At 41.7% G+C, this 243,793-nt stretch overlaps 1 protein-coding gene across 1 annotated transcript; it reads right to left on the reverse strand.

Annotated features, from left to right (window-relative positions):
- Positions 1–75,636: 75,636 nt before the first annotated feature.
- LOC124621739 (dynein axonemal light chain 1-like) lies at positions 75,637–237,940 on the reverse strand. The gene is made up of 5 exons (XM_047147164.1): positions 237,632–237,940; positions 237,398–237,546; positions 158,142–158,253; positions 87,955–88,135; positions 75,637–77,657 (listed from the first exon to the last, which is right to left on the reverse strand). The coding sequence occupies exons 1-5, from the start codon at positions 237,632–237,634 to the stop codon at positions 77,515–77,517; spliced, it is 588 nt and encodes a 195-aa protein (XP_047003120.1). The 5' UTR covers positions 237,635–237,940; the 3' UTR covers positions 75,637–77,514.
- Between the last annotated feature and the right edge of the window lie 5,853 nt (positions 237,941–243,793).

Genomic DNA, 243,793 nt, shown 5'->3' on the forward strand with positions numbered 1-243,793 from the left:
CTACACCCATGAGCTCGTACTGAGACATTCAGACAGTCATTTTTCCCTAGCACGATATGTGAGTGGAACAGAGGAGGGGAAATATGTCTTTGGTGTGAATTGTGCCCTCCGCCACACACCACTTGGTGGCTAGCAGAGTATATATGTAGATGTAGAATCTTAACGGGTAGTAATTAACGAGCTTGGCACATGGGTATTCTAGCGTTTGTGTTATGTTTCTTGGAATGATTTTTTTTTTCACTTGAAACTGGGTTTTGTCTCATTCTTTTCTTTATCTGCTCTTGAGTTTGATGACCTGGGGGCCATGATAACTTTGCGAATAACAGTTCTCCTATAACCTTCTGTCCCTCTATTTCATAAGGCACTAAACCTATGCTTAGATGCGGTAGCTCATTTAGTGCAGTTTCAACAATCATCTTACTATTTCCATGGGTAGTGGTTTCTTTAAAAGCTGGAGGGGTTGTGCACAGTTTCTTAGAATGGTTGTAAGCTTTTAATTTTTAATTTTTGATTTACACTCATTTCCTTTTATTACTCTATGTTTTTCAGAAAATACTTCTCCAACACAGTCTGTGGATCCTCCTCTTGTTGATTAAGTACCTCACTAACATTTATTTTACTGTCAGTACAAAGGGTAACTTCATCCTGGTTTATTTCTATGTCACTGTCATGCTCCTCATTATGTGATTCCTCACAAACATTAGAATTTGCCCAAACTTCAACTGAGTTACTCATTTCCCCTTTCCACACTCCCAGACTGGACAAAATTAATTTCTTGTACTGACTTTATCCTAAGAAATTTTATCTTTGTATGCTCGAAATAAGTTATAACTTGGTTCCTGCCTATCCAGTCGACCCGTAACAACATGTAAACATTTAAGTTTGGTATTATTAAAAATTATGAGTGAACATCACTTTCCCCAAGGAAACTGTAATGAACACTTTCTTCCGGCACTGGTTTCCCACAGTTTGCACATTGGCCTCTCACTTGAATTTTTTCTACAGAATTAGGTAGGGTGTATGTTTCTGCTGGTGATAATATTTGATACTAATATCACATAGAGAGTCTAGAATGATTTGAACTGGTAGCGATCCAGCTTTTACTAATAGGGCTGGTTTTACCACTTTCTCCTATCAAGTAAAGGCTCTATCTTGTAACAGCTCTTCTCTTAATAATCTTTGTTGGTGCACAGTTTGTACACCAAACAATCTGGGCCCCCTATTTCTATATGCAGATCTGAAGGCATGTCCCTTATCGAATGACTTTCTTTGTTCCCCAATTGCTCTATCACAACTGCGCCCACTTGTGTGTGTGTGTGTGTGTGTGTGTGTGTGTGTGTGTGTGTTTGTGCGCACATGCACATGTGCACAGGTGCATATCAACAACACAACACTCCTGCCTTTCATTGAGTCATCTTCTTTATTCCTAAATAATTCATAATTTTCAGGCAAGACTTTCTGTACCTCTTTGATAATTAGTTATTTGTTCACTTATTTCCCCAGTGGTATATATCATTTGCTTAATCACACAATGCAGATTGTGTTTTCTGCTGCTATTTCTTTTACCGTTGTTGTCACAATCTTGGTTAGCAAAACCACTCCTATTATATCGAGCCCATTCGTCTTCTTTCTCTTTGCTCAGAATATAGAGCTCACGCAGTTATTGTAAATTCTCATCTGTTCTAGCACAGTATTTGCCTATCACTTTCTCCCTTGCATATGTGGGTAGTTAACTAATTAATACTTTCATTAATTGTATTTTCTTTAAGCGCTCATCTAACTGTTATGCTTTGTCTAAATGCCACTCAAAATATTGCTCGAAATTACCCCATCAACTCTTGTAAATACTGGGTGTAATAAGTTCTAGCAACAGTTTGTGATGCTCAGCTGCTGGCTAATACTTTAATCTTTTACAAAATTCTTTCCTGACACTAAATTCATTGCAACGCAATTTTATAGCATCCACTTCTAAGTTCACTAATGCCCTTTGGATTATCCTTTCATTGCTCCTTGAACTCGGCATCACAAACAGTTACTGTTACATTGTTCCATTAAACTCCCTTCCCCCCCCCCCCCCCCTTTTCTTTTCTTGTACCGCGAGGACCTCTTTGTCTTTTTTCTTGCTCTTTGTCTTGCGTTTTTGTCTTCTTTGTTGGCTCTTGCTTCTTCTCCATTGTCTTTATTCCTGCTTTCCCTGGGTATTGACGTTAATTTGTAGAGTAAAATTGTATTGGGTTGGTGCACAAGTTTGTAGCATTTTTCTGTAAGTTTAGTATACACAGCAGATACACATAACAGAGACTTTAGTCATCAATAATATATTTTCCTTCACTATTTATAACAGTCTGCTAATGCTGCGGTAATTTTTCATTCCTGGGAATGTAGAAATGACATTGTTTTGAGGCATTTTTATCCAGAAAGGAATGATGGTTGTTTTATAGAGAGCATATACACATACATCATCTTCATTTTCTCCAGTTTGGAGTACTTCTTCAGTGGCAAGAATGTACAGCAAAGGGCTCATTGGGTCACCCTGTAAGACTCTGTTCGATTGCAGAATGGGGTTCGAAAAAGAGAGGTTGTCTGATATTATGATTAAGTTGTATTCGAGGATTGACTTGATTATTCTTGCCCATACACTATCTTCTCCCATTGTGTTTTCCAGTTTTCGGACTATGAGATCTCTTTCCAGTAGGTCAAAGGCTTTGGTAAAGTCTATGAACACTGTGTAGAACATTTGTTTCTTTTATAGTGCTTCGTCGATGTTGTTTAGAAGAAGAAGCCTGACTGCCGTAAGTGTTGATCTTCCAGATCTGAAGCCCATTTGTCATTCTGGGAGATGACTGTCCACAGAGGCTTGGATTTTTTGTGTAATTATCTTTGAAAACATCTTGAAGTGAGTATTTTCCAGGGCTATGTCTCTGTACTTGTTTGGGTCCATTGGGTCTCCTCTACCTCTGTAGAGAACTTTTATCGTCGAGTGTCTCTATTGTGTCGGAATTCTTCCAAGTTCCAGGCATTTGTTAAATAGTTTGGTCCATACGTGTTGGAGGGCCTCTTTTGCATCTTTTATATGTTCATTATATATATTATTGGGTCCCGCTGCTTTCTTGTTCTTCAGTGCTTTTATTACTTCTTTCACATCTTCTTCATTTAGAGGTTCCCATATATTGTCTTTTTCCTTAGTTTGATGATGTTTCTCTTTCTTTGGGGGTGTTTTGATTCCTCGTTTGTTCAGTATCTTACTGAAGTGGTCTTCCCATTCCTTCATGTCTATATTTGGTGTATGAGCCATTTTTCTTGGTCTTGCTGCTATGTATGGGTCTTTCTCTGCTTCATCTACTTCTCTTTTTGCCTCTCTTTCTATGTATTCTTTTTTTTCCTCTTCTATTAGTTTTTTGTAGATTCTCCTCTCTTCTGCGTACAGTTAGTATGTTTCCTCTTTGTGCTGGTTTCTTAATCTAGTGTTCCTTTTGCTGTAGCATTCAGCATTGAACCATCTTTTTGCCGTCCTTGTTTTTGGGTTTGTTTGTATCACTGAATTTTTTAGGAGGTCTTCTGTTTGGTCTGTTGCTTTTTCAAGGTCTCCTTCCTCTATTAAAGTTTCTATTTGTGTTAATTATTCTTGCTGGTTTGTTAATTTTTCTATGTCACTTTTTCTTTGTGTGATTTGGTGGGTCTTTCTTGCTGGCGGTGACGTAACGATATTTATTTTTTATCTTCATTGGAATGTGCTTTTGTGTAGGAGTATTGGTTGAATACTTCCTTCTATTTCTCCTCTTGTTAATGCGATATCAATGGTTCTTTTCCTATTGTGGCATATGTATGTAGGTATCTGTCTATCAGTAAGTAGGGTGAAACCATCTTCTTCTAGGGTTTCGATGACTAGTTTTGTTTTATAGTTTTCTGTGTCTATTCTGCTGCTGAGATCGCCTGCAACAATGGTGGGTTTGCTGTCGCATTGTTTGATGAGTGTGACTATTTCGTCAATTATTCTACAGCATTTGTGTGCAGTTTAAAATAGGCTGCAATTATATTTATGTTTGCTGCTTCTACTAGCATACTATTTTCTCGTTTTATGATTTTTTTGGTGGACGTCATCCAGGGTTTCAGTAGGCTAAATATTCCTCCCATGGGTCATCCTCTTTCTCCCTTCTTTGCCATTAGGTGATAATTGTAGAAATCTTTATGTTGCCAGCTGTCTATCAGAAAGTTTTCTGTTGGAACAGCAAGATCCGAGTTTTGCAGAATGTCTGTTGGTGTTAGGTTAAGAGCACTTTTTACTCCCTATGTATTCCACAAGACTGCTTTTATTTCTTGCTATTCTGGTTTTCTTCTTAGTTTAGTTGAGTTCTGCTCCCTCTTCCATTGATCGTCTTGCGAAACGAAATTGACGTACTTTTATGTTTTCTGGCCAGAATTTTGGTTCCTGTGTGATTTGTAGCTTTTCAAACAGAATGCCTACTTTGAAAGCTTTTTTGTTGCCCAGTGTGCACAGTTCTTCACGTTCTAGTTGTCCCAGTATTCCGTTCTTGTTAAGGTATGTCACTACTTAGCAGTTGTGGTGGTTCTCTTTAAGTTACCGATATATAGCCACGCTGTTGTTTCTGCTGCTTGCATTTCTTCGTCTTTTTTTGTACCCATTATGGTTTTATTATTACTCTGGTTTCTTCTGTACCAGCTCCTTCCTACCACAGTACTCCAAGTTGGTTCCTCTAGTTCATTAATCTGATTTTGGGTTTTATTATGTTGCTCACGTGCATTGATTTGGACTTGTAGCTGAATTTGTTTCTGGAGCAGAGGATTTCTGTATATTGTTGTTCCCCCTGGTTTAACTTTGTTGTTGTATTTAGTTTGTATGTTGCTTCCATCAGTTTTGGTTTTCTCTGGGTCTAGGTGACTTTCCTTTTCTAAAGTTTTCTTTATTTGCTCCTGTACTAATATCCCTAGTTGGTTTTTTTAGGAAATCAGTTATCTCCTCAACTTTATGCCTCAGTTCTTCCATTTCTGTCTTTTTTTTTGCTTTTTCCAGAAAGCTACCCACACCGATGTCTCCGTTGAAGTTCTTCTCAGATCCTGTAGGTGTCTCTTCCGTCTGTCTCTGTCCGCTATGTGCTGTTTCCTGCGTTTTGTCAATAGATGCTGCTAGGTGCCCAGCAGGCCACTGTCCGCTATGTGCTGTTCCCTGCGTTTCTCCGATAGACGTTGCTAGTTGTCCAGCAGTGCAGCTGTCTTCTCCCTTGCTCATCTCCTCTTGTCGTATGTTCCTAACCTCTCTCGTAGGATTCCTATTCTCCTCTTTCTTTAATGTTGTTTCTTTTTTCAAAGCTTCTAAGCATTTTCTTATTTCATTCACCACCTCTAGTAAGTCGTTCTTCATTTCCTTCTTCATATACCCTCCTCCTTCTGCCACTTTTCCGATCATCACAAGAGCGTTCTCAATACAATGCACTGCACTGTTGGCCATCTTACTTTTTTTCTAAATTAATTACTGTAGTGATAATTATACACTCTATGGTTCTATGAGGCTTCCTTGTAAAAACTGGTAAAAAGTTATCCAGGAATTTTCCATTTTGCAGGTCTTTTTGTTCATTTAAAACTCTGTCACACTAGTCTTTTAGATGGATGTAAATTTCTATTTCTTCCATCACATCCATGCTTTTATCTCTCTCTAACTTACATAACATTTGTATGATTCATATATGTTAGATGTTTTTGGTTTGGTGTCTTTTAAGTATGCAGCAAAGTTGGATGGGGTATTGTCACTTATTGTCAAACATCCTTTAAACCTTGAACTAACTTTCCTTCCTGTTTTTTTTTTTAAGGTATTTGTCTCAATATACATAGCAGATTGTTAGTGCTCCTGTAGCTAGTGTATAATTTTGTATTATTGAAACTTGGAGTAATTTTGTCGGAAACAATAAGTAGATATGGCCATATAAAAACTTGTGTTTTTCTATTATTTGTTTGTGTGTCTGGTCAAAGTTATTTCATATATGAGATTGGTGTGTATTTGATAGGTTTTATTTTTCAATAATGTGTTCACAAAGACTTTAGGGTAATCTTAATTTATAGTGACATTTCAGGAACATCTAGTTCTCTTCCAATTTTTTTCTTTCAGCGGTAAGTTGATCACAGAATGCAAATATACAAGCTTTTATTGCAGTGATGCAGTGTGGTTCTGCTATGAATGATGTTCCTCTCACCTTGTGGTGAATATCTTCTCACATGCACAACTCATTCAAATTACTGAAATGCAGTTCTCTGCTGGAAAAAAGCTATGGAGAAAATGTCTGTTCACCACAAAACCACAGATCACACTAAAAATTGTTTTGTCTTAGGAATGTTAATAATAGTTAAATGAAAGTATTCATGTGCATAAAATTTCACTCTAGAATGGTAAGCTCGCATACATCACTTCCTACCAAGCCTTACTCTAAGCTATACAAAGTCTGAAAAGTCTACATGCACACATCATTTGTAACCATAGCCAGTTTATGGTACTTATAAGTTATCCTTGACTGAAAGTTTACAAACAGATTGTTTCTATTAGGATATCTTGCTCAAATGTTACTATAATCAGTCCCACATAACAAAATGCTCACATTTGCGAGTAAGCGACACACCATGTGGAATTTAGTTATTTAAAATGTCACCAAAAGTTCTGTCACCAAAAGTTCTGCATTTCACAATGTCCATTAAATCGAACTCTCCTCCATACTTTATGGACCTTCTCAAACATTTTGCTTCCAAAATGTCAATAATAGTAATAATTTTCATTGGAGCACCTATCAATAAGTCTGATCACTATGAGATCCAAGCCCCAACTCCACTCCTCTGAATATGCTAATTTCTGACTGGCTGAGAAACATCATGTGAATCAGAAAGCAGCATCAAACCTGCCCAGTCCCACACACATACACAGAACCAATCAAATTTTATCACTGAAGCAGAACAGTAAAGTACTATAAATAAATTTTGAAAACTCACAAATATAAAATCGACTCCCCCTTAACAAAACTACTTTACCGAAATCGTAATCTCATTTCCCCAGTACCATAAACTGACAAAATAGTTTATAACAAATTCCCCGGCACGAATGACTAACCCACACATCATTCTCCAATGTTCCTCATGAGACCAGTTAATTCAATGTATAGTACAAAAACATTACACAAAACTTTGTTTCACATTCACACCTTCATTCACTTTCTTAACTAAGCACACTTATGATAGTAATTAATAAACAATCAGAAAATTTAACAAACAGAACTGCATGTAAAAATGACAGTGTTCTGACTGCAGCTCAAACAGTGTCTGGCTGCTAGTGACCTCTACCAGATTGCATAGAAGCTACATACATGCCGCCATCTGATGCAACCTGCACCGTGCGTGACTCATACTGCACGCCAGCTCACCACTGTTACATCTGATCTCAGTAGGCATGATGTAAGATGCTATGCCTCACACTCCCTTTAATTATTAAGAAGTTTCTCTTCCAGATAAAAATTTTGAATAATTTAACTCCAACATTGGGTCAATTCAGAATATAGTGAATTGCATTTACCTTACTTCAGACTTGGTAGTTATATAAGTAACCCAGCCTATGATATGGCAAAATTATATGGCTTACAAATACTTATATTCCCTATGCATTTTACAATATTTGTAAAATGATCCTTTTTTGTTCCAGATGGCTCGTATTTAATTTACACCGATTAAATTCTGTCCTGCCTTAATAGTGGCACCTCATTAGTGTCGCAGTTTTTTTTACTCATTTCTCACATACGTAGAGCACCCAAGTATGTAACAATATTATGAAAAGGAAAGTTGCTACTCACCATACAACGGAGATGCTGAGTTGCAGGTAGGCACAACAAAAAGACTGTCACAAATAAGCTTTCAGCCAATGAGGCCTTTGTCAAAAATAGATGACACACACACACACACACACACACACACACACACACACACACACACACACACACACGCGACTGCAGTCTCTGGTAGCTCAAGCCACACTGTAGGCAGCAGCAGCAGTGCATGATGAGAATAGCAACTGGGCGGAGGTAAGGAGGAGGCTGGGGCGGGAAGGGGAAGGGATAGCAGGGTAGGGATGGGGGATGACGTGGAGAGAGGGTAGGACAGCTAGGTGCAGTCGGGAGGTTAGACATAGTGCAGGGGGGGGGGGTGTACAGTGGGAATGGGGGCAGGAGGGGGGGGGCAGCAGAAAAGGAGAGGAGGAGGAAGACAGGGTGCATTGGTGGAATGAGGGCTGTGTAGTGGAGAGAATGGTATCTGGGAAGGGGCTGGACATATGAGCTTGGCGACTAACGAATGTTGAGGCCAGGAGGGTTACTGGAACATAAGATAAGTTGCAGGTGCTAACTGAAGCCTTCACAAGCCGAAATTGTCCTCCCAGCCTTGTACAAACATAAATATTCTGTGCCTTATCTTTCCAGTCTCCCACCACCTCCCAAAGTCTCACCACCCAGCCACAGAGGACCAATCCTCTCGTGACTCAGTACCACCTAGGACTGGAACAACCAAATTACATTCTCCGCTAGGATTTTGACTACCTCACGTTGTGTCCTGAAATGAGAAATGTCCTGTCCACTATCCTTCCCACCCCTCCCACAATGGTATTCTGCCATCCACTAAAGCTACACAATGTACTCGACCATCACTACACAAACTATGCTCCCAACCCCTTTCCTCATGGCTCATATCCCTGTAATAGACCTAGATGCGAGACCTGTCTCCTACATCCTCCCACCACCGCCTGCCCCAGTCCAGATACAAACATCACGTATCCTGTCAAAGCCAGGGCTACTTGAAAAACCAATCCTATGATCTACAAGCTAAGCTGCAGCCACTGTGCTGCATTCTATCTCAGTATGACAACCAATAAGCTGTCTGTCGGCATGGATGGCCACTGACAACTGTGGTCAAGAAACAAGTGGATCACCCTGTTGCTGGACACACTGCCCAACGTAACATCCTTCATTTAAATGGCCGCTTCACAACCTGCACCTCATGGATCCTTCCCATCAACACCAGCTTTTCTGAATTGCTTAGGTGGGAACTCTCCCTGCAATATATCCTATGTTCCCATAACACTCCTGGCCTCAAACTTCATTAGTCATTATCCTCACCTATCCAGCCCCTTCCCTGTTCCCGTTCCAGCACTAAACAGCCCTCATTCCACCCAAGCACCCCCACCTCTCCCCTGCCCACTGTCTAACCTCCTGACTGCACCTAGTTCTAGTTGCTGTACCCTCTCTCCACCTCATCCCTGTGCACTCCCCAGCAGCACTTCATTGCCCCCCATCCGTACTGTATTATGCCCCCCCCCCCCCCCCCCGACCTGCCCATCCCCACTCCAGCCTCCTCCTCACCCCCAACCCAGTTACCACTCCCATCACACACTGCTGCTTCTGCTGATGCTCTCAGTGTGGCTTGAGCCTACAGAACTGCAGTCATGTGTGAACGAGTTGTGTTTGCATGCATGTGCGCATGTGCCTGTGCCTTTGTGTGTGTTTTGTCTAATTTCAACAAAAGCCTCATTGGTTGAAAGTTTATTTGTTACAGTCTTTTTGTTGTGTCTATCTGCGACTCAGTATCTCCGCTCCATCGTGAGTAGCAACTTTCCTTTTCATAATTCTGTTACATTCCATCCTGGATTTTGATTGTTTGATATTTGTACCCAAGTATGTGGTGACCAAAACTTTTGACATTCAACTACAGTCCAAGCTTCAGTTGGAAGTCCACAATTCCTGAAAACGTTTTTTTGCCTAAGCCTACAAATAACTGTTACATCTTCCTGAAAGGAATCATTATTACTTATGTTTCTTAAATTTCATTGCCCAGTTAACTAAAGTAACAGAGACTCTACTCTAACTAGTGGTTTAAAGTGGCATCCAATTACATTTACTTGAAATCATAAGTAATTAAATTGAAATAATTTCAAAACTTGAGAAAATTAATCCAGGCACTTTGTTTGTTTATTTAGCTAACTGAAATATTGATATTAAATTGATTGAAATTCTTTCAAAATTGACTTACATCTAGTACAAATCATTCTATGGCAATATTTACAACATAACCTAGTTACCACTGCTTAAACCAACTCCTTTGCAACTCATGTACAGTCACTCATCTGATATAAACACTATAGTGAAGCCATAGTTCCTCTCACTGTTGTCACCATAATATTTTCACTTACGGTAATATAGACATACATTATATTTAAATTAAAAAAAAAAAAAAAACTTGCGTACAACTTTTTCATTTCACCTTCTTTCTTTTTAACTCTCTGACATGTGAACATCTTTAACTTTTGTAGTCCTGTCTTCTTCAGTTGCATGTAATATTATAGTATATTGATAATTTTTACTTTATGGACCATCCGACTACAAATGAACGAAACACAATTTTTGTGCCATACATGTTTTGCTTTTATTCTCTGCAACGCATCTTCAGTGGCATGTTGCATGGACGATTTTCTACATATTACACTCCTGTTCAATTTTTTGTGTTGTTTCTCTTCTTATAAATGCCACTTGCGGTTTTTTCACATTACACAGCACTACGAACTGAACACTTGTTTTGATGCAATGTTTTGTTGTGTAATGTGTAGAAAATCATCCACGCAACCTGCCACTGAAGATGCTGTGTAGAGAATAAAGGCGAAACACGTATGGCACGAAAATTGTGTTTCATTCAGTTGTAGTCAGACGGACCATAAAGTAAAAATTATCAATACACCATAACACTGACATATTACTTTAGCTAATGCCAATATTAGTAGTCAGCTTTCCAAACTTCATTAGATTCTTTATATCACCATTCTAATCACTTAATGTCAACAGTCACATCTGCTATTTTTCCGTATTACAAAAATCTGTTGATCATTTTCCATCAGAACAACATCCTGTCTCCTTGAAATGAGTCATCTTACTCCATTATTATCTGTTTTTCTCCATGACAATACACCTCTGGTTGCAACAAAACAACTTATTCGTCATTAGTCTCCCTTTACTAAAACAGAGTGACAATTATTGAACTGTATGAAATCTTCATAGCTTCTGAACGGTTTGTGTTAGGACATTCAAACTGCACGGTTGGCCACAGGGAATTACGGGAATTAGTATGCGCATGTGCACGCACCTTGTTGTTGGCCATTTGCACGTGAGAATCCCACGGTACAGTGTGCCTGAGCATATAGTGCTTGTGAAGGCATACTACGTGAGCAGTAACAGCCCAACTATGGCTCAAAGGAAGTTTGTGACTGAGTTCATGCTGAAGACAACTGGTTCAAGTGTGCTATCAATCAAGAATTTGATTGGCAAGTTTGAGAGAATATGTAGTGTTCGTGTTGGCAATGTCGGTCATACAACGAGGGTGAATGTGCCTGCAAACATCAGGACAACTTGTGCTTCATTTCAAACCAGTCCCAGGAAACCAAACACATCAGCTGCACAACAGGTGGGAATCAACTGGAAGACACTGTGATAAATTGTTGTTGAAGACCCACATCTCTTCCCTTTCAAAATTCAAATCCATCAGTCACAAAGCCCAATGCCCACGGAACAGCGTTTGTGTTTTGCCAACACTATTGTTCACAGAATTGACAAACAGGACTTTGATGTGAATATGGCTTGGTTTAGCAATGAAGGCCACTTTCATTTGGATGGGTTTGTCACCTAAGCAAAATTGGCATATCTGGGTGACTGAGAAGCCACATTTCACAATCAGGAAGTCTCTCAACCTCAGTTGGTGACTGCATGGTGTGCAATGTCCAGTCACATAATAAGTGCTGTGATATTCCTTGATAGCACGGTGACTACCGAATGGTACATGGAGGTTTTGGAAGATGATTTCATCCCCTTTATCCAAAGTGACCCTGATTTTGACAAGATGTGGTTCATGCAAGACGGAGCTCAACCCCATTGAAGCAGGAGAGAGTCTAGTGTCCTGGAGTAGCACTTTGGGGACCGCATTCTGGCTCTGGGGTACCCAGAGGCCACTGACATGTGCCTTGATTGGCCACCATATTTTTCGGATCTGAACACATGTAGCTCCTTTTTGTGGGACTATATTAAAGACAACATGTAAGGCAAAACTCCAAAAACCATTGCTGAGCTGAAGCCAGCCATTCAGGAGATTTTGACACTTCAGCAGGTTGTGCAGAATTTTGCTATTCATCTGTGCCACATCACTGCCAATGATGGCAGGCGTATCAAATGCATCATAACATAAATCCAAATATCTGTAGTTGTAGTAGTAGTAGTTGTTGTTGTTGTTGTTGTGGTCTTCAGTCCTGAGACTGGTTTGATGCAGCTCTCCATGCTACTCTATCCTATGCAAGCTTCTTCATCTCCCAGTACCTACTGCAGCCTACATCCTTCTGAATTCATCTCTTGGTCTCCCTCTACGATTTTTACTCTTCATTTTCCCTCCAAGACTAAACTGGTGATCCCTTGATGCCTCAGAACATGTCCTACCAACCGATCCCTTCTTCTAGTCAAGTTGTGCCACAAACTCCTCTTCTCCCCAATTCTATTCAATACCTCCTCATCAGTTATGTGATCTACCCATCTAATCTTCAGCAGTCTTCTGTAGCACCACATTTCGAAAGCTTCTATTCTCTTCTTTTCTAAACTATTTATCATCCATATTTCACTTCCGTACATGGCTACACTCCATACAAATACTTTCAGAAACGACTTCCTGGCACTTAAATCAATACTCGATGTTAACAAATTTCTCTTCTTCAGAAATGCTTTCCTTGCCATTGCCAGTCTACATTTTATATCCTCTCTACTTCGACCGTCATCAGTTATTTTGCTCCCCAAATAGCAAAACTCCTTTACTACTTTAAGTGTCTCATTTCCTATTCTAATTCCCTCAGCATCACCCAATTTAATTCAACTACATTCCATTATCCTCGTTTTGCTTTTATTTATTTATTTATTCATCCGTGGAACAATAAATATTGTATGGATGTCGTCAGATTACAACACATGAGCACACATCTACATTTACAATTAAACAGGTTTCTCATATTTTGTGTAGTTTTTATAACTAGTCATACACATATTTATAATTACATAATATTTTGGTGATAATGTCATATGTTGCTAATAATCTACATCTATGTTAAATATTCTTTTACAGTATAACAACTTTTACTTACTAAAAAGGTTTTAAGCTTTTGTCTGAAAGTGAGGGGCTCATTTATTTCTTTAATTTCTTGTGGTAATTTGTTATACAGTTTTATCCCATTGTAAAATATACTTTTTTGCGTCTTTGCCTTGTTCTTTCTATCTAGATGGAGGTGGTGACAAGCTCTTGTTTCATGGTCATGTATTAGGCTGTTTGTGTTGTACATGTTGAGATTTTTCGTAATGAACATTATGTTCTGAAAAATATACTCACAAGAAACAGTTAGAATTCCTAGCTTTCTAAATAATTCTAGACAGTGGGCCCTGTTGTTGCTATTTGTTACTATCCTTATGGCTCTTTTTTGTACTTTGAACACAGTTTGTATGTTACTGGCACTTGTTCCCCAAAACATGATCCCATAGCTGAGGACTGAGTGTAGATATCCGTAATATGTTATTTTAAGACAGGTATTATTGCATACCGGTGCAAGGATTCTAAGAGCATAGCATGCTGTGGATAATTTCTTTGCCAAAATGTTGACATGGTTTGTCCATTTCAGTTGGCTGTCTACATTCAACCCTAAGAATTTGGTACTTGTTGCACATTCTAATTCATTATTATTAACTTTTATTCTAGTGGCATTGTGTTTTTTGTTCAATTGGAAGTTAACATAGTTAGTTTTCTTTACATTTAGGGTTACTTTATTTTTTAATGACCAGTTGTGGACATCATTGAGAGCCTCGTTTGCTCTTTCTGACAGTTGTGTTGGATTTTCACCTGTTATTACTATGTTGCTGTCATCAGCAAAAAGTATTTTTTCGCCATGTCTGATACTTTGTGGGAAGTCGTTAATGTATATAAGAAACAATATTGGGCCTAATACACTTCCCTGTGGGACGCCTATATTCACATTTTCTGGGTCAGACAGGTATTTTATAAGGGAATTGTTTGAAACTTGTGATATCTCAACTCGTTGAACTTTGTTTTCCAAGTATGATTTGAACCACTTCTTTGTCACACCTCTTATTCCTATTTGCCCTAATTTATGAAGTAAGATTTTGTGGTCAACTGTATCAAAGGCCTTGGACAAGTCTAAAAAGATACCACTTACATTTTCACCTTTGTCCAGTGCTTCTAAAATTACTTTAGTGAACTGTGCTATAGCATATTGTGTGCCTTTTCCGGGCCTAAAACCAAATTGGTCATTGGAAAGAAGATTATATTTATTCAGGTAATTTAGCAGTCTCTTTTTGACTAGTATTTCTATTATTTTAGAAATGATAGACAGTATAGAGATCGGTCTGTAGTTCTCTACATTTTCCACATCTCCGTTTTTAAGGATAGGTATAACTTTTGCTTGTTTTAGGTACTCCGGAAAGTATCCAGATTTGAAAGATTCAGTAATTATGTCTGTTAATGGGCCCTTTATAGAGTCTATACAATCTTTAATTACGCAGACTGGGATTTCATCAAGTCCTACTGAAGTTTTATTTTTTAGTTAGTGTACTACTAGTGCCACTTCCCTTTCTGTAGTTGGCAAGAGCACCATTGAGTTTGTTGGCTGGTTCTGAGTAGGTAAATCATACATATCTGGAAATTTCTGCTGTAATTTTTTTGCAATACTGCTGAAATATGAGTTTACAAAATCAGCTAATTTTTTAGGGTTACCTACTGGTACATCTTTGTTTTTAATATGTGAATTGAGGTCCTTTTTAGCAGAGTTAGATGTTTCCTGTTTGACGATGTTCCAGGCTGCTTTGCTCTTGTTTTCAGCTTCAAGTAATATTTTGTTGTTTGAAAACTTTTTTTGCGGCTAGCAACACCTTTCTGTAAATTTTCCTGTACTTTTTGTAGGATTGCAGAACGTCTGGGTTAGATTGATTATTTTTTATGGAGTTGAGATATCTAAGAGTTTCTGAGGATTTTTTGATACCTGTAGTCACCCACTGATTTCTCTTTGTAGTTTTAATTTGATAAAGAGTTTTGGGAAACATCTCATCAAATCTGAGTTTAAAAATTGACATGAACTTGATAAATTTCTGATTTGCGTTGGTTTCTGCATAGACTTCCCTCCAATCTTCATATTCTAGCTGGGATTTAAACTGATGCAGGGCTGATTTGGAAAACATTCTTTTGTATGTACAAAGTTTAGGAGGAGTTTCTACATGAATGTTAGTTTTTAAGATCTGGCAGAGGTGGTCTGCTAGGCCCAGGTTTTGGACAACAATATGACATTTTTTACTATCAATATCTGTAGCTACATGATCTATAGATGAGGAGGATTCTTTCGTTATTCTAGTTGGACAATTAACAAGGGAGGATATTCCATAACAGCTTAGAATATTCACATATATGTTGCTAGCCTTATCAGGCTTCATCATATTAATGCTTAAGTCACCACAGATAATTACATTTGCTTTTGGTCCAGAAACCTTGTCTAAGCTTTGATTCAGTTTTGAGAAGAATATAGCAATGTCTCCACTGGAAGAGCAGTACACACAAAATATGACTTATTTTTTTGCTATGCCAGGTCCTATTATTTCAACAGCGGAAAGTTCGAAATGTTTGTCCTCACCTAGATCTAAAAGATCATATCTTACTTTAAATGACATACCTTTTTTTACATAGATACATGAACCTCCACCATTCATTGAGATTCTGCTATAGTAACATGCAAGGTCAAATGAGGCAAATGCAATGTGTTCAATTTGCTTCCCTTTGCACCAGTGTTCAGTGATACACAAAATTTGGCTATCAAATTTTTCCAATTCTACTTCTAGCTGTTGTGCTTTGTTCTTTATGGCTTGAATGTTTTGGTGAAACACTGTTAGGCATTTGTTTTCACTTATCTTGGTGGCGCCTTTCCCTTTAGACCTGATGCTAAAAAATCCTTCAGATGAGCTGGTGGCATGTTTATTCTTCTGTTGATGACAGTGGAGGTGAGTCTGTTGCCAGTTTGACTTGGAAGTTGGTGTATCTGAAGGTATCTGCCTTATGTTAGTCTTGTAACTGAGGCCGGGTACCAAAAATCCTGCAGAGTTGTAAGTTTCCTGGTTCTTGTGCTTCTTCTGTTTGCTTCTGTTTCTGCTGATGATGGTGAAGCTGGTGAAAAGTCTTTCACTGTTGAAGACTGAGGAGCGGCCAATACTGATGAAAGGTCATTGGCTGTTGGCACATCAGGTATTTTTTTCTTGTTAATGATGCAGTTGCGTAGTATGTAGCTGCTTCTGCTGAAGCTGCTTTGGAAACTTCTGTCCTAGTTGAATCATTTATCTCAGCTGTTTTTGAAGAAAGTGGAGATTCTAGTGCTGGACCTGTTGCCAGTGATTCAGTTTCATTTTCTTGTTGGAAATTTTCAGTTGCTGTGTTTGGTGGTGGAAGTGGTATGGTCGTGCTATTCTTGTCCTTAACTGCCTTCACTGCATTAAGGATTTCTCAACTAATGAATGATTTTCCGAGTTTATTTCTGTGAAGCCCATGCCTTGTAAAATGACTTCTCTCTGCAGATGGTACGTCCACATATGTGGCATTTGGGAGGCTTTGGCAGATTTTCTCGAATTTCCTATTAGTAACTGTGATTTCTTTGTTGACACAGGATTCTTCTATAAGATCATGTCTTTGTGGGATACTGGCAATGAAGAAGTTAACATCTGTAATTTTCTGTAATGTACTTCTTAGAGCTCTTGTGGCGAATTTGCCCTCATTCCTATAAACATCATTAGCACCTCCTATTATTAGACGGTTGCTTCCCAGCTTCAAAGAATGTTCACAGTCTTTTAAAACTTCGCGCAAAGGGGCACCCGGTTTCGTTATTCCACTAACCGTGAATATAGTTTGCATGTTACACAAAATGTCGGCTAAGCCCTTTCCATGACTGTCTGAAAGTATGAAAATATCTTCTTTTTTCTTCTTACCTGTATTGGTAGATATCTTGTTTGCACAATAAGTATGTTCCATGTATTTTCTGGTATTTCCTTTCTTGTTATTACAGGACTTCGTAGGCCTACTGAAGTGATTTGTGGTCGCTGCATTTGATGAAAATACTTCCTTTCTTTGGCTCTTTTCACATATTTCATATTCATCACACGTTAAAAATTCAAACTTATTTGCTTGTGGGAGACGAAAGTTGTTTTCGTTACGATTAACACGACAAAACTTTTTAGGCCTAATAAAGTTACCGTTTTGTTCGTTTACAACCGTTTCACTACCCTTTGAATGGTCTATCACTTCTTCCAGCTTCTGTACACTATCTATCACTGATTCAAGCTTCTCTACTTATAGTTTAGCTAACATAAGATCATATTTTAATGAAGAAGTCGTGCATTCTTCTTCGCATTCCGTTTGTAAACACACGATATGACGATAGTTACAGTGCACATTTCCACAGTCACAGGTCATGTTTTTTTCCTCTAAGACATTTAAACATTGACGATGGATCCATTTCTGTGACCACGAACATAATTTAACACCATATTTCACCTTCTTACTGCATTTTACACACACAGGATTTAAAAACTCGTAATTTTCCGCGGATCGGTTTATTAGTACGTCTACAAGCGCCGCCATCTTGCAACTTTTTGTTGATGTTCATCTTATACCCTCCTTTCAAGACGCTGTCCATTACATTCAACTGCTCTTCCAAGTCCTTTGCTGTCTCTGACAGAATTACAATGTCATCGCCAAACCTCAAAGTTTTTATTTCTTCTCCATGGATTTTAATACCTACTCCGAACTTTTCTTTTGTTTCCTTTACTGCTTGCTCAATATACAGATTGAATAGCATCAGGGAGAGGCTACACCATGTCTCACTCCCTTCCCAACCACTGCTTCCCTTTCATGTCCCCCAACTCTTATAACTGCCATCTGGTTTCGGTACAAATTGTAAATAGCCGGCTGCGGTGGTCTCGCGGTTCTAGGCGCGCAGTCCGGAACCGTGCGACTGCTACGGTCGCAGGTTCGAATCCTGCCTCGGGCATGGATGTGTGTGATGTCCTTAGGTTAGTTAGGTTTAAGTAGTTCTAAGTTCTAGGGGACTGATAACCACAGCAGTTGAGTCCCATAGTGCTCAGAGCCATTTTTGAAATTGTAAATAGCCTTTCGCTCCCTGTGTTTTACCCCTGCCACCTTCAGAATTTGAAAGAGAGTATTCCAGTCAACATTGTCAAACGCTTTCTCTAAGTCTACAAATGCTAAAAACGTAGGTTTGCCTTTCCTTAATTTTTCTTCTAAGATAAGTCATAGGGTCAGTATTGCCTCATGTGTTCCAACATTTCTACAGAATCCAAACTGATCTTCCCTGATGTCAGCTTCTACCAGTTTTTCCATTCGTCTGTAAAGAATTCATGTTAGTATTTTGCAGCTGTGACTTATTAAACTGATAGTTCGGTAATTTTCACATCTGTCAACACCTGCTTTCTTTGGGATTGGAATTACTATATTCTTCTTGAAGTCTGAGGGAATTTCGCCTGTCTCATACATCTTGCTCACCAGATGGTAGAGTTTTGTCAGGACTGGCTCTCCCAAGGCTGTCAGTAGTTCTAATGGAATGTTGTCTACTCCCGGGGCCTTGTTTCGACTCTGTAGTAACGTTTACATTTTGAGTAATCAATTCAAAATTCACAACTGATTTTTCATTAGCACAACACTTCTCACTACCCCAAGTTACCTCAAATCATCATTAATCACTTCATTTTCAGAACTACATCCTGTAATCACTTCAAATTACAGTAACCCTTCCTCCCACAACTGAACATTCCTCTCTGTTATAACTTTCAACATGTCAATAACCCCTACTGCTTCTGCTTCACTAGAAGTGAAAGAAGTTAAAGTTGATAGCTCAAAGTTCAGAATGACAGAAGAGGAAGACTGACAACATGAAAAGGAACTGAAGTAATATTGTCAATAACTTGAGTGCATGGTAATCATCAATTACCTAGCATTACATTACCCCAACCCCTTTTTCATTTTATTTATGTTATTTACTTATCTTTTGCCTGGTACCTTCAGCATTACCAAACTCACAACTTTCAACGGCCCATTTCTGAATATATATTTCCCTGGCTATCCAATTACTGGAATCCAATTCTCTCTCCATCTTTCTTTCACATGGTTTAACAAAATAAAGGTGCCTGCTCTACACTTATATTCACACCACATGCAACAGAACTTGCCTCATTAAGCTACATTTCATCACTTACAGCTTCAGCTATCACACTAACACCACCACCATTTTTCTCTGTATAAATCTCTCTTGGTTCCTTAAAGTAAGTAGCCTTCTGTGAATTGCCATTTCAGCCACAACATATGACACAGGAACCACTGCGTGTTCATTCTAAACTTCGACCTCTTCAGTGGAGTAAGCATCCCTTTTTTGAATTACTATCTAAAAAAAACACCAGCTTCAGGCCCTACTGCCTGTAGTCAATAACCACTTACTTTCACTGAAGCAGATTCCATTTTACTTCCTTCAATATCGTTACTTTTACCCATCATTAACATCCTATCACCACACCACACATTCATTTTGCCAAACACCACAGTTAACACTAAGTTTATCATCCAGATTGGATATCAGAACCTTATTACTTCCAAATTTAACTTCCGTACAGAACACTGAACCCTCAGCATATAAACTTATGCTACAACTAAAATTATTTCTTGCCCTGCTTTGCAAGAATTTTATGTGAGAGGTGGCAGGTGTTACAGGTGTATAATTGTACCAAAGATTCCTTTTAAAATCACCTAATCCACAAAAGTTGTGGTCACATCAGACAGAGCAGACCCCAAAAATTGAAGAGCACAGTGGAAATAGAACATGGATACGAAACAGTCAGGATAGGAATGGACACACGAAGCTAGGGACGGCACTACCCACCAAATGGTAGTCTACCAAAGTCAGCTGACACCCTACCTAATTTTACTCGTGCTGTTACTGTAAATATCTCTTCAGGTCAACAATTTTTCACAATCACAAAGCCTTCCCAGTCTTCCAGTTCTCCAATCTGTAAGCATTTGGATGTGGCTTTTCTGCTAACCTAAAAGGAATCATGTACTCATCGGTAAACTTCTTTGTCTGACATGATCTTCTTCAACTTTTCCCTAGTTTTAATGAAAACTAAATCACCTCTGTGAAAATTAGTGGAAGGAGTTCTAGCATCCTGTTGCTTCTTTCTCTAAAGTGTCTTTTACATAATATTTTCTCTAGCCATTTTTCCATTCCTCCTCAATGCCACATTGGCAATCTCCCGAAAGTCCACCAATTCAAACAATAAATGTTTGGGTTTTATTCCACACATCAACTCACATGAGGTGAGTTTCAAGTGATCGATTACCTCCTCAAAATACTCTAAATATTGTGCCCATACAATAAGCTTACTATAGCATTATGTTGTACATAACCTGTTAAGCTCTTTCATAATACACTCACACATATTACCTAAGAACAATATGCTGAAATTTTAATTTGTTCAATATTTTTACTTTCTAAGCACTCCTTGAATCTTTTTGAAATAAACTGTGGGCCATTATCTGATAATGGTACTTGCACTGTAATGAAGTAGCTCTTTCGCAGTTTATTTACTAATCCTTTTGTATTTGCTTTCCTAATAGGGTATAATTTTACAAATTTGCTAAACCCATCAACTAGAACAAAAACGTACTCATCTTCCCCCTCTTGAAGCAGGCATAGGCTCAAACAAGTCAGTAGCTACTAGATCAGTCCACACTACACATTTGACATTGTGTTATCCTATTAGTTGCCCTAACTTTCTGACGTCTGTCATGTATCTTTACTCTTTTCTGTACCTTCCACCACATGTTGTTAAAGATTACAGTCTCACTAAGTTGGCAATTCATTTTGTTGCCCCATTGTGACCAAACTTTTTATGTACATAGTCAATTAACAAATCCACATGTTACTCATGAAAACAAGTTTTCCATTGGTTTCCATTTTCTCCTCCTAAACAAGGTGCCTTTCAGCAGTTTGTGATATTCTGCTGCCTTGAGATAATCTGTATTTTGCAAATAACTTTTAACTAATGTCAGGTATTATCCATATTATGTTCTTGCCTTAGTTCTTTGCAAAGCCTCTTCAGTTGACCTCACTCATCTACTCTGATCACTGTAGCAACAATATGCACACCCTCTGTATACAACAATGGGTTATCATTCTCACGCCCTTCTTCTACGCTTCTAGATAATGTATCAGCACAACATTTTCAGATCCTTTAATGTACTCAATTTCAATGTCATACTGCTGAATATAAAAAGCTCACCTAGTTAACCATGGACGTTTAACTTTGCAAGTTTGTAAAAGCATCAATGCCCTATGATCACTATATACAAATCTCTCTGTGCTCCAGCAAATAACTGATGAAGATTTTGCAAGCCAAATATAACAGCCAACGCCTACTGTTCTGAAATACAACAATTTCTTTCTGATTGCTGTAAAGATCTATTAGCAAAAGCTATTCTTTTGTGAACCTCTTCCTCTCCTCCTTTATCCACTTGAAACAATTCTACAGCAATTCCATACTCACATATGTCCATCATTAAACAAAAAGGCTTAGTGATGTCTGGATGGTGAAGTATTTCACTGTTACATAAAGCTTTTCTCAGTTCCTCGAATGCTGTTTGACACATCTTTCTGTAACAGATTTTTCAAACAAGGAGCAACTGTTCTGGTACAAAGCGACGCTAAAATCTGAATAGGTCATACATATCCTCAAATTCATTTGTACTGTTGGACACTTTAAATTCCCTTATAGTCTCAATTTTCTCTGGACCCGGAACAATTCCTTCCCCACTATTGATACGCCCCAAAAATTTAAATTCCCTTTTTACAAATTCTGTCATATCCAACTGTAATTTCATTCCCCCTCTTCAATTGTACCCAATACCTTGTATAATTACAATATGTCTCCCAACTTACTGTTGAAATCAAAACATGGGCAACATAAACAGTTATTTTTCTCAGTAGTTTGTCATCTAAAACTTTTTTGTATCTCTCACAAAAGCACAAATACTTATGTGGAAATGGGAAATGTGATGGAAATGGCAGGCTCAAGAGAAAGCTGGTGGGCTGAAGTGTGGAGAAGAACCGAAGTGCGGAGAGACGATTTGAATCTCACCGAGTGGAGAGATAAAGGCACCTGTGAAGGCGGGGTCACAGTGTTGAGGGAGGGCGGAACACTGTAGTATCTCGAATTCCAGGCTCTCATCTGATAACAGAAGGTTTGAGTCAATCAGAAGGACAAGGCTGTGGCTGTTATCTACTACTAGCAAGACATATTCCACACAGTGTGGCGCAACTGAGGCGTGAAACACGATTGTAGGAGGCTCGACCTCAATGTGGGTGGCGTGGGTTGGCAAACCCACAAAGGGAGAGTCACTAGAACTGTCTGGAAACCAGCAAAAGGAGAACCACTAGGGCTGGACACTGGTGAGGACCACGGGCCTGAGTGATTTGTGTAGTACCATTCGAGGAGACCAAAACCTGGTGGGGGCCTAAGCTGTCACCCATGTCGGGAGAGCCTGATGTCAGAGAATCGGATACACAAATGCGGGTTTGACCCGATCAGTGAAACTGTCTGTGGGGTTCCTTGACGAGAATGTCGCATGTTGAATCCCCACATTGCAGAACCTTGAAGGGGCCCTGGTATGGACGCTGTAAAGTTTGGCATACAGTGTTGTCCCATAACATGATGTGGGAACAGTCTCGAAGAGAAGCGGGCACATAGAGAACTGGCAGGGTATGGCTAACTGGTGGATAGAGGCATATGTGCTTGATATGCGTGTAGCAAGTGACTAATGAAGCCTGGGAGAGAGGAAATCCTCCTGAGCTGTGGGCTAGACTAGGTCACCTGGCAGGATGGGGTTCTCCCCATAAACCACCTTTGAAATGATGCCCTGGATGTCTGGTTTGATTAGTGGAATGATCCAAGCCCGAAAGGAGCCCGAGGTAGAACTTCCGACCAAAGACAGTTTTGACATCTGAGGGCAGTCTTTAAAGTGCGGTGCGACCGTTCCACCAAACCATTCCTCTGAGTGTGGTACAATGTGGTGTGGATTTTGTGGATACTGCACATGCGACACAGCAAAGTGAGAGGGTACGACTCGAATAGCCAGCCTTTGTTGGTTGTGATTGGGGCTGGGCAGCCAAACCGGGTGATCCAAGAGGAGATGATACTTTTGGCAACCATCTCGGCCATGATGTTTGGCAAAGGTATGGCTTACACCCATCGGGACGAGCGATCAATAGAAGACACGATGTATCGAAAACCTTCTGATGGTGGAAACGGACCAATGAGATCGATATGGACATGCCTGACACGTCCTAGAGGAATGCAAAATTTACCCCGTGGCGGGGACCGTATGGTGACTGACTTTGTTGTGCTGTCAAGAGATACAGTTGCAAGCCCATGTCTGGCAGTCTCTCTTGATATCTTTCCAGATAAAGCACTTGGTAGTGAGTTGGGTAGATGCACGGATACCTGCGTGTGCAAGGTTGTGTAAGGCATCAAAAACTTGAGGGTGTAAGGGACCTGGTAATACCAGGTGTAACTCCCCCTCCAGGTCCAGGGGTTAGAATAGGCCCGAGGTACTCCTGCCTGTTGTAGGAGGCGACTAAAAGGAGTCTCACACGTTTCAGCCTTTGTGTGATATTCCCCCATTAGGTTTGACCTCCATCTTTCTGTATTTTTCCAAAGAGTGAGCCAATTAGGGAAGGGTGCCTTACATGGTGCATCGTGTCCATCGTGCATTGAGATCTTTAGCCCACTTTCTTGTCGTTGCATTGCAGTACCACCCATTCTCCACCTCTTGAGTGAGGACACCTTCCTGGGTGCGTTTTCCACCGTGCACTATGCAGTGTCACTTTCTGCACTGACGATGACCGTGGACTTCTTAGCATCTCATATCCAGCATGGTAGCCAGTCCGTTGGGGTGGGGCTGCCGTGTACCCTGTTGGCTGTAGCCCCCTCACAACATAGGGATCACTCTGCTGATGCCTGCGCCATTAACTCCCCACATTTACCATGCAGTAGATGCCTGCCTTTGTGGGGCATCTGGACTCCCGGCAATTGCCATCCTGCCATGTGGCCCTTGCTGAGGCTGGGTGGTGCCTGTGGGGAGGGCCCCTGGTCGGAGTGGGTGGCATCAGGCAGATGACGCGTACCACGTCATCACTCGCTGGTGATCGAACGCCAGCAGTCTCTAAGTGTTCCGAGCCTCAGTACAATGCAAGGAAGTATGATCCTAAATCGTTCCCCTCCCTGGCCACACCATGGGAGGAATGCCAGGCTAAGGATGGCAGTGAAGCTTATTTGCCCCGGTACCTCGTATATACGAGAGTTGACGGGGAATACTTCATGACGATGAAGCCTCAGTTTTTTGTGGAGCATTTGGAGAACAAGTTTGGGGAGGTGGAGGGCTTGTCCAAAATGTGCTCTGGGTCAGTCTTGTTAAAAACAGCATCCTCTGCCCAGTCACAGGCATTACACGCTTGTGACAAGTTGGGGGATGTCTCTGTTACCATCACGCCCCATAAGAGCTTAAATATGGTCCAGGGTATTACATTCCACAGGGAACTTCTTTTGCAGTCTGATGATGAGCTGTGCACCAATTTAGAGCGGCGAGATGTTCATTTCGTCCAGCGCGTCCATCAGCGTGTGAGGGATAATCAGGTTGCCACTGGTACGTCCATCTTGGCCTAAGAGGGTGACACATTGCCCGAGAAGGTCAAGGTGACGGTCTACCGCTGGGATGTCAAGCTGTATATCCCTCCCCTGATGCGGTGCTTTAAGTGCTGGAAGTTCAGCCATATGTCTTCCCACTGTACTTCCAGCATCACATGCCAAGATTGTGGACATCCATCACATCCCAATACTCCGTGTGCCCCGCCTCCCATCTGTGTTAGCTGCAGAGAGTTTGCTTGCCAGGCTGTAGGGTTTAACAGAAAGAGAGGAAAATCATGGAATATAAGACCCTGGACCAACTGACCTACAGTGAAGCTAAGAAGAAATTTGAGCACCTACATCCTGTCACTATGACCACTTCTTATGCCGCTGATACGAGAACAGTTGTTGCCCCATCAGCTCCTCGCATTACTGTCACCTCTCAGAATTAGAAAACTACACCTACTCCCATGAGGGTGGGGGGCACTTCCCTCCCTGTTGCTCCGTACATTGCGTCTCCCCATGCACTTTGATTTTATATACAGTTTATGTTGCATAGCACTTTAAGTAAACTATATGTTGATTATTGTTGCAAACACTGAAGATAAAATGCAGTTCTCGCTACTGGTTTCTGTAGTTGGAAATTTTAACTTTGTGCCCTCTGATCTATAATGTGGGGATATGCACAACACTAAAATATTTCCTACTGTGAATGTTTGATCTTTAATTTGCATGACTATGTTCTCATAATCCTGATCTGGCTTGTTAGAAATGGAACACTTTATCATTACTGTAACTGATTACGAAATTAAACGTCTTTCTCTACTTTCATCTTTGAAATGCACTGAAAATTACTCTTATTATACCCACAGAAGTTACAGTATGTGGTGTTTGTCAAACATAAAATCTGCAGTGGATTTTTTAATATTTGAACACTATTGATTGCCATGGCTAACTGATTTTAATATTACTAGACAGATCATATTTCAACACAGCAGTCTCTGACATCACACAAGTAAAGTTTTAACACTCTGATTTACATAAAATATTTACATCATTGATTTGTACTAGCAGTTACCCATGTCCATCTGAAAATAACGCAATAAAATCTACTATTCTCCTCGGGGGTCTCTGGGAAGCTGGAAGAAATAATTTTAATGTACCATTACCTATCTGCTTAGTTGCGGGAAAACTGATTTCATTCAATTATAGTTTGAATTTGCCGCGGCATTGGCTCCTGTGATCGTGGCACAGCACTGCATCTCGGAAAATTCTAAATTTGCTGAAAATGGCTAAAAATGTGGAATGAAATACTGGGCAAGCTAGCTACAAATTTTTACAAGCATTTTTAGCAATTTATATATTCAAAATCAACATGAAATTCAAAGTAAACACCTTTTTTCACACATCAGTATCCAATGGCGTCTATCTTGATTTAAAAAAAAGAAAAAGGAAAAAAAAAGAAGCTAACTAAGCATTCGCAAGAGTGGCACAGGCTCTTACAACATTCACGGCTACAAGAAGACAGACAGAGTAATGTCTAAAGCTCCACTATTCCACTATTTATAAGCAATTTAATATGCTAAATATATATTTATTATATTTTTAATTATCATTGTGTGCTTCGGTTTCCACCTTCGCTCACCACAGATGTTATTTGCAAAAAGGTTATACATAATATTACACAAATGTAAAAATTAAAAATAATTATTTCCTTTTTTTACATAATCCACATAATCGATAACTGTTCATACAGAAATGAAATATAATAACAGAGATAAATGTTTTTTTTTTCCACATATTTTACAGTGATTTAAAAATGTCTTGCCAGGAGACGTCATATGTACCACCTATCTCGGGAGCAACACTCCCCCCCCCCCCCCCCCCCCCACCTCCCCACCACCCAACCATCGGGGATATCAGTCCCCTCTTCTGAGCCGGAAAAGTGTGAGTCTTCTTCGGCTCCTCTCACTCTGCAGGGGTCCCTTGGGTCACTCCCTTCCCAGGTTTCTGCTAGTGGCTGAAGAGCACAAAAGCAGCTGGTCGTAGAGGTTCACACTTATCCTCAGTCCCAGAGACTGAATCAGTGAAGTCCTCCCAGCCAGGGAAACCCAAAGGTCCCCAAGACCAAAGGAAATTGTGGTGGCACCCACACCACCACTACCTACAAGCTCTGAAGACGGGGTGGAGATTCTGGCATCTGCTGAGGACCTAGATCTCACCAGACCCTCACACACAATGGATATAGATTGCTCAGGCTATAAGTCGATGGCAGCAGGTGACTCTGGGGCATAAACTGCCTCATTGAATGTTCCATGCCTTCCCAGTCTCACGATGACATCATCCTCCAGTGGAACTGCAGCAGTTTTTTCCACCGCCCGGCTGATCTACGGCAACTGTTACACCTGCTATATGTGTTAAGCGTTACATCTGCTATCTGCATTGCCCTCCAAGAAACCTGGTTCCCGGCAATGCGGACACCTGCCCTCCGTGGCTATAAGGGTCTAGTAAAGGAACCATAGCTACTATGATCGAGTGTCAGGTGGAGTTTCTGTTTATGTCCTGAACTCAGTCTGTAGTGAAACTGTGCCCCTTCAAACCCCACTTGAAGCTGTGGCTGTCAGAATAAGAACGATGTAGGAGATAACTGTCTGCAATGTATATTTTCCTCCAGATGGTGCAGTACCCCTGAATATATTAATAGTGGTAGTGACCACTTCCCCATCTTCCTGTCACTGCCCCGGCGTTAGGCCCACGGACGCCTGCCCACATGGGCTTTAAACAAGGTGGGCTGGGAAACTTTCAACTCTGCTGTCACTGTTGAATCTCCCCCCACTGTCGAATCTCCCCCACACAGGGAACATCGATGTGATAGTTGAGCAGGTGACTAGAACAACCGTTTCTGTGGCAGAAAACAGGATCCCTCTCTCTTTAGGGTGGCCCTGGCAAAAGACATTCCCTTGGTGGTTGCTCGAAGTTGCTGAAGCAATTAAGGAGTGTCAGTGAGCTCTACAGTGGCATAAGCAGCACCCTTCCCTGGAGCACCTCATTGCCTTTAAACGGCTCCGTGCCCGCGTTCACCAACTTATCAAAAACAGATGCGGGAGTGTTGGGAGAGATATGTCTCGACCATTGGGTACCTTCACAAGTCTGGACAAAGATCAAACGTGTTTTCGGGCACCAGACCACAACAGGTGTTCACGGTGTTAACATAAATGGAGTGTTATCTACCGACACAAATGCAATTGCTGAGCCCTTTGCTGGGCACTACGCTCGAGCCTCTATGTCAGAGAATTCCCCTCCAGCCTTTTGCACTCTCAAATGGTGGCTGGAAGGGAAAGTCCTCTTATTCACTACATGCCACAGTGAATCCTATAACGCCCCATTTACAGAGTGGGAGCTCCTCAGTGCCCTTGCACATTCCCCTGACACAGCTCATGGGCCAGATTGGATCCACAGTCAGATGATTAAACATCTCTCGTCTGACTACAAGCTACATCTCCTCATCATTTCGAGCTGGATCTGGTGTGATGGCTTCTTTTTATCGTAGGGATGGGAGAGCACCATCATTCCGGTGCTCAAATTCGGTACAACCCCACTTGATGTGGACAGCTATTGGCCCATCAGCCTCACCAAAGTTCTTTGTAAGCTGCTGGAATGTATGATGTGTCAGCAGTTGGGTTGGGTCCTGCAGTCACATGGCCTACTTGTTCCATGTCAGGGCAGTTTCTGCCAGGTTGCTCTACCTCTGATAATCTTGTGTCCCTCGAGTCTGCCATCCGAATAGCCTTTTCCAGACACCAACACCTTGTTGCCATCTCTTCTGATTTGCAAAAAGCGTTATGACACCACATGGCGACATCGTATCCTTGCCACATTATACGAGTGGGGACTCCGAGGCCCGCTCCCGGTTTTTACCCAAAATTTCCTGTTGCTTCGTACTTTCCATGTCCAAGTTGATGCCTCTCATAGTTCCCCCCCATATCAAAGAGAATAGGGTCTTGCAGGGCTATGTATTGTGTGTGTATCTATTTTTAGTGGCCATTAATGGTCTAGCAGCAGCTGTAGGGCCGTCTGTCTCACCTTCTCTGTATGCAGATGACCTCTGCAATTTGTACTGCTCCACCAGTGCTGCTGTTGCTGAGCAGCACCTACAGGGAGCCATCAACAAGGTGCAGTTATGGGCTCTAGCCCACAGTTTCCTGGTTTTGGCTGCAAAGTTGTGTGTTATGCACTTCTGTTGGCATTGTACTGTTCATCCACAATCAGAACTTTACCTTAATGATGATCCACTCACTGTCGTGGAGACGTATTGATTCTTAGGACCAGCTTTCAATGCCCGATAGACTTGGCTACCTCACCTTCGTCAGCTTAAGCGGAAGTGCTGGCAGCACCTCAATGCCCTCCGCTGCCTGAGCAACACCAACTGGGGTGCAGATCACTCTATGCTGCTGTGGCCCTACAGAGCCCCTGTTCAATCCCGCCATGACTATGGGAGACTGGTCTACGGTTTGGCGTTGCCCTTAGTGTTGCGTTTACTCAACCCGGGGCATCACTGTGTTGTTTGCCTATTGACAGCAGCTTTTAGGTCTTGTCCAGTGACCAGCGTCCTGGCAAAGACTGGCGTCCCTCCATTGCAGGTCAGGCATGCACAACTGCTGGCCAGTTACGTTGCTCACGTTCATAGTTCTCCTGTGCATCCGAATTGCCGTCTCCTTTGCCCCACCCACGGTGGTTCATCTCCCGGGTCGCCGGCCCAGGTCAGGGCTTCTAATTGCAATTTGTGTCACCTGATCCCTTCTTTCCGAACTGGAGTCCTTGCCTTTACCACCTATACTTGACGTACACCTCCATGGTGTACACCTAGGCCGTGGCTTTGCCTGGAACTTTCACATGGCCCTAAGGACTCATTTAACCCCGCAGTTCTCCGCTGCCACTTTCTCTTGATTCTTTACGTGTACTGAGGCCATGAAGTGGTTTACACCGACAGCTCGACCGCTGATGGTAACATCAGCTTCGGGTATGTCCATGGAGGACATATTGAACAGCCCGATGGTTGCTGTGTTTTCACTGCCGAGCTTGTGGCTATATCTTGTGCCCTTGAGCACATTCATTCATGCCCTGGGAAGCTGTTTCTTCTGTGTACTGACTCCGTGAGCAGCCTACAAGCTATCGACAAGTGCTACCCTCATCATTCTTTGGTAGTTACCATCCAGGAGTTCATCTATGCCCTGGAATGGCTTGGTCATTCAGTGGTGTTTGTCTGGATCCCATGTCATGGCAGAATCCCAGGTAACAAACTTGCCAACAGGCTGGCCAAAGAGGATATGGGGAAACCGCTTATGGAGATTGGCTTCTCTGCAGCTGACTTGTGTTCAGTACTATGCCACAAGGTTTTGCAGCTTTGGCAGACAACATGGCATAACCTCAGCACGCACAACAAACTGCATACCATTAAGGAGACTATGAATGTGTGGCAGTCCTCCATGCAGGCCTCTCATAGGGACTCTGTGGTTCTCTGCCAGCTCTGCGTTGGCCACGCTTGGGTGACTCACGGCTACCTCCTGCGCTGTGATGACCCACCTCAGTGTCGGTGTGGCGTCTGGCTGACAGTAGCCCATATCTCAGTGAGTTGTCCTTTGGCTCCCCTGCGACGGAATCTTCAGTTACTGGACTCGTTGCCATTAATTTTAACTGACAATGCCTCATCGGCTAATTTAGGTTTACGTTTTATATGTGACAGTGCATTTTATCTTTCTATATAAGTTTTAGTGCATGTCCTTTGTCCCTTTGTGTTCTTCACTCTAATGCTTGTAGGGTGGATGTTTTAATGTGTCACAGAGAGGCTAGATTTTCCCTTTTATTCTCGTGGTCACCCAGTGACGGTCATCTGCTCTCTTGTTTTACCCCTTCTACCTGTTTCTTGCTTCTCTCTATGGTTTTCTTTTCCTGTTTTGTTCATAGTAGGTTGGCCCCGTTGGCTGTCCTTCCATCTTTCTTCCGGTTCTTCCTTTCTCGTGTTATTGTGCTGTATGTCTCCTTTCTTTTCTTCTTTCCCTTGTGTAATTAATTTACCGGGAACAAAGCACCGATGACCTCACGGTTTGGCCCCTTCCTCCTCCCCCTCTTTTAAACCAACTGACCAACACCAGGAGTAAGACTCCAGACGAAGAATCGCACCAGACCTCATCAGCGACACCAGGGTGGACACAAGCGAGGTGGTTAGGTCTGCAAGGAGTGTTTGGGTGCCCTCATCTGTTGTCCGAATAGAAGCCAGATTAGACAAATCAATGATGCTGAACTCTGCATTGACGCCCGAGAAAAAATTGATAGCAATATCTGCACTCTTCATATAACGGACGACTGTCATAAACTGAGATACCGAGTGGAAACTACTACTCCCAAGGATTTCAGAAGGCATCTGTGAGTGGTTTGTGGTCCATGAGGATATAGAGCATGTGTCATTCAATGTCAGGGCGGAAACATTTAACAGCCCTGTAGATGTCCAGGAGCTCCCTGTTAAAGGCAGAATATTTCTTCTATGTGACAGACAGTTTTTTTAGAGAAGTAGTGCAGGATTGAGGTGTTGTCACCAGAGCATTGTTGAAGGGTAGCTCCCACTGCTGTGTCACTAGCGTCCGAGCTAATGAATAGTTCAGCCGAGGGGTCCAGGTGGGCGACTGTCATAGCCCGGGCCAGGGAAACCTTTAGCACCTCGAAGGCTTCGAGCGTGAGCTCAGGAGCTTGTACTGCATCCCTGCATCCAATGAGGGCAAGTGATGGCAATAGTAGTTGACGGGGCTTAGGAATCGGTGCAGTTCTTTGTATGTCGAAGGGGGGGAACATAGACGAGATGCCTGCATGTGAGCTTTTGGAGGTTGTATACTGTTGACAGATGCTGTGTAGCCGAGAAAGGTTACAGACGTATGCCGTAATTGTAACATATTTGTTGACCTCTACACTGTTCGACTCTAAGGTCTTCAGTATTATGGATAAGTGACGCTCGTGGTCCTTGGCTGTCTTACTGAAAATGAGTATGTCATCCAGGTATGTGAAACAAAACTTGAACTTTCATAGGATGGAGTCAATAAATTGTAGCCACATCTGTGCAGCATTTTTAATGCCGAATGACATATAATGGTACTGGAACAAACCTAGTGGCATGATAATTACAGTCTTTGGTATATCCTCTGGTGCCGTGGGTATCTAGTGGTAGGCACATTAACGGTAAATTACAATGAAGACGGAAGTGCCTGATAACGTGAATGAAGTTATTGATGTTCGGCACTGGGTAAATGTCTATTATGGTCCTCGTGTTTAAATGCCTGTAGTCCCCACACATGCGAAATGACCCGCCGTGTTTGGTAGCGAAGTGAGTAGGCGATGACCAATTACTGTCCGACGGCTGTAGTATACCTGCAGCTAACAGATCATTAATTTGCTGTCATGCTGCACTTAATTTAATAGGGTTGAGATGTCTGACTTTATGGCAGATAGGAGGGCAATCAGTAGTAACTATCTTATGCACTATCCTTTCGGTGACAGAGAATACTGAATGCTGCACATGAGGGGGTTCCTGATTAACAAAATTGTCCATCGTGTGGGGAATACGCCCATGGGTTGAAATATGACCACTGAAGTAAGTAGGGAACGGCAGTGCAAAAGTGATATGTTTGGCTTGTGGGCACGATGTGTGCGAATGCTGGGAGACCAGTAGAGTGAGCACAACGAGTGGTGAGCAGGAACACGTGGTGAAAGTAACTTGTACGTGCGGAAGCCGGCATGGATGCAAGCTGCGCTGGGTGGGCACGAGAAACAGAGGTATCAACTGAGTCACGTGGCTGGTGCACGGGAGCAAGGGACTGTTTATCAATACACATCATGTAGGGGAGGAGGAGGGGGGGGGGGGGGCGAATTGTGAACGTGTGCGACATGAATTAAAGCCCACAACACATGGCGGCGGCAAACTTTGTTGTGCAATGGTGTATGTCACTGGATGGGGGTGGGGCTATGTGCCCTTTGGTTGCACAACACTAGCAGCAGGTGGTGGCTCATAAACTGAACTCGCTCTATTATGGGCAACTGCCTGTGAAGAAGTCCTGGGGAATGCCATGGTGCACTATTAGTGATGATATGTTCTTAGCTAGTATTCACAGGTGCAGAAGACAGCTGATTGAGACATGTTACATGTTTAAAGAATAGCGGCGTTGCACACGGCACCACAGTAACGGTCACGGGAGCACACTGTAAATGAATGTTCAACTGCGGAGGCAATCTATCCTGTACATTCGGTTTACGACTGCAAGAAACACTATTCTGAATATTGCCTGAGTTGAACTGTACATGGTGACAAACAAAATCTGGCAATACAAATCCTGAGTCCTCTGTTCTGGCCAGAGGTGCAGCAAACAGCCATTGTGGTGAGACGAGCATCTCATGTGCTGTGGGTGTAGTACTTGGACTGTAGTCAGCAGAGTTGGTCCTGAGAGTCGGTTTGAGCTTCCAAGTCCATGAGTAAAGTGTTGTGAGAAGAAGTCATGGCTGCAAACAATCACTTGTAGCACAATGAATCGGTGCAGGAGACACGGAATGTACTGGAAATTTGTAATGGGGTCATCAGTGTGTGAATGTGATGGGTTACTATCTTAAAATCAAACACTTACACTTTATATTTTGATACAGACGTACAAGTACAAACATCTACACCTGTATATACAAGTCAAATAAACAGATTGAATAATCTCAAACTTTCCGTACAATGAACTCGCAAGTGGAGAGAGAGTCCTTGTTTGCAGGTCAATGTTTATGTCAATGCCACACATTTAGTCCAAATGATACAGCCTTATATTGATAATACTTACCATCAAATAAGAATGCTGTATACTTCCTGGAATATTTTGCTCATGGCAAATTCCAATAGCCACATGTCATGTCCATTGAAGTCAAGAATTTAGACCCTTTAAATTTTTGTAACAGTTCTTCTGGTATAACAGTTTTATTCAAAGCCCTAGGGTCTGGCACAAATATCACAGATCCATCTCACTTAATAATCACAATTAATGGAGTCTTGTAGACACTTACAGCTTTTTCGATAATTTTGCACATAGCCATTTTTTGTATTAATATGCTTCTCCACAACTAGTATAGATTTTTTGAAAAATGTGCACCTTCTTTCACAGTCAGATAACATTAGGAGTCCCTTACTAATCCTGGGGGATCTGAGAGAACATATTTATGCTTAAGAATTCAGGTACTTATTCTACTTTCCCTTCTATCTTGTCCTGTACAACCTGCAACTCTTCTGGATCAATCCCGATTCTCAGTGCCATTTTCATTATACCCTTCCATATATTCCCTTTTTCTGCATGGGTACATGTGTGGTATGCACAGGGCCCCGAGCTATTGCAGTCTCCTTCCTTTTTCCAGACTGCATTACCGTTCCTGTGCCTCTCCTTTCCTGTCTTTGCTCCTTTCTCCCTGCCCCCTCCTTTCCGTCTCGGTGGACTTCTTTATATCGACCTGGCTATCCTCCCGACTTTGTTTCGGTGCGTGCTATTGTTTATTTTGCTGTTTCCATCTCCTTTTCTTGGGATTTGACCTCCATTTCCCACGTTTTCCGTTCAGTATGAGCCATTTGGGGATGAAATCCCAACCTGGTTTCCACAGTGTAGGCTCCTCTTCCCTCCCTTCCCTTCTCCCCTTGCACCCTTGCACCCTTGCACCCTTGCCCCCTTGATACTAGGTCATCGGCACGGTAACCAGCCCGCGTGGTGGGGCTGTTAAGTACCCACTTGGCTGAGCCCCCTGACAACACAGGGATCACACTGCTAGTACCTGAGCTGTTATCTCCTCGTATGTCAAGGAGTCAATGCTCATCACTTTGGGGCATCAGAATTCCCGGCAACAGCCGCCGTGCCAGACGGCCCTCGCTGTGGCTGCATGCCGCCCACGGGGCGAGCCCCCAGTCGGAGTGGGTGGTACTAGGGCAGATGCTTTGCACACGAAGCGACAAAAGCTTCAACGTTCTGAGCATTCTGAGGCCGTCTCTAAGAGTGGTAGAAGACGTGACACTCCTCCTTCCGATCCTTCGGCCTTCCCCTCCCTGGCCGCCCCCTGGGAAGAGGGTCAAGCTCACCGGCTCGGGTCGAAACCTTTCCTTCGGTACCTGGTTTGTACCGGGACTGACGGCAAAAGTTTTGATCGAAGATGAGTACGGTGAAGTGGAATCCGTGAGTAAAATGCAGTCTGGTTCTTTGCTCTTCTGCTGCCCAATGTGAAGCCCTGCATGCTTGTGACCATCTCGATGACATCCCAATCTCTGTCACATCCCACCAATCTTTGAACTCGGTACAGGGCATTATTTTCCACCAGGATCTTCTTCTCAAACTGCCGAGGAGCTCCGTGCAAACCTCGAATGGTGAGGAGTCCGATTTATCTGCCGTGTGCAGCGAGGCCCTAAAAACAATTGCACCTTTATCTGGCCGTTGAGGGGGATACCCTCCCAGAGAAGGTAAAGGTGATGGTGTATCGGTGTGATGTAAAACCTTACATTCCACCACCGATGAGATGATTTAAATGCTTACGGTTTGGACACGTCTTCCCGATGCACGGTGACTGTGGGTGCCCCCTCCGAGAGGGGAGTGCCAGGTTACGTAAATTGTAATGTGCAGCATCCTCCACACTAGCATGCCTGGTGTATGTGAAAGAACAACGGATTCGAGAGTACGAGACCTTAGATTGACTTATCTACACCGAGGCTTGTCGAAAGTATACCGACTCCATCCTGTGCCTATAACTTCTACTTTTGCTTCAGTTACGTCCGTTCCCCCTCCTACCCCCTCCTCTTCCCAGCCTCCGGGGACTCCTCTTCCCAGCACTCCCTGAAAAGCCATCTGTACCTCCACATCGGCCGCACGATCCACGATCTGCGGCCGGGTGTAATTCCGTGCCCGACCTCGCTGCAGTCTGCCCTTCTCTTCTTTCATGAGAGAAGAGGCAGAAACACGAGAACGAGGGCGAGGCCCCTCCAGTACCCCCTAATGTGCTGCCTTCCCCTCCTCCGGCCAATGAGCCGGCAGAGTCTGATGCCACCTATATAGACATTACCCTATCCTTATCGGTGACGGATGGTAACTTGGCAGTGTGGCCAGCTCCGGTCCGTTCACTTCACATTTGGACTCCAGCTTGAGAATCCTCCAGTGGAATTGTAATGGTTATTTTGATGAAATAAAACGGATCTTTTGCCTGTTGGTCCACAATCTTGGCAATACATTTTCAAAATCATTCCAGAATTCCTTTGGATGCTCATGTCCAGCAGGATCAAAATGTATGAACTGTCCGTTAGTAATGTAAACTCCTTCAACTGACTATTATCAGACTGTCACCCACACTGTTAGCACCAACTTGTAAATTATGTTCAGCTTTAATTAGTCTGTTGTTATGATCATGCAATTCATTTGCCACCACCTGCACCTGTATAGTCAAATGATTCATGTTAGTTTGTACTTCTTCCACATGGACAGACACAACCTTTACAGCTTTTAAACAATTTTCACTTTCCTCGTTGATTTTATTATTCAAAATCATATGCTCACTTTCAGATACACCTAGAACTGTAGCTATTTTATCCTCTACTTTTTAGTCATTATCGTCACTCTAATCCATTCTTCACTTTCTTCCATTGGCTACCCTTTGCATAGTCCCTGTTAATTCCTGTCTTACACTACTTAGGATTTCTTACAAGTTTCTTCAATTTGAGAAACTTTAGTTTTGACCTTTTCATCAAAAGCCTTCAATTCTTTTTGCCACACTTCCTTTACATCAGATTCCCATTTTATTAACTTAATATCAATTTCAACTTTTAACTGTTTAAGCTCACCAACTACATTATTAATTAAGCTCACCAGTTAAAATATTTATAATACTGGACTGCTGATTAGTTTTCCTATTAATATCTTGCTAAACAGTATCAGCCTGCTGATCCATTTTCCTATTAAAATTCCCCCCTACAGGTCCAGGTGTTAGAATAGCTCCGAGGTATTCCTGCACATCGTAAGAGGCGACTAAAAGGAGTCTCTCACCTTTCGGCCTTTATGTGATGGTCCCCTGTAGGGTTTGACCTCCATTTTTCAAAATTTTCCCAAAGAGCGAGACAATTGAGGAAGGGCGCCGTATGTCTTATATAGTGCTTTGTGTCCGTCTTGCATTGAGATCTTCAGCCCACCTTCTCATCGTGGCATTCTGGTCCTGCTCATCCTCCATCTCTTGAGCAAGGACACTTTCCTGCGTGCCGTTTCCTCCACCGAGTATGAAAGTGTTGTTTTCTGCGCCGACGATGACCGTGGAATTCTTTGCATCTCATATCCAGCACTGAAGCCAGTCCATTGTGGTGGGGCCACTGTGTACCCTATTGGTTGTAGCCCCCTGACTACAAAGGGATCACTCTGTTGACACCTGCACTGTTAACTCCCCACGTATGCCAAGGTGTAGATGCCCGTCACTCTGGGGCATTGGAACTCCCGGCGCTGGCCATCCTGTCAGGTGGCCTTTGCTGCGGCTGAATGGCTCCTGTGGGGAGGGCCCCTGGTCTGAGCGGGTGGCATCAGGGGAGATGAGCACGATGAAGCATACCACAACATCACTTCCTTGTGATCAAACACCAGCAGTCTCTACGCGTTCCAAGTCTCAGTACAATGCAAGGGAGTATGATCCTAAATCGGAAGAATGCCAGGCTAAGGATGGCAGTGCACCTTATTCGCCCCTGTACCTTGTATGTACGAGAGCTGATGGGGACTCCTCTGTCTCGATGAAGTCTCAGTTTTTTGGAGAGCATTTAGAGGATAAGTTTGGGGAGGTGGAGGGCTTGCCCAAAGTGCGGTCAGGGTCAGTTTCATAAAAACAGCATCCTCTGCCCAGTCATGGGCATTACCCACTTGGGACAAGCTGGGGGATGTTTCCGTTACCATCACACCTCATAAAAGCTTGAATATGGTTCAGGGTATTATATTCCACAAGGACTTTCTTTTACAGTCCAATGACGAGCTGCGTGCCAACTTAGAGCGACGAGGAGTTCATTTCATCCGGTGCGTCGATTGGGGTCCGAGGGGTAATCAGGTTGCCACCGATGTCTTCATCTCGGCCTTCGAGGGTGACACATAACCTCAGAAGGTCAAGGTGATGGTCTACCGCTGTGATGTCAAGCCGTATATCCCTCCCACAATGTGGTGCTTTAGTTGCTGGAAGTTTGGAAATACGTCTTCCCACTGTACTTCCAGCTTCACGTGTCAAGATTGTGAACGTCCATCCCATCCCAATACCCTATGTGCCCCACCTCCCATCTGTGTCAACTGCAGAGAGCATCATTCCCCTTGCCACCAGACTGCAGGATTTTTCAGCAAAAAAGAAAAATCATGGAATACAAGACTGACTGACCTACACTGCAGCCAAGAGGAAATTTGAGTGTCTACATTCTGCGGTTATGACCTCCTCCTATACCATCAGTTCTGTGACTTCCAGTCGGCTCTCAAGCCAGAAGAGTACACCTACCCTCTTGATGGTGGGGGGTAATTCCCTCCCTGTTGCTCCCGAATCGCCTACCTCAGGAGCACTGTCCCACTTCTCAGCCAGAGAAGCGTAACTCCTCTTTAGCTCCTCTCACTAGGAAGGGGTCTCTTGGGTCACTCCCTTCCCAGGAAATCCAGAAGGAAGGCCCCCGAGGCCATGGGAATTGCGGTGGCACCACTGCCTACAAGCTCTGCATCTGGTGATGAGGTGGAGATTCTGGCATCCCCGAAGGACCTAGATCTCCCCAGACCCTCAGACACAATGGATATAGCCTCTTCAGGAAATAAGTCGCTGGGAGCAGGTGACACTGAGGCGTAGACTTCCTCATTGAGTGTTTCGTGCCTTCCCAGTCTCACGATCGTGTCATCCTCCAGTGGAATTGCGGCAGTTTTTTCCACCACCGGGTTGAGCTACGGAAACTGTTAAGCTTTACACCTGCTATCTGCATTACCCTCCAGGAAACCTGGTTCCCGGCAATGCGGACACCTGCCCTCCGTGGCTATAAGGGATAGTAAAGGAACCGTAGCTACTATAATTGAGTGTCAGGTGGAGTTTCTGTTTATGTCCTGAACTCAGTCTGTAGTGAAACTGTGCCCCTTCAAATCCCACTTGAAGCTGTGGCTGTCAGGATATGGACAACACAGGTAATAACTGTCTGCAATGTATATCTCCCTTCAGCTGGTGTGGTACTCCTGAACGTATTGGCTGTACTGATTGATCAACTCCCTAAACCTTTCCTACTTTTGGGAGGTTTTAACGCCCATAACCCCTCGCTTACTGGCCGTGGCAGAGATAGCGAAAATTTACTACCCGAACTCGACTTCTGCCTCTTAAATGCTGTGGCTAATGGTAGTTACTTGGCCAGTGATCTATCAGTTTGCAGCTCAGGACTTCTCCCATGTATCCACTGGAGAGCACATGACAACCTGTGTGGTAGTAACCTCTTCCCCATCTTCCTGTCACTCCCCTGGTGTCATGCCCACGGATGCCTGCCCAGATGGGCTTTAAACAAGGGGCAGACTGGGTAGCCTTCACCTCTGTTGTCACTGTTGAATCTCCCCCACGTGGTACCATTTATGTTGTGATTGAGCAGGTCACTGAAACGATAATTTCTGTGCCAGAGAATGCGATCCCTTGTTCTCAATGGTGCCTCTGGCGAAAGAGCGAAAGACAGTCCCTTGGTGGTCACTGGAAGTTGCTGAGGCAATTAAAGAGCATCGGCGATCTCTACAGCGATATAAGCAGCACCCTTCCCTAGAGCACTTAATAGCCTTTGTTTCTTGATGAAATAATTTACCAACAGCCGTATGTATCGTAGAAATTTATTTTATGAACTTCTTACGTGCTACCCAGTTTCGGCATTAGATTGGTGCTATCTTCAGGCCCCACGCATCATAGTCGTAAGATCGGTATACATGGAAGGAGCCATATAACTGGATCTGTGAATCAAATCCTTATGCAACGGCTCTTGGTGGCCAGGCGACACAGACCAATGATTTGATTTACAGATCCAGTTATATGGCTCCTTCCGTGTATAGCAATTTTACGACTATGACGTGTGGGGCCTGAAGATGGCATCAATGTAATGCCGAAACTGGTAGCACATAAGAAGTTCATAAAATAAATTTCTACAATACATATGGCTGTTGGTAAGTTATTGCATCAAGAAATAGATGCCAGCCATTGTCCCATGGTCCATAATGGGTCAACGAAGATTTAATAACCTTTAACCAGCTCTATGCCCTTTGTTTACCTGTTTGTAAAACTACAGAAACAGGAGTGTTTGGAGAGGTACATGCCGACAACTGGGTTGCCGTATGTCAACGCGGATGAAGATCAGACGTCTGTTTGTGTACCAAACCCCAGCAGATCTCCCTGGCATTAACATCGATATTATACTCTCTACCGACACAAATGTGATTTCCGAGCACTTTGGTGAGCACTATACTCTACCCTCTGTGTTGGAGAATTACCCCATGGCCTTTCACACCTTCAAGTGGCAGGTGGAAAGGAAAGTCTTCTCATTCAATACATGCCACAGTGAACCCTATAATGCCCCATTTACAGAGTGGAAGCTCCTCAGTGCCCTTGCACATTGCCCCAACATAGCTCCTGGGCCAAATCGGATCCACAATCAGATGATTTAACATCTCTCGTCTGACTACAAGCGATATCTCCTTGTCATCTTCAACTGGATCTGGTGTGATGGCATTTTCTATCGCAATGGCGGGAGAACACCATCATTCTGGTGCTAAAACCTGGTAAAAATTCATTTGATGTGGATAGCTATCAGCCCATCAGCCTCACCAACATTCTTCGTAAGGTGCTGGAACGTATGGTGTGTCAATGGTTGGGTTGGGTCAGGTCCTGGAGTCTCGTGGCCTACTGGCTCCATGTCAGGGTCACTCTACCACTGACAACCTTGTCACTCGAGTCTGCCATACTAACAGCCTTTTCCAGATGCCAACACCTGGTTGTCGTCTTTTTTGACTTACATAAAGCGTACAATATGACCTGGTGACATCATATCCTTGCCACATTGTATGAGTGGGGTCCCTGGGGGCCACTCCTGATTTTTATCTAAAACTTCCTGTTGCTCCATATTTCCCAAGTCCAGGTTGGTGCCTTCCATAGTTCCCCCCATATTCAGGAGAATGGCATTCCGCAGGGCTCCGTATTGAGTGTATCTCTATTTTTAGTGGCCATAATGGCCTAGCAGCAGCTGTAGGACCATGAGTCTCCCCTTCTCTGTATGCGGATGACTTATGCATTTCATATTGCTTCCTCCAGTACTGGTGTTGCTGAGCAGCACCTACAGGAAGCCATTCATAATGCGCAGTCATGGGCTCTAGCCCACGGTTTCCAGTTTTCAGCTGTGAAGTCATGTGTCTTCTGTCGGCATTGTACTGTTCATCCGAAACCGGAACTTTATCTTAAATATGACCCACTCACTGTAGTGGAGACACATTGATTCTTAGGACCGGCTTTCAATGCCCGATTGACTTGGCTACCTCACCTTCGTCAGCGTAAGTGGGAGTGTTGGCAGCACCTCAATGCCTGAGCAACACCAACTGGGGTGCAGATCACTCTATGCTGCTGCAGATTTACAGAGCCCTCTTCAATCCCACCTTGACTATGGGAATCTGGCTTACAGTTTGGCGGTGCCCTCAGCGTTGCGTTTACTCAACCCTGTGCACCACTGTGGCGTTCGCCTAGTGATGGGAACTTTTAGAACGAGTCCGGTGACCTATGTCCTGGTGGAGGCCAGACTCCCTCCATTGCGGATCCTGATGTGCACAACTGCTCACCAGTTATGTTGTTCTCCTGACCATCCGAATTACCGTCTCCTTTTCCAACCCACAGCAGTTCATCACCCATGTGCAGGGAGGAGACCCCCCAAGAGGGATCATTGCCGACAAAACTTTATAAAATAAATTTTCAATGCATAATGTTCGGCCGTAGCCGGCTTGGGCATACTGTGGTGGAAGGTGCTGGCCGGAAGACCACGGTCGGCACATTCCTGCCACGTGCTCCTCGGTCAGACTCAAGTCCCACGGGTTGGTTGCGCTGACGGGGGTACGCTACTAGCAAGGCGTGTTGGCGGAATCAATCCTCCAATCAGAAACTAATCGTGTGATCACGTGGGGACGCGGCCGGGAGCGGCGAGGGTGGCTCGGAAACAGCTCCGCGCTCTCTTGGCTTCTGACTTCGGCCCCGAGTAGTCGCTCCTCTAGCCTCTGCCTCTCTGATGAGCAGATGGCAATCCCTCTTGGGGCTGCTCGGCCCTACGTAGGCACCACTGTACCATCATTACAAGAATAAACTGGGTCCATTCCACTCAATTAATTTTCATTTTACAATGCCCTCTGCTCCCGACTTCTATCCTGTCGAACAAATGGTGTCAGGAGTGGGATGCGACCCACCTTACGGTTGTAAAATCAACTCATCAGTTGAGTATGAGTACTACGAAGGGGCCGAGGCTGAGTAAGTAAAGGAAACTAGACCGAACGTGGCGAGGCTGCAGCGTGCCATGCGCATGCCAGCCGGTCGCCTGTGTTGCAGAATGTGCGTGGCCGCGCACTAGCGCGCCACAAGTGTGACGCAGTTCGCCGCCGGATGCGAGCCGAGGAGGGTCCGCGATGCAGTCACGCTCGCCGACGCCCCCGCCGCCACCGACGCCCCCACCGCCGCTGCCGCCGCCGCTGTCCGTAGCTGCCACGGGTCACCGCCTGCGCCAGGGTCCGGGGTGCGGCCCTCGCGCCGCCCCGCCGTCGCAGCTGTCCGTGCTGCCGCCCGCCGCCTGCTGCGCCCGCGCGTCATCAACGCGCCTGCCGCTGCTCGTCTACACTGCCGCCGTCCGTCGTCTGCACGCCACCAAATAATGTAAGTCGCTAGCGACGCTACGGTGGTGTAGATGCCCACACTATTGTAACATGCCGATCACCAGGCAGCAATCGGAGGCAGGAGCAGCCGGAGCGGATGAAGATCCCCTCTTGGCGCTGCAGTCCCAGTTAAATCAATTAATTCTAACTAACGCGGAGCTTAAGCAACAGATAGATGATCTTAAAATGGCTTCTCCGCAATCTGATGTTGCTAAGCCAGTGCTAGTGGAAGAACAGCCGAAGCAGGTGATTCCATCACTCACTAGTGCAGAATCACCTGTGGCAGTAGCCACCTCTACTTTGGTGCAGAGCTTCCCAGCAGTAGCGTTTATTCCGGCGTTCGCTGGAAAGCCGCACAAGGATATTCAAACGCTTGTCCAGAATATCCAGGACATCGGAAAGCTTTGTGGTTGGCCAGATGAATTTCTCTTAAACGTGATGAAAATGAAACTCACCGGCGAAGTGCGGAACTACGTGCAGTCGGTCGAGAGCTTGAAAAATGCCCCTACCTTCCAGTCCTTGCAACAGGGTTGATTGAAAGGTATACAGACAAAGGTGGTACTAGCTACTATCGCGACTTGCTTTCCACCCTTAAGCAAAAAATGGGTGAAGATTTAGAAGCATTCGCGGACAGGATTAGAAGCGTCGCATGCCACACGTACGCACTAAGTGCCAGTTCTGCTTGTAACGAAGTTCTGTTGGAAGAATTAGAATGTCGTGTGAGAGACGTGTTTATTCGTGGCATAAACCCTCAAATAGGGGGCGAAATCAAGGTAGCTTCCCCCCGCACCTTACACGAAGCCGTGCGATTAGCACTCTTGAGAGAGGAGGTGAGCCGATTTGTGGCCGTCTCCGCGCGGCAAAGCGAGTCCCGACGTGTCTTTTCGAACGATACTAATTGTGGGCGCTGTAATAGACAAGGACATGTGGCAGAGCAATGTCGCGTGCCATATTGTCATCAGTGCAGGAACATGGGTCACCAAAGCGTGCATTGTCCAAATAGTAAGCCATAACCGCCTGCAAATTCCAGGTGAAATGCAAACCAACCACAGAATTCGGGAAACGACCACGGGGCAGGAAGTGCCACCCCTCCCGGCCTCTGTTAAAAATAGTGACCCCCCTAGTTGATAAGGGAATCACGCAGGTGGCAAGCGTGGTTGTCGATGGTGTTAGAGGCCGCAAACCAATACGCGTGCTAATTGACACTGGCGCACAGATGAGCTTGTCATTTTTATCGAAGAGGGATAAAAGAACATTGCAACCGCCGCGGTACCATATCAGTGGTATTGGTCCCAGCATAGTGAAACCTGATGGCAGCTGTTGCGTTGAGTTCATGTTGGACTCCACAGAATATGTTTTTACGATGGAGGTTGTACGGTACAGGCGCACGGATTACGACATCATCCTGGGAAGTGACTTTCTGCGTCATTTCCAGGGGGTTATTGACTATAGGTTAAATACCGTCCAATTCGGCGACAATGTGCACCGTTTTGGACGTGACTGCACGTTGCGGGCAAGCGGAGCTGGGAAAAAAGGATCCGTTTCCCAAGTTTCGGAGTCTCCCGTAACGATGCTAAAAGCCGATAATCCCGTGGAGGTAGCAGAAGGCACAGGAAAGATCCTTTGGGTGCCTGTCGGGATACATGAATCCGAAGAGGCTCATTTCTTGGTAGATCCACTCTGCCAGAATGAAACTCTTGACCACATGCAGGTCCACGTAAAACGTAGCCTGTGCAAAGCGCAGCAAGTACAGAAAGAAAATTGCGTACCCGTGTGTTTAGACAATTTTAGTCACAAGCAAGCTTTAATACCACGTGTTACAGTATTAGCCAGCATACAGGTTATCACAGAAGATGAGCTGCCAATGAGAACCCCTTCTCTGAAAAAGAAAAAGACTGCTTCCACCTCTTAACACCTTTTGACAATCACGTCACAGCTGACAGATAAGTTTAAAGCTAAGCTTAGTCACCTCCCATTGCACGAACAAAAGCTAATAAATGAAGTATTGAATGAGTATTCATGGTTGTTTGAAGACAGGAAATATTTACCAGCAACAGATCTAATCCAACATGAGATTCCAACTGTAAATGCTAGGCCAATAGCTCAAAAAGGGTACCGAATTCCCTACCATCTTCAGTCAGTGGTAGAGGAAACTATACAACAGCAACTAGTAGCAGGAATAATACAACCCTCTTCTAGTGCGTGGTCTAGCCTGATTGTAGTCGTTTCAAAGAAATCTATAGACGGAGAAAAGTCCTATCGCCTCTGTGTAGACATGCAAGCAGTAAACAAAGTTACTACTCCAGATCATTATCCATTACCCCGGATCAATAAAACACTCGATCGTCTGGGCAATTGCCGGTACTTCACAACATTAGACATGCGCAGTGGGTATCATCAAATTCCAATTGCTCCTCAAGATCGAGCTAAGACAGCTTTTGTAGTTCCTGGTAGCTTATATGAATTCTTAAGGATGCCTTTCAGGCTTTGCAACGCGCCAGCAACCTTTCAGCGATTTGCAGATCTGCTATTACGTGGGTTGAAACCTACTATGTGCATTGTGTATCTTGATGATATAATTATATTTTCAAAATCCATTGCTGAACATGCTGAACATCTACGCAGTGTACTGTTGCGCTTGCAAAATGCTAATTTAAGCTTAAAATTAGAAAAATGTTCTTTTGCTCAATCACAAGTGCAGTATTTAGGTCATGTCATCAGTTCCAGCGGAGTCAAGCCAGATCCACGATTAACTGAAGCAGTAGACACTTTTCCTATTCCAACAAATTTAAAGGAATTACAATCCTTCCTTGGCCTTGCAAATTATTACCGCCGTTTTGTTAACGATTATGCTAATATTACCAAACCACTTACTAAATTGTTGAAAAAGGATACTCCTTTTGTTTGGACGGATGAATATTCGACCGCCTTTCAAACAGTGAAAACTATTTTAACTAGTTCACCTCTACTTGTTTACCCAGACTTCGCTAAACCTTTTATTTTATCTTGTGGTGCATCTGATTTTGCTGTAGGATGTGTCCTAAGCCAAGTGCAAGATGGTGAGGAAAAACCCATTGGGTATGCCTCTCGTCAACTGAATAAAGCAGAAACTAATTACAGTACTACAGAAAAGGAATTGCTTGCCCTTCTTTTTGGAATTAATTATTTTAGATGTTACCTTTATGGTCGCAAGTTTACAGTTCTTACCGATCACTCTGCTCTGCAGTGGTTATTGCATCTTAAAGACCCTAGCAGCAAACTTATGCGCTGGGCCATGAAACTGTCAGAATATGATTTTGAAGTTTGGCACAAGCCTGGTCGGTTGCATCAAAATGCTGATGCGTTAAGTAGAAAAGTGCATGTCATTGAATCAGATGAGGTATCAATTGAAGAGTTAAAAGAATCACAGCAGGTGGATGTTCAATGTCAAAGATATGCCACCTTGCCAGAATTTGAAGTAATAGACGACCTTTTGTATCGAAGAACTCCCCATGGAAATCGTTTGGTAATACCGGAATGCTTGCAGCAACGTATAATACGGCAATGCCATGATACAATCCAAGCGTGTCACAGCGGAAAACGCGCTACGAACGCTCGAATTGCGACACGTTATTGGTGGTAATACCGACAACGTGACGTGGACAGGTATGTAAGATCTTGCCTGCCGTGTGCACAGCGAGCACAAAATAGGCATCCGCGAGTGCCGCTGCAAACACTTCCTCAGGTATCTTCACCCTTCGAAATTCTTGCTTTAGATTTCCAAGGTCCTTTTCCACAGTCACAACAAGGTAACAAATACATTTTGTCTGTTATTGATCACTTTTCATGTTATCTAATTTTGGTTCCCCTCCCCAACATGACAGCTGAAACTGTGGCGAGAGAGTTTGTAAATCGTGTGACACTACCTTTTGGAAGTCCTGATGCCATTTTAATGAATCAAGGAACCAATTTCATGTCTGCTTTATTTGTACAAGTTTGTAAATTGCTAAGAATCAAAAAATGGTGTACACCTCCCTTCCATCCTAAAGCCAACGGTCGCGTTGAACGTGTACACCATACAATTTGTAAAATGTTATCCTATTATGTTGCAAAAAATGCACACCGATTGGGACAGATATTTACCGTATATTTCTTCTGCATACAACACCCGAATACATGAATCCACGGGGTATACCCCTTACGAAGCTGTGTTTGGACGGCCGATGAATTCGCCGTTCGAAATAGACAAACTACCTCAAGGTGTAGAAATAAAGGAAGTAAAAGGTTTAGCCCGCCGGCTAAAAGCGATCTGGTATAAGGTAAAGAGGAATAATATCAAAGCTACTAATAAACAGTTGCACAGGCAGAAAAAAAATGCTGTTTTACCGACTTATCAAACAGGTGATTTAGTGTTACTACGAAACCCGGCAATCAAAAAGGGACGAACTAAAATGTTCTCTCCCCGCTTTGAAGGCCCGTATCGGATTGTACGGTTGACCTCACCAGTCAAAGCAGAACTGCAATTAACCGATCGTACGGTGATAGTGCACTTCGACCACCTGCAACCTTACCACGGTAGGGCTGTGTCACCACAACAGGTCGCAGCCCCCGATCTGCCTGTGTCACCTCCACCTCAAGTGGAACAAAGACGAAAGAAAAAACGGAGGAGATTGCCTCCACAGGGTTGTAGATACCCTTTGCGGAATCGACACCCTTATGGGTTGAGGTCGCGTGATTAATCACGCCTAATTAGAGTTTTATGTTATGTTCTATTGCATCTTAGTTTAAGTCATTTTCTCCAGGGACTTGGAAGCAAGATGTGCCTGACCACCACGGAGTTCCCAGCCATTCTCAATTGTCAATTTCCAGTCCTGTCATGTATTTTTGCTCATTTTCATATGTATGATTATGTTTTATGTTTTGCAAGCAATGCCACGCATTAGACGCCACGCATTAGACGCCACGCAACTGACTTGCTTCAAATGCAACCATTACACTTGGTGTTGGCAGAACCGCGGCTGGTAACTCCGAATAATGTTCTTCAATGTCCTCTATTGCCATCTATTTGGCAAACCAGTACATGTGGAGTATTTTTACTCCGAGCTTTTCTTAATACTTGTTACGTTGACGTCTAGTGTATTGTACTATATGTCGTAGTTCTGTATTTGCTGCAGCTAATCGTAAGTAATCGGAACAGATAAAGCCAGGACTTGAAATGCATACGCCTCGTATGCTTTGTTTACGGGACCAGCTGTTGGCGGGGCAACACATCAGCTGTCACCTTCCCTCCTCTCTTCAGCGCTGTCCCTTCTCCTCGCCAAGAACTGGCCAGCGGCCATAATTTTTTCTCAGCCAGTAACAGCGCTCCGCACGATGACGTATCTTATCACCACGTGCGCTGCCGCCTCCAGCATCTCAACATGCGGTGCGTCCGAGTAGTTACAAAAACAAACCGCAAATTACTGCCCTATCCTCCGTGTATGACAGACTACAATGTATTTACCATCATTTTATATAACTAACAGCCTTTTTAAAAAACTCTTATTCTAGATAATTAGCAACTTCTAATTCATCGTTATTTCTGGTACACGCTAAGCGCGTGATATTTGTCGCTGCAGTAGCGGCCGGTCTCTCGCGGCTACATGCCGTCTCACATAACCGCTGACGTGCCGGTGCCTACTCCGCACCTACGCGTGCGCTGCGCGCTTGCTAACAGCTCCAAGCTGGTTTCTTTCATGCAGCCGGAAGACACGGCAAACAAAATTCATTCAAACATCCCAATAAATCTTAACATAAATATTAAGTAGATGTGATTCATTGTTTAAATTCTTTTCCTCGTTTTGTTTCACATTAGCTGGATAAATCACACAAAGTTCCTAACGATTTACATTATTCTGCATACCTTAGTCTGCCAATCCTATAAGTAAAGTTTCACTACTGCTTTGATTCATTGTATAAGCTACAAACTACAGCCCTAACCCTCTTACACATCGAACTATCATGACATTTAACATTATCTGCCTTGGACAAGGCCAGATATGGGCAAACCAATGCAATGCCATGGATTTTGCACGCTACTGACGAGGCACAAACGACCAATCGTCCGGGCTGCCGTATATCGGTGGGCAATTGTTCCTTGGTTGCTACGCAGTTATTTTTGCCCTCCCCATTTATTTTACTCTACCGCCGTGGTCATTGTTCTATCCTGCTTTCCTTCTTCTGTTGATGAGGAGGCCCCTACAACATGTTAGGTACCCTCTTCCGACAGTACCGGTCTTTTAATCTTACCACCTATTTACACCGAGATATTGCTCTCCCTTGTTGCAGTCTTGCCCCAAAATATCGGCCGATGATCCATTGTGAGATACGTACTTTGCGTCTGATTAGCCGGTGATGTAAGTGCTACGGGAACTGTGCCTAGTTGTCCTTTCAGTTCAGTTTGTTATCGTCAGTTTTAAAACTAACACACACGCAGCCTAGCAGCCAGCCCCAGATGGTCAGTATTACATGTTAACGTTGAGCGTTCCGACTACTTACAGCATTATTATTATACATCATTGTGTTTTTATTTTCCTGTCAATATATGTCATTGTTTTTAATTATTTCATTATGCTAGTGCTAGTGATTTATAGTTCATGATTTTCATTTCATGTAGTGTTATATACTGCGCGCACAAGAAGTGACGCTATTTATGCATGTATGCTATTCTAGCTTCAGAGCTAATTTTATTGCTTGAACAGTCGACATTTTCCTAGTACAGCAGGTCGCTAATAACGCCGCTGATACTTTTATTACATGAATCGCAGGAAGCCCATGTGCCTACACTAATTCTTATTAAGTCAGACGAACGCCCTTAGGCCCGCTGAACCATGGTATTGCAGATAGCTCCAATGCACTGCCTACCCCTCAATTATTAGACAGGTTGCCTTAGCACTGTCCGCAGGTTGCTCCATTGCCCTGCAAATTATATAATCATCAATCCAAGTCTGCAGATTGCACTAATGCACTGCTGAACTTATTAGTCGAGTCACTCGCAGGTAGCTCATACGCACCGCGAACTTGTACTTACACGTCACCGAATCCTAGGCTCCTCGGTTGACCACAAAACAATTCATACGTCAATTACCGTGAGACAATTTGCACTCACACTACGCCTTTGGCACTCAACCACAAACGAACTGAGCCCCAGATGCTCTTTTATTACATTTTATACAATGCCACTTTCTTCTAGATGGCAATTCCATTGCAAAATCATCGGATTCTGCCAAAGATTCAGATACCGTTCCCCAGATGGCAGCCTTTTCCATTGCTGAACGGATTAGTTGCTTTTCACCATCTGACAGTGCAAACTGCACTTTCAAGAACAATGTTGTTATATACACACACTTTCGGATTTTACTGACGTAGTCCCTTACGCACTTTGTCAACCGACTAAAAAACAACATCCCCTGATGGATTTTGTATCCGATTCGGAAGTTTACATTCGGGAAATATTCCCTTTATTTTATTTCTTGTCAATTATTACTACTTCAATGTCATGTTTTATGGTTATCAATTTATAGTTATGATTAATGTTAGTACACTTTATGGTCATAGGTTATTTTTGTGTCATATTCGGTATTCCCTTTTAACTTTCATTGTTTCTGGACTGGCAGTACCTCTGATAGCATCTATTGGCCTTCAATTCGTATCCGCCATCAGCTACCATTAGTCACACATTTACACAACATTTCATACGCCCAATAACAACTAACAACACACTCACACTGTTCATATCCACACTACCTTGGTGTAACTTGTTGATGTTGCCAGACCTCTATTGTCATATACTAAGTACATGAACAAGGCTTTTATCGTTTATGCCCTCCGCTCTTCGGAAGGGGAAAGGGAAGTACGTACGTATGTATGTTATGTTCAGTAGCAGTTTCTTTTAATCAACGACGTAATCAATTTACCTATTGAACACTTAAGTTGTTCTGTTAAAATGGAATCAAACGTCTTTGTGACATCAGCTATTTGTTTATTATTGCTTTGCAATAAACTGTTACTTTTAAGTTGCACTTACAATGTCTTAGTCTCGGACGCAGAGCCACTAGCGCTCTCCGACGCTGTTATCTGAGCTCAGCACTCTGTCGGCTCAGCGCTGATAAAGCTGCGCTGCGCCGCCTCCACTGCTTCACGCCCAGCCTCTGTATTCATGAGCAACAACAGACTCGCTCTCGCTAACATTCATTTCCGACTTCAGTACAGTTAATCTCTCTATTGACCACTTCTGTAAGTAAAGATCCTATGATTATTGAGTTAACTTGAGTTGTCCTACCCTCATTCGGGTTTTCTACAGCTGAAAAACCACTCAATATTATTTCTGAAATTTATGAAGTACTTCACCTGTCTCGCCGTGTCGAGCCTTGGCGGGGTGGGTGCCCCTGCGTAGTGGCCAATGCGTGGGAGGTGCCTAGGCTGTGCAGGTTTGCACCATGATCACAGGATTCCTTCTCATTTTATTCATAAAAAAAAAAACAACAACAACAACAAACTTTTTTCGTACAAAATCTCAAATTAATTAACGACACTTGGCCTTCGTCCCATAGCAGGTTGAAAATTTTTTCCAGCAAATTATGCTTAGTCTGCGCTGCATAGTACTGCCTCTGCGTTCAGTGTCCTTTTTGCTGACGCGTGATTGATCAGCGGATACTCAGTGTTGAATTACACCATTGTCTTGCCGCCTTGCTACCCCCGCGGCTGCCAAACTGTTGGTTGCCTGCCATGATTCTACTTCGTGGCCTTCTTCAGCAGCAAGCGTGACAACTGGTCCATCGTCGCTACTTGCCACGTAATTATTGTTACAACGTTGTACCCCCTCTGTCATCTCTGAATTACTCATCAAGTAAGCCAGGAAATTTTTACTTGTAGGGTCACTAATACTTTCTCTCGCAGTCGACTGTTATCAACATTGGAAGCTGAAAGAAACCTCCCCTTTTACTAAGCTGCGTTGGAGGTCCGACTTACCTGTAATTTGGACGGTATTCGGATGCGAATGAGGTTGCCAATCACGTGCGCAAATTGCGAATACGAGTGCTATCAAATATACACTTTTCCAGTCTCTTGGGCTACCCTTCACCACCATGTTGTTTGGCAGACTCAAGAATTTTTAATAGTTAGTCGGGATCGACAAACTCACGCCACTCTCTCTCGCGCTGAACTATCCAGTTGCTTCCACACAACACATTACTTATGCTCCACGCTAATTTTACACACTAACACTACTGAGTGTGAGATGTCACTGTTTTCAGCTGAAACTACTACACCTCCATGTCCTCATGTTCTAGTCTCACTTCGTCAACCAATAATTCAGCCTGTTGGCAACAGTTTTCTGTTCGCTGTTCCACAGACTGTCACCGCCACCCTGGTGTGCCACCGTTCAATGTCAGAGACTGAATCGTACCAGGTAACACTGAATAATAGTGGCCTAGTGTATAATAGTTCAAGATGTGACGTATACGCTGCTTCTATGAGGATATCAGCTCAATTGCACTCCACCTTTCATGTCACCATTCCCACATTTACCTTATACCTTCCTGAACTCCCTTTTAAACTCCATCACCATGAGAAGCTAAAGAATTTACCGAATACCAATGATTCAGATCTACTCTAATCAATCAATCATCTCCTTACCCAGGAACACAACCAAGTTGCTCTTGACCGAGTGGCCTCACATATTGCTGATTGGCACCAAACCAAGCGATTAACCACCGTTGTATTACCCAGCACTGGTTCGGTAATAATCATTGTAATGATTCTGATTATAGTATCCTGGATACTCTGTAAAAGAGGGTTTTGCAAATGTTTCACTTCCTTCCGAGAAGTAGTACCACCCCCACAACCTGAAGGTGAATATCACACCTGAAACTATCTGCCAACCTTGGTGCATGCGATCAGGCATGACCCCCCCCCCCCTCCCCCCCCTTAGAATTAAGTTGTAGTCTAGGTGTCAGGTCAATGAACTAATTTTGTAATGGATTTGTATTTCTATGTAAAGTCTATGGACTCACAATTTAACTGTCGAGTCTTAACCCTCATGTAAGTCATTTTGTTTTCTCTTTAAACTTTTGTCATTTTGTAATGTTCTCATTCACCCACTTGGGCAATTACCATTGTAATCCTAGATTTAAGAACTCAAAGTAATATTACGGGGAAAAACCCCCTTGTGACTGTTAGGCCTGGGAGCATTCTCTCACCCCCATGAGGGTGGAGCGTTTCAGTGTGCTGTGCTCCGGTGCCCCTCATCATCGCCTGGGTACCCACCACCACTGATACCACCGACACACACTCACAGCATGGCGCCGCCCCACTGCTGTCGCACCAACTTCACAAGTTTGTTATTCAAGAGTCTTCTTTCAGGCCCTTCAGGCCACTTTGTAACTTTTGCACATATTGATATCACTATGTTATGGGACCCTTCATAATGATCATATATTTTTTTTAAATGGAATAATCAATTAGAATAAGCTCATTCATTTTCATCCAGAGAGCCTTCTTTGGAAGGGGAAAGGATGTGCAGGGAGGAGACCCCCCAAGAGGGATCATTGCCGACAAAATTTTATTAAATAAATTTTCAATGCATAATGTACGGCCGTAGCCGGCTTGGGCATACTGTGGTGGAAGGTGCTGGCCGGAAGACCACGGTCGGCATATTCCTGCCACGTGCTCCTCGGTCAGACTCAAGTCCCATGGGTTGGTTGCACTGACGGGGGTACGATACTAGCAAGGCGCGTTGGCGGAATCAATCCTCCAATCAGAGACTAATCGTGTGATCACGTGGGGACGCGGCCGGGAGCGGCGAGGGTGGCTTGGAAACAGCTCCGCGCTCTCTTGGCTTCTGACCTCGGCCCCGAGTAGTCGCTCCTCTAGCCTCTGCCTCTCTGATGAGCAGACGGCAACCCCTCTTGGGGCTGCTCGGCCCTACGTAGGCACCTGTACCATCATTACAAGAATAAACTGGGTCCATTCCACTCAATTAATTTTCATTTTACAACGCCCTCCTCTCCCGACTTCTATCCTGACGAACACCCACATTGGAGGCCCAGGTCAGGGCTCATGATTGCGGTTTGCATGTGATCCCTTCTCTCCCAACTGGAGTTCTTCCCTTTACCACCTCCACTTGAGGTCCATTCACGTACACCTCCATGGTGTACACCTTGGCTGAAGCTTTGTCTGGACCTTTTGCATGGCCTTAAGGACTCCATTAACCCTGCCGCTCTCCACTATCACTTTCTCTCGGTTCTTGACATATTCCAGGGCTCTGAAGTTGTTTACACTGATGGCTCGATGGCTGATGGTAATGTTGGCTTCACCTATGTCCGAGGAGGCTATATTGAACAGCATTCAGCTGCTGAGAATTCTTGACTGTGGTCCATGGAACTCTTCAATCCCTGACGTTTTGTCCAAGGCTACGTTGGACATCTTTAGAGGTGCTCCTGGTTGTGCTCAGTCTTACGACTGATGAGTCAGACGTCGAAGAGTGGCCTAAATACCATGGAAAGTGGGCGCTGTCTGGATTTCACATGAGAGAGATAAACCTTGTCATAGATAAAAAAAAATTTTTAACTATTGATCATAGTGCATCAAAGATAAAAACTTCTCATCGATTCTGTAGCGCCACAGTCCATATATCACTGAGTTTCATGGCTTCTTCTTTTCTGTTAAAATTATCCCCATGTTTATATATTTCGATGGCTTCTCTATATAGCCCTGGATGATAGTTCATCATAGTACACATAACTTCAGTTTCTGAAAGTTTCACTACGTGATCATCTGATTGAAGGGCATGTTCCGCCACAGCTGATTTGTCTGTTTACCCTAGACGACAAAGACTCTTATGTTCCTTCAACCGTGTATTCACACTTCTCTTTGTAGTTCCAATGTAGACCTTGCCACATGTACACGGAATCTTATATACACCATTTGCAGACAGAGGGGGATGTTTATCCTTAACGGAATGAAGTGCTTGGTCTGTTTTCTTAGTTGGTCTGAAAATCGGTCGAACTTCATGTTTCCTTAGAATCTTGCTGATCTGATCCGTTACTTTTTTGATGAAGGGTAGAGAAACGGTGTTCTTCCATTGCTGTGTCCTGTTGTTGTCCTTAGGCCTCCTGTTATTCGGTCACAAAATTCTATTTATTTCCTTACTTGAGTACCCATTCTTCTCAAAAGCCTGCTTTAGATGTTTTAACTCGACGTCCAGGTGTTCCTGTGTACAAACCCTTATAGCTCTGTCCACTAGACTTTTAAGTACATCTCTTTTCTGTTGTGGATGATGATGGGAATTCTTATGCAAGTATCTGTTGGTATGAGTAACCTTCCAAATGACTTTCTGTTTCAAGCTGCCATCCCATCAGTCTGTCTCATGGTGAAGACATCCAAAAAGGATATCGCATTGTCTTTCTCTATTTCCATGGTAACTTGGATCTTCTGATTTATACTATTTAAATAACAAAGGAATTCCTCCAAAGCTTTTGTGCCATGTGACGAAACAACAAATGTATCATCCATGTATTGTTTCAAGTATAATGACTTTTCTGGAGACTAGAAATCTACTCTGTAGGAATCAGCATGGGTTTCGAAAAAGACGTCATGTGAAACCCAGCTCGCGCTATTCGTCCACGAGACTCAGAGGGCCATAGACACGGGTTCACAGGTAGATGCCGTGTTTCTTGACTTCCGCAAGGCGTTCGATACAGTTCCCCACAGTCGTTTAATGAACAAAGTAAGAGCATATGGACTATCAGACCAATTGTGTGATTGGATTGAGGAGTTCCTAGATAACAGGACGCAGCATGTCATTCTCAATGGAGAGAAGTCTTCCGAAGTAAGAGTGATTTCAGGTGTGCCACAGGGGAGTGTCATAGGACCGTTGCTATTCACAATATACATAAATGACCTTGTGGATGACATCGGAAGTTCACTGAGGCTTTTTGCAGATGATGCTGTGGTGTATTGAGAGGTTGTAACAATGGAAAATTGTACTGAAATGCAGGAGGATCTGCAACGAATTGACGCATGGTGCAGGGAATGGCAATTGAATCTCAATGTAGACAAGTGTAATGTGCTGCGAATACACAGAAAGATAGATACTTTATCATTTAGCTACAAAATAGCAGGTCAGCAACTGGAAGCAGTTAATACCATAAATTATCTGGGAGTATGCATTAGGAGTGATTTAAAATGGAATGATCATATAATGTTGATCGTCGGTAAAGCAGATGCCAGACTGAGATTCATTGGAAGAATCCTAAGGAAATGCAATCCGAAAACAAAGGAAGTAGGTTACAGTTCGCTTGTTCGCCCACTGCTTGAATACTGCTCAGCAGTGTGGGATCCATACCAGATAGGGTTGATAGAAGATATAGAGAAGATCCAACGGAGAGCAGCGCACTTCGTTACAGGATCATTTAGTAATCGCGAAAGCGTTACGGAGATGATAGATAAACTCCAGTGGAAGACTCTGCAGGAGAGACGCTCAGTAGCTCGGTACGGGCTTTTGTCAAAGTTTCGAGAACATACCTTCACCGAAGAGTCAAGCAGTATATTGCTCCCTCCTGCGTATATCTCGCGAAGAGACCATGAGGATAAAATCAGAGAGATTAGAGCCCAGACAGAGGCATACCGACAACCTTTCTTTCCACGAACAATACGAGACTGGAATAGAAGGGAGAACCGATAGAGGTACTCAAGGTACCCTCCGCCACACACCGTCAGGTGGCTTGCGGAGAATGGATGTAGATGTAGATGTAGACATGTATCGATACCATCGACATGGTTTCTTACTCGCTTTTTCCAGAGCTAATAGTTCGAATTTTTCCATGTAAAAATTGGAACTCGTAGGACTGAACATTGGAACTACAAAGAGAAGTGTGAATACACGGTTGAAGGAATATAAGTCTTTGCCGACTAGGAAAAACAGACAAATCAGCGGTGGCGAAACATGCTCTTCAATCAGGTGATCACATAGTGAAATTTTCGTAAACTGAAGTTTTATGTACTATGACGAACTATTACACTGGGGAACAATTTGTAACTTAATGTCTGTTGACCTCGATTCTTAGGCTGTTTTAAAGGTAAATGGACATGCTGATTCCAAAACCGTAATAAGTTTTTTCCTATCACACCAAGTTTTGTTTTTGCAGTTGTTGCGCATGTGATTACGCTTCTAACAGGTAACTTGTTTGTTACAGAGAGAAGTGCTGCACGCTGTCGGCAAATCTTAAACCAGTGATGAATGGAGGGGATAGTGATGCCACGCGACAGGCTTAAATTCATATTGTTTAGACTAATGTGGTCAGTTACGCATGATACGCTATAGTAAACTGGTGTACTTGTCGCTTTGATATAGTGAAGCCAGTTTCCGACGCATGGTGCAAAAATTTGTATTTACATAAGATTAGCAGTATTTAATTCTTATTTATATACAAACGAGAAAGTTTCTTTATGTCTGCTGCTGGTAATTTGCGTCGTAAGTGCTTAAACAGCCCCGATTCATTTTGTTATATATGTGGCAGTTTTACCATTCCCAGTCAATGGACAAACATCAGTAATTTTGTCAGGGAAGCCTATTTTGCTTATTTTAAAGTAAAACTTGGCGACCAAGATAAATCATGTGCTCCTCACAAAGTCTGCAAGCAGTGTGTGGAGGATTTGAGAATGTGGACAAAAGGAACACGCAATAAACTTCTGTTTGGTATACCAATGATTTGGCGAGAACCCAAAGACCAGTCCAGTGATTGTTACTTCGGTATAGTAAAAACGTCAGGATATAAAATACACTCCTGGAAATTGAAATAAGAACACCGTGAATTCATTGACCCAGGAAGGGGAAACTTTATTGACACATTCCTGGGGTCAGATACATCACATGATCACACTGACAGAACCACAGGCACATAGACACAGGCAACAGAGCATGCACAATGTCGGCACTAGTACAGTGTATATCCACCTTTCGCAGCAATGCAGGCTGCTATTCTCCCATGGAGACGATCGTAGAGATGCTGGATGTAGTCCTGTGGAATGGCTTGCCATGCCATTTCCACCTGGCGCCTCAGTTGGACCAGCGTTCGTGCTGGACGTGCAGACCGCGTGAGACGACGCATCATCCAGTCCCAAACATGCTCAATGGGGGACAGATCCGGCGATCTTGCTGGCCAGGGTAGTTGACTTACACCTTCTAGAGCACGTTGGGTGGCACGGGATACATGCGGACGTGCATTGTCCTGTTGGAACAGCAAGTTCCCTTGCCGGTCTAGGAATGGTAGAACGATGGGTTCGATGACGGTTTGGATGTACTGTGCACTATTCAGTGTCCCCTCGACGATCACCAGTGGTGTACAGCCAGTGTAGGAGATCGCTCCCCACACCATGATGCCGGGTGTTGGCCCTGTGTGCCTCGGTCGTATGCAGTCCTGATTGTGGCGCTCACCTGCACGGCGCCAAACACGCATACGACCATCATTGGCACCAAGGCAGAAGCGACTCTCATCGCTGAAGACGACACGTCTCCATTCGTCCCTCCATTCACACCTGTCACGACACCACTGGAGGCGGGCTGCACGATGTTGGGGCGTGAGCGGAAGACGGCCTAACGGTGTGCGGGACCGTAGCCCAGCTTCATGGAGACGGTTGCGAATGGTCCTCGCCGATACCCCAGGAGCAACAGTGTCCCTAATTTGCTGGGAAGTGGCGGTGCGGTCCCCTACGGCACTGCGTAGGATCCTACGGTCTTGGCGTGCATCCGTGCGTCACTACGGTCCGGTCCCAGGTCGACGGGCACGTGCACCTTCCGCCGACCACTGGCGACAACATCGATGTACTGTGGAGACCTCACGCCCCACGTGTTGAGCAATTCGGTGGTACGTCCACCCGGCCTCCCGCATGCCCACTATACGCCCTCGCTCAAAGTCCGTCAACTGCACATACAGTTCACGTCCACGCTGTCGCGGCATGCTACCAGTGTTAAAGACTGCGATGGAGCTCCGTATGCCACGGCAAACTGGCTGACACTGACGGCGGCGGTGCACAAATGCTGCGCAGCTAGCGCCATTCGACGGCCAACACCGCGGTTCCTGGTGTGTCCGCTGTGCCGTGCGCGTGATCATTGCTTGTACAGCCCTCTCGCAGTGTCCGGAGCAAGTATGGTGGGTCTGACACACCGGTGTCAATGTGTTCTTTTTTCCATTTCCAGGAGTGTAGATTACCCTACTTCAAAGTCAGCTATACGCCCTGTGCCACATTCAGCTGAAATTCCAGTGCCAGTGTTTCAAGAATTACCCTCTCTGGAAATACAAGAAGATGCGTTGGGCATAGATCGAAGTGACCGCAGCGATGAAGATTTTAAAGGTGACAATGATTCTGTTCGTAAAGGATTTAATCAGCATGCATTAAATGACTTGGTACGTGATTTGGGACTATCCAAAAAAGTATCAGAACTTCTAGCATCAAGACTGTACAAAAAAAACTTGTTAGAAAAAGGAGCTAAAATCACCTACTTCCAATCGAGACAGAGTGCATTTCTGCAGTTCTTTCGGAGTGCTGATGGATTTGTGTATTGCCACAACATACCTGGTTTAATGAAGGAATTGGAAATTTCAGACTATAATGCAACTGAATTGCAATTGTTTATAGATAGCTCAAAACGTAGCTTGAAGTGTGTTCTCCTCCACAATGGAAATTTATATGGTTCAGTCCCAATAGGCCATTCAGTTTTCTTGCATTAAAAATACGAAGACATAAAGAAGGTCATTGACATGTTGCAGTATAACTTGCACCAATGGATCATCTGTGTTGACCTTAAAATGGTTTCTTTCCTTCTTGGCCAGCAACACGGATATACCATGTATCCGTGTTTTCTGTGTATGTGGGACAGCAGAGCTCATGAGAAGCATGAAGTGGCCACCAAGATCTGACCTGAAGCCTGGTGATCCAAATATTGTAAATCATCCACTTGTCGGCAGAAGAAACATTATATTTCCGCCTTTGCATGTAAAACTAGGTCTCATGAAGCAATTTGTTAGAACTCTGTCAACTGAAGGGGACTGTTTTAAGTATATCATTTTGGCATTTCCTAGCTTGTCATATGAGGAGAAGAAGGGTGGTGTCTTTGATGGGCCATAGATTCAGCAACTTATTAAAGATGAATGTTTCATAGAAAAAATGACTGAACTTGAAAAGAATGCTTGGTCGGCATTCAAAAGTATTGTCAAGGACTTTCTAGGAAATGTGCAGGCCCAGAATTACATCGAAATTTTTCAGCAACTCTTACGGAGCTTTTAAAAAGCTTGGCTGTAACTTGAGTATCAAACTGCATTTCTTACATAGCCATCTTGCTGACTTTCCAGAAAATCTTGGTGCTGTTAGCGATGAACAGGGTGAGTGATTCCACCAAGATTTGAAGGTCGTGGAAACAAGGTATCAAGATAGATGTCTGACTACTGTTGGAGCATCAAGTGAGAATGTCCCCAGATGGAACATTGTAGGAAAAGTTATAAGCAAAAATTTGTACCATAATATCTTTGTTTTTGTTATTTGTATAAATACAATTTAACTTTAATTATAATAATAACCTTTGAATGAATAAAATATTCTAATATTCTACTACATTTGGTTAGTACCCACTTTATTTTCCTTTGTATGCCCAGTTTTAATTACTTTTAGGGTAAAGAGAGAGTATCCTGTAGTTTAAAAACTTGAAGTGATAGAGAAAAACTGCTAACAATTTTGAATTCAGAGACCAAAAATTAGTTAAGAACAAGTCACAGATCTAGGACAACAAAATGGCTGTTCCCCAGTGTTATCCACGGGTGTATAGGGAAGCCACTGGAATAAATAAAAAAGGGGATAATTTTAACAGAAAAAGAAGCCATGAAACTCCGTGATATATGGACTGTGGTGCTACAGAATCGATGAAGAGTTTTTATCTTTGACATACTGTGATCGATAGCTAAAAAAAATTTTTGTCTTTGACAAGATTTATCTCCACTACCACGTGAAATCCTGATGACCCCCACTTTCCACGGTATTTAGGCCACTCTTCGATGTCTGACTCATCAGTTGGTAAGACTCAGCACAACAAGGAGCACCTCCGAAGATGTCCAATGTAGCCTTGGACGAAATGTGAGGGATTGAAGAGTTCAATGGACCATGGCCATACAACCCAGAAGAATTCTCAGCAGCTGAAACATCTGGTCATGAAACCCTTCATTGTATGATTAGACGACTCTATGGGAAGAATGTTTCAAAATCAGTCAGATGTCTGGAAGTTTCACGTAAGAAGAAAGCACGTTTACTTTGTACTTTAACCTTTGATCTGTTGCAGAGACTCATCGTCCATCCCGAAATTCTTGAAACTGAAGAGAATGTTTCATACAGCCCGGGTACAATGGATTTATGATTATATAGAAGCATCGTTACTCTGTGAAAGGATACATTTTAGAAGACAAGAGATGGATTCTGTTGACCGTAAGTTACTGCAACTACATTTACTCATTGCTAGCAAGGTATCGGTAGATCTGTGGAATAAAATAGATTACCTGACATTTAGATCGATGGAATCTATAATGGAAGTAACTACCAGTAGGCACAAGAAGAAGTGCGATAAATTACAACCTAATGTTCAAAGTACTAGTAACGTTGTCATGTCAGATACTGTTGTTAATAAATCACGGAGAGTATTGTCTCAGGATGAAATTTCAGTCCGTGCAAAAGGAGGAAACTTTGCTATTACACCTATGAAAGTACCAGGTGAGGAGATAATTGCGAATGTAGGAGCAGGGATATGAACACTCCCCAAAGAAACTGCAAATGCAATTCGAATTGAAACCACCAGGGTCTTGTGCCACAGTCAACCCTTGGAAAGTAACCTAACAAAATGTGAGGGAAGGGCTCTCAAGAGATTTAAATGCAGACGAAGGGATAGTGGTCCTTCCTTCTGACAAAGGCAATGCTACTGTTATGAATAAAGAGGATTATAGAAGTAAGATTTTGGATCTTTTAATGTCAGGACAATATAATAAACTTAAGAAAGACCCAAAAGCTAGCATATTGAGGAAAACAAATACTCTGATAGTCATATACTTCAATTCAAAAGGAAGATAAGAAGGTTTTGTTGAAGAGTGAAGCTATGTGTCCCAGACTTTATGGCCTATCTACAGTTTCATAAGATTAACCTTCCACTGAGACCTATTGTCAGTGCTATTAATTCCCCCAACATACCAAACAGTAACATATCTGGCAACTTGTCTACAACCACATATTGGCAAAACTGATTCTTATGTAAAAGCCATCGAAATATATAAACATGGGGATAATTTTAACAGAAAATAAGAAGCCATGGAACTCAGTGATATATGGACTGTGGCGCTACAGAATCGATGAGAAGTTTTTATTTTTGATGTACTATGATCAAGAGTTACAAAAAATATTTTATCTATGACAAGGTTTATCTCTGCTATCACATGAAATCCGGACCACGCCCACTTTTCACAGTATTTAGGCCATTCTTCGACGTCCGACTCGTCAGTCGTTAAGACTGAGTACAACCAGGAGCACCTTGTGTGGACCCCAGGACACGTCGGAATCCCAGGCAATGAGCTTGCCGACAGGTTGGCCAAACAGGCTAGACGGAAACCTCTTTTGGCAATGGGCATCTCTGAAACTTATTTGCACAACAAATTTAATGTCATGAAGGAGACTGCGAATGTGTGTGGAAGTCTTCCCTGCAGACTTCTCGCAGGGAATCAATTGTACTTTGTCAATTCCACATTGGCCATACGTGGCTCACACATGGTGACCTCCTCCTTTGCGGTGACCCACCTCAGTGTTTCTGTGGCTCCCAAATGACAGCTGTACCATACTCCTCTTGCTGGACTGCTCACTTTTAGCCACTCTGCGGTAGACTTTTAACTTTCCCAGCATCCTACCTTTGGTGTTGGGTGACAGTGCCTCAACAGCAGCTTTAGTTTTATGTTTTATTTGTGAGGGTGGGTTTTATCATATGATCTGAGTTTTAGCATGTGTCCTTTGCCCCTCTGTGTCCTCCACCCTAGGGCTTTTAGGGTGGAGGTTTTAATGTGTTGCAGAGTGGCTGGCTTCTCCTTTTTTATTCTCATGGGCAGACAGCCATGTTAATCTGATTTCTTGTTTTTAATCTCTTCTCTCTGTTTATTACGTCTCTCTGTGGTTTTCTTGGCTCGTTTTGCCCATTGTAGTGTTTGCTGTCCTACTGTCATTCTTCTGGTTCTTCCTTTCTCCTGTTATTGTGCCATACATCTTTTTTGCTTTCTTCTTTCCCTTGTGTAATTAATTTCCCGGGAAGAAGGGACTGATGACTTTGCAGTTTGGTCCTTCCCCCCCCCCCCCCCAAACCCCCCCCCCGACCCCCCCTCCTTTTAAACTATCCAACCGGTCAACCTATTAAACTTATTGTTCTGTTGTTAAAATTTAGTCAAATTTTGTTCAAATTTACTCAACTGCTGTTGTTTTACTTCATTAATTCCTTGCTTAAGATTCCTATCTACATTTTTATTTGCTTCATTGGTGCTAATGTCACATTTACATTTTCTTGTTCAGTTTGCTTTAATTGCAACATATCAAGTTTGTCATCAGCCTCTCTTGTCTCCTGTTCATTTACGTCACCCTGACTCATGTCAGATAAATCAGAACCACTAAAACCACCCAATTTATTATTAAAAGTGCTGAGACACCCTCTCCCATAATTAACATCTGTTAAAACATTTTGTGCCTGTTTCTCTCCCACAATTGTAGATAACTGTGTAAATTAGGAACTGAAATATCATTAATTTCTAGTTCATCCACATTTCTCTGCCCTGTAGTGCTTGTCTGACTGGCACTTACATCAGACTGAATCACATCCTATTCCTTCATAACTATAGAACTATCATTCCCTTCCATTTTAAAAAGTCTTTTTATACAAGTAAACAACAGATGAACTAAGCTTAACTTATCTCTATTTGTCAACTACAATCTCTGCATGTTGAAACTGCATCTGTCCTCCACTTCCAGCTATACGACTTCATGGTCTCCCATCTACTGCCAACATCATCAGTGCAGATGTTGAGACAGTGGCTGCCACTGCATCTTATCGTTCCATTTGCTAACTCCATGCTGCTTCTTCTCTCATATCTATGATGTATTTCTTCTTCTTCCCACTGTAGGATTATAGTTATTGCAGCATCCTCCTTTTCCACTTTGTCACAAATTATTCAATCCTGTCTTTTGATCACTGTTGGATACTGTTTAATTTCACTTTTTTTGTCGATCAAAAATCTCTTCTCTATAGCTTTTTATATATCTCAAGCCTTGCTGCACCATTTGCGGCAGTGCAGTGTGGTTCTGCTGTGAATAATGTTGCAATCACCTTCTGGTGAATCTCTTCTCACATGCATGCCTCCTTGAAATTACTGGAATGCAGTTCTAGCCAGAAAAAACTATAGAAAAAAGAGCTGTACACCTTGTAACCATAAGTCACACTAAAAATTGTTTTGTTGGTGGAGGGTTAAATAATAGTTAGATGAATGTATTTATGTGCATAAAATTTTACTCTGTTACGGTAAGCTTGCATATACGAGTTACTACCAAGTCTTACTCTAAGCAATACAGAATCTGAAAAGTCCACACGAACACATCATTCACAACTGTAGCCAGTTTATGCTAATTATTAGTTATTCTTGACAGAAAGTTTACGACAGTTTGCTCAAATGTTACTTTAATCAGTCCCGTGTAACAAAATGTTCATGTTCGCGAGTAAGCAACACACTACGTGGAAATTAGTTATTTAAAATGTCACAAAAAGTTCTGCATTTCACATCATCCATTAAAACGAACTCCCTACCACACTTTATGGCACTTCTCAAACATTTTGGTACCTAAGTATAACAATATTAATAATTTTCAACAGAGTACCTATCAATAGGTCTGATCATTATGAGATCCAAGCCCTGACTCCACTCAGCTCTCTACACAAAAGAAATTTCTAGTTCCCAAAATATCCCTGAATAGTAATTTTTGACAGGCAGAAAGCAGCATCAAACTCACTCAATCCCATACATATACACAGAACCAAATTTTATCACTGAATCAGAACAGTAAATTAACATAAATAAATTTTGAAAACCCACAAATAACTCCCTCTTCACAAAACTACTTTGCTGAAATCAATCTCATTTCCCCAGTATCATAAACTGATGAAATAGTTCATAACAAATTCCACAGTATGAATGAATAATACATACATCATTCTTGAACATTCCTCATGAGACCAATATTATTTCACATTCACACCTTCATTCACTTTCTTAGCTAAGCACACTTATAATAGTAATTAATACATGATTAGAAAATTAAACAAACAGAACTGCATATAAAAATTACACTATTCTGACTGCAGCTCAAGCAGTGTCTGTCAGCAAGTGACCTCTACTGGATCGCATAGAAACTGCATACGCTTGGGCGTCTGATGCCACTTGTCCTGCGTGTGACTCATACTGCATGGTTGTTCACCAATGTTATGTCCAGTCTTAGCAGGCATGATGTAAGGTGCTACACTGCAGTGTACTCTTGGGTGGCATGATTGGTTGCAGATAATTACATTTATTGTCATTGGTTTACAAAAAATTATCGATTCTGTGTTCAGATTTCTCATTTGAAATTTTTAAATCCAAAAAACTGGTGCTCCTTCCAAAGGGAAATTAATTTTTTGATGTAAACTGTTGACTTGTGAATGCATGACATTACTCTCTTCTATTGTGCCATCAAACAGGAGTAAAATGTCATCGGCATGTGTATAGTAATAAAGGATTTTTTTCAGCTGTTTGAGTGGATTTGCTCAAAAATTTTTTCTTCAGAAGTGTTGAAAAAAGTATCAAGTAATGTACGTCTAGGCATAAACCATTGCTACCCCATCTTCTTGTGGAGAAACATTTTGTTCTGGAATGAGAAGTAAGTGTAGGTAGTGATTAAGTACGGATCCAGGTAGTGATTAAGTACGGATCCACACAGGTCGTTGTATGGGGAGTTGCTACTTTGTTTGGGCCAACTTTTTTTATTTTTTTTTTATTTTTTATTTTTATTTTTTATTTTTTTTTTATTTTCCTTTGTTAGCATAAAAATATTATTTCTCACCACCAGTAATGATACAGGATAGGAATGGCCAATGTTGTTCACAAGCCAATTGATGATGAGCAAGCAGAGATGCACATATGGCCACCCACAGATTTTTGTCTTAGAGCATGTGGTACCCATAAATGCAATTTTTGAGCCTCCTGCATTGCATGCAGATGTCACACAATGGTGGAATGATCACAGTTCATCACATCTGCCATTTCTGGGGTACAATGATGTGGATAATTGTGGAGTAATGTGTTTAAACAATCTTCATCAAGCTCCAAAGGTCTTCCTGAACATGGAGAGTCACTAATGTCAAAACAATCCTCCTTAAAATGAGAAAACCATTTTCTTGCCATGCTCTGTCCAAAAGCATTATCCCCATACACAGTGAAAATGTTTCTGGCTGCCTCTACTGCTGTCATCCCTCAAACAGAAGAATATATTAGAAATGTTCTGACTTCTCCACTTGGCGCTATGACAATATAACAATAGGTAAACTCAAATAGCAACAGTGAACTACAAATGAACAATGAAAATCAATAAATAAACCCATGGCAACTGGAACACCAATATGCAAATTATAAGCACAAGAGACTTATACACCAACCTAATATTTCCGTTACATGTGTGCCTGGTCCTGTAATTCGTGCATGCGCATACTATTTCTTCACTGTGTGCATCAATCAGCCTGACCATGTAATTCATCAGTAACAATATTAGGAATTCTGGTGCTATGTGTTGATCGGTTCGGTCTTTCAATGCATCATACAGCTGCTGTCATCCATTGCTAAGGCAACCAGCTGTAGTAGCATGTGCAACTAATCAGACAAGAGTGCAACTGTGTAACTCATATCTCTGAGCTAACATTACTTCAGTGTCAAAAGTCATGTACTTTTTCACTTTTCAAAATTCTAGATCATTTGAAGTGCATTATTAGCCTTTCAGAATTGATTGTGTATGTTACTATTGCCTTCAGCACCCAAAGGTACTTCACCAAAAATCATTGGTCCCGAAGGGAGTTCACTTCCCTTTTTCTAAACTTCACTCAATGATTCAGTTTCTGTATGTTCTGGCTAAGATTTAACATGATGAGCATCTTGCATTAACACTCTCACAACAAATTACTTCTCATCACAGGTTTTAAATTTCCATTAGTAACTTCTTCTATTCCATTTTTATTTGTTCTTCATAATAGATATGCATGATCAATGCAATAACAGAGACTCTGATTGCTCATATGTATGAGTGTGACTTAACTCTGTGAAGGCAACCAAGCAGCAACTGATACAAGAATTAAGGTCATACAAAGCTTTTTTCCCCAGTTTCTTGGGGATAAATAGAATATGCTCTGAAGCACATGAAAGGTAGAAAGGTGTTGTAGTAGATAAGCTGACAGCAGATCTAATTACAGTAGCAGGAATTATAGTGACACAATGGTTACATCAGATGCTGGCGATGATGTGGAAAGAAAGTGCCGGATAATTTGAAAAGGGAATTATACCATTTTTTAAGAAAGTAAAGGGAGTGCGACATCTACTGAGGAAGAACGTTGCTATTACTTTGGCTTAAGATAATGGAAAATATTGTAGACAAGAGACTGACGAAAATCCCAGAACATCAACTTGAGGAATGATACAATGGATTCAGAAGTAACAGAGGAATGATGGACTTCATTTTCCTCTGTCAGTCGATGGAGAACAAGTGGGGAGAAAATGGAAAGGACATGACAGTAGCACTCCTGAATTTTGAAAGGCATGACAGTGTACCATGGGGTTAAATATGGGAATGCTTGAGAAAACAATGTTGCAGACTCATTAATTAAAAGTCAGACACTGTATGAAGGTTGTGAAAGCAGTTGACAAGTAGGAAGTGAGAGATCAGAATGGTTTAAGACAAAGAGAGGTGTTCAGCAAGGCAGTTGACTTTTCCCCTTATCCTTCATTACAATTAAGGACACAATCATGAAAGATAATAAGGAAGGAGAAAATGAAGATCTCAATGTTTTTGCTTTTGCCATTTGGGAAGAGATGAATATGAAGTTTCAGATGACACTAGATTACTGTGATAAAAAATTTAAGGGATTCTAGTTGACTGTGAGTAAGTGCAAGACAGGGACAACGTAAATGAGTAGGATACCCACACCTTATAACATCATGCTGGAGGGAGAGAAGGTTGAATGTCAAAAAGTTTCAGTTATCTGGGTAGTTTCATAACAAGTGAGGGAAGTGTCAAACCAGGAGTGAAAAGGTATACCAGTAAACAAGTCAATAGAGGCATATCATTCCCAAAGTTGATACCTGGCTTGCTGGAAGGGAATCCTGGTGATCATGAACAGATTTGTCAAATTGCTGAAACTTTTTGAAAATAGAAGACTCTTACTAAGGATAGTTGCTACTCATCAAAGAGCAGAGATGGTGAGTTGCAGATAGCCACAATAGAAAGACTGTCAGAAAGTGAACTTTTGGCCAACAAGACCTTCATCAAAAATACACAATACACAAATAACACACACACACACACACACACACACACACACACACACACACAAGCGCGCACGCGCAAATGCAGTCTCCGGCAGCTGAAGCCAGACTGTGAGCAGAGACAGCGGGGACAATGTGAAGAGATGTAAGGCAACCATGTGCAGTCAGGAGGTTAGGAGGAGGGCTGAGGAAGGGGGGGGGGGGAGGTTGTAGAAAAGGAGAGAAGTAGAAAGACTGGGTGTGTTGGTGGAATAGAGGGCTGTGTAGTGCTGGAATGGGAACAGGGAAGGGGCTAGATGAGTAAAGACAATGACTGATGGAGGATGAGGCCAGGAGGGTTATGGGTATGGAGGATATACTGTAGGGAGATATCCCACCTGAGAAATTCAGAGAAGCTGGTATTAGTGGAAAGGATCCATACGGCACAGACTGTGAACAGTGATTTAAATGAAGAACATCATGTTGAGTGGCGTGCTCAACAACAGGGGGGCGACAGTTTGTCGGTGGCCATTCGTGTGGACAGACAGCTTGTTGGTTGTCGTGCAGACATAGAATGCAGCACAATGGTTGCAGCTGAACATGTAGATCACATGTCAGGTTTCACAGGTTGCCCTCCCGTGGATGGAAAAGGTGATGTTTGTCACTGGACTGGAATAGGTGGTGATGGGAGGATGTATGGCACAGGTCTTGCATCTAGGTCTATTACAGGGATATGAGCCATGAGGCAAAGGTTTGGGAGCAGGAGTCGTGTAGGGATGGACAAGGATATTGTGTAGGTTTGGTGGGTGGCAGAATACCGTTGCGGGAGAGATGAGAAGTCTAGCAGTAGGACATTTCTCATTTCAGGGCTTGATGAGAGCTAATCGAAACCCCCAACTGAGAATGTAATTCAGCTGCTCCAGTCCTGAGTCATGAGGGGAATGCTCCTCTGTGGCCAGAAGGTGGTGCTTTGGAAGGTGGTGGGTAACTGGAAAGATAAGGCACAGGAGATCAGTTTTTGTATAAGGTTGGGAGGGTAATTATAGACTGCGAAGGCCTCAGTGAGACTCCCAGTATATTTCGAGAGGGACTGCTCATCACTACAGATGTGACAGCCACGGGTGGCTGGTGGCTGGGCTGTATCAAAGGGACTTCTTAGCGTGGAATGGGTGACATCTGTTGAAGTGGAGGTATTGCTGATGGTTAATAGGTTTGATACGGACAGAGGTACTGATGTAGCCATCTTTGAGGTGGAGGTCAACATCGAGGAATGTGGCTTGCCGGCCGGAGTGGCCGTGCGGTTCTAGGCGCTACAGTCTGGAACCGAGCGACCGCTACGGTCGCAGGTTCGAATCCTGCCTCGGGCATGGATGTGCGTGATGTCCTTAGGTTAGTTAGGTTTAACTAGTTCTAAGTTCTAGGCGACTGATGACCTCAGAAGTTAAGTCGCATAGTGCTCAGAGCCATTTTTGAATGTGGCTTGTCGGGTCGAGTAAGACCAGGTGAAGCAAATGAGCTAGAAGGTGATGAAGTTCTGGAGGAATGTGGGTAAGGTGTCCTCACCCTCGATCCAGATCACGAAGGTGTCGTCAGTGAATCTGGAGCAGGCAAGGGGCTCGGGATTCTGGATGCTTAGAAAGGATTCCTCTAGATGGCCCACGAGTTGGGTTAGCGTAGGATGGCACCATGCGGGTGCCCGTAGCTGTACCCTGGATTTGTTTGTAGGTAATAACTTCAAAGTAGAAGTAATTTTGGGTGAGGATACATTCAGTCATGCCGACTAGGAAGGAGGTCGTAGGTTTGGAATCTGTCGGGCGTCGGGAAACGTAGTGTTCGACAGCATTAGGCCTTGGACATTAGGGATGCTAGTGTCGAGGGAGGTAGCATCAATAGTGACGACCAGGGCACTGAGTGGTAAGGGGACAGGAACTGTGGAGTGTCGGTGGAGAGCAAGTGCTGCACTTCAGCTCAGCTGTGTATTTGTACTCAGCCACTGACTACTTCTTCGACTCGTGCACTCTAGCAGGCAGTGCCCTGTGAGGGGCTGGCAATGATTTGTTCTTGTGAAACATCCCAATATGGACTAGCCTGCCTGAAAGAACAGTGCCCATTAGGTCACCATATAGATGCTCTGCAGGGTCATCTGAACCCTGCATAGCTAAGGTGTATCATTTTAACAGTGACACTGACGGGTCAATCTCTTTTGTCCTACCAGTTCAACACAACCTGATCTGCAGTTGAGTGACACTGCAAAGAATCTCATGTGTATCATCAGCATGAACCCTCAAAGAGCAAAAGCTAGAATAAAACACAACAAAAGTACCAGTTTTTGAAGACTATCACCAGATCCACCTCTACCTCCACAGTATACAAGACATGCGTAAGTGTTTCTGGTGAAGATGGATCGATGCTATTTACAATTATACTAAAAGCAGGCTGGCTGAGGGGGGGGGGGGGGGGAAGAAGGTGGTGGGTACTTTTAATCTCATCCAAATTAGCCAGACAGAAGGCAAATTTTTCATCAAACACTGATGAATATTCCCCCTTTAGTTTGCATTATGAAGCAAGTATAGTGAGTATGTAGCTGGACTCCAGTTAGACTAACAAGGAATCACTGTCCCTTCTCCTTAGAAGACTTATATACTCATTAGTTATTATTGCTACCTTGTAAGTAGTTTCTGGTACTGTGTTGTGAACCTAAACATATTTAGTATAGCATCTGAACATAACATCCATGCATCCGTAGGGACTATTTTCATTCTTTTTAAGTAATTCAGTCTGAGGTAAATTGTGCTGGTTAGTATTGAAACTGAGAAAAGTTTCAACATGTTGAAATGAGTTTCACAGTGTTGCCCCAATGAGTAGTCTGGGGAAGACATTGGAATGAATAGGGCACCTCTATATTGGCTTCTCCAATAAGTCTTTTGTTGTTGTTGTTATTGTTGTTGTTGTTGTGGTCATGGTCTTCAGTCCGAAGACTGGTTTGATGCAGCTCTCCATGCTACTCTATCATGTGCAAGCCTGTTCATCTCTGAGTAACTACTGCAACCCTCTGAATCCGCCTACTGTGTTCATCTCTTCGTCTCCCTCTATGATTTTTACACCCAACGTTCCCTCCAGTACTAAATTGGTGATCTCCTTGATGCCTCAGAATGTGTCCTACCAGCTGATCCCTTCTCTTAGTCAGGTTGTGCTACAAATTTCTCATCTCCCCAACTCTATTCAGTACCTCCTCATTAGTTATGTGATCTACCCATCTGATCTTCAGTATTCTCCTGTAGCACCACATTTCAAGAGCTTCTATTCTCTTTTTGTCTAAACTGTTTATTGTCCATGTTTCACAGCCATAATGGCTACCCTCCATGCAAATACTTTCAGAAAAGACTTCCAGATACTTAATTCTATACTTGATGCTATCAAATTTCTCTTCTTCAGAAATGCTTTTCTTGCCATTGCCAATCTACCTTTTATATCCTCTCTACTTTGACCATCATCAGTTATTTTGTCACCCAAAATAACAGAACTCATCTACTACTTTAAAGTGTCTGTTTTCCTACTCTAATCCCCTCAGTATCGCCTGTTTCAATTAGACTACATTCCATTATCCTTGTTTTGCTTTTGTTGATGTTCATCTTATACCCTCCTTCAAGGCACTGTCCATTACATTCAATTTCTCTTCCAAGTTCTTTGCTGCCTCTGACAGAATTACAATGTCATCAGCTAACCTCAAAATTTTTATTTCCCTCTCCCTGAAATCTAATTCCTACTCCAAATTTTTCTTTTGTTTCCTTTACTGCTTGCACAATGTATAGCTTGAATAACACTGGGGATAGGCTGCAATCCTGTCTCACTCCCTTTTCAACCACTGTTTCCCTTTCCTGACCCTCGAATCTGTAACTGCCATCTCGTTTCTGAACAAATTGCAAATAGTCTTTAATTCCCTGTATTTTACCCCTGTTGCCTTCAGAATGTGAAAGAGAGTATTCCAGTCAATATAGATAAAAATGCTATAAACGCAGGTTTGTCTTTCCTTATCCTATCTCCTATGAGAAGTCGTAGGGTCAGTATTGCCTCGCGTGTTCCTACATTTCTCCGAAATCCAAACAGATCCTCCCCGAGGTCGGCTTCTATCAGTTTCTCCATTCTTCTGTAAAGAATTTGTGTTAGTATTTTGCATCTGTGACTTATTAAACTGATAGTTCAGTAATTTTCAAACCTGTCAGCACCTGATTTCTTTTAAATTGTGATTATTATATTCTGCATTAAGTCTGAGGGTATTTCGCCTGTCTCATACATCTTGCTTACCAGATGGAAGAGTTTCGTAATGGCTGGCTCTCCAAAGGCTATAAGTATTTTTAACATAATGTTGTCTACTCCTGGGGTCTTATTTCAACTTAAGTCTTTCTGTGCTCTGTTAAATTCTTCATGCAGTATCATATCTCCCATCTCATCTTCATCTGTGACTTCTTCCTGTTCCACAATGTTGCCCTCAAGTACATTTCTTCTGTATAAACACTCTATATACTCCTTTCGACCTTTTGCTTTCCCTTCTTTGCTTAGGATTGGTTTTCCAACTGAGATCTCGATATTTATACAAGTGGTTCTCTTTTCTCTGAGGGTCTCTTTAATTTTTCTGTAGGCTGCATCTATCTTACCTCTAGTGATATATGCTTCCACATCCTTACATTTGCCCTCTAGCCATTCCTTCTTAGCCCTTTTGCCCTTCCTGTCGATCTCCTTTTTTAGACGGTTGTATTCCCTTTCACCTGCTTCATTTATTGCACTTTTATATTTTCTCCTTTCATCAATTAAATTCAATATCTATTCTGTTATCCTTGTCTTTTTACCTACTTGATCCTCCGCTGCCTTCACTATTCCATCTCTCAAAGCTACGCATTCTTCTTCTACTCTATTCCTTTCCCCTGTTCTTGTCAATTGTTCACTAATGCTCCCTCTGAAACTAATGATGCACACGATATCACAATCATCTGAGACTGAAGTTAAAGTGGTATGAACCACTTCTTCAGCTATGCTGCAACATGCACATACCAACATAAATTGGCAAGACGTGTATTCCTGTCCCATTTCGGTCATGTCAGACTTGCACCATTCTGGTCTAATCATCCACTAACATAGTTCTTGCATGTAGAGTGCATCTTCCAACAAAAACAAAGCACACACCAACAATGATAACTACATAATCGTTGTTGCATAGTCAGGAGCAGTGACAGAGGTAATAGAGAAGACATTCTACTGTGACATAGAGATTTGCTGTTTCAGGCATTGGCAGAGAATAATTATGCTGAAGTCAGTGTGATGTGTAATGGCCCCCTGAACATTACCAAAGGAGGGGCACGGTTCTTAATAGGGCGTATGACCACCATGGACAGCAGCACGTGCCCTGCAATGTGCTTCCATGCTGGCAGCAAGGCTGCTAAGGAGTTCTTTGGGTAGAACATTCCATCCCCCCATCAGCACAGTTAACAACTGGTGGATGGCCATTAATGCATGTGGACATGCTGCACCACATGTCACCAATGCATCCCACATGTTTTCAGTGGGATTTCAGTGAGGGCAGCAGGCAGGTCAGTCCATTCCAGAATATCCCCTCATTCCAAGAGCTCCTAAAACTATGCTTTTCCTTGTGGTCACACAATGTCATCCATAAAAATGAAGTCAGGGCCAAATGCATATCAGAAAAAATGCACTTGGGAAGGTGTACACATGTGTGTTATGTTGACTGGTGAGTGTACAATGTTTATATATTTGTAAACATCCGTGCAACATTATGCAACCTCACTCTATAACACCTGGGCCACATAAAGGATCACGTTTGACAGTGATCCTGTGTGCTTTATGCGTTACCACCTCTCGCTGTATGAGGGGATCTCCAGAATCACTATTTAGGCTGACCAGAATCACTATTTAGGCTGAATCTGCTCCCATCTGAGAAGAGCACACAACCCGACTTCTCACTGGTCGTGCTCCTATGCCCTTGGCACTGTCACAAACTGTGCTACTGATCTTCTGCTGTCAATGAAACCCGGCATACGAGTCTTCAGGCAGAGAGACCACCCCCGTGCAGTTACAGTGTCACTGCGGAGCACGAGATTGCACGCCTTGTGGTTCTGTTAAATGTTCTCGCAATTTTGCTCGTCAACTAACTTTGCTCGTCAACTAACGTGGGCCCCTTCTGTCTGTTGCAATGTGTAGCAGTCATCTGCCGATGTAGTTGACTGTGGTAGACTATTCCCTCTCCTTCAGGCAGCAGTGCTTGTGGTTCAGAATGCTCTGTGAAACAATGCTGTGAGCAACATCAAACTGCTGGACCGTCCTGATCACACTTCATCCTCCTTCCAGTTTCCCATGTGAAAATGTTTCCAGGTCATGCTACAATGAGGAGCACCACCACAGTGCACTGTAACTGCTCGCTGATTAACAGACACTGTCTTTTCTGATTCCTTTAAACTGCCTCGTGATGCAGGGCCAACAATATTTGACACTATAGTCGTGCTGACATAGTGTTGTGTGACGTCTGGGTTTCTATGCACAACTGGAACACCTCTGCTCCACACTTTTATTCGTTTCTACTTAATATTTAATAAACCTTTCTTGGTCTATCTTGTCCTTAAGTTTTGCAGAGCAGTATAGATGCATGTATTGCAGGAATGACAGGCTGATAAAGTGTGAGACTATTAAATTTTAGATAAAGACAGAAAAATTAAAAATACCTCTACACAACACAACAGGCAGTGAAGTAAATTTATTTAACTGAAAGCTGTGTAATTAGAAAGTGGCAAAATAAGTGGTACTAAGTTACTGGAGGGAAGTTTGAATGTGCACGGGGATTCCCAAAGTTTGCCAAGGAGTTCTACACAGTTTGTTAATCATTTCAATTAGAAAATTACACTAACATGTTATTTTGGTAAAGTATACATTTTTCAAACCTTAAAAATCAGGTCTTGTAAACTGTAACACTAGATTTTGAGAGAAACTACAGTTTAAGATTAGAACATTCCAAAACATGAAAGTCTTGAATACAAAACAGCTTTTCAAATAATAAGTTTTCAGACAATGTAAAATTATTCAAGCATAGAGGGGAATGAGGACTCTGAAATAAGTATGTCTGTCTTACTACAAACTTTTATTATCAGTGCTGAATTTCGAGGTGCCCTGTTTGCAGGTATTCTAAATTATGAACATATCTTTAAATAAAGAGCTTCCACATGAACCATTTATACTTTTGTCATCAGCAGACTCTGAATTATACTGCGAATAATAAAATATAGTGAATTACTGCACGACTAAAAACTTGGCAATTTTATGTAGCCAACACATGGTATATGCATTATAAATGAGTAGAATGGAAAAGAAAATATATTTAAGCAGTACAATTGGAGCAAGTAGCACTACCCTATGGTATGAGACTAGATTCATGATTCACTGTCACAGTTTGTGATAGCTGACAGGAAGTTATTTAATGAAACTGAAGTTACATCAGGAGTTTCACAGCAAAATGTTACAGGATCTTCTGGATCTAAAAACAGTCGGAGAAGCTCTCTTAGATTGTTTGCAGATGATGCTGTCATTTGGCACCTTTGTCTTCGAGAAATGAAAATCAGCTACAAAATGATTTTGATAAGGTATCTGCATGGTACAAAATGTGGCAATTGTCTTTGGACAATAAAACTGCAAGATCCCCAACATGAGTACTAAAATATTCCTTTAAGTTTTACTTGCACGATATACCATAATTACAAACAAGTTAATTGGATACTGTCACAGAAAATATTGGGGGAAGGTAAACCAAAGGCTGCATTTCATTTGTAGATCTACTAAAGACTACACTTGTCTGTCTTCTTCTAGGGCACAGCTGCATTGTATGGGATCCATACCAGATAGGACTGATGGAGGACATCAAAAAAGTTGAAAGGAGGACAGCTCATTTACTTTCCAAAAGAGTGTCAATAATTTGATGAATGGGGCGGCAATGATTTTAAAAAAGGCATATTACATTGTGGCAAGATTTTTCGAAATTACAATCACCAAGCTTTTGTTTTAGTGTGGCAGAAAATGTTAACAAACTGTTTCTGTAATTGAGACTGTGTCTTGTTAAGGAAGAGACAGCTTTGTTACACATCTGGATTTGCAACACACTTTGAAGAAAATATCATCTGTCTGGACAACTCAAAACAAAACTAAAACAATATAAATAAATATTTCATTTTGAATTTGTGCATGCTTTTACTGTAGCTCCCACTTTGTCAAAATATCGTGTAATATGCAAAGAATGCCAGTACATGTAAGATGGTCCCGTGCCCCCACCCTCCCACTTTACCTCAGATCTGAGTTGCCTTCCTCACCTTTGTGTCCTTCCCTAACTTCTCCATCTCTGATACCTGAGGAAGAAACTATTAGTTTCAAAAACTAGGAAATGAATCACTTTTACTTTTACATATGTGTCTATTGACAGTACCACAGTGTTCACCTCAAAGGTAAATATTGGCCAGCTATTCAGTCTCTCAGTTTATCAATTTTCTTGACTGAATTTTCTTCTGATAATATGGTATGTTGAGCCAAATTAAATTTGCTCAATACAGTGGTCGAGAGGAGGGAAGTTACAAAGCCTGTTTTAAAGTTGTCTGCTCCTATCGGATATCTATATTTTCATGGAAAGTAGAAGAAGACAAAATCAACTTGTTTAACTAATACATTAAAATTACCAGAGGATGCTATAGTGTCCAATCTGGAATTAGTTTCTGACACATTAACAAGACATTTCAAAAGTTAGATGCACACAGATTTTTATAATTTTCATTTTAGTAACCAATACATTGCTTTTTGCATAAATCACTACTGCTTGTCTGTCCTATGAATATTTTCCCAGACATCCCACTGTATGGGGCTGTTGTTCAATACAAGTATTTTTAAGTGTGTGCAATTCCTTTCACTCCTTAATTATTTAGTTTTCTTTTAATGGCAGAGCTTGAAAACAAAATTCTACCCTGTGTTTTGAGGCTGGTATATTTCATGTGGACGTTGTTGGAAGAACAACAATACTGCCACTGATAGAGCAAAGGCTTTATTTGGTTTTGCAGTGCAAGGGGTTTCCCTCCACTAATCAGCTGATGCATCGGCTGCAGGTGCAGCCCCAGCAACCCTAATAACGGGCTCCCCGTCCAGCTTCTTAAGATTAGGTAATCTTCGTGTTGCCTCAGCTCTCCACTGAGCCTCTTCTAATGCATCGTACAGTGGATTCCCTGAAGAAGAAAAGTTCAATATGCACATACAAAAGTTACTGACAAAGATAAGGTGATGAAAACCATATTCAACTAAAAAAAAGCCAAGTCTGTTACCTCTGTAAGTTATAAATACAAATACTTTATGTATCTTCATGTACAATTAAAATCACCAAAAGAAAAAAAATGTAAAAAAGTATAAAGATAAATGCACTACACTTAGGCAAATGACATAGGCAATTAATAAACAGGTAAATGACAATAAGTACAAGACAGTAATAACATAGCTACACGATGTGACATATATGGTTGTAAAATAAAGTCTGTTGTTTATTTATTGTTCACTCTCATAAGAAATGTCTGTCATTTGCCACAGACTTGAGGAACTCTTGAAAAGGGCAACTCCTTTATTTTTCATCCATTTTACAATACTAGTTTTAAATTTATTTACCTGTGTTTTATAGGCATTTTCAGCTAATTTGTTGAAGTAGATAAGACCAAGATATTTTTAGCTGCTATGGATCTATGCCAGCCTAGCATATGACACATTAATTGCATGTCCACTTCTTGTGCCATGGTCATAAACTGCCCTACTTGCATCAAACTTACGTAGGTTTTTTTAAACAAATAAAAAGCAGTTGTAAATGCACAAGCTATGTACTATCATTATGCCCAGTTGTTTGAAATAATCTCTTCATGATTCTTAGAGATGGACTCTAAGCATACAGAGTTATCCCACTGGAGTATTCCAAAACTCAGCTGGGAGTGGAAGAAAGCAAAATATGCACATAATACAAGTTCATTACTGCCAATGCTCCTAAGCTTGCACAACAGTTAGATGACTCATTTTAGTGACCCACACATTTTCGCTGTTTTTATATCACAGCTGACTTTTTAGTCTCTGTGAAATCCTAATACTTTGACTGCTTTATTATCATGACTTGGAGCATTCAGACTGAATAAAACATCTTCAGCTGCTTTTCTGTCATTTCTCTACAGTACATTTGTCTCAAATACATTTTTCCATCACTACCACCATGTTGCATTGCACATTGGAAGGTTGATGCCTCACATGATGAGTGTTGTCATCTTGTAATGATTCACGTTGAATGTTCTTAAGTTTCATTTTGTTAATTAGAGGCATTGATTTTTCATGCTAACATCTCTGCAGTCTCTAGTTATTTATTTCTAAGAACTTATTACTTCAATTTCTTGATTAGTTACTTTGAGGGAGAAGTTCAGCGCCACATAGCCCCCCACCCCCTCCCCCACAGTACGGAGAACTCTTGAGAGGCCGGTGAGGGGGGAGGGGGGGGGTGACTATGGTGTCGGCAGGAGTGGGCCACGGCAGCCGGACCACGGTCAGCTTGACAGTGTTGCGTCGGGGAGCTGTGTGGGCAGATGTCGTGAAGGAAGGTTCAGCCACCGAACCTGAAAGTCACTGAAACGAGCCGGGCGTCATGCTGGTCGTGCGGCGACAGGTAGGCTGGTGGTTTGCTGGTGGAACGGAGCGACGGCTCCAATGTCTCCGGTGGGCATGGCGAATACACGAAGCATGTCCAGGTCGACGTCAGGTGGGAGGGAAACACATTTCACCAAGTGGCAGGGAATGGCGGAGGTTGTGTCATGAGCACTGGATGAAGAGAAACACATGAGGAACAGTGTATAATCGCGCAGTATTATTGAGATGTCATGGATGATGTCTGGGGGCACAGACACAAACACCTCGAGCAAGGGCACGTTCAAGATGTGGGGGCATGAGAAACCTCGCCAGAGCGAGGCAGGCGAAAGTGGAGAGGTCGAAGGAACCAGCGAAGGGCCCGGCAGTGAGGGCGTGATAATAGGTAAGCTCGACATGGGGAGCATGTGGTCACTCGATGGAGTGTGTGAGACCGGAGTAGAGAGCGAGGTTGGAGGAGAGCTCGAAGACTGGAGCTGGAAGTCACTCGACCGAGTGTGTAAGTCCGATGTGGAGGGAGTGGTCGGAGTGTCGTGAGCCACAACAGTGAGTGGCGTGGTCGTGACCTTAAGGGGGGTAGCAGAAGGCTCGACATGAGCAGGCATAAGTCTGTTGAGAGAGACTGTAACAGCTGAATCTTTCATCTGGATGTCATAGGTGTTGGCTGATCGCCAGAGAACTCGGTACGGGCCGGTATATGGAGGTTGGAGGGGAGCACAAACAGTGTCATCTCAGAGCACGACGTACTCGCAATTGTCCAGAGGTTTCGGGACGTGCACCTTAGGGCGGGAGTGGCTGGCGGGCGGAGGGATATGGAGGTTGATGAAGTGGCGTCTGACGCGGTCCACGAAGGAAGGTAAGTCAGACTGAGGGAGAGAAGGAGAAGGGCTCAAAAGGTCAGCAGGGAGAACAATGTTCTGGCCATATACGAACTCGGCTATTGTGCCTTTGAGGTCTTCCTTATAGATCGCACAAATGCCAAGTAGCATAAGGGGGAGGGCCTCCATCCATAGAGAATCGTGGAATCTAAGAGCTGACTTGAAAGTGCAGTGCCAGCGCTCGACTAGCCCGTTACTTTGCAGGTGATATGCTGTGGTATGGATGCGCCATATGCCGCAAATGTTACAAATGTGGTTGAACAGGGCCGACTCAAATTGTCTGCCCTGGTCAGTCATGATGATAGCTGGACTTTGGAAACATGATACCCATGACTTGACGAAAGCTTGAGCAACAGTTTCTGCCATAATATTGCAGAGGGCGACAGCCTCGACCCAGCGAGTTGTTTGGTCAATAGACGAGAGAACATACCGAAAGCCATTAGGGGGGGGGGGAGAGGGCCAACAATGTCAATATGAATATGCTGGAAGCGCTCAGGAGCGATTGAAAAGGCGCTGGGTGGGGGGGGGGGGGGGGGTGAAGTGTGCTTGTGTACTTTGCAGCATTGGCATGCGCCGCAGGAGCATGCCCATTGCTGGCAGTCCTTGTTGACATTTCTCCACACAAAATGCTCTGCTATGAGGCGGGTGGACACACAAACACCAAGGTGGGCTAAATTATGCAATGCGTTGAAGACAGCTCGACGGAGCATGGTTGGGATGAGGGGGCATAACGTGCCCGTACTGTCGTGTCACACCAGATCTCACCAGAAATGCCAGGGAAGGTGGTGTGGACGAAGTGTAGTGAAGAGGTAGAGTCTGAAATCAGGTTTTGTGTTTCCTCGTCGGCGGGTTGGAGGTTAAGCAGTGCAGAGAGGTCTAACAGCGAATAGATGGCAGTTGACTCATGAAAGGAAATGAGCAACTGTATTGTCAGCATCCTTTATGTGTCCGACATCGGTGGTGAGATATGAAGTCCATGTATCTGAATCGGCGAGGAGGCGGGTCAGCTGGCGGGTTTGTAATAGCTGCAGCCAGGGGTTTGTGGTCTGTTAAAACATAGAAAGGGCATCCCTCAACATCAGTCTTAAAATGCTTGATTGCTCCGTAGACCGCAAGCAACTCCCTGTCAAATGGGGAATATTTCCGTTATGCATTGGTGAGCTTGTGCGAGAAGAATTGCAGAGGCGAAGTGTGGCCGTCAATTGTCTGCCTAAGGACAGCGCCGATGGCAGTATCGCTCGCATCTGTGGTGATGAAAAGCTGCGCATTGGGATGAGGATGCACGATGGTGCAGTCCTCGGCAAGAAGGTTTTTGAGGGCAGTGAAAGAGTCAGTCATAGCAGCGGTCCATGGAACGGGCCAAGATCCAGAAGTGTTGGTGCCTGCTAAGGCATCCGTCAGTGGAGCCTGAATCTCTGCAGCCCAAGGTAGATGTTGGCGATAATAATTAACCGACCCGAGAAAGTGCCAGAGCTCTTTGAATGATGAAGGTCTGGATAGATTTAGTATTGTTTGTACTTTCTCAGGGGGTGGTGAAATGCCGTCGGCAGAGACCTGAAAACCAAGAAAAGTGACAGTGGGTTGATGTAGCTGTAATTTGTCCTGGTTGTCTCGATGCCTGCTGCCACATGAGTATTCAAAACAGTTTGCACATGTCGAATGTTGTCCTCGACGGAGGAGCTGAACACAAGGATATCATCAAGATATGCCAAGCAGAATTTTAGATCGAATAGCACTTCGTTGATGAAGTGTTCCCAGGTCTGGGTTGCGTTTTTCAGACCGGAGGGCATGAATCAAAACTGAAATAACCCGATTAGGGTGGTGATTGCCGTCTTCTCGATGTCTTCAGGTGCCATGGGGATCTGGTGGTAGGCCCGTTTGCAATCAATGACAGAGAACGTGGTCACACCTGCGAGGGAACTGGTAAAGTCAGCAATGTTGGGTATGGGGTAGGTGTCCATAATTGTTCGTGCATTTAGTTGACGGTAGTCTTCGCACTTGCAGCAGGACCCGTCTTTCTTGGGTGTCATATTTATGGGCGTAGACCAGCTACTGGCAGAGTGTTCAATGGCTCCGGAGCTTAGTAGTTCAGAAATCTGATTTTTAAGGTCGGAGAGGTGCTCGGGACAAAGTCGACTTGGTTTACTGGAGATCGGGGGCCCTGGCATGAGGCGGAGCTTGTGACGTGCCGTTGGTGATGACGGAAATGTTGCCGGCGGTGCAGGAGGCAGTTTGTTTACAATGTGTTGCGGGCGGGGCAGGCGAGGCATGGTCGTGGTGTTCGGAGCCACTTGTCTGATCCGACGGGAGCTGAGGCAGCAGTGTGTCCCAGGAGTCAACGCGACAAGATGGCCGCTGGCCCGAAGCAGTGGGGTGAGCTCAGTAGAGCTCGTGAGCCATTAGTGAGTCCATTGTCCAAGGGCACAGCCTGTGGCAGCGCGGTCGCAGGTGAAACGCTTGGCGCGAGTGCACTGTTTGTGTTGTCAGTGGCAGTCACACAGCGGTGCACAGGAGCCGAAGTTGCACAGTTTGAGGTGCTGTCTGCGAGGGGCAGGGTATGAGCCACCAGTTCGGGAACACATGACGTTCATCGCGCATGCGCACTTGTTTCCGGCCGAGTGTCAAACGATGCCGTGTTCGGAGGGTGAGGCCCTGCGGAGCTGTCTGTACATGTTATGGCAGTCTTGATAACACAGTTGCGAGGGGTAGCGGGAGGTAAACATACGGAGGCTCGATTGCTGGGACTGCAAGCACATTCGGCACAATTACTGACCTTGTTTTGTCCTTGCTGTAGTGCTGTAATTCCTTTGCTGCATCGGAGAGCTGGGGCTGAGTTTCGTGGAACCGGAGGGAGAGCTCAAAGTTTTCCTTGCAGTGAAGTATGATGAGGGCAGATGTTCGATGACGCTAAGACATAGGCATAAGCAAAACATCGGCACCTTTGTCCAGTAGGAAAAGGTACCCCAACGAAATGTCTTTAATGTAAAGTCGTCCGCATTTATCCGGTTGTTCCCGGACAGAATGGAGCACTGCGGGGTGCCTGTCATGTTGTGCACAGGAGGCAGCACCCGGACCTACCTGTGATTGGCATTTGGGAAGTAGCAGGGTGGCCTGCAGTTCCATGCCGCCTCACCAAACCGTGTGTGGAAGTAACAGTACAGGTAGTGCGGTTGCAATTTCCTGTGGAACGTTCATTGCCAGAGACAGTGGCCGAGGTTTGGTGCCCACAGCAGGCCCGGTTGCAGGAGGGGCGTGACCGAGGGCAGAGCCAGTGATGTCCCAGTAGCTTGTTTACTGCTTCCCGGAGAGAGCGGAACAGTTGGGACAGTGCGGCCCCGGCCACAAGACGATGAGCCTGAACCTGAGACATGTCAGGTAGGCAGTGGCTGGCGAAATAGAGCAGTGATGCATCATGTATCTTGTCAGGTACAAGAGACCTCTGTGCCAGGGCAAAGGGGATGTGAGGAGATAGTTTATCTGACCAGATGGCGAGGAGAGCTGCGTCAGAGAGTAGATCAGCGCTGACCAGGGCACATAGCCGTCTCCAGAGCTGGGAAGGTTTGTCGTTGCCTAGTTGCATGACATGGAGCACTTGCCGTATTACTGCCTCAGTTGAGCGCGCAAGGTGTCGTAGAACTGTCTTTTTGGCTAGAGTGTACCGGGTAGATGAGTCCAGGGCATCGACCAGGTCAGCAATCAAGTCCTCCTGGTCGTGCAGGTGGGTGATGATGCACAGAAATCTGGTTGACTCATTGAGTTTGTAATGGTCGAACACTTCGTCCGCAATTTTGAGCCAGATTGTAGCTCTGTCAGGATTAAACGCCAGCAGCATTGGTAAGCATTGTAGAATGTTCGGAAGAACAGGTTGAGTTGAGTTCGTCGGGGCACTGCCTGAAACGAGCTATTGTTGCTGTAGTATTCCAGGAGAGTGCGCCTCCAGCAGGATGTGGCAATGATGGCTGTTCGGGTGGCAGCGTGAAGGTGACACGCTATGGTTGAGTGTGATCCATCGTGACGCGGAAGGCCGATGCAAATGAGACACCATAATGTGTCGATTGCGGTTGCAGAAGCTCAACACGTTGTGGGTGTGTTCTGATTGACATATTGCAGAAGACCGACACGGATGAGACACCTAGATGTGCCGAGAATGGTAGTGGAAGCTCGACTGGAGCCGGCGCGGGGGCACTAGGTGAGAAAAAGTTCAAAGTTTGAGAATGCGTGTTAGTCTGCGGAAAGCTCGATGTATTATCAGAGCCAGGGCCACCTGTGTTGCAGGGAGGCTGCGGAGGGGCGGGCTGTCCAGAAGCACAGTGTGGGAAATGATGTCAAACGTGGGACGGAATGTGTCAATGTTAACTGTTCAGAGTCACTCCACTCAAAACAGTGTGCGGATAAGGTAAATGTCGTGGCACAAAATGCTGAGGCATAGCAGTGGGTTGGAGGTGGAGGTCAGGCACAGACAACAAGTTATTGTTCCTGTTGCAGGCCGAGGTATCGAAATAGGAAGGCATGTGATGATGCTGAACCGAGGCAGACGCGGGCATGGTCGGATGCTGAGGAGGTTGACCTGTGAACGAAGCAGTTCCGGCCACGTGGCAAGTATCCGCATGGTACTGCAGTGATTGCGACATGGCAAATCATTGTCCTGGTGGTGGTAGGTTGTCAAACGAAGCATTTGCAGAAATTGACATTAGTCCCGCACTGCACGGAGATGCGTAAGAGGTAACTGCACTGTCGATGAGAGAGGACACATGTGGTGGGAACAAAGACGTCATGCACACTCCTAAACCTCACTAATTGTAGCAGGCTTGAAAACGTCCAGCAAAACCGGTGTAATCGTCGAGGGAGAGGCATCGCGTTGCAGTCCTGGCGGGTGTACATCGCCCGCAACACGATGCATGTCGAACACAAGATCCGGCGTTAGGCGCTGGGCTGAAGTCATTTTTCGAATTCTGTGTTGATGTAGTACACGCGAAAATAACCAACACGGAGGTCACGGACACAGTAAAACAACGAAAGCAGAAGACGTTACAACTTGAGGTCACCAGTGAGGGAGAAGTTCGGGTTGGTTACACCAAACAACCCCCATTTAGCAGTAGTTCATTTAAAACTTCCTGGCAGATTAAAACTGTGTGCCGGACCGAGACTCAAGCTCGGGACCTTTGCCTTTTGCGGGCAAGTGCTCTACCATCTGAGCTACCCAAGCACGACTCTCACCCTGTCGTCACAGCTTTACGTCTGCTAGTATCTCGCCTCCTACCTTCCAAACTTTACAGAAGCTCTCCTGCAAACCTTGCAGAACTAGCACTCCTGAAAGAAAGGATACTGCGGAGACATGGCTTAGCCACAGCCTGGGGGATGTTTCCAGAATGAGATTTTCACTCTGCAGCGGAGTGTGCGCTGATATGAAACTTCCTGGCAGATTAAAACTGTGTGCCGTACTGAGACTCGAACTCAAGACCTTTGCCTTTCGTGGGCAAGTGCTCTACCATCTGAGCTACCCAAGCACGACTCATGCCCCGTCCTCTTCTGCCAGTAGTTCATTTATTCACCACTCTACACAAGCAAGGCTCACAAAGAACTGAACATGGTGGAAGAGACCGAAGATAATCTTAGCTTAATTCGAAGATGGATGCATCGATGTTGGTGTCGATTTCATGAGCGCCACAACTTAATTTAGTATATGTACATAATTTTATAAATGACAACAATCCACTGATAATTACAACAAAGCACGTCCTTCCAGAACATTCTACATGCCTTCACAATGAATATCAAGTTTTTTATTAAATAGGACAGAATAATATATGTATAGACACACATACAAGGCCTTAGGAAGCACTGAATTGTCTGATAACTATCTGAATATATATAAAAAAACCTGGTATCAAACATTTCATATGAGTCCTTGGGGAGGCTGTACCGTTATAATCTCTATATAGCATTGCATCATGTCACACAACCTTGTGTAAATTGTGTATATAAATAATGAAAAGGAAGGGTGCAGGAACAGATCACAGAGTTATAATCTTTACATCTGGAAGAAAGTCTAACTTTTGATTATTTATTGTAACTGTGTTTTACTGTCCAAGTAAGACTGATGTAGGAAGATGTCTGTCAGTTTACTGTTATTTCTAGCACTAGTGTCTCTGTCTTACTAACATCCTTCACAATATAGTCATCTGAGTGAGGTTACACAAAATTTGCATATAGAGTGTTAGTTGGAATTGGTGTCTGGTGCACATCACTATCTATTCCTGTTTTAATGACTTCCCATGCAACTTTGTATTTACCCTCTGAGCTGGGAATACATGGATCATTTCCTTTGCACTTTACCGCCTTGATTCCAGACCTGTAAACCTTTTTCACTTTCACATGCGTTTTTTTGTCCACATTAGTATGCTTTGCCCTAGCATAAGAACTACATGCTTCAAAATTTTCATTTAACAGGTCTAATAATTTATTGGTCAATTCATTAGCATCTGCACTATCTATTATTTTATTTCATTTTATTGAATTCAGTTTACTTGTCAAAGGTTTAGCTTTGAATTATTAATTAGTATTATAATTCTTCTATGTTCAGTACTGTTATGAGTGCATCTCAGCCACTGTCCCACATGATCATAAATACATACATAGTCTAACCATGTCAAATTCTGTTTTATTTAGATGGATATTACATATTATATCATCTGGGCATATTGCCTGCCTTTTGAATTTATCTATTTACACAACAGAAGTTAAGAGATTGTTGATATAATGAAATATTAAGATTTTTTAATGTTTTTGCTTGAGTAGCAAGAGAATCAGTTTATCCAGTCATCTCCATGATTCAGGGGGATACTGATGCAACTATAATTTCATGTTTTGGCAATATTATGACTTTTTCAAGGGCCCTATGTGTGTGTGTTACGAACTTGTGAAGGTGTGCATGTTTTGTTTCACCTACATGTCACGAAGAACCTAGTCTGATAGACAATAATACCTGGCAGCATTTTTTCAGTGTGCCTGTCAGCCATTCAGTGCCTCCTCTGTGTGATGCGTAGCAATCTGCCCTACCAAATTTTTGTTGTTACATCCCAGATTTTCTATTGTTTAATTGAAAAATAATATATATTTGATTCTTTAAGTGTTGTGTGAGAAAACACGCACAAGAATATAGCTGTGAATGTACAGGGTGAAGTACACTTACCACAAAGTAAGTGTACTTCACCCTGTACATTCAAATATCTTCAAATACCATTTAAATATGAAAGTTTCATATCAGCGCACACTCCACTGCAGAGTGAAAATCTCATTCTGGAAACCACCCCCATGCTGTGGCTAAGCCATGTCTCCACAGTATCCTTTCTTTCAGGAGTGCTAGTTCTGCAAGGTTCGCAGGAGAGCTTCTGTAAAGTTTGGAAGGTAGGAGACGAGATACTGGCAGAAGTAAAGCTGTGAGGACGGGGTGTGAGTCATGCTTGGGTAGCTCAGTCGGTAGAGCACTTGCCCGCGAAAGGCAAAGGTCCTGAGTTTGAGTCTCGGTCGGGCACACAGTTTTAATCTGCCAGGAAGTTTCATATCAGCGCACAGTCCGCTGCAAAGTGAAAATCTCATTCTGGAAACCATTTAAATATTTTTGAAAAGTAGTAATTTAAGAATATATTTGGAATAGGCACAGAAATGGACAAAATTCAATGTAGGAGTCACCGTGAGTGCAAGTAGCACCTCAATATGAATTCACAAGACTTCAAAACACATTGTGCACTATCAAAGAAAGAAACTAAATTAATCCTGCCACTCCTCTCCCAGCTATCACTCTTTCTCGTTTGTACTTTTATGTTTGTCTGTTGACAGTTTTTAACATTTTGTCTCCTTAAGGAAAGTACAATCCACATGTTCTGTTTCCTTGTAATCTCCACATATACACACTTGCACGCTAAATCATCCACATGTAAAAAGACTCAAAAATGCTGTCTGCATTCTGATAGTACTTTACCAACAAATAGTAGATCCTCCAAATGTGGAATCTCCTGTAGTCTGTTAAATTCACTCCAGTCTTTAACGACATTATTTGACATATACAGCACTCGCAGCTTCTTGAAAAAGGAAACACTTTTAATCTTTTCTATGAAGTTGTATGATATCCATAGCTCTTCTAATGTGTCACCAATACCTTCCTGTAAAAGATATTCATAAGTCACCCAAATATTGATGAGAATTTTATTAGCAACTGAGTGGCATCTACTTACCAGCTATCAAAAACTAAACAGCTATAATATGAATAATAAAACAACAAATTTAATAATACAGTTGAACCTTAAACTTCAGAAAATTTCTAACATTCTTGTATTACAATGGAAATGCACGAAAAGGATAGGGTATTGCAAGCATGCTAGCAAGTTAGGAGAGCCAATCTAAATTTAGATTTATTACCACATTCGGGCACAGGGAACAGCCAGGAATAATATACCATATTTAACTTCTACAGTGTTAACAATATGTTGCAGGTGTGCAGTGAGCCGCAAATAATAGCTTAATTGAAAGGAAATAAATAAGAAAAAAGTACACTTGGAAGTCAGCACGTGCACTGTTAATGGTTTGGCAGCATATGAGCAAATATAATGGGTTTGACCCAAGGAGAAATACAATGCTTAAAAATAATAAAAAGTATTCCTCTAATTATGCGATATCATACTGTACTGGGAAGTGATGATTAGCTTCTACTTTAAAAATATGACACTTGCCTTAAAATAAGATCAGAATTACCTAAAAACCTTTCCACATGGCTTAGATCAAACATTTGTAATATACTTCTTGTATGCTCATTCTTATTGAGGTCTGTTCAGAAAATTCCGAAACTTTGTTCACAAAATTTTTCTACACTTACCTATTACCTATTGTACATAGTCTCCTCTGAAATACCCTCCTCCACAATTGATGCACCTCTCTTAACACCGTTTCCACTTCTGAAAGCAGTCTTGGTACACTTCTGCCTGAATTGCGTGAAGTGCTGTCTACGAATTTTCTTTTGTCTCCTTTAGCATTGCAAAACTTCATCCTTTCAGTGGGGTTTTCAACTTTGGAAATAAAAAAGGCCTGCACAGACCAGCTTTGTAGAGTATGGAGGATGAGGCAGCAGAGTGGATTCAGTTTCTGTGCAACAGTGATGCACCAAGAGAGATGAATGTGTGGGTGCATTTTGTGATGCAAGAGCCATAAATTGTCTAACGTCAGGCCGTTTCCTTCTCACATTTTCTTGAATGCATTGCAACACATCCCAATAGACCATATATTAACAGTTTGTTCCTATGGCATGAATTCATGATGAACTAATCCTTCAAAGTCAAAGAAAACCATTAGTATGGCTTTGACATTTTATGCAACCTGACTAGCTTTTTTTTTGTCTCGGAGAATCTTTCCTCTCCCATTGTCATGATGGAACCTTTGTCTCAATTTTATAACTGTAGACCCATGTCTTGTCCTTTCATTCCAAGAAGCTGTGTCAGGATTTCATGACATGATCCAACTGAAATTTTACATTCTTCTGCAGTCTCTCAGACAGTCAGGCTTCGATTGGCATGCACAATTTTATTGACATTTTTGCCGCGAGCCTCATCAGTAGTTGTCGAATTGTGTCCTGAACAAAGGACAACTTTAACTTCCCTTCGGCCATTTTTAAACCGTGTGAACTATTTGTAACACTGAGTACAGCCAAAGCACTCATCACCGTAGGCTTCCTGCATCATTTGGTGTGTGTCTGTACAAGTTTTCTTGAGTTTCACATAAAACACACCACTGGCGCAAAATTATGGGTGTCCCAGAATTTTTTGAACAGATCCCTTATATAGAGTTTCACCATTCAGAAGCCTGCCTGAGTGATTCTGTGAGTACCACATCTATCAGCCCCACTAGCAACATACGAGGGGCATTTGAAAAGTCCATGCAAAAATAAAAACTACTTACGTGTTTGGGGTAAACCTTTTTTATTTTTCAACATAGTCTCCTTTTAGACTTATACACTTCGTCCAACACCGTTCTAACTAGTTGATCTCTTCCGAATAATAGGAATTGTCCAAGTCTGCAAAATAGCTATTAGTTGCTGCAATCACCTCCTTGTTTGAATAAAATCTTCATCCCGCCAGCCATTTCTTCAAATTGGGGAACAAATAGTAGTCCGAGGGAGCCAAGTCTGGAGAATAGGGGGGAGGTGAAATGAGTTGGAATCCTGTTTCCATTAATTTTGCGACCACAATGCGGAGGTGTGCACTGCTGCATCGTTGTGATGGAAAAGGACTTTTTTGCGGTCCAATTGCTGGCGTTTTTCTTGCAGCTTGGTTTTCAAACAGTCCAATAATGATGAATAATATGCACCTGTAATAGTTTCACGCTTTTCTAGATAGTCGATTAGGATTATCCCTTGTGAATCCCAAAAGTCAGTCACCATAACCTTTCCAGCCTTTTTTGGTGCAGATTCTCCCTTGGTAAACCATTGGTTAGATTGTTCTTTGGTCTCAGGAGTATAGTAATGTATCCATGCTTCATCCACAGTGACGAAACAATGCCTCAAGTCCTGTGGATTCTTCCTGAACAGCTGCAAACCATCCTTGCAACACTCCACACAATTCCGTTTTTGGTCAAGCCTGAGCAATCATGGAACCCATCTTGCAGATAGCTTTCTCATGTCCAAATGTTAATGCAAAATATTATGTACCCATTCATTCAAGATGCCCACAGCACTAGCATTCTGATGCACCTTAACTCTTCTGTTATCCATCGCCATACCATGGATTTTATCAATGATTTCTGGAGTTACAACCCCCACAGGGCATCCAGAAAGTTCATCATCATTTGTGCCCATATGGCCACTCCGAAAATTTTGAAACCATTTACAAACTGTTCTGATCGAAGGTGCAGAGTCACTGTAATGTTTATCAAGCTTTTCTTTAGTCTCCTGAGGCGTTTTGCCTTTCATAAAGTACTGTTTAATCACTTATCATCTCCCTGTGTCATCATTTATGCTAATCCGTTTTTTGATGAGTTCTCTTAAACAGGCTTTTTCATTCCCATTTCCTAATTACATTCTGCATTTATATTTATGTTTGTCACATTATATCATTTATTTATCACGCTCTGTTCATTCTCCTTATCTCTCTTACCTTTTTAGTACTTCCTTATTTCTTTACATTTGTATGTGACTTCTTCCACTTATTTTGGAACTACATTCTTCTAGTCTTCATTTTTATGTCTTTTCTGTTTACCATGTATTTATTTCCTGAGTAAAACTCTGATCATTCATATAGCACCCATCTGCAGCAAATAATCAGTACTTCATCATTTTAATCTATTATTTCATAGTTATTTTGTATTATATTTCTGTAGTATGTATCATCGTAGGCTTTGTTGCAGTTTTCCTGTATTTTGGCTCTGGTGTATATTCACTTTTATCACTATGAAGTTTTAAAAATAGGAATAAACTGTAATCTTAAATTTGTTTCTCTTCTACTCTGCTTAGTAGATTTCAGAGTCTTTTTGCACTCAGTAAGGACCCAGAAGTTCCCTCCAGACCTTGGAGGGTATAAAAGCTTATCAGAGGTTTCCTGTCCTCTCTTGATTACTATGAAGTTATTATGGTCAACTAGTATCCTCTTATCTTTTTGATACTGTTTGTTGGTCATGTGCAAGTACTGGCTGATGGTACACTCTTCCAGTTAGAAGTAGTTCTGTTAGATTTAGCTCCATAGCAACCCCATTAACATCTACAGAAATAAATATTAACTCAGGCACAGACCCTCTTACCAGAGCAGTCCTCATACAAATGAAGTGTGGCAGGTATCCCAGACAGTGTCTGCTAGTGTCCATTTTCTCCCACAGCAATTCACCATACCAGTATGTAGTACACCTTGAGGTTTAAGGTTAAAACAAATAGAAACAAATAGATATTGGTAACTTCATTGTGACCTAGGCAGATAAGCTGAGATCTCCAGCCTCCAAAACACACAACATTCCATTGTCAAGCATAACTGTAGTCAGTGTATTGTGCTCAGAGCTTAAAATAGAACAACACCGGTGGTGTCAACTGGCCCCAGCTTGTGGACGATGAGTTCGCCATGCTTGTACCCGACTGTCAGAGGCTGAATTCCCTAGGCAGCTCAGTCCCACCTTCTGTATGGCGTGGGATGTTCTGAATCAGGTCTCTCTGCCAAGGCTGGTCCAGCTCAAGTGGCAGTACCGGTAGCTACACTACTGCCCACACAACCCTGAGCTTCACTGAGGAATGAAAGACTTACAGCGAGCACTATAAGAGTACATGATGAGTACTGGTTGTATTGGAAATAAGCACTGTTGTTAGCACTATAAGTAGTAATTTCCTTTCAAAAATATCAAAGTAATCAAGTAAATATTACGCTGGAAACAGAAGATCAGTGACAGCTATATAATAAAACTGACAGGCAGCAAGTTAGGTTTTTTCTTTTTTTCTATTTCTCACAAAATTTACTAGATTAAATTTAGATAGGATAAGTGTGCACAGCATTAAGTAGTATAGTGATAGGTAAATGTTATTTATAGTACAGAATCTGCTGCCAAGCTGGGGTAAATCACTATAGCCAGTTTTATTAGGAAAGTACATCACGTCAGGCAACATGGATGTCAATTTACAGAGGGGAACTTTTTAAAAGTCTCACTTTTCATATTCAATAGCATTTAGAAGGGATTGGATGAACGTTAAAATTTGTTAAGTGGTTGAGCAATGGGACACTGTTGGCTGAAACCTCAAGTTCCCAGCAAGCAATGAACCTCCAGAAAGCCAAAAGCCTTGGGGAATACATCATTCAAAAATGAGTGCCACAGCATGTTGAACTACAGCAAAGGTGATATGCTGGATATCACAAAGAACCTGAAAGTTGAGTAGGCCCAAGAAGGTAGTGTAGACGTGTAGAATACCTTGAAAAGGGTGGAAGGCCATCTGACTCATTCTTCCTCATTTTTAATAGTAGAAAACTCCCAGAGCAGGTCATGGTAGGTTTCTTTTGCTTAAACATGCAGCCCTATGTCCCCCAGCCCAATGCGCTGTTTTAAATGCTAGAGCTTTGAGTACATCACTCTTAGATGTAAATGTAGGAAGGCTACCCATAAAGGATTCAAATGTTCATCTCCTCTGAATGTGTCAATTGTTGTGGGAATCACCCTATATGGAGTATGGCGTGCAATGTCTTCCTTGGAAAAAGGAATATCTAGGCGATCAAAACAACGTAACAAATCCTGTATGGTGAAGCCAAAAAATCTTTAAGGCCATGCAATCCCCCACATTCACTAGCTCCTTTGCTCCAGTTCAGAACACTGATGTTGCTACACAGAAGGAGACTGCAAGTATCATCACTAATGCCTGCAATGGTCAATGCACTTGCGCCACTGAATTTGCTTTGAAGCCCAACATCAGATGAGGCTGTGGTAACTGACATTCCAAAGGTTTAGCCAGTGGCTGTAGCTCCAAAGCCTCCCCAGCCAAGAAAATTAAAATCAAAGGCAAAGAATCAGCTGCCGACAGGGTCAGGAAGTAAGCAGTCTAAATGTTGGCAGTGCTCGCTCTGACACCTCTCAAGATTCGTCTTCAGCACCGACGGACCTCGGTGTCGGTGTTGGACACTCATCTGCCCCAAAACTGAGCCTCCGTCCACTACAGGTTCCACTCCCCGCAGAAAGACAGGGTGAAAGTGCAACCCCCTTGATAAGTGGCTCCCATACTACAGTGGAACATTAATGGGTTCATGATACATGAGGAGGAATTGCAACTCCAACACAGAAATTCTCCATGTGGTTGTGTTTGTAGGAAATGCATTTTAAATCATCTGATGCCCCTGTACTATGGGGCTATCCATTCATTGCAAGGACAACATGATTGGGGGAAGAGCCAAGGGAGGGGTTGCTGTGTTTGTCAATAACACACACCATTCATCTGCTCTCTCCTTCGTTACTGACCTACAACCAATTACAACAGAAGTTTGTATGGGTCAGAGGATCACAGTTTGCTAACTATATCTACCTCCACAAGATGCAACTGACTCTGAGGTTCTTAACATATCTTATAATACAACACTCTGACCATTTCTGCTACTGGAGGACTTCAATGCCTTACATGTACTGTGGAGCTCAACCTCTACTTGCCCTCAGGGTCACGGTTTGGAGAGCCTCGTGATGTCTCGTTAGCTGTGCACCTTCAATACAGGCATTCCCACTCATTTCTATGCTGCTACTGGCTCATTCTTTGCCATCAACCTCTCTTTTTGCTCTCCATCCCTCGTGGACTCTGCTCGGTAGGAAGTCATTGCCAACTTTCATCCCACTGACCACTTCCCACTCCTTATTCACCTGCTGGATGGAGCTCTCCCTGGAAGAATGCAGCTATAATGGATTATCAGTGCAGAGTTGACTGGATGCTGTTCAGCAAGCTGACTGTGTTTGAATGCCAAGACAGTGTGCGGTAGTGTAGGTGCACCGCATCACACGAGTGATCCACCGTGAGCTGACTTCTCCATCCCGAAGGCCTCAGGTCATCTTAGGAAGCAAGCACAAAAGGGTAGGGATCTATTAATTGTCAGCAGTCCAAACATATGGCAAATGATGGTACCCCTTAGGGAAATGGCAGCAAGAGACAGGAAAGGACACCGAGTGCACTCAGTATGTCTGTGGGGACGCTCATTCGACATGTTGGAGAGGCTATTCTGGCAGCCACTGAGGGAAGAAGGTGCAAACAACTGCTGATTGTGGCACACATTGGAACAAATCATGCCTGTCATCTGGACCCAAAGGTCATTCCAGCAACTGGTAGAGAAGGTTGAGAAGACCAGCCTTGCACATGGAGTTTTAACAAAGCTCATCATCATTGCCCCACAGCTGACCAGGGCACTTTGATTCAGAGTTGAGTGGAAGGACTGAACCAGAGACCTCAAAGTTTCTCTGACAACTAGACTGTGACTTCCTGGACTTGTGTCATAAGGTCAAGAACTCTGTGATCCACCTAAATGGGTCACATGTGCACTACAAATCAGAGGCTGCTACTCAGGTAGCTTACTGTGTGTGGGCTACACACAAGGTTTTTTTTAGATTAGGCTGTAGGAAACCCAGAAGTATCAGTGTAAGATTGAAAGAAATGCCACCCGAAGGTGAGAGTATTCGAGTCCTAATGCTAAAATGCCGAAGCATTTGCAACAAAGTGCCAGAGTCTGAAGTGCTCACAAAAAGCACAGAAGGTGCAGAAAGCTGGTTGAAACCCAAAGTTGATAACAGTGTGATTTTTGGGGAAAATTTAAGTATATATCAAAACAAAAGTATGATGGATATCAAAATGATGGACATGGAGGTAGTGTATTTGTGCAGTAGACTATAAACTGAAATTCACTGAGACAGAAACTGAAGGTGCATGTGAGATTGACTCGGCAAGACCTAGTATCAAGGGTGGGCACAAAATAATTGGATCCTTTTGTCGCCCACAAGTTTCATCTCCTGATGTAACCAAAAACTTTAGAGAAAACTTCAAAGATAACCTCCGTTCACTTGTGCATCAGTTCCTCAATCATACTGTAATCACTGGTGGAGACTTTAATCATCCAACTGTCAACTGGGAAAATTATAGTTTTGTTACTAGTAGACATGATAAGACATCCTGTGAAATATTACTAAATGCCTTCTCTGAAAACTAGAACAGTTGGTTAGGAACCCCACTCATGGCGGAAATATACTAGATCTAATGGCAAGAAATGCATTTGACCTCTTTGAGGCTGTCCACATTGACCGTAATGAGGTTGTGGCAACAATGATAACCAAAGTATAAATGACAACTAAAACAAGCAAAAAGATAGAATTATATGTTCAGCAAACTACATAGAGAATCAGCAGTGTAATACTTCAATGAGGAAGCTGAAACTTTCAGCAAAGGGCAGGAGCATGTGAAAGAACTCTGGTTTAATTTTAAAAGAATAGTAATCATGCACTGGACAGATATGTACCCAGCAGAACAGTTCATAGAGTACAGTCAGAAATTTCTAAAGAAACAGAGGTTACTGCATAACACATGTAAAACAAAGTGTGGGGCTACAGATAGAGATATGCTAATGACATGCATTTGGCTGTCAATAGATCACTGCATGATGCCTTCAATGACTAGCATAACAGAATATTGTCAGATGTTATTTCACAAAACCCAAAGAAATTCTGGTCATATGTAATGACTGTCAGTCATGCCAAAGTTAATGTCTAGAATGATACAGGAACTGAAATGGAGGGTAGCCAAGCAAAAGCTGAAATGCTTAATTCCACTTTCAAATGTTCCTTTAAAAGGTAAAGCAATGGGAATTGCCCCGATTTAGTCCTTGTAACACTGAAAATATGAGTGAATAAGTATTCATGTTGGTGGTGTTGAGAAACTGCTGAAATCGTTAAAACTGAACAAACCTCCAGGGCCCAATGGAATCCCTGTGATTCTATATTGACTTTGTGGCTGAGTTAGCCCCTGTTCTAAATATAATCTCTCATGGATTGAGTGAACAAAAATTCATGCCCAGTTCTTGTAAAAAAGCACAGGTAGCAAGGTAGTAGAAGTAATCCACAAAACTACTATCCAATGTCTTGTTGTAGAGTCTTAGAACACATTCTGATCTTAAACATAATGAGAGATATTGAACAGAGCGACCTCCTCAATGCCAATGGGCATGGATTCCAAACACATAAATCATGTGAAGCCCAACTCTCACTTTTCTTGTATGACATACCAAAAGCTTCAGATCAAGGCAGTCAGGTAGATGCAATATTTCTTAATTTCCAAAAAGGATTTGACTTGGCACCACACCTACACTTATTGTCAAAAGTACAATTGTGTGGTATCAAGGGGAACTTGTAACTTGATGGAGGACTTTTTGGTAGAGAGGATGCAGCATGTTATTTTGGATGGAGAGTCATTATTGGGTGTAGAAGTAACTTCAGGTGTGCCCTAGGGAAGTGTGTTGGGACCCTTGCCATTCATGTTGTATATAAATGAACTTGTGGAAAATATTATGGTAACCTCAGACTTTTTGCAGATGTTGCAGCTATCTATAATGAAGTAATCTATGAAAGAAGCTGCATAAATGTTTAGTCAGATCTTGATAAAATTTCAAAGTCATGCAAAGGTTGGCAACATACTTTAAATGTTCAGAAATGCAAAATTGGCTTTTCACAAAACTAAAGAATGTAGGATTCTATGAGTATAATATCAGTGAGTCACTTTTTGAATTGGCCAACTCATAAAATTACCTGTGGTATCACTAGTAGTAAAATGAAATGGAATAATCACATAGCTGATTCTGGGTAAAACTGGTGCTAGGCTTCAGTTTATTGCTGGAATTCTGGGAAAGTGACATCAGTCTACAAAGAAGATTGCCCTTGTGTCAGACATGTTTCAAGTAGTAGCATTGTGTCGAGCGTGTATTGTGGTGGAAGTAGAAAGTTTGATTATCGAGCATACTGATTCGTGTCTATCAGATATACTGTAAATTGAAATGTATAGAATGTGATTGTAAAATGTGGAAAGGTTAAGTTACATACTGGAGCATTTCATTTAGCCCTTTTCAATCCAACAGCAAGTGGTACTCAACACTGCAAATTTTTAATTTTTGAGAACATGTCTCCTGGAGTACAGTGGTACATGTGTTATTTAAAACTGAATATAAACTGTCACAACCCCAATAAATTTTTTTATATATATAAGGTTACTGGTTTCAGTCTGTTTAAGACCCACACCATGATGGCAGATGGTGCTTCATCTCCACGAATGCTAACTGCTTGAAGAGGATTGCCTGCTCTGTTCACAGCCACCATATACCATCATAGTATGGGTCTGAAAATGGCCTCAAACATACCAAAACCAGTAATCTTATATAAAAAAAAAAAGTTTATTGCAGTTGTGACTCTTTATATTCAATTTTAAATTGCAGATTTTGTTTTCCAGTCTGATGTCAAGCACATTCGAAATGATTTTTGCAGCTCTCACATGCTCCATTCTTAAATCTAACACTACTAGGTATCAATGCTGCATACTATTGCCATCTAGGGAAACCTGAGTTAGAGTCTGTGCAGGATACGGTAGTCAAAGCGCAGTGACCAGTTTTTGTATGAAGCACTTGGGGAATTCATTCATTTGTACGGAAGGTGAGGCTGATGTTTGCCTGTGCAGCACACTGCTACAACAGAATCGAGTTGCATACACTGTGCAATCTTCCTCAAACAATTTTGCAGAAAATAATTGGTAACAAACTTTTATTTTTGCATTAGTTATAGCTTTATATACCAGCTTCACAATGACGTGCCAATCATTTTATTGATAATCATAGTTACTGTGATATTTGCAATTAAGACATAGCACAGAACTTTTAAAAAATTTCAGTGAAAAATAAGGGTTGCTATGATTTTGCATTTGGTGCATATTACATATTACGCTGCTACATATGGAATTTAGCTAGCACATTGAATTTTTCTGTATACTTGAATGGAGGTCTCTGTCTGTCACCAGTTAAGAAAATCAAGAAAATCCAACTTATGTACCACGCTCATTTGAGGTCACTAACGCCACCAATAAAACCAAAATGAAATATCCACAACATTCCTTATATTTCATGAATGGTATGAGGTATTGAAATGAGACTTTGGTAAATGATAGCACACAAAGAGGAGAGTATTTTAACATATATTTTTATGTGAAACTTCATTAGATCAAACAATGGAAAATCCATGATGGAATGTAACAGTATTATGAGAAGGAAAGTTGTTACCATATAGCAGAGATGCTGAGTCACAGATAGGCACAACAAAAATATTTTCACTCTTAAAGCTTTCAGCCAATGGCATTTGTCAACAATAGACTCACATATGCAGCTCACACACATGACTGCAGTCTCAGGCAACTGAAACCACACTGCGAGCACCAGCACCGGTCCATGGTGGGAGTGTTGACTGGATGGGGGAATCTCTGCTATATGGCGAGTAACAACTTTCCTTCTCATAATAAACTTCATTATATATTGTGCTATTAAACTAAGTACAGATTTTTTTAATGAAAGAATGTAATTTTTAAGGGCCATCATTGGTGAAAGAAGAAATGCTGTAGGTTTTGGAACAACATGAGTAAAGACATTACACTTTTATTTTTGTACCTAGAAGGTGCTTTTTCATAACCTATTGAGATTCTTTGTTCTGTTCTTCACTTAATAAACTTGATAAACCACTGTTTCAGAATTCTTTCACAGCTGCCTCTGCACAACATGTTAGTGAGGTGACATTGTGTAAACTCCACTGTGTTTTGGCAAAAACAAGCAAATTTTAAATTCCAGAAAATGAAATGTAGGTTTTAATCAAAATTCACAACCCATGACACTTCTCTGAAAGTTACAAATGCCGCTGTTTTTGGATCGTCACCAGCATAGGGGTGTGTGCGCGTGTGCGCGTGTGTGCGCGTGTGCGCGTGTGTGCGCGCGTGCGCGTGTGTGTGCGCGTGCGCGTGTGTGTGCGCGTGCGCGCGTGTGCGCGTGTGCGCGTGCGCGCGTGTGCGCGTGCGCGCGTGTGCGCGTGCGCGCGTGTGCGCGTGCGCGTGCGCGCGTGCGCGTGCGCGCGTGCGCGTGCGCGTGCGCGTGCGCGTGCGAGAGAGAGAGAGAGAGAGAGAGAGAGAGAGAGAGTGAGTTTAGAAAGGCATTTCCACTACAGAGTGTTGACTGCCTGCTGACAACCCCCAACACTAACGTTCTCTCCATGCTTGCCCTACCAACTGCACATCTGTGAGCCACATTATTCTGCACACCCTCTAAATTAGTGTCAAGCTGCAGCAGTTGTCCTAAGAGAGAGGTTGTAATTATAATGTTCAAGTCAGTAGGTGTGAAATGGCTAGTTCTTCACATATGGGTCTTTCTAAGGAACAGACTGAGAGCTTTTGTTGGAATCTCTAAGTGAAAATGAGAACGATAATGATTTTGATGATAACAGTGATTCATTTGTAATAATTAAAGTGAAATGATGATGGAAACAGTCCACCCTGAAGAGAGTCTGAAAATGTTGTCACAGACTGAACAGTTTTGTATTACAATACTTATGTAAATATTGTCACATAAGAAACCGAGTAGAGCAGTTGCCGTAGTCTAGTGGTTATGACACTAGATTTGTTGCATGGTCATGAGTTCGAAACCCACCTGGACTGAAAAATTTTAATTTCTATATTCAATTTGAGTACGTTCTAGAAGTATCCACAAATGTCAAGAAGCACTGTACTGGAACGTTCTGTAGCTGTATATATATCTTATGTGTTCTGGCCGGAGGCAGTTCTTCCGTGCTCTTGTATGTGCAAGTGCTGAATAAACCTTCGTTAAGTGAAGTTAGTGTTCATCATTCATCTACTTACACCTTCCTGTACATGACATTATTCTGGTAGAGGTGGCGGGTATTGGAACTTGTGATAGCGGACATTATCGATGACACAGTGGCTCCCATCAGGCCACGAGAGAGCCACTGTTTACGTGGTGAGAAACCCAAGTTCGAGCCATATTCAACAGATAGCAATCTATCAAAGACAGAAGAAGAAGAGGACGTTACGATGGCAGCAACTGTGTGCCACCATATGAGACATCCCTCCGGGTTTTCTGGTAACAATGTCCAAGATCCAAACAAGTAGCTGAAGGTATATTAGCGTATAGCAAAATTTAATAAATGGAATGACACCGTGTGTTTGGCTAACGTGTTTTTCTACTTGGAAGGCACTGCCAAGCAATGTTATGAGAGCAACGCGGAGAAGTTCACAAGCTGGGAAGTATTCCAGGCGGAACTGCGCAAGTATTTTGGCGACACACAACGACTGAAGTGCAAGGCTGAGGATAAAGTAAAGTAAAGTGCAGGGCACAGCATCCAGGAGAACCTACAGCATCCTATATTCAAGACGACTTGGAGGTGTGTAAAATAGTGGATCCTAGAATGAAGGAGGAAGATAGGTTGCACATCACATGAAAGGTGTTGCTGAGGACATGTATCAAGCCCTACTCTTGAAGGAGGTTTCGACAGTAGACGACTTTATAAAATGATGCCAGTATATCAAGACAATGCATCAAAAAAGAATTACACACAAGAAGTTTGATCGGCTTTCAAACGTCGTATCGATGTCTGTGGTGGAGGAAAAAACTCATTTCACAAGTGTTCTTTGTCAGATAGTGAGAGAGGAAGTTCAGAAGGCAATTGGATTACACGGCGAGCAAAAAACCAAGATGCTTCAAGAGGCCATAAGGGAGGAAGTGGAACAGACATTGAACCCAATCTCTCGTCCTTCATTTCCCTTTAAAACAGTGACGTTCCTACAATGCCGCATGAGGAACCTGTTTGTGCACAAAGAAGACTGACGGTCTGGAGGACCCAGGATAACCAACCAGTATGTTTCCACTGTGGATGACCAGGACATGTGGTGCACTATTGTTGAGAAAGGCAGCGGATATTTAATGACACCCATGCCAGTAGACAGCAGACCGATCTTAGCCGACGCCAACTCGAAGACGACGAGGATGAACAAGAAGATGTGGGTCGAGGATGACATAGGTCACCATCGCAGCTGGAGAGGACACTCCCCAAGATGCCGATCAAGGTCTCCATGGCCGTTTAGAAGCTCCAGCTGATTACCTAGCTGCCACAACCTTGAAAACTAAAGAGTGCTACCTTTCTTGGAGGTGGGGCCGCTGAAAAGAAAAATCATCCACCATCGATCACTACAAAAATGATAGGAAACTACATCGATATCCTCACGGATGGCCAACCAGCCCAAGCTCTTGTGGACTCTGTAGCATCATATTCAGACATTTCGGAGAAGTAATGTCGTCAGTTGCAGAAAACTGTATTCGTCGACAGCAAAACATCTCTGCTTAAGGTGGCTAATGGGAAACATTTAAAACCTACAGGAAGATGTACCATTCGTGTTGATATAAGTGGCCATACACAGCCCTTAGAATTCATCGTATTACAAGAGTGTAATCACGACATCATTCTCGGATGGGACTTTTTGAAAGCTTCTCAGGAAATTATAGTGTGTGGTCACTCGAAGATTACGCCAGACGAGATAGTGTGGATAGGAAGATGCGCATCCGAGTGTGTGGAGACTATGTGTGCTGGATGAAGCGATCATTCCTGCAGTCAGTGCTAGAAAGATAGCTGTGATGTGTCATGCCATGCATCAACCCATGGGTCTTGTAGTGGAATGTAAGAGAAGCATACCACTGAAGAATAACTTGGTCATCCCAGCCTCTGTCATCTCATTTAAGAACGGATTTGGTGAACTATGGACAGTTAACTGTTGCCGAGAACCGCAGATTCTTCGAAGATGCATATGCACAGCAAATGTTGAGCCATTAGTTGCAGAACAGCTGAGCATCATAGAAACCTCCCATGCCGAGTCTGTGGGCAAAATTAGCGCTACCACTACAAGACAAGATCTTCAAGCTCGACTATCACCAGATCTCACTAAGGAACAACAGAAGAAGCTACTTGCCATTCATCAAAGGTTCTCTGAATGCTTCAACCCACAGGTGAAGAGCAAATTAGACAAATTGATGGTGAAGCACCGGATTAGCACTGGAGACAATCAACCAATAAGCCAGAGAGCATACCGTGCGTCAGCAACGGAACGTTGAATATTTCACAACGAGGTAAAGAAAATGATGAAGAGTGACATCATTCAGCCTTCGCGGAGCCCATGGTCGTCACCAGTGGTCCTCATCAGGAAGAAGGATGGTAGTTGGCGCTTTTGTGTTGATTACAGGAAGCTTAATAAGATAATTAAAAAGGACATTTACCCTCTTCCACAAATTGACGATACACTAGATTGTCTAAAGGGGGCTAAGTTTTTCTCAACCATGGACATGTACTTGGGATACTGGCCTGTATGAGCTTAAGGTAATGCTGTTTGATTTGTGTAATGCACCAGCAACTTTTGAACAAATGATGGATAATCTTCTAAGGCACCTAAAGTGGACGAAGTGTCTTTGTTATTTAGATGACATTATAGTGTTCTCAGAGACATTTGATGATCACACAAAAAGACTGAGGGCCTTTCTTAAGTGTCTCTAACAAGCCGGACTGAAACTTAATCCAAGAAAGTGTCTCTTTGGAGCAAAAGAAATCAAAATACTTGGGCACCTTGTGTCAAATGAAGGTGTGCGGCCAGACCCAGTAAAGGTGGAGCTATAACAGAATTTCCTATTCCTAAAAGTATTAGAGAGACGTGAAGCTTCCTCGGATTGTGTTCTTATTACCGTCATTTTATCATGGGGTGGTGCTGAACTTTCGATGTGCTGCGAAAAGCTCTGATGACTGACCCTGTACTTGGTCTGTATGATGAGAGAGCACCTACAGAACTACACACAGATGTCAGTGGGTATGGATCGGTGCTGTTCTGGTGCAGATTTCGGATGGAAAAGAGAATGTTATAGCCTATGCTTCTAGGACACTTAGAAAAGCTGAGAGAAGCTACTCAACTACAGAAAGAGAATGTCTTGCTGTGATCTGGGCCATGTGCAAATTTCGACAATATCTCTATGGAAGGCCATTCACAGTTGTTACAGACCATCATTCACTTTGTTGGTTGACAGGTCTGAAGAATCTAACAGGACGACTCATCAGTTGGGCCCTACGTCTTCAACAGTATAACATTACCATAGTGTACAAAAGTGGAAGAAAACACCAAGATGCCGATTGTCTCTCAAGAAACCCTGTGCAAGACTTTGATGAAGATAGTGACTGTCTCGCTGCACTCCAGGATCTCTCAGCTGAGCAGAAGAAGGACGCCAAGATATCTCAAATTATGCTTGCCTTAAATCTGTCAGAGGATGTAAAAGGACAATTTAAGACAGTTAATGGATTACTTTGCAAGAAAAACTTTGATCCATTTGGAAAGAGGTGGTTACCAGTGATTCCTAAACACATGCTCTTAGATGTTCTACAGAAATTCCATGAAACATCTGAGGCTGGACATTTAGGATTTATTAAGACATACGATAGGATCTGCAAGATATTTTCTGGCCAAGTTTATTTAGGAGTGTATGTCACTATGTGTCGCACTGTCGAGAGTGCCAGAGGAGAAAGGCAGTTCCTTAGAGACCACCTGGCCGACTCATACCAATTCCACCAGCCGAAACGCCTTTCCAACATGTTGGGATTGACCTCACCAGACGATTTCCATCTGCTAGTGGCAATAGATGGATTATTGTTTGCATTGATTATCTAACATGCTATGACATTACAAAGGCCATGAAAACAGCTGAAGCATTTGAGGTAGCCAAATTCAGTGTACAAGACAGTGCCCCAAGGTTGTTAATTACGGATCGAGGGAAAGTTTTTCAATCGAATCTTGTGACAGAGATAAACCGTCACTGCAAGATTACTTATCACACGATGACTGCCTACCATCCGCAAACTAATGGGCTTATTGAACACCTTAATAAGACCTTGGCCAACATGCTATCAATGTTCGTCAATGTTGAGCAGAGCAACTGAGATGAAGTGCTTCCTTTCGTGAAATTTGCCTACAACACCGCCAAACAAGACACCACAGGATTTACGCCATTTTTCCTGGTGCATGGGCATGAGGCAATGACAACGACGGACACTGTGTTTCCGTTACATCCTGATGACGTGGGTGGCGCCTACATCGGCCAGGTGTTAACCAGAACTGAGGAAGCTCGGCAGTTAGCTCGACTCCGTATGCTACAAGCTCAAGAAGACGATCACCACAGGTATGATGCAAGCCAACACCCTGTTGTCTACCAGCCTGGTGACCTTGTCTGGATTTTCTCTCCTGTTTGGAAGGTTGGCCTCTCTTAGAAGCTCCTTAGGCGCTACTTTGGACCTTATAAGGTTGTAAGACAGTTGTCTGATGTTACTTATGAAGTTGAACATTTCAACCCCGACACAATACGATGAAAGATCAGAGATATCGTCCATGTCGTTCGAATGAAGCCCTGTAAGGATCCTGCAACAACCCAGTGTAAATTTGAAGCTCCAGCGACAGGCAGCAAGCGCAAAGGTAACAAAGAATGTAGTGGCAAGGGAAGTTCTAAGAAGATCACCACCAGGGCAAACAACAGTCATCAGGAGTCGGAGAATGCAGGACCAGTGACTTGTTCCCACACTAGGAGGATGTAACACTGAGACGTTGTTCTCTTAAGGAGGGAGCAACGTCGCAGAAGAAGCCGAGTAGTGCAGTCACTGTAGTCAAGTTGTTATGACACTACATTGTTTCATAGTTGTGAGTTTGAAACTCAGCTGGACTGAAAAATTTTAATTTCTATATTTGGTTTGAGTACATTCTAGAAGTATCCACAAGTGGCAAGAAGCTTTGTACTGGAATTTTCTGTCACCATATATATACCATATGTGTTCTGGCCAGAGGCAGTTCGCTCCGCACTCTTGTATGTGCAAGTGCTGAATAAACTTTCATTAAGTGAAGTTAGTGTTCGTCATTCATCTACTTACACCTTCCTCCTCTATGTAACAATATATTTGGTTTAATGTATACCCTAATTGATAGTCAGTGGCCTCATTGTATCCGCAAAGATACTCACACAGTTCTCTCTCTCTCTCTCTCTCTCTCTCTCTCTCTCTCTCTCTCTCTCTCTCGGTGTGTGTGTGTGTGTGTGTGTGTGTGTGTGTGTGTGTGTGTCAGTTTAGAAAGGCATTTCCCCTCCCATGCTCAACATTTCCACTACAGCGTGTTGACTCTTGTATGTGCAAGTGCTGAATAAACTTTCATTAAGTGAAGTTAGTGTTCGTCATTCATCTACTTACACCTTCCTCCTCTATGTAACAATATATTTGGTTTAATGTATACCCTAATTGATAGTCAGTGGCCTCATTGTATCCGCAAAGATACTCACACAGTTCTCTCTCTCTCTCTCTCTCTCTCTCTCTCTCTCTCTCTCTCTCTCTCTCTCTCTCTCTCGGTGTGTGTGTGTGTGTGTGTGTGTGTGTGTGTGTGTGTGTGTCAGTTTAGAAAGGCATTTCCCCTCCCATGCTCAACATTTCCACTACAGCGTGTTGACTGCCTGCTGAGAATCCCCAACAGTACCACTACCCAGGAAGTGGCAATTTAAATGATTGTGCCTGCATTACAGAGTGTGAAGGGTTAAATAGGCCAGCCAATATTCGTGAAGAGTCCTTTTTTTTTTTTCATCAGTCTACTGACTGGTTTGATGCGGCCCGCCACGAATTCCTTTCCTGTGCTAACCTCTTCATCTCAGAGTAGCACTTGCAACCTACGTCCTCAATTATTTGCTTCACGTATTCCAATCTCTGTCTTCCTCTACAGTTTTTGCCCTCTACAGCTCCCTCTAGTACCATGGAAGCCATTCCCTCATGTCTTAGCAGATGTCCTATCATCCTTCCCTTCTCCTTATCAGTGTTTTCCACATGTTCCTTTCCTCTCTGATTCTGCGTAGAACCTCCTCATTCCTTACCTTATCAGTCCACCTAATTTTCAACATTCGTCTATAGCACCACGTCTCAAATGCTTCGATTCTCTTCTGTTCCGGTTTTCCCACAGTCCATGTTTCACTACCGTACAATGCTGTACTCCAGATGTACATCCTCAGAAATTTCTTCCTCAAATTAAGGCCGGTATTTGATATTAGTAGACTTCTCTTGGCCAGAAATGCCTTTTTTGCCATAGCGAGTCTGCTTTTGATGTCCTCCTTGCTCCGTCCGTCATTGGTTATTTTAGTGCCTAGGTAGCAGAATTCCTTAACTTCATTGACTTCGTGACCATCAATCCTGATGTTAAGTTTCTCACTGTTCTCATTTCTACTACTTCTCATTACCTTCATCTTTCTCCGATTTACTCTCAAACCATACTGTGTACTCATTAGACTGTTCATTCCGTTCAGCAGATCATTTAATTCTTCTTCACTTTCACTCAGGATAGCAATGTCATGAGCGAATCGTATCATTGATATCCTTTCACCTTGTATTTTAATTCCACTCCTGAACCTTTCTTTTATTTCCATCATTGCTTCCTCGATGTACAGATTGAAGAGTAGGGGCAAAAGGCTACAGCCTTGTCTTACACCCTTCTTAATACGAGCACTTTGTTCTTGATCGTCCACTCTTAATATTCCCTCTTGGTTGTTGTACATATTGTATATGACCCATCTCCCCCTACTTTTTTCAGAATCTTGAACAGCTTGCACCATTTTATATTGTTGAACACTTTTTCCAGGTTGACAAATCCTATGAAAGTGTCTTGATTTTTCTTTAGCCTTGCTTCCATTATTAGCCGTAACGTCAGAATTGCCTCTCTCATCCCTTTACTTTTCCTAAAGCCAAACTGATCGTCACCTAGCGCATTCTCAATTTTCTTTTCCATTCTTCTGTATATTATTCTTGTAAGCAGCTTTGATGCATGAGCTGTTAAGCTGATTGTGCGATAATTCTCGCACTTGTCAGCTCTTGCTGTCTTCGGAATTGTGTGGATGATGCTTTTCCGAAACTCAGATGGTATATCGCCAGACTCATATATTCTAAACACCAACATGAATAGTCGTTTTGTTGCCACTTCCCCCAATGATTTTAGAAATTCTAATGGAGTGTTATCTATCCCTTCTGCCTTATTTGACCGTAAGTCCTCCAAAGCTCTTTTAAATTCCGATTCTAACACTGGATCCCCTATCTCTTCTAAATCGACTCCTGTTTCTTCTTCTATCACATCAGACAAATCTTCACCCTCATAGAGGCTTTCAGTGTATTCTTTCCACCTATCTGCCCTCTCCTCTGCATTTAACAGTGGAATTCCCGTTGCTCTCTTAATGTTACCACCATTGCTTTTAATGTCACCAAAGGTTGTTTTGACTTTCCTGTATGCTGAGTCTGTCCTTCCGACAACCATATCTTTTTTGATGTCTTCACATTTTTCCTGCAGCCATTTCGTCTTAGCTTCCCTGCACTTCCTATTTATTTCATTCCTCAGCAACTTGTATTTCTGTATTCCTGATTTTCCCAGAACATGTTTGTACTTCCTCCTTTCATCAATCAACTGAAGTATTTCTTCTGTTACCCGTGGTTGCTTCGCAGCTACCTTCTTTGTACCTATGTTTTCCTTCCCAACTTCTGTGATGGCCCTTTTTAGAGATGTCCATTCCTCTTCAACTGTACTGCCTACTGCGCTATTTCTTATTGCTGTATCTATAGCGTTAGAGAACTTCAAATGTATCTCGTCATTCCTTAGTACTTCTTTGCGTATTGATTCTTCCTGACTAATGTCTTGAACTTCAGTTTACTCTTCATCACTACCATATTGTGATCTGAGTCTATATCTGCTCCTGGGTACGCCTTACAATCCAGTATCTGATTTTGGAATCTCTGTCTGACCATGATGTAATCTAATTGAAATCTTGCCGTATCTTCCGGCCTTTTCCAAGTATACCTCCTCCTCTCGTGATTCTTGAACAGGGTATTCGCTATTACTAGCTGAAACTTGTCACAGAACTCGATTAGTCTTTCTCCTCTTTCATTCCTTGTCCCAAGCCCATATTCTCCTGTAACCTTTTCTTCTACTCCTTCCCCTACAACTGCACTCCAGTCGCCCATGACTATTAGATTTTGGTCCCCCTTTACATACTGCATTACCCTTTCAATATCCTCATACACTTTCTTTATCTGTTCATCTTAGCTTGCGACGTCGGCATGTATACCTGAACTATCGTTGTCGGTGTTGGTCTGCTGTCGATTCTGATTAGAACAACCCGGTCACTGAACTGTTCACAGTAACACACCCTCTGCCCTACCTTCCTATTCATAACGAATCCTACACCTGTTATACCATTTTCTGCTGCTGTTGATATTACCTGATACTCATCTGACCAGAAATCCTTGTCTTCCTTCCACTTCACTTCACTGATCCCTACTATATCTAGATTGAGCCTTTGCATTTCCCTTTTCAGATTTTCTAGTTTCCCTACCACGTTCAAGCTTCTGAGATTCCACGCCCCGACTCGTAGAACATTATCCTTTCGTAGATTATTCAATCTTTTTCTCATGGTAACCTCCCCCTTGGCAGTCCCCTCCCGGAGATCCGAATGGGGGACTATTCCGGAATCTTTTGCCAATGGCGAGATCATCATGACACTTCTTCAAATACAGGCCACATGTCCTGTGGATACACGTTACGTGTCTTTAATGCAGTGGTTTCCATTGCCTTCTGCATCCTCATGTCGTTGATCATTGCTGATTCTTCAGCCTTCCGCCTTTAGGGACAATTTCCCACCCCTAGGACAAGAGAGTGCGCTGAACCTCTATCCGCTCCTCCTCCCTCTTTGACAAGGCCGTTGGCAGAAAGAGGCAGACTTCTTATGCCGGAAGTCTTCGGCCGCCAATGCTGATTATTTATCAAAATTTAGGCAGTGGCGGGGATCGAACCCGGGACCGAAGATGTTTTGATTATGAATCAAAGGCGCTACCCCTAGACCCCGGGTACCCGCTCGAGTCCATATACCTGTACATAAATTTGCAAGCAGGTATTTCATACACTTTTGCTGTTTCTACCAGTAGTAGTAGTACATATTGTTACATGCCGAGGATGGCACAGGGCAAGGCTAGCCTACTGGGCACACTTCAGCGACAGCCATGACTCATAACCATCTCCAAATACACATTCCCTCAGTCTCGTTTGGGCGCCACTCTGTGAACACACCCACCAGTCTCTTCTTCCTCTCCTTCTCTACTCCTCTTTTTTTCCAATCAGTCACCAGCCTACTCCCCCCCCCAAATCCCACAGCCCTCCACCACTGCACATGGCAACCTTATCCTGCCACTTAGTCCCTGTTCGCTCCACTGAGCAGCACTGACTACTCTCCCAGTTATCCTGCCCCTTCCCCACCCCACTCTGGATTGCTGCTTTAACTCGATGAAACACGGTTTATTCTGGCTAGAGTGGTCGGAAATAGTGGTCATGTGTGTGTGATGTGTGCTTGCTTGCGCGCGCGCGTGTGTGTGTGTGTGTGTGTGTGTGTGTGTGTGTGTGTGTGTGTGTGTGTGTGTGTGTGTGTGTGTGTGTTTGTGTGTGTGTACCTTTTCCTTTCTGAAGAATGCTTAGGCTGAAAGCTCAATGTGTAACAATCTTTTTGTTGTGCTTGTCAGAAGCAGCAACCAGTGAGACATTTATGTTTCAAATGGACATTATACATAAACATGGGTAAATATAAGGACATGACATAGTGGCAGAGAGGAGCAATTGTGTTTGGTCTTGTCCATGACCATATGGTATGTGAAGCTGCTGGATTTGTTGTTCCACAGTGGACTGTTCAACATGTCTACAAGCAGTGGCATAAAAAGATCATGACTGAGAGGGCTGGATATGCATTTCACTGCCTGTGAATCAAAACTGCTTCCAGACCCAACAGGAATTACTGCAGACACCTCAATGAAGGTCCATCCCATCCCTTTAGCGAGATAACGTGGGAACTGCATGTAATGAACATTTGTAGTCAGTCGTGTTGCAAGAGGCTACTGCTCACACAGCTACATAAAGCTGTGTGTCTTCAGTGGGCTAGAAATCATTGAACACAGACAGTAGCTGACGGCAGAATGTAATAGGATCTGCAGAGACGTCACATGGCTTGCAGACAAAATGCAATTCCGTGTTTGCTGGTGTCTCTTATGGCATATACACAGAGACACGTGTTGTTGTTGTCATCTGGTGTGTACACAGAGCGGCATGTTGTTGATGTGGAGCCACAGTTTGTAAGCACAGAGAGTGTACTGTGGGAATTGAAATTACCCACATGTAAGGCTTTGATAGAGGACACCTATGGGTATGGTAACCCACTGGAGACAGATATTCCATAGCGATATTTGGCCAGGCAAATAGCCTTAAGGTACATCCCCTTTCCCCTCTTATAAAGAGATGCTGAAGCCATCGGATGCAGATTGCTGGAGGGAAGAGGGAGATGCACAGGAGAGCATAGCAAGTAGCCTGGACTGTGGGTGAGATTCAGGTGCTGAAAGACTGGGCACGAGCACACAAGGAGACAAAGGGTGTAGAAGAGACATCTGTGGTGTGAGGCGCCAGAGACAGGAAGCCATCAGAGGCTGTGTTGTCAGTGATGCAAAAGAAAGAAACAGATTGGAATCTGCAAAGAAAAATCTCTGAAGGAAGAGGAAAATCTCTCCATGAAGAAGGCACAGGAGAAAACACGTGCATCAATGAAACATGGAAGGAAAACAGAAAACCCCTCCTGAAAGTTGGTGTCGGACCAGGGAAAAAGCTGCCCACGCAGAGTAACACTTGTTTTTAACACCTGTTTTCTGACCCTCTCTGGCAAATGCTGAAACAAAGCAAATTCTAACAGATCACGGGAAAATATTGTGAAAGGTGCTTTGAAAGGCATTAGTTTAAAAGTAAATTTCCTTTTATGCAAGATGAATTATGTTATGTGTGCGAATGTGCAATGAATTTCTTAAATCACAGAGCATTTGACTCTCATTTAAAATTTACCACAAAATGGCTCTGAGCACTATGTGACTTAACTGTTGAGGTCATCAGTTGCCTAGAACTTAGAACTAATTAAACCTAACTAACGTAACGACACCACACACATCCATGCCCGAGGTAGGATTCAAACTTGCGACCGTAGCGGTCGCTCAGCTCCAGACTGTAGGGCCTAGAACCGTACGGCCACTCCGGCCGGCAAACTTACCACATTGAGGACCAGCCACTTAGAAGAATTTCAAGCCCAGAAGACCAGACATTAATGGCATTATTTAAAAGTATACCGAGACATTTGTCTGATTTGTAACACACGCAAAAAAGGGCAATATAATATGTGAAAGCTTAACTTTTCTTGTAGCTACACTATGTACATAAATTTAAAATTTTAACTTTTCCTGTTTGTATGTTCACACTGCTTAACAGTGGTGTTGCTATTGGCTGACTATGTCACGTGTCCCATACTCTGAATATCTGCTGCCATTGGCTGGCGAGATCACATGACATGAGCTATGACTGGTTTACTAAAGCGCATTTCGATCTTAATTTCAATGCTACAAAAATTATCGTGCTGCTTCGAATCTATACTTTCTTAATATGAATAAAAAAATATGCAGCGTATTGCAATATGAAAGTGCGCAGCATAAACGTTGCTGCACATCACAGATTTTTCCAAAAATTTTTTTACCGAGTTTTTCATTCTCTGAAGTTCCATGTTGGTGTATAAAGCCTTTACCATTCAAAGGACTGATATTTTTATAACTCCAAGGAAAAGTGTACTGCCACTTATCAGGAAAAAAGTGTATTTTTCATCTTGGAAGAAGTGCGTTTTTAACCGGGAAATCCGTTTTTTTCTTTTTTTTTTTTTTCTTGTCCATGTGTACACCCTGATTATAGCAGGAGAGGGAATCGTGAGTCTGAGGATGCAGTAGAGTGTGTGAGGTATTCAGAATCTGAAGAAACAGCACCGGAGATACTGGTGCCGGAGGCAGAGGAGCCAAAGGCAGACAGGAGAGAAACATCGGGAAGCGTGTAAATGTGAAAGAGGTGGCCCAAAGCAGTAAGGAAGAGCGTCAAACTACGGAGGAAGCAGAAGTAGAGGCAGATGTGTGGAGGCCGGAGCAGGAGGAGGTGCCGGGACAGTCGAAGCGCTGTGGAAGGAGCTCGGATGCAGGAAGTGCCATGTCTGATGCAGAAGCTGTGATGTCCTGTCTGTAATCTAGACATTGTCACCCAACATTGTTGAGTCAAGAGAGTGAGTCAGATGGTGAAACTGCTGACTCTGTAACTGAAAAAGCTGATGGAACAACACTTCTGACAGAGAGATGCAGTCACTATGTGGAGGAATAATCCTCATCACCATTCTTACATCTCGATCTTTACGGGGTGGCAAGGACAGCATGTACTTACATTGGTCCACACAGGGTGCAATGAAAGAAACGCTTTGTTAGAAAACACGCAAATGAATAGTTCACAGTTCTGATGGGAAACAATATCCATTTCTGGCAGAATGATAACATCTCTCAGTGCAGATAAAACCTCTCACAGTTATCCAGCTCGGTGTGCACGGCTGGTGTCTGGTCGGTGCTTGGTCAATGTCAGGTCAGTGCTACACATTGCAGTTCTTACGTTTCAATTCTAGATTGTTGTCATTACTTAAACTCTTCATTTATGCTGTGCATATCAATGAATTCTGCATTATATTTTTTTATACACACATACTATGTTTTCTTCCATATGAACAATCACTCATTGATTTTTAAATCCAATTTTCATTTTGAGTTTTCATTAACATTTTCACATTTTCTTATACCTTGGTCCTTACAAGGTGACAAAGACAGCACATAATAATGTTGGTCCAGAGCTTGCAATGAAACAAACACTTTATTAGTAAACACAAAAATGAACAGTTCACAGAGTGGTGGGAAACAGGAAATAGTATCGATTTGCGGCAGAATCGTAACGTCTTTCACTGTAGATGATAAACTCTCTCACAACTGTCCAACTCGAAGTGCTCGGTCGGTGCCAGATCGGTGTCAGGCTGGCATCCGGTTGATGTCCTAGACTGCAGTCTGGCTGGGATCAGAGTTGGCATCCAGCTCGGACGGGTGTAGGCTGGTCGGTATGTTGGAGTACTGGGTGACACGGGGTCAACATCCAGTCAGTGATTTGAGTGATACTGAAGACACTACTGACAGATAAGTTGCAGGGGACAGGTGACATTGCACCCAGAGTGTGGTTGCTGTTGGCAAGTTGTTGTGTAGCATCTTAAGTAATCTGGTGGAGAGGATTCCCTGCAGTGTCATGTGACACAGGGTGTGCAGATGAAATGTAGCATCACATTTGCAGTGCCGCAGCTGGTTGTGCGTGGTGCTTAGTAGGTGCCTCTCGTAGTGCCTGTTGGAGTCTGGAGTCGGGCATGTACACAGTGTGATGTGTTACTGTTGACATTTGCCACAGTTTATAAGCACACAGTGTATGTGGCCAGAATTTGAATTGTCATGTGTGCCTGGCTTCAGCAGAGGAGGCCTAGGGTTACAACAACCTGCCAGCAATGAATGTGTACCATCGTGGTATTTTGACAGCTGAGTGGCTAGATACAACATGTGCCAATACCTTATTCTGTTATTGACTAACCAGTAAGCCCCCCATCACTCTTACTTAATTCATTAAAGAATCAAACTTCCAAGTATGAAATATCTACAAATATCTGATCACTAAACAAATGAGTTTGTGAGAAAGATTACCCACAATTAAATAAGAACTGGGTTAACACAAAACACCTCATTTATATCAGAACAAATTTTTTGCTCTGCAGCACAGTGCATGCCAATATGGTCCTGAGTTTGAGTCTTGGTCTGGCATACAGTTTTAATCTGCTGGGAAGTTTCACTTTATTATATTATTGATAACACTCATATAATACACTAAAAGCATACACATTAAGTAAGTACAGAAAAACAAGGCAGGAAAAGGAAGGTACTCCAAAGTAAGTATATCACTCAAAGCAAAGACATTCCACACGTTTTGTCTTAATGATTGACTATTTGTGTCTCTACACAGCTCCCCTCCCACTGTACAGCAGAACTCCCAGAATGAAATGATATTTGTGCCACATGGTTCTTCTATCCCTGACAAGTATCTCACAAGAAGGTCTTGTGATATACAGGTTGTAACAGAAAGGCAAGGCCATGCTCTCAGCAAACATACCTCATGCATAGAGGAATAAAATGTATTATATGGACATTGATTCCATGTTAGAGCTTATTTTGTTTGTCCCTTCGTAATTACATTAATCGTGGAAAAAAAAACATAAAATATACCAGCATTAAATGAAAAGTTTTCTTATGTGATATGTTCAAAATATCCTCTTGGTTATGTTTGCCTAGAATGTACGGAAAATTGTAATTATTAGATTCACTGCCAGTGTTTGTTGTTACAATGGAACAAAGGTGATGCTGACATGTGACTAACTTCATTGGCATCAAGCACACAGCATCAACTGTGTAGTGTTCATCATGGACTGTGCAAGTATGTAGTATCAAATGTTTAGTGTTCCCTATCGATTTGGTTCCCAGTACAGTGCAGAGGAAGTGCACTCAACTGTGGAATTGGCAGATGCCCATTTTCTGTACAGACTAGCAGATTTTAATGACTGTGGCGGTCAATGTTTGTATCAAGAGAAATTTATAGTTTGATGCTGCCCTGAAAGGAGGACGTTTGAAGCAGTTGATCATCACCTCAGGAGGGAGCATGGGATCTTTAAGCCTACTGCTTGCAATTGGGGATGATCTAGGATGAGGACACCTCAAGTGGAAGCTTCTTTATGCAGTTGACAACGTCCTTATTGTAAGTGTAAGACAATTATCTGCAATAAGTCATGTTGATCACATGACTGTCTAGTGAGTGCTGCCAGGGAACTTGCTCTATCCACCTGTACCATGTACAATGTAACCAAGAGGAGACAGGTAAATCTTGTTATACGTGATAGTTATGTTTCACAGAATCACCATACATACCAGATTCACGTAAACCGAGAGTAATTTTATATGTAAATTATGGGGTTAGGTTCTCATTTACTCGTGTATTAAGTTTAATGTAACAGAGTTTTTTAGTATTTTTATCCAAAATAATCATTATCATCTTTCTGAAATGCATTTTAATGCAAAACTTATATACTTAAATTTTTAACTCTGATACGCGATAATATACTAAAATTATTATTCCATATCCAGTAAAATGCCAGCCTTGTCTTGTCACAATACTTTAGGACCCTATGATTTTGAATAAAACTGCATGCAACATTTCCTCTGAAAAGAAGGGAGTGCACTCCTAGGCAGCATTAAATGCAGGTTCTGTTTCTTCTGCAGTAGAAATTAACATACAGGTAGGCATTTGTTTAAAAAAAAAAAGTACATTTTGTCAAGGGTGTCACTTTAATTTCATGAAAACCAAAATGATGCTAGAAGCTTCAATCCTGAGCTGATTGAGAAAAGTGTTGGATCACCTCTTCTTTCATTAAATCTGTTTACAAGCTCTCTGTTTTTGCTCGATGCGATATGCACATATTCGTACGGCAGTAGTATCGCATACACAAAGTATAAAAGGGTAATACATTGGCAGAGCTATCATTTGTACTCAGATGATTTGTGTGAAACAGTATGTCCTGAGATCAACAGTGATGAGAGTGAAGTGAGAAAACCAAATTTCAGGCATTATCTCCCACAATAAGCAATGCAGTGGCCAATGGCCTTCCCTTAAAAACCTAGAGCAGCGGTGTTTGCGTAGTGTTGTCATTGCAAAACAGACAAGCAATTCTGCATGAAATAACCACAAAAATCAATGTGGGACATATGATGAACGGATTTGTTTGGACAGTGCAGATGACAAATGTGAGTGCTTTTGCTAACAGCATGACATCGCCTGCAGTGCCTCTCCTGGGCTCATGACCGTATCGGCTGGACCCCGGATGACTGGAAGGCCACGGCCTGGTCAGATGAATACCAATTCCAGTTGGTAGGGCCCGAGTGTGGCGCAGAACCTGCGAAGCAGTGGACACAAACTGTCAACGTGGCACTGTGCAATCTGATGGTGACTCCATAATGACGTGCACTGTGTTTACATGGATGGTCTGGGTCCTCTGTCCAACTGAACCAATTGTTGACTGGAAATAGTTATGCTAAACTGCTTGGAGGTCATTTGCAGCCATTCGTGGACTACATGTTTCCAAACAACAAAATGGAATTTTTACGGACAACAATGTACCGCGTCACTGGACCACAGTTGCTCACGATTGATTCATTCTGGGCAGTTTTAGCAAATGATTTGGGCACCCAGATCATCCAACATTAATCCCACTGGACATTTATTGGATATAATTGATAGGTCAGTTCGTGCGTAAAATCCTGTAATGGCCATCTCTTTTGCTGTTATGGATGGCTGAGGCAGCATGGCTTCCAACAACTTATTGAGCCTGTTCAACAATGAATTGCAGCAGTACACCGGGCAAAAATAGGTCTGACACGCAATATTAGGAAATATTGAATGACTTCTGTCGACTCAGTGTATACGCGGTTGGTTGTGGAGCTCAGTCCAGTGGCTTAGCATTTTTTCCATTCTTTCCATCACATTCAAGTGAGATTTGGCCACTCCAGTCAGACTTAAGTTGGTTGAGCAATGAGCAGTTTTTCAAATTGATTCCACATTGTCACAAATGCTTCTCACAGTGGATTCACTAAGTTCCACAGAATGCTGAATATCAACAATAAGCTAACATTTCTCATAGTGATCCGAAACTTCTAACTTTGTTTCTAATGAATACAGCCTTTGTACATGCTTTTGCACTTGATAGGTACAGTCTTAGACGTAAAAACTGACCGCCGGCCGGTCGCCACAGAGACTAAGTCCGAGTCGTTCACTTAAGGTGGCCAATAAAACTGACCGCCCCTGACAACTCTAAGTCCGTCCATCTGCACAATCTGGCAACAGTGTAAGACGCGGAAGTGTTAGGAGGAAGTGTTGTCTACATCTTAGATGATATGGCTGGAGTGAGCTTCGAGTTGCATGTTCGTGTCCAACAGTTCCCCCCCCCCCCCCCCCCCCCCCCATTTCGGTCTAAAGTTATGAATCTGATTGAACATCGAAGACAATTCGCTTAACATTCTACCCACCAGCAATAACAAGTATTCCAGAAACAATTCCGCAGGACAGCTCGTGGCTGCGTCGCGATCATAACAGCTTACGCTCGGGCGTTTCCACGCGCTGCAACGGCTACCGGCCACCGGCCAGACGCCACCCGCCGCCTGAAATCCGGCGCCGCCCATGTGAAGGCGGCTCCACGCTGTCAGTGTATGTATCAATGTCATTTTCGAACTTGAAGTTCTAGTTATCATGTTGCAGTTAAGCATTGGATTTTGCATACTTGAAAATCATGAACTACAGTTAAGCATTGCAAAATTGAGTCGCAAGTGGAAAAAGGTGTAACATCTGCAACACAACATTTACTTTGGTATAACAGAGGGGTGAATGTAGAGGAGGCAGCTAGAAAGATTTGAACTGTGTTTGGAGCGAGTGCTTTTGGGAAAAATATGCCAGAAAAAGATTTTCTCATTTCAACAAAGATCCTTCTGGCATGAATGATTTTCCACATTAAGGAAGTCTCCACTACAGATATATGTGACAGATTACCATTTTTTCATCATGCAACATTTGCATTCAACAGGCAAAGTTCAGATGTTTAGTGTAGGAGTACTGCATGCTCTAATTCTAAACAACAAATTATTGAACGTCATCAGGTCGCTCATTGAGCATTCCTATGCAGTACTGTTACTGGTGACGTGTTAAGATGCCTTTATCGTTTACTTCCTAAGAAGAAATGAAAGGCTGAGCCCCACCAAAAGACGTAGACTAGCGCAAAGAGTAGTGTGAACATAATATTTTACATCTGATAGCTCCAAAAGTGTGTTTTGGGCTACGAATTCTGCCCCAAGGGGTGTGTGCAACACAGCTGGAATTTGTTGTCAACAACGGAGACACCTTTCGGTTGCAGTGTAAGAAAGTCGAGCAACAAAACTACACCACCTGTGCTACTGCATGATAACTCACTGTTGATTTGAGAAACAAAACTATCCAGAAGATTGATAGGAAAGTCGTCTCTCAGGCACTTGTATTGATAGGGAAGTTCTCTCTAAAGCACTTGTCCCTCTCGCCATCTATTCGTAAAATATTACCTTTCCCACTCTTAATCGATCAACTGTCAAGGCAATTCATTTCTAGACGAAAATACTCTTAAAACTACCATGGTTTAATGATATCATTAAAACAAGTAGGTTTCTACGGGAGTAGAATTTGTAAACAACTGTAGCATTGTCAGATTGTTTTAGATATCGTGAAAGAAGATTGAGCTGCTGATTAATTTCTCTTTGATGATTACTGTTGCGTTTAGTAAACTAATGGAAAATGCAAATAAAATATTCACTTTACTAATACAAATTAAATTCAGCTTACTACAGAAACATCACGACGGCAGTCTACCTTAATAAAGTATTAAGTCCAAAAATGGTTCAAAGGGCTCTGAGCACTATGGGACTTAACTTCTGAGGTCATCAGTCCCCTAGAACTTAGAACTAGTTAAACCTAACCAACCTAAAGACATCACACACATCCATACCCGAGGCAGGATTCGAACCTGCAATCATAGAGGTCACGCGGTTCCAGACTGTAGCGCTGCATTAACTGTCTGTAACACGATTGATCCTATTTTCACACGAATTAGTAGGATATTACCGACTTTTGACTTTGAAAAGATCTGTATTTACTTCATTTCCTATTTCATTCGCAAGTATTATGAAAATGTGGCATTTCATAGATAAAATTATGTATTCACAACAACAAAAAATATGTCGGCGGAAAACAAAAGTGGCATTATGGTTTTTCTACAGGTTTTCTCTGTTCCAAATAAAGAGTTGAAGTCTCCCATTAGTATTTTCACGTCGTCTTGGTGAATTTTGCTCATAGTATTTTCGATTGTGTTCCAGAATTTTTCGACATTTTTGGTGTTTTTCTTATTTTCGATGTTGGTGGGAGCATGTGCATTGATGAGTGTATATTTTTTACTGGGGCTCTGAATGAGTCTAGTCATAAGTCGATTGTTGATGGGTGTGATTTCTTTGACAGAGTTGATGATAGATCTGTGTTCGAGAAAAGCAATGCCAAAGATTGGTACGCTTTTCGCTACCTTTTGTTGTATTTTGCTCTTGAAGATGCAATGGTTTCCGTAATGCAAGGTTTCACCGTCAGTTAGTCATGGTTCGTGAAGAGCAAGGCTGAGAATTTTTTGTTGGTCTATTTCTTTTGTGAGATTATTTAGTTTTCATGCTTGGATCAATGTATCGATGTTTAATTATATATAAAAAAAAAGTTCTTATGTGTGTGAAACCTTATGGGACTGCTAAGGTCATCAGTCCCTAAGCTTACACACTACTTAACCTAAATTATCCTAAGGACAAACACACACACACCCATGCCCAAGGGAGGACACGAACCTCCGCCCGAACCAGCCGCACAGTCCACGACTGCAGCGCTTGAGACCGCTTCGCTAATCCTGCGCGGCGTGTAGTTTTCAAATGCATGTTTTCTGCTTGTAGGGAAATTTGCAGGAGATCTTCAATATTCTCTGCCGTGCTAACCTGGACTCCCCAGAATCCGAAATTCCAACTGCCGCCTGTCGACAGCCGGGTTGTGTACCACCTGGGGTAAAGTTGACTTTGCTTGCACAGTTCATGTTTGCTTGTGTTTCATTGCTTTGGCCTGAGTGATTCCAGGACCGGACAGGACCAGAGGGTGTTGAAGCCTTTGGAAGCAAATATTTTCAGCCGAGCTCATTGAGCTAACAGACGGTGACCAGAGCAGCGGTAGTTTTCTCTCAGACATGTCTGGATTTTGAGTTCAACGGATTGAGTAGCCGTTCAGGATTGTGTTAGTATTTGGTTCACCCCAAGTATTTGATTTCCTCAGTACCACCCATATGGGGGAGGGTTTCCCCTATCGGCTCCACGGGATTTTTATTATTATTATTATTATTATTATTATTGTTATTATTATTATTATCATTATGTCATCAGCAAATCCGATTTAGTGCATCTTCCCACCACTGAAATAGATGTGCATTGTTCGATTCATTATTTCCATCACATAAATATGGGTTATAATTATGTTACATTGCTGCTAGTAGACATATTTCTTACTTTTTCTTAGGCAGTTGCTACCTGTTACTCCATCACAGGAATTTATGTGCGCAGCATTGTTGCAATATAGACATACAAATTATCCGATTTCTGTAATTTCATTTCGATACCAGATCGTTCTAATCGGATTCAGCAAGTCAGACTTAATGTGGATATACAAATACGACTCTCATCATTTGATAGACTGGGTAAACCACATTCTTAATCGGACGGTTGAATCTAGATCACTTATTTATGACAGGGCCTGAATTCTTAAACACTGTGGAAAATAATAATACAATGTGCTTATTACTAATATGTTATTTAAATATAAATATATGAACGAACGAGATAACAGTTTATTCACAGGAGCAGAGCCCCATCCATCATAGCAGAACAGTGCGAGATTGGTTTCAGGGGCAAGAGAGGATAAAGCTGTTGCTGTTTATTCCACGATCACCGAACATCAACCATATAGAGAATATGTGGGCAGAGGTAACAACGTCATTGCCATGTGGACCTACAAATGCAAGTGACCTTTGGACGAATATAGAAAACGTATGTTGGGAAAATGTGAGAAAGTGAATTTAAAACTCATAAAAGACGAGTTTCCATGGTCGTGTCCACATTGTTTGGGTATTGAGACGGCTGAACTCGTAAGTACCGTGAACTCAAAAGAAGAAATTATTAAATTGCTTCAAAGTGACATTGAAGCACTGAAGGCAGAAATTTTAGCACTGAAACAAGAAAATTCTGAACTGGTTATTGAAAGAAAATCCTGCGTGTGTAGAAATCAACCCATTACTGAACAAAGTGGCAGACTACAGAGAACTCCGTCAGTGAAGCAAGTGATAAGTATAAATGGAAAACAGTTTCCTATAATAAGAAGGACAAACGTAAAAGTGCAACGAACAAAGAAGATGACAAAAATGATTTTCTGTTAATAGGTGATTCTATATTAAAAAATGTTATTGTGCCGGACTCCAAGGTCGATGTTCGACCTGGAATTCGATCGCATCAACTCAACAAACATTTTAAGAATGTATTGTCCACGAAAAGAAACACTGGTGAAACTGGTAACAAAACTTTAAGTACCGACGATTACAGAGGTGTCTTAATCCACGTGGGCACAAACTCCATCCACAGTGACAGTGAGGAAGAAATCGTGAATGGCACACGGAATCTGATAGATCGGCGAAAACTGTATACCCAACATCCAGGCTGGTAATTAGTGTAATTATTCATCGAAGATCGGTAAGTGATACATCAACAGGATAAATACCAGCATTAGGGAACAGTGCAACAGACTCGGTGCAGTATTCATTGACCCAAACAAATTCTTAAACTGCAAGTATCTGGGAGAAGACGGCCTGCACTTGAATAGATTAGGCTCTGTGAACCTTAGTAAAATGTTCATAGACGTGTGTAAAGTCCTAAGAAGCAAGGGAAACTTGCTTGTTGTGACAGGGGTGACAAAGAAAAAAATTCAAATCGAAAATAAAAAAGTTTAGGTACCAAACAAAGGACCGAGCGGGGTGGCGCAGTGATTAGACACTGGACTCGCATTCGGGAGGACGACGGTTCAATCCTGCGTCCGGCCATCCTGATTTAGGTTTTCCGTGATTTCCCTAAATCACTCCAGGCAAATGCTGGGATGGTTCCTCTGAAAGGGCACGGCCGACTTCCTTGCCAATCCTTCCCTAATCCGATGAGACCGATGACCACGCTGTCTGGTCTCCTTCCCCAAACCAACCAACCAACCAACCAAACAAACAAACAAAGGATGCACGTGAAATAACTAAAAGCAAAAATGATCTATTGATGCACTGGAATATAAATGGCTTAGGGGCAGAACTACCAAATCATAAATTCTCAAAAATTGACGAACTAAAAACTCTGCTTTCAGAATCCGTAAATATTAAAATAATCTGCCTAAATGAACACTGGTTAACAGAAGATGGAATAAAAGTACTAAATAGTGTTAATAATTTTAAGGTAGCTGCTAGCTTTTGTAGAATGAGCAAATCTCATGGAGGCTCCTGCATTGTTGTCAATTCTTCCGTAAGTTATACAGTAAGAGACAGTTTTAATTATTTAAATGAAGAGAGCGTGTTTGAAAGTTGCTCTGTAGAACTAAGTGATCTGAATACACTGGTTATAGCAATCTACAGTAATCCTGGATGTGCGGTAACAAAAGTGTTTTTAGCCAAATTCGAATACCTCCTGGAAAAACTCCAGAAAGAAAGTAAGAAAAAAGTTGTTATAGCAGCAGACTTCAACTTAAATGTCTTAGTTGAAAGTAATGATTCCACAAAATTTCGTGACTTAATTCAGAAATCTGGTTTCAAGCTAAATTTTTCTGAAGGCACTAGGGAAAACAGCAGATCAGTGACCTGCATTGATATTATTACTAACTACAAATTTGACAGTGGAAATAAGCACAAACACTTCTTAGACTTGGGTATTTCAGATCACTCAGCTCTGTTTATTGAGCTCCCAAAAGCAAATAACCTAAAGCCTCAGAAGAGTGTATAAAAAGGGATCTCAGTAAAAGTAAAAGGGATTTATTCCGCAGTAAATTAAGTATAATAAGCTGGCCTGTAGACTACAATAGTTCAAGCTTGATAAACTATGACAAATTCTTAAATTGTTTCTTAGAGGTATTTAATGAATCATTTCCTCGTAAATATAAGCAAAAGAAAGTTAATGGTAAACTCAAATGGATTACAACAGGGATAAAAATCTCTAGTGCCAGAAAGAGAGAGCTCCACAATGAGTTAAAATCAAACAGAAATCCAGATTTTGCTATTTATGTCAAACAGTATAAAGCTGTATATAGGAAAGTTGTAGTGGCATCTAAAAAAAATGGCAAATAATAAATTCATACGAGAACACAGAAATAAGACAAAAGCAGTGTGGTCAGTTGTTCAGTCTGAACTAGGAGCCAAAGTAAAAATTCATGATATTTTGAAAATTAGACATGAAAATGAAATTATAGTCAACCCTGTTCAGATCTCAAGTTGTTTCAATGAATTCTTTCGAAATGTAGTAAGATCGGATGTGGATATGACATTCTATCAGGGCATCACAAATTTGTAAAACAGCCAGAACACATCTTGTAAACAATTTGAAAAAATCACCCGAAGGGATGTGGAAAAGGAAATATTGTCTCTAAAAAACAAAACCTCACATGGGTGGGATGAAATACCAACATCTGTAATCAAGTATGTGCACGATATTATTTCCCAACCACTGTCAACTATTATAAATCAATCTTTTGAACAGGGATGCTTTCCAGAGGTATTGAAATATGGTGAGATCAAACCTCTATTCAAGTAGGATCGACAGAAGATATGGGGAATTACCGCCCTATCTCTCTCTTGCTGGTCTTCTCTAAAGTGTTTGAAAAGATTGCAGCAAAACAGATTAATAACTTTCTTACTGTAAATGACATAATTTTTAAAAACCAGCTCGGATTCCAACAGGGTAAAAGCACTGTGAATGCTATAAATGAGTTTAGCCAAAAAATATGCTCCACGTTAGATAAAGGTAGAAAGGTCACAGGTATATTCTGTGATCTGACGAAAGCTTTTGATTCAGTGAACCATGCATTACTCCTCCACAAATTACAGATGTATGGAATCAGAGACACTGCTTTAAAATGGTTTAGCTCTTACCTGTCAGGTAGGAAACAAAGAGTAATTTTAACTTCAAATGGAACCAATTATTCATCAGACTGGGAAACAGTTCCCCAAGGAGTCCCACAAGGTTCGATATTGGGTCCCTATCTGTTTCTTTTTTACGTAAATGACCTACCACTAGCTATTGATGTTCATTCAGTCTTATTTGCTGATGATACATCAGTTCTAATTGAAAATGAGGTATCTGAAAATATTCCAGAAAAAGCCAAAAATACTTTAGAAAACGTTGAATCTTGGTTCTATCAACATGGACTAAAACTAAATGTAACTAAAACCAAAATGATGCAATTTGAAGCTAAATCAGTAGAAAGGAGTGAAATAAAGATAACTTGCAGTGATCAGGATATCAGAGAAGCAAACCACGTGAAGTTCTTAGGCCTAAATCTTGACAAAAATTTAAATTGGAAGGTATACATAGATTACTTAGCAAATAAACTGAACAACTTAGCATTTGCAATGTGTATTTTGTCAGGTGCCACAAACTTGGATACCATAAAGATATCACTGCTACTTTGAGTCAGTTATTCGTTATGGCATAATCCTTCTGGGGAAATTCAGCAAATGTCACTAGGCTCCTAGTATTACAAAAGAAAGTAATTAGAAACATGTGTGTTGCAAAAAAATGGGAATCCTGTTGACCACTATTAAAAAATTTAAAAATACTATCTATCCCCTCACTTTACATATATGAGATGGTGGTGTTCCTATATAGAAATCAACATACACTAGACACTTTGCGTTTTGACCACAACTACAGCACTCACCACAGAGATAACTTCAAACTTCCAACACATCGTTTAAAACTTTATGCCCAAGTGCCAGAGTATATGGGGTTTAAAATTTTCAATAAAATAAAAGGCAGTAATATATTTAAAATGGAGATTGGTTCACTGAAAAGATTGCTCTTTACTCTTCTGGTGGAAAAGTGTTATTATTCTGTCAATGAATTCATTGAGGACAGCTTCACAATCTGAACACAGGGATTGTATTACATTTATTATTTTATGTACATGTGTAGCTGTAACTTAGAAATGTAAAATATAATGTAAACTTCTGCATTTCTCTTAAAAAAGTGAAAAAAGTGTCTTTTGTAAACCTTGACATGTCTCCTGTACATCAAATCAAATGATTTGAAAATTGTATTTAATGAGATGAATAAACCACATATCACATAGCTAGAATCAAAGTAGGGAATATTCTGTATATGCCTCAGCTAAGTTCAAATCTTCTGTCTGTTAGTAAAATAGTAGAAAAAGGTCATTCAATTTTATTTGACAAACAAGGTTGTATTTACCAACGCATGCAAAAATATGGCTGCTAGTGCATCATTAGCGAACGGAATGTACCGACTAGACCAACCATATGATCGAAATTTTGAAGCAAAATCCATATTGCAGGCAAATAGTGCAGACTTGTGGCATAAAATACTAGGTCATCTGCATTCTGAAGCTATGGATGCACTTTTTAATGACCTGGATAGTGTAATTTCATATAAGGGAACAATAAATACTCCCTGTGCAATTTGCTTAGAGAAACCAACAAGACTTCTTTTTCCGTGATCTAGCTCAAGAGCCGCAGAAATTCTTGAACTAGTTCACTCAGGTTTGTGTGAGGAGCCAAATACTTCCTCCTTACTCTAATTGATGACTATTCCAGGAAAGTATTTGTATATTTCCTCAGAAATAAAAATCAAGTAGCACAACTGATAAGAGACTTCAAAAATCTAGTAGAAAGGCAAACTGGAAAAAGCATCAATACTCTATGCACTGATAATGGGACAGAATATATGAATGATAATCTGATAACATTTTTCAGAAAGGAAGGAATCCGACATCAGACTACACCAGAACAAAATGGAATGGCTGAGCATAGCAACCGAACAATAGAAGAAAAAGCAAGATGTATGCTCTTTGAACAAATTTGCCAAATAAATTCTAGGTAGAAGCAGTCTCCACTGCAGTTTATTTAATTAACAGGTCCCTGACTAATGCACTAAAGAACAAGACCCCAGCAGAAACTTGGACAAACAAAAAGCCGAATCTTAAGCTTCTTAGAATATTTGGAAGTAAGGCATATGCTCACATTCCAAGAGCCAATAGTCAAAAATGGGACAAAAAAGGTGTTGAGTGTATTTTGGTAGGATACTGAAGCAATAGATAGTTTAATGTATTTTTAATTAGGAACAAGGCCAGAGCTAGCCTTTCTGATAGGAATTGTTAGCCGTTTTTGTATTAATCCAGGCATACCGCAGTGGCAAGCAGTCAAAAGATCTTCAGATATCTAAAAGGTACTAAGGATATGAAACTTTTGTTATCTTAATCAGAGGACTGCCACATTGTAGGTTACTGTGATGCAGATTTGGCTGGAGATTCTGAAGACAAAAAGCCAACAACTGGATATCTCTTTAAATCTCAAGGAGCAGTGATATCTCGGCCGTGTAAGAAACGGCCAACAGTGACCTTATCTACAAATGAGTCTGAATATATGGCTCTGGCCTCAGCATGTCAGGAGGCTTTATGGTTTCAAAGGCTACACAATGAAATATCACCAGACCCCAAAAACGACCCTGTCAAACTATTATATGACAACAAGGTGACCTGTCTAAGACTAGCGGCTATAAGAGTCGAACCAAACATAAAGATTCAAGACACAACTTCATAAGGGAAAAATAGAGTCAGCACAAATTACTGTGGAGCACATACCTTCAGACAAAATGCTGGCAGATATGATGACAAAATCTCTGATGAAGGCACGCCATCATCTGGTACTGCAAGATTTTGGACTGAGAAAGTAGTTTTTTGTTGTGTGTGTGTATCTTTTTTTGCAGGTGTAATTCTAGTGGGGGAATTTTAGAATCTATGCCTCCTTGGTGTGTGAATATCTTTAGTGTTGCTATGGGCAACTATGGATGCTATGATTTATTTTATTCCATGTAATGAGCTTTATGTGCGTAATTCATGTAGCTTGCTTAATGTATTAATTAATTGTTCCAATCAGAAACCGCCCGTAAATTACTCTGCTAACAGTGTAACACTCTGATGCAATGGAATGATGGTTCAGTCATGGGTAAAGCTGGTGGTAGACTTCGATTTATTGGTAGAACACTGGGTAATTTACAATTAGTCTACAAAGACATTGCTTACAAATCACTCATACGACCTATTCTAGAATAATGCTCATGTGTGTGAGGGACCTGTACCATATAGGCCTAACAGGGGATATTGAGCGTATACAGAGACGGGCAGCATGATTGGTCACTGATTTGTTTGATCTATGGGAGACTGTAACAGATATACTTTAATCAGCTGAACTGGCAGTCTCTCGAACACACACACACACACACACACACACACACACACACACTCTCTCTCTCTCTCTCTCTCTCTCTCTCTCTCTCTCTCTCCTGAGAGAGTCTACTAACAAAGTTCCAAGAACCAGCTATAAATGATGACTCTAGGAATATACCCAAACCTCCTAAATATTGCTCGCATAGGGATTGTGAGAATAAGATTAGAATAGTTACTGCACACAAAGAGGCATTCAAACAGTCATTCTACCTATGCTCCATATGTGAATGGAACGGGAATAAAACCTCATAACAGGTACAATAGGACGTACCCTCTGCCTTGCACTTCATGGTGATTTGCAGAGTACAAGGGGGGACCCAAAAGTAACTGGAATCGTAATGCTGCACATCGTGTACTTGTAGTTGCAGGTTGCACTGCCAGAGGGTTGTAGTAGGAGCTCTGCTGAGTCATACAGCCATGCTGCCTCGCCCAACAGTGAGAAGTGTGGTTTCTTTGGCAGTTCTTTGAGTGTGCATACAGTGCAGACGTGACACGAGGAAATGGCTAGTTATTACGAACAACATGCGGCAGTGAAGTTTTGTTTCTTGCTCGTCAAGAACACAGCAGAAACTGTTGCGGTGATTCAGACAGCCTACAAAGACCGTGCTCTTAGTAAAATGCAAGTGTATGAATGGTTTTCTCGGTTTAAAAAGGGAGAAATGGTGGTTGAAGATTAGCCCCGTTCCGGTCGACCTTCAACTGCTCGAAGCAAAGACAATATCGACAAAATCCGTGATCTCACCAGTGAAGATCGATGCAGGACTATTGACTAACTTGAGAACTTGTCCGGGTTGTCCTGGAGCTCAATTCAGCGCATCTTGACTGTCGATTTGGGGCTGTGAAGAGTGGCAGCAAAATCAGTGCTGAAGCTTCTTACCGGAGATCAAAGGGATCATCGCCGTTCAAGCCTGTCTCAAAATGAAGGACATGTTCAAAGATGATGCACATTTTTTCAACAAAGTCATTACAGGTGATGAGTCATGGTGCTATGGGTACGATCCAGAAAATACACAACAGTCATCACAATGGAAGTCACGTGGCTCATCTCGACCAAAAAAAGCTCGACAAGTGAAATCGAATGTGAAAACAATGTTGATCTGTTTTTTTGACATCAAAGAGATTGTACACTCTGAATTTGTCCCTGAAAACCAGACAGTAAACCAACAATTCTATTTGGAGCTTATGAAATGGCTTTGCAGAATTTTGTCGTGAAAACGTCTGGCTTTGTGGGATTCTGGCGTGATGTTCCTGCATCACGACAATGCTCCCGTGCACACGGCTCTCAGCGTTTGCCAGTTTTTTGGCCTCACCGAAGACGACTACCTTGACCCACGCACCCTATTTGCCGGATTTAGCACACTCAGACTTCTTCCTATTCCCAAAGATGAAAAAAAGACGTGAGAGGGAAGTGTTTTGCAGATGTGGAAGACGTAAAATGCAATGTCATGAAAGTGCTAGCAGGTATCAAAGACTGCGAATTTTAAAGAGGCTTTGAACATTTGAATGAACAGTTGGACAAGTGTATTAATGCTAATGGAGAGTACTTCGAAGGAGATTAAGGTTGTATTTGAAAACAATAAAGTATATGCTTTCTAGAAAGAAGTTACGGTTATTTTTGGGTCCCCCCTCATTTATATATAAAGTGGTTATTATCTACCTACATGAATGATTTTTACACTTGAATTCATGAAGTGATTGGGATATAATGCATGTGCTTTGATTTTATGATACATGGTAGTCAAGCATGTAGTCACAGAAGAGCTGTGAGCCATGTGGGGGAGGGGGGGGGGAAGAGAGCATGGACAGCCTTTACTTGAAATAACATATATGCTCAGAAACCTGTAAAAATTCTACTTCAAGTTCAATTAAATAATATCACATGTAGAAACCTACATCCTGTATTTCTGATCACTGCTGTGAAAACTGATTTCATGACATTTTTTGTTGTGTAGGTTGAAAGATTGATATAAATGAGAATAAATGATATGGCAGTCTCCAATGCATCTGACGGTGGACAAGAAACTAGACTGAGATGGTGAAATGAGTGCCATTTATATTTGAGGTGTGGGAGAAAATGGACCTTGGAAAAAGAAAGTTTGTCCAATGATGGACTGTCACCTTGCCCCAGTCATGATGCACGCATAACCTTTGGCATACATGGGCTGTTTTCAACTCAGGCACCAACAGTGTCATCCATTCATGGTCAGGGAACTACCACCATGCATGTACTTGATGACACCCACCCCCTCCCCACTCCTCCCCCACAATGGGATGTATGGCTACTGTGCTGGGTTTTGGGCATACTACCTTTTTGTAAAGGAAGGGTGCAAAGGTGGAAAGGGTCATATGTCATGTATCAGGCCCAAGTGGTGTCTGCTACAGGAAGACCGTCCAATGGAAAAGCAGAGGGATAAAAAGACAGTTGAAGTATAGGCTTACAGCACAGTAATGGAAGTTGTGCTGCAAAGGCTGGGGCCCCATAGTAGTCAAGCATGTAGTCACAGAAGAGCTGTGAGCCATGTGGGGGAGGGGGGGGGGGGGAAGAGAGCTTGGACAGTATTTTGCAAGCTGCTCTTGTTGCTGGAGTGCTAGGGTTTCAATTCGGAATATCGAATTTAGGAATTTGGGATTGCAGAGCAAGAGAATTTCACAGCTGGAGGCCTGAGAGCGTTAACTGGTTTTGCAGGACTAACTTTGTGAGGCAGACAGAACTTGAACAGATAGAGGCCATTGTGGTAGGATGGATTGTGGCCAGAAATGTTAATGTGATGGTCAGACCATGTGTGGGGATTCAGTAAGACAGGCTACAAACAAAGAAATAGCACATGAAAGTGATTTCTGGCTGAGGATAGGGAAGTTTCTTTATTGACACGGATAGGAGGCATGAGGATACATAGTGGAGGATAAAAAGAACATGTAAAAATACACGGTGACAACACTTCCACAGCAGATGTTATAATCAAATATAACTCGTTTTCCATCTTAAGCTTACTGCAATGGGAGAGATTTTTCACAGACACATTTTTCTTTTCTTTTCCACACACCTATAAAGCATCTATAACGAATGACCACAGAACATGCTTTATCAACAAAAGCAAAGGGTTTCTCATGAAATGAAGTATAGTGGTTAGGGAGAGAAATGATATGTATTGTACAGTGCTGGTGTAGTTATGCTAATGCACATTTAGCCACATCTGAAATTGTTAAGTACAGAAATTCATGCAAGTATGGAGGTGTGTGGGTTAAGAAATGTTGTGACAGTTCGTGGAACATTATATGAAGGGCTCATTTCACTAGTGGTACAAATCCACTTTTCAAAAAAATGGAGTTTTCCTCAAGCATGTACTCACACAAGTTGTTTTTAATTTATTTGCATAGTGGTACAGCTCCAGCTTTGTCATGCTGCCGACAGAATGCACCTCAATGCTGACACATTAGAGAAAGCAAGCAGGAATTTATTTCAGTAGTGGTACAAGCCCATGTGCTTTTGTGCATTGCAGTGTGTTGCTATTTCTTGCGAAGATGATGGATTCAGGAGCATTATCAAGTGACTGTGATACAACTGATGATCCACATTTTCAAACGATTGCAGTTCAAAAGAGTTTACTTACTTTTCTCTCAGCATTATAGACATTTTGTTCCATACAAGGAATATGCGAGAATGAAGGTTATGTTGACAATAACAGTGGAAAATGAGGGTGTCCATCTTAATGTATTTCATATATACGTATGTTTTCAATCATCTGGTGCTGTATAAATCATAACTTGTGTTACTCTCTATCTAGATACCAGTACTGATGGCGATGAAACTTCCAATGAAAGTGCAAAAAATGATGAAACAGGAGACACTAATTACTGTGCGAATGGTGCAGCCACAAATATGCGAACAAAAAGGAAGTGTACTTGAAGCAAGAAGGGTGCAAGGAAAACGAGCACATCTGAAAAGCATATTTGAAAGAAAAAAAAGGAACACTGGGGAGTTATACGTCACAGCAACTGGTAAAATAATTCCTCCAAAAACATTTCACAATGTGGACTACAGGTGTGCACATAAATGTTTGAATAAAATTTTAGAGGATGAGAGGAAGATGTTATTTGACAATTTCTGGGCTATGGGTGATATTATTTGCCAAAATAGTTATCTGAATGGTTTATGCACATAACGTTCAGTTAACCACTGATGACCAAGAGATGACTCCGGTTCTCAGAAAAGCTGTATTTATGAATATCAATTACATGTGAACAGAAACTGTGCAATGGTATGCAAGAAGTTTTTCTTGAATACTTTTAACAAAAAGTAAGGAAGAAAGTACACCTCACCTTGATGGAAGGGGCAAACATCAGAACAAATTCTTTGCACCAGAAGGTCTGATCAATGATGTAAAGGAACACATGAAAAGCTTTCCAGTTTCTGAGAGCCATTATGCAAGGAAGGATAATCCCCACAAAAGGTGAACTTTGTGTGGCCACAATGTACAATCTGTACAAAGATGAATGCATATCTCAGAATAAAGAAATTGTAGGGGAGCACATCTATGGAAAAATCTTTAATGAAGACTTCAACCTGTCATTTCAGCCTCCACATAAAGACACTTGCTCTTTTTGTGACAAGAATGGACGCTGCCACCAATGCAGAAGAAAAACAAAATCTTCAAACTGAAAAGGAGCTTCAGCTCCAGAGGGCTGAAGCTGAAGCTGCAAGAACAGCAATGGCTACAGACACAGCATGCAGTAAAGAGGCAGATTCCCAGATGTTCGTGTTTACCTTTGACCTGCAAAAACCACTTGCACTTCCTAAACTGACAACATTGATATCGTACTATACAAGAAACATGTACGTGTGTAATTTTGGGTGCTACAATTTAACTGATGGCAAAACCCATATGTATTTTTGGGATGAAACATCTGGACCAAAGGTTCCACAGTTAATTGGTACCTGTTTATTGAAACATATTGAAAAGTGTGTCACTTCTCAAAAGCAGGTAGTTGCATACAATAACACATATTGTGGGCAAAACAGGAACATAAACATTGCCCTGACATTAAGGAAAGTGACATAATCTCGTCAATTTCATGTCAACATTATTGATTTAAAGTTCCTGCTCTCAAGTCACTCATACCTGCCAAATGACAGAGATTTTGCCCAGATAGAAAAACAATTAAATAAGAAAGAGTTTCTGTTTTCCCCAGATGATATTTTTGAAACAATTAGGAAAACTGGCAGAAAAAAAATAAAGAAATGAAGCATTCTGCATTTTTAGCACTGAAACAGTTACAAAATGCAGTGGTAAGAAGGAAGCAGAATGAGGAGTATGTTCAATGTAATTGGCTGAAAATAAAATGGATGCATTTTGAGAGGCAGAAGCTATACAAAATGCTCTGCAAGGAAACACTGAATGAATACATTAGCTGCCATGTCCTGAACTTTCCTCCCAAAAGTGGTAGAGGAGGACCACAGACATATGATACTACTGCAGTTTCACAACTTTACCCACACGTGAGAAAAGTGCTGAAAAAGAAAAAGCAGGATATGCTTGATTTGCTCCCTAATATTCCAGCTATCAAATAGTTATTTCCTTCCTCTACAAACAGATGACAGAGATCTGGAACATGAAGAAGAAGAAGCAGAAGAAGAAAAAGTATGTAATCCTTAGTTTTACAGAAACCAATTGACATGAAACATATCTGACTATGTAGTTCAATTATACATGTGAATTTAATAAGAAGGTGTACATTAAAACTGTGATAAAAATTATTTGCAATAAAAGAATTAACAGGTTTATGTACAATGTTCAGTTTATTTTATTTCAATAATGGTACAGCTCCATTACCTCCTCTTTTATGCCTATAATGCTGCTGAAATTAATGATCCAAACAAATAGAAAGAAAGGTTCATCTCTAACACCAAGCCATATACTTGAATATTTCTGGTATCACAACTGCAGATTTTTCAATGCCCATTTAACTTTAGGACTCTGTATCTCAAAATGAACAAAAATGGACTTGTACCACTATTGAAATAAGCCCTTCATATGAAGATTAGTTCCTTTGAGTTTAGGTGTACGGCTTGATATTGTGTAATACCTAAACAACTTATATGAATGTTTTCTTTTCCTCATTAGTAATAACAAATTTGTACATTGGCACAGAAGATGGCAAAGATATGCTTTTAAAATTATCTTTGTAACAAAAGAGCAGTATTCGGGGAATATTCCATTTTTTAACAACTTTTGTTTCAGTTTTGCTTGAGAGTACTTAGGTTTAAGATCTCACACAAAAAGGATGTGTAATTTTTATTCATGTGTTAACAATGTGTGTAGTAAGTGCAATGTGTGATAAAAATGCAAGAAAAAATATATATTAGGTATTATCATAGAAGCACGAATATTTTTATTTATTATGCCAATATTTGTTTGCAAGCATGACTTTTGCCAGCAATCGTAAGAAGAGGCAGTAATTTCTTCCACCCTGCAAGACAACTAAAAACATATATGTGCTAATCATCAAGATTTAGTGGATGGACTGCATGATTGGCAACCACAGAAAATTAGAGGTAAATTAATGATGTCAGCATAACTTAACAGTGACTTCAATGGAACAATTGACACTTCGTTAATCACCAAGTTTGCTGCAAAATATGGTTTGTATGACTTCAGTATTGGTACATTGCCTTGTATTTTTCTTACACTGCGAGGAAGAGTGTTCATGGCACCAATTTAACTACAACAAGAATTCATGCTTTAATTCCAGTACTGCAAGTAGTAATTATCTGTCATTACGTAAATTTCATGCCGATTCATACTCTTTGTGTTAGCTGTTGGGCTGGTTCCCAGCATGGTTATTCCAAAATCAACCAACAGATTTAACACAATTGGTGACCAATTTTCCATGACAATGTCATAGCTAAACATGAATAGACTTTTACTAGCAAATGTTAAATAAACATACGACAAAATTTTGTCATTATTGTGTAAAAGAAAACTATTTTTTTTTCTATTTTTGCATGGATACAAATGCAACAAAAGCCATTTATATGGAAACAAAGAGCAGAGAATTAAAAGGACCAATTTATCCATTAACAGGAGATGTAAGTGGGCTGCTTGACTATGCAGAGAAGGTAGGAAATTTACACACTAGCATGCATGATTATGCTCAGTAGCACCTCTGTTGTTGTATTTAGCTTGCTTTCTTTTCTTTTTCCTCACTGTTTCCCTAGTAGGAAATTTATTAATCGAAAGGACTCAAAAATCATACCAAACTTTGATTCATCAGTATAGTGTAAATTATTAGGAAAATTTCAATCATTAGCATCATAATACTGTTCGGCAAATAGACAGGAATTTATCAAAATGCAATTTCACAGGGAATTTCTGGTTTCAGGTGCAAGATTTATTGGCATAAAATTTTTTCTATTGATTTTTAGTAATTTTTTGGTAATTGATAGCATGATCAAAATGGCTGATCAAAAATTACCCATTGTTGATCATAATACAGAATGTGCAATCGGCCAAGATGGCGGTTAAATGAAAATGAACTGTCAAACATGTGGCTAGCAGAAAGCTGGCAAAATTAGAGATACGTATCAAAAATGTAACAAATGACAGCAGAGATACACAGACAAACTATGACAGTACCATGATGACTATTGATGAGACTACTTCACACATCTCCCGAAGCGATACATTGCTGCTGAACGAAACAGAGGATCATGAAACAGCAATGTATTTTGACAACATAGGACAGACACTGATTATTGGTAATGCGAATATTAACATGCAAAGTATGATAATAGTACCACCATTGTGCTGTTATAGCTATTACTGACAGCTATGAACATAAAGTTCGATACACTTACACAACAGCTTAGTAACTTAACCACCAAATGTAGTGATTTGTCACAAGGTTTTCCAGACTTCAAAACAGAACAAAAACAGGTGTTGGAAGATTTCCAAAACAGTGTCGCACAAAAATTCAATGATCTGACGGAAAATCTACACATGGAGATATCTGAAAATTTAAAACAAGTGAAAAATCAATCAAAACAAGAGGTTATTTATGATGTTAAAGAAAGTATTGATGTTTTGAACAAAAAGATAGATTCAATTAGTAACAATCAAGAACACGTAGCAAGTGAATTAAAGAAAATCACGGACACAAATGAAAGTATAAGAGCAAATCGAAACCAAATGTGTAATACCGTAAAGAAAATGACCACTGCGGTCAACAAGCTACATAAGGACTATGAAGGTCTACCATTGGCAGTAGAGGAGCTAACATAAGGGAAGAAAGCTTGGAATTAAAGTCTGAATGTGCCAAAAGAGAAAGAACTCAGATAAGGAAAAGTTTAGATGATATAACCAAAAGAGCAGAAGCAGTTACCTTAGATCAATGTAGTAAATTAATGCAGAAGGTATTATCTGAATGCAAAGTATATGTGGACATGGTAGAAGAGGCCATGAAGAAAAGGGAAACTGGGCCATCAAATGAAGTAGGTCAGGTTGCTAATATTCAGTTACCTGTGTAATAGTTATCCACATCTTGTCACATGCTCGATAGTGGGCACAAGTGAAGATTGTAGAATTCGTAATTTACCTACAGCAGTACCTACAACACATGAGCAATTGCCACACAGTGCTCTGCACACTTGTAGCAACACACCAATGTCTGATAATGCCACATGTTTAACATACATCTTCGCTGATGAAGGGTTACTTAGACATAGGCAGTTTCCCACATATTCGACAGATGGAAAGTGAATGTGTTCCACAATGTATTTCTGTGTAACTGGACAGAGGCTCAAAAGATAACATTTGTTGTCAGTTACACCCAAGGTGATGTACTTTTGTGGGCCACTGAAATGGCTGAACATTGTCAAAGTTACGAGCAATTTGAACGTACTTTCTTAGACAAGTACTGGTGGGAAGCCAATCGAGACAGATTGAGACGTGAAGCCTTTAACCCGGCTCCATTTAATAGCAAGCATGGAAGGATGTAGAGTTATTTTGAGAAGTGTTTAAATAAGATCGGATATTGGACTAATCCTGTATCACAGGTGGATGTATTGAAGATATTAAAGAGCTGACTTCCGCCACACAGAAAGCAAAAATTAGTAACCACACCAGAACATGACACTGAGTACTTTTTTCCAGTTTCCATTAACCTGATTTATGAAGAGACACCATGGTAACATAAAGCATCAGATAAACAAATACCTCAACCCATCCTTGAAAACCAGCCTGTAAATAATAATGTTACTACACAACAAGCATGGCAACCATATCCGACACAGTACATATAAAAAGGGAATGGATATGGTAAAGGAAATGGGAAAAAAAAAGATTTTAGTGAGGTTATCAGAACAGTGGGAACAGCTCAAACAGACAAGCGAACTATGGTCCACCAGTATGAGGCTGTCTGACGCCTGTGAGTGATAACAGCCAGCTGATGCGGTGGCAAGCAGTCAGCAACAATCAAATGCCGGATGCTGTGCTGCAGCCAACCTTGGAAAACATAGTAGCGCGAACTATAATTTCACAACTAATGAAAAGAATTTGCGCGAAGCTGAGACGTTCGCAGCCAGTGACACGAATTGGCATAAACACAACACACACTGTACAGCTCATTGAATTTACTCCAGTCACTGAGGTCAATGCTATTGCACTGGCGGAAAACTCCAACTGGTCGCAGTGAGCCACACACTGCTGACCAGGCACAGAGTGGGGGCAATACACTTATAAACACATGTTCTGTGAGATATGACAAAAAAGGTGACAAGAAAGATTATTTATATGGACATGAGGAGGAAGTTCAAGAAAACTTGTATGAAGAGCAGGTACAGGCAGTTATAAAGACAATGATATTTGACATGGGAGTACACTTAGTTCTTGACACATGTGCAATGACTAACTTAATGTCAGCTGAATTATTCCAAGAGTTAAAGAACAGACATAAAATTTGCACATTCCCAGTGCAGAATACAGACAGCCACTGGAAACAAATCGAAATAAGTGAAGTTACAAGCACATATTCCATTTAAAATAGGACACTAAACTGTCAAGTGTAATTTTCTCATCACTGACAAATTAATAGTGAATTGTCTGATTGGGATAGACACATTTAGAACGTATAAGATGCAGATTCACATAGGAAGTGGTAAATGCTCCTCCAGTGTAAAGGAACAGGTATTTTCTGTCGATTTAATAAAAATGTCAGACAAGGAAGTCAAGCAGAAGGAGTAGTCTGATGTGACAGTTCAATTTGTATTTCCTACTGTGTTATTTGCAAACACTCACTATAATGAACAAGAGCCAGAATCAGATGTAAACTATGAAATGGTAGATCAAAAGGTGAGTGAGTGCAGCACCTTAAATGAAAAGGAGCAACAGGAACTTACAGATCTGTTATTCAAGTATATACGTGTATTTGGAAAAAAACCCAGAGTTATCAAGGATTATTAGTACAAAATGGATGTTTACCCATATGAAACTTTTTGTGTATCATCATATCCCATTCCTTGGACGAAAAAAAGAGGCATTAGTTAATACAAATATGCCTAGTCACACCGATATGGAGAAGGACTTCTGTCTGTGCACAGACACCTCCTCACAAGGTCTGGGAGTATGGCTGTTCCAGATGAGAGAGAAAATGAGTGTACATAATGTCCTTTATAGTAGTTTAATTTCTGTTTTGCTTTAAATACTAGCGTCAAGGAAATATGTTTAATAATAGAGTTTTTGTTGTATTTTGACTTATAAAGTAGCAGGTAAGTGAGATTGAGAGGGATATTAAATGATGCGAAGAACGGCAAACCAGAGCAGAACTTGCAATGCACACTGTGGTTTAATCACAACAGTGAGCTATATCAGTAGACAAGGTGAAAGCAATGACTCAAGCACATGCACATGTAAACAAAGCTGGAGGAGCTTTAATTATTAGACAGCTGACATGATAAATAACCACTAGCTAATGCAGTCAAACCAGTTGCCTGAGACTGCGGTCGTGTGTGTGAGTTATGTTTGCGTGAGTGTATGTTTGTGTATGTGTGTGTCTATTATTGATGAAGGCTTTAATGGCCAAAAGCTATAATTGTGAGAACCTTTTTGTTGTGCCTATGTGTGACTGAACATCTCTGCTATATGGTGAGTAGCAACTTTCCTTCTCATAATATTGTTTAAGTCCAAGAATAATTATATCAACCAGAAGAATGTGGGGCACAGGGCATTATATCTGCAGTATGCATAGGTGTGTGCTGCTGTGTTGTAAAGTAAGCATATGAGATTGTTGCTACACTGCGGCATATAATTCAGATTATCACTCCATAGTTGCCAACTATCTAACAGTCTACTTCTAATTGTGTCTGTCCGCTGTTCAACATGTCCTCTATGTGGTATGTAGACAATGTCATTCTCTGGCAGTTATCAGTGTAGTTATGTAATCATGAAGCAATCTGCTGCTGAGTAGAACATAAGAAAGTATCAGTTTTTAAGGGTTAAGTAGTACATGTAAGCTGGAACCAGTGAAGTGAGTGCCCTCAGTTTCTCCAATATTTGAGATTCTCATGTATTGCCGATGGCATTAAGGATCGAAATCTGCCACATAACATCCCAATAGTTAGGTTGCCAGCTGCCCAGAAAAATACGTGAAGGACACGACTATGGTAGGGACGATCAAAACAAAACAAGCCAGAGGCATAATTACGGAAACCAGTACCTGTATATTAGAAGTATTGATCCTGGCTGTTGAGACACTTGTCCCATTGTGACACAAGGCTGTCTCATGAAATTCCCAGGACTGCGATGTTAAACAGTTCTGCACGTACCGCTGGACGTCGTCGTCCAAGGTGAATTGTTTGCCCCTCAGAGCCTTTTTAAGGGGACTTTGGCTTTCACTGTCACTTGGCAGTCCTGGGTAATGAGTGCATCCATCAGCTGGACGATGTCATCGGTAACGCAGTGTGGTGCTCCAGATCCAGCATCATCGGCTAATGACACCCATCCTTCCCTGAAGTGCTTTTGCCACGCCTTGACCCTTGCAAGGGTCATGCAGTGTTCACCGTATACTTGTGATATTCATCGATGAATGTCCATTCCTCCTACTCCTTCCGCTGTCAGAAAATGAACAACACCTCTTTGCCCTCTTTTGACGCCTCCATGTCACTGTTTGCAATGTGACTGGCAGTGCTGGACAATTGACGTGTGCTGCTGCTAGCTCTGTATAGTCGCATGACATACACACATGCCCTCTAGCGACAGGCTGTGAACTTCCATGCTCTGGTTGGAACCACTCCTCATTAGACACGCCATGATATTATCATCCTGTCACCGATTTGCACATGCCAGTTTGAATCCCTGTATAGAAAAGTTTGCAACTATTTGCGTTAGGGCAATGGGCACACAAGTAATGAACTGGCATAATGTTATACACTTTCTGTAAAAGTTTTACAAAGCATTGGCATTGTACTCACATGTAACTGCTCATAAAGACCCAATGGCTATGTATAATTGGTAACCATTGCATAATGTCCTTAGCAAAGATGCCTTTACAGCCCCCACACCCAAAAGCAATTTTCCTGTTAATGCTACATTCATTTATACTCACTGAACCGCAAATAAACCAAACACTATTAATTCCTGGAAGCTATTTATGTCAGGAACACTGTAACTAATTACATAACTGCACAGTTATGTGAGCTAGGGAATTTGAAGTGTGAATGAATATGTGGGTTTGGTTTTATATATAAAAAAAAATCGGGTAATTCTGTGAGGATATTGTCTCCAGGTGGAGACCATGATGTTCAGATCACAGATTTACTTTTAGCTTTGTACACTTTCAGCAGTCCGTTAGGACTCATAATGTGCAAGTAGTAAGTCATAGTACTTACACAATTTCATAAAAGTGACAAGAGATGTTTCACATCAGTGATGTACTGGTATTTTGAGCCATGAGTGCAAGCTGTGTGTGGTCCGCTGGTCATGTGGTTAGTGTTCAAGCTGTGTAATCATTGGATCACTGGATCGAGTTCCGCTCAAGTATCTTTCTTTCTTTCTTTTTTCTTTTTTTGCCCTCAACACTAGGCATATTATGTCATACATACTACATTTGAAAGGTACTGTGATGAAAACACATGTGTATTTGCATGAACAATTACTGTGACGTTTGTGTGTTTGCTAATTTTTACTACCTCAAAAAATATTATATTCATAATTATCAGCAAACAAATGACTGAATGCATAGTTGTCTTGAAAATGTATGCTTCTCATGATTTCTAAAATCCCTTGGGTAAGGTACAGGGTGTCCAGAAAAGGACTCCCTGATTTCAAAATTAAATATCTCGAAAACAAAGGTCGATAGAGGAATGCAGTAAACGGTATGTTTATTGTGAAAGCTGTAAGAAGTTTATTCAGCAGATTGAAATAATAGTTACAAAAGCTGCTAACAGATGGCGCTGTACGCTGTACAGCTCATATCAGCGTACATAAGTGAAATAATTGTATGAAAACAATCTTTGCAAACAATCACATCACAATGTTTTCAAAATGTTCACCATTGGCACTACAGAGGTGGCACAAACGAAGAATGAAATTCGCCATCACATTTTGTAGTGTATCACCCGAAATCGATTCACATGCCACAGAGATCGCCGATTCAAACTCTTCCAGCGTGGCAGGATGCTTCGGGTAGACCATGTCTTTCACTGTGCCCCCCCCCCCCCCCCCCGCCCCCCAAAAAAAAGTCAAATCCGGCGAATATGGAGGCCAATCCATGCCTGCACCAGTAAATTTGGGATATTCCAAAGCAATGACTCGATTCCCTCCTCAAGAAAGCGAAACACTTGTTCGGTCCGATGTGGTCGGGCTCTATCTTGCATAAACCATTCAGTACCTGGTAGATCCTCTAACGCTTGCTGTGTGGTGACAAATTGTTCCAAAATTGCACCGTAAGGTGCACCAGTGACTGTTTCTCGAATGAAAAAAGGACCAATAATGCCTCTGCTGCATACTGCATCCCACACAGTAACTTTAGGAGAATACAGGGGTTTCGCTTCACACCAATATGGCTTTTCGGAACCCCAAAATCGCCAGTTATGCTTATTCACGTATCCATTCAGGTGGAAGTGTGCTTCATCTGTAAATCACATGCAGCCAACATCAAATCCTTCACTATCAATCATTGTGAGCATCTGATTAGCAAAGGCAAATCTTTGTTGCACAGCTCGTACGGGTATGGCCTGGTGCGTTTGAATTTGGAATGCAAACACGTGTAGGCTCTTTCTCAATATTTTCTGCGTGCTGGAACGCTTCAAACCAGTCTCAGATGCAATTCTACGGACGGATGACATTGGATTTCGCTGAATAATTCCAGAAACTGTGGCGATATTTTCAGGCATAACTGCGGTTTGCTTGCGGCCAACATGCCCTACTAGATCATCAGTTACGCTGCCTGTTCGTTGAAATTTTGCGAAGAGCGTACGAATGTTTTTTGCATCGGGTCCTTTTGGAACATTAAATCGTACTTGAAAACTTCGCCTTGTTGCCGTAGGACTCTCTTCTAACCTGTGGTACTCTAGCACCAGAAAAACACGTTGTTCAATGGAGTACATGGTTTTAATCTCTTCCTTCGGTACGCTAACCTCCTTTCACGTTGCAATAGTGGAACTGATCGCTCTGGGCTTTGGATCACTATTTATACTAGGCATTACCTATGGCGATTATAGCGCCATCTGTTAGCAGCTTTTGTAACTATTATTTCAAACTGCTGTATAAACTTCTTACAGCTTTCACAATAAACATACCGTTTACTGCATTCCTCTATCGATCTTTGTTTTCGAGATATTTAATTTTGAAATCAGGGAGTCCTTTTCAGGACACCCTGTACCAAATTCCTTTATTCAACAATACAATGCATTGCAATATACCAGAATATGACAGTAATGGAAGATTAATCATTGGATCTGATTTTGACATTACAGGTTGCAGGATGAAATTTTTCAATGCAATTTCCTTGCATGCACAAAGAATTTTCTGCCTTTCTAAAGAAAAACAAAGGTCATTGACATTTTGAAAGTTTTCTCTTTCTTCTGATAATTTAGATGCAAACTTTGCATAATGCAGCCTTTTCATAAATATTGGTGCTGAAAATTGGCAATGTATGACTGAATGCATTTTAATAGCATCTTCATAAGTACATTCTTGTTTCCAAAAATTTTCATTCTGAAGTGCAGTATGCGCTGATGTGCAACTCCTGGCAGATTAAAACTGTGTGCGGGAGTGAGACTCGAACTACTGAGTTCAAGTCTTAGTCCAGCACACAGTTTTAATCTGCCAAGAAGTTTTACTTTCTTGTTAGTTGAGAATCAAATATGAAAAAGCTATAGAAATAAAAGTCACTTAATACTTGATGTAATAATAAAAATCAGTAAACTGTCAATTGTTGTTGTTGTTGTTGTTGTTGTTGTGGTCTTCAGTCCAGAGACTTGTTTGATGCAGCTCTCCATGCTACTCTATCCTGTGCAAGGTTCTTCATCTCCCAGTACCTACTGCAACCTACATCCTTCCGAATCTTAGTGTATTCATCTCTTGGTCTCCCTCTACAATTTTTACCCTCCACACTGCCCTTCAATACTAAATTGGTGATCCCTTGATGCCTCAGAATATGCCCTACCAAGCGATCACTTCTTCTAGTCAAGTTGTGCCACATATTTCTCTTCTCCCCAGTTCTATTCAATCCTCTTCATTACTTATCTGATCTACCCATATAATCTTTAGCATTCTTCTGTAGCGCCACATTTTGAAAGCTTCTATACTTTCTTGTCTAAACTATTTATCGTCCACGTTTCACTTCCATACATGGCTACACTCCATACAAATACTTTCAGAAACAACTTCCTGACACTTAAATCTATACTCGATGTTAACAAACTTCTCTTCTTCAGAGACAATTTCCTTGCCAATGGCAGTCTACGTTTTATATACTCTGTACTTCGACCATCATCAGTTATTTTGCTCCCCAAATAGCAAAACTCCTTTACTGCTTTAAGTGCCTCATTTCCTAATCTAATTCCCTCAGCATCACCCAACTTAATTAGACTACATTCCATTATCCTTGTTTCGCTTTTGTTGATGTTCATCTTATATCCTCCTTTCAAGACACTGTCCATTCCATTCAACTGTTCTTCCAAGTCCTTTGCTGTCTCTGACAGAATTACAATGTCATCGGCGAACCTCAAAGTTTTTATTTCTTCTCCATGAATTTTAATACCTACTCCGAATTTTTCTTTTGTTTCCTTCACTGCTTGCTCAATATACAGATTGAATAACATCAGGGAGAGGCTGCAACCCTGTCTCACTCCCTTCCCAACCACTGCTTCCCTTTCATACCCCTCGACTCTTATAACTGCTATCTGGTTTCTATACAAATTGTAAATAGCCTTTTGCTCCCTGTATTTTACCCCTGCCACCTTCAGAATTTGAAAGAGAGTATTCCAGTCAACATTGTCAAAAGCTTTCTCTAAGTCTACAAGTGCTAGAAAAGTAGGTTTGATTTCCTTAATGTAGCTTCTAAAATAAGTCGTATGGTCAGTATTGCCTCAGGTGTTCCTATATTTCTACGGAATCCAAACTGATCTTCCCCGAGGTTGGCTTCTACCAGTTTTTCCATTCGTCTGTAAAGATTTTGTGTTAGTATTTTGCAGCCATAACTTATTAAACTGATAATACAGTAATTTTCACATCTGTCAACACCTGCTTTTTTTTGGGATTGGAATTATTATATTCTTCTTGAAGTCTGAGGGAATTTCGCCTGTCTCATACATCTTGCTCACTAGATGGTAGAGTTTTGTTAGGCCTGGCTCTCCCAAGGCTGTCAGTAGTTCTAAGGGAATGTTGTCTACTCCCGGGGCCTTGTTTTGACTCAAGTCTTTCAGTGTTCTGTCAAACTCTTCATGCAGTATCATATCTCCCATTTCATCTTCATCTACATTCTCTTCCATTTCTATAATACTGTCCTCAAGAACATCGCCCTTGTATTAACTCTCTACATACTCCTTCCACCTTTCTGCTTTCCCTTCTTTGCTTTTTACTGGGTTTCCATCTGAGCTCTTGATGTTCATGCAAGTGGTTCTCTTTTCTCCAAAGGTCTCTTTAATTTTCCTGTAGGCAGTATCTATCTTACCCCTAGTGATATGCGCCTCTACATCCTTACATTTGTCCTCTAGCCATCCCTGCTTAGCAATTTTCCATTTCCTGTCGATCTTATTTTTGAGACGTTTGTATTCCTGTTTGCCTGCTTCATTTACTGCATTGTTATATTTTCTCCTTTCATCAACTAAATTCAATATCTCTTCTGTTACCCAAGAATTTCTATTGGCCCTCGTCTTTTTACGTACGTGGCCCTTTGCTGCTTTCACTATTTCATCTCTCAAAGCTACCCATTCTTCTTCTACTGTATTTCTTTCCCCCATTCTTGTCAATCATTCCCTAATGCACTCCCTGACACTCTCTACAACCTCTGGTTCTTTCAGTTTATCCAGGTCCCATTTCCTCAAATTCCCACCTTTTTTTGCAGTTTCTTCTGTTTTAATCTACAGTTCATAACCAATAGATTGTGGTCAGAGTCCACATCTGCCCCTGGAAATGTCTTAAAATTTAAAACCTGGTTCCTGAATCTCTGTCTTACCATTATATAATCTACTGAAACCTTCTAGTATCTCCAGGCATCTTTCATGTATACAAGCTTCTTTTATGATTCTTGAACCAAGTGTTAGCTATGATTAAGTTATGCTCTGTGCAAAATTCTACCAGGTGGCTTCCTCTTTCATTCCTTAGTCCAATTCCATATTCATGTACTACATTTCCTTCTCTTCCTTTTCCTATTATAAAGTTCCAGGCACCCATGACTATTAAATTTTCGTTTCCCTTCACTATCTGAATAATTTCTTTCATCTCATCATACATTTCATCCATCTCTTCGTCATCTGCGGAGCTAGGTCAAATATAAACTTGTACTGCTGTGGTAGGCATGGGCTTCATATCTATCTTGGCGACAGTAATGCATTCACTATGCTGTTTGTAGTACCTTACCCGCATTCCTATTTTCCTATTCATTATTAAACCTACTCCTCCATTACCCCTATTTGATTTTGTATTTGTAACCCTGTATTCACCTGACCAGAAGTCTTGTTCCTCCTGCCACCAAACTTCACCAATTCTCAATATATCTAACTTTAACCTATCCATTTCCCTTTTTAAATTTTCTAACCTACCTGCCCGATTAAGGGATCTGACATTCCACTCTCCGATCCGTAGAACACTAGTTTTGTTTCTCCTGATAACAATGTCCTCCTGAGTAGTCCCCGTCCGGAGATCTGAATGAGGGACTATTTTACCTCTGGAATATTTTACCCAAGAGGATGCCATCATCATTTAAACATACAGTAAAGCTACATTCCCTCAGGAAAAATTATAGCTGTAGTTTCCCCTTGCTTTCAGCCATTCGCAGTACCAGCACAGCTAGGCCGTTTTGGTTAGTGTTACAAGGCCAGATCAGTCAATCATCCAGACTGTTGCCCCTGCAACTACTGAAAAGGCTGCTGCCCCTTTTCAGGAACCACATGTTTGTCTGGCCTCTCAACAGATACCCCTGCATTGTGGTTGCACCTACAGTACGGCTATCTGTATCGCTGAGGCGTGCAAGCCTCCCCACCAACAGCAAGGTCCATGGTTCATGCCAAATAAAATTAGAAATTCAATGAAAGTTCATGCAAATATGCATGTCTTTTCATTATATTACCTTCTAAATGTAATATGTATGAAATAATATGGTAGTGAGAGAGAGAGAGAGAGAGAGAGAGAGAGTGGGACTTGATCCACCGATTGCAGAGCTTGAATGCTACCCAAATGACTGCCACCAGCTCATGCTCAAAGTTATAATACACTGGTCACTGACCCATAAAACTTCTCCAGTGGTTTTCTCAAAATCGACTATGTAGTGCAACCTACTACTTGCACATTCTGTTGTCCTAATGCATTACAAGTGATATCAAACAATCAATGCCATTGTCAAAAACAGATGATGCGCACACACACACACACACACACACACACACACACACACACACACACACACAGTCTCTGGCAACTGAAGCCACACTCTGGCTTCAGTATCCTCAGGATAGCAAACAATTCTGCATAATAAACTGAAAACTGCTCTGGGAGCCACCTATCCCAAGAACAATGTTAGAGAAGATGATGGAGCAGCCAGTAAAATCCCACTGCTGAGATCCATCCATGTAGGCACAAATAAAATCCTGGTGTCTACTTAAAACTTAATTACCTTTAATTTTAATCTTATAATCTGAGGGTAGAATTCTTCCCATGTGCAGTCTATTTAAACATTGCCTTGGGCCTCTTTTGTAACTAGAGGGACCCCCTCCTCCACCATATCTTTGGACCTCAATACCCTCCACTTATAGCTCTCCTTCGCATGAATGCCAGACTGTCACATTGTCTGTAGATGGTTACAGAACAACTGTTCCAGAGGCAGCTGTGCAACAGAGGTGGATGCTGGTGATTTAGGAATGGACAGAGCCCTGTACGTTTGGCATACCATGAGAAGAAGATGTCAAATAGACAGTGGGGGCTGACCAGCAATAGCATGAAAGTTAGAAGCTGGAGTTGTGTTATAAGCCCCTGTTGACAGCTTAATAGCTACATGGTGGACTGTGGTACAAAAGCCTTGCCGATCCAAAAACTTGGCACCATATTTGAGCTGGGGCTGCACAAAAGCTTTACAGATTTGGAACAGACGTGACGTGTTGGCTCCCCGAGACCTACAGCTAAAGCATTTAGGTATATTCAAAGCCACAAGACATCTTATCTTCAGTTCTTTATGGTGTGGCAGCCACATTAGCCCCTCATCACAAGTAAGACCCAGATATTTCTTATTTTCCTTGATAACAGTACCCGCAATTTTAAAACATGAGTTAAAAGAAGATGAGCAGCAACTAAAATCAACACACACAGCTTTCTGCAAAGAGAATTTAAAACCTGTGGTGTTTTGCCAGCCATGTGATCATCAATGCAGTTGTTGAATAGTCATTACAAGGTTGGAGGATGCAAAGAAAGTGGAGAAGTCTCCCAAAAAGGAAGTTGTATGGGCTGCTGTACTGTGGATGTAACACTGTTGATCGCAATGGCAAATCTAGTCACACGTAAAACACTCCCTTGAGGAATGCCATTCTCCTGCTTAAAATGGTGGGAAAGGATGTTTCTGGCCCCATACTGAAAATACCTTTCTCACAGTAAGAACTGTTTTAATGTGGGGAGATATCAACAAAACCCCATTCATAGAGCTGAAACAAAATATTTTGCTACCAGATAGTATTGTAGACCTTTTCCAAATTGAAGAATACACTGACAAGGTGGTCCTTGTTTAGGGGAGTATTGAATCACTGCTTCAAGCACAGTCAATCTACTGAGTGGGGTGTGATATCTACTGAAGCTGCACTGGGAGCGACCTAGTTTCAAGAACCCACACTAGGTGCCAGTCAACCAACCCTTCCAGTGCCTTTTTGACATGGCTTATGATGTAGTGATAGCTACCAGAGTTAGTCCGATCCTTCCCCGGTTTTAAAATCGGGCTGAAAACAGATTCTTTCCACCAGCTGGGAAAGTCTCCCATCGTCCAAATTATGTTAAAGAGCTGAAGAAGAAACTCCTCCCACTGTGGGTTAAACTGTTTCAAAGTGCTGTCCTTTGTCTGGTCATGAACAGGTGCACTGAAACTAGCTATTGACAGTGCAGAATCCAACTCTCAAAAAAAGGAAGACTGACAGTATTCCTCCATAATGGTAGAGGAGAAATCAAACCCAACCCTCTCGTGTGTCTCCCAAAAATGGTGGAAAGCTCGCTTCTGGCTAGAGTTCAGCATATCATCTTATAAGATTCAGCCGTTCTCTGAGCAACGTGTCTCGGTGATGTTAGCAGGTTACCTGCGCTCATACAGCTGCTGTTGGTGGTCATCAGTTCCACCTGGAAATCCTCCTTGTGGCTTCCCATATTTTGCTTGCAGGTATGGATGTATTGATGGAGTTTAGGAACTCTTGCCAAGACCTCTGCTTTCCACCCTGAATTATTCTCTTCACCCTCACCACCACTGTGCAAAATGTTGCAAGACTCACATCTGTAGGGCACTTTATGAATCTTCGCATAGCTGCCCTACTATCCCTATTTGCAAAACAACGTGCATCATCCCACCGAAGGCCAAGGCTGCCTCCTAGGACTCCCTGATTACCTCGGCACGGACGCACCGGCAGCTTGGTGAATCACAGCGATGTTGTGATCCACTCAGCTCTGCTCACTTTCACATTGCTCAGCTAACCGCCTGTAAAGTATCAAGTTAGTCTTGCTGAACTACCATCTCAGCACTTCTTTTCACAATCTACTCCATCAGACAGATAGGTGCAGATTGCATAGGGCTCACTGTTGTGAAGGTCATCATCCACTCCCCATTGTGGAGAGCCTGCAAGGGCCAGTCAGCAGCAGGAAAGGTCTATCTATGACTGTAGATGCTCCTGTAGTGGAGCTGAAATGTGTATTTTCACTTTGTGTGAGGTTCTCAAGTATCTGACATCTGAGACATGTAGCATTGCATCCCCATAGTGCACTGTGTGCATTAGAGTCTCCTAAAAGGAGAAAGGGACGAGGCAATTCTGATAAGTTGAGTGGGAATCTTCCTTTTAGTGGGCTCATAGGATGGTAGGTACACAGAACACACATTAATATTAACATAGCCCATTATCTTAACACTTGTGTGGTTTGGTTAAGGGCACAGGTAAGGAGAGGAAAATGTCCTTGATGAACACTGTTATCCCACCTTTCGCCCCGTCGCCAGTAAGGTCATCTTTCCCGTGTAGGCGGCAGCTTCAGCTTCAAAGCATGTCTGCAACTCTGTTTCAAATGAGTCTCTTGGAGACATAGGCAGATGGGTTTGCCCTGTATGAGGAGTCTCAATTCCTCTAGATGTGTCATGTTCATAGTGCAACTGGAGTATGGGAGCCATTTCAGTGGTGAGGTTTTGATTTACCCTTACCAGGATAGTGAGGCACTGGTAGAGCAAGGGGGAGGGGGGGGGGGTGGAGGGACTGCCAGGGTCTGATGATGACACTTCAATCCGTGATTATGTCCTCCTCGTATATCAGCAGTGCCATAATGACATCTGCTGACACCTGGGAGAGTTCTATACCCAAACGTCATGACTATTGAAACTTCCTGGCAGATTAAAACTGTGTGCCAGACTAAGACTTGAACTTGGGACTGTTGCCTCCTCTGTGCAAGTGCTCTACCGACAGAGCTACCCAAGCACAACTCACGACCCATCCTCACAGCTTTAATTCTGCCAATACCTCATCTCCTATGTTCTGAACTTCACAGATTTTCACTCTGCAGGGGAGTGCGTGCTGATATGAAACTTCATGGTAGATTAAAACTGTGTGCTGGACCAAAACCTGAACTCAGGACCTGGTCTCAGTCCAGCACACAGTTTTAATCAGCAAAGAAGTTTCATATCAGTGCACACTCTGCTGCAGAGTGAAAATTTCATTCTGTCATGACTCTTTTCCTGTCCTTTTTCCCTTTGCGGCTATTGGGGAAAGGGGAAGATGAGAGGGACTCTGCTGTTGTGGTGCCTTCTCCATGCTCACTGTGAAGGTTTTGCCTTTCTCTTATTTCATAACTGTCTGGATCACTATATCTTCACACTCTTTGCCTGTCTGTTGAAGGACTATTCGAAGCATCTGCCTTGATTACCCACACTCAGAAACTCATAGTTGCAACAGTTTACTGACCACCACCTTCTGGTGAGGAGATATTCACAGAAACACTCTCTGAATTAATCTTATGGACTACCAAATATAATCAGTATAAAACATTTATCACAGGAGACATTAATATAGATGTAAGAGTAAAGAGAAAAACTGTGGTATACATCCTAAATATCTTAAGATCAATGAATTACTACTGCTTAAATGAAAGACCGACCAGTCTGGAGGCATGCCTTAACAATATAATTAGCAATGTGTGTAGGAATCAAGTAGAATGGGATACCATCAAATCTGGACTATCTGACCATGATGGCATATGGCTCAAAATTGGAAATCTGACACTTGATGATACCAGGATGCTAACTACATATAGAGCTCTCAAGGAAGAGAACATTGAAGTAATGAGAAATGAACTGAGTAGAATAGAATGGGCTAGAATACTAACCATTGACAAAGATACAAATGAAAGCTTTTCTGCATTCATATCCAATATAAAAAATACATTAGACAGTAAATGCCCTCTTATTACTAAGAGATGTAACCATAGCAATATGCATAAACCACAACAGACAAAAAAGTGGTACACCCTGCACTTCAATAAAATTATAATCCTTCTACTCATGCTGAAGGACAAAATTGAAGGCAATCAAGAAAACAAGAATAGATATATAAAATTAATAAAAATACACTAATCTGAAAAAAAGAAAGCAAATGAGGAGTATATTTTAAATTCTAAAAGCAAATGTAAAGCTGCCACGAACATAGTTAAAAGTGAGATAAACATGGGGAAAGAAGATATCAGTAACCCAGTTAATTGCAACACTCTCAACAGACACTTCATAAATTCAGTAAATGCCCAGGTACCAAAAAGTGATGATTTAACTGATGCAGAAGCTTTTCTTCTGCAATCACAGAATAAAACAGATAAAAGATTTAACTGGAGTAGAATAACTGCTACAGATATAAATAACTTTGTAAACAAGTTGAACAACTCTAGAACAGAAGACTACTAAGGCTTCAGTAACTTTGTAATAAAGGCTATAATTAAGGAAATTAGAACTCCTCTACTCTACCTTGCAAATAAAATCCTTGATGATGGCATTATCCCTGATTGCCTTAAAATTTCAGTTACACTCCCCATATACAAAAAGGGTGACAGAGAAATGCCAGATAACTATAGTCCAATATCAATTGCCCCTATACTCTCCAAAATCATAGAGAGCTGCTCACGCACACAGATTTACATGTATTTTGAGAGTAATAAATTATTTAATGACAGCCAGTTTGGATTTAGAACTACTCAGTCAACCATAAAAGCTATTGAAAACCTGATACCTGAAATCCACAACGCATTTGAAAGGAAACAGACCACCTCTGAATCACTCATAGACTTAAGCAAAGCATTTGATTCAACATCACATGAGATAATTGTTTAAAAAAATTAGAATATTATGGTATTGCGGACAAATCACTTAATTTGATTAAGTCATATCTAAATAACAGGCAACAGTCAGTGTATGTGAACAATGAAAGGTCAGATTTAATAAAAATTAAGAGAGGAATTCCACAGGGCTCTATTCTTGGACCCTTCCTCTTTATTATCTGTGTTAATGACTTCTCAAACTATATAGCCAGCAAAAATGTTTTATGTGTTGATGATATGACCACAATCTCCACAGATGAGAGTATGCAAGAGGTGGTAAACAAAAATAATGAACTTTCTGAAAAATGTAGTGAGTGGTGTATTGCTAACTAGTTATGTATAAAAAAACACAAAAACAAAAGAAATTTATTTTAATCTGAAGGTACGGAAAGCCAATAATCACAGTGTCAAACTATTGGGACTAAAAATAAACCAAAGGCTCTCATGGGATGACCATATAAGCTATCTGACAGGCAAACTTGCATGCGTAATATTCCTACTGTATAAACTAAGAAATTCTGTCAGTAAAAGTTTATTGATGCTTTGCTACTATGCATTCTTTCAGTCGCAGCTACAATATGGGCTTCTGTTATGGGGTAATTCACCAGGAACAAACTGTGTATTCAAATGGCAAAACAAGCAATTAAATGTTTACAAGGATTGGGTCCAAGAGAAAGCTGTAAGGAGCACTTCAGTATATTAAACATACTGACACTCCCAAGTCTCTATATGTGTAACTGCTTGATATACGTAAAAGAAAATATAGAGCAATTTACACACAGAAAGAATTTACATTTGCACAGCACTTGAAACAACTGTATGCTTGATATATCGTATTGCAAGCTGTCACTGACACACAACAGTCACAAACACCTAAGTCTAGAGTTAAATAATAAACTGCCACAATCCATCAAAACCCTCATCCACTTTAAATTTAAGGAGGTATTAGACACATGGCTCAAAAATCAAGCATAGTACTCCATTGAGGAATATCTTGGAAGTAATTTGAAGGGAATGTATAAGCAATGAAATAATGTAACTATCATTAATTAAATGTGTAAACCCAAAGAATTAATTCTTGAATGTAAACTGTATAATGACTATTGCTGAAATTGTCTGATTAGTAAGAAGTTTATGTATTTATATGTATTTATGTATATGTAAAACGATGATTTGAGTAAAATGTACAAATACTAAAAAAATGTATGTGTATGTATGCATAATGTATAATGTAAAAATTAGTACCAACTATACTTATATGAAATATGTAAAATGTATTTGGATGAAGCCAATGCGTGGTAAACATGCTGAACAGCTAATAAACAAACATATGAAACATATGGCATGTACAGTTGCAAGAACAGGTGCTGGTGGCAGATAATGGTTCACTGGACATTTTCTGCATCTAAGTGTCAGCCTTGGGGATAGATGTCTTCACCAAGGAAGCAAAAGAAATGGCAAAGACAGGGGGTTTCATCACCTTAAATTCTTTTTTTGGCTTCTTCTGCACAGGGGATCTGCTGTGTTACTTTTATTTCCTGAATTTTGCTTCCCTGTGAAAAAATTGGACAAACTTGGCTCCGGACTAGATGTCTCCCAGGGCACTTCATGCATATTGCTGGAGATGAATCGTCAGTGCCAGATTCTTGGGATGGCTTTCCAGATTACCAACAAGTGGGCTTCACCACTGCAACCCAGCACTGTGTGTGTGGCCACACAGGTGGAATTTGAGGCAACTCACAGTATTCAATATAAAGGACTCTATGACTGAGGAACCCTGCCATGAGTTGTTCAGGTAGTGATGGAGAAGTGGAGATCATAATGAAATATTCAGCCTTCTCGATCTCTACATTATTCCTTCGCATCCTTTGTTTCACATCGACTATCCCCTGTGATAACCATTCTCATTTCAGTTCTGCGATGTCTGTCCATGTTATGTCATGTCGTGTGACCACACCCTTGCTCGAGTTAAGTGAGTTGCACATCTCAACATCTAGGTTAAAAGCCAACCAATTTTTGAACTTCCTAAGAAGTTCCATTGGCTTTGACTGACTTAGACCAGTTAGTTTAGCCAACAAGGAATCATTCTGCAGTCGTGAAACAGAGTTTTAGGTACTAGCAAGTCCTTCTAATGCATTATGAATACAGAAAGAAACACTTTTTCAAACATACTTTCCTTTTTCTTGATGACTAGAAAAACATTCTGATTCATTACTCCTTGAGACCTGTTACCAAAGACTGATTGTCAGGAGGACTAGCCTCCCTCATTCATTTAGGTGAGTGCATGTGAGCAGTGCATTGGGAGCAGCGTTATTGATTTGATTTGCCACGGTGGTTCCATGAGTACCTAGGACACATACATCGAGCCAGACAGAGCATGAATAATCCTTTAAAACTCTGGCGTGGCAGGTGCCCCAGAAGTTGTCTACTAACAACTGTTTCACCTCAATAGCCGTACCTCTAATCAGCACACCTTGAGAATAAGTTTTTTTTTAGTACAAGTTTGCACCATCCTCACAATCTAGACAGTTATGCCGAGATCCCCATTCCGTGTGGCATACAACGATCCACCATTGCACACTGCGCAGCACGATGTTCGCTGAAGCGTGTCTGGAGGGTACAGTTACAGAAAATTAGTGATACTTATCGGTCTACAGCTCTGGAAATCTGTGGTTGCCAAGTCCACACCCAACAAACAACAAATGCTGAGCTCGCTGAGGTGCTTGCCTTTTAGCAGGACCCAGGGGGACGTGTGGCTTATCGAATGCTGTGAATGCACGAGCAGTACCCCCAAAAGACCCACATTCAAGACGTGTCCCATATATCCTCCTCCTACTTCCTACCTTCAGTGCTTTCACAGACTTCTGCTACCTCATCAAAGGTGGGTACTCCTGTGACAGTCAAATGGTCTGCCAACTTAGTTGCAACTACTATGTAGCATTCTACAGAGGCACGATCACCAACAATCTGCCTGTCTACGTGAATGGCCACCATCGTATTGCAGCCGAACGACAGCTGGACCTCCTAGTTTCTGACCATACTTCTCAACGTGATGTTACTTCATGGCCTAGAAAATTTGGATTCTTCCTACCAACATCACCATTTCTGAACTAAGTACATAGGAATTCTGTGCAACATATCCTTCATTCCCACAACCCACTACAGCAATCTCTGCTAGTTCCTGCCCTTCCTTTTCTCGATTCACTTTGCTGCTACCACCCAGATGTGCCCCCAGCACACTTGCACAGTTCTTCCCTGTTCTCTGCATCTCTCATCTCCCCTTGTGCCCCCTCCCCCTCTCCTCCCACTTCAGCGTCCCAATGCTGCACGTAGCAGCCCACCGTCTTGTCTCCACTACGTTCCTGCGTACTCTGACAGCCATCTTGTGCCCCTGCTGCCCGGCTATCCCTCCTCCCCTGTCCCTCACCACCATGCCACACGTGGACCCCGACAACCCACCCCAGCAGAGACTGCCGCTCACCACAAGTCACTATTGTATCTCAGGACTCGAGAGACATTATTGGCCATGTATGTGTGTGAGTTCTGTATGTATGAGTATGTGTGTGTATTTTGTCTACCTATGACAAAGGACTTAGTCCAATAGCTGATAATATTGAGTAGTCTTCTTTTAATGTGTCCATTTCCCACTCCACGCCTCCTCTGCGCAGTGAGAAGAAATCTGTCCTGCCTGATAGTGTTGTATTATAACCCAGATATTTATTTGTTTAATAAACGAGTCTCCTATTTTTAAAACTATAAGAGAGGTGTGTGTGGTTATTTAAAAGTCCTGCAAGGCAACAACATAATTTTAAGTGGGCCTGATCTAAATGAGAGTTAGTTTTTAGAATCCTTATAGTTCACCTTATCACTGATGCTGCAATATTATGAAAAGGAAAGTTGCTACTCCCAATACAGTGGAGATGCTGAGTCTGCACTGGTAGGAAGCTCAGTGGGTGGAAGTGAGGAATAATAGGCTGTGTTCTGTGAAAACTTCAGTGTCACCGTGGCTTACCTCCTTCTGACTGTGACGAGCTGAAGAAGTATCACTTACAACGCTTAGAGTGGGACATTGCCCACTTTCTCTTATGATGCAAGGAGACCCCAGTGTGTCACAGATGTGGTGTACAGATGTTGGTACAACATATTTTAATTGAATGTGTTTTATGTGATGACCTGAGGGCAGATCTGGGACCCACCAGCTCTGCCCTCTATCATAACTGATAATTAGACGAGTGTGGTTCATGTCTTAAGATTCTGTGTGGTGGCACACTTTTCCCAAAATACTGGGTGTCAGGTTTTAACGTGTCACAGAGTAGCTCGGTCACCCACTATTTCTGAGTAGTCACCCACTCACAGACATCAGTCATCTCTTTAAATATGTTCATGCTGAAAATTTAGCCTCGATTTTATCCAGTTATTCAGCTGTTTTGTCTGGTTTTTATGGTTGGTCTTTTATAAACCTAAAAATGTCAGGGTTGTGTTTTCAATACTTGTGTATGGATTCAACCTGGTTTCAATATTTATTTTAATTTTTTGATAGATTTTTCACTAACTTCATCTTTATTTATATCAAGTGAGGGCTCTGGCGAACTCACCATTTAGTGCTCTAACCCACTAAATGTTGTCGTAGTGTAGATCTTTTGCAGCAATGTGATTCGAGAGGCAAGGGGTTTGGAGCAGGGGTGGAATGTGGAAGGATGAGGATATTATGTAGGTTGGCTGGGCAGAGGAATAATCTTGCAGAGGGTTGTGGAGGATAGTGTAGACTATTAGTCATTTCTGAACATAACAAAAGTTAGTTGAAACCCTAGTGGAGAATGTGATTTGCTTCATTCCTGAGCGGTACCAGATCATGAGGGGGGGGGGGGGGGGGGGGTCATTCTGTTGTGGCCAGTCAGTTGCTACATGGGAAATCGTAGGTGACTGGGAGGACAGAGAACACAAGATCTGTTCGTAGACAAGGTGAGGAGGGTAATTTCAGTCTGCAAAGGTCTCAGGCCATTGGCATATTTGGAGAGGTACTTAGCGACTGCAGGTGGCTAGACTTTATGGAAGGGACTTCTTGATGTGAAACGGGTGTCAGTTGGATGTATTGTTGATGGTTGCTAGGTTTGACGTCAGATGGAGGTACTGATATGTACATCTCTGAGATTAGATGAAGGTCAACATTGGGGAAGGTTGCTTGCTGGGCTGAGGAAGACCAGGTTAAGTGAATGTGTGGAAAGGTTTTAAGGTTCTGGAGGAACGTGGTAAGGGAGTCCTCAGTCGAGATCATAAATACGGACCAGGTAAGGGGTCTGGGAGTGAGTGAGTCCTCTGGAAGGCCAACAAACAGGTAGGCACAGGATGATGCCTTACTGGCGCCCATGACTGTATTGCAGATTTATTTTTTAGGTGACGTGTTCTCAAAGAAGAATTATTTATAGACGAGGATATATTTGGTCACGGTGACTAAAAAGTTTCCAGGTTTGGTGTCAATCAGATGGTGGGAAAACTTGTGTTCAGTGGTGGCAAGGCTGAGGGCATTGGAGGTGTTAGTGTGGCATCTATAGATATGAGCTGAGTGATGGATGGTATAGCAACAGGAGCTGTGGGAACACTGCCAGAAATGTATCCTTTTTCTCATAACCACATGGCCTCACTCTTTACTTGTCCCTGTCCTCCACCTGCTACCACTCCGGCCTCATACTCATGCTTCCTAACTGTCTACCACAACTGCATAGTCCTCTTCTCTTTTACCCTAACAGCACAACCTCCTGATGCTCCACCGTGCAGCCCACATTCTGACCCCAACATGTACCTGCACACTCCCACTGGCATCTTCACCCACCCCTACACTCCTCTCCTTCCCCCACTCCTCCTCCACCTCAACCCGCGACCCATTCCCGCTCCTGACCGCAGTTGCAGTCACAGTCAGGCCTTAATGCCAGTGGGATTGCTAGAGAGAGAGAGAGAGAGAGAGAGAGAGAGAGAGTTGTCTACATATGAGAAAGGATTTAGCCCAACAGCTGATAATGTCAACCAGTCTTCTTTCAATGTAACAGCCTGCCACTCAGTACCTCCTGTATGTGGTGAGTAGCAACCTCCCCTATTTCATATTGTTGTTAGACTAATATATTAAATATTGTAACTTTATATATCCTTATGTATTACCAGTCCTGAGAAAGCCTTAATGTAGTTTCTTCCCAGAGAAAGAATTTTTAAATTTTTCAGTGTGCTCACACCTGCAATCTTCTCTATCATGTTTGTAGACAGTGAAAGTTTCCTGGAACAAATTGGAGCACTAGTTTTTTTTTTTTTTTCATTTTATTTACACATCAAGTTCCATAAGACCAAGGTCATGGAACGTGTCAGTACATGAAATTACAACACTTAAGTAATAACTGATAAAAGTAAAATACAGGGTGGAGCAGAGAAATGGGAAATTTCGAAATAACGTCATTTCCATGAATCAATTCATAAAACTAGTAATTTATTAACGAAAGTGAATGTATTCAGTATGCCATTATTCAGTATGTCTTTACAATCAAAATGTCCAAAAGTGTCTACTTTTTAAAGATGACATCGGAAAGATGTGCTCCCATTCGGCGTTTACACTCTTAACAGCCTGTTATGAAAACTCTGGAGTGCGCGGTGTAGCGAATCTTGGGGAATGGCAGTGATTTCGTTTTCAGTGTTCTCCTTCAGTTCATGGATTGTTGCAGGACATGTACGGTACACCTTGCCTTTAAGATATCCCCACAGGAAGAAGTTGCACACACTAAGATCAGGGGATCTCGCAGGCCATGCAATATCACCGTTATGTGAAATAATGCGTCTTCCAAACAACTGACGAACTGCTGCCATCGATTGTCGAGCAGTGTGTGATATGGCTCCATCCTGCTGAAACCACATGTTTTCGACCTTAAGATTAAGCTTGTACAGTCTCGGTGTAAAGAATGTTTGAAGCATTTCAACATATCGAGCGGATGTTACTGTCACTGCACTACCATCCTCACGTTCAAAAAAATAAGGGCCGATAACACCATGATATGATACAGCACACCATATTGTGACCTTGGCGCTATGTAGTGGTCGCTGGTGAAACTCACAAGGATTGTCCTGTACCCAATAACGAAAATTCTGTTTGTTCGCGAATCCGCTCAGGTGGAAATGGGCTTCATCTGATATCCATAAGCTACCAAGGAAATTCACGTCCTCGTTGATTTTAGCCAATATCTGGCTACTAAACTCCATACGTGACGCTGGGTCTCGTTCATGTAAGTGTTGCACAATCTGCAACTTATAGGGATGGAAGTCTAATTCGTGCAGTATTCTTTGTAAACTTCGTCACTTAATCCCTAGCGAAGATGCATGCTGTCAAACAGAGCGGCGAGGACTTCTCTCAATTGCAGCTCTAGCAGCTGCAATGTTCTCTGGGGTACGTACCGTTGGAGTGCCACCTGGAGGTTTCTTTTTCAAGGCATAACCTGTTTCTTCAAAATTACGCATCCACGTTGTAATCGCATGCGCAGATGGGACACGTCCATGACGTCCAAGCTGGTAATTCTGTCGAAATGTCCTCTGCGCGGCAGTCACACTATCACCATTTTTGTAAAACACTCTCACAGCTACTGCACATTCCGAACCAGTCCAATTCTCCATGATTACTAAATGGCAATGCGTTCACATCAATTGTGCAAAGTTTTGAACACCTGCCGGTGCTACAATGCTGCTAACTGTAACGTTCAAAATTTCCCATTCCCCTGCGCCACTCTGTATTTATGAACCCAAAAAAAGTAAAGCCATAAATAAATGCAATCAACAGCTCAATAAGAATCAGCTTAATTTTTCAAGGAACTCCTCAACAGAAGAGAAGGGGTGACCCATGAGGAAACTCTTCAGTTTCAATTTTAAAGCACATGGATTACTACTAAGACTTTTGAATTCGAGTGTAGCTTATTGAAAATGGATGCAGCAGTATACTACACACTTTCATGCACAAGAGTTAAGGAAGTGTAATCCAAATGCAGGTTTGATTTCTGCTGAGTATTAACTGAGTGAAAGCTGCTTATTCTTGGGAATAAGATACTATTGTTAACAAGAAATTACAGTAAGAAATACATATATTGAGAGGCCAATGTCAAAATATCCAGACTCGTGAACAGAGGTTCATGAACTTACACCACTTATTGCCCAAACCGCCCATTTCTGAGCCAAAAATATCCTTTTAGAATGGGAAGAGTTACCCTCAAAATATAATACCATACGACATAAGCAAATGAAAATAAGCAAAGCAGACTAATTTTTGTGTTGAACGATCACTCACTTTAGATATCATTCAAATAGTAAAAATGGCAGCATTAAGTCTTTGAACAATATCCTGAATGTGGGCTTTCCATGAAAGCTTACCATGTATCTGAACACCTAGAAATTTGAACTGTTCAGTTTCACTAATTATATGCCCATTCTGTGAAATTAAAATGTCAGGTTTTGTAGAATTGTGTGTTAGAAACTTTAACAACTGAGTCCTTCTGTGATTTAGGATTAGTTTATTTTCTACAAGCCATGAACTTATGTCATGAACTGCACTATTTGAAATCAAGCCAATGCGTACAGCCATCCTTTACTACCAAGTTAGTGTCTTCAACAAACCATCCTCCAACACTGACACAGAATCACATAATTTATAAATAAAAGTTCAAATAGCTCTTATATATAAGTAGCTCCTTGTGTTTCTTTGTAGATCTCAGTACTTTTCAGTATTTTTTTCTCCTGGAGATCTTTTTACAAATCTTGACAAAACTTTTCAGATTCGGATGACAAGACTGTCCTACTATTAACCTAGTGCAAGAATAGATCCAAGTATTGAAACACAGCTTATAATGAGTTTTTCTAAGAGTATTTCGTACTTGTTTATAATCCCCTTAGGTTTCAATGGCAGACAAAAGTGGTTATTAAACTTTGGAAAGTTCAAATCCCAGTACAGAAATATTTGCAATGAAACTCATAAATGTGAAATATTTAACAACTTCAAAACTGTATCACAATTGCATAGATATGTAAACAGTAGTCGTGCTCTTATTAATAAATGTATTAATAAATGTTAAAGGTTTTGTTACAGTTAGAACTTTATTATTACACCCGCATATGAACATTTCTAAAATATAGCTGCATATTCCAAACTTCATTATTCTTCTCTGATTTATTCAAAAGACAAATCAGTATGATGTACTAAAATCGTCATCATGATCATCATTTATTGTTCCATTCTGATCCATTACACATAAGGGGTGTTCAAAAAGAAATGAGCCGGAGGCATAATTACGGAACCAGTACCTGTATGTTAGAAGTATTGACCCTGGCTGTTGAGACACTTGTCCCACTGTGACACAAGGCAATGAATGGCTGTCTCATAAAATTCCTGGGGCTGCGATGTTAACCAGTTCCACATGTACAGCTGGATGTCATCATCCACATGAGCGCAGGAAAGGTTATGCTGACATTCTTGTTTGACCAAGATGCCCCCTTCTGACTCACTTCCTGCAGCATGGCACAACAGTGAATGCCCAGCATCACTCGCAAACCTTGACCACCCTTTGCCAAGTGATCAAATCAAAATGACCAGGCAATCTCACCTGTGGGGTCATTCTGCTCCACGACAATGCAAAGCCTCATATGGTCCACACAGTCGCGGCACTTCTGCACAAATTCAAATGGGAAGTTCTCGGCCACCCTCCATACAGTCTGGACCTCTCTCCCTGTGATTACACCATTTTTGTCCCCTTAAAAAGGCTCTGAGGGACAGATGATTCACCTCGGATGACAACGTCCAGTTGTATGTGCAGAACTGCGTAACATCACAACCCCTGGAATTTTATGAGACAGCCATTCACCACCTTGGGTCACAGTGAGACAAGTGTCTCAACAACCAGGGTAAATACTTCTAACGTACAGGTACTGGTTTCTGTAATAATGCCTCGGGCTCGTTTCTTTTTGAACACACCTTATACTTAAGTAGTGAATGGAATAATTAAGTGATTAGGAAGATTTTGGCTGTAAATAGCCATCGTCAGTACTTTTTCATTATGGTGAGATGTAATGAAAATGAACTAAAAGTCTCATTTATAGCCAAAACCTAACTCTGCAAGAATAATAAAAGCTAATGGTATTGCAACTGACTACTTTGTGCCTCTCCTTCCTTATAGTCTATGGTTGCTGTGCACAGTGGTTCCTGATGGAATCAAAGTTGGTTAGTTTAGTGATTGTTTGTGACCATATGATGTTGAATAAATATTACTATACCTGTTTCTTTCTTTTCTCAGACGTTATGTCTGGTTAAAAATGGAAGGTGACGCGGACCTAGATCAAGCGTGACTTCCTTTTAAATGTGCGGTATATGTTACATTGCATTTAGGAACTTTCGGGTAATTGAACAAGTTTCAATAATTACAGATTTCTGTAGTTGTATGTATAAGTTTGGATGTAGCTGTATTGCATTGATGTACTGGTGGATATTGTGTGGTATGACTCCTGTAGTTGATAGTATAATTGGTATAATGTCAACTTTATCCTGATGCCACATGTCCTTGACTTCCTCAGCCAGTTGGATGTATTTTTCAACTTTTTCTCCTGTTTTCTTTTGTATATTTGTTGTATTGGGTATGGATATTTCGATTAGTTGTGTTAATTTCTTCTTTTTATTGGTGAGTATGATGTCAGGTTTGTTATGTGGTGTTGTTTTATCTGTTATAATGGTTCTGTTCCAATATAATTTGTATTCATCATTCTCCAGTACATTTTGTGGTGCATACTTGTATGTGGGAACATGTTGTTTTATAAGTTTATGTTGTAAGGCAAGCTGTTGATGTATTATTTTTGCTACATTGTCATGTCTTCTGGGGTATTCTGTATTTGCTAGTATTGTACATCCACTTGTGATGCGATCTACTGTTTCTATTTGTTGTTTGCAAAGTCTGCATTTATCTGTTGTGGTATTGGGATCTTTAATAATATGCTTGCTGTAATATCTGGTGTTTATTGTTTGATCCTGTATTGCAATCATGAATCCTCCCGTCTCACTGTATATATTGCCTTTTCTTAGCCATGTGTTGGATGCGTCTTGATCGATGTGTGGCTGTGTTAGATGATACGGGTGCTTGCCATGTAGTGTTTTCTTTTTCCAATTTACTTTCTTCGTATCTGTTGATGTTATGTGATCTAAAGGGTTGTAGAAGTGGTTATGAAATTGCAGTGGTGTGGCAGATGTATTTATATGAGTGATTGCTTTGTGTATTTTGCTAGTTTCTGTTCGTTCTCTAAAGAATTTTCTTAAATTGTCTACCTGTCCATAATGTAGGTTTTTTATGTCGATAAATCCCCTTCCTCCTTCCTTTCTGCTTAATGTGAATCTTTCAGTTGCTGAATGTATGTGATGTATTCTATATTTGTGGCATTGTGATCGTGTAAGTGTATTGAGTGCTTCTAGGTCTGTGTTACTCCATTTCACTGCTCCAAATGAGTAGGTCAATATTGGTATAGCATAAGTATTTATAGCTTTTGTCTTGTTTCTTGCTGTCAATTCTGTTTTCAGTATTTTTGTTAGTCTTTGTCTATAATTTTCTTTTAGTTCTTCTTTAATATTTGTATTATTCCTATTTTTTGTCTGTATCCTAGATATTTATAGGCATCTGTTTTTTCCATCGCTTCTATGCAGTCACTGTGGTTATCCAACATGTAATCTTCTTGTTTAGTGTGTTTTCCCTTGACTATGCTATTTTTCTTACATTTGTCGGTTCCAAAAGCCATATTTATATCATTGCTGAATACTTCTGTTATCTTTAGTAATTGGTTGAGTTGTTGATTTGTTGCTGCCAGTAGTTTTAGATCATCCATGTATAGCGGATGTGTGATTTTGTGTGGGTATGTTCCAGTAATATTGTATCCATAATTTGTATTATTTGGCATGTTGGATAGTGGGTTCAGAGCAAGGCAGAACCAGAAAGGACTTAATGTGTCTCCTTGGTATATTCCACGCTTAATCTGTATTGGCTGTGATGTGATATTATTTGAATTTGTTTGGATATTAAGTGTGGTTTTCCAATTTTTCATTACTATGTTTAGGAACTGTATCAATTTAGGATCTACTTTGTATATTTCCAATATTTGTAGTAACCATGAGTGGGGTACACTATCAAAAGTTTTTTGGTAATCAATGTATGCATAATGTAGCGACCTTTGTTTAGTTTTAGCTTGATATGTCACCTCTGCATCTATTATCAGTTGCTCTTTACATCCTCGTGCTCCTTTGCAACAGCCTTTTTGTTCTTCATTTATAATTTTATTCTGTGTTGTATATGTCATTAATTTCTGTGTAATGACTGAAGTTAATATTTTGTATATTGTTGGTAGGCATGTTATGGGGCGATATTTAGCTGGGTTTGCTGTGTCTGCTTGATATTTAGGTTTCAGATAAGTTATTCCATGTGTAAGTGTATCAGGGAATGTGTATGGATCTCCAATGTAACTGTTAAATAATGTATATAAAAACAAAGATGAGGTGACTTACCGAACAAAAGCGCTGGCAGGTCGATAGACACACAAACAAACACAAACATACACACAAAATTCAAGCTTTCGCAACAAACTGTTGCCTCATCAGGAAAGAGGGAAGGAGAGAGGAAGACGAAAGGAAGTGGGTTTTAAGGGAGAGGGTAAGGAGTCATTCCAATCCCGGGAGCGGAAAGACTTACCTTAGGGGGAAAAAAGGGCAGGTATACACTCGCACACACGCACATATCCATCCACACATACAGACACAAGCAGACATATTTAAAGACAAAGAGTTTGGGCAGAGATGTCAGTCGAGGCAGAAGTGTAGAGGCAAAGAAGTTGTTGAAAGACAGGTGAGGTATGAGTGGCGGCAACTTGAAATTAGCGGAGATTGAGGCCTGGCGGATGACGAGAAGAGAGGATATACTGAAGGGCAAGTTCCCATCTCCGGAGTTCGGATAGGTTGGTGTTGGTGGGAAGTATCCAGATAACCCGGACGGTGTAACACTGTGCCAAGATGTGCTGGCTGTGCACCAAGGCATGTTTAGCCACAGGGTGATCCTCATTACCAACAAACACTGTCTGCCTGTGTCCATTCATGCGAATGGACAGTTTGTTGCTGGTCATTCCCACATAGAATGCATCACAGTGTAGGCAGGTCAGTTGGTAAATCACGTGGGTGCTTTCACACGTGGCTCTGCCTCTGATCGTGTACACCTTCCGGGTTACAGGACTGGAGTAGGTGGTGGTGGGAGGGTGCATGGGACAGGTTTTGCATCGGGGGCGGTTACAAGGATAGGAGCCAGAGGGTAGGGAAGGTGGTTTGGGGATTTCATAGGGATGAACTAACAGGTTACGAAGGTTAGGTGGACGGCGGAAAGACACTCTTGGCGGAGTGGGGAGGATTTCATGAAGGATGGATCTCATTTCAGGGCAGGATTTGAGGAAATCGTATCCCTGCTGGAGAGCCACATTCAGAGTCTGGTCCAGTCCCGGAAAGTATCCTGTCACAAGTGGGGCACTTTTGTGGTTCTTCTGTGGGGGATTCTGGGTTTGAGGGGACGAGGAAGTGGCTCTGGTTATTTGCTTCTGTACCAGGTCGGGAGGGTAGTTGCGGGATGCGAAAGCTGTTTTCAGGTTGTTGGTGTAATGATTCAGGGATTCCGGACTGGAGCAGATTCGTTTGCCACGAAGACCTAGGCTGTAGGGAAGGGACCGTTTGATGTGGAATGGGTGGCAGCTGTCATAATGGAGGTACTGTTGCTTGTTGGTGGGTTTGATGTGGACGGACGTGTGAAGTTGGCCATTGGACAGGTGGAGGTCAACGTCAAGGAAAGTGGCATGGGATTTGGAGTAGGACCAGGTGAAACTGATGGAATCAAAGGAGTTGAGGTTGGAGAGGAAATTCTGGAGTTCTTCTTCACTGTGAGTCCAGATCATGAAGATGTCATCAATAAATCTGTACCAAACTTTGGGTTGGCAGACTTGGGTAACCAAGAAGGCTTCCTCTAAGCGACCCATGAATAGGTTGGCGTACGAGGGGGCCATCCTGGTGCCCATGGCTGTTCCCTTTAATTGTTGGTATGTCTGGCCCTCAAAAGTGAAGAAGTTGTGGGTCAGGATGAAGCTGGCTAAGGTGATGAGGAAAGAGGTTTTAGGTAGGGTGGCAGGTGATCGGCGTGAAAGGAAATGCTCCATCGCAGGAATGACTCCTTACCCTCTCCCTTAAAACCCACTTCCTTTCGTCTTCCTCTCTCCTTCCCTCTTTCCTGATGAGGCAACAGTTTGTTGCGAAAGCTTGAATTTTGTGTGTATGTTTGTGTTTGTTTGTGTGTCTATCGACCTGCCAGCGCTTTTGTTCGGTAAGTCACCTCATCTTTGTTTTTATATATAATTTTTCCCACGTGGAATGTTTCCTTCCATTATATTGATATCATTAATTTGAATCCAACAATTACGTTTGTTATTGTCACTGTTGCATTTCGAAATCTTTTCTGTCGTCTTATTTTCCTCTTTCTGTTTTTGCCAGTAGTTTCACTTTGTATTCACCTTCTCCTTTTTACCGTAATCTGCTATACTATTTAATCCCGCCTATATATATACTCAATAATACGTAACCCACTTCCAAACCATAACCAAAAAAATATTTTTTGTTTTTTTTTTTTGTTTTTTTTTTTTGTTTTGCCGCTTTCAGCACTACCGCCGCTATAATATCCACCGTTTCTAGTTCACAAACAGCTCCTTTCACCTTTTAAACAACCATTTCGGCCAGTTCTAATAACTTTCGCTTTATTTCCATTTCCGTTTTTCCCACATCACTGATCATTTTTAGCCGCTTCCCACGGGTTTTAACGCCATTATTTCTTCGTCAAACAATTGTTAGCCTCATTTTCATAATCTGCCACCACAATACCACTCCTTTTAATATACTACACGCAGTTTTTTCGAAATTTTCCCGAATTTCTCCGTCCTTTAACGTGTTTTGGCGGCAACACAACCACCTAACCTTTATGCACATCGTTGTCTACCAACCCAAGTCCAACATAGCCCAGCTGTAACCAACACCTTTTCGCCTTTTTTCATTCCAGATCTCCAGTTTCTTTCCGGTTCACCTTTATCTCTCCCCATATATTTTTATTTTCATTTTCATTTCACCTCATGTTACACTTTCCACCTTCTAATACCATGTCACCCTCACAACACCCCCACAATGACCCCGTTAAGTTTTATTTACATTCCCTCCGCAAACATGCCTTTGCCCTAGCCAGATTACGCTCGCATATTTTATTTTCTCAGGCTTGTCTGACATTTGGCATTACCCCCAAAGGCCTCACACTCAAAGTTCCCATCTCTGGCTGCAACCCTTCCTTCCATCAGTCCCTATACCAGTTCCAAACTGAACAATCCATTGCCCTCACCCACCTAATCCTTCACCTACACATCAACTCAGCCAATGAACACACCCGTCAACTCCTATCCTTAATAAAAGTCCTTAATCTTTCCTCTCCCACATCCACACCGGCTGTTCAGAGCATCCTCCTACAGGCCAACCGTAAATTAGAACAGCATGCCACCCTCCACCTCAAAAAACTATCCAATCTCCTGGTTTCCCACCTCCGGAAAGGCAACTCACTCACCCTTCACAACCTTTCCAGCAAACCTCAACCTCCTCTCATTGCACACAAACCCAGTCTCTCCCATCTACTCAATCTCCCACTTCCAGCTCCACTCCCTCCAAAACCTCAAAATTCCGATCAACACAATCTGGAACCACAACACCCTAATTCAGTAGTTAACCTTTCCTCCAAACCTCTCTCCCAATCCGAAACCTCTGTCCTATCCAAAGGCCTCACCTTCAGCCCCACTCCCAGATTCAACCAAACAGCCCTCGTCAAAGATTTACTGTCCTACACTCGTACTCTCTGCTGGAAGTATCACTTTGCCACGAAGAAAAATGATCCTAATCCTACTCCTAATGATCCGACTCCTCTAGACACCATCCAAATTGAACCCTGCCTGGAACAGTTCCGTCCTCCGTCACAGCGGGACCCACCTCCTCTTCCTCAAAATCACCCTCTCCAAACCTTCCAGGAATTTCTGACTTCCAGCCTTGCATCTCAATCCTTCTTAAAAAACCTTAATCCTACACCCAACATCACCACTGCTGAAGCCCAGGCTATCCGTGATCTGAAGGCTGACCGATCCATCGTCATTCTTCCGGCGGACAAGGGTTCCACGACCGTGGTACTTGATCGTCGGGAGTATGTGGCTGAGGGACTGTGTCAGCTTTCAGACAACACCACATACAAAGTTTGCCAAGGTAACCCCATTCCCGATGTCCAGGCGGAGCTTCAAGGAATCCTCAGAACCTTAGGCCCCCTGCAAAACCTTTCACCTGACTCCATCAACCTCCTGACCCCACCGACACCCCGCACCCCTACCTTCTACCTTCTTCCTAAAATCCACAAACCCAATCATCCCGGCCGCCCCATTGTAGCTGGTTACCAAGCCCCCACAGAACGTATCTCTGCCTACGTAGATCAACACCTTCAACCCATTACATGCAGTCTCCCATCCTTCATCAAGGACACCAACCACTTCCTTGAACGCCTGGAATCCTTACCCAATCTGTTACCCCCGGAAACCATCCTTGTAACCATTGATGCCACGTCCTTATACACAAATATTCCGCACGTCCAGGGCCTCGCTGCGATGGAGCATTTCCTTTCACGCCGATCACCTGCCACCCTACCTAAAACCTCTTTCCTCATCACCTTAGCCAGCTTCATCCTGACCCACAACTTCTTCACTTTTGAGGGCCAGACATACCAACAATTAAAGGGAACAGCCATGGGCACCAGGATGGCCCCCTCGTACGCCAACCTATTCATGGGTCGCTTAGAGGAAGCCTTCTTGGTTACCCAAGTCTGCCAACCCAAAGTTTGGTACAGATTTATTGATGACATCTTCATGATCTGGACTCACAGTGAAGAAGAACTCCAGAATTTCCTCTCCAACCTCAACTCCTTTGATTCCATCAGTTTCACCTGGTCCTACTCCAAATCCCATGCCACTTTCCTTGACGTTGACCTCCACCTGTCCAATGGCCAACTTCACACGTCCGTCCACATCAAACCCACCAACAAGCAACAGTACCTCCATTATGACAGCTGCCACCCATTCCACATCAAACGGTCCCTTCCCTACAGCCTAGGTCTTCGTGGCAAACGAATCTGCTCCAGTCCGGAATCCCTGAATCATTACACCAACAACCTGAAAACAGCTTTCGCATCCCGCAACTACCCTCCCGACCTAGTACAGAAGCAAATAACCAGAGCCACTTCCTCGTCCCCTCAAACCCAGAATCCCCCACAGAAGAACCACAAAAGTGCCCCACTTGTGACAGGATACTTTCCGGGACTGGACCAGACTCTGAATGTGGCTCTCCAGCAGGGATACGATTTCCTCAAATCCTGCCCTGAAATGAGATCCATCCTTCATGAAATCCTCCCCACTCCGCCAAGAGTGTCTTTCCGCCGTCCACCTAACCTTCGTAACCTGTTAGTTCATCCCTATGAAATCCCCAAACCACCTTCCCTACCCTCTGGCTCCTATCCTTGTAACCGCCCCCGATGCAAAACCTGTCCCATGCACCCTCCCACCACCACCTACTCCAGTCCTGTAACCCGGAAGGTGTACACGATCAGAGGCAGAGCCACGTGTGAAAGCACCCACGTGATTTACCAACTGACCTGCCTACACTGTGATGCATTCTATGTGGGAATGACCAGCAACAAACTGTCCATTCGCATGAATGGACACAGGCAGACAGTGTTTGTTGGTAATGAGGATCACCCTGTGGCTAAACATGCCTTGGTGCACAGCCAGCACATCTTGGCACAGTGTTACACCGTCCGGGTTATCTGGATACTTCCCACCAACACCAACCTATCCGAACTCCGGAGATGGGAACTTGCCCTTCAGTATATCCTCTCTTCTCGTCATCCGCCAGGCCCCAATCTCCGCTAATTTCAAGTTGCCGCCACTCATACCTCACCTGTCTTTCAACAACTTCTTTGCCTCTACACTTCTGCCTCGACTGACATCTCTGCCCAAACTCTTTGTCTTTAAATATGTCTGCTTGTGTCTGTATGTGTGGATGGATATGTGCGTGTGTGCGAGTGTATACCTGCCCTTTTTTCCCCCTAAGGTAAGTCTTTCCGCTCCCGGGATTGGAATGACTCCTTACCCTCTCCCTTAAAACCCACTTCCTTTCGTCTTCCTCTCTCCTTCCCTCTTTCCTGATGAGGCAACAGTTTGTTGCGAAAGCTTGAATTTTGTGTGTATGTTTGTGTTTGTTTGTGTGTCTATCGACCTGCCAGCGCTTTTGTTCGGTAAGTCACCTCATCTTTGTTTTTATATATAATTTTTCCCACGTGGAATGTTTCCTTCCATTATATTGTTAAATAATGTAGTTAGATGTGAATGTGTTGAGGTGAATTTCTTTAGCCAGAAATTTGCTATTTTATCTTTTCCAGGGGCTTTCCAATTGTGAGTAGAATTAATTGCTTGGGTGACTTCATGTTGCAAAATTATCACTTCAGGCATTTGTGGTATCATCTTGTACGTATCTGTTTCTGCTTGTATCCACCGTGCATGCCTGTTATGTTGTACCGGGTTTGACCGTATGTTGGTCCAGAAGTGTTCCATGTCTGTTATGTTTGGTGGATTGTCTATTTTAATACGTGTGTTGTCTATTGTCTGGTAAAATTTCTTTTGGTTTGTGTTGAATGTTTGGTTTTGTTTCCTTCTATTTTCACTCTTTTTTTGTATCTTCTGAGTTGTTTGGCCAATGCTTGTAATTTCTGTTTCTTTTCATCTAATTGCTCTATCACTTCTTGTTGTGAGATTTTACCTAACATTTTTCGTTTTTTTTCTGGCATTTCATTTCTTATAAATTGTGTTAGGTGTCCGATGGCTTTTCTCAGTTTTTCTATTCTGATCTGTAGCCTGTGTTGCCATGCTGGTTTTGTGGGTTTCTTCTGTGTGTTGGTTGGTTCTGATCTCTGCCTAGTGTGTATATTTAGTGTAGTGAGTGCTCCTATATAAACCAGTAGTTGTAACTCTTCCATAGTTGTGTTTTCATTTATTTTGTTGTGTATGATTGTGGTGATAGTTTTTATTGTTGTTTCGACTTGTGGGTTATTTGGCGGTCTATGCAAGAATGGTCTAATGTCTGTATTTGTGTCTTTGTATTCTATATATGTCAGCTGAAATTTTTCTTCTATATGTAACATGTGTGTCACTTTGTGTTCTATTTGTGCTTGTTCTGGTGGCTGCCTTAAGATTTCGTTTTCCTCTGATTGTTTAATTGATGCGTGTTGTCCTTTCTTTGTTTGCTCTGGGATGTTTGAGTCCAATACTGTATTTTCTTCTTCTTCTGATTGCACATTATTTTGTTCTAGTATTTGTTGTACTTGTTGTTTGATGTTTTCTAATTCTGACTGGGGTATCCTGTTATTTTTGATTATTACACGGATCTGATCAGCTAGTCGTTGGTCTGTTAAAAATTTTAATTCTGGGTATCTGGTAATAAATGTTGTGTATACTTGTGATCTGTATCCAGTTGTGTTGGTTCCTAGGTTTGTTGCTTGGTAATAACAGAACATGAGGTGTCAATTAACTTCATCTGACCATCTCATCCTCTGTCTTTGTTTTCCTTCTAGGGTGGTTGCAGGAAGCATATCCTGTAAAACACCTCTATTTGGATTTAAATCATTTTCCAGTTGGCTAGCAGTGTTGTTACCATTGTGGGTGGGCATAGGGTTCAGGCGTCGTCCCCGACCATGACGGCGCTTGTCCGAGGCTTCTTTAGTTCTGTCCTGAACCAACTAATCACACTAAAAGGGGGGTTAGCCCTATTAGGGTTTGTTCTTTTCGTCGCCTTTTACGACTGGCAGAACATACCGGAGGCCTGTTCTTTTCCCGGGCCTCCACGGGAACTATTACTGTTATTATTATTACTACTACTATTACTACTGCTACTACTACTACTACTATTACTATTAGTGGGGGTAGTAACATGAAAAACAAAACACAGTCTACTATGTCCATGCTATGGGCCTCGCGTTCAGTCAGTTTTAACATACTTCTAAAGTAAATGTTCCTTTTTATACATTATTTAAGCAGCACGGAAGGCATACAAGTTTTTCTTCCTGACAAATTGAAACAAACACAATAGTTCCATGTGAGATGCTACACTGTTTCAGTGTCAGTTCTTCACCCAGTGAATGGCTGTTAACAGGCAATCTACCTCTTACAGTACTAGCTGTAACAGAAACGTAGTATTGCACAAATTAATATCACTAACTAGAAAGAATCCTTCAGATCTTCCAAACTTTGAATAAGTTGCAAGGATAGTGATAGCAGTGTGTGGGGTCATCAGGGTCGAGAAATTAGGTGATCACTACTCATAGCCATGGTCCAGTTACTTTATTCATAACACAATACACACATACACTCCAACAATCAATGCCTCGGTGGCCTACAGAAACCAATGTTGACACAGACAAGCTGTGAATGATGTCAACCAAACCATCAGCTGTCAGAAAAGTCTCATTTTTATTCTGCACAGTTTATTCACAGCTGACAACCCATGCGTGTGGATTCAGTGGATGATGGAATGTGCATACAGTGGTGGAGGGTGAATGTTCATTTCCTTAATTTTTGTATTGTTATCCATCTCAATATTCTGAATATTTTTGGAGCTACCCTTGTGGTATTAAAAACAATGTTTCCTATTTTTGTAGTGGTAATTACATCCCTGTTCACCAAGACAGTTGGTCATTAGCTAATAATAAATTATATCATCATCATCTGTAGCAAAAGCAGAATACATTTGACTTTCACTGCTGTTGAAAAGAATCCTCCAGTTGTCTTTTATCTTTCACTGTAGTATTTAACTATATAAATACAATAGCTGCTGCAACCCTCTATTACAGTAACTTCTCAGACTCTTCTTATCTCTTGGAATGTATCAAAGAACTTCCTTTGGACCACTTACCCTCCATTTGCATTGCCACATTATCTACCAATATTCATTTCATAATTAAGTCTCCTGTCCCAAGGGAGAGACTATAAGTATTACAGTATTAATTCTAGCCTTATCCCTGGTCCACTGAGTTGTTTTCCTGTCCCTCCAGCCAATTCCCAACACGGATCTCTCTGTTGCTCACTGAATTACTCTCTGTTTTTGAAAGATTTTTGCATTACTGCCATAAATCAAAACTGGTAATGCACACTGATTGTAATTTTCTGTTTCAGATACATTGGAAGTTTAGTACTTGAAACATTACTAAATTTTTGGAAAATTCTTCTTCTTCTTCTGTTTATATCTTTTTCTTTCCATCATGTTGTTTTCTTCAACTACCATAGATAATTAAAAAAAAACATAAACTTGTCCTATGACCTAACTGTTAATTCGTACAGTTTATGTTCAATTATAAGGGTAATACAATATTTTAGCCTTATAACAAATGATTTTCACACAAACTTTCAAACTTTTTCTTTTAAATCCTTCCACTCATTGCTAATGTTTGTCTGCACCAAAGGCAGACTGTACCTGAATCCAACAGCCCACTTCAAGGTCAGAAATAATGTTTCAGATGATATCAGAATTCTAAAAGGTATCAAGCAACAAGAATGTATATTACTTCCAACACTCTTCAACTTATATTCTGAGGCTACTTTTTGAAAAACATTGACAAAGCAATTGAGAATCATCATCATCATCTTGGACAGTTTCCAGCCACTGGCTGGGTCTGTCAGGAACACAAGCCTCTCCATCGTGTTCTGTCTTTCCACCATTCCCCCTCTTCCACCTTCGTCCAGTTCTCTCCTCTTCTCGTCACGCATTCCTTCACTCCCTTCACCCATCTATCTCTTTGTCTTCCCCTGGGCCTCTTCCCCTCCAGTTGCAGATCAAACATCCTCTTTGGAATTCTTCCCTCATCCATTCTCTTCATGTGTCCATACCACTGCAGTCTTGATTTTTCTATCCTGTCCTGTACTGGTTCCTCCTTTAGTCTTTCCCTCACATACACATTTCGCAATCTGTCTCGTCTTGTTACACTCAACCTGCTCCTCTGGAACTTCATTTCACTAGCTTGTTTTCTACTTTTGTCGCTTTTGTGCATTACCCATGTCTCACTTCCGTATGCCAATATGGGGACAAAGTATGTTCGGTATATAATTCCCTTGGATTTCTGTGGCACCTCCTTGCTCCAAATAAGCCCCCTAATGCATTTGAAGAACTGCCCTGCTTTTCTGCACCTTTCATTTATTTCCATTGCGTTTCCCCCCTTACTTTCAATCATGCTTCCCAGGTACTTGAAGTTCTCTACCACTTGTAGTTTTTCCCCTCCACAAGTTATATCCACATTTGGCCTATTCTTCTTCCTTGTTGTGACAATTATTTCACTTTTCTTTGCAGAGAAATGCATTCCATATTGTGCTGCCGTTGCCTCCCATACATCTAACTGCTCTTGCACCTCCTTCTCGCAATTTCCCCATAACATCAGGTCATCGGCAAAAAGCACTGCTTTCATTTTATGATCTCCAATTGCATCTGATACTTGCTGTAGGATTTCATCCATAACAATAATAAACAATAAAGGTGAAAGTGCACTTCCCTGTCGCAGCCCATTTTCCAGCTTGAACCATGCAGTACATTCCCTCCCCACTTTCACACAACTCTCACTTCGCTCATACATTTTTCTGACTTTTCGTGTTATCTCTTCATCTATCCCTTTTGCGTTCAGCACATCCCAGAGCTTGTCCCTATAGATACTGTCATACGCCTTCTCAATATCTAAAAAGGCCATGATTAAGTCCTTCCTGTACTCATAGTGCCTTTCCTGCAGTTGCCTTACCGCAAATATGAGGTCCGTTATTGATCTTCCCGGTCTGAAACCATACTGCTCCTCTTGCAGTCTACTTTCAATACTGCTTCTTATTCTCTTCTCCAGAATCTTTTCATAGATTTTTCCACAGTGGCATAGCAGGGTGATTCCTCTGTAGTTCTCACATCTCCTTTTATCCCCTTTCTTGAAGATCGGGACTATAATTCCTTTCTTCCAATCCTCAGGAATTCTGTTCTCCTTCCACACCACCCTCAGCACTCTGTATAGCCACTGGGTTCCTACTTCTCCTGCTGCTCGTATCATATCCACTGTTACTTCGTCCCAACCTGGTGCCTTGCCCCCTTTCATCCTCTTTATGGCTTCTTCCACTTCATTCCAAGTTAGATCATCAATTTCCCCACTATTATAATCGTCTGCTGCCTTAGGCTCTCCATCGCTGTTAGTTACCCCCTTGGCGGCATTCAACAGATCTTCAAAGTACTCCTTCCAAATCTTTTTGAGCTCATGCATTTCCTCCACAACTCTTCCATTATTATCCATGATCCTCACGCACTCGCTTCTGTCGTTCCTCTTACTTCTTACCATGGTGTAAAGTACTTTTTTGTTCCCTTCACTGTCCTCTTGTAACATTCTTCTCCATTTTTCCATCCACTTCTTCTTCTCCGCCCTTACTATGGTCTGTGCCGCTTTCTTGCTTTCCTTATATTTTACCCTAGCTTCCTCTGTTCGGGTCTGGAACCATTCTCTGAAGGCTTTGTTCTTTCGAAGTACTGCCTCTTTACATATGTTGTTCCACCATGGGGTTTCCTTACTTCTCCTCTTTGTGCTAGCTCTTCCGCACACAGTCTCAGCTGCCTCAACTAGAACCCTCTTAAAATCTCCCCATTCTTCTTCCACTGTTCTCTGATCTTCCTTTGGCAGCTTCTTCCTGATCAGTGTCTGGTACTGGGTCCTCCGTTCATCCTCTTTCAGCATCCATGTCTTCAACCTTTTCTCCTGTATGTCTGTTGCCCTCCTACCTTTTTTCTCTCTCAGGGTGGCTACCACAGCCGATGGTCACTGTCTAAGGCCTCAGATGGAATGACCTTAACATCTGTGAGGCTGCTCATCATCTGCCTATCCATTAGTACATAGTCTACTACTGAAGTTTGGGACCAGTCTCCTCTGTACCAAGTTATTTTGTGGCTACTTCTCTTCTTGTACCAGGAATTTGCGATCGCCAGCCCATTCCTCTTGCAGAATTCCAGCAACAATTTTCCTTCTCTATTTCGGTTCCCCCAGCCCTCTGGTCCCATTATCTCCTTGAATCCTTTCCTGTCTGTGCCAACATGTGCATTGAGGTCCCCTATTATAATCTGATTACCTCCATTTAGCTGCTTTTGCATGTCATCTTCAAATTCCTTTTTTGTACACCCCACCTGTGGGGCATATGCTTGGATGATTTCAATGCTTTTTCCTTTCACTCGTACTCTGGCTTTTATCATTCGATCATTGATACCTTCCACCTCCTCCTGCAGACCCTCTCTGACCACTATTGCCACTCCATTTCTTCCCCTCTCATTCCCTATCCAGTACACTTTACATACTTTACTTAGTGGTTTTTCACCAACTCCTCTCCACCTAGTCTCAGCATGTCCCAAGATGTCCAATTTCCTCCTTTCCATCATTTCTACAATTTCTTCTAACTTCTCAGTTACAGTCCTTACGTTTAAGGTGCCCAGTCGTAAACCATCTCGTAATCCTTTTCCATTGCTTGGTCGGTTTCCTTTAAATCCGTTCCGTGATCCGAGGCATGTTCCCTTTTTGAAAGCAGTTGATTTATCCACTACTGGCTTGCTAGGCCTATCGCAGCTTCACCAGAGCCCCATTAGCCGTCACGTTTCAGGGTTCCCATTGAGAATGTTGGTGCAAATTTAAAGAACATACATTATGCAGATCTGACTAGGATACTCACTGTTAACATAGGAGACCTTCAACTTCTTATAAGCAGAATTATTAGTATCTGAAAATGTCTGCAAATTTTTCTGTAATTCTACACTGTCGTGCTCTTCCAGCAATCCAGACAAATGCTTACACTCAAGGTAAAGGAAAGACAATTGACAATGAAAGTACATCATTGTTAAAAATGAATTGTATGTGTAAAGTGTGCACAATTTCTTTCTGGGGGGTAGAAGACTCACACCTGTCAGTTAAACAGTTAAAGAGTCACAGGTGTGAGTCTCCTAAACCCCCATCCCCCACCACCACCACCACCACCACCTATGAGACTGCACAGTTACTGTTGCACCCTCGTGGTGCTTTGCACTGGTACACAAAACTTCACCCAGATAATTTAATAAGGTACACCACCATTCAGTAAGGCATGATGCAAATAGTCATAAGCAGACAAGTTACATCAAACAAATAAGGAAATAAATGAATATAATAGAGGGAAACATTCCACGTGGGAAAAATATATCTAAAAACAAAGATGATGTAACTTATCAAACGAAAGTGCTGGCATGTTGATAGACACGCAAACATACACACAAAATTCAAGCTTTCACAACCATTGGTTGCTTCATCAGGAAAGAGGGAAGGAGAGGGAAAGACAAAAGGATGTGGGTTTTAAGGGGGAGGGTAAGGAGACTTACCTTAGGGGGAAAAAAGGACAGGTATACACTCGCACACACACACACACACATATCCATCTGCACATACACAGACACAAGCAGACATTTGTAAAGGCAAAGAGTTTGGGTGGAGATGTCAGTCGAGGCGGAAGTACAGAGGCAAAGATGTTGTTGAATGACAGGTGAGGTACGAGCGGCGGCAACTTGAACTTAGCGGAGGTTGAGGCCTGGTGGGTAACGGGAAGAGAGGATATATTGAAGAGCAAGTTCCCATCTCCGGAGTTCGGATAGGTTGGTGTTAGTGGGAAGTATCCAGATAACCCGGACGGTGTAACACTGTGCCAAGATGTGCTGGCCGTGCACTGAGGCATGTTTAGCCACAGGGTGATCCTCATTACCAACAAACACTGTCTGCCTGTGTCCATTCATGGGAATGGACAGTTTGTTGCTGGTCATTCCCACATAGAAAGCTTCACAGTGTAAGCAGGTCAGTTGGTAAATCACGTGGGTGCTTTCGCACGTGGCTCTGCCTTAGATCGTGTACACCTTCCGGGTTAAGGAAATAAAATGGTTGAAGAAATCGTGCACACTGTACACAAAAGAATTGTAAGTTCAAACACTTAGTAATTGTATAGTTATGAGCAGTCTATGTTTCCTAGGAACAACACAGATTTTTAAAATCAGTCATATATAAGGGGTGTCAAGTTGTCTTGCTTCAGAACAACCAATATATTTGACAGCATTGTCTGCTATTGACAACCATTACTTCTCTGCTGCAGGTGTGATAGGTAGTCCTTTGACCTCGGTTTCCACTTACGCTGCTTACACTGCTGGATAAGCTCCTATCTCAAGAACCTGGATGGTGGCTCTGAAACAAACCTTGTTATGATGTTATCATTGAGGTTTCACCAATAAGAAGGTCATCTTGAGTAATGAATGAGAACTCATCCCCACATAATTGATTGAGAATTCAAACGTACTTCAATTTGAGTTAGAAGTGTGTATAATTTTTCAAATGTCAAAACAGTTTTCCTGACTTTCTTCAAGCGTTTCTTGGTATATCTGACACCTCTTTTCATAGTCTACCAAAAGTTGGGATACAATGTGGGATAAATGCCACCATGTACCATTCTGTGGCACATAGTTCCAAATTTGTCTTGCATGGAATGGAAAGCTAAACAGTTTGTACAGGTCATGCAGCTAGTTCCTTGTTCCCATAAATGTCTTACTGGTGTCACTGAATATGTTTGTGAAAATAATCTTCGAAGAGCAGTAATGAAAGATTGGGGAACAAGTCAGTGGCAGGCTAGATATTTACTGCCTTTGTTATCATGCATACGAATGACTTTTGCCCTACTTTTGCTCGTCTTCTGTTCATGACGTATAGTGGCTCTCCGCAGTCAACCCCATACTTACAGAAAGATCTGCTTTGTTCTGTACCAACTGAAGCAAGTCGTCCCATGACCTTGGTTGCAGTGGTTGCTTGCAAGTCATAACAAGGAAGGAATTTGTGAATTACTTGCCTAGTTACAGTTCTTCCATCGGGTCTCCAATATCTTTGTCTGAGGTTTGCTGACATGACAGGAGTTGTGATCTAGTAAAATACCTGCTCACTCTTAACAGCTGTTGCTCATCTCATGGAGTGAATGAAGTTTGCTTTTCTTGGGGAATTGTTTAGCAATTTTGTAGTTCCTCAGTCTACTTTGAGAGTCTTGCTGTCGTGCTGTATAAATGATCACTTCGATTCTGTGTGAAGTTTCCCTACAGTTAAATCTCCATTGTGCCTCTCGGTGGGTTGCTACATGACTTTGTTTGTACATCTCAGTATGAGCACCAAATCTTTCAGATTTGACTATGAAAAATATTGAAACTCGGGAGTTCGAGTCTCGGTTCAGCAAACAGTTTTAATCTGCCAGGAAGTTTCATATCAGTGCACACTCCGCTGCAGAGTGAAAATCTCATTTTGGATGAAGTATATTGTTGGTCTATTTAATTCACAATACAGGTAGCAGCAATTTAAAGACATATATATCTAATGTTTCAGCTACTTCATATACATAGTTTATAGTCCTAACAGGTCGGTAGAGCCAGCAATGAGCTGTTCACCACAGCTAACTGTGTCCAGTCCAGGATACTGCAGTTTAATGCCTTTTGAAATGATGTCATTCATAGAGCCTATGTGATTCCAGTCTTCTACTACAGAGAGCTGGTGGATTTTAGAGACACAATTTCCAATAGTTTTCCGCAACTCTGGTTTTTTCGCCAACCGTAATAAATAATCTGTTCAAATGGAAGTTTGGGCACTATTTAAATGAAACCAAGGTACTATCTCCATCAATCTAGCCAAGAGTAAGACCACATGAAGTCTTTCAGTGATATCTTCTTGACTGGCACAACTCTGGACTTTGAACTTATATGCTCAACTGAGAAGGAATTTTCTCGAGAAATACCTGAACGATAAATGCAGGTGCATACACTGACTCAAAAGCATCTGAGAATCCTTGTAGCCTTGCTTACTTTACTCCACTGCTGATCACTCTTTGTTCAATATGAATAACATTCAATAGCAGGAGATGACTACTCACCTGTTCCCACCTTCAGGTCATCTGGTAACAGCTGATCCCATTATATCTGCCAAAGGTGTTGCAGGAATATCTTGCTATACACCACTGGTCCCATCAGCACCAACAGATCAAATATGGAAGCAGTCTCAGAAAGTACATGCTGTTGAGTCCAGCTCACAGTACTGTTCTCTGCATCAGTGAGCAAGAACTGGAAGGTATTGTTATGAGGAAACAGACCAAAAGTTTTGACTGTTTCTTGCTGTTAATTGCCCAGACTATAGTATTTGCACTTTACTGTATTCAGGTGCAACGTTTTCCACCAATCTCATATCATTAACACCCCCTTTATGAAGGGTAAATCCTCCACTCTAAAGTAATCTAATCAGCTCTTCCTGCAGACTGAGTGCCTCCTCTGTATGTCTGCTGTGTTCAGAATAATGTATACATAAAAAATCTCTTTGCAATATATACACAGCCTTTGGATACTTCATTCTCTCATCTTCTGCAAATTGTAAGAGATATTTCAGCTGAAATGGGAACAGTTGCCGTACTATAGGTGACTGTCGTCAAACGGTAGGCCTTGATCGGTTCATTGGGACACGTACGTCATAGAATCTTTCTAATATCTTGAGCTATCTTTCCTACCTCAAGCTGCTTGTACATTTTTGTAATATCAGCTGTGAAAACACGTATGTGCCTTTGGAAAGACAGGACAATAAACTACAATGACAGAAAAAATTGCAACATCAAAAAATAATTAATGTAGAGTAATGAAATTTTGGGAATACATTTGTCTAGATAACATATTTACACGATTAACATTCCAAGCTCACAAGTTGATGTAAGTGCGAGATAAGCCACTGCAAATGTGAGATGCTGGTACATTAGTAACTGGTGTAAATGCCAGAATGTCGGATGCAAGCATGCAAATGTGCACGCATTGTGTTGTACAGGTGACATATGTCACTTTGTGGGATGGAGTTCCATGTCTGTTGCACTTAGCTGGTCAATACAGGGACAGGTAATGCTGTTTTGTGCATGGCACTAGATTTCTCATCCAATGATACCCCGTATGTGTTCGATTGGAGACCGATTTAGTGAGTGAGCAGGACAAGGCAACATGTCAACACTCTGTAGAGCAGATGACCCCTGGCATGCTGTCCGTGAATGGCAGTTCAGCAGGTCAAATCACCAGAGTGACGTACTGTTTTACAGTCACAGTGTGTGGGATAACCACGAGAGTGCTCCTGTTGCCGTATGAAATCGCACACCAGATCGTAACTCCAGGTGTAGATACAGTGTGTGTAGCATGCAGATAGGTTGGTTGCAGGGATAGGTTTAGGCCCTCAACTGGCCTCCTACTAACCTATTTATTTATTTATTTATTGTTCCGTGGGACCAAATTAAGGAGAAGTCTCCATGGTCACGGAACGACTCAATACATGAAATTATAACACGATATTAGAAACAGATAAAATGAAATATAAAAAAACATATTCAGGTGACAAGTCGTAAGTTTAAATGAAGAAAATCAACAATGTAACACTGGAATTTGCTTAATTTTTTAGCTCTTCCAGGAGCTCCTCGACAGAATAGAAGGAGTGAGCCATGAGGAATCTCTTCAGTTTGGACTTAAAAGAGTTTGGGCTACTGCTAAGATTTTTGAGTTCTTGTGGTAGCTTATTGAAAATGGATGCAGCAGAATACTGCACTCCTTTCTGCACAAGAGTAAAGGAAGTGCATTCTACATGCAGATTTGATTTCTGCCTAGTATTAACTGAGTGAAAGCTGCTAACTCTTGGGAATAGGCTAATATTGCTAATAACAAACGACATTAAAGAAAATATATACTGTGAGGGCAATGTCAGAATTCCCAGATTTTTGAATAGGGGTCGACAAGAGGTTCTCGAACTTACACCACATATAGCTCAAACAGCCCGTTTTTGAGCCAAAAATATCCTTTTTGAATCAGAAGAATTACCCCAAAAAATAATACCATACGACATAAGCGTATGAAAATATGCGAAGTAGACTACTTTTCGTATTGAAGTGTCACTTATTTCAGATACTGTTCTAATGGTAAATAAAGCAGCATTTAGCTTCTGAACAAGATCCTGGTCATGGGCTTTCCACAACAGCTTACTATCTATCCGAACACCTAGGAACTCGAACTGTTCCGTCTCACTTATAATATGCCCATTCTGTCTGATGAAAATATCGGTTCTTGTTGAATTGTGAGTTAGAAACTGTAAAACATCTACATCTACATTTATACTCTGCAAGCCACCCAACAGTGTGTGGCGGGGGGGATCTTCCTGTGATTTAGCATCAAATTATTTTCCACAAGCCATGAACTTATTTCATGAACTACATTGTTTGATACTGTTTCAATATTACACACAGCATCCTTCACTATCGAGCTGGTGTCATCAGCAAACAGAAATATTTTTGAATCACCTGTAATACTAGAAGGCATATCATTTATATAAATAATACCTACGCACTATCATCACTGGCACTGAGGCGGGACCAGATTTCATCAGAAAACACGACAGGCTTCCAACCTACCCTCCCATGAGATCTTGCCTGACACCACTGAAGTTGCAAATTTTTGTGGTTTTGGGCCAATGGAATGCATGCATTCTGGCTCAGAATGGTCTTTGAAGTAACCAATTTGTAGCAGTTCATTGTGTCACTACGGTGTCATGTGGCACTCAAATTGCTGCTGCAGACAAATTACGATGCACCAGAGCTGTGCGCTGAACACAGGTCTTCCCCCTCAGTAGTGCCCTGCGGCTGTTCGCAGCCCAGTCTTCTCTCGAGTACTGCTGCCGATAATCGTGTACAGTGGCTACATTCCTTTTGAGTCTTTCTGCAATACTCCAGAGGAAACACCCAGACTCTCGTACCCCTATTATAATACCTTGTTCGACGTCAGTGAAGTGTTGGCTTAAGGGAATTCTTGACCATTACCATCTCACCACATCCAATCTCAAAGGTAATGAATGCTCGTGACTGTTTCAATAAGTATTGAAAGCAGACCTGATTTGTATCCTCACAGTGGCACTACTAGTGGCACTGTTATGCGACTGGTGCAAAATTTGAATACACGTAATCTTCGAGATGTAGAGACACGCCTACCAACTTTTGTTTATGTCGCACAACTCCTTCTTGGTGTTACGATTTTGTTTTCCTTCAGTGTATGAGTCATCTTGCATTCGCAGTGGGCCACCATTATGACTGGTACATGTTTATTCAAACATTAAACAATTAACTTTAATTTAGCTGGAATGACATATGTTTTTCACTCCATCATCTTGTACTCTACAAGGACTGCATGTTCCCTTTATGATCTGAGCTACAATACTGAAGTTAGTGGTTTATGTAAACAATGAGATAAAAATCTGAGCTAAAACTTACTGATTACCTGAAGGTGCCTTTTTTCAAGATTGTGCTCACAAATAGACTTGTGTAACAATGTGAAAAACAGTGCTAATGTACATGGTGGTTATAATTAAACTTTCACTACTTGAACCAATGTAGACAGAAAACTACTTATCATGTGGGTACCCAACTTTGTAAGAATGACTGTGCACTACAGGATTTGCATTATTGGTAATTTTTAGTGCCACGACTTTCCATAAGGCACCGGTAACGGTATGGCGATGTAGGGTTGAAACACAAGCGTAAGTGTACATTACAGCTGCAGACAGTCTGCACGAGGTGAGCTGTACGAGTATCGATGCATTAAAGGGGTACAGGGAGGTCCTCTATCTGCATTGAAACTGAAGAAGTTGATTCAGAAGTTCAAATTAACTAGTGATTTGGGAATTGCTCCTGGAAGAGGCCAATGGCCAATTCTCCCACAACTGACAAAGAAGTTACTGGTGCCTCGGCTGGTAATGCTGGATGCCATTTGCGATCTTCGAGCAGTGCGTGAATTGTGTCGTGACAGTTGAACATTCCGTGGTCCACCATTTGGAAAATGCTGCAAACATTTGTGAAATGGTATCTCTAGTGCAGCAGTTCCAGGTTATGATGGATGCAGATGGTTATCACACTGAACATCATTTGTAACCCAGAATGTAAGCATGGTACACAATTAATAAATGTTACTCTCATATGTGGAAATTAAAATATTTTCTTTCAATGGTTTATTCACTACTTATCTTTCGCATATCCTCACAATTGCCTGCACAAAGTTTCACTGTCCTATGATCACTCTTTTTTCATGGGTGCCCTCTCAAGTAGTGAAAGTTTATTTACATTCACCCTGTGTGATAAATATTGAGAATATACATCACTGTTGAAGTGGGGAACATAATGGAACATTAGATAATTGTAATATGAGACAAGCAATATTACACCACTGTAGTTGAATTCTTAAAAGCAAAGTTTAAAGAGTGGTCATAAAACTTCTAAAACTAATTTAGAAGAATTTGGTCAAGGTGTGGAAAAAATTGAAATACTGCACTAATCACATAATTACTTACACTGCATAAGAGAGGAAATGATTTTCTGGAATGATATTATTGCCAAAGTTTGCAGCATATTAAACAGCTGTAGCTCACAAGGGACAGCGAGCTAAGTTTGAGACAACTCTGCTAAATGACCAAAATTCCCAAAATGTATCTTGTATCATCAAAATAAAAAAAATGAAGTTTCACACAATTGTTTTTTAATGAGATTTTCATTGCTACAAATTTCTGATAATTCAGGTTAAATAGCCAGTAAGTACAAATTTTTTGGATCACTTGGAAATGTTCAAAACTATGAAATATTTTTGTGATACACAGAGCAGTCAAATATTATGATCTTTAATTGTGAATTCTCTGCCCCAGGCACCACAGCCTTGATAAGGTGGTGTGGCTTAAATGCTTCTATAATAAAGACATCTGTACCATAGGTGCAACCACAGTGGAAAGGTGTCTGTGGAGAGGCCAGTTAGCGTTTGGTTCCTGAAGAGTGGCAGCAAGTTTAATAATGAACAAGAAAATATGACTGCTGGTATCTAGGAACAGCACAGTGAACACATTATCATAGCTGAGACAAACACAAAGTTCATAGCCAGTACAATAGTAGAAGTTTATATTTTACCTCCACAGACAGTGATGAGATTGAAGGGAAGTATGATGAGATAAAAGGTATTATGCAGAAGGTCAAGGTAAATAAAAATTTATTGGGTATGGGACATGAAGTCAATAGTATTAAAAGTAACAGAAGGTGAAATAGTAGGAGTACATGGACTGCAGGAAAGGAATGACAGAACAAGTTAACTGGAAGAATTTTTCACAGAACATAATTAATCACTGCTAATACTCAATTTAAATATCTTAAAAGGAAATTAATGTCAAACAGTGCAAATTCCACATAGGAATATCAACAATGCAGGAAAGCATAGATTGCTGCTTACTGTAAAGAAGACACATTATGTTGCAGATAGACACCATTAAAAGACTCTTACATAAAGGTTTCGCCCACAGCCTTCATCAGCAGAAGAGAAGAGAGGCACACACCATTCATACACACAAGCAAGCACACCTCATGCACACATGACTACCAACTCCAACAGCTCGGACCAGACTGCAATTACCATGTGGGACTCCAGCAGCAATCTGGAGAGGGTGGAGACAGTAGTGTATTGGTGCGGGGAGACAAATGCTGTCTGGGGTGTGTGTGCAGGGACTAGAATGCCAACAGGCAGTGTCAGGAGGTTGTGGAGGAGAGAGGTGGGGGAAGAAGGAGTGAATAAGGAGAAGAGAGGGGAAAGATGGGCAGCTGAATTGGCAGAGGGCAGGAAACAAAGAGTGTGGGAGATGATAATGAGGAGATGATAGGACAGAGGGGGTGGATACTATTGGGTGGAGGATATGGGGACAGTATGTTACCGTAGGCTGAGGCTAGGATAAATACAGGAGCAGTGAATATGTTGTAAGGATAACTCCCATCTGTGCAGTTCAGAAAAACAGGTTGTGGAGGGGAGGATCCAGATGACTCGGGTAGTGGAGCAGCCATTGACATATAGCATTTTATTTTCAGTTGCATTTGTGCCACCAGGCAGTGGCCATTAATCCTGGTGGATAGCTGGTTGATAGTCATGCCTATATAAAAAGCTGTGCAAAGATTGCAGCAGAGCTGGCAAATGACATGGCTGCTTTCACAGGTGGCTTGCCCATGATGGGGTAAGAAAAATGTGTGACAGGACTGTATGAGGTGCATTCAAATTCTAAGGCCTCCGATTTTTTTTCTCCGGACTGGAAAGAGATAGAAACATGCGCATTGTTTCAAAATGAGGCTGCGTTCATTGTCAATACGTCCCAGAGATGGCAGTACCGTATGGCAGATGGAATTTTACCGCCAGCGGCGAGAATGAGAACTGTTTTAAATACTTAAAATGGCGACGTTTTCCTTACTTGAACAGCGTGCAATCATTCGTTTTCTGAATTTGCGTGTTGTGAAACCAATTGAAATTCATCGACAGTTGAAGGAGACATGTGGTGATGGAGTTATGGATGTGTCAAAAGTGCGTTCGTGGGTGCGACAGTTTAATGAAGGCAGAACATCGTGTGACAACAAACGGAAACAACCTCGGGCTCGCACAAGCCGGTCTGACGACATGATCGAGAAAGTGGAGAGAATTGTTTTGGGGGATCGCCAAATGACTGTTGAACAGATCGCCTCCAGAGTTGGCATTTCTGTGGGTTCTGTGCACACAATCCTGCATGACGATCTGAAAATGCGAAAAGTGTCATCCAGGTGGGTGCCACAAATGCTGACGGACGACCACACGGCTGCCCGTGTGGCATGTTGCCAAGCAATGTTGACGTGCAACGACAGCACGAATGGGACTTTCTTTTCATTGGTTGTGACAATGGATGAGACGTGGATGCCATTTTTCAATTCAGAAACAAAGCGACAGTCAGCTCAATGGAAGCACACAGATTCACTTCCACCAAAAAAATTTCGGGTAACCGCCAGTGCTGAAAAAATGATGATGTCCATGTTCTGGGACAGCGAGGGAGTAATCCTTACCCATTGCGTTCCAAAGGGCACTACGGTAACAGGTGCATACTATGAAAATGTTTTGAAGAACAAATTCCTTCCTGCACTGCAACAAAAACGTCCGGGAAGGCCTGCGCGTGTGCTGTTTCACCAAGACAACGCACCCGCACATCGAGCTAACGTTACGCAACAGTTTCTTCATGATAGTAACTTTGAAGTGATTCCTCATACTCCCTACTCACCTGACCTGGCTCCTAGTGACTTTTGGCTTTTTCCAACAATGAAAGACACTCTCCGTGGCCGCACATTGGCCAGCCGTGCTGCTATTGCCTCAGCGATTTTCCAGTGGTCAAAACAGACTCCTAAAGAAGCCTTCGCCACTACCACGGAATCATGGCATCAGCATTGTGAAAAATGTGTACGTCTGCAGGGCGATTACGTCGAGAAGTAACACCAGTTTCATCGATTTTGGGTGAGTAGTTAATTAGAAAAAAAACGGAGGCCTTAGAACTTGAATGCACCTCGTATGAGGAAGTGCTGGATGAGTGGATTGGACATGTTTTGCACCCCCTCATCTTCCACAGGGATATGATCCTTGCTGCAAGGGGTTGGCACTGAGAATAGCATAGGGATGGACTAGGATGTTGTGGAGATTGAGTGGGTGATGCAACACAACTTTAGGAGGAGTGGAAAGGATCACGGACAGGATACCAATCATTTCAGGCCACAAAGATAGATAATCAAAGCCCTGCCGAAAGATGTGGTTCAATTGATCCAGTCCGTGATGGTACTGGGTGACACAGGGAGCGCTCCTTTGTGGCTAGTTATTGTGGGTGGTCGGAGGATTGCGGGCATGAGGGGAATTGGCATCGGAGTCTGTCTGTGGACTAGGTCTGGGGTATAGTGCCTGTCTGTGAAGGCCTCGATGAGGCCCTCAGAGTTCTTGTCGCTGCAGATACGCTGTCCCGGGGTGACGAGGCTGTATAAGAGGGAGTTTTTGGTGTGAAAGAGATGACAGGTGTTGAAAAGCAGGTACTGTTGGTGGTTGGGGATCTGATGGAAGTAGAGGTGAGGATGGACTCATCAGAGAGGAGGAGGTCGATGTTTTAGGGGGGTGACATGCTGGGTTGAGAGCACCAGATGAAGTGGATGGGAGAGAAGGTGTTGAGGTGGTGAAGGAATGAAGATGGACGTCTTGGCCCTGAATCGAGATCGTGACGGTATCCTCAATGTACCTGAAACAGACTAGGGCTTTGGTGTTTTGGGAGACTAGGAAGGTCTCTTCTAGATGGCCCATAAACAGATTGGCATACGAAGGTATCATGCAGGTGCCCATGGCTATGCTTCAGATTTTTTTGTACACCTTCCCTTCAAAGGAGAAGTAGTTGTGGTTTAGGATAAAATTAGTAAGGTGTATGAGGAATGAAGTAGATCGTCTGGTGACTGATGGATGTTGGAAAGGTAGCATTCGATAGCAGTAAGATCATGAGCATGAGAGATTTTGGTGTATAGGGAAGTGGCATCAACAGAGATGAGTATGGATTCAGCAGGTAAATGAGGATTGTGGAGACTCATTGAAGGAGGTGGTTGGTGTCTTTCACACAGGAGACAATATTACGGGCAATTGGTAGGAGGTATTTGTCAACGAGGGCCGAAATTCTTTCAGTGGGCCATATTAGTCAGCCACCATGGGGCATCCAGGATTGTTGGGTTTGTGGATTTTGTGGAGTGTGTAGAAGGTGGGTGCATGGGGTGTGATAGGGGTGAGGAGAGAAATGGATTCAAGGGAGAGATCCTGAGAAGGACCTAAGGATTTAAGCAGGGATTGGAGGTTTTGTTGGACTTCTGAGATTGGATCACTCTGGCAGAGTTTATAGGTAGAGAATTCAGATAATTGGCGGAGGCCTTATGCCAGATAATCACTGTGATTCATAACAACTTTGTCTGCAGGTAAGTTGATTAGGTTAGGATTTGTTTTGAGACTGTGATGGCTATTCTTTCTTTTACTGAAAGGTTGGTGTATGGAGGAAGTAACCTGGGGATGGATGGTGAGGCTGAGTTGGAGGTAAGGAATTGGTGGTTAGGGGTGGAAGGGGGGGGGGGGGGGGGAGGGAGAGGAGGGGAGGATCGCAGTTGGATCACTGGAAGAGGCAGGGTTTAATGTTAGAATTATGTTGATATTTGGTTGGAAGGATTGGTTGCAAAAATTTCTTCCACTGCAGGAACTGGGAAAAGGAGAGAAGGTCTTTGACAAGTTGAGCATGGTAAATTTGGGTGATACCTTTAGATAGGACTGAAACTTCTGTGAAGCTGATAGTTTTGGTGGAAAGGTTAACAACACTGTTACGGGAATATTTTGGCTCTGGATTTGGAGGAGAGTAGGTAGCGAGCTTTGGGGAATGTGGCATGTTGAAAAGGTCAGTGAGGCAGGGCTTAGGTGCTATGAGGGGTGTACAAGAAGGAACACTATGGGTAGAACAGAGGTTTGATAGTGGTGCCCCCAAGTGACACTAGACTGTCAGTAGGCTGGATAATTTATGGAGGTGATATCAGGAATGTTCCTTCAGGCGATGGAGAACAAGGCATTCAATTTCAGAGATGCGATGTATGGAGCAGGGATTGCACACAGGAAGAATGCAGATACAGGAACCATTGGTATAACAATTGTAAATTGTCATAGCTGTGTTGTGAAAGTTCCAGAGCTCCAAGCAATAATAGAAAGCACTGATGCTCAAATTTTTACAGGGCACTGAAAGCTGTCTAAAGCCAGAGATAAGCTCAGCCGAAATTTTTGCGAAGAACCTAATGGTGTTCCGAAAGGATAGGCTAAACACGGTTGGCAGTAGCGTCTTTGTTTCTGTTAGACATAGTTTATCTTGCCGCGAAATTGAAGTATATAGTTCCTGTGAGTTAGTGTGGGCTGGAATGTAATAATAATTGGGTCCATTTACCAACCTCCCAATTCAGATGATACAGTTGCTGAAAGGTTCCAAGAAAACTTGAGTTGGATTTCAAGCACGTACCCGACTCATATGATTATAGTTGGTGGTGACTTTAATTTACCCTCGATATCTTGGTGAAAATACATGTTTAATTCCAGAGGTATGCATAAAACATCATCCAAAAATCTCTGAAAATTATTTCAAAGGTTGGGGAGGGGGGTTGTTTGGGGGAGGAGACCAGACAGCAAGGTCATCGGTCTCATCGGATTAGGGAAGGATGAAGTTGGCTGTGCCCTTTCAAAGGAACCATTTGCCTGGAGCGATTTAGGTATATCACAGAAAACCTAAATCAGGATGGCTGGATGCAAGATTCAAACCTTGTCCTCCCAAATGCGAGTCCAGTGTGGTAACCACTGCACCAGCTCGCTCGGTAATTATTTCGAGCAGTTAGTTCATGAGCCCATGCGAATAGCAAACAGTTGTGAAAACACACTTGACCTCTTAGCAACAAATAATCCTGAGTTAGTAATGAGCATCAAAACGGATATGGGGATTAGTGAACATAGGGTTGTCGTACCAAGACTGATTATTGTAACTCCCAAATCCTCCAAAAATTCAAAAAATCAGATAAAAATTCACTTGACAACCTCCACTCCTTCCAAATTAACAATATAAGTGTAGACCAGATGAGGCTTGAATTCAAAGAAATAGTATCTGCAGCAACTGAGAGACTTATACCAAATTAATCAACAAACGATGGAGCTGATCCTCCTTGGTACACAGAACGGGTTAGAATACTATTGTAGAAACAACGAAACAAACATGCTAAATTTAAACAGACACAAAATCTACAAGATTGGCGATGTTTTACAGAAGCTTGAAATTTTGCGCGAACAGCAATGCAATATGCATAAAATAGTTCCCACAATGAAACTTTGTCTCAAAACCTGACAGAAAATCCAAAGAGATTCTGGTCGTATGTGAAGTATGTTACTGGCAAGAAACAGTCAATGCTTCCCTGTGCAATGCCAATGGAGATACTATCAAAGACAGTGCTGCCAAAGCTGACTTACTAAACACAGCCTTCCGAAATGGCTTCACAAAAGAAAACAAAATAAATATTCCATAATTTGAATCAAGAATTGCTGCCAACATGAGTAATGTAGAAGTAGATAACTTGGAGTAATGAAACAACTTAAATCACTTAATAAAAGCAAGACTTCTGGTCCAGGCGGTATTCCAATTAGATTTATTTCAGAGTATGCTGATGCAACAGCTCCATACTTAACAACCATATACAACCATTCGCTTGACAGAAGATCCATACCCAAAGACTGCACAGTTGCACAGGTCACATCAGTATTCAAGAAACGTACTAGGAGTAATCCACTAAATTATAGGCCCATATCGTTAACATCGATATGTAGCAGGATTTTAGAACATACATTGTGTTCGAACATTATGAACTACCTCAAAAAAAACTGTGTATTGACACACAGTCAACATGGGTATAGAAAAGATCGTTCTTGTGAAACACAACTAGCTCTTTATTCACATGAAATGCTGAGTGCTATTAACAAGGGATTTCAGATTGATTCCAGATTTCTGGAAGGCTTTTGACACTGTACCACACAAGCGGCTCATATTGAAATTGCGTACTTATGGAATATCGTCTCAGTTATATGGCTAGATTTGTTATTTCCTGTCAGAGAGGTAGTTCATAGTAATTGACGGAAAGTCATTGAGTAAAACAGAAGTGATTTCTGGTGTTCCCAAGGTAGTGTTATAGGCCCTTTGCTGTTCCTTATCTATATAAACGATCTGGGAGACAATCTGAGCAGCTGTCTTTGTTTGCAGATGATGCTGGCGTTTATTGACTAATAAAGTCATCAGAAGGTCAAAACAAACTGCAAAATGGTTTAGAAAACATATCTGAATGGTGTGAAAATTGGCAGCTGACCCTAAATAATGAAAAGTGTGAGGTCATCCACATGAGTGCTAAAAGGAATTTGTTAAACTTCGGTTACATGATAAATCAGTCAAATCTAAAGGCCGTAAATTCAACTAAATACCTCGGAATTAAAATTACAAACAACTTAAATTGGAAGGAACACAGAAAATGTTGTGAGAAAAGCTAACCAAAGACTGTGTTTCATTGGCAGGACACTTAGTAAATGTAACAGATCTACTAAGATGTATGCCTACACTACACTTGTCTGTCATCTTTTAGAATACTGCTGCACAGTCAGGGATCCTTACCAGATAGGATTGACTGAGTACATCGAAAAAGTTCAAAGAAGGGCAGCATGTTTTGTATTTTTGCGCAATATGGGAGAGAGTGTCACTGAAATGAAACGGGATTTGGGCTGGACACCATTAAAACAAAGGCGTTTTTCATTTCGATGGGATCTTTTCACGAAATTCCAATCACCAACTTTCTCCTCTGAGACCGAAAATATTTTGTTGACACTGACGTACATAGGGAAATAAAATAAGGGAAATCAGAGCTTGTACGGAAAGATATAGGTGTTTGTTCTTTCCACGCACTGTATGAGATTGGAATAATTGAGAATTGTGAAGGTGGTTCGATGAACCCTCTGCCAGGCACTTAAATGTGATTTGCAGAGTATCCATGTAGATGTGGATGCACAGTAGTAATATCTTGTGGAGGGAGGAGAGGTGGTTGTGGGATGCCTGTGGTATGGAGATTTGTCCTTGCGGTACCAGGTTTGTGAGGGTCATGGAATGGCAGAATCTGAAAAGGTGTAGATCATTGTGTAGAAGGGGTTGGATCCAGCCGAAGGAATCTTTATGGTTGGGCCATTTGGGGGATTCCCTAGTTTAGGTAGCATTTGAGAAATAGGATGTCGGACTCTGTTTTAGCCAGGGAAAGAACACTTTTCTGAACTGGTGCAGAAAGATGGAGCAGGGGTCCTTTGTCGCAGGAATGGTGTATGGAAGGATTGGCTAAATGGGCAAAATAGATGTTGATGGTTGTGGGAGGTACAGGAGTGTGTGTGTGCTGCAATAAGGGAAGAGAGGGGCAGGGGGGTGGTTGAGTCATATATCACAAGTTCATGTAACATGGACAGGGATGGAAAACAACATGCTAAAATATATCATGATGACAGATTAAGTGGGTCATTAGGAATATATATAACTATCATAAGAAACAATGTGGGGTGTCAGGTGCTGCATCAACCATCTGCATGGTCATGAAGCCTATATTGTGCGCAGGCAGTCATTGATATAGTGTGGTTCGGAAGTAGATGCAGTTTGGAAGGTAGCAAATAAACACAGTTAAGAAGAGAAAGAACAGACACTGAGAGGAGTAATGCATTAGCAAAAGAGAAAAAAGTAGCAAAGGGAAACATGACAGGTTGTAGGCTGAAAGAAAAGTCGTTTGGCAAAATCAAACCATAGAAACTCCAGGTAGAAATATCAACAATGCAGGAAAGCATAGATTGCTACTTACCGTAACAAAGACTCATTAAGTTGCAAATAGGCACAGTTAAAAGTCACTTACACAAAGCTATCATCCACAGTCTTGATCAGCAAAAGATACACACACACCATTCCTACACACAAACAAGCACACCTCATGCACATGTGATCACCAACTCCAGCAGTTTGGACCAGAATGTAACTATCACATGGGATCCAAGCAGCAGTCTGGAGGGAGAGGAAAGGGGAAGGGATAGTGTATAGGTGGGGGCAGAGACAAACACAGCCTGGTGGAGAGAGCAGGGACTAGAATGCTAACAGGCATAGCATCCAAAGCTCCCAACCAACTCTCCACCAAATCCAGAGCCAAAACATTCTTGTAACAGTGTTTTTAACCTTTCCCCCAAAACCCTCAGTACAATAGAAGTTTCAGTCCTATCTGAAGGCCTCACCTTCAGCCCAACACCCAAATTTACCATGCTGGACTTGTCAAAGACCTACTCTCCTCCTCCCGATCCCTGCAATGGAAGCACTTGTTTGCCTCCAATCCCTCCAACCAAAACCAACATAATTCCAACACTGAACGCAGCCACAGTTTGTAGCACCATCCAACTATGATTCTCCCCCTCCCACCTAACCACCCACTGGTTACTTTCTAGGAACTCCTTACCTCCATCCTTTCCCAGATTCCTTCCTCATAACACCAACCTTCTACATCTACATCTACATCCATACTCCGCAAGCCACCTGATGGTGTGTGGCGGAGGGTACCCTGAGTACCTCTATCGGTTCTCCCTTCTATTCCAGTCTCGTATTGTTCATAGAAAGAAGGATTGTCTGTATGCTTCTGTGTGGGCTCTAATCTCTCTGATTTTATCCTCATGGTCTCTTTGTGAGATATACGTAGGAGGGAGCAATATACTGCTGGACTCTTCGGTGAAGGTATGTTCTCGAAACTTCAACAAAAGCCCGTACCGAGCTACTGAGCGTCTCTCCTGCAGAGTCTTCCACTGGAGTTTATCTATCATCTCCGTAACACTTTTGCGATTACTAAATGATCCTGTAACGAAGCGCGCTGCTCTCCGTTGGATCTTCTCTATCTCTTCTATCAACCCTATCTGGTACGGATCTCACACGGCTGAACAGTATTCAAGCAGTGGGCGAACAAGCGTACTGTAACCTACTTCCTATGTTTTCGGATTGCATTTCCTTAGGGTTCTTCCAATGAATCTCAGTCTGGCATCTGCTTTACCGACGATCAACTTTATATGATCATTCCATTTTAAATCACTCCTAATGCGTACTCCCAGATAATTTATGGAATTACCTGCTTCCAGTTGCTGACCTCCTATTTTGTAGCTAAATGATAAGGGATCTATCTTTCTATGTATTCGCAGCACATTACACTTGTCTACATTGAGATTCAATTGCCATTCCCTGCACCATGTGTCAATTCGCTGCAGATCCTCCTGCATTTCAGTACAATTTTCCATTGTTACACCCTCTCGATACACCACAGCATCATCTGCAAAAAGCCTCAGTGAACTTCTGATGTCATCCACCAGGTCATTTATGTATATTGTGAACAGCAACGGTCCCATGACACTCCCCTGTGGCACACCTGAAATCACTCTTACTTCGGAAGACTTCTCTCCATTGAGAATGACATGCTGCGTTCTGTTACCTAGGAACTCTTCAATCCAATCACACAATTAGTCTGATAGTCCATATGCTCTTACTTTGTTCATTAAACGACTGTGGGGAACTGTATCGAATGCCTTGCGGAAGTCAAGAAACATGGCATCTACCTGTGAACCCGTGTCTATGGCCCTCTGAGTCTCGTGGACGAATAGCGCGAGCTGGGTTTCACATGACCGTCTTTTTCGAAACCCATGCTGATTCCTACAGAGTAGATTTCTAGTCTCCAGGAAAGTAATTATACTCGACCATAATACGTGTTCCAAAATTCTACAACTGATCGACCTTAGAGATATAGGTCTATAGTCCTGCACATCTGTTCGACGTCCCTTCTTGAAAACGGGGATGACCTGTGCCCTTTTCCAATCCTTTGGAACACTACGCTCTTCTAGAGACCTACGGTACACTGCTGCAAGAAGGGGGGCAAGTTCCTTCGCATACTCTGTGTAAAATAGAACTGGTATCCCATCAGGTCCAGCGGCCTTTCCTCTTTTGAGTGATTTTAATTGTTTCTCTATCCCTCTGTCGTCTATTTCGATATCTACCATTTTGTCATCTGTTCGACAATCTAGAGAAGGAACTACAGTGCAGTCTTCCTCTGTGAAACAGCTTTGGAAAAAGACATGTAGTATTTCGGCCTTTAGTCTGTCATCCTCTGTTTCAGTACCATTTTGCTCACAGAGTGTCTGGACATTTTTTTTTTTTTTGATCCACCTACCGCTTTGACATAAGACCAGAATTTTTTAGGATTTTCTGCCAAGTCAGTACATAGAACTTTACTTTCGAATTCACTGAACGCCTCTCGCATGGCCCTCTTCAAATTACATTTCGCTTTGCGTAATTTTTGTTTGTCTGCAAGGCTTTGGCTATGTTTATGTTTGCTGTGAAGTTCCCTTTGCTTCCGCAGCAGTTTTCTAACTCGGTTGTTGTACCACGGTGGCTCTTTTCCATCTCTTACAATCTTGCTTGGCACATACTCATCTAACGCATATTGTACGATGGTTTTGAACTTTGTCCACTGATCCTCAACACTATCTGTACTTGAGACAAAACTTTTGTGTTGAGCCGTCAGATACTCTGTAATCTGCTCTTTGTCGCTTTTGCTAAACACAAAAATCTTCCTACCTTTTTTAATATTTCTATTTACGGCTGAAATCATCGATGCAGTAACCGCTTTATGATCGCTGATTCCCTGTTCTGCGTTAACTGTTGCAAATAGTTCGGGTCTATTTGTCACCAGAAGGTCTAATATGTTATCGCCACGAGTCGATTCTCTGTTTAACTATTCAAGGTAGTTTTCAGATAAAGCACTTTAAAAAATTTCACTGGATTCTTTGTCCCTGCCACCCGTTATGAACGTTTGAGTCTCCCAGTCTATATCCGGCAAATTAAAATCTCCACCCAGAACTATAACATGGTGGGGAAATCTACTCGAAATATTTTCCAAATTATCCTTCAGGTGCTCAGCCACAACAGCTGCTGAGCCAGGGGGCCTATAAAGACATCCAATTACCATGTCTGAGCCTGCTTTAACCGTGACCTTCACCCAAATTATTTCACATTTCGGATCTCCGTCAATTTCCTTCGATACTGTTGCACCTTTCAGTAGAATAGCCATACACAACCTTGAAATAGATCCTCACTAATCATTCTAACTGCAGACAAGGTGCTATCAATGAATTGCAGTGACTACTTGACAGAAGGGCTCCACCAGTCATCTGACTCCTCCACCTATAAACTCTGCCAGAATGACCCCATCTCAAAAATCCAACAAAACCTCCAATCCCTGCTTATAGACCGAGCAAGATGGCGCAGTGGTTAGCACACTGGACTCGCATTCGGGAGGACGACGGTTCAATTCCGCGTCCGGTCATCTTGGTTTAGGTTTTCCGTAAGAATTGCTCCAGGCAAATGCCAGGAGGGTTCCTTTGAAAGGGCACGGATGACTTCCTTCCCCATCTCCTTCCCCATCCTTCCATAATCCGATGAGACTGATGACCTCACTGTTTGGTCTCCTCCCCCAAACAACCCAACCCAACCCCCTGCTTAAAGCCTTAGGCCCTTCCAAGAATCTCTCCTATGAGCCCATTTCCTTCATCAGCCATATGACACCTCACACGTCTCCCTTCCACATGCTCCTCAAAATCCAGAATCCCAATTATCTTGGACACCCCATTATTGCCTGTTATTGTGACCCCACCAAAGAATTTCTGTTCTCATTGACCTACACCTCCAACCAATTGCTCATAATCTCATAATCTAGCATCCCATGTGAAAGACACCAATTACCTCCTTCACTGACTCTCCACCATCCCCACCTCTTTATCTCTTGGATCCCTACTCATCACAGTTGACACCATCTCTCTATACACAAACATCTCTCATGCCCATAGTCTTACACCTCTATTGAACACTACCTTCCCCAACATCCTTGAAACTTCAAACCCACTACCTTGTTCCTCATACAATTTACTTACTTTCTCCTATCAAACAACTACTTCTCCTTTGAAGGGAAGGAATACCAACAAATCTGCAGCAGAGCTGTGGTCCTCTGCATGGCATCCTCCTATGCCAACCTGGTTATGGGCTATTTAGAAGAGACCTTCCTAGTCTCCCGAAACACCCAATCGTTGGGCTGGTTCAGGTTCATTGATGATATCTTCATGCTCTCGACTCAGGGCGAAGACATTCTATCTTCATTCCTTCACAGCCTCAACACTTTCTCTCCCATCCCTTTCACTTGTTCCTCCTCAACCCAGCATGCCATCTTCTGTTATGTTGACCTCCTCTTCTCTAATGGCTCCACCCTCACGTCTGTCCACATTAAACCCACCAACAGTACCTGCAATTTGACAGCTGTCATCCCTTTCACACCAAAAACTCCCTCCCGTACAACCTGGCCACCCAGGGACAGTGTATCTGCACTGACAAGAACTCCCTTGCTCAGTGTACTGAGGGACTCATCAAGGCCTTCACGGCAGATACTATCCCCCAGACTTTGTCCACAAACAGATCTCCTGTGTCATTTCCCTTCACATCTCCAATGCTCACATCATCCCCAAGAACTAGCCATAAAGGAGTGCCCCTTTGTCACCCAGTACCACCCCAGACTGGAAAAAATGACCCACATCCTTCACCATAGCTTTGATTACATATCATCTTGCCCTGAAATGAGGGACAACCTACCCGTGATCCTTCCCACCCCACCCCTAAACTGGTGTTCCATTGCCTACTCAACCTCCACAACATCTTAGTGCAACCCTATGCCACTACAAATACCAACCCCTTGCCACAAGGACCATATCCGTGTGAAAGACTCAGGTGCAAAACCTTCCCAATCCACCATTCTAGCATTACCTGTTCCAGTCCTGTCGTAGGTTTATCCTACACTATCAGGGTCTACGCCACCTGTGCAAGCAGCCATGTCATTTACCAGCTCTGTTGCATTCTTTGCACAGCTTTTTATATTGGTATGACTATCAACCAGCTGTCCACCAGGATTAATGGCCACTGCCAAATTGTGACCAAGATCCATCTGAATCCTCCCCTCCAACACGAGCTTTTCTGAACTGCACAGATGGGTGTTCTAACCACAAAACATTCACTTCTCCCGTAAGAATCCTGGCCTGAACCTACAATAACATACTGTCCCCACACTCTCCGCCCAACAGTTCCCCCCCCCCCCTCCCCCCCACCCCTCCGTCTGTCCTATCACCTCCCACCCTCTTTGTTTGCCGCCCTATCCCAGTGCACCTGCCCATCTTTCCCCTCTCATCTCCTCTTTGGCTCCTTTTTCCGCCACCTCCCTGCCCCACAACCTCCTGATGCTGAGGGTGTTGGAATTCTAGTCCCTGCATACTCTGCCACAAAACGTTTGTCTCTCACCTCACTTCTATTCCTCTCCCCTCCCCCCCCTCCCCCAGATTGCTATTTCCATCTCACATGATAGCTGCATTCTGGCCCGCGATAGTGGAGCTGGTGGTCATGTGTGTAAGAGGTGTGCTTGCTCGTTTGTACGAATAGTGTGTGTTTCTATTTTGCTAATGGAGGCAGTGGACGTAAGCTCTGTGTAAGTGTCTTTTAATTGTGCCTTTCTGCAACTTAATGTGTCTTCTTTATCAGAAGTAGCAATCGATCTATTCCTACTTTGTAAAAGGAAATTTTATATGGAGAAGAGATCTGGAGACACAGGAAGGTTTCAGACTGATTCTTAATGATAAGAGAGAAGTTTCATAACTAAGACTGTAAACTGCAAAACATTTTCCGTGGGCAGGGTTGAATTCTGACCATAATTTACTGATTACAAACTGCAAATTAAAGTGAGTAAATTGCAGAATGGTAGAAAATTAAGTACATGAAAACTGGACAAGTAGACAGAAGCAGATTTTGTTGAGTGTTTCATATGGAGCACTTGGCAACAGCTGACTGAAGTAGTGATAAGGAACACCACAGAAGATGAAGGGTAGCTTTGAGAGATGAAGTAATGGAGACAGCAGAGGTATCCTGGGCTAACGCACACCTGTCTGAATGTAAATTATGAAAGGAGCACAACATAAAAATGCAAGAAGTGCAGCAGGTAAAATGCAAAACACACATCTAAAATGAGATTGACAGGAAGTGGAAAACAGCATTGCAGGAATGGCTGGATGAAAAATGCAAGGACAAAGAAGCATGCATAATTAGGGGAAGACAGATACTGCCCACAGGAAAATTGGAGAGAACTTTGGAGAAAAGTGAAGCACTTGCATGAACATCAAGAGATGAGATAGCAAGTCAGAACTAAGCAAAAAGGGAAAGCTGAAATGTGGAAAAAAAGTTTTACATCAACCCGGTTCACAGAACTCCTGAAGATAGACATTGACTGTGGATATTGCATCACAGACACAGTTCCTTTGACTGTTCAGAGATGTCACTAAACTGGCCCAAAGATGTAAACAACCATGCATGAGAACGCCTGTTAGACGGAGTGGGTCCAACAGCCAATCAGTTCCAGTCATTCCACCAGGAAGGAGGTACACAGCTCATGTTGTCTGTAGTCCAACTATGCCTAGATAGTCAATACCGCGGTTTGATTGCCTCCGCATTGTTACTTTGTGCCAGGAAGGGCTCTCAACAAGGGAAATGTCCAGACATCTCGGAGCGAACCAAAGTGATGTTCAGACATTGAGGAGATACAGAGAGAGAGGAACTGTTGATGGCATGCCTCGCTCAGGCCGCCCAAGGGCTACTACTGCAGTGGATGACCCCTACCTACAGATTATGGCTGAGGAACCCTGACAGCAACACCACCATGTTGAATAATGCCTTTTGTGCAGCCACAGGATGTCGTGTTATGACTCAAACTGTGTGCAATAGGTTGCATGATGCTCAACTTCACTCCCGGCGTCCATGGCAAGATCCATCTTAGCAACCACGACACCATGCAGTGTGGTACAGATGGGGCCAACAACATGTCGAATGGACTGCTCAGGATTGGCTTCAACTCTCTTCACCAATGAGTGTCGCATATGCCTTCAACCAGACAATCATTGGAGGCATGTTTGGAGGCAATTTGGTCAGGCTGATGAATGCCTTAGACACACCGTCCAGTGAGTGCAGAAAGCTGGAGGTTCCCTGCTGTTTTGGGGTGGCATTATGTGGGACCAACATACATCGCTGGTAGTCATGAAAGGCGCCGTAATGGCTGTACGATACATGAATGCCGTCCTCCAACTGATAATGCAACCATATCGGCAGCATATTGGCAAGGCAATCGTCTTCATGGACAACAATTTGTGCCCCCATTGTGCACACCTTGTGAATGACTTACTTCAGGATAACAACATTGCTCGACTAGAGTGGCCAGCATGTTCTCCAGACATGAACCCTATCAAACATGCCTGGGAGAGACTGAAAAGGGCTGTCTAAGTATGACATGACCCACCAACCACTGTGAGGGATCTACGCCAAATCGCCGTTGAGGAGTTGGACAATCTGGACCAGCAGTGCCTTGATGAACTTGTGTATAGTATGCCACAACAAATACATGAATGCATCAATGCAAGAGGATGTGCTATTGGGTATTAGAGAAATCTGGACCACCACCTCTGAAGGTCTCACTCTATGGTGGTACCACATGCAATGTGTGGTTTTCATGAGCAATAAAAAGGGCAGAAATGATGTTGATGTTGATCTCTATTCCAATTTTCTGTACAGGTTCCAGAACTCTTGGGACGAAGGTGATGCAAAACGTTTTTGATGCGTGTATAGTAGGACTATAGAACAAAAATGAATTGGATGTCAATATAATAAAAAAGGAAAAGGAAGGTAGATATTATAGTGCAAGAAGGGCACTGAAAAACAAGCAAACCAGAGAAGGAATGTTTCTACTACCATATAGCGGAGATGCTGAGTGGTGATAGGCGCAACAAAAAGATTCACACAATTATAGCTTTCAGCCATTAAGGCCTTTGTCAGCAGTAGACACACACACACACACACACACACACACACACACACACACACACACACACACACACACACATCTTTCACACAGGTCTTCAGTCTCAGAGAACTGAAACCAGAAGGTGTTGAAGATATGGTAGGTTGATACAAGGTGACCTTGTCAAAATTTGCGGCTGGTGAGATGAATGGCAGCTGGATCTTAATGTAGAGAAATGTAAGTTAATACGAATGAGTAAGAAAAACAAAACTGTAATGTTCAGATACAACATTACTAGTGTCCTGCCTGACACAGTCACACTGTTTAAATCTGGGTGTAACATTTCGAAGTGATATGAAATGGAACAGCATTTGGGATTGCAGTAGGGAAGGCGAATGGTTGACTTCAGTTTTATGGGAGAATTTTAGGAAAGTATGGTTCACCTATAAAGGAGACTACATAGAACACTAGTGTGACCTATTCTCGAGTACTGCTCGAGAGTTTGGTATCTGCAACAGGTCAAGTTAAAAGAAGACATCGAAGCATTTGGTACCGGTAGGTTCAATAAGCATGCAAATGTTACAGATATGCTTCAGGAGCTCAAGTGGGAATCCCTGGAAGGAAAAAGAGATTCATTTTGAGTAACACTTCTCAGAAATTTTAGAGAACTGGCATTTGAAGCTGACTACAGAACGATCATACTGCTCCCAACATACATTTCACATAGAGACCACAAAGATAAGATACGAGAAACTAGGGCTCATATGGAATTACATAGACATTCATTATTCCCTCACTCTATCTGCAAGTAGAATATGAAAGGAAATGGCTAGTTGTGGTAAAGGGTACCCTCCACCACACCCCATATGGTGGCCTGCAGAGTATGTATGTAGATGTAGGAATATGAGACAATCCTACACCTACAGTTTACATTGGAAGATATGCAAACCTATGTTTATATTATTTGTAGAGTTAGAGAAAGCATTTGACACTGTTAAGAGGAACACACTTTTTGGATTTCTGAAACTAGCAGGAATAAAATACAGGGAGCAGGAGTTTATTTACAACTTGTACAGAAACAAGGCTTTAGTTATAAGGGCTGAAAAACGTGAAAGGGAGGCAGTGTATGAGAAGGTAGTGAGACAAAGTTGTAGCCTACCCCTATTTTTGTCCATTCTGTACATTAGGCAAGCACGAAAGGAAATCAGGGACAATGTTGGAAAGTTCCAGGAGAAGAAAAAGCTTTGAGGTCTGCCAATGACATTGACTTCTGTCAGAAAAAGCAAAGAACTTGGAAGAGCAATTGAATGGAATGGACAGTGTCTTTAAAAGAGGTCCAAAGATAAACAGCAACAAAAGTAAATCTAGGGAAACTGAGTGGAAGCAAATTAAATCAGGTGATGCTGAAAGAATTGGATTATGAAATGAGTCACTAAAAGTAATAGATTAATTTTGCTCTTTGGGCAGTAAAATGACTTTGGCGGCTGAAGTTTAGCGGATTCAAAATACACACTTACGATAGCATAAAAAGCATTTATGAAAAAGATAATTTGTTAAAATTTAAGATAAATTTAAGTGATAGAAAGCCTTTTCTGAAGGTATTTATATGGAGTGTAGCCTTGTTAGGAAATGAAATGTGAACAATACACAGTTCAGAGATGGAGAGAACAGAAGCGTTTGAAATGACCTGCTAAGAAAAATTATGAAGATTCAGTGAATAGGTCAAGTGACCAGTAGTGACGTTGTTACAATATGAGTAATCATCTAATGGAGCAGAAGCTGCGGATTGGGCGCTAACAGTCAGTTCAGCAGCAGGGCAGGGCTGTCCCACACCAAACGTTGGCAATGTAAATCGATACTACAGGCATCAGTGATGGCTTGCTGGCTGCAGTCCATCATGGCCTATGTGAGCAGCTCCAGAAGACCACACCTCCCCTCACAGCATAGCAGCATACTCACAGTGGGGTCAATACATTGTTGAGCTAGCAAGAGATCTGCCCAATTCAAGACCTCAGCTACAGCAATCAGTATCACAGTATAGGACCGACATGACAGTTAAAGTATCTGATGAACTTGTTCATTTAAATGTGGAACATTGTACTGCACAAGAACAGTTTGTTAATCTGTGCATCAAGTAATGCTTCAATCGTCAATAACAGTTGTAGCTTATCAACCAAATGTATGGCAAAGACATGTGTCAAAATTAAGAAAGTCTTTTATTCATTTACGTGACACAGTGAACTAATATTTCATGTATTCTAATATATGATGAGCCTTGACCCAGAGCAATCAAAGAACCCACAGTTGTGGCTGGATGAAAGTAGTTTTGCCTCGTCACAACAAATGTCGATGATGATCGGTGGTTAACTAGTTCATATTCCGTGCATGCTACCTGCCAGTCGCAGGTGTCTTTTTCTAAATTTTGTTGCCCTGCTTCTAGTTAGTTCTATTAGTGTATATACTATTTCATATCACCGTGTCTTAGCTGCCACAGTAAATGTCTATAACTGAAAATGCACAATTTCAAGTGCAGCAGATAGAATGTCTGGACACCTGACATCCTTACTCGACAAACAAGTGGCACTGCCACCAATAGCGGCTCCAAAATTTCTCCCGTAACACAGCCAAGAGAAAGAATGGTCAGACTGAAGGGTGCAATTAGAGGTACACTTTACCACCTACAAAATAACAGGTATGGAACACAATGCTTATTTTTTGTCTGCCGTTTGGCCACCCAATGTATCACCTCTGTTTTAAACTTTGTGGAGAAAGTGTTCCCAAGAAAGTCAGTAAGTCGACCTTGTTGAATTGCTAGACAAATATTTTGACAGCCCAATCCATGTAGCAGCTGCACGTTTTAAATTTTTTTTGTCTGAAGCGGCAGCCTGCTCAGACCGTCAAACAGTGGATAGCGGAACTCGGAGGTCTCACCGGACATTACAAATTCAAATGTTCCTGTGGAATTAACTATAGTGACATAATGTTGTATGACGCCATTATGCAGAATGTATATGATGTGTGCATTTGTGTTGCAATTCTGAAACTGCCTGACATGGATTTAAGAACAGTACTGTTTGTGGCGGAAACACAAACAATTGTGGACTCAATAGAGGTTGATTTTGAGGTTCCATATATTTCTTTTGTTTTTAATCCACCAGACACTCAGTCTCATATTCAGAATAGAGCTCAGACAAACAGTAAGAACACTAGAAGTAAAAACTTTCAGTCTCATAGCACACAGGGTATCTTACAAAACTCTGGGACAAAATGATTACTCAGTGGTTTTTGAGGCATGATCAAAATAACTGTCCATGCTGTAATGCTAGTTGCTTTGATCACTGATTTAAAAGTCACATTCAAACAATGTGTTTACATGGCAAGCTAGGCAAAGGCAACAGCAACAGCAACCATCCTGCGAGCGCATAGCAACCGCAACCGTGCTGTCAACGAGGGTAGGCAGCACAGGCCGTACCACTCACTCAGCCACGAGCCAAACCAAGAACTTCCACATTTCAGGGAGCTTCCACTGCAATAAGCTGTTAGGTAAACAGTTTTTTTGTTCGTTTAAAAGTGGAACAAATGACAACTAAGTTGCAACTGGACATTGGCGCTTCTGGTTCCCTGATAAAAAAATGTCACTTATGCCAGAATTGGTAGCCCACCGCTAAAGCAGCCTACTTCTGATTTCTCTGCCTACAATGGGCAAGAAATTCCAGTCCTTGGACGTGGAGTTTGTGACATTACAATACGATAGCTGGAGGCAGCCAGCGCGAGCCATCTAGCAGCAAAAAGGTGACGCTAAGCGGTAGTATTAACATAAAATAAAGTCGAGAGAGGGCAGCAGGGAATGGAGACAGCCAGTGAGAGGCAAATAGTGCCTTAAAAGAGAAACAGTACTGCTAGCCTTACCTGGGGACAGTACTCCCCCTTTGAAAATATAAATAGTGTGTAAGGAAAATATATAATAAGTAAATGAATAAAAATAATAATTAAGCTGTACCGATGGAAAAATAATAAATAAAAGTAAATATACTATAAGTAAATTAACCAGTAATTTTACAATAACGACGAGGGGATTTTCTCGCCCCACTCCAAGGTTACACGGATGGAACAGCATAGGCGGCAGGCAAGAAAAAGAACAATGATCAGAGTCAAGTCGAGGTGGGTCACGGCAGCGGACGGCTCGCACGAGAGCTGGCGAGGCCCAAGTACGCAGTGCACTAATTTTTGTTAATTATTATAAAAGACAGTGCTGAGACGACGTCATGTGGAGTGGAGCAGTGGCGTATACATGTTAAAAAAGGGTTACAGTATGAAGAGAAGTATATTTCATTGATAAAGGCATTATTGTGCAGGCAATGACGATGCCAACCAGTTATACCCACAGCTTTGGACTTCGCTATGGGATACACAGAGGCAACAGTAAAGAAAAAAGTTGTTAAGTGCGCTGTGTTGGGCCAAGCTCATTAATATAAGATGCTCCCAGCACCGTGAGTGATTGTAAGTGCAAAACCGCGCTGTAGAACAAAGACAAAAAAAAACTATTTGTTTTTCCAACGGGAAAGAAGTATATTTATATATATCTCTTGTGCTACAAGCGAACGAGTATTAAATCAGTGTTTACCCCATATAGTGGTCCCAGTGAATGTTATTTGAGTGTTAACCTGAGTCCTTCATGACCTGGTACATGGCTTGGGTACAAGTCACGGAGTACATGAGAGGTCGACAGGAGCATCGGCAGTCGCAGTGAGCCAGAGAATTTCGATGGTGATAGTTACTCAGAATTGCAACTGTGGATGTCAACAAGCTGGAGGGATCAGAAGACACTACAAGGTATTGTACTCTCAAGTTCTGGATGCTATGCTGTGGGTGAAAATGAGGGAGCAGAGTTTCAAGTAATCCAAATTGAAGAATTAAGGATAATTGCCGTGATTAAATCCAGAAAGATCACCACAGCTTTTACTTATCAGTAGTTATTGTAAAGATATTAGTAGATGTAATATTCTAGTAATAATCCTTGTATTGTGTAGGGGAAAGGTGTGTTACGGGATAGAAAAAGAGAGGGTCCTTACTGAAGGACATGTGTGTCTGGATAAGGGAAGATTAAATAAAACAGAATACCTCAAAGGGAATCAACCCAAGAGTTACTGCGTGAAGTGCCACTGATTATTCCCCATTATAAAATTCTTGTATGATATAAACAGAGTGTGTGGATTGTCAACTACGGGCGCCACAAAGTGGGTTGTGGAGGGCAATCTGTCAGGCAGGTGTGCAGTCCCGCCAAACCAAGTCTGATGGAAGAATCCTGGGGAGGGCACAACCGCCGCAAGTTCACTAGCAACTTTTCAGGGAGTTACAAAGTGTGTTTCATATCATTTACTCAATTCTGAAACAAGTGCAGACATAATTACGATAGATTTATCTGATTTATTCAATTTGTCCATTCAGAACAATGTGTTACAAAGTAGGGTATCTGTGCCTCGTGCCAATGTTTCTGACTTGTGTAGTAAGTACAAGAACTATTTGAACCAAGTGTAGGAAGGGCAAAAGACTTTGAAGCTCACATCACTGTGTAAGACAATGCAAAACCATGATTTTTTCTTGCTTGACCTGTTCCCCAAAGACAATAGTACTATCCAACACATTTCTGCAAGCTAATGGGCATTTCACTTGGTCATTTCCGAGAAGCCTGCAGGTTGTTTATGTGTGCTGCTGACTTTATGACAACAGTAAACCTACAAGCAATAGTGAATTCTTTTCCTCTACCACATCTGGAGGCATTAATGGACAGGCTGGGACAGTGCGGACGCTTTTCAAAGATGGATTTGTGAGACACGTGTACAGTTACCACTGGACAAACAGTCAAAGCAATACTTTGTGATAAACAATCACTTAGGTTTATTCCAGTTTCAAGGACTACAGTTTGGAAGTGCTTCAGGTCCTGCATTTTGCAATGGTTCCTGGAACAGCAAATAACCCTTCTTGTACAAACTATTTACACAATGTTGTGGTCACAGATCATACACCTGCTGGACATTTAGCAAATTTGGACCGTTTGTTACAAATTCTTTCTGTTGCCAGCTTAAAGTGCAATAAAGAAAAGTTCTCCTTCTTCCACAAAGAACTGAACTATTTAGGACATGCAATAAATGCACAAGGTATACAAGATCTGTTCAAAAATTTCCGAACTTTGTCCACAAAATTTTTCTGCGCTTACCTTTTACTTATTGTGCATGATCTCCTTCAAAATACTCTCCTCCACAATTGAAACACCACTCCCAAAGCCATTTTGACTTCCAAAAGCAGTCATGGTACGCCTCTCACTGGATCGCATGAAGTGCCGTCTGCGGATTTTCTTACAAATCGTTGCAGGGGCAGTCAGGAACACATGGAGGACGAGGCAGTACAGTGATTTCGTTTTTTGAGCAATAGTCTCACACCAACAGGGATGAATGTGCAGATGCATTATTGTGATGCAGGAGCCATGAATTGTCCTGCCACATTTGATGCCATTTTCTTCTCACATTTTCACACAGGCATCACAACACATCCCGATAGTACCATTAATTAACAGTTTGTCCCTGTGGCATGAATTCATGATGGTGAACTAATCCCTCGAAGTCAAAGAAAACTATCAGCATGGCTTTCACATTTGGCTTGATCTGACAAGTTGCAAATGACCACATGTTGCAAAGTTTATGCAGAAAATGAGTCAGCTTAGCCACAACACTTTTTTGCGTGCCCACATCCATCCTGACCGTGGCAGTGCCTTCATATTGGTTTCATGGGTCTGTTCTGGAACGTGCAATGGTTGATAGTGGTCGATACTCACAGTAAGTTTCCTTTTGTTGTCCCCACAACATCCACCACTGCTGCATGTACGATATCGGCTTTGTCTTCTATTATTTATCTTGAAGATCTCCCTGAGATACTTGTCTCAGTCAATGCTCCACAATTCATGTCAGTTTATTTCCATCAGTTTTGTGCCACCAGTGTATGCCACTGGCATACACCCATGTTACCACTGCACCTTTTCACCCACTGTCAAACGGTGAAGCTGAACAGTTCATTCAAATGTTCAAAAGTCACACGGGGAAACTCTGTTCCTCCAACATGTGGGACCAGCCATTGAAAATTTTTCTGTCCTGTTGCTCCTTGCTACATGACAGGAAGTCGCTGGCAGAATTGTTACACAGTTGAAGACACAATACCCTGTTACATCTTATGTGGCCACCACAGAAAGAATTTTTTCTGCCAGGTCAGACAAAGTTTCAGCCACAGGATGAAGTCTTTCAAAAAGCCTTTGGAAAAAAAAAACTAGACAACACTAGGAACACTGAAACATTACCGCAGTAATCTGACAATTGTCTTATGTTGTCCATGGTTCTGTTTGGCTACTGCAGTGCCAGAAACACCAGCTGCACTGTGTGTATGAGTATGTCAGTGAATCTATTTCAAAATTTTTGTCCACGTGTCCAACATGTCGTCAGTGTCCTCATCTGCTGTCGCAACCATCTCTCTGCCTGTCACAGCTGGCAGCTTCCTCTGCGATGCCCGTGGAGATAAACACACCTCTGCTGGCTCCAGCCCAGCTCCCCAAACCGACGTCCACAGAAGTTCTTCAGAAGATCCCCTTGCCATCCAGCCAACCTGTACGGGTCTCTGGATGTGGCTGTGCATTCTGCATCTGGTTTTTTGGCTAATGTTCCCAGATGCCCTTGTGGTGGATACTGGTGTGCAGCTATGGAGGCACCGTCAGCCGTAGTTTCCCTCCCTGCCTCCTTCCCTGTGTCTCCATCCAGTCCTTCCCTCTGCCACTGTCACACATATCCACCCTGCACGACACCAGTGTGGAGATTTTGGGGGAGAAATGTGATAGCATACAAAGATTGCACTGCCAGACAAAAGTTGGCAACATAAAACCGTACCACAGACATTAGCGAGGGTTCGCTACAATCCACGGTAATGTATGGGAAGCATTCCTGAAAACTGTGTCTTCCCTCTCAGCATAGCAGCACACTCACACTAAGGTCAATATACTGTTGAGCCGTCGAGAGATCTGCTAGAGCTGTAAAGTTTCTGATGGACTTGTTCATTTCTGATGGACTTTTTCATTGAAATGTGAAACATTGTACTGCAAGAGAATAGTTTGTAAGTGCATCAAGTGATGCTTTAATTGTCAGTTACATCTGTAACTTATCAAGCAATTCTGTGGCAAGGAAGCTTGTTAAAGTTAGATAGATCTTTTATCCATTTATGTAATGAAGTGAACTAATATTTCATATGTCCTAGTATGAAGAGGATCCCTCAGAGAAATCAGAGACCCCACAGTTGTGGCCAGATGAAAGTAGTTTTACCTGGTCACAGCACCTACTACAGTGAACAAAACACGAGTTTTGTGGAAACTATGATATGGACTTTGTAAACACGACACAATAAAATCAAATACAGTATTAAAATCATGGAGTGCCTCGAAACTAGTTTTGGAGACACTAACAGCTTTTATATTGACCAAAACTTTTTTGGTTTTTGTGAAAAGCTCATTAGATAATATTCTGCTACGGTACTCACTGAAAGCTGTATGCATTGTTCTCATGTCAGCCAAATGTGTTTCATTCGGAATTCCTCTATCTATAGCCTTATGCCTTATTTTTCACATATTATGCAATACCCTCTGTTTCCTTAGAAGTTTCTTTACAGTGACTGTCTATCATGGAGGGTCCCTCTCATTAACAACTGTCTACTGGTTACAAACCTATGCAGTGCATAGTCAACTAATCTTTTAAACTTGAAGCTTGTTCCTCTACATGCTCCTGTCCTATGCTGAAAGTTTCAAGTTCCTCACAAACATAGGACAATACTGCTTGTTTATCTATTTCCCCCCCACCATGAACCATGGACCTTGCCGTTGGTGGGGAGGCTTGCGTGCCTCAGTGATACAGATGGCCGTACTGAAGGTGCAACCACAACGGAGGGGTATCTGTTGAGAGGCCAGACAAACGTGTGATTCCTGAAGAGGGGAAGCAGCCTTTTCAGTAGCTGCAGGGGCAACAGTCTGGATGATTGACTGATCTGGCCTTGTAACATTAACCAAAACGCCCTTGCTGTGCTGGTACTGCGAACAGCTGAAAGCAAGGGGAAACTACAGCCGTAATTTTTCCCGAGGTCATGCAGCTTTACTGTATGATTAAATGATGATGGCATCCTCTTGGGTAAAATATTCTGGAGGTAAAGTAGTCCCCCATTCGGATCTCCAGGTGGGGACTACTCAAGAGGACATCGTTATCAGGAGAAAGAAAACTGGCGTTCTACGGATCGGAGCGTAGAATGCCAGATCCCTTAATCGGGCAGGTAGGTTAGAACATTTAAAAAGGGAAATGGATAGGTTAAAGTTAGATATAGTGGGAATTAGTGAAGTTCGGTGGCAGGAGGAACAAGGCTTTTGGTCAGGCGAATACAGGGTTATAAATACAAAATCAAATAGGGGTAATGCAGGAGTAGGTTTAATAGTGAATAAAAAAATTGGAGTGTGGGTAAGCTACTACAAACAGCATAGTGAATGCATTATTGTGGCCAAGATAGACACAAAGCCCATGCCTACTACAGTAGTACAAGTTTATATGCCAACTATCTCTGCAGATGATGAAGAAATTGATGAAATGTATGATGAGAGAAAAGAAATTATTCAGGTAGTGAAGAGAGACAAAAATTTAATAGTCACGGGTGACTGGAATTCGAGAGTAGGAAAAGGGAGAGAAAGAAACATAGTAGGTGAATATGTATTGGGGGGAAGAAATGAAAGAGGATGCCGTCTGGTAGAATTTTGCACAGAGCATAACTTAATCATAGCTAACATTTGGTTCAAGAATCATAAAAGAAGGTTGTATACATGGAAGAATCCTGGAGATACTAAAAGGTATCAGATAGATTATATAATGGTAAGACAGAGATTTAGGAACCAGGTTTTAAATTGTAATACATTTCCAGGGGCAGATGTGGACTCTGACCACAATCTATTGGTTATGACCTGTAGATTAAAACTGAAGAAACTGCAAAAAGGTGCTAATTTAAGGAGATGGGACCTGGATAAACTGAAAGAACCAGAGGTTGTAGAGAGTTTCAGGGAGAGCATAATGGAACAGTTGACAGGAATGGGGGAAATAAATACAGTAGAAGAAGAATGGGTAGCTCTGAGGGATGAAGTAGTGAAGGCAGCAGACGATCAAGTAGGTAAAAAGACGAGGGCTAACAGAAATCCTTGGGTAACAGAAGAAATATTGAATTTAATTGATGAAAGGAGAAAATATAAAAATGCAGTAAATCAAGCGGGCAAAAAAGAATACAAACGTCTCAAAAATGAGATCAACAGGAAGTGCAAAATGGCAAAGCAGGGATGGCTAGACAACAAATGTAAGGATGTAGAGGCTTAGCTCACTAGGGGTAAGATAGATACTGCCTACAGGTAAATTAAAGAGACCTTTGGAGAGAAGAAAACCACTTGTATGAATATCAAGAGCTTAGATGGAAACCCAGTTCTAAGCAAAGAAGGGAAGGCAGAAAGGTGGAAGGATTATATAGAGGGTTTATACAAGGGCGAAGTACTTGAGGACAATATTATGGAAATGGAAGAGGATATAGATGAAGACAAAATGGGAGATAAGGTACTGCGTGAAGAGTTTGACAGAGCACTGAAAGACCTGAGTCGAAACAAGGCCCCGGGAGTAGACAACATTCCATTAGAACTACTGACGGCCTTGGGAGAGCCAGTCATGACAAAACTCTACCAAGATGTATGAGACACGTGAAATACCCTCAGACTTCAAGAAGGATATAATAATTCCAATCCCAAAGAAAGCAGGTGTTGATAGATGTGAAAATTACCAAACTATCAGTTTAATAAGTCACAGCTGCAAAACACTAACGCGAATTCTTTACAGACGAATGGAAAAACTGGTAGAAGCGGACCTCGGGGAAGATCAGTTTGGATTCTGCAGAAATGTTGGAACACGTGAGGCAATACTGACCCTACAACTTATCTTGGAAGCTAGATTAAGGAAAGGCAAACCTACTTTTCTAGCATTTGTAGACTTAGAGAAAGCTTTTGACAATGGTAACTGGAATACTCTCTTTCAAATTCTGAAGGGGGCAGGGGTAATATACAGGGAGAGAAAGGCTATTTACAATTTGTACAGAAACCAGATGGCAATTATAAGAGTCGAGGGGCATGAAAGGGAAGCAGTGGTTCGGAAGGGAGTGGGACAGGGTTGTAGCCTCTCCCCAATGTTATTCAATCAGTATATTGAGCAAGCAGTGAAGGAAACAAAAGAAAAATTTGGAGTAGGTATTAAAATCCATGGAGAAGAAATAAAAACTTTGAGGTTCGCCGATGACATTGTAATTCTGTCAGAGACAGAAAATGACTTGGAAGAGCAGTTGAACAGAATGGACAGTGTCTTGAAAGGATTATATAAGATGAACATCAAAAAAAGCAAAACGAGGATAATGGTATGTAGTCAAATTAAATCGGGTGATGCTGAGGGAATTAGATTAGGAAATGAGACACTTAAAGTAGTAAAGGAGTTTTGCTATTTAGGGAGTAAAATAACTGATGATGGTTGAAGTAGAGAGGATATAAAATGTAGACTGGCAATGGGAAGGAAAGCGTTTCTGAAGAAGAGAAATTTGTTAACATCGAGTATAGATTTAAGTGTCAGGAAGTCGTTTCTGAAAGTATTTGTATGGAGTGTAGCCATGTATGGAAGTGAAACATGGACGATAATAGTTTGGACAAGAAGAGAATAGAAGCTTTCGAAATGTGGTGCTACAGAAGAATGCTGAAGATTAGATGGGTAGATCACATAACTAATGAGGAGGTATTGAATAGAATTGGGGAGAAGAGGAGTTTGTGGCACAACTTGACCAGAAGAAGGGATTGGTTGGTAGGACATGTTTTGAGGCATCAAGGGATCACAAATTTAGCATTGGAGGGCAGCGTGGAGGGTAAAAATTGTAGAGGGAGACCAAGAGATGAATACACTAAGCAGATTCAGAAGGATGTAGGTTGCAGTAAGTACTGGGAGGTGAAGAAGCTTGCACAGGATAGAGTAGCATGGAGAGCTGCATCAAACCAGTCTCAGGACTGAAGACCACAACAACAACAACATCTATTTTACTGAACATTTATTAAGCACATTAGGAGAACAAGTGCATCATCAAATAGGCAAAGACCAAGGAGGCTTTAGAAAAGATAGAAAGACTGTGAATAGTATTTGTTGACCTTAAAGTGCATATGACTTGACTGAGCTGCAGATGCTCTTTAGTTCTTTGGAAGAATTCAGAACATATGAAAAAACTAGGGCAATTATAAATCTAAAGCTCATCAAAACCACCTTAAAAGTGAAATTTCAGAGCACATTGAGATTAGGACAGAGTTAGGCAGGGAGATGGAGTGTCATCCATTTTGTTTAACACCGTCCCATAAGAGATAATGAGAATACGGAAGGAAGCCACGACGGAAGACTGAATAGAAGGAATCTGCTTAGTTTCAAATAAGTACAGTTTGAAAGTGGAGTGCATAGTGTTCATCCGAATACAAGAGTTTGAAAAATCAAGAGAACAGATAAACTCATGTATCTTGAAGCGTTACTCCACCTCCACGAGATTGATACAGAAGCAAACAAAGAACAATCCAGAAAGATAAAACTAGCATGGCATGCAGGTTAGTAAAGAATAGGTGTAACAAAAGAACAATGTCCTACAATGCAAAGATTAAGGACTACACTACGGTTGTCAAGCTGAAAGAATTTTACAGTTCAAAATGCCAGATATTGAATAAGAAAGGAGAAATGGAAGAACTAGAGAAAAGGCTCACACGGAAGAAGGCTCACACAGAAGAAGAGTAAACATGAGGATCTGTTCAAGTAATGGTACACACTACAAGCAAGACAAAGCTGAAGTATTATGGATACCTCTTCAGCATAAGCAAATGCGTATTGACAAAGAAAATCTGCAACTACATCACTATACTAAAGGTAGCCACAAAATGATGTGAAGAAGTGAGAAAGAACACAGAAAAAGTTGGGATCAATCAGAAAGAGCTCTGTGATAAAGAAGTATTGCAAATGGAGCGTGAAAACTTCTACATCTACATCTACATCTACATTGATACTCCGCAAGCCACCCAACGGTGTGTGGCGGAGGGCACTTTACGTGCCACTGTCATTACCTCCCTTTCCTGTTCCAGTCGCGTATGGTTCGCGGGAAGAACGACTGTCTGAAAGCCTCCGTGCGCGCTCTAATCTCTCTAATTTTACATTCGTGATCTCCTCGGGAGGTATAAGTAGGGGGAAACAATATATTCGATACCTCATCCAGAAACGCACCCTCTCGAAACCTGGCGAGCAAGCTACACCGCGATGCAGAGCGCCTCTCTTGCAGAGTCTGCCACTTGAGTTTATTAAACATCTCCGTAACGCTATCACGGTTACCAAATAACCCTGTGATGAAACGCGCCGCTCTTCTTTGGATCTTCTCTATCTCCTCCGTCAGACCGATCTCGTACGGATCCCACACTGATGAGCAATACTCAAGTATAGGTCGAACGAGTGTTTTGTAAGCCACCTCAACTTCAAGGGATTCAAGAAAAGTAAAACGTACAAGGACCAATATCACCTGTTCAGAGAGAAGTGCTCATCGACGAAGGAATGAAGACATTCAGGGAGGACAAGAAAACATTAAGCATCCACAGTATGCCAAAGTCAAAAATGAAAATAAAGTAAAACACATCCGTTAAAGGGAAAGTATGTAGCAAACAGAGAGACACTCTTTCTTCGACCTGGTCATACATATTTTAACATAACTGTTTCGTATTATACAACTAGATATATGCATTTTCTAAATTTTGCTAGTGACTTGTGTAATACTGTATTGTTTTTATAATGATACATCACAAAACAATCATAATAACTGTAGAATTATTCTAACATTATATATACATTTGCAAATAATTTTCGTTTTGAGTGGTGGTCAGTGTTCCAATATTCAACACAGATTCATTAGCACGTGATGTCACGGAAGGTATTTATGACAATCTGGAGAATGAGAGGCCCTTCAACTGAGAAAGGTGGCCAACACAGTGGTTTCCACCAAGGCACGGGAAGGACTCGCCTCAGTACTTCTGGTGGCAAAAAGTGAGGCATCGGCAATACACTGTCGCTTCTTAAAAACACGTGTGAAATACACAGGAGACCGTGCGAGTGCGAGATGCCCACTTCCCGAGACACACTCTCTGAAGTACAGAGACCACCGTAGCACACACATCACGAGCTACTGAGATTGCGAGAAGTTTAAGCGTGCAACAGCTCGCCTTCAAAGTGTGCAACTCGAGAAGAAGGCTGGCCGTTCTGCGAGATGCCCGCACACGGGCACCCGGATGGCGGCGAGGCCAGTCGGCACCACTGACGACACACTGATGCCGGCTGGCGAATTGGCCACAATCGTCTCTATCACGGAGGCAACAGAAGATGGCACTCACGTGCCAATAAGCATGCCCCGTGGCAAGCACGCTAGGTGAACACTGTGATGATTATCCCCCCCTCACCCCTCCCTCCCTGCACGGGGAACATACACTTCCCAGATGGGGACAGCGACACCACAGCAGCTGGCAGTAGTGTAAGCACTACAACTGTCATCCGCACAAATGCAGCACCTCGCCTCGCTCCAGCAGCCACACTAACAGTGGTGACCTGGCTGCACTCATCATCTCACTGCCTACCCCACTGAGACACTGCAGCACGTTTCTGGCACAACGACGTCAGTTGTCGAAGCATCTCGGCTGGCTCACTGAGCTCACTCCAGATGCAGTCTGCACTGGGAGCAGTGATGTACAGCCAGCTGCTGGCCTATAGTGAGCTGACTACTGTCTCTAGTTACTGATGTCACCACTGGAAAAAGAACCAGTGATGACACAAAACAAATGAGAAGGTCTACACTTTCCATTGCAGATTCTAAAGGTGTAGCACAATGTGCTACTACTCCAACACCAGGGGGTGGACAAACTCCTGAAGAATTTTCCTCCTCGTGCATACGGTCTTTCACTGTCGGATGCTGTATCAGTGGTGGATAGTTGAGCACTTTAAATTCATTCAGGTGCCGATTTTTGAACTTAGAATAATTATGGAGACAACAGGATCATATTTTAACTTTTCGTTAGACTTTGAACAGTTTTCAGTGAGTGCAAGCTCGTATTCTAACTTTTCCTTAAGCTTATTCTATTTGACAGAAGTTTTGGTTTTTGGGATTGCATGCCTGCACAAACATTCTTTATGGGACTTGTGGCAGCTCAGAATTTTATCCATGTTGTTGCAGTTAGTATTGAGCATCACTCATGATGGACTCATTTTGTTGTTTTCATAGTGATTATTTAGGATAGTGAACTTTGTTTGAAATTGTGATTAATAGTGAGAAACTCTGCTTTCAGACTTTGAGTGTTTGCTTTAAAGTTTTTGATGAATTGGCAGTTAATTAAAATTTGTATTCACATGTTCCATTTACTGCACTACATTAACCATTATTTGTCTTTTTTTCATTTGAATCTGTAATTGTATAAGGTCACCATTCACAAAACAGTGAATCATCATAAACAAATGTGATAGTTTCCTGTTTGGCATTGGTAAACGATTTATCATAATAGTTGTAATGCAGACTTCTAATTGTTGTAAGCGTTTGTATTTAAATTTATTTAAAATTGTCTGTGTTATTTTTCTTTCAGAACATTGCAAAACATACGGTATCATTTATGAAGTCTTCACGGGTTGTCAGCCAAGTAGCATCGTCGTCTCGTAGCAACGTTTCGATGGAATGCGTCTCCATCATCTTCAGGTGAAGTCTCAAGATATCATATCATCGGTCGCGGGCTTATATTTCTGCTGGACCACTCTCCGCTTCCCACAGCCGGCCAATGGGCCGGGGGGGGTGGGGGGGGGGGGGAGGGTGGGGGGGGGGGGGGCCGCGGCGTGTGCGAGGTTCGAGTCCCGGCATCCGTCTGGAACAGAATTTTCATCTCTGATTTTCCTGATTGCAGGCTCCCAGGCTGTGCTGAGATGGTAGCCACTGTCGCAATTGATTAGGTTGTCGTGTAACAGTATTTCTATGGACTCTTTGATTACTAAGTCCCAAAATCCATTTGTACTGCATATTTTCTTTGTGTCCTCAAAATTGAAGGTGTGCTTCTCATTAATACTATATTCCACCACAGCAGATTTGTTGGTCTGACCCAAGCATACATTCCTAATGTGTTCACTGCGGCGCTGTGAGATGCAACGCTATGTCTGTCCTATATATTGCATCCTACATTTGCATCCGATCTTGTACACACCTGGTGCCGTCAGACCTAGTGGATCCTTGGTTGAACCGAGAAGGTCTTTGATTTTTCCTGCTGCGCAGAAAATGGCCTTCACTTGATATTTCTTGAGAATTCTCGCGATCTTGGATGTCGGAGGACCCGCGTATGGCAAGAACCCACAGCCCGTTGCTTCGTTTTCATCCGGTCTCTCTTCTCCTTTCTTGTGGTCTGCCTTCAGAGAAGGGTTTTGGTTTGCGTTTAGCAGAGTCCAGTGCTAGCTTTTCGAAGTGCTCCAGGTATAGGTTGGCTAGAGGGGAGCTCATAGCTACACCATCTATCTGTTCGTAGAACTTCTCACCACGCTTGAAATTGGTGGTGGTTAGAACATGACGAAAGAGCTTGATGATATCCTCCTCAAAGTGTTCTTTGAGTAAAGCCAGGGATTCTTCTATTGGTACTCATTTGAATAAGGATGTCACATCGAAGCTGACTAGTAGGTCTTCATTTCCCAGCCGCATTCCCTGTAGTACTTTCTCAAACTCAGTCGAGTTTTTCACATGGTGTGAACCGTAACCCACCAAGGGTTTTAGCATCTGTGATAAATGCTTAGCAATACTATATGTTGGCGAGTTAATAGTGTTTAAAATAGGTCGTAATGGGACGCCTTCTTTGTGGACGTTTGGGAGGCCATAGAGACGTGGTGGTGCCGGTGCCCTCGGGTACAGCTTCCTGATGATATCCTTCTCTAGTCCCGAGCTGTTGAGCATACTGACGGTATTGTGGGTCACTGTTGTGGTGGGGTCCTTCCTTAGTCTTTTATAGGCAGGATCTTGCAGGAGGGTGTCGGTTTTCTGCCAATAGTCTTCCAATTTAAGCAGCACCATGGTGTTGCCTTTGTCCGCTGCCAAGACCACTGTGTCCTGGTCCTCCCTGAGTGCCTGTAGCACCTTTCATTCTGCCGCCGAAATGTTATTCTTCGGCATCTTTGCTTTGTCTAGTACTCTCCAGACGTCTGTTCTTACTTCTTCTTCAGCTTCTTTAGGTAGTCTCCTTATGGCTTGCTCTACCCCACTTACAATGTCCCGTTTCGGCAGGGTGCTCAGAACTGGGGCGAAGTTTAGGCCCTTGGACAGCACCTCTTGTGTTGGCACATCCAGTTCCTTATTTGTTAGATTAATGACCACCTTGTTGGAAGATGGTTTTTCTTTCTGTTGTCGCACGTCCGGAAGTCGAAGGAATTTCTTGCACTGCCTTTCGGTGGGTTTCTTCTTGGACCATTCGCCTTTGGCAAAGGTATTGCCTTCTATCCAGTCCCAGGTGTCTTATGGGAGACAGGAAGCCAATCGGAGGTCTAGAGAAAGCAGGCTTCTAGCATTCTTGTCGAGTTTCAGTCTTGTGACCATGAAGTGTTCTCATACTAGGGCTGCGCTCGCCCGTCGTAAGATGTGTCTCGTCCTGTTGGTATTGACAGGATGCTGCAAGTTGGTGAACTTAGGCATCACTTCTTTATCCCGACATCGGAGTAAGAAGGCCAACCTGCTGAGCAGCTTCCCCTTCTTGCTCCATAGCTTCTGCAGCGTCTTGTAACTGCGATGTATATCCTCCCCGTAGAGGTATGTCATATGCGAGTGCAGGCTTCCTCGGTGAATTTCATATATGAAGTCTTCACGGGTTGTCAGCCGAGTAGCATCGTCATCTTGTAGGATTCCATCGAAACGTTGCTAAGAGACGACAATGCTACTCAGTTGACAACCTGTGAAGACTTCATGTATGAATGCTGGGACATGCAGTGTATAGAAAGAAAACACGCACGGACCTCTATCTTAACGCCAATAGCTGCCACCACCCTGCGCAATGCAATGCTGTACTCAACACCTTAGTGCACAGGGCCAGGTCCATCTGCGATAAGGTAAGTTTGCCAGGAGAATTGCAACATCTAAAGGACACCTTCAAGAAAAATGGATACAGTGAGACAAAAATAAGGAGAGCTCTGAAGACCGACCTCAAGAAGAGAGAAGAGAGACTGGTTGATGACAAAGCAATGGGCTGTGCATCCTTGCCATATGCGGGTCCTCCGACATCCAAGATCGTGAGAATTCTCAAGAAGCATAAAGTGAAGATCGTTTTCCGCCCAGTAGGAAAAATCAAAGACCTTCTCGGTTCAACCGAGGATCCACTAGGTCTGATGGCACCAGGTGTGTACAAGATTGGATGCGAATGTGGCATGCAATATATAGGACAGACGCAGTGTTGCATCTCGCAGCGTCGCAGTGAACACATTAGGCATGTACACTTGGGTCAGACCAACAAATATGCTGTGGTAGAACATAGTATTGATGAGAAGTACACCTTCAATTTCTAGGACACAAAGAAAATATGCAGTACAAACGGATTTTGGTACTCAGTAATCAAAGAGTCCATAGAAATACGGTTACATGACCACCTAATCAACCACGACAGTGGCTACCATCTCAGCACGACCTGGGAGCCTGCAATCAGGAAAATCAGAGAAGAACGTACTGTTCCACCAAGGGCCGTGGATGGAGCAGACAGAGACGGACGCCGGGACTTGATCCCCGCACACGCGTTCCCCACACCACTGGCCTATCCACGTGCATCGGGCAATTCCGCGGGTGCGTGGTTGGCCAGCCGCAGGAAGCAGAGAGCGGTCCAGCACAGACATAAGCCTGCGACCAATGATATCCCGACACCTGCCCCCCCCCCCCCCCCCCTCACCAGTAGTAGTATACTAGCCTTTAGTTGACCTGTACAGATCAACTGAAGAATAGAATACTAGGACTTTCTACTGCAAAAAAAGTGATACATGTAATGTTACATTTGAAATTTGGACATACATTGTATATGTCCATCATATGTGGTAACTTGTGACATCATTTTTCAAGTCCCATGCTTCAGTATTCCCCATTTTTGAAAGCTGACGAGTTGTATCCCTTTTTTCAGTATTCCAAACTAAATTACCAAACCATGTTTACAGGAATTCGTATCAACTCCAAATTTACAATTGTGCTTACATACAGTGACTGAACAATCTCTTTATATTATTTCCATGGAGTTCACAGAAGAATTTCTTATTTAAGAATTTTTTATACTTGCAATCTAAGAAACTCCTTTACACTGTTACATTTGCATCTAAGAACTCCTTTACTTTGTACCAACAAGCTGGGACCAGATGACCTTTTAGTTTTTGTTTGAAAGCAGACAGTGTTTTTAAGGTCTTGATACTGCTTGGAATTTGTTATATAATATGCATCTAACTATTTTAGGTTATTTGTCACTTAAGTCTGTTTGAATACATGTGTTAATTATCTTTACACCTAGAACTGTAGTTAAGTATATTTTTGTTCACCTAAGCTGTACAGTTTATCTTAGGTACATAATTGTTTCGTACATGGACAGAACACGCACTGTCAGTATTTGCAATTCTTTGAATTTATTTCTGCAGGACAGGCTTGGTGACAGGTTTCCAATGTTCCTAATCACTTTCTTTTGAGGTTTAAGTACTCTATTTATGTATATATTAACTGCATTACCTGACACATGTATACAATAACAGATATGTGGATAAATTGGACCACAATATATTTTAGCAGAGCGTCATGATCAACAGTTTGTTACATTTTACTCATGAGAAAAATGTTTGTGATAATTTTTGACCATATTTTGTCTGTATGAGTATCCCATGTCATGAGACTGTCCATCAATCTCAGTAACTTGCTGCAATAAACTTTAGAAATGCTGGAGTACCCAAGATTGATGTCAAGATCTTCTGCTTTGACCTATTTGCTTATGTTCTCATGTAAGTTGTTTTACCTACATTTATGAAAAGGTTGCATCCCTCCCTCCTCCCCGCCAAAAAATTATCTGGGCGCTCCATCCATCTCTAAACATGTTCTGGTTTCACGGTCCTTTGCAAATTTACTTGTGATTAGTAGATATGCGACATCAGCATACACGATCACTGTTTCATTTACAGCTTCTGGCATGTCGGTTACATATAGAATAGAAAGGGTCCCCATGCAGAACCAAGCGGTACACCATGTTTGATCTCTTTGAATGCTGAGAACACATTTTCCAATCTGTTGTCCTTTCTATATTTTATCTCTACGCATTGTTGCCTATTGTTGATAAATGATTTTGTGGGTACACATGCTGTGCCCCCTAGTGCTTACTAACGGCACACATTACTACATAATTTAAAGGAGAAATGGTTGGGAATGCAATGGAATGGAGCCCTTGTCTTAGTAACATACATGACGGTAGAAATTAAACCACACAATTAATTAAGCACAGACAATACACAATCAAAAACTACTTATAAACTGTCTGACCATCCGTTTACAGCTGTTCATATCCTTTTTGAAACAGACTTTATTGTCTCGGTAACTGAAAATGGGCCTACGACGACAAGGTTTTTACATTAAGATAGGTAGCTGCATACTCGAGTCCTACCAGTGGGTACACCACTGGTGCTGTTCAGTAAACGAGGTGCCTGCAAGCTATTTGCTAATTATGATGCAAGGCTCACTCACCGAGATAAATACACGCACTGCCGTTGGGACTCCATCGGGTCGCAGCAATCACAAGTCTTCATACAGCACTAGAGTTCTCATTAAAAACACTGCACATTCACTGAATTTGGTGGCCGGGGAGCTGGGGTGGACACAGCTACTCAGTGACCTCGGCAGCCACCGCGTTTATGCCTGGGTCGGTGTGGTGCTGGCATATGTCTGCAGTGGGTGGGTAGTGTCGGGAGACGGTCCGTGCTGCGTGCAGAGTGGGGGCTGACAGGCATCGATGCTTAGCATTACGTGAGTGCAAGATGTGAGGTGGCAGTGCACAGAACTTTTGTGCTCACCGTGGAGTTCTGGAGGCATTGGCCACAGCCTGGCCATGTAGTCTTGCAGCTGCTGAATGTACACTGGGATACATAATGTACCGGGTAAAGCCTGTGGCTCAATAAAGTCACCTGGCAAATGTTCAAATGTGTGTGAAGGGACCAAACTGCTGAGGTCATTGGTCCCTAGACTCGCACACTACTTAAACTAACTTAATGCTGAGAACAACACTCACACCCGTGCCCGAGGGAGGTCTTGAACCTCTGGCGAAAGGGGAGTCACGTGGCAGGACCGGAGGATGTCCGTATACCGAATCAGTGGGGGATGCCTCCAAGTGGCCTTGTGGGCAGCCTGCAAGCATAACAAGACCAGCAGCAAAGAAGAGTACCATTTGCCATTGCAGTAGGTAAGAGCAGATTTCAACATATGGATGAAGTTGGAGGACAAGGTCCACATTTTGATCTTTATGTAAGGGGGTTAGTGTGGGGTCAGTGGTCTGGGCCTTTGTAAGAGTCTTATAATCTATTGAAGAGCTGAGGGTACAGGAGCAGCTGACGGAATCAGCAACGACCTTGTTGACGCCAGCTATGTGGCGTACATCATTGGTAAATTGTGCTACGTAATCCTGCTGGCTGTAGCAAAATTTGATCGCTGTCTTTCTGACAAAAAACCTTCACGAGTGGCCACTGATCCATAAAAATAGTGAAATGATGCCCCTCAATGGAGGAGCGGAAATGCTTCACTGCCTCGTACGATGCAAGCAGCTGCCAATTGCACCCATTTGGTTGTGGTTCTGACAGTTTGGCGGAAAAGAAAGCCAGCAGCAGCCAAGTGTCCACAATATGCTGCTAGAGGACCACAACAGTCTCGGACTGACTCGCATCAGTGACAGTAGCGAGGGGGGCGGAACTGTGAGGGTGCGCCACGAGGGTCATCTCGGCAAGGTTGCATTTGGTGTGCTCGAAACTGGCTGTCATTATAGGGTTCTATGGTATGGCTCCATTCCCTTTTGCTTGCTTGCCTTGCAATGAGCAGTGAGTGGTTCCTGAATGACAGCCACATCTTTTAGAAAACAGCGAAAAAAATTGAGCCGTGTGCAGCTCGCGTTGATGCCGTTCATAGCTTGGCATCTTGTAATAGCGACGGTAGCATCTCGTTTTATTAGTGTGCTTACTGGCGCCACCGTGTTTTCTCACCTTTTCTGTCCATGAGTGGCAGCACCAGCGCTCATCGATAGCACATACTGTGGAACCATCTTTGGAGCGGCCTCTCGTATTTCCAGGATGTCGTGTGTCGAGCAAGGGGAGTTGAGTTGGACGGAGCAGCAATGAGGGCCAGACAGCCAGTACTCGCCTGACAGCTGGTGACACACATGCACTGTCCGATGGTAGGATGTGGTCACGAGAGTGCACGATCACGTCACGCATCAGGTTCAGTGCATTGTGGTTGAATGGACCGTGATATTCGAGTAGTGCAACTTTCACTTGTGTGTGTGTGTGTGTGTGTGTGTGTGTGTGTGTGTGTGTGTGTGTGTACCTCATGGCAATAAGATGTCAGTTGACGATTTATACTGGGATCTTTCCCGTGCCTGACTTGAGTGGGGACAACCGTTGGTTGGTCATTCAATCGGTCGTCACAGCGGACAACATGCATTTGGTCTTCCAATCGCTTCTGGCTTCTCTGTGTTTGTGCCAACTTGTAGTTCATCCATGTTGTTTCACTGTGTCTGGTTTTAGTATTTTTGAGTTGTTGGTGGAATTGTTTTCCCAGATCTGTGTGTATTTTGTGGTTTTCAATGTGCAGTTATTTTATGCTGTCTGCGTACTAGATTTGGAGACAGATGCAAACAGACATCAGTTCGGTTGGGGCACAGCAGCGAGCAGGTCCGTGCAGCGTGAGGGCAAGCCAGGGCCGCTGGCAGGGTACAGCCACCACAGGATCGAGGAGGGGTAGCTGTGAGAGTGATGACTTCGTTGCGCACCGAACCCTGGATGTTTAAGTTTAGTGAAGAGTTCACTGCTAATGCAACCTCAACTATTTTTAGATCTCACCTTTGATTGGCGGGTTGTTGCTCCTAGGGCCGCTGAGCCGAGCCTGGCGGCAACGAGTGAAGTGTTTTGAGGCAGTGAAATATTGCAGCCATCTTTCTCTGTTTGTTATTCACCACTGAATTTAGTATTATTCTTATTAGTGAAGCGCAACCAGTGGTATTTTCTGCCTTGTGGCCACTAACTCCCCAGTTACCTGCCCTGGAGGTTAGGATACTTTTCTGGCAGTGTATCTTTCCTTGTCATATTGATTCTGTCTGACATGGCGTGTAGTTCGACAGCCTCTTGTATTCTACTGTGGATATTTTTTGGGAGATCTACCTGGGTTCTAGTGTTTCCTTCAGCCTTGGGTGTTTTCTGAAGATGTAGTGCTGTCTGTCTCTTCACCCTTGCCTAAAAATATTCCATCATTGTTCTGGTGATCGGATGTTAGGCGGATTGGTTAGTCGGTCGGTCGGCACTTAAGCTGCACCTAGTTTGAGTTGCCATCCTGTTACATGAGGACAACTCTTGGCTACCTGTCTCACCATATCTTCCCAGGCCAACTCTTGGAACACGTGATGAGAACTGCTTGTCCTGATTCCTTAGATCATCATGTTTGTTTCAAGGATATTTGTAATTTTCTATTTATTGTTGTTTTGGCCTTCAGCGAAGTAATAATTTCACTTCTTTTATAATAAGTCCTTCAGCCGTGTTAGAGTTTGTTTTAAAACAAAGTATTTATCTTAATATGTGCTATTTGGAATTGTTCTTCTGACTTTTAATTCTGGCCTTCAGCTGTTTGTCGTTTGAGGTGGTTGTTGGTGGCCTTCGGCCCTAAAATTGTGGAATTTTTTTTCTGTGATAAGGCCTTCAGCCATCATACCATCAATTATGCTGTTTTAAGAAATTGTCTTAAAATTTTAATTTCTTTTAATAAAGTTTACATTTTTGTTGTGCAACTGAGAGCAACTAATTACGGCCCTGTCCACAATCATAACCTTATCCTGCCCCATCCTGACAACATAACTCTCAAAAAGTTGCCATCCCCAAACACCTGCGTAGTTCCTTGTATGCTGCGGGCTTGGCAACTGCATGGACTTTCTCAGATACGGGATGCAAGACAAATGCGGATATGTGTTCCAGGAACCCAGTCTCAGCTACCCTAACAAACATTTGTCCACAATGAGGTTGACCTCTGCTCATCCAGGCTGATAAAAACTGCGCTGAGGTATCCATGCAGTTCAGCCAATTTCTGGTAGTAAATAGGAATGTCGTCCAGATAGTTAAAAGAGCCCAGTGTGCTGCAGAGGACGTCGTCCAGAAAATGCTGAAATGTTTGTAATTTTGTAATTTATTTGCGTGAAACATGTAATTACATGCATAGCAGTTGGTAGTACAATACAACAGCATACAATCTAATTTTACTTTATAAGTTCCTATTAAGAATGTAGTCCAAATTATTTGCATAATAATACTTTAGATTTTAGTGTCTACAGTAAGCTATGGAAGCACTCCTCAATGAGCCACGATTTTAGATGTTTTTTGAATGTCTCTCCAGTTATTACCTTCAGTTCATTTGGCAGTGCATTGAAGTATTTTGCTCCATTAATATATGGACTACTTGCAGTTTTTTTTCAGTCTTCTGTGTATCATATGGTAATTTTGTACTTGTCTAGTATTGTGAACATGAATTTCTGCATTACGACAGGTATATTTCTTATCTTATACAGTTAGTACTATTGTTTCAAACATATACATTGAATAGATAGTCAGAATTTTAAATTCTATAAACAATTCCTTACATTATGTTTGAGCATATTTTTGCCTAATATTCTCAAAGCTCTTTTCTGGAGTTTAAATACTCGGTCTACATGATTTTTGGAATCCCCACCCCACAGTGCAAGACCATATGCTAGAAATGGATGTATTAAACCAAAATACATCATCCTCATTGTTTGGGTATTGACATATGGAGCTATTCTTCTTAGAACATACAGACTAGATGATTGCCTTGCACATACGTTGTCAATTTGTTGTGTCCATGGTAGTTTGCTATCTATGCATATACCTAGGAATTTACACTCACTGCAGATTTTCCCTATGATATTGCTATCTTGAGAATCAATACAAGTTTGCAAATCACCAGCATTGAAGGGGATTCTATTTGTTTTTTGTAAGTTGACTATTACATTGTCATTTTCAAACTTTTCCTTTGCAATACGTATAAATTTTTTTACCTCTATGCCGAGATTAAGAATATCATTTCCCCAACAAAGGCCTGAAGTGTCATCTGCATACATTGTAATGAAGGTATCATTTTTTACTATCTTTGGGAAGTCATTGACATAACATATAAAGAGGAAGGGACCAATTATCATTCCCTGAGGCACACCAAATTTAATACTCCTGACCCTTGACGTATAATTTTTTAATGTTTCTCCACTATTGTGTGAGATAGAGGTACACTGTCTTCTGTTTTTTTAGATATGATGTGATGAGGTGCAATAATTTTCCACTTATACCATCTCTGGCCAGTTTTGACAGAAGTACCTTATGATCAACCCTATCAAAAGCCTTTGATAGGTCTAGGAAAACTCCAGCTACTTGCATGCCTTCATCAATTTTGTCAAGAGCTTTCAGCATAAATTGAAATGTTGCAGTCATGGTGCTACGACCACTTCTGAAACTATGCTGAAAATCTCCCAGGATGTTGTGCTTATTATAATGCTCTATCGTATATTTCAGAATTATTTCTTCAATTAACCTGCTAAAAACGGAAGTTAAGGCAAGTGGTCTGTAACTTTCTACTAGTTGTTTATCACCTTTTTTGTAGAGAGGTTTAACAATGGCTAATTTTAGTATGTCAGGGAACACTCCTTCTTTTAAGACACTATTTATTAGATGCACCAAGAGATACGCTATATTGTTTTCACACTGTTTAAGTAAAAATGGAGAAATTTCATCCCATCCAGCGGATTTTTTGTTCTGATGAGCAGCAAAATGTCCTTGATTTCAAGTTCATGGAGTTGATTAGCTTCAGAATTATCCTCAGCAAGACTTCCAACAGGTACTTTATCTGTGGTACAAAAGTCAGATTCTATGATATCTATGAAATAGTCATTAAAAATGTTAGTGATCTCTTGAGGATTGGTGAGATCAATATTGTTATTAGATATCTGTATGTTGATATTACCTTTCAGTTTTGTTTTACTGTCTCTAATTTCATTTACTATTGACCAGCAGGTCTTGGAGATACAATCTGAATTTTGTATTTTCGAGTTAATCTTTTCAGCCTTCAATCTTTTGACTTGCTTGCGAAACTGGTACTTGTATTGTTTGTATTTATCCCTGTGCTCATTGTTTTTGGTCTCTCTTTGTATCATATACATTTCTTCCATTTTTTCTTTCAGTTCTTTGGTAGTATTATCAAATTCCACAGGCCTTGACTGTCTTGCCTTATTCTTATTAATATTTATCTTTCTGATGGGAATAGTATTATTTAGATGATAAGATAATGTATCTAGAAAGTCATCTCATTTATAATTCACTCCTTCGGCTTGGAATACTAGATGCCAAGATTCATGACCAAGGCTCTCTCTCAGATTGGCAATGTTGATAACAGAGAGAGATTCCTTTTGTATTCATAAATTTTCTTTGGTTGTACATCATTACTGAGGCTGAAAGGCACGAAGGGGCTTTCGAAGAGACAAAAGGGCATAATAATGGCCGTCTTCTTGATGTCCTCCGATGCAACCAGAATCTGTGTAAAAGCTTTTGCACAGTCTACCTAACTGAATATGGCAGAGCCCTAAATTTCGTTACTGTAACTGCACAAAAGGGGAACGATGTAATGGTGATGAATAGTTTGTTTATTCAGGTTCTGGTAATCACCACAAGGGCGCCAAACTTGCTTTTGGCTGGTAGGAGAGGGTGGACATGGCACTGTACCAGTGGCCCTGTGTGGTCACGATATAGTGCACTATGTCACGGTGCACTTCTAGGGGTGCGCCAGAAGCAGGGGGTTGAAGAGTGAAAATTTGGAGGGGAGATTGGCAAAAGGACTGAAGTAGGACAGCTGCTTAACACTGAAGTGTGAGGTGAGGCAGGTAGTGCAGGTTGCAGAACAATGAGACGCGCCGTCAACCAGGCGACGCCTCGCGAGGTTGCGTAGGAGATTGAAGTGGGAAAGAAAATTAATGCTGAGGATGAGGTCGGTGACGTCAGCCACAGTGAAATTACAGAGAAACTCCTCACTGAGTCCAAGGTCAACACGACAGGTGCTGGGGCCACAGGTGAAGATGATGGAACCATTTGCGGCAGTGAACAGCGAGGGGGAGTGTGGATTGTGACCGAACGAGTGTGGAAACCAGTGTGGGAAGATGGCCATAATCGAACCACTGTTGCTGAGGAATAATATAGGTAAAGTGGAGTAATAGTGATCTAATATGAACAGGCACTGTGAAATTGCAGAGCAAGCAGGTTCGCCTACCATCAGCAACCAACCGTGTTTGGGCGACATGATCATGGTAGCCAGCAGTTTGTTGCATCACTGCCAATGCGCCCGTGGGACCAACGCACAGGGTCAGCATCACATGCCTCTTCCTGCTCCGATGCAGTCCCCAACAATCAATCTTTCCTTCTCATCCCATACGGCAAGTCCCCCCTGACCCACCGTTCTGGGTGACTTTCCCAAAATCTATCCCTTTTCCTAGACCTCTCCAGTCCTTTTCCTTCATCCTTCTTCTTTTCTCTTCAACCCTTCTGCCTGAAGAAGGAGCCACTGGCTACGAAAGCTTGCCAGCCACAACAGTCTTTATGTGTGTGTTCTGCTGCCGCTTGGTGAGTAATTTTTTTATCTATCCAATTAAATAATTTTATCAATAATTGATTGTTTTCCTGTAGTAATTGATTTATGAGGAATGTGGGAGCCTTACTTATGTATTTACAAATATGATTAATTATATTTATGATTTCTGACTCATCTTTAGGTGATATGAATATATAGTCTGTTACAATCTTGGAGCTCTTTATGTTATTTACTATTTGGATGTTTTGGTTTCTGACCAACCCATCCATTACGTCTATGTACTACTGAATGAAAATACCAGATACTTCATACAGATCATTTAGTCATCTTCGTTTCTTTGTAAATGTGGTATTTACGTGACCTGGCACTTCTGTCTCTCTCCTGCTTGTGTTTGTGTGTTCTCATACAGTTTTGGAGACGTGAAGAAGTTTCAATTTTGTGTTTATAGTATCTGGCATCTTGCTGTAGGCTTTCTTCATGTCTCTGTAGAACTTGCCCTTTGCTAAACATCTACCCTCCTGATAATTTTTATATACTCCTTTTAATCCTTCTCTGTTCTGAATAGTTTTTGCTGTGATCCAGTTTTTATTTACCCTTTTTTGTACTTTCCTAGATACTTACAGAAAGTTAACATTTAAAAAATAATTCACAGTTTCGCCAAAAATTTCCCAACTCTTTTGTACATTTTTTCACCACAAATCCCTTCCCAGTTTTCTTCCTTTTTTTTCTAGCAAAGCTTCCCAAGTCTTTAGGTAGCCTGGTTTGGTCTATCTTAGTTCTATCACTGTATCTTCTTTGCTCTTCAATTGATTGGCCATAGTGGTCAGCAATTACGTTGTTTACTATTTGTACATTCTACCTGTGCTCAGGTATGTTAGTGCGAACATGATCTACAATTGTGTCTACTATAGCTGTACATCTTGTACTTTTAATGTGTGTCTGTAGGTTGAATGAGCTTAAGATATAAAGGAAGCTTTGGCACAAACATTTTATATCATTGTTTTAATATTAAAATCACCAACTTTCATTACAAAAGTGAATTCTTTGATAATTCTGCCTAGTAGTATTTGAAGCTATCCACTCTCCAGCTTGGTGAGCGAAATATACCCAGCAAAAACATTTTTTCCCTGAAGCCCTGGGAGCTGTATCTGAATGGCAGCAGCTGCTTCAATCAATAGTTGTGCACAGTTAGGTATGTGATACATAGTGAAGCCAATTAAATTCCTATGAACATATATAGCTATATCCACATTTTTGCATTCTTCTACAGTAATGGGTCATTTTTATATCCCTTCAGATTATACACCATTTTTTCATTTTCCTTTACTACATGCTCTGACACAATAAAAACATTTGATATATCAGTTGCTAATAATAACATCAATTTCCTCCAATTTATTGGAAGCATATTGCACATTTGGGGAAGTAGTTTAACTTCAGAATCGTTATCAGTTACTTTTCTGTCAACTACATTACCTGACATTTGCTTCTGTAGCCTTCCAAAACACGCAGATCGCACCTTTACACCAGCATCTAAATTATTAATTTTGTCTACCTCCAACTAAAAAATAATTCAACTGTGCATGGCACTATTTTCCCCTGTGCATAGTATTTGACCCTGTTTCTTCTGTTCTGAAGGTCTTCTCTCCTCTTGCTCGTATTGCTGTAGATTCTGTTGAAACTGTAGCTTTTGTAGTTACTGTTGGTGTCTGCTCTCATGTTCCTGGTATTGAAGGCAGCTCAGCTGTTACTGTTGAGAGCGAGGCAGATGGTTCTTCCATTATTGTAGTTTTTGTAGGCTTCACCATTTTATTTAGAACTACTGCTTCTGCTGTTTTTGTTTCTGTGGTCACTTCATCCGGGATTGTGTTTTCTTTATCACTGCTTTTTGTATTATGGTTGTTCACTGGTGTTGATGGCAGTTCCTATATACCTCGCGGGGATGGCAGGTTTGTATAGACTTTTTTCTTGGCATCTGAATTTTTCTAACTTATGAGTGATTTTTTTGCTGAGTAATTCTTTGCCACTTCTGTTCAGAAGCATTCCATGTTTCATATAACTGCACCTTTGCAGAAAGTCCACACCAAGGAAATGGGCATTTGTGTACATTTCACGGATCTTGTGAAACTGTCTGTCTGTCTTTTTAATTTCAGAATTTACACAGGAAGTAGGCGTGACATAGTGTGTGTGGTATTCCTACTACAATTCTGATGTCCTTGCTTGCACAATGAAGAAATTGCCTTAGATTATGGATTGCAGTTGCCAGTTCATTTCTATAAATATCATTTGCACCCCCAATTAACACAATACTTCCATTTCTGTTATCTGAACTGTCCTGCTCGATGTTTTTGGTAACTTAATGCATGGGTGCATCTAGTTTAACATATCCACATGCTTTCACTTTGAAATATTTCATAAGATTGTCTCCATGGCTGTCAGAATGAACAGCCATTTCTGCAGGTTTACCATATCCTTGTGAGTTCTTACCTGTGTCTACAAATTTCCGTTGAGCAAAATTCTTCACTTGATGCTTTCCTATAGTTTTAATATTTGTACCTGCATGTAGGTTCTCACAATTGGTAGCAGAACTTATGTTATCTCAGAAAGTCTTCATATCAGACAATCTGTGTGTCACTCTATGTAGGAACATTCTTCTCCCATCAATAAAATGTCTACAGTAAAAAATGGGTAGCTATGTGTAAACAAACACTGATACCATTACATTCCGGCAGTCCTCTGTGTACAATTCTAAAGTTAATAACATGTGCTCTTATCCTTCTGAACTACTGTCAGGAACTTTTTCGCATAATCTCTGGCTAGGAAAGAAGTTCACCACCTCAGTAACAAACTCACACCCAGTTTTAATACTGGTACAGCATCATTCCATCTCAAATCAACTAACAGTCTGAACCTTGATATCTCAGTTTGGATGAAATTTTTTTTTCAGGCCATGTACCCACTAACACCAGTTTAAATTTGAAATTTCAAATTTTTCTGACCTTTGGTTTTTGAGTTTCAAGGGTTTAAAAATCAAAATAAACTCTCGTTTTTGATCAATCGATGATTGTTTTAAAATGCTGTAGCTCAAAAACTGTACAACCTAGAGAGCTCAAACTTGCACCATTGTTTTCCTCTATAAATTCCCTTCAATTCGATATGTAACATAACTATGATACCTAAATCTGAAAATTTTAAACTATACCAAAAAAACATTTTTTTTTTTTTTAATAAACATTGTGTGTGTTGTCCAGTCTAACTGACTACATGCATGCAAAATTTCAAGATGGGATCTCAATAGGTTCTTGTATAAAATAATATTTTACTACTGCAATATACACTAGTGAGGTGAAGAGCAGACTGTTTCTAGGCTATGAATACTAAGGCAGGCCTATGTAATTCTAACAAACTTAAATTATTATGTTAGCCTTTTTGTGCAACATTACCCTCTTATTGTTTGTTAATACATTAAATGATATAGTATTGTTTTAATTTGATGTTCATGATTCTTTTAACTATGCGTCAGAAGGAAGTGAACACATTTTAATTGGTAATATACGTGCTACAAGTTAAAATTTTGAATAAAGCCACTCACCTTCATCCTTAGCTGTAAATGGCAGAGATTATCTTTTTCGTGGTTTTCCAGTATTATTTGTAATCATTTACAACAAGTTCCTTATATTAGAAATTGGCATGTAAGCAATTTCACTTGGGAAAAAGATTAACTTGTTGATATTTGCATGGATAGAACTGTATTCATCCAAATCTGAGAGGTCATGGTTCAAATCATGTAGTACAATTGGTTGATTTGACATGGAATGACCCTCCAGTCCTCTTCTTTCACCTTTCTTCCTTCCCCTTCAACCCTTCTGCCTGAAGAAGGAGCCACTAGCTTTGAAAGCTTGCAAATCAACAACAGTCTTTTACATGTGTGTTCTGCTGCAGCTTAGTAAGTAGATTCTTTATCTATACAGTTAATAATTACACATTTTAAGTGATTCAATACATAGTTTTACATTTGTTGCAGTTTCCCCTTGCAATGTATACTGACACACAATTTTTTTATTATTTCAAGACATTCTTTAACATTGTAAGTGAAAACATTGATCAGATATCTTTTTAATTTTCTTTTGAAACGACACATACTTTCTATCTATATATACTGCGGTAAACTGTCATACAGTATACATGCAGCATTTACAGGTTCTTTGTCTGCTAATTTTAGCCTACTACCTTCTATATGATAATCATTTTTTTCTTATTGTATTATGTTAATAATATTCTCCGTTTAGCAATTAGCTATTAAGTAGATAATTGTTTCATATATACTGAAGTACAATAATCTGTATCCCTACCAGAAACAAAAAGGGCATCATTTACATCCAGGAGATCCTGCCCTTCGCTTGGAGTTGTGCAACTGGTTAAATACTAATTGACAGTTACACAAATACATTTTATTTACTGATAAGGCACAGTTTACTCAAGATTGTATAAAAAATTTACATAATGAGCATGTATGATCTATAGCAAACCCACATGTGCAACAGTGCAACACAATTTCCAGCAACAATTTAGCATAAATGTGTGGTGTGGTGTAATCAACACACACTATATTGGACCACTCATTTTCTCAGGACATCTAACTGGCAAGAGAGCTTGCAAATCCTTCAAGAAGAAATGCCCCACTTGTTCGAAGACGTTACACTTACTATGCGATCGCATATGTATATTCAATATGATACCACACCTCCACATTTCCACCATTGGATTTTTGTGTATGGGGATGGATGAAAGACATAGTTTATCAGAACAAAGTTAATACACGTGAGGCATTACTTGCTCGCACTACGAATGCAACATATTAAACTAAGAAGAACCCTGTGAAACTGAAACGAGCAACAAAATCTGCTCATACATGTGCAGCTAAATGCATTGAACTCAGTGGAGACACTTTTGAACATTTATTGTTAATATACTGTGAAATTGTATGCACACTGTACAAATTCCTTAACACTGAGCTTTGATTTTTCCAGTTTAACATGAATTCACATGTGCTATGGTATTAATAAAAGCAGATTATCTGACACATTCATACAGTTTCAGTTAACATTATTACCATCATTTTTCCAAAATTATATTATCTACAACTTATGATGAAAACTTTGTGCAATTGTCTGGAATTTAAAAAAACAAATTGGGCCAAGTACTTAATGGATTAAAAATTTTACAAAATTACTTCTTTGCATCTCTCGATGTTCTGGAAAACTATTGCAGATACATGTCTGTGACATGTTTTATTAGATTCACCAGATCAGTAACACAAAACGAATGGAAATCATGCTTCACTTTAACCTCATACAGTTCTGTGATGGCTTCATAGTAGCGAAATTGCTAAATTTCAGGCAGAATCTTTTATTAGCCATAACTAAACATTTGCGGGCCTATGTTTATATGAACTTTTTTCTTTAGTTTTACTTGTAGAATAACATATTAAAATATTTGCAGATCTTTATGAATCACCCAGTATGTTGTTTTGTTTCTGTTTATAAAGTGATTGTTTTCCCTGAAATAATTGTTTCCACTTTTCACATTTATTGAAGCCTTCTCTTGCAGGTCATCTGTTATAGAACTGGTGACAACAAGTTAAGTATCATCTGCGAACATGACTACACTATCAGATATTGTTTTGGTCAAATCATTGACAAACAGAATGAGAAACAGTGGATCAAGGACAGATCCTTGAGGAACCCCATATTACACAATTTCAAAATACACGTGTAACATTATTTTTCACCTTTGATTCATTTCTACACGCTGCTTTCTATATTCCGAAACGATTTAGTTGCAAGTATTATGGATTTCAGTTATTGATGTTTTGGTAAATTTGCCCTTCTGAACCCATGTTGTTCATCATTGAGAATACCGGATGTTTGTATAAAATGTAGTATTTTGTCTTTGATTATGACTTCTACTATCTTAGAGAGTACAGATTTAATACTTATACGTCTGTAATTTCTTGGGCCTGTCTTGCAGCCTCCTTCATATATATGCATATTGCAAATATTCCTTTTGCTATAAATTAGTTTCTCAGGCAGGCTAGTGGCTTTACTACACATTGTGAACAGCATTTAATTACCTTAGTTTAGTGGACATACCGTATAGTCACACTTTCTTTCTTTTTTTCGACTACATATTTTTCTTATAATCTCTGATTCATTAGTTGGGATCATGAATAAGCATTTTGTCCTATACGGAATGTTTGTTGTGTTTATTGTGGAAGTACCATATAGTTTTGATTTTGTTAATTTTGTCCACAACTTCCGTGTAATGTTTGTTTAAAGTATTGCTGACATCTTGTGCATCACTGAGTTCTCTCCCATTTACCTCAAGTGTTATGTTATTTGTGTTTTCCACACCTAAACCTTTCCTCTCTTCATTTGTGAAAGACCATTGTGATATTTGTTGAGGTTGCTATCTTGTTTTTATAATATGTCGATTTAGTTTCTTTTATCAGTTTGGTGTATGATTTCTTCTTTTCCCTATATGCATCCCTATTTTCTTGGGTTGGCCTTAGCCAACTATTTTCATACATATTTTTCACCTTTCCACTCTTCCTTTTTACCTCTACTGTGACCCAATTCTTAGTATACTTCTCATTTATTTCCCTTCATACTAATGGGCATGCAACATCTATCTAATAGCCTAATGTATTGCAGTATGGGTCCCATACTTTATCTAGGTTTTCTTTTAAGTATACTCCGCTAAAAGTCTTCGGTTTCCAATAGCCTTTGTAGCCTAACTGTGTTTGTTTGCTTCGTTTGTCTAAACTATTTAAATATTTTTTTGTGGCTGTCGTACATATGCTGCTAATTCAACTAATACCAAATACTGGTCTGCAATGGTTGTGTATATGACGTGACTGTCTGCCTGATCTGTGGTATATTAGTAATTACGTGATGTATTAATGTTTCTGTATTTGTAACCCCATCTCATGGGACTGCCTACCGCTAAATTAAGTCCACAAGTTTTAATCAGATTTTGAAAACTCCTTGTATAACAGTTGTCTTTTATCGTGTTAATATTTAGGTCACCAGCTGCTATGATGTAAGAGAATTCCCTGCTAGCCTTATCTAACAGGACTTCTCTTTTAGAAATCCGTTTATCTGACTGTCTGGTGATCTGTAGAGCCCTATTATCACACACTTTTCCCCATTACATGTTGTCTGTACTGCTGCAGCTTCAAACAGCATTTCTGTACAGTTGTCTACTGACCATGGAATGATACCCTCTATTTGCCTGTGTACGGAGACTGTAACTCACGCAAAGTGAATTCACCCAGAGTCGGTCATAAATTTACTTCTCTGTACTCAATCTATATACCTAAAAGCTTTCATAATAAAAACGTATAATTGGTTGTCGGGCACTCAATTTTAAATCATAAAAGCGTTCTATGATATACACCAGTTTGAGTCATAGAGTTTGACTTGTTACAATATTCAGTGTCTTGCACACAACAATATTCTGACACAGCGATGAAGCTTATCACAAACAAATATCAATAGAAAATAATATTCATGATTTTTTAACCAATGCAATCGGCAACAAGTTGAACCTATCCCATTCTAAAGTAACTACAGTACACTGGCAGTAACGCTGGGGTATTCACGTTAACAATTGGGGCATTTGTGTTTGTTTGTCTTTGTGAACAATGCTTGTAATTTGGCTACCTAATGTTGACTTACCTGCAGTTAACCAGGACAGCTAATGAATTGTCCATTTTTTCTATAAAAGGCCACTGAAAACATAAATTAACATCTGTCGCATCCGCAGGGTTCATTTCATATTTTTCCTCCCATCTTTTTAGAGCATCTTTTATCGTCGTTGCTTTTGCCTACACACACAATACGCAATTCATAATTATAAAATATATAACATTCTTGTTAGGAATTTAAAAAAAATCTTCTCCTCGTACGCACCATTTCTTTTTTCCGTTACTCAGTTGTAGAAAGCGTATCCAACTTAAAAATGCTAGGTAAGGACCGGGTACCAACAACAGTTTCCAAAATAACTAATATTATTTTGCGGTTTAAGCGCGTGAAGTTCCGACAAGCATAGCGGTTTATGTTGTTATCACATGCCGTACCCATGACAACTAAATATCGACTAGAAGTGTCTGATAACAGCGATGGAAATTAAAATAGAAGCATTGTGATCTTTTGTAATTATATATATTGTCCATCACAACGGCTTATTGACATTATAAATTCGTCTCCCGCGCCGAGTATTGAGCAATCTAAATCAGTTGCAGTAGACCAACATGCCAATATGCGGAAAAAAAGCCGTACCAGTATAGTTATGTAACTTTGAACGGTATTTCATAATTACAAATATCGACTGTGTAAGCTTTCGCCTGTTTTGTCTGTATATTGATTGGTTGATTGGTATTCACTTGTTTTCGTACTTATGTCAGAATTAAAAATGTCAAATACATTAGTATAGTGTACACAAACGGATAAACATGTAAAAACACTGATGGCCTAAAGTGAAAGGAAAAAAGAATAAAAAAATAACACGCAATTATCCACTAATATGTGGGTAGAATCACGTAAAAAAAAAGTAACATTAACACGTTTGGGGACCTGAATTTCAGACTCACAAAAACTACCGGTACGGAACAAGGCCGTCATTAATGAACAGATGGGAGAAAAAAAGACGGCAATAAAGTGAAAGTTAACTTGATACGTATATCACTTACTGCCGGACAAGAAGCGCTGTGGCAGTAAGAACCACGTACGTATCGGTACCAAACGGAGTAGGGTGAAAAAGAAGTGTAGCACGCAAAACTCATTCGTCCATTATTTGAGAATGAGAGCACGTAGCGACTTGTTACAAACTACACACGTTATTTCAGATACTTACGAAACTTTTTGTCCTGACACCCCGCACAAAATGATGAAAGAAGAAATTTATTGCTCACTACATTTTCGCTTTTCATGCAGTAAAACTGCCCCATCAGGCATGGCCTTTTTAGTTATTACCGGTTCTTGCTGTATCACTAGCTCTACTAGCGATACACCAATGAACATATCGAGCCCCGAATCTACGATATTTCCTAACTGGTGCCATAACTTTATAGTGGCGCCCCCCTCCCCCACCTATCCCTCAACCTCGTGCTTTTGAGATAGGCCGTCAAAAATATCAAAAAAATCGGTTTTTCAAAATTATATTCATTTTGTAGTGCACATCTTTCTGAAGAGTTTGACATACAGGGTGTCCCACAAGTTTTGTTGACCATAAACAACCTGCTGTCGGTATATTTCTTGATCAGTCCAAGGCCTTTGACATGGTCGACCACAAGCTGCTGCTTGTGAAACTCCATAAGTATGGGATTAGGGGTGTAGTCCACAATTGGTTCCATAGCTACCTTAGTCAAAGAAAGCAATATGTAGAAATAAGAAAATCAGAGACATTCAGGCACTGCAGATCAGATATACTACATACAACAAATGGCGTCCCTCAGGGATCTGTCCTTGGCCCTGTTCTTTTCATATTGTTCATAAATCATCTCCCAGAACGCATATCCAATGCCAGCTCCTTTCTGTATGCGGACGACACAGGTATCCTGATGACCAGTAGAGGTGACACATTGGAGGATGCAGCTAATGAAACTACTTGACATTTACAATCGTAGTTTGAAGCAAATAGAGTACTCATAAATACTCAAAAAACTGTAAGTATGAACTTCCATACTAAACAAAATCTAACCCCCTTCAATGCAGTTATAGTTATCAGCAAAGATGACATTACGTACAAGCAGGACACCAAATTTCTTGGACTTACCATCAGTAACACACTAAATTGGAAACCACATATTGAGGCATTGTCACAAAAGCTTAGTAAAATCTGCTATCTATTACGATCATTCAAAGACACAGCCAGTGTAGATACCTTGAAGCTGGTGTACCATGCCATGTTTGAGTCTGTCTTGAGCTATGGCCTAATCTTCTCGGGAAAGAGCTCTCATTCTCTCACAATTTTCAGGTTACAAAAACAAGTAGTAAGAATAATGAAATGTAAAAAAAGAACTGAACACTGTAAACCACTATTTCAACAGCTAAAAATCCTGCCACTGCCATGCCTCTATATAATGGAACTAGCTTGTTTTACAGTACAGCACTTGGACGCCCTTCACAGAAATGTAGACCGCCACACACATGACACCAGAAACAAAACACATTTACAAATTATAGCCCACAACACAAAATTATATGCGAATGGGGTTAAATGTATGGGCATTAAAATATACAACCACCTCCCAACAGACATAAAAACAAGCAAAAAACCCAAAAATTATGAGAACTAAATTAAAGGAATTGCTACTAAATCACTGTTTCTATTCCGTACATGAATTTCTTGAAACAAAATTTTAATAACTTGCAATAAGCTGTTTATTCAGTTGTAGATGTTTCTACTTAGTAAGATAATTTAATTATTGTATCTTATCTATATTCCGTCTGTATCTCATGTAGGCCTATGTATTCCGCTATGTGAACTATGTACCACAATATTTTAATTACTTGTAATAAGCTGTATATTCACTTGTAGATATTTCTACTTAGTAAGATAATTTAACTATTGTTTGTTACTCATATTCTGTCTGTATCTCATATATGTATTCTGCTATGTGAACTATGTACCACAATATTTTAATTACTTGTAATAAGCTGTTTATTCACTGGTAGATATTTCTACTTAGTAAGATTATTTAATTGTTGTTTGTTACTCGTAGTCTAGAATGAGATTTTCACTCTGCAGCGGAGTGTGCGCTGATATGAAACTTCCTGGCAGATTAAAACTGTGTGCCCGACCGAGACTCGAACTCGGGAGTTCGAGTCTCGGTCGGGCACACAGTTTTAATCTGCCAGGAAGTTTCATATCAGCGCACACTCCGCTGCAGAGTGAAAATCTCATTCTGGAAACATCCCCCAGGCTGTGGCTAAGCCATGTCTCCGCTATATCCTTTCTTTCAGGAGTGCTAGTTCTGCAAGGTTCGCAGGAGAGCTTCTGTAAAGTTTGGAAGGTAGGAGACGAGATACTGGCAGAAGTAAAGCTGTGAGTACCGGGCGTGAGTCGTGCTTCGGTAGCTCAGATGGTAGAGCACTTGCCCGCGAAAGGCAAAGGTCCCGAGTTCGAGTCTCGGTCGGGCACACAGTTTTAATCTGCCAGGAAGTTTCATATCAGTGCACACTCCGCTGCAGAGTGAAAATCTCATTCTGGAAACATCCCCCAGGCTGTGGCTAAGCCATGTCTCCGCTATATCCTTTCTTTCAGGAGTGCTAGTTCTGCAAGGTTCGCAGGAGAGCTTCTGTAAAGTTTGGAAGGTAGGAGACGAGATACTGGCAGAAGTAAAGCTGTGAGTACCGGGCGTGAGTCGTGCTTCGGTAGCTCAGATGGTAGAGCACTTGCCCGCGAAAGGCAAAGGTCCCGAGTTCGAGTCTCGGTCGGGCACACAGTTTTAATCTGCCAGGAAGTTTCATACTCGTAGTCTGTTTGTATCTCTTATATGTATTCTGCTGTGTGCAGTATGCACCACTGTCATCTCTCATCACACACCACCTTTTCTATATTTTGTCTATATATCCTGTATGTATTCTGCTATGTGATTTATGTACCACTACTGTCATCTCTCATCATATACCATCTTAACATAATTTTTCAAATTGGCTTGTCCTATATCATGATGTGCTTTGCTGTACAAATTGTATGATTTACAGGACCAATAATAAATCAAATCAAATCAAATCAAATCTTGACCACCCTAAATAACTGTTTGTCCAGATGCAAATTACAAAATGTTTCAAGCAAATGTTCTTTAGCCATCAGGGGTCATCAATCAGCATGATTGCCTTCGTTCTGGCTTTGTTTTTTTACAAAGATATGAACAGCAGTTTGACTTTTTTTTAAATGGCACCATGTATGTTTTATTTGGTGATTCATTTCCTCTCCTAAAGACCTATTCAAAAATGTATCACAGTGTACCATTCACTGAAACATAATGTTATTAATTACGTAACACAGCACTGACGTTGACACTCCCAGTGCTTGGTGCAGATAATTGGCTGTAGTTGAAGACGTCCACATGCTGGTGTTGGCAGAGGTCAAATGTCAACATAAGTAGAATGCACACCCGTCATTCTGTCAACCATCGGCAGTTGAAGAGTTGTGTGAGTAGAATATACACCAACGAAGAGAAGGTAGAAATGCTACTCATCTATGGGAAATGTAAGTTAGCAGAACAGTAATTGCAATACTGTTTTGTTATGTACAGGTACATTTAGTACAGTAGTTTAGTCCTCTAAAATGCTGTTGTGTAGAGTAGGCACACAGTAAAGGCTGTCCATCCTACAAACAACATTGATATAATGTTGCTTTTATTGTTGTTGTTGTTGTTGAAGGTAGGCCAAATGCTACGCAGGCAGCGGAACTGTACAGAGAGCAAAATCCTGACAAGAACCCACCTTCCTGACAGATGTTTTCTCGTCTTGCGATGCTTCAGGAAATGGGAAGTTTCAAGCCACAACAATGCAATCATTATAGTGCTCGCACAGACAAAGCTGCCGAAAATGATGTTCCCGCTTCTGTTGGTATGAATCCACATTTGAGCACACAACACCTTGAACACGAGATTGGCATTCCTAAAACCAGTGTACATCGTATTAGATTAGATTAGACTAATTATTCATTCCATAGACTCACAAAAGAGGGGATCCTCCTGGGTGTGGAACATGTCAGATAAACATATTACAAAAATGTAATTAGAAAAACATGAGTTTCATTAATTTGAATGACCCTCAGTCAATAAACAGTAAGTTATGTACACCAATTAAAATTAAAGTTCTAATATTTACAGGTTTAATACTTACATCTGCTTTCATTAAATCCATCATTCACACAGTAGCTAGTTACTTGGCTATTACAACCAAGTATTGTCAAAAATTAAAGTAAATTATTCATTACAATGATCCCCAGTTAAGGACATTCAAATTACGTACAAGATTTAAAATTAAACTTCCACTATTTACAGACTTAAGACTTACATCCACACATCCATCATTCACACAGTAGATAGTTAGTTTGCTGTTACAACCAAGTATGGTCAAAAACTAAAGTATAATAAATTTTCATTAAAATGGTCTACTGCACTTGAGAAATTCATGGATGGAATAGGAGTTGGCCACCAAAATTTCTTTTAAATTATGTTTCAATTGTGCCTTGTCTGAAACTAAACTCTCAGTGGTTGCTGGTAACTTACTGAAAATATGCGTTGCAGAATACTAGACTCCGTTCTGCGCAAGAATAGAATAAAATAGAATAGAATAATTTTATTGTTGTTAGGCCATTAAGACAATAGACAAAGCCATACATATAATACAATATAGTTCATGTATCAAAAGAAAAATAGGTTTGTTATTACAGAGTAATATTATGATTGGTGAAATCCTACAAAGTCATACTTATATTACTGTATAATTGCTGTTGTAAAAGAGTATTCGGTTTGTTATTACAGTATAATATTACAATTGACGAAATCCTTTGTCATAGAATGGGTGGGCAACTAACCAGTCATACAGTGCTTGTTTGAATGGTTGCTCTGGTAAATCTTGCATAGCTAGTCGAAGTTTATTAAATAATTTGTGCCCCATTACTTCAAAACTGTTCAGTGATTTTGAGAGTCTGAGGAATGGAGTATAAATACATCTATTCATCCTAGTGTTTTAGCAATGTATATTTTCCCTGCGTTTAGCTTCGGGTTGCTTCTTTTTCATGTAGATTAAGACTTAGTATATATATAGGTTTACTACTGTCATAATTTTTTGCTCATAAAACAAAGGTTTACAGTGTGCCTTATATGAGGAGCCTGTAATTACACTAATAGCTTTCTTCTGCAGTAGAAGGATGTCACGCACACAACTGGAGTTTCCCCATAAAATGATACCATAGGTTATTATGCTTTGGATGAATGAGAGATAGGATATTCTAATACAATTTTTAGGTACAAAATCCATTAGTTGCCTTAACAGATAGATTACCCTAGACAACTTACCACTAATATACTTGACATGTTGACCCCAAAGATA

This window comes from Schistocerca americana, chromosome 1, assembly GCF_021461395.2.
Source record: "Schistocerca americana isolate TAMUIC-IGC-003095 chromosome 1, iqSchAmer2.1, whole genome shotgun sequence".
NCBI lineage: Eukaryota > Metazoa > Arthropoda > Insecta > Orthoptera > Acrididae > Schistocerca > Schistocerca americana.

Coding starts and splice junctions, on each gene's coding strand:
- LOC124621739 (XM_047147164.1), bottom strand. Junction 88,136..158,141: donor TTAAGGCTTTCTCAGGACTG/GTAATACATAAG, acceptor TATCTTTTACAG/GAAGGTATTGGTGACACATT. Junction 77,658..87,954: donor GGAGGATCTACTATTTGTTG/GTAAAGTACTAT, acceptor TTTCTTCTTCAG/GGAATCCACTGTACGATGCA.